Source organism: Thunnus albacares, chromosome 8 (assembly GCF_914725855.1).
Source record: "Thunnus albacares chromosome 8, fThuAlb1.1, whole genome shotgun sequence".
Taxonomy (NCBI): Eukaryota; Metazoa; Chordata; class Actinopteri; order Scombriformes; family Scombridae; genus Thunnus; species Thunnus albacares.
Genome location: NC_058113.1, coordinates 19082892 through 19354760, shown reverse-complemented (window position 1 = coordinate 19354760; position 271869 = coordinate 19082892). Strand labels below are relative to the sequence as shown.

Genomic DNA, 271869 nt, shown 5'->3' with positions numbered 1-271869 from the left:
TAATTGGGTGACTTCTATGTGTCTGTCAATCTGAAAATCTGTGAAATCTGCTGCACATCAGATTTTTTTTCTTACGTGAGAATGCTTGTGTGCTCCTCTCTCCTCTGCTCATAAAATCTATATAAATCTTACACTGGCTGACAATTTCATGCAGCAGACCTGATTATCACTCAGATGATCTGAGTGAACAAAATATGGCAGTCAGCTGTCTGACTATTTCATAAATGTAGGAGCAGGACCACTAAATAATTTCAGAGGAGTACAAGATGGAGCAGTAAGAAAATATAAGTAATTAGAGATACAATTTGGGAAAAAAGACAAAGAAAAACACAACAAAGAGCAAGAGAGACATAAAATGACAGTGTGGAAGAGGAGGAGGAGTAATTGCTGACCATGGGAATAATGAGATAAACAAGTCAAGGGAGGTGGGCGAAGGGTGAGGGGCTGGCAGGAAAACTGAGAGAAGCACATTCCTCCTTTCCCCTCTTGTTCTCTTCAAAACAGCAGCTGGGACAGGTGCGTTTTTACTGATGGTAGAAAGTGCACAGGCTGCTGACTGCCTCCCTGTGCGCTGTGTGTGTTTATATGCTGAGTATGCACACTAGCCTGGCAGCGGACTGCATGTTAGCAGGGACTTTGTTGTGTGTAATTACGGGGGAAACAAAACCCATGGATCAGAATTCGCCCATAATGACAAAAATAGACATCTAAATGCACACATGGTGTTTGTGGGGGAGAGACTGTGGGAGTGTCTGCTTAAGAGATGGTAGCACAATGTACATATAACGTGTATACGCCTGTGATTTAAAGGATGTGTGTGAAAGTACAAGAGTCAGCTTGTGTGTATGTGTGTGTGTGTGTGTGTGTGTTGTTTAAGGAGACAGTCTCTACTTCAGGAAACAGAGGGATCCTGTTTGTGAGCTGAACTCATTGTTCAGCTGATTACCCTCCTCAACACCCCTACAAACACTCATATACAAAACATAGGCCTCGTGTTACTATTTGGCTGTCGACCAAAAACGTGTACACACCAGTGTTGGGCCGTGCTTTGGTTTCCTGTCTAACACATTGTACGTTGTCTCTTCATAATAAAGCCACAGTTTCTAATGAGGGGTGTGTCCAGCCATTCTATCTGACTCCATGCTTTTGTCCGTCCAACCTTATTGATGTCTGCCTTTTTACTCCTAGAATGGACGACATCCAATCCTCCCTTATCTTCCCAGAACTCATCATTTACTCATTTTTCTTACCACTAACTCCCCACCACCCCACACCCACCTTCCTTTTCCTCCTAAATGACTAATTTCTATTCTCAAGGCTCCCACTCTCCTGCTGACTGTATCTGGGTTGTTTATCAGGACATGTTGGCTTATATTTCTCGTCAAGAGCAGACCTGATGAAACTGACTCACTCGCCTGCTCTATCCTGTCTCAGGTTTTCTTAAAATACATTTTTATAGCCTTGTTGGCAAAGCTCAGTTTGTCCACCACTTTGGACATAAATATCTCAACGACAACTGAATGGATTGACATGAAATATTGTACAGATATTCATGGTTTCTAGGCAATAATTCCTGCTGACTTTGGGGACCCCCTTACTTTTCCTCTTGCCAGTGTTGCCAGATGGGGCAGTCTTCCGCCCAGTTGGGCTACTTTTTACTTAATTAGGCAGCTAAAAATAGTTGTGGGCGGGTTGTGATAATTTGGGATACTTTTTGTACCATTTGAGTTGGTCTCCACTGACAAAAAGTTAGGCTATATTCCAATAAATGGGCCCTTCCTCTAATCTAAGTAGATTGAGACAGACAGTGCATTGAGTTAAGTAGACTCAGCTCAACACAGAATGACTGATAATTGATAACTGTCAAAACCAAATGTCATTTGTTGTTTATTACAACTAAGTTCAAACCTTCTTTTTATACCAGTTATTATTCTGTCATAGATCTGTCATAAATTTTTTGTTATTGTGGTTTTATGTTTGACTAATAAAACAGAAGAACAGAGGCCATAAGACTGATAATTAAACAAAGCCCAGCTTTTCCTGAATGAAAAAAAAGGCTTTGATCGGACTACTTTTTGTCAGTCCCATCTGTCACCACTACCTCTAGTGTCAACACAAGGTTCACATTTGTGGTTTTGAGTGAAATGTCTCGACAAATGTAGGAAATTGTAGGCTAATATCTTTGGTGACTTTTCAACTGGCATCATCACCTGGCCAACATTTCAATTTGTCCATTTGGATAATGACCAAAATACCTGAAATATTAATGACATTCCACTCAGCCTCAGCTGCACTTTATGTGCTAATTGGCAAATTTTAGCATGCTAACATGCTAAATTTAGACATAGACATATCTTCATGTTAATATACTGATGTTAGCATTTAGCTGCTGCCTAAGTACAGCTTGTCTTGTTTTATAAAACTTTTATCATTTTACAGCAAAATTACAGCATAAGTCAAATCCAAGTTTCTCATAAGAATTCCTTTATTCTTGTTCCAGGTTTACTGTCTCCTACCTCAGTCTAATTTACATTACATTCCCTTCTGCTTTGTCACATTTTCCCCCTTTTCTTTCTTGTTCCTTCTTTCAACCATGGTCCATTTATCTCCCACCTCCAGTCTTCTCAGCTTAGCTTTTCTCCTACATAACACACAATTTCAGCACAATACTGTGTTGTGTCTGTGTGCTCTGTTAGGGGCAGGCTCTTTGAGCTCAGGAAGAGAGGCTAATGTAACACACACACACACACACATGAGATGAGAACCTCTGGCGTGGCCTTTCCCACCATTGCCCTCTCTGTATCAACATACTCACACAAACAAGCTCATTCGCACTGCTGCACCATCAAACAAGCTTTTGTCTCTTCTTGCACAACCACCCCAGTCACACACACACACACACACACACACACACATATCCACACATCTGCATGTAAGCTCATTACTGCACCCAAAACAAAACCTCCGTACTACAGCGCATATCTTCCCACTTCAAAGGGTCAAGTGCAGCTTTCTTGCTTTACTGAGCTAAAAAAAAATATGTTTCATCTCTTCCATGTTCACAGCTTAACAAGCAATCAGCAAATAAACATCACTGATGGTGAAGGTAAAAATTTATTTACATGGCATCTTTTAAGATCTTACATCCCTTAGAAATTAGTGATCAGCGCTGACACAGAGCTGTTTAATTTGCATAACATATGTCCTTATTACAGATAATAATGAGGAGACTCCATTAACCACGACAAGCAACCACCAGAAAAAAAAGCACCATTCATTGTTGTAAACGAATCTTATGGTGCTTATTTCATTTGCATTTTATTTAATCTCATATATAAGAGTTTATAAAAATAGCATTAACAATACTTGATCTTGGACATAAACCATTATACACATTCTGTATAAAAAAAAATCTCACATAAAAATGTATAGAAAACAATTCTACACAAATATAACTTACTGCCACTGATATGACTTAATATATCATCTATATGGTGATACAGAGGCAACTCTGAATAGATATGAAAGTGGTTCATACTACATATGAGTAACAGTAAACAGAGCAACCATATGAGATATTAAAATAGCAGCCGCTAAAGTTACAACTCCACAAAATCTTTGGATAATATGACATAAGAAAGTTTCAATCCAATTCACTGGATTATGCACAGATAAGAAACTCTGGTAGATCAGGAAATGCCATTGGTCTTTAATGGCAACCATGACCTAACAGAAGGCACTTGAAAGACATGAAGAGGAGACAGGTTGCAGGTTTGACAAATAGCTGCAGAAAAAAAAAATCTGTAATTGCTGAACTCAATTGAATTCACCACTTTTCTGACTAATTGTGCTCCTTGATATCCCTTCCTGAAATGATAAAGTCAACAAAAACAAGACATTATCTCCACTTTAGCAGTGGTGTCGCCCCACTAACAGTTTGTTTCAGTCAAGACAATCGAAGGGACGGCTTTGCTGCAGCAATCCATGTAGTCATCACATCTGTCATGACTTCCCCCTTTTTATATCCCTTTCCCTCATATCTGCATAGCCTTATAGGAAGGTGATTGATTAGACGCAAATCTCCAAAACAAATAAAATCTGATGAGGCTGGTGAAGATTCCAGGGGTGTTTGGAACCTGGGATGAACACAAACACACACAAAAGCAGAAAAATAAGACATTAATGATATTAATCATTCATCAAATCAGTGTTAAAAGCTGTATTTACACATGCTGTTAACAATCTGACACGGTTGCATATTCTCTCTGTGTCGTACCACGATGTAGTGGTCGTTCAGCTGGAGGCCGTAGAGGACCCAGGAGGTTGAAGTGAAGAAAGTGGCTACAGTCAGAGGGAAGGATAAGCGCTGCACATTACCGCTACGCACAATCTCCACCTGAAAGGGAGGAGACAGAGGATGGTAGCAACAATTGGTTAACAAGTAAATACAACTTCATTACAACTTGGGGGTTATTTTTTAGGTTTTGGCCATTGTTACTATTGGTTACTGTAACATTAAACTGACCAAAATAATTGCTGATATCTGGGAACACGGCAACATCACTACAATGTTGGAGCAAGGAGTTCGACAAAGCAAGAAACTCAAAACTCAAAATCTCTAATTGCACAGGACAACTGTGTGCGCAGGACTACGGTGAGTACAGGAAGTCAAAGTCTGTAAAGTGTGATGGATGTTTATGACAATTTGCCTTTGTTTTCTTTTTAAAATGAGTTTGGCTAAGCTGCAATTTTGTTTGATTGTCTGATGGCTCGTGATTGACTTCTTTTTAGCTAAATTTCCAGACATCAATAATTAACTTAGTGAGTAATATTCTATTACGACCAACAGGAATGACGTCCAAAACAACAAACATAAGATCCAAGTTGAACCAACCTAGATGCTCTCTTTAAAACTACAAGCTCAGGTAGGTAAAGATAATAATCATGGCGATTAGCGTTAAGTTTGCTCATTTAGTGTAATTTCTGAATAGTTCTGAGGTGCAAACACAATATTTATAGACTGTAATAAGACAACAGAATGTAACCAAGGGGATATAAGGTATAAACAGACAGAGACCGAGAATAACAGGAAGACACAGATGAGGAGAAGAAAGGCAGGAAACCGACTGACTGGGGGTCATTCGGAGCGGTGGAGGCAGATGGAGGGAAGGAGACAAACAGGATAGTAGACTGAGCAACGAGATGACAAAAAGAGACAAAAAGGAAAGAGAGAGATCAGAGAATTTATGTCTTCACTGGTAAATAGCTGATTGTGCAAACTATGTGTGGGAGACACAATGGCACATAATTGTTGAGGAGAAGGTCAGAGAGGAGGACTAAATATGCTGTGTACTGAATAAGAGTCTAAGGTGGAAATCACACTGACATGCCACAGCAAGTTGTAAAGTTACACAATGTGAAGAAAAAAGCAAAGTGTGTTTTCAAGTGAATATTGTAATGTTGATATCAACTGTGACACATGTAGAAACATCCCTTAAAAACTGATTTACAAGCATTAATTCTAGAAAGGATCTGTCCTTTAAGAGGTAAAATCAACCTTTGCATTTAAAAAAAACAGACTTTTATGTTTAGATAAACTGTATGGCGGCAGCTATATGGCGTAATATTTACTTTGATTTATCTAATTTTCGGCGCCGCAGAACATAAACAACATAATGCAGAGGCGTTGGGATGATGGACTGCATAATGTTCAAGCTGCACTTTGAAATGCAATCGGCTTGACATGTTTTTTTCTGGTTTTTAATGGGTGGAAAAGCAACCATGACAAGTTACCATAAATGACAGTTACAGTTAAAAGCAGAGCGATAACTCACTCTCTTGTTTACCATCTTTCAAAAAAAAAAATTGTAATAAAACAATAAGAGTATCATTATGGTAGTTACCGAAATCATATAAATTCCTAAAAAAAAAAAAAATCATACGAAACAATTTTTTTTTTATGTGTGTCAACAACAACCATCATAATTTGGGAGATCCCAATTTGACTTCAAATTGCTAGTTTTGTCCAATGATGAATCCAGAACCCAAAGATGTGCAATTTACAGACAAGTAAAAAGGAGAAAATCATCAAATCCTCACATTTGAGAAGATGGAACCAGCAAACGTTTGGCTTTTTTGCTTGACAAATGCCTTAAAATATTAATCAATTATTAAAATTGTTGATTGATTAGAGGACTAATCATTTCAGCACCCAATACGTTATCTATGGCCAAATTAACACCTGGTATTAACATATGATCTGTAACTGGATACATTCTTGATAATGACTCTTCTGTCTATGGGTCTTTGCATTTATACCTGGTATTAAAATGCACTCTCCTTTTCTCATCTGTGCCTGCATTAAGATCGGATCTTGATATGCAAATTAGGTGGGCAAGGCTGGCAGACTTTTCAGCAAACATGGCGAGTCTTAGGTCACGGGAAGCAATGCTGCGGATTGGCGTCATTTGTTTGTTAAGAGGGAAGACTTTTATCCACTTCTACTACTCCCAACGTTTGCAGGTCTTGCATAAGCTGGCAGGCAGACGTGGACTTAGGTGACCTTTCAACTTGCTGTATGGATTTTTTTTTTTACTTGTGAATGTGGTCACACTGTACAGATTGCACTTACACCTGGCCGAGATCTGAACACAATGCTTTCTAAGTGCATTTACACCTTGCATTAACGTGCGTTTTTTCTTATCCAGATAACGTATCTAGATAAAGATCACATGTTAATACCAGGTGTAAATGGGGTATACGAGTCCAGTAAGAGAAGAAAAGTACATTTGACTTATTACATGCTGCCTGTAATGCATATGTTTCATACCAAGTCAGTGAGCGGTGACAGGTACATGCTGACGGTGACCACACTGCACGTGAGGCCTAGCTGGCTGAGACGAGTGTCTCCCGGCGGAAGAAACGTGGTGAAGTAGAACCAAGCGCAGGTCAGCACCATTCCTGCAGCAAGCGTCTGGGACATCACCTGCCTCTAAAACAAAACAAAAGAAACACAGGAAGATGCTAAGAGACAGGTGTGTACACAACACACCAAAACTGAGCTGCACCTCCTCCGTCTGCATACTGACCTTTTGTTTTGTGTAGTGGAGGTACGTGGCGACATAGAGGATCTGCAGAAAAGCTCCGATAACGTTGACCAGGACAATTGTTTGATCTCTCTTCAGAATCCCATAATACAACCAACCCAGGTTACTATGACAACAAGAGGAGCATTAGATGTGCTGACCAGAGTGTGACACAGTGATGCTGATCATAGTGGAAAATCAGGGTATGTGCACAAACACACTCACTTAAGACACGTAGTGAGGAAAGGGAGGAACTGGATGTTGTCAGCACTCTTGGATTCGTGCATCTTCTTCAGGTCGGTCCTACAAACACACACAGGAAGAGAGAGAGAGAGAGAGAGAGGCAGAAAAACAGTCAACACAGGCGATAAAGTTACTCCTTCACAAGTACATGTGGCTGACAGGAGTTCAAACAAGCAAGTGCAACAGTTTCACAACAGCTCCGTCCATCTCACCACTCTCTTATTTACTACCAAACATATGACGTTGCAGAAACAAATGAGGATGAAAAATTGCCATGTTGCATGTCACTATAATGAGCATTACAACTTACAGTCCAGTCGAGAACATCCCGACTGTAAACACGATGCAAGCCCATGATAGCAGCTGCAACAAATCCATAGAACGGGGGTAAAAACAGATGCACCGCCGCTTCTGGTATTTTTCGCGCTTTTGATTAGAAGGAACCGGAACTGCAATGAAATTAAAGGTAGCAAATAACTACAGTGCGCTGACGTCCCACAGGCTCCTTCTCTCGCTAGATTTCCGTGTTTGCAATCAGCGTACTGAGATTTTCTGCAAGCTGATTTGCTGTGTGATAAAACAGGTGGGTGTGTTTGCTCCAATAGGACGCTGAAACGATGGCGGAACTCGCGCGTGACGTAATCACGTAAAGAAACGTGGAAGGTGCACTGAGTGAGCTGGCTGAAGAGTTTTGATTCTACATGGATGTATAATAAGAATATTATAATAATAATTTAAAAAAAAAATCTTGTAGTACATCTGTGTTTTTGACTCAATGTATTGAGGGAGGTCAGAGAGCTTCTGCAACATAGAAGTTCAGACCAGTTCAATTCAACTTTATTGATCCCAAAAACTAATATACAGGATAAATAAACGTCACATAACAAGAAGAGTCAAAATGAAACGACTGATGAGCAGTTGGATATTTGCATATTTGACTTTTCTGAAATGTACTGGTTAAACAAATTGTAGGGTAAAAAAATATGACATATAGACAGTTGAATTGTGTTATAAATGCATGTACATGTGAGGTGTGCATGCAAACATCATCACAATAACATAATTCATGCCTGTTTTGACAAAAGAAATATAACTTGAGGTCCATTTTATAGTTGTTTTCTGGAGCTTTTGAATGCATGTCAGAGCAGGAATAGTAATAGTAATATTAAGTAATAGTAAGTGGGCCTTGAGTTGACATTTATTTTGTTCATATTGTTTTTGAATGTGCCTTCACTCTCACAATCTTGTTCAAAATGACGTTGAAAACGCATTCCACTGGGGCGGAATGGTCAGTGGACTATTCCAGTTTATTCATTTCATAGATATTACATCCAGCATTTAAGATGTCCATGAAATCCATATTTCATCATTTAATTAAAACTACAGCTACCTTCCCTTTCAGCAAAGTTCAGGTCAAATTCATTCTAATCACCTACAAAATCCTTATTAACTTTCTTTCTTACCTTTATTACCTCGCCCACCATCACAGACCCTCAGATCAGCCGGCTTCACCTCCTGTGTCCAGCTGTCAGGACTGAGCATCAGAGCTGAAAGGGGTAGATGAGGCTTTCAGCGGACTAATCACTGCAGAGCTCTTCCCACAGATCCTCATTCGCTCTACACTTTTCAAAAAGCTCTCAAATTTGACCTTTAACAACAGTCTTTGATGTATAATTTTCTCCTTTCCTCGCCTTCATTTTCTTTTTGTTCTAGTCTTGTTTAAATTTTGCATCTGTTTGACATTTGATTTTTTTTTTTTTCACTTAATTTGTTATGTCCTCAGTGGCATTTTCTATAATACTGTAACTGTTGAGCAGTTTTATCTTTCTGGCTCATAATTGATCTTTCTGTTATTAAATTGTAATTTCTTCTCCTTTTTTGTGTGAATCTCCTGCAGTGTTATGCAAACAAAATGCACATTTAATATTACAAATATATATTTGTCTAGCCTTGATATTTAGATGCCCTTCACATGTATATGCTAATGTAATCCAATAATGAATTGATGTTTGCATACCTTTATAATATTCACATATATTTCAAAAGTACACTCATTCTATCATCTATTACATATTTCAGGTTATAACCATCAATGATGGAAAGTAACTTTTTTAATTTTTTTCCCTTGACTCAACAATATTTCAGGTGAAAATATGTTTTTTACTCTACTACATCTGCTGTATCTGATGGTTATAGTTACCAAATACTTTGTAAATTGAGATCCATACATCAAAATACATTCTGCAAAATATATGGCAATGTTCTATTTCTATTTTGTATTATTTATGATAACTCAACTTTTGTGATATTTGTATTTTCTCTTACTTCATATCTTTTGATCATTATGCATCACAACATCAAAGTAAATTCTTTGTATGTGCAAACCTACTTGGCAATAAACCTGATTCTGATACTGTAAGATCATAAAATATTGCAGAGTTTTAGAGACTTTATACTCAATCTTAGGAAGAGAGTGAAATGAAAGCATGGAGAATCCCCATAAACTGGAGATAGGAGGGTTTTTGCCTTTTGAGAGGTTAATACATTTTGTACAAATTTAAAATTGTAGGTATTTTTGTTGTTTCCTTATATTGATATTTCCAATTTTGGGGATTTCAACAGTGATATTTATAGATATACATTATTCAATAACTGAAACCATTCTTTGCAATTAGTATCTGCTTCACTTTTATGCAAGCAGAAAATTAAATGCAGACTTCCTCCGCTGCTGGTAATTTGTTTATTCTGTGTTATAATTGATAAATTGTCCATATCACAGTATGTAATCTGACTGCATTGTTGCATATTGCTATATGACATCATCTTGAACTGACACATTACTGAGTCCCACATTACAGCGAATACCATGTTTGGTCTGTTCCATCAGGTACACTGAAAGCCTGCCTTGCATTAACCCACAGTACATCTACATGGGTGTTACATTGCACAAGCTCCCTGCGACTGTGTGATCATCTGCAGTGAATATATGAAGCTATGACGTGATGATGGAAAAACAAATAACTCATTTTTATGATCTGGTTTTGAATGTATATGTTGCGTGGTTTTACAAGGGATGGTGACTTTTGACAGTTTTCAGTCAGCTCTGAGGTTTGCGTACTGTGCTCATCTTCATTCCTATGTTGGAATGAAGACGGATCTTCTGCTTTCCCTCCAAGGAGGATGCACAGAGTAGTAAAGACAGGGCAAGAAAGGGCAAAAAAAAGAGTGGAAGAGTGTGAGCAAGGAGGCGAGAGTGACACCTTCACACCCAGTTGTCAGTTTGCTTGTGGGCCTCTCTCCCTGCACTAACCGGCTCTCTCGCTCCTTCATCGTCCCCCCTCTCGTCCCTAGTGTTTGGTTTTCAGACTGTGAAATCTAAGCCAGAGTAAACTGTGTCACAAGGGATGAAAGACAGAGAGGGCAGAGAAGAGGGGATGAGAAAATAGAGGTTGGGAAAGACCTGGGGGTGGAAATGTGGAGGGGGGCTGGAGAGATTTCATCGGACAGGAGATGGATAGCTTTGCCAAAACATTGTGTCATCCATCAAAATCTCAATGACGTCAGTGTTCAGTGCAAAAATATATTTAACTGATGAAAAACAGACAGAAATGTTTATTACATCACATTTCTTTTATTTCACTGAAATATTTCACATCTTAAAACAGTTTCTTATAGTTTTTTCTATGTACAAATTTACATATAAACATTTACAAAATGACAAGAAGTAGGTCTGATAAGAAAACAAAACATATTCTCGGAAATCCCTTCAGTTTGAGGTTTGATAACAACAATTGGATCGCATCTGCAAACATCTGCCAGTGTACCATCATACTGTCATGACAACAGAAATTAACGATAAGCTCCCTTAAATACCTATGACTTTTACAATTGATTCTCTTAAAGTGGTTTTCAACACTAACAGATTGGTGATGATTTATGGCTTGAAAAACGTATGCAATTTTTCTGGAATTGATTGTTTCTGATTTTTGGATCATTTGAGCTTTTTTTTTAACCATACAAGTGAGATTTAAATATTAGCAAATTTGTTTACCTATGTGTCAGATATTTTATGTATGGCGCATTTTAAACCACAGTACCTGATTCTGTGTATTTTCTCTTCTTGAGTGAATGTAACAGTGATGCTTTGACAGATACGTGAATAACCGGGAGCTGAGTGCTACACAACAACATGACAAAAATCCTACATAACGTTGGCATTAGCCGACAACATTTCCAAAACACAGAATTAATAATTTCGCTACATGTAAATGAAGAAAAATGGCAGTGAGAGTCTGAGAAATTACTGTACCGATGATATGAACATTTGAAAAAGACATGATCATGAGGATGTTGTAATCCTTGTGTAATTTTCAATCAGATATTAATAAATTCATTATTTTTGATCGGTTTGCTTACAGTTTTGCTCATAGCGGCTGAAAAAAAGTGTGCATCTTAAATGGTCAAAAATGAGAATCGCCATCCTTTTAATAAAGTAATAAAAAAAACATCTTTGAGGTCCTCTTCTTTGGAACGATCAACGTTCCACATTCACGCAAACAAACACATCAAACACACAAACACACAACAACGGCTCTGTCCATGCTCGTATAAAAAATCTGCATAAAAAAATCTCTGAGTGTTCATGGTCCCAATGACCAGCATTAGGTTATAGCATTGTCTCTGTTATGGTGTCCCAGCAAGCCTTAGTGTAGCATCAGGGATAACAAGACTGAGATTGTGGTAAAGACGACTGACAAGGAGTCCAGCTGTGTTCCTGAACTGCCGATACTCCTCTGAACATTTGGCTCCATCACAGCAGGATCGTCTAAGAAAAAAAAAAAAAAAAAAGGGAGGGAGAGTCAGTATTGGATTTCATCATTCAGTCATGGTAAACACACCCAGTTGAGGTCTTCTCAGATGCATGACTGTTGCAACTATTTTGCATCTGTCTGGTATGTTTTTTTACAAAACAATCCTCACCTGCTGGGAGCCTGTTAGAGGGGTTATGCACTCCTCCAGCAGCGGGAAACTTCACTTTTCCTCCATCCAAGCTTTTCCCTGTCTCCTCTGCCTTGGATTTGTCTAGATGGTTCTTTCCAGAGCCTTTATGCCCAACAACATCCACTCTCAGCCTCAGGCAATCCTCGCCATGGTGATGCATTGGCTTGGCTGGAAAAGAGTCAGAAAGAGGGAAAGTTTTAATATAAGAAAGCTTCTCAGGAGTGTGATAAGATTATATACTGCAATGAATATTGCTATTAAATACTTACAGATATAATAATAGCTCTCTCCCTGTTTGAACTCCTTGCCCAAGGTGAAGGGCGTGAAGCGCTGGAACTTCTCAGAGAATTTTTCAGGAGCATGGGGAGCGAAGGGCCGCGAGCACTCCCAACGGAGCTGGTCGAAGGAGTGAGGTTTACACACCTCGTAGTCCTCCTTCTCCACCATGTACAGCACATAGCGCTCAGCTGCATGTGATGACACCTCGCCGTGGGCGTAATGGGGGCAGATGATGTCCAGATAGTCGTTGATACGCACTTCCACTGTGTACTCATCCCACAGGAAGCTGCAAGGACATAGGAAGAAAGAGGTGGTTACTGACAAATGTCCTACCCTTCAGCATTTTTTTTTACAATATGAATAAAAACATGAATAATAGAGGCTTATAGCTGTCTGTTAGGATTTTGTACACGTGCTCAACACACACCCTGGAAACCTGGCTCATACAACGCATCCGTTAAGAATAATGAGGGCAGATCACACATAGACACAGAAAACAAACTTACTCACGCATGGGGCGCATTTATACACCGGTAAAGCTAGTAGGGCGTAAGCCAGGTAGCACGTGAGGGTGTTTTTTAGTAGACATGTTTCAGTGTGCTTGCACAAGCCCATCACTGTGACAGAATTAGAAAGAGCCTGATCAGGCTGGACTTGTTCACTTAGTTTTCAGACGAGAAAAACACACCTAGAATTTCATAAAGCCCTACCGCCATCCCACTAACACACCTTCCTTCTCTCTTTCCTCGTTTCGCCTTCAGCAGATTCACTTCTCAACTGCTTACAAGTGGACAAGATTTTAAATGACAGCTCTCTCCCCATCCTTCTTTTCACCTTCTCTGTTGGTCCACTGCTTCCCTCTTTCTATCTGTTCAACTCAGTGACTCTTTCTGTCAAGTCTTTTTTAAACAGTTTTCACAAAGATTTCTCCACCTAGATGTTTGTCCATTAGTGTTGCAGCTACTGTTGAGATTTCTCACCCTAATTTGCAGCCTCTATCTGTCTCTCTTTCTCTCAATTTCTCTCTGATTTCAAAGACAGAGACAGAGTGGGTGGAGACAGTCAGGCTGCCGCTCTCCTTCTCTCTTTTCATCTTTACCCTTCATTTAGTTTTATGGCTCTTTTGAGCCGTCTTGTCTCCACTTTGCTCACTTCCCATGCTTGTTGTCCTAATGAAGTGCAGAGAAACAGTGAAAAATAAGTACAAATCCTGTAAAGTCACTGCACATTTGTGGCAAAAATGTTCAGCATGAATATAAGTGGAGGGATTCAGGTAGTTGTGTGAAATTTCCACCTTTAGAGAACTTGGGGAAAAGAATTTATGTGTAAAAAATGTGTTCCTTTAAAGTTATGATGATCCAGGTGAGGCTGAAATATGCCGGTAACTGTGATGTGTGACTGCTGCTGTCAGATCAGCCAAGAGCCGGCAGGTGAAGAAAGATTGATAATTTGGGTATTACTCTGACTACAACCTCAGGGGGTAACAAGCTCTAATCCGTAAATTTGATCTGTGCTTAAACTGAGTGACTGCTTGTTGATGCTTGTGTTTCTGTGTTGTGTGAGAGTGAAAGTGACAACAAAACAGCTCCTGTGTGTCTGCCATTGTTTATGTGAGTTGTAAGTGTGTGCCTCGGCATCAAAGTGTGGGACATAGCGGCTCTGACCCCCCCCCCCTCTCCTGTTGTTGTGGCTCCTGTTAGGACCCCCTGGCCAAGTCACAGACACACTGGCTCCAAACGTGGGCCTCTAACCTCTCCTTCCTGCCCCTATGTGTGTGTGTGTGTATGTGTGTGTATTGGTTAGCGCTAACCTACCTGTCAAAACATGCTTTGTTAGCTGAGCACAGCTCTACACTTGTTATTCAAGGCAAATAGGCTGATCTCCACCCTCCAATCAGCAATCAGTGCTCTCTCTCTCTCTCAAAAAAAAAGGTTCTTTGTGAGTGTATACACTCCTGTGCAGGTGTGGATGCCGCCTTTATTTGTGTGTATATGTGTGTGTGTGTGTGTGTGTGTGTTTGGGAGTGCAAGTGTGTCAGTGAAAGGGAAAGACACTAATTGGCTGAATAATCTCAACTCTCATTGTAACTTGTTTTCTTTTGAGTCAAACCAGTAATAACAGAGTTGGAGAAAACAAGATGTTTGGAGATCTTGGAGTGGTTCCCTCTGAAGTAAAGAATAGTTTGAAATTGTATAGGATACACCTTTTTTCCCACACTGTGTCCTTGTTAGTGGCCTGGCTGACCTCCGCATGAAAACACAAGCTTGTCAAAAGCCAACAAAACAGAAAGATTCTGTTGCTAATTTCATTCACGGCTCATAGTCATGCTTTTAAGAAGAAAAAAAAACTCTCCTTTTATCCTTCTCTTCACCTCCTCATTTCCCCCTCCTCCATTGCTGCTAATTAAAAGCTGTTAGGGGTCTGGGGCCAATGTGTTCTTTAGAAAAGGAGGGGAGGAGGAATGAATGGGGTGTAATTATACCCTTTCCCTCCCCAAAGACAGAATGCCTGAAGGCTACAGGGCCTCTTCAACCCTTGTACCTTACCCCCTACGGAGCTTTCACTGCCCTGACTGGTGTGGATGTGTGTAATATATGTGCTCATATGACTGTGAGTGCATTTTTAGTGTTTTTCCAAAAGCATCTGAAATTTGTTTATCTTTGAATGAGAGTTCGTGTGGTGGATTGAGTTATTTTTATGTGACAAGAAGTCAAGGAACTGGGAGAAACTGCAATTCATTGATTCCATCTTGTTCCACCGTGTCTTTAACAAGTCCTCTCCCTCCATCCTCCTCACGCTCCAACTTTACGTCTCACTCATCAAAGCTCTCGACATGCTGGAGACTCTTGTATCTCCCCGCGTCTTCCTTCGCCTCTGACTGACAGTTCTCGGGAGAGTGAAAGTCGCATGAATGTGATAGCTATGTGAGACTGGGAGCCAGGTGTGTGAGTGTGCTAACATTGTTGCAAACCTAATTTCCACACTGTTTCTTTCCTCGTGCCTGTGTGAGTGTGTTTTCACAGGAGAGGGATTCTCTGAAGACCCTTATTCCGGGTGTCTCATGCCCCGGGCTCATGAGCACATCTGTTTATCAAGGCCTACTGGAGCCCCTTGTGTGTTTGAGTGTGTGAGTGTGTGTGTGTGTGTATGTGACTGAGGTGTGGGTAAACAGCAAGGGTTGAAGGTGGCTGTAGTCTTTCTTCCTCCAGGTAATTTCTCACTACTAAGTCACTGTAGCGTTGGCGTCAGCGGGCAAGGTGCGTGTGTTGTAAGGGTATAAAATGGTTGTAGCACTAGCGGTTACGACAGTAGGTGAGTTGTTTGACACTTTGCCCGCTTCACTGGAGCTTTGAAGCCTTGCCATTGTCTCTTCTTCTTTTCTTTTCCCCTGCCATCCCTCTTTCCTTCCCCCCCCCCCCTTTCCCCCCTGACAACTCTGCTGTCCCTCCATTTGTCCCCTGAGCTCTCACTGGTTTTTGGTCAAACAACTGACACAGGAACTCTGTCTTTCCCCCTCTCTCTGGGGAGTGTTTCAAACTGGCAGCCGGGTCGCCGGGGTTAGAGTTCAGGGTCGCAACTTCTCACACACACCAGCATCTGAGTCAGCGCTGAAGATATTTGTTTCACATACACAACACACTCTGGGAGCGAGTCAGCACCACTGAAACACTAAACAGATGCATCCCCCACCATTTGCTCTGCAGGTAATCAGTAGTAAGTGTGCACACACTGGAATGTCACAACAGGGGGCTGCGGTTTGGACAATGTTCTCACATGGCACACTCATCAGATTTCCAGTCACACTCTCACACACTTTTACTTTGAGGTGTACACGTAATACCCTATTAATCTGCTGTGGTATGGCAGATTCACACCTCCTTTCACACAGGCTGAGGAGCTGTCAGTGGTTCTAATGGGTTTAGCTGCTCACTAGTGGGATACTCTATTAGAGCCAATCTAATACACTGAAATGTCTTTCTATATTAGGTTCCAATGTAATCTACCTCCATTCTTCCTCTATCTCATATTCTTGCAGTAAGAAACCCAGCGGGAATTCTTCCTCCACTACACACAAATACAATCTGCAGTTCCTGCCAGGATTATCAATCCAAGCACTCAACTCTTCAGCTTCCACAGATTGCAAATATACATGTGCTTATACACGCGTGCATGATATAGTTAAGATGCCGAGAATCCCTTTGGCCCCTTTGCAGAATGAGAGGGTTTAAAATTGTCAACACTGCCGTTTCTCACTCATTCAATTCCAAACTTCTTCCCTCCCTTCATCCATCACTGTCCACTCTCTCCTCCCTCTGTCTGCCTCTCCTTTATTCTTACTAAATCGTCCCACCCCCCCCTCTCCCTATCCTCTATTTTGTCCCCTCTCTTAACGTTGACATAATATACCAGAGCTCTTCATCCAGGCTAATTTCTCAACTCAAATCCCTTTCTCCAGTTCACCCTTCTCTCACCCTGCATCCACGCCCCTACTCCTCCTCCTCCTCCTCTCCACCCCCCCCAAATCTTTTCACCCAGTTACCCTTTTTGTAGCCTCTCCATTCTGTCTGTGATGAATAGAAAAAGGCCAAACGGTATCATGCTTTGTTTAATATGTTGGGGGGTCACAGAGAGTTAATCTGTGTCTGTCTGCCTGAGAGAGCCGGAGGGAACAAGTTCAGTGACTTCCAATAATTTACATAAAATATTCAATAACTTTATATTTGAAAAAAAAAAGTTTTGAATTAATCGAGGCAAAACTAAATATCCTCAAATCCATCTGATTATTGCTAATTCCGACCTTCAGGGGGCGATGGTGGGCTATATGAGTGGACAGCAAAGCCAAGGTATGTCTGAAATGCTATGAATGAGCATAGTACACCACGCACACACACACACACATACACACACACACACACACACACACACACACACATGCTTGCTTGCCCACTCATACTATGATAACGTTTGGCAAAAGTAGGCCTCTCTCAGGGCTAAGAGGTGCTCTGTCCTCCGGTGGAAATCTACTGAGGCAAAAACAGAGGAAGGTCTGTGAGAAAGAGGGGGACTGATGGAGAAAGGGGAGGGAGCGGGGAGGGAGAGGAAGTCTGGACCACAGATAAGGAAGCGAGAGGAAGAGCAGAGAAAAAACAGAGATACATGGATTCTGTGAACAGGGGGGGGGGGGGCATTCACAGACCTGAAACGCAGATATTAAATACGTACTGCAGTTTGTAAACTGTACGTGGTCACTAATTCCCAGGTGCTGCTGTGTGCTATCATGTGTGAAGGTATGCAAGTACTTTATAAGCGTGTTAGGTAAGAGGACAGGAGTTACAAAAGCCTTTTGATATTGAAGCATTCATAACAAACTCAATGGAGATGTCCTGTGGTGCTTGTAATTGATTTTTTCTGATGTAGGATGAACCCCATCTCGGAGATTATGTCAGGACTGATCCACTGTGACAACTGCAGGTTTGTTTTGTAACTTATATACACCATAACACCATAACCCACCCACCCAGATACACACACACACACACACACACACACACACACACACACACACACACACACACACAGGCTATAGAAGAAATAGAGTAATGAAATATATCCAAGTTACATAACAGGATCACAGAAGCATAAATATATATATATATAGAATATAGCCAGCAGGATGATGGTTTTGTGTCTATGGGTCAGATGGTCAGATTACAAGCCGTCTGTAATCTATGTTAGTGTGTGTGTGCTCTCATTGTGGTGAGATTAGCGGCCAACAAACCAGACGGGACACAGGCTTGGGAGGGGTAAATAATGAGTGGAAAGAGAGGGAGCAAAATATAAAATGTTGGAGTTGGAATTGAAGGGCAGGGAGGGGTGACGGGTATGGGGGGGGGGGGGGGGGGGGGGGGGGGGGGGGGGGGGGGGTGACATCGACCACCTTCATTCACCCCATATTCATTCTCCAGCCTGCATGAACGTGTTGAGGCAGGCCCCCTCTGCTTCGAGGCAGACAGAGCCAGACACAGATGCACGTAAACAGAATATTACATTACACCAAAGTCCTGATAAAGATATTTGCGCAGATAGTGGGAAGCATCTCAGTCTGCTAGAGATGCAAGAAAGGTGCCAAATAATGAGATAACAGGCATAAAGGCGGCAGCGGAGTTCTGTGTTAATAGCATCCATATCTGTGCAGAAAATCTTGAATACACTTGAAGCTGAGAGAAGGAGATGGAGGGCTTAGGGCCAGCAGCCAGTCTGGGAGGAGATCCAGCTGTTAAAGAGAGGGAAAGGAGTGAAGATGGGGAGAGGAACAGACAGGTACAGACACACATAGACAGACACACACACATACACATACACAGACACAGACACACACACACACACAAGAACACAGCTGACAGAGTTGAGTATAGTAACAGCGGGGTGGAATGCTGGCTGTGGCTAATATTAACATCCAAGTCCTCCCTCTTGCCCCCCAGTGTGTGTAAGTGTGAGTCACACATTTATCATGTCTCGGTAAGGCTGCCTACGGTAACGGCCACTCCCTGTTTTACTCTGACGTGACGGCGCACACACACAGAAACAATCAAGTCTACAACAAAAAAATAATATCACTTCCCGTTAAAAGTTGGGTAAGGGCAGCACAAGTTCAACCTCTCTCTGTCACACACACACACTCATAAAGTCAACACAGGCAGAGACATGTAGTGTGAAAACAAGACTGGATCAGACTGAGAAAAACAGTATCATATCCCTACAGGGTATAAAAGGAAGGATTAAGTCATAATCATTAGGTTGAACTGACAAGTTAGTGAAACCAAACACACAAAAACAGACACACGTACAGTAAATTGTCTTTAGAGGAAAAACACACGCACACACCTAAGCTACTGTCAGTACTTCACATCTCTATACTCCCCGACATGAATAGGCAGACTGCTGCCATCTGGTCACTGTCCTCAACCTAAAGACAAATCACCCCTGCTTACAATCAGACCAAGAATCAATTAGCATCAATTATCCACAGTGCTCTGCCGTCAGCCGCTGCTGATGGATCTATATAATCCTCTGAACAGGTGACTGATTGATCACTGGGGACAGTCTGAGGCAGGTGGGCTTTTAGTCAAGACAAGAGAGAAGATGGGAGAAGAGAGGAGAAAAGAAAGAAAAGAAAAGAAAAGAAGGAGGGAGTTTGGGTTTGAGATTGAGCTGTAAAATGTGGCAAAAGAAATACAGTACGAGCAGATTATAGTTTCACTTTGGCTTTTAGCTGCCATTATTGTCCTCATGCAAATATCTCTGTTTCTGACTTTCTAAGGACATCTATTTTTCTTCTTCTTGTAGCAGATAAAATAGAAGTAGAAGCACTTATAGCCATTTACTGAATCTATTTATTCACATGTTTGTGATGGCCAAGCTGTTGGTGATGTGTGAAGTGTCTGTCTGTGTCAGAGCCTATGTTTAGCCTTCTCGAAAAAGGGATTAGCATTATATTATGATTTTGCTTATTGTCCTTATGCAACTCCCATTTGACAGCAGAAATAGTCCAGAGCCAGATTAGGGACAGCAGACTGACAGTAGATCTGACTCTGTATTAGACCATCCCTTGTCCTCTTGCTCTCTCTGACATCTTTCTGTCTTTATCAGATTTTTTTTTTTTTTTTTTTAGGAACTAAAACTTAGAGATCCAGTGTCACCTTTCACCCAGTCTCCTCTGGTTTTACACAACTCCCTTCCATCTCACCTGAACCAGAGTCCCTGCCCTCTTGTCTGAGGTGACTCAGGTGTAACTCAGGTGGGCCACTGAGTCACACATGGACTAACCCATGACACAAGCACTCCTCATGAGGACAGGACTTTCCATTAGACTCCTTATCCAATTATCAGGACAATTGTTTTCCTTGTTGGGGCTCCTTTTTTTAAAGCCCTGCGTCTATTGTCGTTGTTAAAGGGCAATTAGAGAGCCAGTAATGTAATCAAGACAAGACTAAAAAGGCCATAATGGCTTTTGCCCTTGTTTCGTCTCGGTGGCGGGTTTTAATCGACCTATCTCGGCAGCAGCAAGCAGGGACCCGTCCTTCTGTTTCAGATCGGTTATAAAATAATACTTCAAGCGCCGCTAAAAGCTCAATAAATCGCGCTGTGATATTGCGCGTCTGTCAAGCTCAATCGATTCCACTGAGTGGTCGGATAGCATTACATTTCTGACCTCAAAACAAAATAATCAGCATTATGTGCCTCTCTCTCTCTCTCTCTGTGACTCACACACACACACACACACACACACACACACAAACACAAACACACACACACACGCGCGCGCGCGCGCGCTTGCCCACTCTCCCCAAATGAGAAAAACACTTTTATAGCCTACTGACAGAGTCTTGGTGGGATATCAGTAATAATAATAATAGACTAGTTTTTGCATGACACACTGCACACACAGGTGCAGACCCTACAGACAGCGTCACTGGCCAAGTTGGTACTCGTCAGTCTATTTATTACTATTAGTGTAGCCAGTGTCTGTGTCTATGTGTGTTGCGGTTAAATATAGTGGTGAATCTGTCCATCTGTCTGGGCATCTGCTGCCCATCCTTTGCTTCTCCACACTGCTACTGTGCAGCCTGATACACTAAGCAGCAATCCTGTTAAGAGAGTTTAAACGTGGACCATACAAGGTTGACTTTAAAACCTCACGCGAACCCTTTAATTGTCACATGAATGAAAACAACAACAGCTTAGGTTAACAGAGTGAGCAGCCTCAGGGGCCGGAGGTAACTAAGAATATAGGATGAGACTTTACAGATGTCAAATTTTAAGAAATAAAACAGTTAAATCCACTCGAGACATCAGCAGAAGCACACACAGTCACACAGACAGCAGTGTATGGTTGACCCTTTACAACTACTCAAACAGACGCGCGCACAGATTATCACTTACTTTGGGTTTGAGCTGTTCCAGTAGACGCTGTGTCTCTCCGCAGAGGCGAACCAAGCGCAGATGCTCAGAGCCAAACACACCAGACGCACCAAATCCATAGCTCCTCTTCTCCACAGAAACAAGTTCAACTAGTAAGCGAGGATTAATGAAAGCCTCTCTAATTGACGATTTAAATGCGTAAATAGGCGCACGTTAACTAAACTCGAAGTTTTCTCTTCTACTGTAGTATTCGCAGCAATTTAAACAAGTGTAACACACCAAACGCTTGCAACTCTTGATTGAAATCACTGGAGTGCAACTTGTCTGTTTTGTCTAGCGTTGGCTCCACCCCTAGAGGTGACACCAACCAATAGCAGCGAGGCAGTGTGATTTTCCCCCCACCACCTCCCTCTCCCCACTGCCCATCGCAGGAGCTGGGAACGCGCCCTCCAGCTGCTCACTTTATACCAGGAACACAGAAAAACACAAAAACAACCCCACTACAGCCATAATAAGATCGAAGAAGCGTAACAAAGACACATAAGTCAAACTGGAAGGTCAGCTGATAAGATAAAAAAGAAAACAATACATTTTAAACAGTAAAAAAGAAAAGCAACTGAAACAAATATCACCCACACAGTTTTTACAGCACAACTGGCGCATGTCAGATTTAAATCAGGTCAAAAAAATCAGTTAAGAAAATGTAGAGAGATATGTACCACACAAGAAGGAAATATATTTTTAAACCATTTCCTTGAAGTAAAATTAAGTAAAGGTAGTAAAATCACACTATGAAAAAATTTGGAAAAAAGTCCTTCACTCAAAACATGCTGAAGTATTGGCAATATACTGTACGTAAAGTATCTATGGTCAAAGTACTCATTGTGCAGAATGTCCCCTCTGTGTTAAATTTGGATATTATTCAATTATCATTATTGCTGCGTTAACATAAGAACAGTATTTAAATGTTGTAGTTGGTCAAAGTGGAGCTAATTTTAACTCCTTTATAAATGTTTGGCCAGCTGAATCTCTAGTAATGCATAAACAGATTCTATAAACTAATGATCTGAGTCTTAATCTAAAAAGTAACTAGTAACTGTAGCTTTGGAAAAAAAGTACAATATTTTCATCTGAAAGTATAAAGTGGCATTAAACAGAAATACTCAGAGTCTACGCACCTAAAAATTGTACATATAGTTAATTTCGTCAACTGAAAAATGGAGCTAATAATTATAGTGATTTAGAGTAGCAAATTTTTTACAGCCGTGCTGTTATGTAAGTTTTTGTTGTTTCTGTGTTTTTAAGTTGTTGTGTTGCAACACTGTAATGTGCTGTTGTTGAGCTGTGTTGCATTGTTTTGTGACATATTGTATGTTGCAAGTTGCTGGGTGATTATGATGCATTGTAATGCAGTTTGTCCAGCTGTATTTTTAGTATTGTGCTGAAATGCATTGTTTTGCAATGTTTGTTGGCGTGCACTGTAAAAAAAATCTGTCTCTCTGCACTATTCTGCAAAAACCAATCATCTTTATAAACATACTGTACATACACTAAAGAGATCTTGGCTCTGAATGCCTCTCTGATTGTGTTTCAGTCATTTGAGAACCCTCTGCAGAGGATGTGTGCACGTTCTTCCAGACTGCTGTTGTCTAGGCACGCTGGTGTAGCCTACTGATTATGTTTTTGTCAGATAGTAAAGAATTATTACCGTCTTATCAGTCTGCCTAATCTTGAAGTCTCCGCTTAGCCACACAGATGGAGTGGATAAAGTCCAGACCATGGGCAGTCAGCGGGATTGTGGCCCCAGCAGGAGAGGCCTTCCCTCGGGCAAGGATGGATCCCAGCCTGGATCGGCTGGCTCAGAGCCGCAGGGAAGCAGGAGGGGGCATTGTGTGTGTGTGTGTGTGTGTGTGTGTGTGTGTGTGTATACATTTGTGTGTGTGCGTGTGTGTAGACAATCTGAGTGTCTGACTGTCCCTAGGCTTGGCTGGGCAAGCACACACACGTCCTGGCACTCCGACAGACAATCACACACACACACACACACACTCTGACTGTAGATCCCGTAGGCAGTGGGGGGTTAATTACAGCTCAGGGTGATTTTCCATTCTATAACGTCTCCCCAAAACTAAGGGGAAAAAGGAGGGAGTGGAGTAATGTTTGATAAAGTAAAATGGGTACAAGTGATCAATTTAACAAATTCTGACACTGTAATAAAAAATGCCAATTCATGAAAAATGTGAAGCCTCTGGATAATTTCATCTAAACAAGTGGCTATTCCTGTAATACTCAACTTCTTGTACTCTACAGACATTAGAAACTGCTTCAAACATATGTATTGATTTCCTCTGAGGAATGACTGAAATGCAAATACTTTTCCAGCAGCTCCAAAACTTGCCAATGATTCACAGCAACAGGATCCCCCAGTTCTCACTCACACACAACACTACAGCAAGAGTGAATTTTCAAACTGTCCCCCGTTGCCAGCAGACTTCCGCTGCTCAAACATGGGATTTCCTCACAGTAACACATAACTGTGCAGCAAGACAGCAACACAAATTTAGAAATTCACAACCCACAAATACACCTTCTCTCTGCTGCTGCAGCCAAGAATGGGCTCTCCCATCACACACACATACAAACACACATAAGGCGTGTGGACGCAAACTGTATACATACTATACATGTACACAAACACACTACACGCAAACAAACATGTACATCTTCTCTGTCAGCTCTTGTGACAGTGTTGTTGCCAGTAGAAACCACGGATGACTCTCAGGGTGAGATTTAATCCACCCACAGCCCATACAGACACATACCGACAGACAGGGAAGACCAGGGTTTCTGCCAAAGACAGTAAAGCAGCAACGGCGAGAGAGAAAACTTGATGGCTGAAAAAAAAAAAAAAACCTCAGAGAAAAATGTTGTTTGAGCCGATGGAAAGCTTGACAGTTCTAAAAGTGGATTAAAGGAAGTCGGGGGAAGACCTGACAGCCATACAAACCTTTCAGGAAACCGGTTTGTTTATCTTCTAGGGACTTGTCTCCAGGCGTCACAGTATCTGCCACGAGTTGTTCAACATGTTATGGAAATCCCACAATTACATAATGTGCGTAATTAAGTAAAAGAAAACACAAAGAGCATGTGGCACCACCTGTACCCGGCATTATTTGATTTTCCTTTTTAATATTCTTCATACCATTGCAAAAGCACAAAGTGTTCTGGCGAGTGAAGAGTCACATATAAAACAAAAACAGATGGTGTCAGAGAAAGAGGAGAAGTAACAGCCCAGCTAGAATAAATGTTTTGATAAGAGGGGTTAGAGATATATGGGAGACAGCTATTAAAGAAAAAGACTTGAGTCCCTTTAGCCTATTAAAATTTCAATCTTGCTTCTTTCTTCCACTTCTTTCTCTCCACTCTCATCCTGTCGGCCCCAGGCAGGGATCAGAGCTGGTCAAGGATCTCTGTCTCGAGATTTGGAGAGGTTTCTTCAGACACGCACACACACACACACACACAGAAATACGAAGCAAGAGAGCTTAATAGAGAGGAGAGAATAAAAACAAAATGAGGTGGAGTGAAACTTTGGAAGAGGATACATGGAAATGTTGGGCGTCAGCCACATCGAAACATAACAAGGACCAAACAGGGATGGAGAGAAACAAAGACACATCTTAGTGGTGGTTTACATGTGTGTATGCTCTAAAGCAGACATGTGTTTGCTCGGGTTTTTATTGGAGTTGGAGAAGATGTGTAGGAGGGCGCTGATTCCCTGTTGCTGCATTAGAGAAGCTCACTGTTATCCTGTTGATCACATTTCTGCCTCGCTCTTTGTCCTGACTTTATCACGTCATCACTCGTCTTGCCCCCGAGCCTCTGCCTCAGCTGTTGATGTACCATTCTCTTCTTCAGCCTCCCCCATAGAGAATAACCTTAACTGGCACTGAAGGAAAAAAGGTCATATGGAAGATCAACATTATGATACCATGAATAGGGTATGAAAAGGGCTTAAAGGAACTAAATCACTGTAATATGCTCCGTATTGACTCTAGTTCATCACAGATTGCATTTCAAATAGTTTCCTTTTGTTCACCCAACCTCTCATTACCGCTAGCTTAGGCTTGTTAACACTTGGCATTGTTTCATCTACACATGGACAGCTTGTCACCCTGCTGCCCTCTGTCCCTTTATCCCCGGCCTCCTGCGGCCCGTGGCCCTCTGGCTCATAGCGGCACACTCCAACAAGCTGCTCCTTCCCTGGCACCACAAAGGCATGTCTCCCAGCCCCTATTCACACCCATTCATCTGCATACAGGTGGTCCCCCCTCCCCATTTAAACACAGGGAGGCACGCTTCTGTGTAATAGCGCTCCATATGTCTGGATTTAGCCCAGCAGGGGGTTAAAATGTGATTCTTGCAATGACAAGGTCTTAACAAGGTGGCGTTTCTTCTCTGAGCATCAGCTGGAAAGTCGCCACAGAGGCTGAGTTGTTTCCAAATGTGCAACACATAAGCTCACAGGGTATGAAAAAAAAGCCACGGATACACACGCATACAAACAAACTCAAACAATGTTGCATGTGTGTGTCGGTGGGGGGTAAATGAGCCTCCTCCCTCCCTCCTGGACTAACACTGTCTCACTATTCAGACCACAGGAATCATTAACTTGCCCAGTCAACAGGCACACTTCGCTCGTTCGCTCTCTCCCTGCTGCGCTGTCCTCCTTTCTGTCTCCCAGGGACTCACACACACATCATTCAGAACACAAAAGCACAAACAAACCCCAGTGAAATATTTAACCGCACTACTCAGCTTGCATTGCCTCTGCCATCATTTGTTATACTGTATCCTTGTCTGTCTCCCTGCCTGTTCTCTCAGCTCATCTGTTGTCTCTGCTGTCTCTCCTTCCTTCCAAGTACATCCCTTCCTGATTACTTTACTTTTACTTGTTTTCTTTTCACATTGACTACTCTTGAGCAGCTCTCATTCCCTCCCCCCTCCCCTCCCACGACTCACTTCCAATCTTTTCTTATCCCTATTTTTTTTTTCTCTCTCTTCCCCACAACTACCTCGGGCAGTGCATTTGTTAGGAGCGAATCCATTATCCTCCTCCATCCTCCCACCCTCTGTCCTCTTTATCTCGCTCTCTGTCTCTGTCTGTATCTCTCTCTCTCTCTCTCCTCACATGCTCCTGGCCCCAGCCCTATATTCATTAACATAGTGTTAATGATCCCAGATGGACTGACATGTACTCTACGGGGGCGAAGTGTGAGTGGCTTCTTCCAAGGGTGTGCGTGGGTGGTTGTGTTTGTGTGTGTGTGTATATGTGTGTGTGTGCATGTGCGGCTGTTGAGATACATTTGTGCATAATTGTGCGTACATATGTGCATGATTGTGTCTACATGTGTTCATATGTGTGGGTACATGTGCTCATATCAGCATTTGGGTAAGAAAGCTTGCTTACTTGTTTCTCTCCCGGCATGTAGATTGCTTTATTATGATGATATGCATCTCTCAGGCCCTTTTTTTCAGAAAGTCAACAATAGAGTTGATCAGACTGCAGCCGAGACAGGATGTAGATTCATGAGGAATATGTTCTGCTTTTGAATATAAAGTGAGTGAAAAGAGTTGGGGCACAAAGTCAAATGAAAGTGAATTTAGAAAGCAGTCATTTTGACAAAATGAACTCAAAACAAGCCACCATGACTGAAAAACTAAACATTTCATCACTTTAATAAAAAATGTCTTTGTCATGCAGGTTTGAGTCATATCCTTAAAGGGGACATATCATGCTTTTTGTGATTTTGTGTTATTTTTATACTGTTATGATGTTGGATGTCTATCTTAAACATGGTCCAAAGAGGTCCAAAACTTGAGGTGGACATATGTAAAAGTGCTCACGGCAATATTTAGTTTGCAATGTTACCTCTACTTCCTCCTCGTGATGACATCAGATTGTTTGCGCACTCCCATAAAAGGCCATTTGGTCAGTATCTTTTGTTGCTAAGGTTGTTCCACTGGTCGTTTGCATTGTTCACTCACATATTTCAGATCGGATTCGGGCTTGAAGATGCATGGATGTATTTGAGAAGTTTCCATTTCGAATACTACTGTTTGTTTACGTAGCCTCTCGAAGCTGGAAGTGCTGATGGGCAGCTTTCGGAAACTAACCGATCAGAACAGAGTGGGCTCAGCAGGAGGCGGGCTTTTAAGAGATGAACCTAAAACGGCCTGTACCAGACAGAGAATGAACTGGAGGGCTGTACAAAGGGCCAGTATAAATAAGGACTGAACTGTTAATCATGCAAAGATATACCAGTAGAGACCCAGAATATGAATATAGACCTGGAAATGTGCATGATACTTCTCCTTTAAATACTTTCGACCACATTATTATTATTATCACATGAGGACACTTGAGGAATTCTTAATCAAGACACAGCTACTGCTTGTTTCTGTAGTGTTTTGCACCAATAACAGAATAAAGCTATGTCGTCCACAGTTGATCCCCTCATAGATTATCTTATTGACTTTTGCCTACAGGCCAATTCTAAACACCAATATGTGACTACACATTGTGGCCAAAACTATTTGTTCACCATACTTTGTGTACTTTTGTCTGGGGCTGTTTTTCATGGTTTTGGCTAGGGTCATAGATCCAATTAAGTTCACAGTTTTTCAAGTCTGTCTTACAACGACAGTCAGGTGCCCAAATGAACATTGAAACAGGTTTTTCCTTCTGTAATCATTCCTCCCGTTCATACTGACCATTAGAGGATCCCCTCCAAATGCAATTACAATGTCAGTGATGGAGGACAAAATCCACTGCCCTCATTTTGAGCAAGAATGTATTTAAAAGTTTCTCTGAAGATAATATGAAGTTTCAGCAGTCTGAGTTAGTTTATTAGTCAAATACATTGGATATCTTCCAAAGTTAATCTTTTAGTAAAAATTAAGAAGCCTCATATTAGCTTCATAAATAAACATGTGTCAGTGTTCATTTGGGCACTTATTTTAGGACAGACTTGAAGAATTGTGAACCTATCCTTTAATGCAAAAAACATGCAAAGACAATAGTGTGTCTCCAACTTTGTGGAAACATTTGGGGCCCTCAACATGACAATGCCTCCATGCACAAAGCCAGGTGCAAAAAGTGGTTTCCCAGTTTGGGGTGTAAGCACTTGACTGACCTGTGCAGAGCCCTGACCTCAACCCCATCAAACACCTTTGGAATGAACTGGAACATGGACTGTCATCAGTGTCCGACCTCACTAATACTCTGAATGAGAGAAAATCCCTGCAGCCACGTTCCAAAATCATTTGGAAATCCACGATTCCAAAAGCCCAACCTTTGTTCGGCAGTCTACATACTTTTGGCCGTGTAGTTATGCTGCATGAGTTATACATATCAATGCATCAGCGATTGAGCAAATGGATTTCTTTTGAGTTAAACCATAGATCCACAAACATGTATGCTATGCTAAATGTTTCTATGGATAGATGCAAAGGATCAACGTGTCGAGAAGGCAAGAAGTTAAACCTCTCTGCTAACCAACTTTAGGTCACACACACACACATACACACACACACACACACACACGCTCACACACACACACACACACACACACACACACGCACACACACGCACACACACACACACACACACACACACACACACACACACACACACACACACACAGCGTCTGCTAAGGTTACAATGTTACAGGTGCAAGGGCAAAGGGCATGTTTGTGTGTCATGGATACATTAGCATTCTCTAAATGCATACACACATTGCTTGACCCCCTCCAAATATAGTTTACTGCATGCTCACATGTAGCATAAATCCTGACTTACACACCATAAGGCCAAGTTTCCAACTAGCCTCAGCCAAAACATAATAAACACCTTAACGTCACAGTACATCTTTTTCTCTCAGTGCCTCCTCTTTTCTTTTTCTTTTCTTCTCTTTTCTTTTCTTTTTTCTTTTCCTTTCTCTTCTCAGTAATTCATCCAACCCTGTAATGCTGTTATTCTCTCTGCCTCCTGTTCTGTCTCTCTGTTCTTTCTTTGTCTATCATTGGCATGGTGACGCTTGTTGCATAATCGTACAGTTGCTTAATTATCAAGAACGCTTAATCTGGCACTTGCCATTTCAGTAGCTGCCCTTGTTCCCTTCTACACATAAACACACTCAACACACTTACGCACACATATAGCCACAAAATCGATCTTTATCTTATCTTAACCATCATCTCTTCCCTTGTTTTCTCCTGTAGAGCAAAACAGTGGCATAAAGCTAATGTGCCACTAGAAAAACACCTGTTAATGCAATTACAGAAAGCTACTTCCAATATTACACAGCCAGATCCACCCACACTCAGCTTCTCAGACACACACACGCTTATTATGCTCTTCTGTGACAGATTTTATATGCAGTTGTTTGTTGCAGGTTTTGTACACAGAATTGTGTTTTACTTTTTCCTACTTTTATAGCATTTTGTAAAAGATCCCTGAGATCATATTGTGAAAATGCTGATAATGATGACAGCACAAAGAGAAATTACTCAGAATGGGAGCACATGTGATTCTTGAGGAGACTGCCTAATGAGAGGCTGGAAATGAATTTAGTGAGTGCACTCTGTTAATAATTGATACTCTAGTCAAAAAGGAGATGTGTATTTGGTTGTGTGTTTTGTGTGTACGTAGACCTCTTGGCAAGGTGTTTTGATCAAATGTCTAAAATATTTAGGAATTGCATACTTAGCATTACTGAGAAGATTTTAATTCAAAATTGAGACCATGAGATAGAATTATATGTTAAATGGATTTCACCATTTCGTAGATGGGTGTGCTTCTATTAGGGGACTCTGAACTCATACCCAAAGTATTTCTAAAATCCTAGCTTCAGCCCTGACTCAGATGGTCAAGTTTAGCCGTGTTATCTTAACCACATATTTCAGGATGAAGGTTGATGCACCTAAAATCCTGGTTACAATCCCTCAATGTATAGAAAAACAATCTAAACTCACAATTTACTGTAAGTGAAGTGAATACAGGAGATCTGCAACGTTTACTGCACAGATGAGTAATTATTTAAATGCCTGACTTTGTTTTCGCTCCAAAGTATTTTGGTAAAACTGGGCAAGTTGATGAACTTTGCTTGGCTGATCTTGTCAAGTGACGCTGCTGCAGCGTCAGTGAGGTTTTCAGTAAAATATTAGCATAAAACAAAGGAATTTTCCTTTAACCAAAACTGCTAACCGCTGATTCTGGCCACAACCATAATACCTACCTAAGCCCTTATCTCAATTTCCTTATAAACCAAAATGTCCTTATTAGGTCAATGAGCTGTTTAGTCAGTCCTCACAAGTGTACAGGAGCTACACCAGACCACACACACACACACACACACACATACAAATGCTAGGAGGTTTGGATGGTTTATCCTTGGCAGATGGATTCATGCACAACATGTTCCTGTGGGATTTTCCACAGTGCTGCCAAACCTGATCAGCAGAGGGTCATCCACACACACACAGATAGGCATGCTTCACTTGAGTGATTCATTGACTTGCAGGCACCAAAATGGTCCGAGTTACCTAAGTGTGGACAGATTGTGCGTCCACTTTTCTGATGACAGCAGGTGATGGGTTGAGGGAAGGTCAGGTCAGATTTTGGAGGTTACAGGGAGAGTTAAAACAGTCAGTGAGAGAAAGTTCAGTTGGGGCGGTGGTCTCTTTCCAGGCTCTTAACTGCTAACAGATGGTGTCCTCTACCAGAATGGACTAATGGAATAAAATACCATGATTCAGTTAGACACACACACAAACACACATTGATCCTGCAAAGGAAGAGGCTCGTGGGGATCTGAAGGATGTTTTGCAGATCATTCATTCGCAATGAAAGGGAGGATCTCTTGGATGAGCCTTGTCATCGGAGACTCTACTCATTCAAATAAAATGTTCTTTTCTGATGTGGGCTTTTACAGGTCTGTCAGAGAGGTAATGTGCTCAGAGCCAAGACGTCTTAGTCACCGTAGCATGATGCACAAAATAGTGCCGCCTCAGAAATAAATCAGATGCATTGTAATGAATTTTGCAGAATACATGTCCCTTGATCATAGTTGATTTTGACAAAGATGGTAAGGCTAGAAGCGAACTCCAAGGAAAATCAAAATTATGTGTGTGTATGCAGACAAAAATGAATACTTTGTGATCATATTTGGCTTTGATTACTGCCATCTGCATGGGCTTACTGGCCAAACCTGTCATAATTTTTGCATAGTTTTCAGACACAGAATCAGATTTTGGGTGTAAAACCAGCCTAAGACAACACATATTGAATGATTATCCGTTGGCTGAGTTCAGGATTCCTATATCATGTATTTATTGTACATTTTGAAATTGAACTCTTTGTATTTATAGAAGTTTAGAAGAAAAAAAAGGAAGGCATTTAAAGCCTTCTTGTCCTCCTCCTGGTCAACAATGTCTGTACAGTGGAGGAATGTAATTTAATACAGGCTTCCAGCCGGAGGTCAGGTTAGAGTGGATACAGTTAAAGGGCAGGTCATAGGGTTATACAAAGGACAGTACCGGACGGGATTATTTAACTCCTCTCTATTGTTACTTTCATTCGATTAAAACCAATCGCATTATGGTGCTCACGTCTACGCAGGGGGATATGCTACGAAGAAGAGGCATACTAAGTCTGGTTATAACAGGCTTACAGTTAAAGGCTGTGAGCTTCAAAGCACTTTGGATCATCTCTCTGAACCCTCAATATTTGTCATATAATCTGCACGGTACCTCACCTCACCTCTGAAATCTTACATCTGTTATTAGTTTGACTTCAAGTTGAGCAAAGGAGAAATAGAGTATTAGCTTGAATCCTGTGGCGTCACTGAGGACAAATTTTATGGTCGTCTCAGTGCATGTGGGACCCCTCCTCTCTTTACTCCCCTCCTCTCCGTCAATGGAATAAAAGAGCTAATCCCATTATTGGATATTATACTTAAGTGGGTTAACGTCAGTGTCTACGTCTATCACATGGATATGTTTGTGTGTGTGTGTGTGTGTTTTGGTGTGTAATGTGGGCATGTGTGTGTGTATATTCAGCTCACCCCATAATGTGTTGTAGTATGAAAACACTACAGAGTTTGCCAGTGCGTTGGCCTAAATCAGTCAAAGAAGGATGTCAGATTTGAAAATGATGACAGCAAACAAAACACATCACATCAGACAGATCATCTGGAGGCTTGTGTGTATTTCTTAAGTTCTACATGTGTGCAAGTATGTTTGCATTTGCATCATGTGAGTGTGCATTTAATAAACACACTTAAACTCTGTATATAATATGCAAGATGCCATTTTTTGAGGGTTTTTATCGTGTGTAGATTTCTTCTCACGTTTTTTTCTCTGCTTTGTGCCATTCTGTCTCCCTTTGTGTGGAAGAAAATCGTTTTTCGTCACTGCAAAATATTACTGTTTAATGTTATTCTGTTGGACTTAAAGAGGATTTCCAAATCGCCTGGAGCCACAGGTGAATTTAGCATTCATGTGATCCACCGCGCAACACTGATATGGATTTCAATAAAATGTCAACTTTTGAAATTGATTTGTACTGCCGGCCTCCACTCTACACTGTGTATTTTGGGAGCGTAAAATTGGTAGAAATAAAATGTAGCAAACTTGAAGTTTCATTAAAATAAGCCTGGTGGATGATATGAATGCCAAATTAATCAGTGAACCCTGACGGCTTGGAATAGCTCTCAAGTCAAGCTCTCTCAAGGTTGTCATATTCTGTGAGGTGTGTTATGTTTGCTGATAAGCAAGTGAACGGTAAACTGCCTTTGCAATTGCAGATTCTGTAGAGACATTTGGTGTGGCATTTTTTTAATAATCGAAAAGAGAGAAGTCAGGCCCAACACACACTGTGATGTGTGGCTGTATAAGACGTATGGCCAGTATAGAAGTTGACTGTTTTCACTGTTGTTTTCTCACTATTCTGGGAAAAATCTTAATTGCAGCTCTTCATTGTGGTTAGCTCACTGTGGTTCAGGGCTGTGCTCATGTGCTCACACCACTCTCTCTTTTCTGTTACACACACATGCACGCACACACACACACACACACTCACGGTCATGAGACCAGTCCCTGTAGTTTTGCATCACCTCTTTGCTGGCCTCCACTCCATCTTGACCGCACTGGAAATAATCCCCTGACTACAAACGGCTGCCAGCAGAGTTGCCGGTTCAATTCCCTCTCCAGCTGTTTGTCTTGCATGTCTCTGTAGAAGCAGGGCGACGAAATGGCCAAAGATACACAATAGGTCAGCTCTGACATTTCTAATTACAGAAGGGGACGTAGCAGAGAGAAGGCTGTTAATGCACTGTGGTCTGTTCAGACTGACTGCTATAATTACAATCAGGCTGGATTCAGCCTGGCATAGCCGGGGCCCTGTCTATAGGGCCGAGGTGTTAAACCACCCGTGGCTCTCATTAGAGGACATGGGCTAATGAGTGCAGTCCACACACATACACTGGGACGCACACTTATACACACACACCATGTCCAGAGTTCACTGTGTTTTTTACTGCATTCTGGCGAGCTTAATTTCACACTTGTGCCTCCAGTGACACACACAGACGCATAGGGTGTGATTTTAAATAGAGTTATTATGAATGGAGCTGAGAAAGAGCCAATTAAGAGTGTGTGATTCTAATTATGCCATTCATTTTACAGTGCGCCAGTCCACAAGGGAACCAGAGAGCGCAGGAAATGAGTTTAAGGGAGAATTTTAAGGAAAACATAAAATGGTGGAAATAGGTAACAGAGGAAATGTTTCCAAAGATACAAGGAAATTGGGAGACTTTAAAAAGAGAGGGGCAGAAACATAGAGAAAGAGGGAGGAAAAAAGAGAGCTGGAAAGAGGGATGGGGCGAGGGTGAAAGGGGGGAGTAACCTGATCTCTGTCCTGATAAAGCCAAATTTATTTTGGAGGGTAACAGAAACAGCTCGGTGTCACTACGCAGATCTACACGGCTGAGGAGAAGAGGAGCGACTGAGTCCCATACTGTCAGAGAGAATAAATGAGGTAGAGACATGTAAATTTGGAGGGTTCAGGAGATACACTTGAAAAGAAAATGTTATCAGATAAGAAATTTGAGAGAAGAAAAGCAAGATTACAGTAGAGCTGAAAAAGAGGAAAGAAAATAAGTGGGGAAGGAAGAGAAGGTACTGAAAGAATGAATGACAAAGATAGCCTGTCGGGTTGTCTGAAGAGGTCAGATGAAGTCAAATACAGCGCCATCGATTGCTCTGCCACATGAACCAGAGTGATTGACTTTAACACAACAGTGAACGCACATGAGCAGAGGTTGTTTGGAAAGCTAGAATCAACATAAATCACATGGCTGCTGACAAAACCAGAAAATCATAATAACATGCACAAACTGATGATGTCAAGTCAAGACGTCAAGTCCATAAAATCACTGTCTTTTGAGGCATACACCCAACGCACACACTGTTATGGAAGATATTGGTCTTTGGGGCCTGGGTGTTGTATTTCTATGTGTTTGGGTGGGGTACATGAGTATACACTTTGTGGTTGAGCCATGGGGTGTTTGACTCTGTGTGCTTGTTGGCAATGTCAATGTTTTCATAGGATTGGTGTTGACTTTTCCGCAGTGAATGACTTAATGTGTGGACACACGGCAGCCTAAACAAGACCAGCATCGCTCAGATTGTTTCTGTCAGACCCCAAAGAACAGACTAGATGAAAAAATAAGGGTGTGTGTGTGTCCTCATACATAATGTCGAACTTTCCAGGGTCCATCCAAAGGGACTGCCCTGACCTACATCTGTCTGCACTGTCCATAGTTTCAGACAGCCAACAGTAGGCTAAGCTCTACTTATGAACAACATTACAGACACCTACTGCAGCTTAAAGGATCCCAATCCAGTGCCATTACTACAGTGCAAATACAGCTGTTGGAGAAAAAGAAGGCTGTGCATTTGCTTGTGTGAATTAAGCAGAAAGATGATCAAAGGGCAGGCTGTATTTAGGGCAGTTTTTCAGTCATTCGTCCCTGATCCCTGTGTCCTTAATGCACACTCCAGTCCACTGTGAGTCTCCACAAATTAAGAGGACTGGTTATTACAGTCAAACCTGGATTGAACTGCCTGGTCTCTGCGGGTCAGCAGGATCAGACAGATTCAGACAGACTGAATTTAATTGACAGATGCCTGAGAGACACAAAGAGGACTATGTCTCGTATATCTATCAAAAAGACACATTTTCTTGTTTCTGTCAAGTCTGGATGGTGGAGAGATGAAAGGATAGGAGAGGTTCATGTAACGAGTGAGGAGGATGGATGTAGGGATAGAAAGAGGGTTAAGTGGAAGACTGGCCAGTCTGGGTTACCTTGGCAACAACAGATACAGCTGGATGGTATTATGGGATGCAGAACTGGTGATGTTTTCACCTAGTATGGACACACCAGCACACACAACACACAAACTCATGAGGACACACATAAGAAGTGCTTCTAAATGTAATATTGGAGATCTGATTGATTAAAACTGATGGGAATGTGTTTGTGAATAATCACTTGGTGCGTGCTCATGTTAACGTGATGTACGTGCTCTTGCTATTGCTGAGTCATATGTGTAAGCGTACGTGCGTTAGGCCATGGTGTGCAAGGTGTGCATGTATGTTTTTGTGTGCGCACCTTGTCCCAGAAGAGATAAGAAACACTTATAAAACAAGAGGGGAGAGAGACTATATCCTTGTATTCGTTATCATAACTCAATAAAACTTTTATCTTAACAAGTGTATGCGCAAGGTTCACCTCTGTTTCTCAAGAACGGACTTTGAGAGTTCTGTTGTTTTGGCAAATAAGACAAAGTGTAAGCTCCAAACTCTCAATGTGTTTTCTGTCTTTCTCTCACTGTGTCTGGCTGAAGTGGAATCCATTAAACTCCCACAAAGACAGGCACAGCAACGCTCACAAGGCTTACACAGGCGCTTTTGTCCCTCCATCAGAACCACTATTGTCTCTGCTTGTGCATGCATGCGCATGGTTATTGCCTTGTGCAGCAGTGTGTGAAAGGCAGCTAATAGTATATATAAGCATGTGAGTTTATGTATGCATGCATGATGGTATGCCAGTGTCTTATAGGAGAATGAGCTCAGTTGCTAGACTCATGAAAACACATGCACTGATGTGAAAATATGTATGTTCTAAGAAAGAAAGAGTGTAACAGAGCTGGAAAAAAGCAGCAAAAGAGAGCGAAAAAGTAGAAAGGAAGAAAGCAAACATTGTGACATTGAATAAATGTTAAAAATGGCCTGAAAAATGTTAAAAATGCATGCAACAGTACAATCAGAATCTAAACAGTACAATCTGTCTAAATATTATTGCCATGGTACAATAGAAAGAAAAAGAACTAGCAAAGGACCCAAGTGGCCTTTCTCTTATCACAAATTAAACAAGGTGACATCATGCCTGCTGGTAAGGCGGATCACTGATACTATACTATTTACATCATCCAGAAACACTACTCCTTTACGTCACTACTTGCACTGTGTTCCTTCATCTGACTCAGCTATCAACGTGTTTACGGTACACTGTCCACTCCTGTATGATGCCATGGTGCGGTCAGTATTATTCCAGGCACTGAAACATGAAACTTTCTGCTTTGTGCTGTACAGTCTATGTTACTGATTTAGTATTACCACTCTGCTGACAGCTGACACTCGTGTATACCTGCTAATTGTAGCTTGTCTGTTCATGTTGGTTTACACTTTTTTATTGGAGGTTTGATTTGGTTTGAAGAGACATTCAGGCTGAGCCAAGTAAGCAGTGAAACTCAGTGAATCTGTGGAGCAACAGTTACTGAGAGGAGAATCATAAGTGAGAATTTTCTTTATTGCACTATTTATCTTTTTATCATTATAACCAAGGCCACAGTAAGCAACTTGGTGCTTTCACAGCATAGGAATGCTTCTGTCATCAAACCATTATCAAACAATCTATAGTAATAAACTATTCACTACAGTATGGAGTTAATTTATGGTTTGTATTTATGGTCTCGTGTGATGCTTTATAGCTCTGCCTTTGGCAAACCTAAGTACAAATTTAAAGGAAAAGTTTGAAATTTTGGGCCTGGTAACTCCCTGGAGTCTTCGCTGGTTGAATGGGAACTGGTCCTGGCCAAGAAATAGTCTGGCACACACTCCCTTGTAATAGATGTTTTTACATCATTTTTGTACAGATTAAACAACCAAGATATATTTCAGTAGGCAGATTTTGTTACATTTGGAGAGAGCCTGTTTAACCCAGCTTCTAATCTTCATGTTAAGCTAATTTAACTGACTGCTAGCTTCATATTTAGTGTACAGACATGAGTGGTATCAATCTTCATATCTAATGTCTACAAGAAAGCAAATAAGTGGATTTCCCTAATTGAATTTTTCTTTAGTTTGTTGGTTATTTCAGGAAAGATAAGGCTCAAATTACAGTTTTTTTCAGGCTCCTTTTGGGTAGGAATAAAGAGTGATACTGTATGTCTGACGCTACATGAACCAGTGTGGCCCACCTCTCAATTTTAGGTCAGAGAGAGATCAGAGGCTTTGCCCGTCTCTGCCCTGTCCTTCACATCATTTCACCCTCGCATCAATAGCCTGATCTCTGTTTAACTTTTCTGCCATTTCCTCGTACCACCGAGCTCTCTGTGTCTGTCAAAACTCTGTTTGTTTCTGCTCAGTGATGGATCTGAACAGAATTCTGTTTGTGTCCAAAGGGAAACAATTAGTTCAGTGTGTGTGTGTGTGTGTGTGTGTGTGTGTGTGTGTGTGTGTGTGTGTGTTTGTCTGTGTGCATTGGTTAGTGGGTGGGTGTACTAACGTGAGAAGAGTGGGCGTTCAAGGCCGTAACTGAACAAACTCATTAACCAACCATTTGTTATGACAGAGACAGGCCCAAACAAGATAAAAGGGAAAAAAGGAGAATAGAGAATGTTTTGGGATTAATGTTGGTTGACAGAAAAAAAAAGAGTTAAAAACAGACAAAGAGCGAAAGTTTGTTTGGATTTAGTGATTGTGAAACCATTGCTGATCATCTTGTCTATGGAGCAATCACAGTGTACACAAACACACAATAGATATGTCAGATTGTCTGCTATGTTCACAAATAATATGCGTTTGATGCCTTACATGGAGCTGATCATACTAAGATTCTACAATCGCTTCATCATGTTCTTTATCTGCAGCTTTTTCAAGTGCAATTTAACTTTCTCTTAAATGGATATTTCTGATAAAAGATGCTTAAGAGAAGCAAAACAAACCCAAAAAAGGATGAAAAACCCTACAAATGATGGGAATTTAGTGCAGCCCTCTGTCAGCATTTTTCAAATAATGCACATTTTCTGGCACTAGTAAGGGAAAACTCGTGAAAAATAACAGTGAAGGCTAAGGGGGCTAAATTGTTAAAGTGGCCATTCATTCATCTATTTGTAGCTCCATGACTCTTTAGTGTAATTCTCAAGGAGAAAGTGGCTAAAAATGTCGCCAAGTAGTCTACAACTACCAGGTTAATGAGTTGAACACAATATGCATTAGATAAGATTACTGTAACTTGTCATCGTAAAGTTGATATATGATTCGACATTAATCTTAAAGATATGTGGTGGAAGACAAGATCATCATTTTAGTTTGAAAGTGAAAAACAGAAACGTGTTTATCAATGTCTGTCACTACATTGGCATAACTTAGCTGTAAGTTAAGCAGGAAATCATTATTAACAATGGCTCAGTTCTAGTCGAGTGTGTTATATCTATTCGGAAAACATTGTGACATGTCTCAGAAGGAAAAGTTTTAGTTGGTTTGGTTTCAAGGTCCTGATTTTGTGCTTGTTTGCTCACTATAACACAGCTTTTCCAACTTATATATGCTGGTGGCATATTTTTGTTATTGCCAACAAAAGTGGCCAAATGTGGACGGGACCACAAAATATGCAGTGAAGCCACAATCGAGATAAATGTGAAATAAAACAAAAGAAAAACATCAATTGTAGTTAGGCTGTCAGAATAAACATCAAGATCAAGGCCACTCACCATTTTGCCATGACTGTCAATGCTGCCCAACAGGGAGAAATCCTCTGTCTCCCAGCTGAGGAGAAGAAGCAAAAACATAAACTTCTTCACCGTCAGTGGCCTCAGTAGACCATGATGCAACGCAACCAAAAGACATGTTATGTTTTGAGTAATGGGCACAACAACTCTCACTTTTCCCCGTCGGGTTCTTGGTGCTACTATCATTATCACCTCCACTATCACCGTTGCCACATCCATCTGCATAAAAACAATGACTGGATGCAACAAGTCCAGGCATGTTTGCTTAGAGATGATGAAAGTGGTTCTGGGAAATGTAGGACTAGAGGGATACAACAAAAAGTCACATGAATACAAGGCACAGAAAACAACTGTGTGGACTATTTACAGTACAGAAATGGGAGACCAACTAAAACCAGAGACAGTTTCTTTCAGTCATGCAATACAAATGATTTATTCTCTGTATGAAGATAGAAAAAAGGATAGTGTGTGTCTGTATGAGCACACGTTTGTCACACTACCTCTGTGTCAGCATGTCCAGATGTTCCCAGATTATAATTTTCCTGACTCTATCCCTCTCTTCCTCCATCATCCATCATCCTTCATCCTTCTGTCCTGCCCCACTGACTTACTGCTGTTGATATGTGTAATCTCAACCTTTTATCTCCTTTCTCTCTCTCCGTCCATGTCTTCATCTATGTATTTGTCTGTCCATCACTCTTTTTTCCCATTTAATCTCCTCTCCGATACAAAGTGGTACTTTTGGACTTGTCTTGTATAACTCTTCTGTGGAGGGCACGAGTGTATTTATAGCTTGTAAACTAGAATATATAACCCCGCAATAGACATGTGTGTTAATACGTTGTTGATGTCAAAATGAATCAAGGACAGCCTGCAGGATGTGTGTTAATTAGGTGTTTGGATTCATTCTAATATACTGTACAATGTGTGTCAGTGAATGTGTGAGTGTGTTTTTATCTGGGTCTGTCTATGGCAATATGTTACACAAACTAATATATTTGTCCTTAGTAGAGACCTAAGGGACAACATAGGCTCAAATCTCCCCTTGTGCATTAAGTCATACAAATATGCTCTGTATAATTGACCTGTTTTTTTAATATGTCTGAATAGATGTTTTCAAATGACTATCATGTTTGCCTAAAAGTCACAGGGAGGCACAAGGAGAAGCCACAATGTCCCTGCAGTATGTGAGTTTATTTTTATTAGTAATTTAATGACTAAAAGTTGTGTCTCTGGTTTAGTTATAAAATAAGTTGATAGGGAGGAATTCATTATCAATATGTGAGTGATGGGGGATCATGTCTATTCAAATTCCTTTAAAAATACTTATTGGAGTCCACAATCATTCAAGGTGAGACCTTTGCAAAAGTAAAAACTGAGTCAACAGTTTAAATGGAGCACCTTCACACTCCATTGTAATCCAGCACTGCATTAATTGTTATGTGAGGTTTTTCAGCCCACATTTAACTGCACGAGGAGGGCAGGATGTTAGGAACATCTCTCAATAAAACAATCCAAGATGACAACACAGACTACATCATCAAAAATGACCATATAGTTGAATCAACAGCACTCTGACAGAGAGGACAGTGTCAACACTCTCATTACAAGATTCATAAAGATATGGTTTATTGCAGGGGTTTTTTATTGGATTGTATTATATTGAGTGGATGAACTGAATAACAGGGTAACTAAGTGTGCAACATGTGCCGTGCACAGAACTCAAAACACAGATATACTGTAGATCCTCTCAGGGTACGTCCATAAGGGCAAATCATACCCTGCTGTAAACTGAATTCACATTTCTGGAGTTACTGAAATATTTATCACCATGTTTTCTGTGTGTAAGAATGCACATCATCAGGCTTTTCGACTGACACAGAATAACCAGATGTGCAGTTCCATCTGAAGTGGCAGCGCAATGAAATGTGACTCCATGATTTTTCTGACTGCCTCTGCTTTATGTAACTTACCTGACTAAAAGGCTGCATCGGGTTAATGGTTGTGTTTACGCTGATGTTTGCATAATGTGACTACTGACAACAACACATAGGTAATAAACTGATTAAACACTCCAAATGATGTCATCATATGAGCTCTTCTCCACCGAAAATGACCCAGAAATCTTGAAGGATTTGTGGAAGTAGAGAGGCTTGTGCACAAAAGCTCCAAAAAAGAATTTTTTTTAATGTATTTTGTGTACTATGTTTTGCAAGAGCCTGGTGTCACGTTTACAAGACTGACGCTGGATGAGGCAAGCATAATTGTGCATTACAAATCAGGACGTTACAGATTAGAAATGAATGCCTGCTCTAGCTGCTTCTGCTTTTTGGATGGCAATGAAAGGGAATATCGTCAGATATCCTGTCAGCAGTTGTAGATAAGAAATATTAGTAAGAATTACCTCATATTCTAGCAGTGTACACGTGTCTAGTACTGATGAAAGAATTTGTGTGAAGGTAACACTGATTTTGAAAGGGCTTTGTGTGCCTGAACCAACAGATGATTTGAGGAGGAGATACAAGAATTATTTATGATCTGATAGTGAAATTGCATAAAATAGTGGTGTAATCATAGCAGAGGTTTTTGCCTCATACAGTTGCCACTTCACTGGTGTACAAGGCTGCTGTATTTAATTTGCAACCAGCATGAAAACAGAGTCCTAAAGCCCAGAACAGAAAGGAAGCATCAGCAGAAGTGTGTGTTTTGATCCACAGCATAAGAGACACCAGTAGTGCACAGTATATTATATTACTAGCAAAAAATATGACAATCACAATTACAAACAGAAAATTGAATGGGTGCTTTTGTGAGAAAGAGAAAGCAGCTTGAAGGGAGAAATAGAAAATATTGTCAACAGCAAACAGCTCACATGGAAAAAAAAAGAGAATTACGAGAATTAAATTTGATGCTGCTGTCAAAATTTACACTCACAGTGATGGAGAAAATTCAATTTAGATTTAATTAGCAACCATTAGGCTAAAATGTACATCAGATTAAGCATCGAGAGACCCAAGGCCTTGTCAGGACACAAAAGATCAAAAAAGAGATTATATCTGACAGATTGCAAAGGGGAAGAACATTCATATAACCATGCGTTAGATAATGCATGAGTACGTTAGCAGTTCATTACTAACGCATTTCCGTTTTAGCAGATAATAATGCCTCTAGTACGTTCCTCTGGGTTAGTGGCACTATATTGCAGCACATCGTTTTAATGAGACAGCACTGACAAGAAACGGACTGGCCCTATCTATATAATGAAATGTTGACCTGAATGCTGTCTGTGGCTACAGAGATCACAACTACTGTACCGACAGAGATTTATCACAATAATAACAACAACTGTGTTATACAATGTTCATCATAATACCCCACATCTCATTGTCATTATCAAAACAGTTGGTGTATTTCTGGCATCTGACTGTTGTGAAGTTCAGGGGTCAGGCCAGATCAGGGCAGAGCAGTGAAGAAGCCCATGGGATCAGTTATGAAACCACAGAAACATAATGAGCCACGGGCTTCAATTAATTCCATCATGAACACACAACTTGCATAAACATATCAGCAGATTTATGTAGATTGGTAAAGAAAATGTAATTAAATGTCTCTTGTGGAAATATTTAAATCCTAGAAAAACATTAAAGGACCAGTGTGTGGGATTTAGGCTCTTCCACAGAGCCTGCCATGTTGCACCACCATGTTTCTACAGTAGCCCAGAATGAACAAACCAAACACTGGCTCTAGAGAGGGCCTTTCGCCTTTTTCGTTGAGTTTCGTAGCCACCATAGGTTCTCCTATATGCATGGAGGGGAAGGGGAGGGGGAGGGGTATTCAATTTTTTGCAATCTGCAACCTCACCACTAGATGCCACTAAATTCTCCTTTGAGTCAAAAAACATTTTGTAGATTTTAGGTTTCTAACATCTGGCATTTATCCTCACTTGCTGAAATCTTGACCCTGATAACACAACTTTATTATAGAATGCACAAAGGACAGAGATTATGTGTGATACAGCTCAAGATAAATCCTGAATCCTGAGGAGATTTCAAATTTAGAAACTCGAGGGTTGATTTGAGGTAACTTATCCCTGTAAAATGAAAGGGCGGTCTGGGACACAAGAAGAACAGCTTTGAGAAACTCAACACAAAGCTACTGTGACATTAAGCCAATGTTGATTTGTAATTACATGAGATAAGAAGATGAGTAGAGGTTTAGTGCATGTCTTGACTAAATGAGAGAGGTTATTTGTGTTCCGGGGGGCACGGGATGATACACTCATTTTACAAGCTTAGGCCACTGTGCTGTCTGTTCAGAGCATTGGGGCCACAGGAGGATGTTTCCCTCTCTGTTCTCTCTGTGCTTCCATGTGCTAACAAGTACACGTGTAACAAGCATGCGCATGCACACACACGTGAAACGACACGACAACAGAATGTTATTTTTGATCACCAATTCCTGTTTGTCCCCTAAAATGCACAATAATCTAACCCCTGAGGTATTTAATAGTCAGTGTCTGAAAGAGAGGATGCATACAGTACGTGTGTGTGTGTGTTAGTGTATGAAATACAGAGAGAAATTGGCAGTTGAGCTCATACCAGAAGGCTTTTATTTTAGATTTGGTTTTGCATTATTATTGCAGTTGAGAGATCTGGACTAATAAGAAATGATGCAGTAAAATATAGATTTGAAGAGACACAAAGAGACAAATGAAGAATAGAAGACAGAAAAAAGAGGAAATGACAAGTGACAGGCAAAATGACAGCACTGTCTGCTCGAAACTGAACTGACAAACAGTCGTCTGCATGAATTTTAAAGTTGCTGGATTGAATTAAGCATGAATAAAAGAGGACGATATGGTAGTATGTGCAGCTGGTGATAACGCTTTGAAAGAAGCAGAGTTTGTGACTCCTTGCTGCAGAAACTGATAAGGTTTTTTAATTAACTTAAGACCTGGGGTTCGTTTAAAAGAATATTACAGTGGCGACGTGACAGCATCTTCATTACCCTGGGAAAACAGTAATCTTAATCAATAAAATTTTCAGCTTAGTTTAATATTTAACACATATATTTTTATAGACATGCAGTCTGTCATTCCAAGCCAGATAGGATTTATTCCAACTCAGCTATGACTTCAGGGTTCAAAGTTTCAGGTAACTGCACGAGGAGGGCAGGATGTTAGGAACGTCTCCAAGATGACAACACAGACTACAGCATCAAAAATGACCATATAGTTGAATCAACAACACTCTGACAGAGAGGACAGTGTCAACACTCTCATTACAAGATTCATAAAGATATGGTTTATTGCAGGGTTGTTTTATTGGATTGTATCATATTGAGTGGATGTACTGAATAACAGGGTAACTCAGTGTGCAACACATCACAAATGGCAAGAATAAAGCCAATGTGAAAAAAGCCACTTTCAAACCCTGAACATGAAGATGCTGCCGATATTTAACTGTAATTAAATGCCATAAGTTAAAGAGTTGAATACTGTACAAAATACTACTTTGGATTACTTTGGATTATACCATATTATATCAGAGGAAAAAAGGACAGGAGCACACCGATCTGCAGACCAATGGTACATCTTCATCCGATCACACTGCATTATATGTCACACAGTCCACATTGGTTAGTTTATCACAGCCTTTTGAGGCCAGAATCTGTAACACACATACACATTGTCACAGTGTCCCACTAAGACAGGCTGTCATTTCTTTCCTCATTAATTCCTGTATTTGGCCAAAGCCGTACTCAGCAAGTTGCAACGTGCTCACAGCTTCAGTCGTGCTCATCAGCTCAGTGTGTATATGTGTGTGTGTGTGTGTATGTGTGTGTGCGTGTGCGCACTGACCAGACAGCTCAGCTGTTTGTTTCAGAGTCGTTGGGTATTTGAGGGACTTGTTTGTATAAAAGTGGAAATAGGACTCGTAGAGTAAAAAAAAAAAAAAGACCCCTGTTTTTTATGCAGGACAGAAAAGTAGACAGAGTCCAAATGAGACACATGAGAGATTAAGAGGAGATCTAGGGACAAAAACAGCAACTAGACAACACACCATATGCCTCACGGGCCATTATCCACTCCTCAGTCTAGGTTGCGCTTATGTGCACCTCATGGATTTTTAAAGCTCAACGTAGCCAAATAACAAGTTGAGTGTAGCATTAAGCCATTTATTTTGCTCCTCATTTCCAGATGAATTAATGGGACATGAATGAGTGCATTTTTCCAGCAGCATATGTGGGTTCACAATAATTCATTGAGAAAAGAATGCACCATATACAAGGTTTAAGTGATACTCAAACCCAAAATTAGACTTTTCAGTATCAACACACAAGGTGGATGTTTAAGTTTTTTAAATTTCCATATCTTGGGTTTACAATGGATTCCAATGGTGAAATGTTTTGACAGATGTAAGCAAGTATCAAAATGTCCTTAGAAACTTCTCAAATCAATCCTGATGCATGATCCACTTTTCTGCTGTTTATCATATTGTCAATAATACACTGCTTTTATGTGTAGGTATGATGGCGAATCTAATGGAAGCAACAAACTTCAACATAGTTTGGTACAAGAATGAGGGCTGCAGGAGTGGTTAAAGGGGACATATTATGCACATTTCAAGGGCTGTATTTTTAATCTGGGGCTCTAGTGGAACATCTTTACTCTTGAAGAGTCGCACCACTGAATCATTTTATCCCATTCAAGTTAATGGAGGGCTAAACTAGAAGTTAGCCAGCTCATCCTTGAATGATGATGAAGCCCATCTGACGTCACCGCAACCCACTTGGAGGCGGGTCGGGCGTGCTTTGACCTGACTTAGTCCATCTCGGGCGCAGCTTGGCTCATTTAAACTGGTGATGGAAATGCAAATCAACACAGCATGGTTTGACTTGGCATGGCCAAAAGTGCCAATGGAAAAAGGCTATCAGTTCAGCCTCTGTCTGAAACAGGCTGTTTTTGCCCCTGTCTCTTTAAGGCCCCCCTCCTGAGGAGCCCACTCTGCTCTGATTGGCTAGCTCTCAGAAGCTGCCCCTCAGCAGACATCCGCATGCTCTGGAGGCTATGTAAACAAGCTATAAAACAAAACAACTTCTCAAATATGTCCGTCCATGTCCACTCATCAGTATGTGAGTGGACAATGCAAACAACACAGGGAAAAACCTTAGCACCAACCTTAGCAACAAAGGCTGGACAGACGGCCGTTTATGGGCGTGTGTGACGAGCCGATGTCAGCTCCTCAGCAAGGTAGAAACGTCACAAATGAGGCGTTCAGAGCAGGAACTTTGACCATGTTTAGCATAGATATCCAACATAACAGTATATAAATAACAGAAAATCACAAAAAGTAGAATATGTCCTGTTTATAAAAGTTTCTATGAAAAATGTTTTCACCTTGATCACTTGTCGCATTGGAATCCATTGTCATTGACTGAATCTAATCTGACCACAGTCACTTTTCCCTACAAATAAGGAAATTAAAAATGAATTACAGCCACCTCCATGCCTACAGGGGTGGAGTGTTTGACAGTTAAAAATGTGTTTTGGGTTTAGAATCCCTTTAACTATTCATGTGTGACACCTGCAGTGGAGCAGAATGTAAATTTGAGAGCCATTTCAATTTAAAGCACTAAAAAAATCTTCATGGAAATTGCCAACCGAACACGCACAGATTTGTCACATCCCCATGCTGATGAGCATCTGGACCTAGTTATGTATTAGCATCAACTCTGTCTTCCTGACCTGACATTTTGGTTTGTGAAGTAAACATATTTTTTTTACTCATGTTTGGCATGAATAAATGAATAAATGCATGAATTATGGAACAGCGGTCACACTGGGTGCTGCAGGTGGTTGCACTGTACGTGTTCACATGTGCTGCATGTGCGAAGGAATCCATGGCAGTCTGATGTGACCACCCATGATAACAAATATCACAATATGTCCGACCCGATGACAGCCCTGGGTGTCTGTGTGTGTGTGTCAGTGTTTGTGTACATGCATATGTGAGCTCATGTACAGTATGTACAGTGTGAGGGTGTGTACACTGTATGTGCACACATGGGTGTTACATGTTTGATGACAGAAATGATTCACACAAACTTGTCACATGTATCTTACTCACCACACGTCACTAAGAGGCGCCGGTGTCATGTATGGATCATTTATGTATTGTTAGTGTCAGTTGAACTTCAGAAGGTGTACTGTACTCCTCAGGAATTCATTTCATTTCCTTTGGTGTTCATGCATTTCTTCTATTTTTGTTAGTTAAAGAGAACATATTTTGCACATTTACAGGCCTATATTTTTTTTATCTGGGGCTCTACTGGAATGTCTTTGCATGATTTACAGTTCAAAAGACTCTTTATTTAACTCATACTGACCCTTTACGCAGCCCCTCAGTTAAGCCTCTTGCTGAAACAGGCCGTTTCAACGTTTTAGTTTTACTCAAAATGTCCATTTCTCAAATACATCTGTACTTGTTCAAGCCAGAATCCAATCCAAAATATGAGAGTGGACGACACAAACAAGCACATGGAAAAACCTAGCAATCCAATCTACAGAATGGACAGCTGTTTATGGGCATGCACGACGAGTTGATGTCAGCTTGTCTGCAAGGTAGAAAAAACTGTAAAAATGAAGTGCTCATAGCAGGCCGATACTGACTTGTAGGGAGCATTTCTGTGCATATTAACCTCAAGTTTTGGAACTTTGACCATGTTTAGCATAGATATCCAACATCAAAACAGTATAAAAATCACAAAAAATATAATATGTCCCCTTTAAACATCTGATCTGTAATTTTTAACGTATTATAGGTAAATTTGCTTTTACTGGTGTGTTTGAAAACAATATGGATGTAAGCAAACCTTTAACAGCAACAGAAAAAAGTAATATTTTCAGCATGAAATTTTCATTTTTAGCCTTAGAAATAGTAGTTTGACAAAAGAATCCCAACTCAAGGTCGACTTCCTAGCTTTGTCCAGAGCCTCCAACCCCATCACGCTGTCTTCATCAGCAGATAGAGTTTGCTTGGTTGTCATGGAGATGGATCTGTTGATATACTAGGTCAGTAGCTGTAATTTTCCATCCATAGCACTTGGAGGACTTCTCATCCATCCACTGATGAAGACTGTGTGATCATTGTTGGTATAGGATGACTCTTTTGTTTACATTCGGATCCTGAATTTTGCCTTAAAGAAATTAGAGATATTTTCTATTCTTTGGCAACAGTGTCAACTATCAATCTCAGGAAAAACATAAACGAAAAGATACTTATGTCACAGATGGGGCAGTTTCGTGTGGACTCCTCCCTTCGTGTGTAACCTGAACTGGCAAAACAAGTTGTTGTTGTCACAAATGCAAAAAGAATGAAGACAGTGGAAATCTTAGGGTAGATAAGCTGGTGATTAGAGGATAAGAAGAAGAAGAGGTCAGGCCTGGTTAGAGGTACAGTTAAACCATGCAGCTCTACTGTTTTGATTAATTAATTAGATCTAAATCCATTAACTCTGTCTGATAACTTGTCTGCCCTTCCTTAAAACCTGCACTTGTTTCAGGGTATGATACACACAGATGCACACATTTGGACAAAAATACTCAAATATGCACAGTCACACACAACACATGCAGACCTAATCATGGTGAAATGATGCACTACCCTTTAGCCAGCACACACTTCAGTTACCATCTGAAAACACTGTCACATGTGTGTTTTGTGTGCAACATATGTAAACTGTATGTTTTCTTCTTTCTATCTTGACATGAGAAACCACACAAGGAGGAGCTGAAAGATCAAAATACAACTTACAATTACTACTACAATTTACATATTTACTCTCTAGTCTCTCTAGAGTTTTATCAGTAAGTCTTTCATCTCCACAGTGTATTTAAATATCGTTAAAGCACATGTACCCTATAGTTGTGTAAGGCAGAGAGACAGAACAAATATAACCCTCCCATCTGTTGGTTCTGTACAGATGCTGTCTCAGAAATAGAGGATTAGAGAAGAGGGGGACATGTGATGAGAGGACGAGGGGGAAAGCCAGGCAGTGACTAACACCAAAAACATAAATCTGGGGGCGACTGACAGCGTCAGAGCAGCCGCTTGGAGGGAGGATGAGAAAACAGAGAGAAGGCAAAGCAGGAAGTGTAAAGATGCATCCATCCATGTGAGGAACGAGGAATTGGGGAGAAGCAGAATGTACAAAATAATGAAGATGGAGAGAGAGAGTTTGAGAATACAAAGAGAGACATTTGTAGCGTTCAAAACTGTCATACTATCTGATCAAAGCCTGGATACAGTTGGATAAAAATATCCACTGTGTAATAAAGTCGTGGTAATGTGGTTGGTGGTCAGCAGAGAGGAAATGTGCTCCTATCTGCTTAAGTTTATGCGAAGAAAATTGCTTCTACTCTGTATGTGTGTCTGTTTTTGTTTCTGGAGACAGGGTCAGTCATAACTCCACTATTCACAGCAAAACTGCTGGATATTTGAGAAAAAAAGGAATTTTACCCTCTGAGAAATCAATGAAAACTTCACATCAAAGCAGAATATAAAGTGATCATTCAAAAGGCATTACCTTTATTCATTCATTTAGTGTGATGCTCTTAAAGTGTTGGTGAAATCTGTGCTCCTTCAAATAAAAGATGCAGAAAACTGGGCAGTTTTGGACAGCTGTAATCTAAATCTCATCTGCTTTGCATTTGCTAGGTGGAGACACAACATTACATTGGTCAAGATGCAACGAGGCACAAATGTTTTATTGGCTTTTCATGGCTGATGGAACTGAAAAGTTCACCTGCTCTAATGTGTGAAAGAGTGACAGTGTCTGCAGATTGTGATACCTACAAGTATGTATATAAAACATGTTTTGTAAAATCCCAAATCAATAAAAGTGTTAAATGTCAGAAAATGCAGGTAGTGCTTGCAGTAACACTTAAGAAAAACAAGATATTTACAATAGAGCTAACGAACTGCAACTCGTTGTTGTTCTATGTGGCGCTTTTCATTGTGTGTCCAGAAATCGTAGCTTTCAACTCTCATGATAATGTCATGTTTACTCCAAAAAACTCCCTTCCACAAACAAAGTATACATCACCTCCTGTTCAGGAAAGGTGCAAGGTTAAATGAATGTAAAACATATAAAATGTTCCACAAACAGGTTATGAGTTGTTTTAATATTGGATAGCAAATAGCAAAGAAATGTGTCCATATGAAAATGACAGATTATTACTTCAACCATAAGGCTTTCCCCATGAGGTTTGAGAAATGGAATGATCGGCATCAGTGATCAGTGATGAAATTGCATTTTCAAAACCTGGTGGGATCTTTGGAGGCACTGGTGAGTTATTTTAGCGTAAACCAGACGCTGTTGTGACTAGAAATTTGGTTCAAGTGGGGATTCCTCTAAGACCTTAAACATGTGAAGGGTTATCACAGAGAAAAAGAAGATTGAGAAAAAGTTTTAGAATTTTGCTTTTTTTGAATCCATAGAAAAACACAGCAAAGCTTAAAACTGGTTGATAAATATCAACTCTTTGTTAGAGGAAAGAAAGCTCCTGTTGTCCCCCAGACCAATAGCTTGATCAGCTACACCTGAGTTTAATCACCATGCAGATTTGATGATTAAGCAGGTGGGCGAGAAAATTTTCCGAGCTTGGCCCCAGGTGCCACAATGTGACATCAGTGACTCAGCTAGCTTTCACCTTCTGTGGCTCTGGAAAGATGCTGCATCAGTCACCCTTGTTAGTTAGAATTGCACACACACACACACACACTCACATATTATATACCAAATACATGAGCACAAGACAACATGTGAGGCAGAAAGGCATGTTCACATGGCAAGGAGCAGGTTTTTAACCGGGAAACATAAGGCAGAGTAGGAGGGCTACCCTTGCCTCATCACTGTGCTTGTCACAGGGTTCATCACCTCACAAATGTCACTGAGGGAGCATACGGAGCAGGGTGTGTGTTAACACAGGACATCATCTGTTTCATATGTGTCCTGGTATTTCTGGTTAATGTGTGTATGGGTGTGTTGTAGATGGCTGGGTGTGGGGGTGTTTTATAAATAATTAAGGCCATATGTTAAAGTAAGACTTTGATTTATTGCAACTTGAGTTACATTAGTGACATCACAAAGAATAGGTCCAATGGGGCAATAAACATGAGAGGTCAGACATTCAGGTTGTAAACAAACCATGGGTTAGTGAAATGAATTTGGAAAAGGAAAAGAAGGCTACAGTGATCTGAGCTGTCCACAGCTTACAGACCAACTTCCTGGTTTGACAACAGTTGTTGCCATAGTTGTGCATACTCATGTTTTTCATGTGTAATGACGTATTATGAGTGTGCGCTCATTTTTGTTTTTATATCCAAATAAAGTGGTAGCTGTTCTGGCAGTTTTTTTTCCCCCAAGCGATCTGCTAAGGCCAAGTTTTTGTGGTGTATTACTTTGGTGAATACAATGTTACTATGACCGATTGAACCAATGACCAGAGCAACGAAAACAAAACTCAAGTTGTAATAAATCAAAGTCTTCCTTTAAATCCTTATGTTTGAAGACATGTGAGGGGACGCATTTCACCTATGGTGTAGCAGCGGCTACAAGTGTAGGCTCCGTAGCTACACCATAACCCCTTAACACACAAATATAATGGATGTTTTAAGTGTTCCTCCTTTCTTTGAGGGGGAGGTTTTGGGCTACAACATTTGTGTTTATGATGCACTGTAGATTAGAGATATAGGTGTTTTTGGGCAGCTTAGACATCATAGTTGCAGTCCAGGTGGAATATCCTTGATTGGCTGAGTCATTAATCTGATTTCAATCTGGTTGAGCTGCATTCCACTTGTTGAAGACCAGACTAAAGGCAGAGAGACCACACTGCAAACAAGAGCTGAGGGTGGCTGCAGTGAAGGCCTGGGAGAGCACTGACTGCAAAGGATTTTCAACAAAATATTAAATATGATGATTTGTTTGACTTCATGTGCATCTGTTAAACTTTGAACTTTGGGCACAATGTGTTAAAGGACTATATCTCCCACACAGTTCTTTCTATATTGACCTAAACCTACTCAAATTAAAGCTTGGCATTTTAATGTTGTATCCATTATGTTATTTCAAATTAAATGTGCTGAACCGCAGAGCCTGAAGAACAAAAATGCGTAACTGTCTAAATACTTACTGTCTGGACTGTCTACAGGGTGTATTGCTGTTAAAACTCATAATACTTTTAGTTTAAGATAAGAGCTCATGTTGGCGGTGGAGACAGTTAAAGTTAATTGTAATGTCAGAAATCCTCTCAAAGGAGTAAGAAGCTGTGTGTCTGGGTGTGTGTTTAAGATATTGGTAGAACAAGCCTATTGTAAACAGCTTCATATTTACAAGCTTGCCCATGCATAACATTGGTTTCTCGGTAAAACAAACACAATCAGAGTACGCAGAATTTTTTCTGCTCAGCCTGACTCATTGTGATAAATGAATGCAGACAGAAACGCTGCCTTCAAGTCCGTGACTGGGAGACCTTGAGTTCGAACAATATCATTTGCTAAAGCCTCGGATGGATATTCGTTGCATAATTTTTCACCGGTGGGTATGTGAAAGCACATGTCCTAGGCCTCCACACAGCCACATTTCCACCACTGTGGAGCCACACTAAATCATCTCCATGAACTCACCTGCTTCAACATGCTGCAAATAAACAGTTATATCATAACCCAGTAAAATAAATCTGCATTTTTAATCCCAATGACTCCAGTTACACAATGGCCATTGTGGCTTTAATGGATTTATGTTTTCAGATAAAGGATTACAAGGCAGAGGCATTAGGAAGCAGCAGCTCTGCTCACCTAAGCTGTGACTGAACAGTGGCACCAAGTGGTCATCATTGGGTGCTGCAGTAAACGATTGTTTGTGAACATTTTCAGTGAATTCTTACTAATGACACAATTGTTCATTTTGCATGTGACCCTTTTACCTAATTTGTTTTCCATTCTTTGAGCTTTGGTTATTCACCTATTTGGGTTATACTGTGAATCATCTGCATCACCCTAGAGATGGGAATAAATGGACAGAATATTATATAATTATATCTGACTGAAATTAAGCTGTATTCACTGTTTAGACCCTCTATTCCTGTTGATGTGTCATGTATTAGCATAGTGAAGAATAACGGCCTGAGGAATGTTTTAAATGTTTTACAAATTCAACAGAAATATCCAGAAGCTTGACGTCTCCCTAAAGAGAGTCAGGCTGAGGGTGATTATGGGAAAAGCAGACTTAACATTGCCAGAATATGTTGGTTTTTTTTGGGTGTTGTCAGTCATAGTATTCATCCCTCAAGTCCACTTCTCAAACATTACGCAAAGTCTGAATCACTGCCTGGATCCTCCTCTTCCACTGGGCTGATGATGTGTCTGCTTCCAAATGGAAATGATGATGCTTTTTTGAAACATAAGATCAGTGCAATAATGACACCCATCTGTTATGTATTGTGTTTTAAAGCGAAATAAAAATCTTGGAATATTAGCAATAAAATTGGTCCAACTCTTCACACTTCAAGCATTGTGAAAATGAGTGTAAATGACTGAGTTGTAGGCAAAACTAAGACTTGTTTTTGTTGATTGTATCACATTAAAGCCAAAATGTTTGTTGAGCAAGTATCAAAATTCCTTTAGATATGATGAGATGGCTGCAAAAGTTTCATCCTCCATAGAACAAAAAGGCTGTAAAGCCAAGAATGGAATAGAGCTGCAACTGATGAAATATTTTTATGGTTGATTAATCTGCAGATAATCTTGATTAACCAATTAATCACTTGGTACATGCATTAACATGTCATAAAATCATGACATCCAATTTTTTCAGTCATAATTTCCTTAAGCCCAAGATAGCATCTTCTTATCACTTGTTTTGTTCGACCCACGCTCCAAATCCAAAGAACATTCAGTTCAATATCACCTAAGATAAAGAGAAGCTTCACAATTTAGAAGCTTAAGGAAATAAAGATCTGTCAGATTGCATCTCTCTAAACAGCCTCCACCTTACCTCTGTCTTATGACCTTTATCTGTCCATCTTCTTCCTTGTGCTGTCCTGTTAGTCAGAGGAGAATATATCTACACCTGTATGACAAAGACCTGTTGCATAAGATCACAGACAGTGTGAGCCTGGCTGCGCTCTGAAATCAGCAGTGGGCTTTATCCCTCCATCAGCCAGTCCAGACTCACAGGTACACATTGCTGGCCTGTCCTATTGTCATTCAAACGTTGGGCTGGTGATTGAAGTGCTTATCTCTCCTAATCGGAGCGTGTAAAGGTATTACTGCTGAGGCAGAGTGTCGCCACACCAACTTTGATATGGAAAATCACATGTGTGAGCTCCCAAACAACATTATCTACAGAGAACTGAATATACCAGGTAAAACCTTTCCTGCAACCCCTCCATCTGTTGTCTTGGATTAGCTCCATGCTTATTCCCCCTTTTTTTCAGATCCTCAAAGACAGAGAGAGCAGGGAGGGTGATGGGAGGGAGAGAGAGGGGGGGGGGGATTAGGAAAGAAGGCAAATAAATAAAGAGCCGAACACACATCTTGTTAAAAGTAAGATTTGTAAGCTTATTATTTTGTTATCATGATCATTGTTATAACCTCTGTTATGGTTTGTTCAGTTTACAGTTTATTTTCAAGTTCATTTAAAGTCATTCCAGTCGAAGGTAAACATGATTGTAATTGTTGTTTCCAACACTATTAAATGCTTTTGTTGTTTTGCCAGACAACAATCGGTCACACTCCCTCGTTCATACGCACGTGGAAAAGAGCAGAAACAAAGAGACTGTTGCTCACTCACTCATTCAACCATTCAGTCACTCACATACACGCGCACACACACACACACACACACACACACATACACACACACACACACGGGTAAACACAAAGATGAACCGCATCTCATGCTAAAGCTCCTGCACACAGCCATGAAGTGATTAACAGAAATGAGCTCCTACTCTCCCTGACACACACACACACACACATTCAGATGGACACACACACACACACACACACACACTCTCTTGTTCTCATGTTAAGTTCTTAAGTGCAACTTTTTGAAGAATGATTTACCCTCTCGCACAGCTCTTCAACCCTCCCGCTCCACACCAGAGCTATGGAGCCCTTCCTATACCTCACCCTCCCACCAAGAGCCACATATACACCTGGGCTGGTTGTAGTGTCATATACTCGACTGTACTCCAAAACTACAGGATCCTCATTTGTTTCCATAAGAATTCTCTCTCGTTAGATGAAAAGATGAGGGCTGTTCAAAGGTGGCTGCGAGATTTTGTTTAAAAATAATTTGGCACACCTTTGGGAAAATAAATCCACATTACTCTCCAACAACAAGCACACAATAAAGTAAAAATTACTTCTTTAGATTTAAATCTTATAGTATATATCAGTGGTTCCCAACTTAGTTATCAGTACCACAACACAGCAACATAAATGTGAGATGCTTAAGAGGATAGGAAAGTAGAAAGACATTTCTTTCACACAAAATCTGGTTTATTTGAGATTCTTCTAATCTTTCTGTTTTTTCTTAAAAATTACTAGAAAATTTTAGCTTTTGAGGACTGTAAAAGTATACAAATAAAACATTTACAGAAGAAATAATCAGCATTTGGTTCAACTGGCCAGAGCCTGGACCAGACATATGCAAAATGTGCACAGGGGTTGCAAGCTTCACTATTAGGGAAAGAGGCCAAAAATGATTGGGAACCACTGCCATATATGATGTTGAACTTGATCTTCTGATCAGTTGGCTAAGGGACTTGCAGAGTACAGCCCAAGTTTACACATGGCTCAACCCACCCGAGTTCCAACTTTTAAACCCCTTGTGTTTCCCCTCAGAATAACCAAATATACACCACAGCAAACTCAACAAAATGATAGTAAAAAAAAAAATACAAACAAACCACGAGAAAACTGAGCTTCAAATTTGTAAAAAAAAAAAAAAAAAAAAAAAATGCTTACATCACATTTCCTCTTGGCAGATTTCAAGACATTGAATATCCATTCTTTGTCCGTTTGTGACATTTACACAAGTACTTGAATGTCTCACATGCCGGTGGGTGAGCTGCATGTCAGCTCGCAGTCCATCGTCATCGTCATCTTCATTCTAATCATCATCACCTTCATCATTGTTATCAGCTACTATGGTAAGCCATGCCCTACTAGAGTCCATTGTTGGCAGGGTAGGGTAGCCATGGTGAATAAGGTGCTAGTTGCTATGGAAACGCTATTCAGAAGCAACTGACTGGTACAGTTGTTTGACATTTGAATTGCCATACCTCCCCACCAAAGCACTTGGTTTGTATGTATTACTTGTTGCTTTAGTCGTGTTTTGATTTCTTTTTCTGTTTTTTTTTCCTTTTGAATTTTCATTCTTATAAGATGTACAGTATGTGGATGTATTAGTACCATTTAAAATATTCTCTCTCACTCTCAAACACACACACACACACAAGTGCACATTCAGACATACGTTTTGTCACTCGGGCACACACACACACACACACACACACACACACACACACAGGCATACAGTAACAGAAAACTGTTTACATGTGGCATCTGACGAATGGTTTTAGATGATGAGACTTGTAGAGCAGGTCGCTACACCGACGTGGACCAGTGGAGAGCTTCTTATTGTGTGGGGCTGGACCTGTCCACAGATGCTTGTGTGGGTGACCGTCCTTCCTCCTTCGTCCCCCCCTCCCTGTTCCTCTTCCTCTCCCCCCAAAACAGCCTGCAGTCGCTCTCTCCTGGCAGCTGAGAGGAGGGCAGTATTGCTGAGTGTATCTATGGCTGCTCCGTAGCCATCGTGTGCTTCGCTAACCTCGGAGATGACAGAGGACTAACCGAGTATACTTCAAAGACAGGACAGAAAAAAGTAGTAAAGTGAAATGATTCATTGTTTAAATGCTCTGGATCCCCCTCCCCCGCCCCCCTCGCTTCCCCAAAACCCGTCCAGTCCTGTTAAGTCCTTCATCAGAGATGTGCTGGAGACTAACGGTGAACACAGGATGACACAGCAGAGTGGAGATGGAAACTAAAACACCGGCGTCTGGAGTCCCAGGGTGTGTTTATGAACTATCAGCTACTTTGCCTCATACACGGGACCAGCGCAGTTCGTTAGCCAGTTCCTTTATCCTCCGCGGACTGGGACAAGTTCACAGCGTCAAGATCGACAACAACGACAACAACGACAAAAAAAAAAGGCAATTTCAGTTCACTTTTGCTGAAATCTATTTCATTCAGTTCGTTTGAGTTCAGTTTGTCTTGTTGCGAGAAACTATGGCAACTAGCCCCAAGGAAGTGTTACAGCCAATCAAATCCAAGGGAAAGTCTCCATGTGGTTTCAATTGGGTGGGTGGATTTGATGTTTTTCATCTATTTTATTGGGATTTCAGCCCTGCCTCTCCTGTTGTATAAATGCTTTGTGTGGTGTGCATGATTCAACAAGCTCAACCTGTGGCCTGTTCAGACACACTCACACACAGACACAAACACACACTCACTCACAGTCCTACCACACCACCACCTGCATCTGTGCACAGGCTGACTTAAATGCAATACAGGGTTCAGTCTGTGTCAACGAGTGCCCGAAGGTCTTTCAACTCTGCCAAAAATACACTCCCTCACACACACAGACAGCTGTGCAAACACACACTCACACACACATTCACACTGTGATGCTTGAAAACTCTCTTCAAAGTCTTGCTCGTTTTGCCTTTTGCTATATTTGTGATATCTTAACTCTCCTCTCTTCTCCTCTCCTCTCCTCCAGACTACCCCCTGTCCCACCCGCTGATACTGTACACCCTCCCAAGGCTAGTTGGCATGGTGACGCTGATGGGATGGCCGTTGCTAGGAGATGAAGAGAGCGGCCAGAAGGAGCATTGTCACGGTGAGGAGAAGGCGATCCCTGGATGGGCTGCTTCCGCTGACACTCTTCTCCAGCTTGGGAACAAAAGGGTTAAATTCATCTGGAGAGAAAGAAAGAAAGAAAGAAAGAAAGAAAGAAAGAAAGAAAGAAAGAAAGAAAGAAAGAAAGAAAGAAAGAAAGAAAGAAAGAAAGAAAAAGAAATGTCTTATTAAAATTTCAAGTACAAGCTGATAATTTTCTTATACTTCAAAAACTTGAAAGCATCATTCAAAAGATAAGTTTATCTCTGCTCATAATAATCTGCTTACAGGGCTTTTACTAAAACATCACCAAAAATGTTTTAATGAAGCAGTCTAACTGCACAAAAGGCGGCTAACAGCCCACACGGTCTCACTCCCACTGAAATATGGTTAGTCTGCTACAAAGACAACACCACAGCAGTGTCTCGGCAGACTGCAGCTGTTATCAGAGAGCTCTTATTCTAATAAACTGACACGTTTCCAGTCACACACACACTCCCACATACAGACACAGTGTACGTACTGTAACCAGCCTCAAATTCCCGTGCACATGCACCTGGCGAGGTCCTAAAAATAGTTTGCGGTCTTTTTGTTGCGGGCTGCACACTGAGTGTTGATGTCTAGTGGAGTCACCAGACAGTTCACTGCATGCCCACACTTATGAGACACATGTGGGGCCAGACACACCCTCTGGAGTCACTTGATTAATGAGCCCGGAGACCAGACAGGAGCGCAATCTTCAAGTCTGCACACAGGCCGGCTGATGTTGATTAGCACGTACTGTATTTGCGGTTTGATGGCATGAAATTGAAATGGGGGTATTCCCGGTGTTTCCACTAACGACGTATCTAACTGCAAAATATTCTCAGCTGTTTTGTGGGTCAGACAGCAGAGTGATGACTGGCTGACACCTGGTTTTAGAGATGGCCTGTTCTGGTATGCTCTGCTGGCCGATATAATGAGGTCTATGCAGCGGCGGAGTTCAGGTTAAATGCTTTGACCGTTCTGTAACCGAGCGTGCGCCTGAGGGGTCGGGACACCCTGTTACTTTGGTGCTGACTGACAAGAGGAATGTGGTTTTGAAGACACAAACAGCAGACTACAGAGCATCTCGCACAACTGGTTCTGAAGCGTGGCTCTACTAATCGCCTTATTACACACCCACACATACCCGCTTGTCTCTCACAAACTGTCAAAGATACACGTGTAATTATTGACGCACACTTTTGGCGCGCTGTTTGTGCAGCGGGTATGTGACGTACGTTGTGACCTTTTGACATGTTCCAGGACCAAACATCACATCGCACAAGGAAGCTGTTTGTATGAAGGTGTTTGCGTGTGTGCGTGCCACATTTCGAAGCAGAAAAGCAGGTAAAATCCCTTTCGTAATTAGGAACCCCAGACACCTAGAGGCGTCGATGAATGTTATTGTCATGTTGACAAGAACAAGGAGGTATCTTAGTGTCTGACTGTGTTTATGACAGCATCTGTCTGTGTCTGAATGTGGTGTTTGTGCATGTCAGTGTGTGCTTGTCAGTAGCCATCATCTGTAGTGAGTTTGTATGTTATACACGTATAAAGAATATATTTAAGAATTCTAATTTGGCGTAATGATAATAGCCACACACATTTTGTATGACAATACATTGAATATGGAAGTTTAATACAGAGAATACTGTATTTGATGTAACCCCTGTGCATTGTTATGCAATAATTGCTGTCAACACTGTCTTAGAGGGGTGTTGATTAAACTCTGTGCTAATCCTCTTTATCGTTATAAGTTGGTGGTGCCCAGATGAGTTGTTTTCATTAAAGATGTATTCCAGTGATTTAGAATTACACTTTCATACATTTGGGGGACTTTGGAGAGACAGTTGAAATGAAAATGGTCAAAAATGATACAGCAGAGACTAAAACATCCTAACTTTTAGCCTGTTTTAGCCCCTAACTGATAAAAACTCACTTCTTTCAAACTCAAGGCTTAACAAAGCTCCTCCAAAGACACAGAGGACATTATACAACTGCGTTCATAGTCTGAGTAAACCTCTGTGTGACTAGTTCACTGACTTTGACATGTAAAATCAAAGTCAAAGTGCCATTGAAAGAGTAAATCTCTGAACTTGGTCAGCTTTACCTCATTTAAACATGTTTAAAACTGATTTTATGTTTCTGATGTAGGACAAGGACATTTCAAAAGAAAATCTGTACATTTTCAGACATCAGTTGTCACATCTGACAGTTCACTGTGTTAATGTGTGTAATTTAGTTTCACATTCTGGCAGTATGACTGTATGTAAACAAAAAGAAGTGCCATTTAGGCCGCATAATTGATTCAATTTAGTTGATAGTAATGTCTGTTTTTTTATCTCCACAATGCATAACATAACATTTTATGTCATGAAATATTGTGCCAAGTGATGTATTGTGTAGTGATGTAATTTCTGATACGCATGTAGCTCTAAATTAGCTCTAAATTTAAAACACATAAATATGTACATTTTATAAGTATATAAATTATACATTTTACAACAAATATGATTCACAGGCAGAACTGGACTGAATTAAAACATAAAACACAATTATGGCTACAAATAGCAGAGATGATACTCAGATGAGTGAATAACAGTTTATGCCATGTTCTGCCCACTGACATCCAACCTGATGTTACCGGCAAAGGAAGCCAAACACCCTGTCGCTTAAAGCTGTGGTAATTGCTACAATAAAACCCATTAAAGAAAAAGCTTCTGATTTCTCCACTAATGGCCGGACCTGATCGTCAGATGCAGTAACCTGAGCCAACAGGGTGGGTAAATAAGTATCCTCCCACTGAAAGCCATCAGTAATCACATGGCTGCACGGGGAGCTGCTAGCACCATTCCATCTGTGATGTAAATGAGATCTAAATGAAATCTAATACCAGAGGTCGTATTCAGGAGGGAACCACTGTTGAGCTGTAGACACTGATTGAAAGGGGCAGCGCCCAGGAAATAAACTGTGAGCAGTGAAGGGGAGAGAGAGACGGGCGGTTTACAATATGAGCCTGCAACATTCAGCTTAGTTAAACATTTTCAGACGCGGTAATCAGGCCGATTTGAACCGAGCAGTTTGTGTGTCGTCTCGTGTTTGTGTGAATGTGCTGATGTGAACTTTGAAGAACGGTAATTAAAACTATGATGTGATGAGTCGAACCGGCAGTCAGGAGGACTGAGAACGAGGGAGGGGAATAGGAAAACCGTACAGCCTCTTTGTTTTCAGTTCATTTCACAGCTCCCTGCTGATTTCCTCACTTCCTCTTGCACCACTTGGGTTATCCTATTAATTTAATTGGAAACACAGCACTACAGGTGAAAACGACCCACAGGAGCTGGGGTAATTTGTGCTCTGCTATTGTGTCAGCCGTTACTAAATATTAACAGTATTTTCATGTACATCCAATACAGCTATTCTTCCGTGGAAATAACCTTCTCGTTTCTGTATATTCTTCTGTGTAACTTGTAATTAGGTGATTTGGATTCAAGTGTATACTTGTTACTGGAATGAACATCTTTTGCATTTGTGTTTACAAGTGTTTTCTGGAAAAGCAGTGAAAAAGTACAAGTGATAAGGGTACGTGATGAGAATGTTCTGTGATGTAGTGACAAACAAATGGCGAACTAACTAATCCGTGATTCCCATGAGGTAAAAATGAACAATGTAATTTTGATAATTATTTCTCGATTTTAATATAGCTTACATCACCATCATAGCATTAATGCATACCAAAAAACCAAAAGATTAATATCGTTTTGAAAAAAAAAAAAAAATACTACAAGAAAAAAAAAAAACTCAATTTCACACATCAAAAGGTGAATAAACTGAGTTTTGGTGTCTTTCCCCTCCACTGCATTCCTACTTGTGCACTGGGAGGAAAAATGGAGGATGGGAATTAAAGGGCGGGAGGATGAGAAGGGCATGGAGAAACAAGATGAAAAATGGACAATGGGAGGAAAAGAAGTAAAGGAGAGGTATCTCAACAAACTCATTTAACCTGCAGCTATTTGCCACAGCAGTGATGAGTTTTCTCATGACAGTTATGAGAACAGACTTATTTATTACGCACACACTGGAGCGTGCGGACGCACACACACACACAAATTAACAACAACACGGCACCATATTTTACAGGCTACCTTGAGGAAGAGTGTGAACGCTAGACAGCATGATTGATACCCACATGTCTGGTTGTGTAATGGGTGGCAACTAGCTAGGCCAAGCTAGTTGTGCATGTTGTTATTGTGGTGTTGCGCTGTTGTTGCCATAACACTAGAAAATACCACTTGATCATCTGAGAGATTATACTAAAGTCTGTCACTTATTGATTTACTGCTCTACTTCTCCCTTAAATCGCTGCCAAAATCCATAAAGTTCCAGTGCTAACAGAATTAGCATGATTCATTTGATTCCCATGATTTCACCCGGTCATGTAATCCTGACGAGAGTGACATAAGGGCAAATAGGGATCACTTGCCAAGATGTAGAAACTGTAAGAAATCTGAACAAGTCTCCCTTTTTCTGAATGAATTTCTCTATTTTTTTTGGTGAATAACCATGAAACTCTGTTTTCTTATCCGGGTGAAAACCATGAGTGTGAAATGAATATGTATGGAGTTGTTCAGCAGGATCAGCAGCTTGCCAAGCCAGCTGGTGCTGTGAAGTTAACTGTGCTGAAGGTCTCTTTTGAAAGTGGCACATTTTACTTCGGCTGGCCACTTTTGTTGTTGTGTGGCTGGTGAACTGGTCACTCTGCCGTCAGAGAATAATGATCGATTTGCTGTCAGTATATAAAGGATGAGGCAATAACAAATATCACGAAAAGACATAGGCGAAATTTACGCTGCTGTCCCTACACACCCCATTTTTAAAGTTTCATAAATAGACAGACTCTATAATCAGTGTCCTCTTACTGTCTAGCTGTCATACCCTGGATGAGCTTTGAGATTATAAAAATATGGATGCGTTCATCTAGTTTGATTTATTACTATGTTCCCACAGAGCAGAAGCAAGTACTTTGGGAACTTTTTGCTGCCCTGGGTTTTGCCTATCAGGCTACACTCAGGCTGTCCAGATCATCTGATTGATAGAGCTGATTGGAGCTTGATGTTGCCCGAAAGGAAGCATTTGGAAAAGATTATTTAAATCCTGATCTACATGCGACAATATTGAAATATGGTTTTCCCCTAAAAAGACACCAAAATTAGGGGTGTACCATATCATATCATTCACAATAATATTTGTATAATTTTTAATATGACTAAAAAAAATTCATTTCATTATAATGGAAATATAATGAGTTATTGACGTAATGACGTGGGTAATGACGCACAGCAACAACAAACATGGCTAAGAGCGAAAGTAACATTGCTACTGTTCCAATTTTAATAGTGTGGTTTGGTTACAAAAGATCAGATGACGTACAACAAACCACAGTAATACGTAAGAAGTGCAAGAAGACTGCAACAACAAAAGGGGACAATAGAACAAACTTATTCCATCACGACAAGCAGACACACCCGGTTGAGTACGAGGAGAGCCAAAAATCCTGTGAGGAGTATTTTGTCATATCGTCGAGAACATCATTAGCGCAGAAATACTCTGAAATATCTTGATTTTATTTTAGGGCCATATCGCTCACCCCTAACCAAAACTGATTATTAATGAAAGATAAGACAGTAAAGAACAGAGCTATTGATATAAGAATTGATATTTGGTTGTATTTAAACACATTGTCTGTTACAAGCCATAAGTAATACAAAAAATGAACACTCATAATTTGATTGTTAGACTTCCACTACTATGAATGACACAAGCACTAATTTTATCACCTTATGATGTCTGTTAAGTTGATATAACTGCAGGAAATATCAGTCATTGTATTCGTATAAAAAGTATAATCAAAAACTATTAAAAACACATCAATGAGCTACACAGTTGCACTGGATCACATGTCCCTTCATTACAATGAACATGGGCATTGTGGTTTATTTTGAGTTGATCCCACACGCACCGCTCTGCTGCTGTAGTGCACACCAAATACTGTATGTATTATTTCACGATTGAAAATACAAGAAATGCATTAGAGTAACATTGGCTAAAAACTAGAATGTCCAGCTGTGTTAGGAAATTACTGAGCCTTTTTGAAAAAAAAAAAAAAAAAAAAAAGTTGTGACTTGTTTTTAAACTTCTTCAGAAGAATTAAATGGGCTTGGGCATGAGAACTGAGAGATGGACTACCACATTATTAGTTTTGGTGTATTTATGAGATTTGTTGACGATAGGAAAGAAAAGGGATTATTATGCTTTAATTTTCACGATGTGAGACTGATGTGATCTGAATGACAAACACGAGTCTATGTCTGTTTTTATGAATCCAGACAGGCGAGACAGATGTGATCCACACTTACTCAGGTTTATGTGTGTATAAGTTTAAGTGATTGTGTGCATGACTCACCGATATCGTCAATTTTTAGGCCTGGTCTAAGCGTGTAGTCTGGCTCTGTTGGCTCTGGCTCATCATCCACGTCAGAGGCTAAGAGAGAGGAAGAAAGAGAGAGAGAGAGAGAAAGAAATTGAGTGTGACAGAGAAAGAGGGAGGGAGCAGGGGTTAAACCATTGCTCCTACCCTAAGGATTTTAATTACATCCAACTTGACATCTTCGAGAGAAACGTGCAAGAGAGCGGCAAGGGAAGGGTGTAGGGGTTAAAAAAATCCCCCGGAGCAGACAGACTGACAAGCCATAACATCACCAGCAGCCCTGAGAGAGACAACCAGAAAGTGAGAGAGGGAGAGGGAGAGGGAGATCAAACTGAGGAGAGGCAGTGTGTGAAAAGGGATGGAGTTGGAGGGGGTGGGAGGAGAGGTTAATACTACAGGGCTGTGGAAGTTAAAAGGACCGGACAGGCCAGGGATCAAAGTCTGTGTGTATATATATGTGTGTGTGTATGTGTGTGTGTGTGTGAGAGAGAGAGAGGGTCGAGAGATTGAAGGGTGGCAGGAGAGCGAGTGAGAGAGGTTAACACTACATATACATAGCCACCCACTGACCGCACACAGCAATAAATGGATTCTGACAGGGAGCGAGAAAGGAGGGGTGAAAGAGGGGAGGAAAGAGAGGGGGTGAGGGCCTTCAAAGCTGGAGCTGCTCCTTTCTGCTGCTGTAGAAGAAGAGAGTGATGAGAAAGGAGGGTAAGACAGGAAAAAGAAAGAGAAAGAGAAAGAAGGAATGAAGGAAAGAAAGAAAAAGAGGAGCGAGGGAGGATCTGTGCTGTGAGTGAAAATGCTGCAGGGGAAACTCAGCACGAGTATTAATAGCTCTGCCAGTTTTAGACTGTATTTAGATTGTGTATGCATCTGTATGCAGCCTGTATGTGTGTGTGTGTGTGTGTGTGGGTTTGTGGGGAGCCCGGTGCCTGCCAGATGGGTAGAGGGGCCAGATGGGCCTAGGTACAGCCTGTAAACAGGTCCAAGCATTGCATTACAGGTCATACACCACACACACACACACACATAAAGTGCGAGACTCACCCGTGGAGCAGCAGACGTACACTCGTAGTCTCAGACAGCTGCGGCCGTGATGGTGGGTGGGCGTGGCTTTAAAAATAGAAAATGCATGACAGATCAACACCATCCTGATGTTTATTCATGTGCTTTTATTGCATTCAGAGTTGGACATTTTCCTGCACAAATGAAATAAAGTTTTGTCTGTTCATATGCTGATAGGATGGTATTCATTACAGCATTAATAATCCAGAACGTTTCAAAAGCAATGCACCAAGTATTAGCGCTGACACTGACCTTATTAAACAGATATCAGCTAGACGTGACTGTTCCACATTTAATACTGTTAAACACAGTCAATCTAAAACTTTTTAGAACAATTGCAACTTTGCAGAAGCCCCATAATGTGTGTTTGAATATACCCACTAGTGAGAACATCAGTTCCACACAGTGAGGTGGTATCGGCCAATACCTTAAATCTAGGTTTCAGATTTAGTACCAGGAGAGAAAACGTAGGATCAGTGTATCGCTAAACCATTCAGCATCCCGCGATTTATATGATCCCAGGCACATCGTCATACAGCCAGTGTTTATGATTTACAAATATATTTACTTAAGATTACTTATGAAGAAACAGTTGCAACCATGGTGGAAGTTAGTACAGACAAAAATGCGTCTCATCAAGTAGTTCTATTGTAGTTTACCAAATGCAGCAGATAGTTAAGGTCACAGAATTTATGTCATAAAAGCGTGACACATCCCTCTTATCTCTGTCTTTGTGCCTTTCAAAGACGGAGATAAGAGACATAATCCAGCCAATTATACTCAGAGAATTAGATGGTAATTCCTTGAAATTTTCATCTAGAAACGTTATATAACTTTATATAATGCAGTAGACACTCTAATATTATATACCATATCTATATATGAGGACCATATTTAGCACTCACTTGAGGAGAGACAAGCAGACTCAACTGGCTGTATGAACATAGACTGAGAAAAAAGAGCACCAAGGAAAAAGGCCACAATCACAACCTTCATAATAACTAAGACAATTCATAAGTCTTAATTTTGCTTATTTTAGTTAAGTATACTTATATAGTTACAGTTTCACAGAAGACATTTTGCTTCTGTTACAGTTGTAAAAGCACAGGTGCAAATAATAAAATCAATGACAGCTGAATTCCATTTAGATGCTTTAGTCTCAGTTTTCTGATATTGTGATTTCTGGCTCACTGTCACACTGTCATGGGTTACTGGGACACTTGAATAAAAACATGGTTAATGTTATTAGTAACACCTGTGCTTTTCCTACTGGTATAAGTCAAAATGCCTGCTGTGAAAAAAGCCTAATAAAGCTACAGGATTTTTTTTTTTAAACATCAAATTGTCAAACTTTCCTTTCAAGTTCAAGTAACTTTCATTCAAATGCAAACACCAGTCTGTAGAGAACCAAACACAGGCGAAACATCCTTCTAGAGACGTCTCCTATCAAGTAATGTAGGTTAAATAAGTACTGCCCTCATTGTACAGCTATTTAATATGACATATTTGTCTTTGGTTTGAAATATTTGCTTTTAAATTGTTTTACGACGAGCTAACCATTCATTATTTATAGAGTGTCACTTTGGAACAAAGTATTGCAAATTCATTTGATTAGCAATCAACAAAATGGATGCTTGACTGCAGGGTGATATTATTAGATGTGAAACAGCAATTTGTTTTCCAGAAAGTACCTCAGGACAGATTGTGTGTCTGTAATCTGAACTGAGCATTAATCAAATTCATGCAACAATTAAAAAATAACGTGTGCAGTCTTAGATACTCGTAGATCGTAGATTACTACTCTTGTCTTAATGACCTCCTCCTGCAAGAATAACAAGCCTTTTCTATAATCTATAATGCTTTCCCCACTTAAATTCTGAGGACAAACACAAGCACTTGTCTTAAAACTGGTTACTGGTCCACTCACAGATGTAGTAGTACTCCTGTCCAACGTGGAACTCATAGCCCAGCGAGAAGGCGCTGTAGCGCTGGAACTTCTCGGAGAACTTGATGGGCGCGTGAGGGGCGTGGGGCCGGTTACACTCCCACCTCTTGAAGCCCAGCTGGGGGTCGCAGTTCCTGTACCCTCGGTAACTGACCATGTAGAGGACATACTGCTCGCCGGTGCCCACCATGCGTTGGCTGTCATTGTAATGAGGGCAGTAGATGTCCAGGTAGTCGTTGACGTTCACCTGCATTGTGTAGCCCTCCCTGCGCAGACTGGACACAAAGAGACAAAGCAGAGGCAGAGTGAATAACCACAAAGAAGCCTTTTAATATTTCTGTATCATCTAAATTATATTTTAAAGGAGCCATATCATCTTAAAATGTCTCATTGATTTTCATGTGGACATTTAAATTTTGTTTTCCCATCTCAATTTGTGGAGGAGGAGCCTGTATTGCCAACCAGTCAAATTTCAGTTTTAAGAATGCACTGACAAGACTGTCTTCAAGCACATACAATAAATAATTTTGTCATTGAAAACCTGAGTATGAACAGTAGTATAGTTTAATTATAATATCAATTATATTGAGATAATATTTGAAAGTGCTTACACAGAGGTGTACGTACTGTACATACGATCACACATTCACACAAACTGTAGTGCTGTACATACTGTAGTTGCACTATTGCTTGTATACTGGCAGAGTTACAATCTACAATAACCATCTACAATAAGTGCTAAGTATGTTTAGAAAATTTTCAGATCCTCTCAGATATTTTACACTTTGTCACGTAAACGCTCAACAAACAACGTCCGCGGACACATTCAAGCCCTGCAAAGTCACGTAACATTGAACTGCATGTCGTGTGTTTGTATGCATGCGTTTCTGTTCGAATGTTCATCCAGGATCTGAGTTTGGGAGTTATCGAGTTATTAATAACACAAAGCAGGTGTGTGTGTCTGTGTGTTTGTGTGTATTTGTGGCTGCGGGGCTGCTGCATGCAGAGAATGCGGAGCTAGCTCTTCAGTATGGACTCAAGGCCCCAGGGCCACAGCTCCTTCTCTTGGTGTCAGCGCAGTGTTGTCCCCTAACCCCAGTGCTCGTACATCAACCTGAGCGCAACGTTGCGCTCACGTCAGCCGTCAACGTCCTGGCCACGTTTCTCCACCCCCAAAGCTCATATATCAGCGTCAACCCTAAAAAAGACTCAGCTTGACAGGAAGATAAGGTCTGATTCTGTGTCTGGGAGTGTGTGTGTGTGTGTGTGTGTGTGTGTGTGTGTGTGTGTGTGTGTGTGTGTAGTTTGTGTGTGTAGTTTGTGTGACAAAGTGAAATAGATTCTTTCCTGACATCCAAAAGCCCTCTTTTTCTCCCCATCACAGACACAGGCCCATATCTGTGTGACAGAGACAGGTTGCTGTTGTAAATCATACACACGCCGATGAACATACGCACACACACACACACACACACACTCAGATGTTATAGTGGTGACACTGCAAAATCACAAGGGGGCAGCAGCGTGTCATCCTCAGCCTGATGCTTCCTCTCTCCCTCTATGCCAGTTCTAGGTCATGTCTCCAGGGAGATTATTATTCAATTATTAAATGAAGATCGAAACACTGTTCCCAATGTCTCCTTCTCTCCATCACTCCTTACTGCTCTCTTCAAATCCTTCCTGAATCTTTCTCTCTCCCTGCTCTCCATTTCTCTAATATCTTTCTTTCCTTTCCTCTCCTCTTTTCTCCTCTCATCTCCTCTCACTTTCTCTCATTACATCATTTACTAGCCTGCAGAGGAGATTTACTTCTTATGGTATTAGCGGTACAAAAAAAAGCGTAAAATGCTTCAATGCAAAAAAGAGAGAGAGAGAGAGAGAGAGAGTAAGAACACGAGTGAGGGATGAGTTTGGTTCCACCAGGGAGGCGTGAATGTAAATTGAGTACGAGAGCAGTGAGAGCCAGAACGAAGCAGACAGAAAAAAGAAAAAAAAAAAAGGCAAGAGGCAGTCGGACAGTTCTATGCTACCACAGAAAAGCAAGTTGCTCCGAGATGAAGGGATAATGGGAGAAAAGAAAGAGAGAAAAATGAGGGGGAGGGCAGCTCGGAGCATCTTGAGCAAATCACTTCTCTAAAATAGAAGCTGGCTTTAGGACTCCCACTGCGTATGTGTTTGTGTGTGTGAACAAGCATTTCAAAGCATTTCACCGTAATCTGCCAACTTTTACATTTGATAGTGTGAAATCTTTGAGGGGTGTGTGATTTGTGTGTGATCAATGATTTGAAGAATTACCCTAAAATGTGGCGCAACCATAAGAAAATATCGTGTAAACGTAGAAAACAGTAAAAGAGCACAATATGTGGATAATCATGAAATAGTGCACGGCCGATTGCAGAGTGAGTTTGAGTTAGTGTTCTGGGACAGGACTACAGAATTAAAGATATTAAAACTATGAGTTTTAATTACACCTCTGCAGTCTCATTTTTATGTAACAATGATTCCTTATTTGCATTTGCAGAAACGCTCCTTAATTGTCCCTAAAGTGAAATCAACAATTTTGCTGTACAGCATGTAAAGAGTTGTGTACAGATGAGGAAGGATGAGACAAACTGTAAGTGAGATGTGTATTACAACTCCTCATTTTTATACCTGCCATTTTTAACCATACAATGATACATTACATGTAAGATGAGTGACCAAAAAATAGACCCAGTACATTGTAATGCAATCCAATACAACAGTCTTGTGTGAAACTTAATGTATAATCAGTAGTGAACCCATCCAATTCACTGAATCAGTACCGGTGCTGATATACTTAAGTGGATCAGATATCAGTCAGTTGTAACTGATCCACAAAAAACCCCACTGTGATTAAAATGTGCACAAGCCCAAAAAGAATGTTTTCACTCATCGTTTACGTCTAGTTAAATCTTCATGTTCATTCACAGATAGAATAATGACCACAATCAAATCTACAAGGTGAGATATAAAGATTTTAAACTAAAACAAAGAGCCCTGGTATTGGATCGATCATAGTAGGAGAAAAAGTTAGATCAGTGAATTCTTTCTTTTAAATTTTGAAGGTCACCGTCAGTTTGTCAGAGAGGTATTGATTCAACTCTGTAATCATCCTGCATATTCTCAGCTATTGGTTGTGGTTTTGTTTTATGTAAAAATGTATCTCCTGCATATGTCCGTATTCTGGGAAAAATTTGACTATACTTCTCAATATAATGCACTCCAACTCAACAACAGCAGAAAATGTACCAGAAAATTCAGTCAACAACAAAACAACACAAACCACTTAAGTGCTTGTCTCAACCAAGATATAAAATGTTTTGCACGGGCATTGTGTTTTTATTTTTCTAGACTCTCCGTGTATCTGCATATTTTTATTAAAATTATTTGCTCCTTAACAATAATAGTATGCCTTAGATGTGTACGGAAGGAATTACATTAATCTACTCCACTAATAAAATAAACTCTTTGATTATGTTAAAAGAACAATGAACAGACCACGCTGTCACTTTAGTTTTTATGTTTATCATTTAAGTGAAGCAGTTACATATAAACTGTCAGTTAGGAGTTTGCTCTTTTCTTTGTACAAACTCGATGTAACAGCCCCAAACCAGTCAAGATCACATTGGGCCTCATTCACAAACAGTGCGCAAACATAAATCTGTGCTTAAACCCTGCGTGCAAACGTTTTAAGCACAAATGTGGGATTCATCGATATGTTCTTACCTGAATTTGTTCTTAACTCTGTGAGCAAATTTGGAACTGCCTTAGACCCTGTGTGTGCACAAATCATAAACGTCTCACGGTCTTAAAAAATTATACGGTCAATATTTACTCAATGTAAACAGTATATTAGAAATACAATTATTTAAAAAATGATTGTTCCTAAATACAAAACATTTAAAAGTGTAAAATTGCTAATAATACACAATTTATTTACTAATTATAAAATTAATAGCTAAGATGTTATAATCCATTAATCATTATCATAAATTTAATGAAAATATGAATATACTAAAATTGTCCTGTTCCCACTTTTAGATGACAATCGCTTATATATTGGAGTTTCTATATTAGAATGTGACACCGATTAATTCCCCCCCATCAGATTTGGCCGTGATATATGCAGCTGGTTCAGCAGCAGCCTGTTCAGTGTCCTCACAGCCTGACAGTCCAGTAGTGGCACAGGGAGGGACACTCTGCTTTCGCTACATCATGGTCATCAGTAGAGTTTTATTTAAATCAATTCCACAGATCTATACATTTACCAACTTTTTACTTTGTTAGAGACATACTGTGTGGTAGTGGTGCAACAGGTATGCAGGTACGGTGTATACGGGTTGTATACAGGATTCACAATCGGGCTCTAAACGGTTGTGCCACTGACATGTTTACCAGCCAAATCTGCCTTTTCTGGCGTCTACTTTTGACACTATTGTTTGCATTTCACTAGCAGTAAAGTTTTTCTACATTTTTACCTGCAGAGTGACAACTCTCTCCACTGCTGCACCACTCCAACAGAGCTTTCCTTATATAGGGAAATGGGGGTGTGGTAGAAAGATAATTATTGCTAGCGGGCACACGCCTGTCAATTTAAAATGATTCTGATTCACTAACATACGCACGGTGGTAAGAACAAAATTGGCCGGTGCTAATGTGTCATGAATCCGACTGTAATTTTGCATGCACACTTATTTTGTGCTCAAAGTAAGAACATATCTACGCACATATTAGTGAATGAGGCCCAATGTTCCTTTAGTAAATATTTAAATTTTAAAAATTGGTTTCACTAAGAGAGTGAAAATTCATTCTGACTAAGAAAATCATCACTTTCAAATTCATTTTATCCCAAAATCTGCAGCCCTACTCTGGAAGCTATTGGATTTCCCTTCATGACATTTTAGTTTTAGATAGTAATACTCTGAGAAAATTCAAAATAAAAAGAGATGGACAGAAATAAAGATACAGAAAGTAAGGGGTTGAGTAGCTCATGAGATGTCATGATGAGTTGCTTTGCCTCTGCTCTCTCCAGATGCCTCCCTTTTCGTTTTGTGTCGGATCACCACTAATTTCCTCTCTCATAAGTGATGCCTGGCTACTTTGAAGCTGATAGCGGAGGGAGAGCGGAGGGAGAGCGGAGGGATGGCTCGGGACGTTTCATCAGCAACACAACTCTGAGGAGCGGAGCAGAGGCTCCAAGAGCAAAACGAACACTTACATACAGATCCACCAGAGGAATGGAGCACTGGAAGGATGGGGAGAAAGATGGAGAGAAAGATGGGAGGATTTATAGGATGAGACGAGGGGTAGTTGGGGTTAAAAGCTGCAGAGTATGGCCACCAGGGAGTGGAGGGCGATAGCGGGAGGGAGCGAGAAGGAGCAACAGCTAAGAGCAAGATCAAAGTGGGCCTGGATCAATGTCACTACTGTAAAATCACATCAGAGAGTGTGAGAGAGAGGGAGAGACAGAGAGAGGGTATGTTGCTTATATAAATCAGTCGTAGGCAACATAATGCCACAGAGTTACCCCCTGCCTGCCTATTATCTTCCTGGCCTGTTGGTGCACCGTACATCAATAAAACACTCTGACAGTAAGAGCAATCGTTCCTTTTTGTAACAAGAGCTCAGAGGACCAGCTTACTTTACTGTTCTGTGTTGGAAAGAAGGTAGACTTTGTGAAGAAGAGAGAAGGTAGAGTACTGAGGAAGTTCAAAGATTTAAGGCAGCGAGTGTACTTTTCCCAAGACGATGTGATGGCATGGCATTAAACTCAATACATACTGCACATTTCACATAAGCAATAAGGATACCAAAATCATTTATGTCTCTCAAAATATTCCTTTTCTATTATTAGTAGGGATGCACTGATCCAACTTTTTCAATCCCAATACTGATACCTGGGCCTTGGGAATCGGTCGATACCAAGTATTGATCCAATACCAGTGTATAATTAAGAAGCTGTGTGGAACAGACTTTGTAAAACAGAATGTAACAAATAAATACATAGATATAAATTTACTGAATTGCTATTTATTAAAATAATGGTATCCAATACCAGACTGGCCCACTGTCACTGATACCCGCTCCAGCTATTTGAGTCAGTATTGGACCAATATCTGATATCAGTATCAGTGCATCTCTATTATTTACATGGTTACATTATTGTAGACAACTAGTCTTGCATGGCCTGAACAATCTCAGATATTGTGCTGTCCCATCAGAATATGTAAAAAATGTTCTGAGTTGTTTGAATTTTTCTAAACCAATCAGAATTGTCAAGGGCAGGTGTAAAAGCTCATTGGTATGGTTTTTTTTTTTTATTCTCAGGTAGGAAATGTTATTAAAGCACATTTTGCACATGAAAGCCTCTTGTCATGACAGGTCAGCAAACATGAGAAAATGTTCCTTTATAGCAAGTTTTAGAATAATCTCATCGATAGCCTTGAAAATCACCATTGAAACTAGAAGGAAGAGCATAAGGAAGCACAATGCAACAGTCAGCCAATTGAGTGACTTAGCTCAGCTGTCCACAGTTAACCATTATAATCTAGGACCTGTAGATTCACATATTTTCATTAAGAGACCTTTTTCACTGAGATACGGGACAGCAGGGAAAGCCCAGGTGTAAATCATAAAATTAAAAATGACTGAATCCAACTTAGCTGCTTCAGTTTCAGGCTTATTGGGACATTTGAATAGACATGGACATCGTTAATATTAGTTACACCTGTTAGTAACACCTGTGCTATCCCTACTATGACAAGCCAAGATATCTGCTATGAAAAATGCATATTGCTTGATTTTTCAAAATTAAGGGAGTCAAGTTTACTTTTGGCACAATTTCAAATGAGCCACCAAGTATTTCATCGAATACATGGTGGTTTTTTAGCCGTTAGTCTGCTACCATCAACAAAAATGGTCCTGTGTAAAAAACAACTGTGAAAGTAGTTAATTGCTGTTTAAAAAAGTTGATATTGTAATTTTCAACTTTTCCAAATAACTTTAAAAAAGGGTAAATAATGCTAAAAGCACAACCTGAATAAAAACGAAAAATACCTGCACCCCGTCTCACTTACTGCTGATTTATTCATTTACATCAAGCATCACAACAGTTCCACGTACAGATGCAGGTCATGTGTGAGTATAGATTTTCTAGGAAACAATCCCTTTATCTGGTTACAGGAATGTGTGTGTTTCCTCGAGGTGTATCACTTACTAAAGTGAGACAGCGTGTGGGAGTTTCGTGTCATGTTATTTGTGCCTAACACAACAAGACTCTGATTAGAAATCATTAAGACTTAAAATAAATAATACGAGATGTTTCAGCTTCTTAATTTCTTTCTCAAAGGACACAATGCTAGCTGCCAACAGTCACGCTAACATGTTAGCATGAAGCATCTGACACCCACAGGCACACAGAAAATTTTTTAATTCTTTCTAACTACAAAGTACTCAGCGATCAAAAGTACTAAATCACAGGTGGCTGATTGGGTTGTGAGGGTGTAAGTGTGTGAGCATCAGAGAACTGCCAAAAAAAAAAGAAAAAAAAAACAAAAAAAAAACATGCATGCCAAAATACATCAAGGTTAAAGAAATCAAAAGAGACACTGCTGATGGGCACAAGGTTGGGTTGGATTAAAACTTGTCCAGTGGTGTTACAAATGATTGCCAATCAGGACTTAAAAGCCACTCTGCCTCCTGAGGCCAGAATTCTTAATCCCATCTCAGTTTGGTGCGGAGATGCTAACATTGTTGCGGGAGGACTCCAATCAGCCAGCAGAGCGGTAGGTATAATTGAATGGCTCCCCTGCTAAATGAGACTCCCAGAGATCTGTGGCATCAATGAGGCCTTCATCAAACACAGACAGGAGTCATTCTTACTGTATCCTCCTCTTCATACTCCCTCTGCTCTGCCTTTCTTTCTCTCCCTCTCTCTTTTGTCTCCCTGCGTCCATTTGTTCTCTATTCCTTTGTTTCTGTCTAACTTCGCCGGAGAGAAAGCATGCATACAAGAGTGTTCAAATGTGTGTATACATGTCCCTTAGTGATGCCATCTAATTGTATATTGGTTGACACTCAAGATATTGATAGGTGTGGTTGCTGTTCTCATCTTCTGCCTCTTGTCTTTCTTCTTTTTCCTCTCAAACATGTCTCCCTGGACCACTGGAGGAACATGCATGTGTGTGTGTGTGTGTGTGGGGGGGGGGGGGTATCTGGGGATGTGTGTCTGACAGGGTGTAGTGGTTGAGTAGGTTCTAAATTCTCCCCATAGAAATCAATACCTGTATGGAGCAGTGCTTCCCAACCCTTTTCTTTAAGGGACCCCTATCCTATCACAGTAAACAGACAACCCCTGACGAAGTGACATATTTTGTGGATATTTCATATTATATGTTCAATGCATAACAATAACAAACACAGAACAACTGATAACTGGACAGAGATGAGTTTTCCTGATATTATTAGGAACATTTTATACATTTCTTGGTATTATTTATTTTTTAATTATCATACATACTTATTATGCATATTTCGGACAAGTTCATTGGTTTCTTCTCCCTAGCACTTGGCCGTTGTTCTATTAGCTCTAAATATATCCTGTGTTCATGTCCTCACCACACCCTTATCTTTGTTTATATCTTAAAAAAAACATCTAAACTTTAAAATAACTACATTTAGTTATTTTCTTCACAGATATGAATGAAATGCTGAGATATACTGTGTATTTTGTTAAGAAGACCTTGCAAACCCTAGTGGGGGTCCGGACCCCCAGGTTGGGAACCAGCAGTCTAGAGTGTGTCCAACAGACTGCAATATACTGCCTTCTCTCAAGGCCGCTACAAACACACACACTCTCTCTCTCGCTCTTTCTCTCTCTCACACACACACATACACAGTCCTGCCCTGCAGAGCGATGTTCATCATTGGTAATTGATCAAAGTATTACAGCTAACAGGGTTTCTTGCCAAGCGGCCTCTCGCACAGCCATACACTGAGCGCTGACACAACCCTGTAACACGAGCAGTACTCTCTGTATTTCTCTATTTCCACTCGTTTCTTAAATTTTCTCCCTTCGTTTACTTCATTTTTCTGCTTTTCTGCCACCTCTCTAAAGCCCTCTTTCTCTTCATCTTCCCTGCTTCCTCTCATTCCTCCATCCATCATGTCCCCCCCCCCCCTCTCTTCCTCTCTCTGCCTGTGGGTATTGACTATGTGGTGCGATAGAGTGTTCCAGCAGCACGAACCTAATGGCAGGCGTTATTAGCCCTTTGAACTGAGCTGTCTGGCTTTCACAACAGACACACTCCCGAGCCCTTATGTGAACGAGCATGTTCTCTTGCACATGCATGTTTTTGTTATCAACCATACATGCCTTATTTTGTGGGGGTTTGTCCGAAACACGAGCGTCACAGACGGATGGCTGTGACGAGGGGAGCGATTGAAAGAGAGGAAATTAAAATGAACAAACAGATGGCGCAGAGGCCGAAAACACATGCAGAGTAAGACGACAAAAAGAGATGTGAGCAGAGATCAGAGATGTGGGAGGATTAAAGGATGAACGACAAGAACGGGAACGGGGTAAGACAGGCCACTTCGATTAAGAAAAATGTTGTTTCACCTGTGAATAAGATCGGGACTAGTGGTCTTTACCTTAATTTGCGTGTTTATTGATTTTGTTTTCAACTTTAATTTATCATCCGTTTTACAACCGTCCCACCCAGCAGCCTATTTTACGCTCCACGGGGTTTTTTCACTTTAAGGCCTCTTCTATCTCTCAAACCCCAAGTGTCATTCACCACGTGTAATCTGCCAATAGCAACCAATCTCTCCCTCTTATTCTATCACTTTGCTCCCATCAATCCTTCCTGGGCCCTCTGTTTCCCTATACATCTCCCTCAGTCTCTGTTCCCCAAGCCCTTACATGAGCAATAGTGATCCCATCAGACACTGGGCCAACTGAGGCATAGAGACACAGAGAGAGAAAGAGAGTGTACATTCCCTAAGCTCTCCCATGATTGATAGTGATCCTGTCTGATGGCTGTGTATAGACTCAGCACTCAGTGAGACATTACCCTCTGACCCAGCTATTGATTCTTGCATTCACTGCCCCAAACACACAACACTAGCCCTGACCCTGCCAGCGCAAAAAAACACACACAAAAACACACACGCACACACTCAGCTGTGCGTACAGTCCTGCAGATTGATAGTTTGGCGGTGTCCTGTGAAACCTGATCAATCTGCTGCATAACAATCATTCTCTCTCTCTGCCTCAGCCCACTTCCTGGTCCGGTCACATGGCACTGCGTCCCGCTGACTGATGTGTTTGGGTCAGGGTCTGGAGGCTTGAATATCAGGGCTACGGGCGAGAAGAGAGCTCCAGCGCTGGGATAAACCATCCTCAACAACAACAACAACAACATTACTCAGATCCCTATCCTGAGCCACATTTAATAAGGGATCCGGGGCAAAGAAACAGTGCTTGCCAGGCGGAAGGACACCGTGGAATGAGAAGCAGTGCCATTCATCAAGCAAACCTGGGTCAGATAGTGCTAGCAAATAATTCTTTATCTGCTTGCACTTGTTTTAACCTACCTGAACTGCAAGGAGGGTGGGGTCTGCCATGTGAAAGATATCAAGATGAAACTTTTAAAAACTCATTCTGCTTCTAATGTAAGGAAAATAAGCCCCTATCAGGCACTTCAAACAGGGTAAAGCAAAGGTTCTGAGTGATTTGCAACCGTTATTTGACCCATGTCCGCTATCACAGACAAGTTAAACATGGATAGAATATTTTCCGCCATTGTAAGTCCAAGGAGGCAAAGCCAGAAAGAAAAGCGATACAGAAAGGAGTGCCAACTGCGCTCCAGCCTAATGGGCTTTCAAGACAAAACCACAGCTGGCTTTCAACATTAGTCTCCATGACGACAGAAGAAGCCCCAGCTATGGAGCTATTGTAGCCCCCCAAAAAAGGGGGCTACAGGGGTTCATTGCTTTGTGCACAAACCCATCTATCCGCTCTTTATCTGCCATCGCTCCTGTCTCTCTAATGGCTAATTAAGGACCACTTATTACTATTCCACATTATCACAAATCATCGGCTATTACTGTGGCAAATTCTGTTTCACACTGTTTTCTGGAGGAGATTTTTTTTTTACATCTCAGTTTGACTGTGAAATGAGCAAAGAATAAAGGCTAAGAGCTGTGTGGGAGAGCATGGGTGTGTTACTAAGGGCTACAGGCAAAATTTGGGTTGGTCATGTCTGACAGGCTGCATATGCAGAGCTGTGTGGCTTCATGTGTAAACAAGAGGCAACACCCAAAGCTGAAATAAAAACTGAGCTGAATGTTTTATTAGAATTTTAACAGTTACTTCTGCCCACAAAGTCTAATATTAACAAATAAAGTAACAAGTGGACTTATCTCTGTCATGCTCTCTTTGTGCCTTAAACCTTTTAATTTGGTAACAAGGCCAGCAACAGAACAACCACATGGGTTTTAGGGGCAAACAGAAGCTCTGTTACACTCAGGCTATGATATACACTCACATGCACACACATACAAAGACAGTCCGATAAAAAGTAGACTTGGTAGGATACAAAGGCACCAGAAGCCTTTAAGTGTTTAAATGCATCTGGGTAATCTTGCCAGATAGGAGATGACATTGAGCTCTAACATTTCAAGCATTATTGATGTTCTATTAATGCACCGTGGCATGGAGAATTAATTAGATGTATTAATATATACTCGGTCACAAAGGCCTGAAATTAAGGCACGCAGATTGAGACACAATGCTAATCTAAGCGATAAGTGCTCAATTATCCATTTAGGAAAATAATTCCGCTGCAAGGAATCAATGGAGTAAAACAATGAAAGGCCTGCGCTCCAAAAAACACAATGTTCAGCCTCACTTCATCTCAAGAGTTTTTCTATTTTTATTCTTTATCAAAGCAGAACATAAAAGACAAGCACGGCGCAGATGTTTCAGCTCTTCAGTCCTTCTTCGGTGCGCAGGCCAAAGTGATAACAGAAACTAAACGGTTTTGGTGGGTGATGATTACGAATGAGCCAAAAATCTAAATCTACTGCCAGATTTTTAACTTGAGCTTGTGCAGTGTATCACTCAATAGCCGTGTGTGTGTGTGTGTGTGTGTGTGTGTGTGTGTGTGTGTGTGTTTGGGGGTGGGGTGCTTTTACAGATGCATCTTTATAAGCTTTGCTCCACTGTTTTCATTCATTCCTAACTCCCACATTTCCAAGGTCTGACAAATATTACCACAGTCCGGCCCGCTGAGCGATATCTCCCTCAGACTCCAGCAAATAACCTGTCAGAAACGTACAACTCTGCCAAGCAGTCGATACAAACAATACAGCAACATGAAAGTTGGATAGGACGATGATGAAAATGGTACAGTTTGCAAAGAAACATATTTAGCTCGTGGACAGGCGACAACACAACACACAGCTGTTTCCCTGCGTGGCAATTCAAATGTAAATAAATTGAGGTGTATTTGGAGAAAAACTGTTGGTATACATGCGCATTAAGCTCTAAATCCTGTTGACTTCATGAGCTTGTGTGTGTGTGTGTCTTTTAGGGTGTCAGTATTTCATGATGTAGCTGACTCTCTCCACTGAACATGAGCAGACTCTGTCAGACTCGACAGTCTATCAGTGGAACATCCCTCTCCCGTTTCCCTCCCCACCCCCCCCTTTCGTCCCCCACTATCACTCGCTCTGCCCCTGCTCTCCTCTTCTGTCTCTCCATCCTTATCAGTGTCCTTCCATCCGTCTCTCGTTCAATTTTTCATTTCAGGTTCAATCTTTTTGACGTCCTCTCACTCCTCCGACGACACCTCTCCCTCCCTTTCTGTCTTCCTCTACTGGCCTGTCAATCTGTCGTCCCTACCCTTTTTCTCTCTCTCTCACACTCTCTCGTGAAGTCAATATGCCTCTCCATGTGGCGGCAACCTGTCCATCATCATATGACAGTCAGCAAAATGTGCATTCATGTGGACAGTGTGTATGTGTACCTGTGCGGGGAGGCTTTTCTAAGTGCATCTGAGTGTGTATTAAATAAAATATCAGAAATACTGAGATACTACATTTTGTCCAGCCAATTACCGTCCAAAGGAAAAGGAAACGTTCCTCATCAGAAATAATTTATCCCTCATTTTGGCTTGTTTCACATGTTTTTACAAGTTGCACACGAGCCAATTCCACATACATCAGCATGTTGTCAACATCCTATGCGATTCTGTGAATATGTGCGTGTAACATGACATGACAAGCAACTATGTCATGGACTTGACAAAGCAATTCCATCATGCTGAGAAAACTGTGTATGTGTGTGGGTGTGCTGCATGGGCACACGCTGCAGCTTCACTGTGACTAACTGCTTTAATTTAAGCTGTAATCCACATAGACTTTCTTTATTTTCCATTATTTTGGCAACGTCTTCTGCTCTAACTGATCATCAGTTGCTCTGTACCCCCGCTCCCCCAAAAAATTACTTCACTGAAATATGAAATACTGTGATGTGTCTTTTTCATTGCACTTTCTTTTGATGAGGTTTGACTTTCTATAGGTTTTCCCTATTTTCTTTTATTCTAACTATTGAGCTCTTCATCTATTTATTCCGAAACAAACTGCCGCTGCTGCTGCTGTTGCCGGAAGCATAAAAGACATCTTTTCTGTGTGCCTAAGGGTATTTCTCAAGAAAGAACAGGAAATGAAAAAGGTATCGGCTGAATCACTATTGTGTTTTATAAATGGGAATGGAAAGTAGCAAAGTTAGCGTTTATTTATGTGAAGATACTGCAGGTTATTACTTTCACTCAACTACTGTCCGTCGCACCGTGTGACATGCAAACACGCGCTTTGTGACAACAGCGGTGAATCATACGGCGGGTCAGCCACATGAGTCCATTCAAGATCTGATATTCTATGTGCGACATTAAGGTTTATGGATATGTAGGTATCTTTCTGAAAGCGTTATGAAATGTGTTGTATTTATTCGTACTTGGGCATTTATTCAAAGGGGACAAAGCGGTGGGATGTGTATATGAGCTCTCATAAAGTCAGCCCACGTCCCAGTGCAACATCCTTGCCATATAAGCAATGGCTGCTCTGCTCTGCTTTGCTGCTGAAATATGAAATATGCATGGACCATAAAGAGCATATGGACCATCCATCTCAATATCCGCTACAGCAGACCATCAAAAAAGATCATTAAAGCTCAAACACACACAGGCACGCCTGCACACACGCATACACACAAAAACGGCACATAAACATGCACTCCCACATTGTGCATAATGGTTTATCAGTTTCAGTGCCAACTTTATGCTGACTGTGCACACGCAATAACAGGCAAAGGCATGCGCGCGCACTCCAAGACACACACACACGTTTAGGAAAGGGAAGAGATTTGACATTTGTGTACACTTGCTCACTTCAGATTTAATCTAAATACATTATAAACAGCTGTCACATAATAATAGTGGTGCATAGACTTCACATAGAGAAACATGAACATATGTATTTGTCCCCCCCCCCCCCCCCCCCCCTTCACACACACACACACACCTCTAAGCTGTCACTCTGTCTATATTTTCTTTACTTCTCCTCTGTCAGGCTCTGTCACTATCAGGCTCTCCACTGCAGGGAATTAAAATTTAATATGAGACTCACAGGGAGAGAGTAAGAGAGAGCGAGAGAGAGAGAGAGAGACAGTTAGAGAGAAAAAGAGAGGGAGACAAAGTCACAGTGACAGTAAATCAGAAAAAGCCCGGTCAATCGGTTTTGCAGATGGTAGCAACAAATGCAGAGATAGTAAAGTAAGATCAAAGTCAACTGTTAACAGAGCAGGAGAACAAAGGACAAAAAGGATGAACGGACTGGACAAAGCAAGAAGAAGTGAAGGTGAGAGATGAAGAAGAAGAGGGTGGAGACGAGGAAGAAAGACAAAATGACTCAGGAAGAGAGAAGAGTCTCAGAGGTTCACAGACAAGACTACCACTGGGCACAAACCACTGTATCTAAATCTATCTGTCCTCTTTCATCTCTTTCACTCCTTCCCTCACTCTCTCTTTCTCTCTTCCTACCCCCTCCCCCTCCTTTCGCTCACATCTCTCTAATCTCTTTTTAACTACAGTATGTGTCAGCAAGGAGTCTGACACTAAGTCAGCGTCATATTCTATCATCCATGCAGACGGAGACATGAGCACACGCTCAACAGGACAGCTACAAGACGAGCTTCGTCTTTATCTGATCTCTGTACTCCTTCAGCCCCTTCCTCCTTCATCCCTCCATCCCGCTTCCACCTCAAACTTTGTCGGAACAGGTTCAGCCAACATCAGTCTGCTAATGGGCACTGCTCTCTTGTCACTGTGGCCTAAAAAGCACGTTCTGGTCAGTGGAAAGCTCTTGTTTTATTTGTAAGACTGAAGGTAAGAATAAAAGTTGGACAAAATGAGCATTTGTACTTTGCAGGATTTTCCAGCCTCTACCTTGTTTTCACCTTCGCAGCAGAGGGCAAAAGTTACAAAAAGTCTATCTTTGTTGCCAAGCTCTACCTGCAGGTGTAATGATTCACTTCTTTGTGTGAAGAGGTGCAACATTGGAGACTGCTGCTTGCCAAAAAAAAAATTCTTCACTTCAAATGTCAATTTCCAGTGTCCTGGATAATGGAACAGTAGTATAGGTTTGTGTAACGGCCAACAGTTTCAAATATTAATTTCTGAGAAATTATGTTTTGGAGCTAATTTGGTATGGCTCCAAATACCGCATTACCCATAAGCCTCAGTTGTTTTTGCTATGGCTAGTAAGAGGTGTAATTGAATGATGCTTTGCAGCTGCAATTGGGAACAAAATACTATGCTACAAAAGACACATTCATTCAAAATTGATCCAGGATCTGAGAATGAACTGATACAAACTGCTGAATGTTTTATCAGGTTTCTATGAAGTGTAATCATTAGCTCATGCTTGCAGTTGGCGCATGCAACTTAATTTTAAGCTTGATTATTAGATGTTTGTCCTTGGGAGTTGAAGTTGCCTTCTTTTCTTATGTTGTGAGTTTATGTTTTCTGAGTTGTATCTTTGACTTTTTGCCAAAGAACAAGATATTTTCTAACACAGCTGCTCATCTTTTGCTAACCAGTATTCACCTAACATCATCTATGCAAAAAAAATGAACAGGAGTTTTACTTCGGAGCCCAAAATGACTCACTCTAATCCTACTTCACAATACTGTTTCTGAGAATTAACTGTCCTTCTCCTTGGTGATACAGTCCACCTCCAGTTTGCTCCAGTGTACTGGATATTGCCAAAATGTGAAGGTAGCAATACTCAGGGACTGCTGATGGTACTCTGCTGCCTTCTGTTTGATATTTAAAAATATCTCTTTTGAAACCAGATGTGCCACCTGCTCACCTCGGTTGCTGTGGAGCTCTTTTGACAGACCGACTCCCTGCCTTGTTAACAGCACTTTGATTCAGCCAATTTCAGGAATATGAAAAGATGCTGTTATGTCTTGGGAGGCTGTTGTTGTGCATTTGTGGATGACAGTGTGTGTGCAGCTGGCTGAGGATTGATGCCGTGTGAGTTGGTGCATGTGTACATGTGCAAGTGTGAAGAGAACACACACACAAAAAAACAACACATGAGAGAAATGAATCAACTGTGTTTGCTTTTTGACGTTTTCCCTCCCTCTGGCAAGGACTTTCTCCCTCACTGTCCTTAGTCCCCTTCAAACACACTTTCTTTTTCAGTCTTCTCTGTCTCTGTTCGACATCACCTGCTCCCCTCGTCTCCTGCACCTCTCTGTCCTCCCTCTCTTTCTCTGTCTGGCACTGCCAATCTATCCAATGTGGTGTAAACTTGTAATCCCTTTCCCCTTTTCTCTCCTGTCGTTTACTTCTCTCTCTATCTTAGTAATTATCTCTCCGCCCTGTCCCCTTGTCGCACCCTCTGTCATCCATCTATCTGCCTCTATGTAAAATATCTCCATCTGCTTTCACTTTCATACTCCATTTCTCATTCCCTGCCCTCGCTTATCTCGCTGGGCTGACCCCTTCATCTCTCCCCTCCTTCCCTCCGTCCTTCTATCTCCTCTCATCAGCGCCCTCCTTCTGCCTGCCTGGTTCCATCTTTCCATCCCTCCTCCCGGTCACGGGCTGATTGAAATTCAAACCCGAGCTTTATTGTCGGTCCGCGCGGTGGTGATTTGCTTAGCATACATTGCTGTCCGAGGCCGCGAAGGTTGTGAGCAAGTCTGGTGTTGGGTGTTAAGAGAGAAGATAAAGCAACATCAGAGGCTGCAGCAGCCGAAGCGTCCATCCATTAGTTTGCTGTAATGTTTATCATTACCACTGAGCTAACAGCGCTGGCAGCCAGCCAGCAACTTGCTCGACTGTCTGAACTCTGAACTTAGTCTCTCAGAGGCAGGGCTAACTTGCTCTAAATACTTGCACTTGCATTTAGCTGTAAACTTATCTCATGGTAGTCTCTGTGTGTTTCTTCCTCTCTCCCTCTGCCACCGCTGACTATTCTCCTGTTTCTTCCTGTCAAACAGACACTTTTCCTGCTCTGATGTCCTCATCACATCATTTCCCCTTTCTTTTTCCTAGTCAGGGAAACAGCAGAGTAAATGTCAATGAGAACAGAAGCAGAAAAGAGGAAATGATAATGGTCACTATAATATCAATATTATAAGATTCAATATCGTCTGTAATTTAGTTAACGTGATCATTGAGGCTGCATTACAGTTAAGTGGCAGACTTAAAAATAAATATCCCAATATGAGATGTCCTGGTGGCCTGGTGGGGTTTTTTTTGAGTTTCACAATGCATATGTTAATGTTCACATACCAGTAATTATCCGCATTGGCTTCTATGTTGACAAGACTGCACCCCCTCAGTAACCACCTACAACTATATTGCATTTAATAGCAATATTGAAAAGAAAAATGTTGGTGAAAAGGCCTTAAACTCAGGGATAACGTTAGCTGGTTAGCTAACATGTAGTTACTGTTTTTACTTTTTACTTTACTTTTTACTCTTTGTTGAAAATGTCCTTATGTCCATCCCATTTTGTAGGACACATTTCAGTGCTGCAAATTTGTTTTGACAAAAACAATAATTTAGCTACTAATGATAGAAAAGGACAAGCTAACACTAACAATAATTACTTGTGGGTTATAGTTAAAACCACTGATGCTTAAGTCACTTTAAATAGTGACATTCTGAAACTCTAAGTCATTTACAAATTCCCCTCAAGTTGAATGGGCACAACGTGTCCGAGATCATGACATATAGCCACGACATCACCAGTATGTTTCTGACCAGGGACCTTTGTTGCATCTCGTACCCCTCTTACTCTCCCCATGTTTCCTGTCTGTCAAATAAAAGAAAAAAGATGGCGAAAAATACTCTATATACAGTTATCACCTCATGCTGATTCCCATCTGTTTTTATATTTATAAATGTTTACTCAAATGAATTTCCAGAAAATGCACCGCAACACAACATTTATCTCTGTCATGATATAAAATTACACATGCTCTTTTTTTATCCACCTCACCCATCCTTATGGACAGTCACTGCCAAATTGGGCAGATTAGAGTGAAAGCTTTTACACTTCCTTCTAAAGCTGGAGCAAATGAAGGTAAAGCTTTAGTGCCCACGACATTAGCTGTTAACGAAGAGATGATAAGCAGATGGTGTGTGTGTGTGTGTGTGTGTGTGTGTGTGTGACTTGGATAGGTAAGAGAAAGGGGTGTGTGTTTGCAAATATGTGCGAGCAGACAGACAGGTTACATACACATTTGCAGGTGTCACAGCTGCTCCTGCAGGCTGACTCGTCCTCATGTGTGTATGCCTACGCATGTGTGTATGAGTGAGTCAATTACTGTATCCACATGGATTTGTCTGGCATGTGTGTGTGTGTGTGTGTGTGTTATCTGTGTTTGTGTGAGTGTGTGTGTGTGTGTGACTGTCATGTGCAGGACAGCTGCTTCAAAGATGGCAGTGTGAGCTTTTGTTCTGTCTCTTCAATCAAAGTGCTTCCCTACAGCTCGGCCTGCCAGACAAAACCAAAGTCAGCCAACACTGGGCTCCGAGCTCGGCTCAGTCGGACTGGGAGACAAACAGAGAGAGAGAGAGAGAGAGAGAGAGAGAGAGAGAGAGAGAGAGAGAGAGAAAGAAAGAGAGAGACCTGTGGGTGAGAGGCCACGAGGTCTGTTTCTGTCTCTGGTGCAATGTGATGAAACCGGCAGGCAGCCAATCAGACATGACGATGAGCCAACCAGGGAATAACCTACAGGTCATCTAACACACAGCCATGCACACTCACCAACACATGTATGCACACAACATCCTTGTGTGCTTGTTTGGATCACAGCATTGTTCACTGAGGTCTTAGCAGACCCTTTCTTGATATCAAGTGTTGCATGTAGAAGGTAATTGGTTTGGTTGTAATTGGTTGTGGTCGACTGGTTTGAATAGCAAACGCTGGCTTTGCATAAACACACAAATTAAATCCTTGTTTATGTTGTGTGCATGCGTGTGCACATGCCGCCGCATCGCTGTTGTTAAGATTTGTTTGTGTGCTGTTTGCAAAAACAGAGAGAAAGAGACGGAAGATGCTGTCGGGTGAATTGGCGATAAAGGACGAAGAGTGAGCGACGTGTGAAACGGGAGGAGAGAGGGATGGAGGGAGGAGGTGAGTGTGGTCGGGGAGAGAGAAAGAGCGAGAGGCTGGAGAGGTCAGGGAGAAAATGAAGGGGAGGGTGAGGACTGTGTGGATGTTTCCAGCTGCATGAACCTTCAAGCTTGGCTAATATGCTGGGTGTGTAAATGTGTATGTGACCCTTTGTCTGAGGCACTGCTCCGTTACAATGAGTCATGCTAGCTGTAACAAGAAACAGATTGCTGTTCATTTACATGTAGCAGCCGCGTGTGTGTGTATGTGTGTTTATATGTGTGTTTTACCTCCCTAGTGACTCTAAAGGTCTTTTACATGAGAGATTGAATGCAGCAGCAGACAGTCTAGACACGTGTCTGATGCACAAACACACAGGCACACACATACACGCACATCAGCGCTGTGTTATGAAAGACTAAATGAGACAAAGAAACTTCAGAGGTGTAAGAAACACACAACACTTCAGACCTCCCACTGAGTACGAAAAGTGCAGCGTCAGCCTTCATGCCCCTGCCTCCCCATTATTATCCCCTTGTCTCTCGCCTCTCTCTTTCTCAACTTGTTTACATTCCTCCCCACTTATTCACCGCCTCCCTCTCTCCTCCCTTGCTTATCCCACTCGCTGCCTCTCTCCCTCTCTGTACAGTCGTAATGGCAGAGAGGGAGCAGTGATGTCACGTCATTATGTCCTCTCAGTGCAACTGCGCCTATACGATGTCGTTTTACACGTCTCACTGCTCCGTGCCCTCCCCCTCGCCGTCCGTTACAGAGGGCTAAACGCACCATTTAACAATGACGTGACGATATAATATCGTGTATGGTATTTTGCGTGTGTGTGTGTGTGTGGAAGTGCTGGTAGTGATAAAACACTAGCTCTGTCTTTACATAACCCATTGTGCAAGGAGCAAAGTGGAGCAACCAGAGACAGAGCAAAACATTACAGTGTGTATGTTTTGGCATACCCTGCTTTAGTGTGCGTGTCTCTGTGTGTGTGTGTGTCAAGGGTCAGATCGACAGGGAGATGTTTCAGGGAGAGAAATGCTTCAGAAATGCTGGAGTCTGGCTTTCCAGAGGAGTCGGAATGTGTGACGTGTATGATGGCGCTTCACTGAGCAAAGAAAATCCTGCTTAACAACTTAAAAAATATGTGTCGCACTGACTCATCTGTCCACGCTTTGTAGCCTTACATCTCTTCTTCGCTTTGTAAATGGGCAGAACTATAAGAAGCAAGGAGGGGATTCGAGTAAGAAAGTGGGGGGACTTTCGATGGATAACGACGACCTGCGAGGAGAGATCACGTGACCAACGGGGGGGTAGCTGGGCTAGCGTTTCTGCTAGCGAGCTAATCTACTAGACTGAGCTGTGTCCTCGTTATTATCTGATATTTCTCTGGACAGACATTCTGATCAGTCTTACTCACTTTCCAGTTGTGGTTTGTTCTTCTTCACTGTTTACCTTACATTACAGTACAACAAGACAAGCTAGCGAGGCTATCGAAACTAGCCTTTGACCTCCTCCATCTGTCATGTGATTCTCTCCTTGCAGGTCGTTGTTGTTGATCAAGAGCCTCCCAAAGGAAGTGGAGGAGGCGAATACTGGGAATTATGAAGAACCAAATGAAAGACAGTGGATTTTGGGTTATGATGAGTAGGTAGACAGCAAAAGAAGAAGGGAAGCAGTGAGTGTAGTGTGACTGATTACTGTTTATCAGATCTGGATACAGATTATCCGGATAAAAGCATCAAACAACTGAATGTGATGCATCATATTCTCTCATTCCTTCATTGGAACAGTTTTAAGATTCTGAAACAAATACTACAGCACATAGAAACCTGTTTTAAGATGCTGTTGATTTTAGTCGTCTGTCTGTTGGGTTGCCATTTTCCAGACAGCAGCCTCTAACACATCGATAGAGACGACAGGCAGATTGTTTTTTTCTTAATTCGCATTTTATGCATCCTCACCTTCTGAGTCTTCTCTCCTCCAGCCAGTGATCCAGAAATCAATTGACATCCACCATCTTTTTAAGGTTTCTTGGGAGGATAAAAGTCAGACACGTAACTAAACTTTAGGTCTAGTTTTCTGTTTTTTGGTGTACTTGTGTTCTCTCTTCTTCTGAACATGTAGATTCACATGAGGAGGCAAACTGAAGTTGAAGTTGTTTGCATAGTTGCATAGCTTGATGCCAAAGTGCTGACAAAACACTTTAAAAAGACAATTATTGGCTTCTCATTCACACTGACTGATTACCTTCACTGACTGAATTAGATGTCTCTGGGGTTTTCTGTGCTGTTTATAATTGAATGGGAGTCACGCTAAAGTAGGTCTTTAAGTGCCTTGCTGAAGGGCATAAAATCAGAGTTTGCTAAGTAAGAGGAGAGCATTAGGCTGAGGTCAGACCAACTTTAGCACTACCACCTCATTTATTTTAGTGTGTATATTACTTAAAGATCCCCTCCAGACATGTTTTAAGACATGTAAAAATCATCTGCTTGGAATAATAAACTGTGCCTGACATGTTTTTTCCACAAAAAATTTTCAGTTACCTTGTTAAAAATCCTTAAAATGAAATCTTTTCCTTCTACCTCATTAAAAATCCAGAATCTATGAATATGCAAATATTTTTCATTTCAAATGTTTAATGCTGGATACGAGATGTCTCCTACCTCACCGAGAAGTCAATTCTCAGTGTTTGCGCACTGGAGGCTTCAAGGCTCCACATCGCACTTGTGTAAGTTGTATACTGGACTACGATTGGTTCCAAACCAGTTGTGATGTCACAAATTTCGCTCATGGGTAGGTACACTCCTTAAACTTGGACAGCACAGAGAAACTTTCCACTTTCAGCAGACAAATATGAAAACAGCCTTCAAGTTTCAAACTCTGCACATACATCATTCTGCACTTTGAAGCTGAAACATCCAACAGTAAATACGAGAAGCACAACTCATTTTTGAGTGGAGGACGACTTTAAACTGGCCTTTGTGAATACTATTTAATAAATTCAGCATGTTTTCAGCTGATCTAAGGATTCAAACCTTCAACCTTCCAACCTTAAACCCAGTTTTCTTCCTGGATCCGAGCTACTGCACCTGTTCTCCTCCATATTTAAAGAATTTATCAGGATCATTATTCAGGAAGTACAAAAACTGATGAATAAGGATTACGCTCTCTGCCATTCTGTGACAGGGAGTGGCAGACATTAGCAGGAGATATTAATAGACGTGCTATTAGCTTGGGTCTGAGCTTTATGTCAGACTCTGTTACAGTTACACTGACTTTCTGTCTCCCTCTTTTCTCTCCTTCATTGCCTTCCCCTCTGTCCAACACATCTTCGTCCTCCTCCTTCGCCCAGCTCCAGCTTATCCAATCTGATTCCCTACCTTGACTCATTTATGCCTCTTCTTTCTCTCTCTCTCACACATACACTCTCTCACACACTTTCATACATTGGCTCTCTCTGTCACTTTACTCACTTACACAGCTCTCCTCGCTACAGAGCCAAACCACTTCCCTGCGGCGTTGTCTATCTAATCCTGTTTTCCATCATTCCGCGCTCTCCTCTCTTTTCTCACACATCATGCTATTTCTCACCATAAATCCACAAACTCCCCCATTCGGTTGCTACGCATCATTTAATAACACACTCTCAACCCCCCCACCCCCCCCCCCAAGCCATCTTTTCTATCGCTCTCATTCACTATAGCCATGACCACACTAAAGCAGATATATTTGAAAGCACAATTTTTTTGTGTCAACAGTTCCAAACTTGCATTTTCAGGTGTTTCTCAAAAGTCGAAATGCAAAAACATTTCAGAAAATCTTCTGATGATCATCTAGTGAGCAGTGTAGACCATTTTGACTTGACAGTACACTACTCTTGGCTTTCAAGGTAAAGTGTTGTTCTGTTGCAATATCAGTATATGATGATATTTACTTAAGTATTCACAATCATATCAGTCATCCCACTGAGTCAAAGTTGGGTGATTTACTCAAACAAAATCTTGTTTGCTGTGTCCAAAATCACTTCATCATTCACTCATTCACTACTCCCAATATAACAATCACTCTATGGTTTACTCCACAGCGAGCAGTAAATTGAGACTTCCAAAACTCATGAATCATCATCATTTATATAACCATCATATCATCACAGACAGATGTGGAGTCACACGACTTTTAATTTTCACATCTATCAAACGCCACACAACAAATTACAGGATTGTTAGTGGAAAGTAGTGCACATGCCATTGACGCTACTTTTTCCATTCCATATTGGGAATTTTTGAGGACTCTATATAGTGTGTATTTCACACAAATAAAATGTCAAACAGTAAATATACTGCACTATACAGTACTGGAGCTGCAACCATAAAAAGAAAATTAATCATTATTTTAATGATCGAATAATCCTTAAAGTAACTTTTCAAGCAAAAATGCCAAAGATTTGATGGTTCAAATTTCTTAAATGAGAGAATTTAGTTAACCGAATATTTTTGGGTTTTGGACTGTGTGTTGGACAAAATCAGACATTGGAAAATATCACTTTGTGCTCTAGGACATTGTGACAGACATTTTCCACTGTTTTCCGATGTTTGACCAAGCAATTAATCGGCAGGTTAGTCGATTATGAAAATAATTTCTAGTTGCAGCCTGATATAGAACGTAGGGAAGGATTTACAAAACAGCTCTGATGTTTTCAATAAATATCTCACACAGACAAATTTATAAAATGTTATTATTAAGACATCAGAACTGTTTAATGCATTATGTAAATATGAGAGTGATGTTAAGCGTTTTATGGCATTTTCACTTTTTTATGAAGTTTCAAGCATTTTCAAGAAGATTCATTTTCAGGCTGGAAGCCATCAGGTTAGTGTATAAGCCAAAAAGAACCCAGTTTTATACACATGTACGTGGCTTTGCTCTCCATCCTCCATCAAATGTGGCTTCACCCCAACACTCTGCCTCCTCTTTATTCCTCACTAACGACCTCACTGCCCATCTCTCTATCTTTAACAAATTCCCTCATTTCTTCCCAATCATCTTATCTCTCTTCTTATCGCTCCTTCTTTGTGGTGTTGTGACCCCCCGGGAGAGAGAGAGGGGTTGAGGGAGAGACAGTTTGAGAGAGGGGGAGAAAGAGCGGGAGAAAGGGAGAGAGCGGCAGAGGGTAAGGTTTCGATTTCACAGCAGACAAATAGGCTGACTTTACGTTGGTAACCTCTGTAAATGGGTTTTCGATCTCTAATTCTCAACAGATCCCTATAAACGATTACATAAAGACACATGTGTGAGAGAGAGGACAAAGAAAGATAAAGACAGAAGAAGAAGAAGAAGGAGAGAGAGAGAGACTCTTAGACCAACACCTACATAAACAACAGAATATCCTGGTGGTTTCTCCGTCTGGTTGGTGAGTCAGTGAATTTGCCGCCACACTGACTCCTACACTTAACTCACATAAACAAATCAACATTTAAACACAGATATACAGATATGGCTGTCGCCCACACTGAATATGGCTGGAGGTCTGACCCTAATTGCTCTCCTCTGTTTGTGAGGTTGCTTGATGATGGCCAGATTTTAACAGCGCTTTGGAAAAAGATCTCAACGCTTATTTGTGGCATTTTTTAAATTAACTCCAGACACCACTGATGATGTGATTTAGATTAACCTTGGAAATGATGCATCTCATTAGTGTGTCAAAGCATTTTCAAATACCACAGACATAAAAAAAGGGGACTGTTTGTTACTGACTGGTTGTGAGAGACGTTCTGCTTGCTACTAGTACCTGCTAGCTCATCTTAAAGTCTTTATGAGAAACACACTTACAAAGAAACTTACTATCAAACTAACTCATTCTACTTTCTTGGTTACTTTTTTAAAATACTAAGTAGTTATATTACAGTTACTCTTTCTTAAAAGTAAAACTCAATTAAATACTTTCACAGTATATTTAAGTTTAAACATATATTTCTCTGCAATATATGAACCTTCCATCTGAGTTCCTGAAAGGCTACTTGATTCCTGAAAATTCTTTACAAAATAGACAACATGAGTGTTTCCCTGAGAAAAATAACAGTTTCCTCAAGTAATCAATCTGAGATTTGTACAAAAGCTTCTTGAGTAGATTAAAATACAATGATCTTGATCCAGAAAGGCCCCAACTGGGAAAGAAAAATAGAGCTTTGGGAGCATCTTAGCATTTGTAAATAAGTAGTCAATTTTTCTGTGGTTTTACTGGTTGAAAAATCTTAGGATTTTACCTATTACTATGAATTGTTTTCAATGATAAGTCATTTATAAAGCAACACTGCCAAACATTTGCTGCTTCCAGCTTCTTGAATATGAGGATTAGCTGCTTTTTTCTGTTTCATATCACTGTAAATTCAATATAATTGGATTTTGGGCTTTTTATTGGACAAAAAAATCAATTTGAAGAATTCACTTGAGGCTCTGGGAAACAGTGACAACAATTTTTCACAATTTTCTGACACGCTATAGATAAAGCAATTAATCTAAAAACTTATCAACAGATTCATCGATAATGAAACAAATCATTGGTTGCAGCCATAAATCTGAATACTATAATGTGTTCGAGACCAACATACTACATCAATACTTGATAAACACTCACATACACGTGTAATCACTCATCATTCTCTTATTTCAAGGAGAATTTCTCTTTGGTTCTTCAATCTATGAATCAGACAGTCATACTGACAGCGTGGAAGCCAGAGAGAGAGAGGTTGAGCTCACCCTCTTCTCTTAATAAACCTGATCACCTACTTTTTGTTTATCCCGCCTCAGTCCAAATTGCTTCTAGGTACAGCTTGTTCGAAAAGTAATTCTGCTCCACCATATTTAATTGTTTTATTGTGTCATTACTTCATGTTGCCGGAGCATTAACGCATCGCGCATTCCACTACGCCTATTAAACTGTAATGGCTCTACAAAGCAATGTACATCGTGATCACACGTACACACACACACGCGCACAAACACTATCAAACGTACACACACTATTAAGCGCCAATGGTGCCGGAGAGTGATATGAGGCAATATTGCGGGCGAGCAATCTGATGAAGTGTGCAGAAACAGTCATTAGCTGAGTCCTCGTCCCTGTTCGGTTTACAACATACTTAACATCTTAACGAAGGAGCCGCATTGCCTTCACACTGCAGCAGCTTATAATCACTTGCAGAAACACTATCAGAATTATAACCAATGCACTCACTTTGTCACTCATTTACACGCTGTGAAACACACAAACAAGCTGGCAGTTTTGTTTCTTTCGGCTTATGAGACAAACTGTGGAGAGAGTCGGAGGAATATGTGCATACATTACGGGACGTGTAAGAACTAGCAAAAGAAAGTCTTAAACGTTTCTGAGAGTGCAAGAGGAAGTAATAAGATGAGTGGAGTGCGTTTGTCTGCCGAGAGAGGGATGATGGATTGTTGAGGAGAGGCAGGTGAAGTTGAATATCTCCCTACAGCGCCGGTCATAAAGCAAGAGAGCAGCCTTCTCTCCAACAACACTGAGATCAAATAACCTCCAGTGCCTCTAAGCGCAGGCACACACACACACACACACACCTACACACACACACACACACACTCGGAGGTGAAAGCAACATCAGTGGCTGGCACTGATATTCAGGCTTCGCTCTGTTTTGAAACATCCATCATATTCTTGAGCAGAAAGAGAGGCAATGAAAGTATAAAGGCGAGCATCCCCCCCCCCCTCCGCCTATCTCTCACAAAAACACATATACGCTCACGCACACACGGGGCGCACCCACACAGATAAATACACAGCAGTGCGTGAAGTACGCGGGTGAGAGGAGGTGAAGTAAGATGAACATGCGGGAGAGAAGGTTAAAGTAGAGGAACAAATCCGAGTAAGAAGGGGAGGGAGAGAAACAAACCAAAGTGCTCAAGTGAAAGTAGGGTCACTGATGGGAGAGACTCTCCAGGGCTCAGAGGGGGATTAGGACCCAGGGAGTATGTGTATGTGTGTGTGTGTGTGTGTGAAAAAGTGGGAAAGAAAGAAAGAAGGGCATCAATCTTGTTGAATCTGATCGTTACTTTTTTTTTCATTACAATAAACCTGTGAGCAAGGCGTTTTACAACCAGCATCTGTCACAAAGCCTTGACACCACCACAGTTCTACTCCCTTTCTGTCCTCGACAGTCATTAACTGGCCTCTCTGACTTCTCGCTTTGGTGTGTTATTGTGTGTGCGCGCCTGCTTGTGTGTGTCTGTCCACATGTGAGACTCCCCATTGCTATACAATGTGTGTGGAATTTCACGCTATAATCGGTTGGGGACCGGAACACATGGCAAACAAAGCAATCCGCACAACGACGCAACCATCTCTTCTCACACACACACACACACACATACATAGCTTATAGGGGCACGCATTCACTGTGCTGCACACACACACACACACACACACACATACACACCTCCTGGACAGGCTGGTGAGATGTAGTCCGCTTTGAGATTCTGCACTTTGCCCTCTTCTGAAGATGGCCAATTACGTGATCAGATGTGGTCCGTTTCCCCGCGGCCACACACGAAAAGCTGCATGTTCAAATGCTCCCTCCATGGAAAATTCACACACACACACACAATCACAGAAGCCAGATCATAGAAAAACATCCACCAGCATGGTCCTAGGGGGTAATTTAGGATTAGGGTGTGCGATGCTCAAAACAGTCTAAAACATGGTCACATTGATATGGAAATTACACCAATCTAGCAGTGGCGCAAATGGCTAAAAAACAGTTACTTAAATGGCTAAAAAAAACAGTGTGTACATGCACACACACATATACACAGAGAGAGAGATATGCATATGAATGGCATGCAAGGGATCTGTCCCAGAGCTTGGTTGTGCCTATCAAAGGCTCGTCTCTCCCAGAGACCAGTCGAGGCCCAGCATTACACACTTAGCATTAGAATACATCAATGGCACAGGAATGGAGGCACGCAGGCTTTCATACTCCGAAAACCCACCTTCAGCCTCTATCTTCCCCTTTTCACTCCCTCTTTGGTCCATCCCAGCCCTCCACCCCCACTGTTAGCCCTCTCCTATTATCTCCTGCTCCTCTTATCCCCACCCCCAACCCCCCTCCATCTCCTTCTCCGTCTTAAGACTCCCCCCTCCTCTCCAGAAGGAAGCCTTTTTAACCGTGACCAGAACTCAGAGCTGCATGGACCGTGACCACATAGCCATACAACACCAGATAGGCTATGTGTGTGTGTGTGTGTGTGTGTGTGTGTATGTGTGTGTCTGTGTGTGTGTGTGTGTGTGTGTGTGTGTGTGTGACTGACATAAAATAGTCATAGTTTGGCCTGCCACTGCTCAGTCACCCTCAGTGTTGTGAGTGTCTGAACAGCCTGCTTCAGATCCTGTTTAGCTCTGAGGGATTCACTGTTTGGCCATCAACATTCACCCCAACACTTCACTGACTAACTGACAAACTCCACTTAATGGAATCAAACTTGGCCCATCAAACGTGTGTCAGTGCATGTATCTGCTTGCGTGTGTGTGTGTGTGTGTGTGTGTGTGTGTGTGTGTGTGAGAGAGTGTGTGCCCCGTCACTTGTCTGTCGATACCCAGAGACAGCCTTCAGCCGGAGAACAGGCAAGAGAGGCGAGAAAAAACAAGCCAGTTCTCCTTTTCTCTCTAATTACAAATGACAAACCTGCTACCAAGAGTCGGTCTGGCACCTGACGACGCATGATAACCCCTCAGCTCTCTGCCGATACTCAGTGACAGACTGGGGGCTATCTGTGTGTGTGTGTGTGTGTGTGTGTGTGTGTGTGTGTGTGTGTGCATCTCTTTGTGAGTGCGCTGACTGACAGATTAAAACAAGAACAGCAAATCAAACAGTGTCCTGCCCTACGGCTCTGATTTCCAATGACAAAGCAAGAAGTCTACGGCCAATATCTCAACTGTCTTCCTCATCTTCCTCCCTTCATTGCCCTTTTAGTTTCCCATCCTTTTACTTTTAGCCATTGATTTTCTCCGTCCTTCCTTTCTTCCTTCCTCTCTCTCTATCTCATTCCCCGTCCCTTCTGCATCATTTAAAAACCACCCTTTCTTCTCTAGATCATCCATTTCCTTCCCATTCCGTAATAATAAGGTTAGCACTGCATTGTGGCTTGTACTTTTATGGGATGATATCTCTAATTGCATTGTAATGATATCAAAGGCCATCTACTGCAAGCGTCAGATGATATAATATCCTCACAACACAAGAGGATGTTCTCACACAATATTATTTTCTCTTACACACCCCAAAGACTGCTGTTTCAGTCATCAAGGAAACTGTACAAGGTTGTGGAGTACAAGACATTTAAGCGGATATGATACCTGAATTGTGGTACTGATATCAAAACAATACTTTGTTTCTCTTTGAGAAAACAATCTCGCCACAAGGTCCATATAGTATGTAGCTTCCCAACATATGATCAGTTATACCAGCTGTTTTTAAGTTTAAACTGTTACTAAGTGGATATTTAAGCATCACTAAATTAAAACGGGTTGTACTACACAAACTAGTTCACACTATTGACTGATGACTATTGACCATTTGACATAAAGATGGATGTCATGACAGCTCCCCAAAAGTGAAGCCAAAACATCTTGGTCGCCCCATGTTGACTGGCTGTAGTATAGGTCATAAATCCCGTCCCCTCCATGTTAGTGGATGGGACATGAGTCAAACTAAAATATCAAAGTTCAAGTAAAATATATTTTTCCCAAAGATGGTTTCTGTCATTTTAGGTAGTTCTTATCAAGTGCTCATTTTTCTGATAAGTTTGTTTTTGATTAGTTATAAAAAATATAAAAAGGGGGAGTGACATCATGATTGACAGCCATGACAGTCACTCTCAAACCGTCGTCTCTATCCGCCGCCCAACTCTATTTCACAGACTCTGGCTCCAAATGACATCACACAAGCAAGATGCCAAATCCCAGAAAGGAGATATTTTGGTTTCACTTTTGCATAGTGGTAGGAAGTGGAGATGCGTCATTCATATTTATGTACAGTCAATGGTTCACACATAGACATTAGTTGTTGCTAAATATGTATACAAACTGCCAAGTGTAATTGTTAGGTAGCTAACGAAGCAACTGACAAAGCTAACGTTAGCTTACTAACAGTATGACCCGTATAGACTGAAGAGTAAAAGAGGAATATGGTCAACATATTGGACCTGACACTTGATCAAAATGCAGTTTATGATGTAAACAGAGAACATTTTAATTTATATTTCCCAAAAAATAATGTTCATACTGTATGAACGCTACACATATAACACATATGTAAGTGCCTACATTTATTACGTATTGGCAGATAAGTTTAATATATTGTTTGACCTCCCAATATGTTACAGCTTACTCCTGTTTACATAGTTTATAGCTTTTGATTTTGTTTCCTTGCAACTGACTTAAAACATTACTTAAGTCTATACTAGCTAAGATATTCCTTTAATTTTAATGGTGCAACCAAATTTAGTAAATCACCTCTTTAAAACTACAGTTACCATGAATTTAGGTATGGCTGTACACACTAACTAGAGATGGATTTATGAATAGCTGGTGCAACCCAGTCTAGAAGAAGGTTGCCCATTTGTCATGGAATTGTTGGGTTTTTTTCTGATAATTTTAAGGACTCCTCATCCATCTTCGCTACAAAACTTTTTTGAAATTCATTTTTGACTTCAAAAGTGTAGTTAAGAAATCAATCTCACCACAAGATGCATTTTGTAGCTGTTCTGGGTGATTTTTCATCACACCACATGATGTTCTTCAGCAACAGTTTGCTGTACCTGTAATTCCATGACAATTGTTATTGAATTGTAGATGTTTAAATTTCCATTTTTACTTTTTCCATTAACTTACTGTGAGGATGTTTTTCTATAAAAGGAGCCAAACTTCTCAAACAAACTCAAATGTTCAATATTGTAAAGCAGCTGTACACGAATTTGGCCTAAATAAAATATTTTTTTACAAGTGAAGAATGGCAAGTATTCGATGCCAGCTTTTGGTTTTGAAAGTTTTTGATACTCCGTGCTACAGACACATTTTAATTGGCACCAAAAACGTATTGAGGCTCAACACGCAGCCCTATGGAGGAATATACATGAAAACAACTTAAAATGTAAAAAATAGAGTGGGGCAGAGATATAAAAAGGGAAGGAGAGACTCATACACACACAAACACTGGCCTGAATGCACCGCCAGACATGGGTTCACGCTACAGGAGTGAGCTTACACTTCTTCCCATTCACACTTAGCATTGAGTTAGCATTGACTCCCCGCTGAATAGCCTTGTGAAGGCACAGGGCAATGCTAACCGGGAAGCACTATCACTAGCCGCCCTGCTCCTTGGCGGAATAGCCGGGGCGGCATTGATATGGTAATGTCAGGGACATTTCAGGGCCAAAGCTTGGGACCGTGGGCGCTCTGTGATCCTCCAAGCCCAAAAAGGACAGATCTCTAGGGCATTGTGATTTCCCCAGTCAAGGCTCTGAGTGATCAGGATAAGCCCGTCCATGCTGCTTTAGTGCTGTCACTCAGCCGCTATTGTGGTCATGTGAACGGCCATTTTCATCACAATTGACCTCGGTTTTGGCAGTACTGTTCTGCAGGGCCCTCCTTTCTCTATTCTTCAGTGTCCTCCCCTCCTTCCCTTTCGCTCCTCCATCAATGTTTTTTTTCTCAGTCTGGTCTTTCTTGTTCTCTGTGCTCTCTGTGTCTTTTTTCTCTCTCCAGGAACAACAGAGGCCAACAGATATGGCTGATGGAGAGTTAAACTGGTCTCTTTGCCTATCTGCTCCCATCTCTGCGGCCCTACCCGCTCTAGGAGGAGGCCGTCATGGAGCCTTTGATTATCCAAACTGATACTGTAGAAAATTGCGACATGTGATGCAATACATACGCTCAGATTTACTATTCACCTCAAAGGGGGAAAAACACTCATTATGTGTGGTGTGAGCGACAATTTACAGCACATACTGCGAGTGGGCGGATGGGTGTCATCATCCTGTGTTTTATTGAATCACAATTTAGCAAACATAGGAGTGTATGGTGTGGGTTTTCCTACTGTATATGTTTGTGTGTGGCAAAGAGTGTGTGTGTGTGTGTGTGTTCCCCCTTTGCTCACTTTATTTGATCAGGGCTGGTAGAAAATAACAATGTAATCCCTTGAGGAATCCGTGGGAGGTAATGACAGAGATTGTCCCTGTGAAACAAGTTTTCCCTGTATATGTGTGAGTGTGTGTATGCAAAAGATTGTGTGTGTGTGTGTATGAAAGTGGGAAAACAGAGAGGAAAAATGAAAAGAGAGGTAGAAGAGGAGGAGAGTGAAGAGCATGCATATGTATGGGTCTAATACATGTGGGTAATGTGTGTGGGTGGTATGCGTGTAGGCTGTGGGGCATTCACATGCTTTCTTTCTCGCTTTCTATCTGCACCCCTCCACACACACACACACACACACACCAATACGTACAAACGAGGATGGGAGGAGAGTTTGCCTGGCTGCGAAGATCTCTGCTCCATCAACACAACACATCCTATTTCGCAACATCTCCTCCCACATCTCCCTCACCCCCTCCACCACCTTTATTTCTCTCTCTCTCTCTCTCCCGGGAAGTGACACAGAATTCTTTTTAACTGCAGTACATTCATTACAACAACCCTGCAACCCCCACATCCTCTATACCCCCTGCACCCTCTTTTCTCCACCCCCTCTATACTCTACTCTCTCTCTCCCTCCCCGTCATACAAGTGAAATAAAGACAGTCTACGAATCCACCTCCAGCAGCCGCCCCGGACTTTCATTAAAAACATGATAGTCGCACAGGAGAGAGAAGTTGGCTGAGAGAGATAGTAAACTCTCATTCATATGCGGCCTTACTACAGCAACGCTAGCACATTCCCTGTGCCTCAAAGCGTAGGAGCAGAGAGCAGAGCCTACAGACAGCGTGGGTGTTAGCACTGAGGCCAGTCAGCATCACTGCTGTAGCTCTCAGCCATCCTCATTCTCTATCTCCCTCCATTAACAACCATTGACTCTGTTCAGTGTGCACACACATATATACACACAGACACAGCTGTCCCTCATGTAAATGCATGTGCACATTAAAAAAATCTATCTTCAAGGGTCAGAAACAAGGGGGCATACATGGAATCATGTGCGCATACACACACAGGAGTTAACATACATATACTATCCACCTCACACATACAACATAGGGTTGGAAAATATGATGATATATACTGTATGTCAATAGAAAATTGTCAATTCGCATTGCAGGCGATGGTGCAAATCAATGAATGAGGCTGCTTTATAGCAGTATTGAATTTTTGCATCTCTGTGATAAAGAACCTTGATTTGTCAGATATTTATTTGACTGGTTTAGGCAAAAACAGACTTCCATATTTTATTTTATCTATAATTTCTCTGTTGAGTTTCATCCACCGGCATCATTTTATTAATATATATTAGGGCTGTAACAAAAAACCTGATACATTTTCCAGTTAATTCATTAATTATTTAGTCTATAAAAGTCATAAAATAGTTTAAATAATTACCTTCACAATTTTCCAGAGCTCAAGACGATGCTTTAAAATTGTTTGTTTTGTCAAAACAGCAGTCCAAAACCCAACAATATTCAATATACAGTGATATAAAACAGAGAAAAGCAGCAAAACATCACATTTGAGAAGCTGTTGTTTGGCATTTTTGCTTGATAAATAACATAAACTACAAATTGCTTATTAAACGAACTGATTAATCAACTTATTGTTTCAGCGCTATTGTATATACTGTGATAGATTTTATCCATATCGCACACTCTTACTCACAGTAGAGCTGCAACTAATTAATATTTCTATCATTAATATCACCATTATTTTCAATTGATCGTTGAGTAAAAAATGGCCATTCCAATTGCTCGTGTCTTTAACAACATATAACCCCAACATATTTGATTAGCAGCGATATTAAACAGAGAAAAGCAGCAAGTCCTCACATTTTAGAAGCTGGAACCAGTGAATGGCCTTTTGCTTAAAACGATCAATTGATCATCAATCAATTGTTGATTCATATTTCAAGTTTTGACTAATCAGCTAATTGACTGATCATTTCAGTACTAACTCACACACCTACACAAAGACGTGCAATGAAGAATGAATGAAGAGCTGCAGTATATATTGACACTGAGCACACCGACACATAAACTGTCTAAAACTTGAAGGCAAGAACAGGAATCCCTCATAAACAAGCAGCAAGAATCACTAAAAAATGCACACATATAGACACATACACACACACACACACACACACACACACACACACACACACACACCGAGTGCTCATTGTCTGATCTGAAGAGAGACTTGAGAGTAGTACGATGATGCGGAGGAGGACAATGAGGAGGAGAAGAGGAAGTGATGCAGAGAAGCCGAGCCAACAGGATAGGCAGCGGGAGAGACTTACAGAGAAGAGGGAGGAAGGGGAGGGCAGAGCAGCAGATAGACGGCGAGAGAGGGGGAAGAACAGGCTGAAACATCCAAGAGAGGAGTGCGGTGTCTGTAGGACGCCATCGATCCAACATTGACAGAAATAGACAGCCAGACCAGAACCAACAGAGGCTCACTGAGATGCGCTGACACACAGCAGTGCTGCTGACCCAAACACACATCCAAACAGCTATTATTAAAGAGCTACAGCTATTCATACATACACACACACACACGAGCAGGCACACACATACTCAAAACACATGAAGAGTACAGGCGGAAATGTGCAAAAACAAAATTAAAATCAGCTGTTTTCGCTGTCAAAATGGCCAGTTTGAGACCAAAATGACATGTTGCACTGGCATCCATCACAACAGTGTGCACGTACTTTGCCTATCTACTCACTCAGTTTTATGTTTTGTTCTGTGCAACACCAGCTGCAATCAGCAGTCAACATCACACACATCACTTTTTATTATTTTTATGCATTCTTTGGGCTGGGTTTTTTTTTTTTTTTGCTTGTTTTATCTTTGTTTACCCTTTTCATTCATGTTCCTTTTTCTTTGTTCATTCCCAGATGAATCCATTTGGCAGTTTGAGTCTGAGCTTGCTTGAGTTGTGAGAGAATTTTGTGCACAGAAGCATAGCAAAGACAATCAAGACAAAAAGTTACTTCTCTTATCTCACACTTAACCCGATGATTTATAAGCCTTCCCTTCCCTATCAGACATGAAGTGCCTCGCGGTCGTGAACACCATTTAGCGATTTGAATTTGCTCGAGTTTTATTTTCTTTTCACTATACGAGCAGGACACAATCTGAAGACAACTGCCATTGGATTTAGACACAATGAGTTACTCATGCACACGTACACAGGCCTGTAAGTGCAATATTAAAACAAATGTTTTTGTCACACTGATCTAGATCAAAATATGGAAAATATTCCATATAACCAGACAAAACCCTTCACATATGTAAAAAAAAAAAACCTAAACCTGTTAGTTTGCTTGGAATGACAAATTCAGACAACAGAATATTTGTAAAACAACTACACGATATGATCTTTAGAGCTGAAACAATTATTTGATCGACAGAAAAATAATCTGCAGCTATTTTAATGACTGATTAATTGTATGTCATTTTGATTCAAGAATGACAAAGATTCACAATTTTCAGCTTTTCAATTGTGAGGATTTATTGCTTTTTTTCTGTTTTATATCATTGTGAACTTAATATTTTTGGGTTACTACTTAGACAAAACAAGTCATTTGATGACATCACCATGGGAAACCAATGATAGCGGTTAATTGAGATGATGATTTTGAATTATTGCCCAGACTTACACACATGACCCTTCACTGTACATGCAGCTCAATGCACACTTTAAACAATGCTACAATTACAGCAGCAGCAAAACACTGACAAAAGAATACGACTTTTATTTCTATCAATGGTTTTTGGATATAACCGCTGCATGAATCACTGGTTGACTGACACAACACGGTGTTAACAGTCACTTTTACTGACTGGTTGCTGTTGCCATCAGGAGTGCTAGTCGTGTAGTGAACATTTCTGCCTCCCTCTCTGGCCTGGCTGCGACTGATTAAAGCCTTCTGCTGAAACAAGGTCATAATTCACTTAGCCATTTCCCAATTTCCGCATAATTACCCTCCTGCTTTACGAACGCTAACACGCGGAACACACACACGGCACGCACACACATTCACACCTACGCTCTGACACAAACACATTTCCTCTCTGATTTGTGTCATTACTGAACGAAGAGTGCTTAAAAGGTTTCAGAGTTGGCCTCTTAGTGACAGCTTAAATGGATAAAACCTCAATTAAAGACTCTCCCTCTCTCTGCCGCGCTCTCTCTGTGGATGGAATAAGCATAATTCTGTGTCCTCTGTAGTTTGTTGAAGTGAGGACCCTGCCTTACATTTCTTCCTCTGACTGCTAAATCAAACCTTCACAATCAAGTCTTTCTCATATCTCCCCATAATTGTTTCTTATGAAAAGCTGTTACAGAGAAGCCATTTCTACATTTAACATAAAACTGAATAAAAGCTCTCATTATCTCGGAAGATCTTAAGTTGTTTACGTCTCCAAGAACCACTAACAATATTCATAATCAAAGCATCACTTCTGCCCAGTGAGCAGTGACAACAGACACTTTTCCTGTCAACAGAGCAGCTCTCCTCCCCGCTGCTCCTCTGTCTTGGTCAGCAGCAGTTGATTCCTAATGTGTAGGTTTAATGGAAACAGTTGCATTTTCACGTGGGACTGCTGCTTTTATGTGGAAACTTCCTAACAGGGATGCACGATGATATCAGCATGCCATTGGTATCGGCCGATAAAGGCTTTAAAATGAAATATTGGCATCGGCCCAAAGTGAACATTTCTGCCGATATGACAGGCCTATAAGATGACGCTTTAATTATGCACACGCAATGCAAACCATCGACTAAATGATCAACAAACTGTTTAACTGTTTGTACAGTAAACACTCTTCGTGCCAGTGGATGTTGTCACCATGTCGGGCATTTAAAAAGCAGTGAAACAAAGGCACCCGGAGGATTTTTACTCCTGTGTTGTTTATGTGTGTAATCAAGCAGTGCTGTTCTGTTTAGCTGGCTAGCTTCGTGATGCTGGACACGTGTTCGGGGATGTAGGTGCAAGGCGAAGAGGAAAAGGGCTTAATGGATGAAGTTAAACTGCAAGATGAATCTATAAAGATATATTTATCTCTGCTGGTCCTGCATAACGTCCTGAGAAAAATATTTCTGTGTTGGTTTTGGTGCTAACTCGATGCTCAGTGTTGTTGTAGCGATGGCCTTGGTAGCTTTGAATGCGGTGGCTGGCAAGGAATTCTTAACTGTCAGCTTTGTTTTAACTGCCATAACAGCCCAAATCAAACAGTGAAGATGCTAAATGAATTTATTTTGTTGTCAGTTGTCAACCTGAGCAGCTTTAGTTATCCTCCATGGAGGAGCTGCATCACTGACTGTCTCTGGATCTTATCCAGCTTTATTGTAGAGGTGGAAGAAGTAAAAGTACCCATACATGTTTACATGATGTAGTTAAAGTATAAAAGTAAAAGCAGTGGTTTGGTCCCTCTGACTGATGTATTATTCTATGACATTATTAGAGTACACTATGTCTATTTATGTTCTTTCAATTGGCTATACAGTTTACTTACTTCCACATGATCCCTGTGGACAAAGATTACATTTACTTACTTTTTTTGCAACTCGTGAAATAGGTCAAAGTTGTCCTGGCCGTGGTTGTTGTCAAGATTGTCTCAGGGAGAAAATCATCCAAGCCTGTTAAAGTAGGATGAATCTTACAGTTTTGTTTGAAAATGATGTTTGAAAAAATGTTTTACATGTAACCTAAGTTGAAGTAGTTTTCTTATTTTGCCCAGTGAATGTGTACATCTTAAAAAGCATGGTATTTAATGTCTGCATCTGTCAGTTGGTAATCATGATAACAGAAGGCATAATAATATCTTAATTCCACTGCAGGAGAGACTTGATGTTCTCTGCAATTAGAAGGAAAAAAATATGCAATATGGAAAACATCAGCATATCGGATATCGGCAAAAAATCAAATATCGTGCGTCCTAATTCCTAATTGTCATGTCAGTAGAGTTTATTAACACTAGGCCACTCTGCTCTGTTGTGATCAGGCTCAGCATATGGCCACAGACTGCCGCTACGCTGCTATCATTAGCCACGTCACAAACACACCATATGCGCATCTGGTGTGTGCGCATGTGTGTGTGTGTGTGTGTGTGTGTGTGTGTGTGTGCAAGAGCTGACAGTCTACATTATTAGTACCCCCCCAAAGCCCCCACAGCGCTGGCAGGGAATAGAGTAGGCATCACATAGAGAATACTCACATACACACACAAATATATGAAGCGCTTTGAAACAGCTTGTAAACATCACAGCCTTGTTATTAGCACCTGATTACACTGCTGGAGCTTAGGCATCGGCTAAGAGAATAATGTTGATATCAACAACATCGAGTGTGTACGTGTGAGTGTGTACATAAACGTGTGTGTGTGTGTGTGTGTGTGTGTGTGTGTGTGTGTGTGTGTGTGTGTTTCGAATTTCGCCTCCGGTCCATTGCTGTGGGATTTGTTCTCTCTGGACAATTTGTTCAAATTTAACACATGGGTGGGAAAGATAAATTCTTGTTTCGTCCCACATTTTGCCTAAAATCTACAGATAATGAGGGAAGACGGTCATTCAATAATTCGCCTGTCAAGGAGAAAAAAACAATTCATCCACCTCACACGGCAGAGTTTTAACTTAAATCAGCATGAACGCTGCGAGACTCTGACACAGTTCCTCTCATTATTTCAAAGCGATTTCTGAGAATTGATTGTTAAGATCCGATGAAGCTGTCCTGAAAAGATCTGTTTATTGTCTCTTTTCCCTGCATTTCTTTGTATATCTTATACACACACACACACACTGGGATTACATTCAGGTTAAACAGAACAGTGAGGAACATTTTAAAACATCTTGAAATCAGCAACGGAGAAGCCAATATCAATATAAGCAATGTTTGTCTTCGTGTGAGCTCTGTGTGAAGTCATCGTGCAATCAGATAACTGCAATGTCTCTTTTCTTAAGCTGCTGGTAAAAACAACAGTATGGTACCACAAAGGTAAAGTACATGCATCTGTTGGAGTACACTCATCTATACCTGCTCATGCATAGTCAGTGAGTAAATGGCAGGAAAGCACAATAGATACATGGCCAGTTCGTCAAAAGGCTAAAGGCTGAAATACACTCTCTCAGAAATCCACTAGAAGTGGGATGAGAAGCTAGATGAAAGAGAGAGGGAAGGATTGTAAAGTGGAGGTGTTCGCTGGTGGAATAGTTAATAAAGAGGCTTCGGAAAATAAAATATTGTATTCACAGGCATCACACAAGTAGCCACATGTCCTGGTTTTTGTTGAGTGCCAGAGCGGAGTCACTCTGATTCAACAACATGAAGCGGAGGTAAACAGAGCGCCTGTCTATCAGCTCATATCTGTCGCAGCTGTTGCTCAGATGTTGATCCCAATTTTAGTTGCAATCCTCCTCTCTTCTCTGAAAGCACACAGCCTCTCCACCGCTGCCAACAAGGAGGTGATTGGTGCGGCTCAGCAGTGAATGGGGACATTGATGGAAGTGGGAATGTAGGGGGGAAAAGAACTTTTCACCATATCTAGAGCTCAGCCCATTTTCACACCTGTGTGACGATCACCGCTATACAATGCAGGTGTGGCTGTCAGATTGTTGGTTACAATGATTGGGCGAGAAAATGCCTCACAAGAGCTTTTTATCACTTTTAGACTGTCCAGACAGCACTTCTGAGAGAGTATACAGTAGCCTTAACACACTCACGCCTTGTTGCTGGGCGTGGGGAGGGAACCAGAGCACCATTGAGGAAACCCACACAAACATAAGGCTCTCCAGTCAGGAACCAAACCTGCAATCATATTTATAGACCTTTTTCACAGCTTTTTGACTTGTCATAGCAGGAGAAGCACAGGTGTAACTAATAACATTAACGATGGCTCTGTTCCATTTAGGTACCCCAGTAAGCCCTGCCAGTGAGCCAGCATGCACAATGGAACACAGCCATGATTCATGTTATTAATTGCACATGTGCTTTTCTTGGTATGACGTGTTAAAATGCCCGCCCAGAAAAAAGGTCTATTAAGCAACTCGGATTGAGAAATCAGTCCTAATGATGCATATTTGGTCATCCTTTTGGGAATAGAGATAAAAAAAAACATTTTTCCCAAATAATTTCTCAGCTTTTTTCTCACTGAGAAAAGGCAACCACCCTGTCTGCTCTAGGATTTAGTCTAACTGCAGAGTTGCTCTAAGCGGCTGGAGTTCCCAGCAGGTGGCAAATGATAGGATAAACACGCGTGCACATTTCGGAAATATTACATGCTGATCATCTGATTTGAAACAACAAATAACCATCTTCAAAGACCAAGAGCCCGACTGTATTCTAATTCATTTTGGCTGATTCTGACCAGGGTGTAATGCTACATACACAAAACCATGTTGCTGAAAACAAAGAAATAATGTAAAGGGCATAACAACTGTAACTCCAATACCATGTATTACTCCTGAGAAAATTTGTGGTTTTCTGGGATTTATCAGTGTTATGAAGAGTTTGCATAAAATCATTGGTCCAAGCAATATTGAGGACACATTCCAAGTAAATCCATATCACATTATCAACACATATTGGCTCTGCATGCATTATATTCAATGATTTGGCCAAATGAGGGTCAGGCATGCCCAGACTGCTAAAACTGACCGATAGGTAGGACCAAAACATCAATTTAATTTGTTTTTAACCTAGATACGTATACAGAAATCAGAAAAAAAAAATACATTGGTATAAAACCATTTCTAAAAAGAAATTAAGATATGATGCTTCATGTTTATTAGTTCAGGCTAAATATGTTTTAGACTTTACCTGCGTGGAAGTAGGACGTCACACAAGTCAATGCTTCCCATATACAAAATATCCACCCAAAAAGACGCCCTTCCCCCCTTCACAAGCAGAGTTTTCTGTCTTTCAGTATTTATTATTTCTCTTCCTGTAAAAGTCTGTGTAAAAATGTGGATGAATGTGGACATGGTTTGAACAGAGTGCATCGTGAATTCTGTGCAGCCCACTACACTACACCTCCGCCTCCCTTGAGGATGACAAGTAAAAATAAATTCTCAACCTGTGGGAAACACTGAAAGTGATGCTATTTTCTGTAATTTTGTTTTTCCTGTATCAACTTACTGTATCTAGATAAGCTGGCCATCGCTGCAGATGTGTTGAATTCACATCAAAACTACTAAAAGATTAACAACAAGATATCGTGAATTTAATCATATGTTTCGGATTGCCGTAAAATATTTTTGTAGGAAGTTTATATTTTAAAAAAGCGTCTTAATCTTGCGATGAGGTAAAAGTATTTTTAGTTCTAGTCAGCCATTTAGAGCGATTCCTTGCAATGACTCTGAAAGGCTTGATACATACAGCCTGCAAAGCGTCTGTGCTTACCACTGAGCCACCAGCATGGAATCAGCAGTCACTTGAATCAATACAAATCCTAGACCAGGCATTTACACCAATAAGAACCTTACTTTGTGTCAGGCTTGATCAGAATTGCTCAAGTCACTCTGACTTTCATATAAGCTTGGTCTTAGCAGCATTACATCCCTAAAATCCCTTCGAACCTGCTTCCTCTAAAACAGCTCCTTTGAATGCAAAACCATTACAGTGACCAGCGAGCGTTTGACTCAAGACCGAGCGAGTGCGGACGCTGTACATCAATACTCCATTTTCACAGCAATGGTTCCGATTAGTCCATCATGTAAGCGAGGCAGCGTTTGAGGAAATGAAAGAGCCAATCAAGAGATGTAGCAAAACAGGGTGGGCTCGATATTTCAGGCTTGTCTTTTTCTCAAGATCAATGTGAGTGTTTTATGTGTGTGTGTGTGTAAAATCATAGGATTTACAAGGAGGCAGGTTTAGAAAATGTAATATGAGAGGTGGCTTCGGTCAAAATCTCAAAATGTAGAAGAAGGAGAGGAAAAAGGGTGTCGAGAAGAAAAGGAAAGGGAAGTGTGGGTGAGGTAAGGTGAGGTGAAGGAAGACGAGACCTCAAAGCGAGGCAGCATATTTTCTGGTACTGGAAAGATTTAGTCCAAGTAAATTTGACAGAGAAAGAGTCTCACAACATTCACATCAAAAAAAGCACACAGCTCCCAAAATACCACCACCCCAAGAGTGCTTTCCCGTAAGGTTATTGGAGGATGAGAGAAGAAAGAAGAACAGAGAGGTGGGAGTACGCTCCTGAAATCTAACTCATCCCTGAAGACAGGAAAGATAGATGACGAGAAAAGAATTCATTTCTTTTTCCTCCTTTCTTGTAAATGTCCCTTATTCCTCTGCTCACCTACCAGACAATACCTGTTCAATCAGAAAAATGTATTTACTTCCATATATATACACTCACACACACACACACATAGAAAGAGCCACCGGATCTTATTATGCAAACAGTAGTCATCCATCACACAGGTGTTCTCTATTGCTTCTAATTAATGACGTCCCTGTGCAAGTGTCTGCACACCACACACACACACACACTTTCACACCCACACATGGCTACACAAACCAAAAACCCATTCACCCATACACTATGGGGCCTTATTATTCGTTACTAATGACTAGTCTGATCACTGGGTCTATGTAACTGTTATGATGATCACTGAGCCTTTGTGTGAGATTTTGTGTGTGTGTGTGTGTGTGTGTGTGTGTGTGTGTGTGTGTGTGTACCATCACAGAGGTAGCTGACATGCGTACGAAGCAGCAGCGCTAACGTCTATGATGGATGGGTTGTACACACAAGCACATACGCGCAACACACAGGCGGGCCTTGTGATAGTGAGTGAGTAATACTCTCCTTTGTGCAGATATTCATAAATGTAAATGTTGTTGTCCTAAGTGGGGCTGGGAGACAGATAGGTTTGTGTTGCTGTCAAGGGGATGGTTGATTGGCCTGTTTAATCCTCTCGTCTGAGTCTACGTTTTCCTCCTTCTCTCTCGTGCACACCCACAGAGAAACTGGTAACTGTTATTGTGTTTAATAAGAGAACTCAGAGTGTGGATCAGGGCACTGGCTAAGCATTATTATCATTATTATGATGACCCTCCTCCCCCTGGTCTATTATAATTCAACATGAAATCCATCTGTATTCTTCCTGACTTCCTTTCTCCTCTAACCAGTCCCACAGTATTTCTGTCTCGCTGTCTCTCTCTCTCTTCACATATTCTTGCATTATTTCGCTCACCGCCCTGCGTGACGTGTCTCTGCACACTCTGACTAGCTGGATGAATATAAAACAACTTCCACCTCGGCATCGATTACCACGCATGCGCATGTGCATTTATATGAGGAGCAAATTCTGCTTGCGATAGCTGGCTTTACTCCAGTGGTATGCCTTGAGGTGACAATGTCATGGACACACACACACACACACACACACACACAAACACAAACATACTGTCTAGAGATGTGTTTGTTTATTCACAGCCTAATCGTTTCCGAAATATACAACTGATAAATTAAGAGATATCACCGGGTATCTATTATGCAAATCAGCAAACTGCTGCGTTATTAGATTACACACATATACACGTATACGCATGCACACAGACGTGCGCACACACACTCACAGCGGTGGTTAATTGCCAGGTGGTGGAAGATAATGTGTGATTTAACGGACTGATGGATTTGTTTTTGTTTCGGTCACCCATCAATGAACAGAGACATCTGTAACAGGACAAATGCACATACACACACACACACACACATACACACCATTATACACACATTCATGCCCAGGGATATCAATGACAAGTGACTGATAGGTAGTAGCAACAGCCTTTGTGCAAGACGCAAACGCAGGAAATGATCCATCTTCTCGAAGTTAAAAAAAAGTGCGCAGCAGGGAACGCGTGTATGTTTGTGTCTACACACATAAGTAGAGATATATGTGAGCATGCTAGCATGTGCACATGTACAGATGTGAGCATGCATGCACACGTTTGTGCGTGCATGTGTGCGTGAAGTAGTTAATCCCTGGCAACAGTCTCAGCCTGTCTCTTGTGGTTGATGAGTGGCTCGGGGTCAGAAGCTGGTTGAGAAACTGCAGGGTCCTCAGGCTTTACAATGTGTTTACCACTCAAACTGACAGCTATACTACAGCTTATTATTGGCCTTCTAAACCTCCACACTGCACTGAGAGTTAGAGAAACTCCAGAGAGGCTGATTGCCAACGGCTAGAGACATGCAAGCTAACCCGACAAATGTTGGATGGTGTGGTACTGAGTGCAGAGATTAAAATAAATGCTGGAAATAAGATCCGTGCTGTTGAAAAAAGGACTTAGAAGAGTATGAAAGAGTAGATTAGACAGGTTATCCTGCAGTTTATCTGTCTTTTGTGAGCCACTGTCCATAGCCCCTTTTGTCTCCTTATTCACTAAGTAGGCTGAATTGAAAAAGTTATCCCTACTCACTGCTCATACATTGTCACTGTGTATGTGTGCAGTGAGAAAGAAAAAAAGAGGGAGAGGAAGAGATGGGAAGATCAGGGATGAGGCAGGTCCACTGAGATGCAGTGTTCTTTAATTAACCACAGTCTTTTATAAAAGACACACTAAGACTCACACTGCAGGGGCTAAGAATATTCCGCCGCTGGGATGAAAACAGTATTGGCCGTGACCGTGTGGAGAGAGAGAAGGGAGGCTGCGGTGTTCTGCAGTACTCAGGTCCTGGACAGTTAGGTTAAAGGTTAGGCTGTTCCAGACTGCTTAAGTCCTCCCTCTGCTTCGTCTGAAAAAACTGCAGCTTTTTTTCTCTAACTTATCAGCAAACACTCATAATATACAGCAAAAAAACTGATGACAAATTACTTAATTACGTATACATTTTACCAATGTTAAAACTGCCCGAACTGAATGTACCGAGGTCCCGGGTTCACTTCTTTCTTTTCCTTTATGCCTTTAAGCGTTTTCTCCACATTTTATCTAAATCAACTTCTGTCTCTGATATGAAAACCGACGGTGGAATTTCATTAGCATTTATTATCAAATTATTACAGAGCAAAAAAGTCGAAATTGAAAATGAGCACACTCCACATTGAGAGTTGCAGAAAAATATCAGCTAAAATGCTTTAGTAGCAGCTGTGCAGGCAATATTAGTTTCTCTAAAATTCGCAGAAATTATTTTTCTCACATTCCGGAAAACTAATATTGTTTACAGTATCGTACCACAACCAATAACCTTACGTTTTCCGCTCTTATTACTTTGTGCAGCACTTCATGTATAGTAATTTTGTTGTGAGGCATAAATTCACTTGCCTCTCATAGTTTTATTTCATGCTGTAAACTAAAATCACTGGCCTGGAGTTACTGTCGGCCGACAAAATCATTCATCCTCTTCCTGCAAAAACAACAGCGTATTTTTCTGAGTTTTCAGACTGTTTACGTCCTTAATAAGCGCTGTCATAAAAACGGGTTTATATCTGACTGCTCATCTTAGGAGTCCAATAAATACTGCTGAAGAGGTAAATGCCACATACTGAGATGTTCTGGGGGACGCTTGGTAACAGAAACACAGAATGCAAAGCTTACACATAGGCCGGATTCACTGCAAGATGGAGAACGAAAACGAAGGTGTGTGTTAGTGTGTGACATGCCCTCTTGTGCATCTTATGAGACCCAAAATGTAGTTGATTGTTGCATTATTTTGTGACCTTATTGGGAAAAGCTAAATACAGTAGATCACACAAGTTTGCTGAAACACGCCTCTGCCAGTGTTTTATGTCTTTTTTACTAAATCTTATATCAAATCTGGCCTTCGGTCGCAAAATTAACAAAATGTTATCTTTGCGTTTTGGGCAGAAGAGAAAGCGCCTATGAGTTTAACAAATGAGATGTAGATGTAGAGATTATGTGTTGCAACACATCTGGTACAACATAAACTTGCCAGATTTTATTGTGAATTGTAAGAAGAGAGATAAGCCTACAGTACTGTGTGCTGCTGCAGACTGACGCTACATTCTTTAAAGATCGAGCAGCAGAGCCATGGACTCACAAGGACAGTATTAAAAAGGCAGCTTTCGAAAAAAAAAAGCCTTTTTCACTTGAATCAAGATAGAGGCGAGGAGCGAGAGATTAGGAGGATAACAAAAAGGCCAACGGACTGAGTGTAAACAAGGAAAGGGGGTTAGAGAGGGATAGAAGAAGAGAGCAAGTTGGAGAGGGAGAGAGAAGGAGAGATTGAATAGTGACACTGCTACAACACAATGGGGTCAGGATGAAGAAGTGCTCCTAATTGAACCAGATAGAGGAGAAGACAGAGAGAAAAGAGCACTGAAAGACTGAGAGTGGAGAGCCACATGACGGGAGAGAGAGGAGGAGAGGAAGGCAAGAGAATCACATGCGATGCTCTTGCTTTTTTCTCTCGGTTCCTCCACCGAGCGTGGCTGAAGGAAGAGGAAAGTAGATGGAGAAAAAAAAGAAGGAAGTCACCACATAAAACCAGAATATGCACAAGATTGGTGCTGGAGACGCTGAATTGTGCAAGCAAAGGTGTAGAAAAGATGGTTTGGGGCCACCTTGACTTCACAGTAGGGGTCTCTGAGAGCAGTTTGAGACTCAAAAAATAGCTTTACCATAGTGAGATGTGAGAGTTTTTGTAAATCTAAATAATTTCAGCCACTAAAAAAAAGGGATAAAGATGCACACAAAGAGGGTGGCTGCTATAGCAGAGAGGAACATGCAAGAGAAGCTTAAACCAGCAATAAACCACTGATGAACTGAGAGAGTGATGGTATGAATCTGACAGCCCACAGAGAGCAAATCAGGACATTTTTCTGTTTCTTCCTTTTAACAGGTGGAGAATGGAGGGATCAGAAGAAATTGCACACACACACACACACACTCACACACACACACACACACACACACATTTAAACATAAGGAGTGGATGTCTTACTGTATGTTGGAGCTGTTCCAGTAAACGGAATGCCTGTTGGCGGACACCTGGAGCAGGTTTCCCCAGGTGAGACTCGTTAGCACCCAGAGAGACAGCGCTACCAGAGCCATGCTCTCGGCTCCTCTCTCGGCCTCCGTCCCTCGGTCTCTCCGGCCACTCTCTCGGTCCCTTCACCCCACCAAACAACGCGACTCAAACATCCCAGCAAATGCCTAACAGACGGGAGAAACAAAAGCTTCATGCATGCACACAAACGGATAAAGACTGTAAGACTGGCTCTGGTTAATAAGTGTTGTAAAACTCAAAGTCTATTGTGATGTGAAGTGACTGAGCCCCCCCTTTCCCCTCCACTCCCTCTCAACCCCCTCCCTCCCCCATAAACCAGACACTGCGAACCCCCTTCCTCCCTCCCCAACAAATCCTGGAGCTTCAAACAAGGGGGTTTGTGGATGCGCAAGTCCTTATGAGCGGGCTCCCCATTTATGTGTGAGCCGCGCCTGGTCCTCTCTCACCGGGAACTGCTGCTTTGGAGCCCGCCAGAGGAGTGAGGGAGGCCGGCACCGGGTCCAAGCGGGAAGTCGGTCCTTCTCCGGGCATGAAACGGTCCTGTCCGCTGGGAAAGAGTTGTGTGCTGCTGATGTGAAAAGGCGAAAATAAGAGTGGAAAACGGTAGTAAAATAAAAGATATTAACCAAGTCCTCTTCTTTTTTTTTAAATAACTGTTCTTGTTATATCTGCGTGCTGCTGCAGTTTCTTTTTTTCCTTTCCAAGGATCCGAGAGATGCAAAGCACGCCGAGCTCTATAATCGCTGCGCACAATTCAACCAGCCAGTTTCATTAGGTCTTCAAGACTCTATCCGACAACCATCGTTACGGTGAGCAGCCTGCCCACCCGTCTCTGTCTCTCTCTCTCTCTCTCTCTCTCTCTCTCTCTCTCTCTCTCTCTCCCCCTCTCTCTCTCTTCCCCTCTCTCTCCTCCTTCTCCTCTTTCTGTTTGGTAGGCAGCACTCGTTCACTTTCTAACTCCACCCCCTGCGAGCGACAAAAGCGCATTCCTCCAATATTGTGGCCAAGTCGCAGCACATCAGGCATCACTGCGACTTGAAGTTTTCTCTCAACTATTCGACCTCCACCGCAGCTGTAAAAGTAGAAAGCTTTGAATCCCACCCCCATCCTCCGCCAGATACGTCTGCAGCAGCCACCATCTGCAGCCTATTTCTTCCCCCCCAGTGTAACACCCCCTCCTCTTCTTCCTCCTCCTCCCTAGCCACACACACTTTTGCATTTTTTTTTATTAATAAGGCTAAAAAACACCCATGGACTCACGCACACACACATACTGTATATTCTCCATTACCACCCCTCCTTGCTTGGATCCCCAGACGCTGTAAGTCAGTTTAATACAACACTATTATTATATGCAATCCTCTTATTGCAGCAGCATACACGCACACACACGCATGTCCCCTCGCCTAATCTCCATCCATCATATAGACAAACTCTATGTAATAATGTATAGGCATGTTCACAATGATATTCACACTTTATCTGACTAAGTTTTTGAGATGACAGAACCCTTAACTTGCTGTTTTATTCTTCTCACATGAATTACATTTTTAGATCTAAAATCTATTAAAGCCGTTATGTTAGATTGATTTAAACTTATTTTCATGCAGTGAGATGTGGCTCATATATTCCTGAGTTAGAAATTAATGCAGAAGCTCTGTCCTGCAGAGACATGGTAAAATGTTCAGTAATTTGCCCCCCTCTGTCACCTCTATTGCCACAAACTGTGCTTGCATGTGTGTGTGTGTATGTGTGTGTGTGTGTGTGTGTGTGTGTGTGTGTGTGTGCAAGAGAGGAACAGGCCAGACAGGGAAAGAGACAGGAGGAGAGAGGGAGAAAAAGAGACCGATAGCAGATAGAAGAAAAATTGTTACAGTTTTCTCGCCGCCTGCTGGGAATGAGTTGATTAAGGAGAAGTCAGAATGATTTATTGGGGGAAAAAAGGAGGGAAATAAGGAGAAGGAGAGCAAGAAAGAGAGAGAGATGAGATGCCATCGGGGAATCCCTCTGTCTTCTCTGGTCCTTCCACCCTTCTCATGAGCTGTCCATTTAATCCCCCCTCTGTCTCGCTCTCTCTTCTTCCTCCTCTCCTCACCTTACTCTCCAATTTTCAATGCAAACTTTCGTCAGCCTGTGATCCCTGCTACCTAGCTCTGCTGTTTTGTCTTTTGTTAGCTTTGTCTCTGGTGGTCTAACTGTCTCCTCTCCTTCTGCTCTCCCTCTCCGTCTCTCCTTTACAGCAGGCGTGCAACTTTTTAATGAGCACTCCTCCTTTGCATCCTCTCCTTGCTCATCTGTGTATCATTCCTTCCTCACTCTCTTCACTTTGTCTCTCTGTTTGTCACTACACTGCAGTGTGTAGTAACAGTAACAGTCAAACACAAATAATATGCTTGGATATACAGTATGCATGTATAGTACCAGTCAAAAGTTTGGACACACTTTCTCATTCAAGTCAATGGGAAGGTGTGTTCAAACTTGTGGCTGGTACTGTACATATAAAATATATATTCACACACACCCGTTCTGGCCTTAAGGGGTTGGTTTAACCCAAACCACAAAAAGAAATATTTTATCACTAAGTGCTAGTGGTATCAAGTCATGCAGATAGCTTCGGTTTTGCAATATCTGTCTCTGAAATTTCTGCCTCCAATCCCCAATATGGTGCCATGAATAGAAATTCATATTTGGTGCTTACAGCATTGGAAAAATTAAATAAAAAATTTAAAGGAATAATTTGACATTTTTACAAATACTTAAATTCTCTTTCTTGCCAAGAGTTAGATGAGAAGATCGAAACCACTTTTAATTCACTTTTAATAGTCTGTTGAATATGAAACTAAAGACTGGAAACACACTTCCATTTCATGTACAGACTAAACAAATGAGATTTGATGCGTTACCTAATTAAGAGCCAGTGGAAGATTAATTTTGTTTCCTTTAGGCAGAGCCAGGCAAGATGTTTTCTGCAGCTTTGTGCTAAGCTAACCATTTTCTGTCTTCAGCTTCATATTTAACAGACAGACATGAAAATGGTCTTGATCTTCTCATCCAACTCTCAGCAAAAAAATTGGATATTTCCCAAAATGTCAAACGATTCCTTTAAAAGAAACATCACTTTCCAGAATCAACAGAACATTTTTATGAAAACGAGCAAGGAGGTTCAACTCTTGGCCATGCGAGCTCTCCTAACTCAAGGTTCACTTACTAGCCTTTTCAGTGTCTTTCTGTATTCCACGACCTGTTTAAGGGAACAGAACTTGTGCAGGTGTCATCATGTGACATGATAACAAGTGCTCATTTATGAGTGGCTATGATCTCCACTCCATATATGACACCTTGTTATCATGTGACTGAAGTTCCATACTTTGGTCATTTGAGCAAGTTTCATTGCATTGCAGAAGAAGCCTGTAGGATATGGTCAAAAGCTCTGCAAAAGTGCAAAAAAAATTTAAATCTGTGAGCACAACAAACAAAACTCCATTCACCTACATCATATATGGGTGGCAGCAGAAATCTCAAAACTTGAGCAAATAAAACTAAATGCCTAGATACCCTAAGAAGTAAGTGAGAAAATGTGTTTTTGCCATTAAGTTGAACTGACCCTTTAAATCTCAGCCTATAGAACATGGATGATTGACTGTGTGGAGTCTGAGCTGGTTTGGGCTGTAAATATCCGACATGGCTACATTTTGAAGGAGATTGTAAATCAGCTGCAAGAAGACAAAGCTGGAAATTCAACACCCACAGAAGCAGGGTATTTGCTACTTTTTTTTTTGAATAACAAAAAAAATTCCATTTCGCGCTTTTCCATTTGGTTTCTTTTAAACAGACACTGACATGTTCTGTTTCAGAAAACGCCCCTGTCAATTCTAATCATCCAGGTTGGATTTTCCAGGCGTGGGTTGCAGTGCTATTGGATTACTTTTGTATTGGGGTTATTATGAGAAACGACCTCGGGGCTGACTGCATGCGGTGACACCGAGGCTCTTATGACATTTCCAACCCAGAGCCGGCCAACAACACATCTGTCAACTGCTCTCTGCAACCTCGAAATCTAATCGGAGCCTTCTCGTAGGCCTACCACTAATAATTGGATATTAGGCCCCTGTAGGGCTCACATCCCTCTCAGGGCCCCGGGAAGTAAACAATGCACATATGAGTTCACCAGGTCCCTTGCATGCGAATGAAGATCATGTGAATGTACAGTACAGTAAACACTTTATATTCTTTGTACACTTGTATGTACGCTGCATTTCAATGGCATTCTTGAACTTGGAGTCTCTTTCTCACTCCGCCTCCCGCTCGCTCTGTGTCTTGGCCTGCTTCGCTGTTCACTGTTGTGTTAGTAAATTGTACTGACACTCCCCCCGCCTCCTCTCGCTCCCTCACCACCTCTGCTGCTCTCCCTCCCTCCCTGTCCCTCTCTCACCCGACTGACTGACACGAATTTTCAATCTCTCTGTTTACCTTTCACTGCTGTGCCTAAAACAACACTGGTACAGTCTAAGAGCAAGGAGGCGCGAGGGTGGGGGAAGGGGGTGATGTTGACGGGGGCCTGAGTAGGGGTGGAGGGGGAGGAGGACGAGGAGGAGAGGTGCCACCAAGATTGGATGGAAGAAGGAGCACAGCGGAGGGAGATGCAAAAAAAAAAAAAAAAAAACGAAAGAGGTGCAAAAAGAGAGAACAGGGCTTTCTCTGTGTTTTGGTTGGAGAGGAATCCAAGGGGGAAAGAGGAGAGAGAAGGAGTGAGGGGTTAAGGGAAGGAGAAGAGGAGCTGATAGTTTTGAACAGTCACGCAAACTGAGCCAGCAGAGGGGATGGAAGAGAGGAGAGTGTAGAGGAGAGGGGGGGGGGGGGGAGGAAAGGAAATGAAAGGGTGGAAGAGAATGTAAGTCAGGGTTGGGGGAAAGAGTTAGATGGGGCACAGAACATTAGGAGTGCAATGAGATATAGAGAGTGAGGGGGAGAGGAGAGATTTATAGAGGTGCAGAAAGAGGGAGAGGACAGCAAGAGTGATGTGTGGAGAGAGGGTTTTTTTAAGAGGACAGGAGGGATGGAGGAAGAGAGGGTGTACGGAGAGAGAGACAGAGAGAGAGAAGGAGAGAGAGAGCTCAGAATAGATACGCTCTCAACAGCATGAAATATTGAACGAAGGAGACCGAACACAAGGAGGGGCGAGGAAAATGGAGGGACTGATAAAGACAAATACAATCGTTTTGTGTGTTTGTGTGTGTGTGTGTGTTGTTTTGGAGACAGAGGAAGATGAGAGAAAAGAGTAGGTGACAGGAATATGAAGAATAGTTGCTAGCGGCTGGAGACAAACACACACATACACACGCAGACATTGCTTTGAGTTTAGATTACTTCCATGTGTGGAGGAGATGGGGGGGTGTGGGTGGGGGGGGGGGCGTGGGGGGATTTGGTGGTGTTGAAAATATCACACTGCAGAATACGTTTCATCACCACTTGCACCATCCCAATGCACACACACACACACACACGCACACACTCTCTCTGAAACACACACACACACACACACACCCTCCCCCCGCCCCTACTTTGATCTCACTTCTCACTGATCTTCTCTCCTTCCGTGTCAAATATTTAGGCTGCATTTGGCAGGTTTGACGAAAATTACCATGGAGAAATGATTTTATTTATTTAACTTCTACATCAGAAGTCGGTGTCGGTAGCTCCAAGAGGATGATCCCAAATTTCGACGAAAGGAGACCGGCACCGATCCAAAAAAAACTGGAATCTGCTGAGTTTCCCCATTTTAGACTTTTTTTCCCCTTTTTTTTAAGGCAGGGAATCTCTGCCTATGTATATTTGAGGAACATGAACAATTCATTGAGAAAAGTTCATGTGGAAAGTATGACGAAGAAGTGTAGACATTCAAACACACATACAAATTCCCACTCAATGTGATGAGTCAACACTCTCTGTTTCCGTCATTTGCTATTAAGGTATTGAGATGATACTTTATGTCTCTTTTTTGGATAAATACTTTTTTTTTCTTTACATTAATTCAGACCGTGTAGCCCTGCAGGGAATGTTAATCTCCAGCTAAGCCAGAGAGGTCTATCATCTTAACAATAGCATTGAAAGAAATATCTGAGCATCACACATAGAGGATGCACAATAGTAAATCTCTTTCTTTCCCCCTTTCTCTCTCTCTCTCTCTCTCACACACTATCACACTCACGTACAAAGACCTGTATTCATTACTCTGCATTTTTTAACAAAGATCTTGACATAAATCAGAAAGAGCGCATCAGTGAAGGAGGAGATGGGTTTACAGTAGCTGAAGAAGAAAGAAAATGAGGAAGAAGGAGGGTCGCAGTAATATCTGGAGATGTATTCGACTGTAAAGCCACATAAACACACTTGAATTACCTTTTGAATTGCAAAAAAATAATACAAATCTCTATTTTTGGTGCTTATATACAAAGTATTTGACTGATAAAAGTTACATGGAGGCATTTTCTAAAAGAAATCAATGCTTAAATTTACTGAGTTGATTATTTGCCTAAAGAATGACATAATGACATAATTCCATAGTTTATAGTTCATACTTTTAATTTAACACCACAATACAGGTAATGGCCTTTATTCAGAAGAAGAAATAGTCCTATTTACCATGTATTTGTGCTTTTGCAAAAGAGAAACTAATAGATAACACCATACGCACCACATTAAACCTGCAAACAATCAGTTGATTGATCACTTAGTCAATCGACAGAAGATTAATTGCCAACCACTTTGAGAAAATGTCCAAATTCTCTTATTCCAGCTTCTCAAACATGAATATTTTCTTGTTTCTTTAGTCTTCCAAGACATTTGAGGACATCACCTCAGGCTCTTGGAAACAGCGGCTGACAGTTTTCACTATTTCTAACATTTTATAGACCAAGCAACTAATCGTTTAATTGAGAAAATGATCAAGAGATTAACTGATAACTGAAATAATGTTTAGTTGCAGCCCTACACCACACATATGCAGATGTTAAAGAAAAGTTAAAGGGAAAAAAAACAGCAAGTGTTTTAATAAGGTGTGCCACCCTGTGCATATCAGAACAGTGCCAATGCTCCTTGGCATTGTTTCCTCCAAGTCTCTGCTGGAGGGATGTACAACATTCTTCCAAAAGATATTCCCTTATTCCGTTTTGTGATGATGGTGTTGGAGAGTGCTGTCTAACACATCAGTCCAAAATCTCCCATAGGTGTTCAACTGGGTTTAGATCTCACTTCAGCAAAGTCGATGGCACATCATTCATTATTTTCATCAAGGTCAATGCAAATCACAGAGCCTGGCAAAAAAGTAAAAAGTTTAGGCCACTTAAGTAGATAGTTATAACAATATGAGCTTGTGTGTGTGTGTGAGAGAGAGAGAGAGTGAGAGAGATAGAGAGAGAGAGAGTTTTTAGTGTGTGTTTGTTCCTGACGCCTCATATATCACAAGTCTCAGTACTGTATCATCCCCCCGGTGAGTTTGCTTTAGCAGACAGCACAGAAACACTGAAGACAGCAGGTACGCGAACGCATACACAAGAACACCCCCTCTCCTTTTCACACACAGACAGACATACATGCACACACTGGAAAAGGAACAGGTGCAGGTTGAAAAAGCCAGCTGCCACCCTTTCTTTGTAACATCTACATTTCATCAGCCACAGCAGCAGCAGCAGCAGCAGCAGCACAGGTGATGCCGAGCCCAGTGGGCACCAAGATTAGGAGAGTGAGAAGAGGTTTAACTTACACTGTCATCTAAGGTCAGATTTGCATTTTCCTTTTATTGTTAAAGGTTAGGTATTCCAGTGGCTAAGCTGATCTGAGATCAATGCCTAAAGGCACCTTCTACTCTTGAGGATGACTCCTCGGAGCCACCAAGGATGACATCATATCTGCGCAGGAAGTTGAAAGGACAGTGGGGAGATTTTTGCCCATTTGGACCATCCTGATTGGTAGACAGCTGGTGTCCTCTGCGCCTATATCTCTGTCGCTCACTGTCTCTCTTCTTTCTTTCCCTCTCTGTCTGTTTCTCTCTTCTTCTCTTGCCTGTAGCTTCCTCTCTGTCATTTTATCTCAATCCCCTGATTTCTGTCTCCGCTGCTATCTCTGTCGCCCTATTGCTCCTGGCTTCCTCCCTCCTCACCCTGCATCTATTTGCTAGTTGCTTTCGGCTTCCCTCTCTTCCTTCTGCTCGGATGCTGCAAGGAAGTGCTGTCAGGTGAAACCCTGGTAGATTAACCTCTGACCCTCAGCAGGAGGTGGGACCGATTGGCTTGTAATTGCCATCAATGTAGCATGTGTGTGTAGGGTGAGCATTTGTGTGAGTGTTTTAGCTTGTGTATGCCTGTGTGTGTGTGTATGCCGTTTCTCCATCTGGGAAGTATAATGGATATCTGGCCTAGCACAGGCAGCCAGCAAATTTTAAGGGTGAAATGCATTCTGGGTTGTGATGGTGCATTATGGGTGTAACTGGGTCTTTGGTGTCCATACCAAAGAGGATGAAAAACTATTTCTGCAGCTCTCAGCAAACTAGAGCTTACTGCTGCGTGTCCAGAGCATCCATATACACAAACATGTTAACATACACACACACATATATACACACAAAACACAAGACATGAATACATAAATGTTTTTTTTCCTCTCTTGTACTGACTATGAATGGCACCTGATTTTTTAAAACAGTGAGTGCTAAGGGCCCTCTTCTGCAGCTTGTCTGATTGGGTTTGTGCGCATGGGTACCCATGTGTGCAGAATATTTACGACCGTGTATGCATGTGTGCAAGCGCACATGTGTGTGCGCAGAGATGGAGTGCTGTGAAACAGAGGCTCTGACTGCCAGCAGTCCTTTGTCACACTGACTGACTGCTGAAACACTGAAAGCAGGAAAGCCATTTCAGACTGTGGGGCTAAATGATGGCAGGTACTCGGATCCATCTGTAGCTCACTACAATAACACAATACAGACCAGTCATCAACAGCCCTGTCATCTCCATCTGTAAATGCACTTCACCCAGCCCCCTCCATCTCTCCTCCTCCTCAAAACTGCCATTCAAACACTTGTGTAACTGTCCCCTAAACCCAATTGGCCCTCATATATCTGAAGAGAGAGAGCCAGATTCACTGAAATAATTTGTGTGGCTCTTTTTCCCTTGTTTCTGTGTTTTGTTTGCTTTGTGTCGTCCTCAATTTGTTTTAGAGTTACTGCTGAATTTATTGGCTTGTTGTTTTGGTGGGAAGGGGGAAAATGTCACTTGGCTTTAACGTGTGACTCACTTGGAGTAGCCATGTATTTCTGGTAGTGTTGCTGCTACTTCTTGGGCCTATTGATGAAATTAATGACCGGGGTGACTAGACGGCCCGTCACAATACATGGCTCTGGAGACTCACAGGGGTGGGTGGGCTTTTACGCTGGCCAAGCACTAACACAGTCAGCTGCAAGAGAGACAGAGAGACAGAGCACAAAAAAAAAGGAAAAATAGACAACTAGAGAGTTTTTTCAAGGTGAGGTGGGGAGAAAATAGTGGGAGAGATATCAGATGGCAGAGGAATGCATGCAGTAAAAGAAAAGGATGGAGAATAAAAGTGGGTGGCAGAAAGTGAAGGGAGGGAAAGAGAGATAGTGAGTAAGTAAAAGCAGGTCTGGTCCAGGTGGGGTTCAGACAGTCAGTATGTTATTTTAGGAGGGCAGAGGGAGGGAGGGCAAGAGAAAGGGATAGATGGAGGGAGGGGAAGATGAATGTAGTTAATTAAGATGAGCAGGCGGAGGAGACAGTGTGGAATTACACAAACACTAATTAGAGTCTTCGTTAGGGGGCACGAAACGAGAGCGGCACATCCATCATCTCAACCCTCTATCCCTCTTTTCTCCCTCCTTCTTTACCTCTGTTCTCCACTGCTCTTTTTTTTTGCATGGCAACCATATTTCCTCTCACGGTTTTCCCTAACTGTCTCCTGGCCTCCTCGGCCACTTTTCATTACACCGCCCCACCCCTCCCCCCACCTCCCCTTCTCAAGTTCATCTATCGATCCGATCAGCAGTTAACTAAATAGGTGCGATTTAACATTTGGAATTGGGATCGAAACAACCCCTGCTCTCCTCTTCTTTCACTTTGATTTCCATTCTTTGTTTTCAAAATCATTCCTTCTTTTTTTTTTTTTTTTTTTTATCACTGCTCCGGGAAGGATTTCATTTATGCTCTCCCTCTCCCACTTTCCTGTTACATGCTGACAAACACAGACACCATTAACTGTACCATGTCAGCACTATTTTTATTGTCTCGCCAAGCCAGTCAATGCCTCCTCTAGTTTTGCTGCTCCTGCTTCAGTCCTCCTACATACAGTATACACAGCATTGTAAATCACTTACCTCTTCTTATCTTGCTCTCTCTCCTCTTCTCTCTCTTTTACACACAGGCTCTGAGCACTATGTCCTCTTTATCATTTCACTGTCCTCCTCTGGCTCATCCCCCCATTCCCCGCTCTAACTGAGGGGCAGATCAGCCTCTCACTGTTGTCGTTTGCATCCCTTTTCCCTCATGAGACAGGCGCAGGGATGGATGGAATAATGAGGGATTTGGAGAACTTTGGACAGAGCTGTGGGTAGTCCATGCCAGCCCTTGTTGTTGGCATTTGTGTACATACACACAGCATGACACAAAATAACACCATAAGCACTGTGTAGACACAATGCAACTGATTGCAGCAATGTACCTAATTCCGTTAGAACAATTTTAACCAATTTTCTACACATTGTATAACATGTATTTATATTGCACATGTTTTTGTACTGATTTGCAACCTCTCAGGCAGGTGTGGGTGTCAGTATTCAGTTATTACATTCAGTATGTTAAAGGACGCAGCTGGTGATTTTCTGTATTTTTCTTATTGTCAACAAATCTCATGTGCAGAGCCAAACCACTGATCCTGATTGATCCTGAACTCATCCTACTTACAAGCATTGTGAATCTACATACAAAGCCCAATATATGTAGCTGCAACGCTGTTGTCCAAAAACCCACGTCAGTGAGCCACACTGCACTGGGTGACATGTTCCTTCGCCCCAAAGAGTATGGGCCCCATTGGTTTGTGATCACTTTCCCGCACATGCGCAGTGGCATCTGCCTCACACCGAACCATATTCTCCTGAGACTGAAAACGTGATCGCTGTTATTAGTCTTTGGAGCCATTTCTAAATGAACTACCATAACCGTAATCTTCATAGCAAAGGAACATGTTACCCAGTGCAACGGTGTGGCTCATTGACATGTTTTTAATTATTTTTGGACAACAACAGAGGTCTACACACAAAGGAATAACATATATCAGGATTTGGAAACACATTGAATAGGAAGTAGGATCGATTATTGTTGGTTTTGTTAAGATTTGTTGACTATAAGAAAAATATAGAAAAATGCCAGCCTTATCCTTCAAAGAAAAAAGCATGCTTGATATAGGTAATCCATCACAATTTAGTTAGTTTTTGTTATATGCAGTTAAAAGTAGTGACTGTTTGAAAGGTCTTTCCTTTTAGTGCTTGTATGTGCTTTTGGGAAACTGTAACATCAGAAATCAGAGCTGGCTGCTGAGTGGCAACCTTTTGAACAATTCAATGCATAATGGCTAAATATTTTAATCAGGAGGGAAGTTCTCAGAGAATTAGATGAATTTATATACTGATTGATATACTGTAGTATGCACAACAGGAAAAGTTGATAGGTTATGTAAGGTGATGAGACCCCATCATGATGCTATCATTTTAGGGGGGTAGTCTGATGTGGTCTAGTCACTGGTAGTGGCGAAAGAGAAGAAGAAGGGATGGAGGTGATCTGGAGCAGGATTCTTGATTAGCTCAGTGGAAAGACTCATCCAGCTGAAGTGGAGGGGTGGAGGCGGGCCTCATCAATCTGACAGTGAAATGACAGCTGACAGCAGCAGAGAAAGGAATAGTTTTAAAATTGGACAGCAACGAGATGATCGGTTCACAGAAGTCATGACAAAGGCTGACTTGTTTAATTGAGAACGCCCTCAGCTGATTGAGAAGAGGCAGGAAAGGGGGGGGAAATCATTCAGACAGAGTTAGCATGAAGATAAGTCTCCCTGATTGAACTTTCCCTAAGCTTCATTACTTTTTAAAATAAGTTTGTGTTAATATCCCCAGTTTTCATGTGTTGGGTCAAAAATGTTTCATTTGAATTTCATAGGAAGTTTGGATAAGTATATTTTTATGGTCAGGAACATATTTTCTCTATGCATCACCTCTGGATTCTCCTATATAAAATATTAGAAAGAAGATCAGACAGGCATTAGAAAGAGGATTCTGTCACACTGCATAGGACAGAAAGCTTGTACCTTTACTGCATTGTCCTGTAAAGACCGTGATAAAAAGTTGATGATGTTCAGGAAATGCACACACTAAGAGACACACACATAGACACACACACACCCCAAACACACAAGATCTGTATTTTTATATAAGAGAGGAAACATTACAGCAGTACAATACCAATGTTTTCTTAAAGTGAGTGAAGTGCTACTGATATCTGTTTAACCAATAGCAACATAGCATGATCAAAAATTCATATTTGAAAATTGTATTTCAGTGATCTCATCTCTGTTCTTCAGTGCTCCCTGTGTGAATATTTATTATTTACCTCTTGCTCCTTGACCTTTGACACAAGCCTGAACTTTGTATGAGCTTCTTGCTGTGGGGTCACAGAGCAAGAGAGCAGACACTACAGAAGACTCCCAACTGTTTGCAGCTCCAGGTCAAAGGTCACAGTAAGCTCACAGTTGGACCCTACTAACAAGCTACTTTCCACCTGCCCATCGTCATTCTTAGGTGACCTCAGAACACCTATAGCATGATAATGGACCACCTACACCTTTTTTTAAAGAACAATCATTTGAGGTATTTTTCCTATATGTTAAAGGAATTGTTCAACATTTTGGGAGTTTGGCTTTCTTGAGGAGAATTAGAGAAGATTCTACTTTCATGTATGTACACCACAGAAAACAGCTAGCCTAACAAAATCCACCCACTAGCAACTCTAGAGTTCATCTAAGCATTGGTGAAATGTAACTATGTGGTGAAATATAACTAAGTACTGTACTATACCAAAAGTACAGTTTTAAGGTGCAGTACGTGTACTTCATTTGAGTATTTAAATGTTTATGCTACTATCAGTTATAATATCAGTTTATCAGATAGCACAGGGGTCATTTTTATGCAGAAGTATTTTACTTTTGATACTTTAAGTACATTTTGCTGATAATAATTCTATACTGTCATACAAGAGGGATTTTCAATGTGGGACTTTTACTTGTAATGGAGTCCTTTTACATTAATGTATTGGTATTTTTTACTTTAGGGTTAGGGTTAGGTGAAGAATCTGAATACTGCACTGCTGCTTATTAACACATCAATTCTATTTATGTTTAATCCGACAAAAACTAAAGTGTATAAATGACATTGTGGTTCTGCTAAGTCAAGCTAACCAACTGCTGGTGGTGGGTTCATATTTCAAGTACAGACTTGAGATTCCTAAGAAAGCAAATAAGGGTACTTCCCAAAATATAAAAATGTTTCTTTAAAGATGTGCTTAATATTGTGATCAGTGAAGATATGTTTCCACCACTTATATGAGGAATTTTCAAAAAAATCATTTCCATCTGCGGGCTCCACTTAGCAAGATCCTGTTCTAAAACAAAAACCATATGGGCTGCATCCTAAATCCTTAGGTTCCACCAAATAACAGAGCTCACTTTATTGTTCAATATTTCCTCGGCAGTTTGTTTTAGTTTGTCTAAAGTTTTATAGTTTATATGCCTGCTCCTAGGTCTTAAAGGTTGCTTTCACATCAGCAGATCACCCAGTAAAACCAGCACCATGAGCAGCATCACCTGGTCTTTTGTCTTCCATCGGTAACCATTGTGGCAAATTCAGAATTCCTTCTGGCCACCACAACAGCAGCATGCTAATTTACTGTGAAACCACCGTAGTGCATCCCATCACTGCACCTCCTGTAATCCCTGCAGGTGAGAAAAAGGGAGAGATGGATTCCTTGAGTATCTGATTGAGCAGCACATGAGCTGAATAATTGATATGGAGGCTCTCCATGCCAATGAATACACACAGACGCACAAACACCAACTGTCTTACAGCACGTGCAGTCACCAGTCTCTCAGGCTAAACTAATCCTCCAGGAAATGTAATACGTGATTCAATTAGTAGCAGCATATAGCTACCTTCTGTGTGTGACATATGTGTATATGTGTGTGTATGTGTGTCTAAGAACAGAGCTGAGCAAGTCCACTCATTAATGTAAAACCATTTATGAATATATGGTGCTTTCCCACATCTCTTTCAGATCCTGAAGCATAAACAGGCAAATATTTATATGCTGAAGAGAAAAGCTCAGTAAAATGTAAAATAAAAGGCAATCTAGCAAATTAAGATTCTGATGGCAAACATACCAAATCAAATTATGTGATTTTATTTAAAAATATAGAAAGCACAACCTCCAAAATTGACAGAACAGCAAACAAAAGCCTTACCGCAGTCTCAAGCTAATGTTCTCTCCGAATGATCTCTGTTTGCTTTTCCATTATTCATCATCTTGTTTTCATGCACTCACAGTTGTTTTCCATGCTCACAGCAGTAGGATGATGCCACTGTCTTTCAAGTGCCTTTCTAAGGGGTCAACCCCCTGCATCAGACCCTGAAGTTTAAACATACAAGCAAAAAGGTGAGAAAAGTGCACTCTGTGTCTGTCTGAAGGGTATTAAAGGATCTTTGTCAGTTTCCTTTTTAAGACAGTGTTTTCCCTGATTTTAATTGCTCAGCATGTCAAAAAGAGTGTTGAGTACAGCCACAAAAACACTTTTCAAGTCGGGATCGGTAACAGATTAAATTTCATTATGAGTTTTAAAAAGCGTCTCTAAGAGCAGGTGTTATCATGTTTAAAACTGATATCTTGAATTAGACACTAAGTTGATAGTCTTCCTTTTGTTTGAGGTCTAATTTAATAAAGTGTTTCAGAGAATTAAAAAAATCCTAAATCATATATCAGCTACAAATTTTAGGCAGGAAAACATTTTGTAACTTATTAAAGGAGACAAGCTGTCAAATTTGTGACTTCAGACCTCCTTTAGACCCATTACTTTTTCAATTTTACCAGCGTTTTGCTCATTTGTGATACACTGTTGTGATCAGCTGGTTTCTCTTTTTACAGCAGTATCTTAAATTAGCTCTCAGCAGGGTAATTCCTAAATTCTATTTTCATACATTACAAAGTCAGATCTTTACCCAAAAAAAGGAACTTCAATACTTTTAAAATACTAAACACTGCCTTTGCTAGGAAGCTTGTTAAAAATTACATAATTTTTCTCAGTCCTGGCAAATAATAATTGCTTTTTTTAAATGCATGTAGTGAAATACAGCCCATCTCATGGTCCAGTGGGGGAAGAGATGGAGGAGAGAGAACAAGAGTGTAACTCTTTATTGCTCCATCTCTCTTTCACGCTCTCTGAACCTCTCTATTACCCTGGAAGTCTCCTGAATCTCTAAAAAAAAAACACACACACACACACACGCACGCACACACTCGAGCATAGTGTCCACTCTTGAACGCTACATAATATACAGCATGTAGATAAAAATAATGAGTGTGTGTGTGTGTGTATGTGTGTGTGTGCTTCTCAGTGTGTATTTGTGTGTCTGAGTTATGATTGATGTCTTTCTGCTCATATTAGGCATTTAAAGACGAATGGGAGAGAGTGAGGGAGCACGATGAAGGGGAAAAACAGCCACTTAAGAGGGTCTAAACCATTTAACCACTTAACCCCGAAGCCCTTTCAATGTCACACTCAGACTGCCTCCTCTGCTCTCTCTCTCCTCCACACTGCCTCTATCAAATTCAAATTTGCTTTATGGCAGGATCATAATTAAGAACTGGTTCGTACATTACTACACTATGTATATACTATGATACTGCTGTAACTTTATTTTCATTAATGTTTAATCTATTGATTTCTTTTTTGATTAATTGTTTAGTCTATAAAATTCAGGCTCAGGCAACATTTCCAACTATCAGTCCAAAACCCAAAGATATTTTTTTTATAATGATATGAAGCACAAAAAAGACCCATTTGCTTGATAAATTATTTAAATTGATTGATCAATTATCAAATTTGTTGGCAATTAATTCTCTGCTGATTAAACGATTAATCATTTCAGCTCTATTATACAACACTATATGCCCTATATAGCTATACTGTACTGCATAGTATAATACAATAAAAGATGAGGAAAATATTTGAACAATATTTGAACATATACACATATGCTGTGTTACCAGTAGTTTGATGGAGGGTTGATACTTGGTGTCTGGGCTGGTCTGGTATGTGTTAGCTTGACGTGGGGTCTGGAGGTGAAAGAATATGATCAAACGCCACCGAAACAGGAGAAATGCGAGTCAAGTTATTCCAAAATTGTCTTATTTGCATGTTGTATCTTAGCTGGCTGGCTAACATTAATGACTGGTAAGGCTACATTCGCAAATCCCTGGTTTAGTTCATCATTGGAGGGTGCGAGAACAATGCAACTTCATGCAGTTACTGGTGCTAGTGTTAAGCTACCTGTTGATGGTTAATAAATACCTCTAAACCAGTGGCGTAGGCAGAAATTGTATTTTGAGTGGGCCAATACTAAAAGTGGGTGGGCCATCTTTTCCCAGAAAAACTGACTTATTAAAAGTTAAAAGAAGGAAAAAGAGCAAATATAGGAAAACTGAAAAACGAGCAACCAGTTTACTTTGCAACGTTCTGCATCACAAAAGGCAACAACACTGCCAATCCAACATGCTCGACCAAAAGAGAATCAGTCTATATAATTAATAATTTTATTGCACAAAGTGGCATCTAAACATAACCCCAGACAGAGGAGACATGTAACATATCCCTTGTGTATCGATCATTAAACTGTAAGCTGGCTGCTTTTTAAACCGCAACCCTTGTTTTCTTTTTCTACACATGTTAAACACAGAAGATGGATGTGTAGCGTTTTGCCATTGAGTAATTAGTAAAGTATTGTGATTACTTTTTTAAGAGGGATCATATGTAGGCCTAATGTGTAAATTATTAAATTTTTCAAGTAACTTACCTACTACTTTGTGAAAATAAAATTGGGACTGAAATGTTTTGGCCACCAGAGGAGAATTCCAGGAAGAACGGAAGGAGGCTCTGGACACATCTCACGGAGAGTACTTTGAAGGGGATTAGAAACATACTACTGAAAGATTTTTTTGACAGTTTTGTATTTTCAACCATTCAGTGAATGTTTGAGTTCTCCCTCGTACTTCAAGGATGAGGTTTATCATTCAGTACCTCAGCAGCACGCCACTCACATGTGTTCTTATCTCTACTCTTTGTCCTGCCCAGCATCTGCCTACTGACTGGTTCATATTAGATAAGACCTGCCTTCTCGAAGCTTGCCAACCAGTCAAAATGACAAATGACAACTTGTGACTGTGACAATAGCAACTATGAGTTTTTGTGATAGATGTACTTCTCTTTTTCAGCTCCTCACTTATCGTCTGTTCATCATCATTATGCATTCATGTCAGACCCCCCACTCCCCCCCCCCCCCCCCCCCCCACCCCCCACCCCCCACCCCACCCCAAAAGGCCGTTAAACATCCATCCATCCATTCATAATTTCTTTTGTCTCCATTACTAAATTATTTTTAGGTGAAGTTTGCCACAAACTGGGGAAAATATTTAGTTGCCTTGAAAATCAGTAGCTCACTGACTGACTGATTTGCAGTGATGGTGAATTAACCCTGATTGGCCGGCCTGTCTGTCTGTAATCAAAGTGGATGAGGCGAGGGCAGGCATCAGCCCAGCCGGATGAGACTCTCATTATTTTCCTCGCTACTTTCTTCTCCTCTCATCGCCTACATCAATTTATAAAACCGCTCTCTCATTCTGTCTCCTCTCCCTCTTTCCCAAGCCTTCTGCTCATCAAATCCCCCTCCTCGACTTATACATTCCTATTTTTCATTTCCACGTTCTCTCTCTCTCTCTCCTTTTCTGTCTCTCTCCTTCCTTTCTCCCTCCCTCTCTCTCCCCTGGATATTTAGTTTGATTTATTGCCTCTTGTTGGAAAGGTTGGCGTTTTAATAACTCAGTTCCTCCTCACCCGAATGAAGAGGGAGAGAATTGTGCGAGGAGAAGAAGAACTTTAGTAAGCACAAAATAAACGTGCGGACAGACAAGCAAGGTTTTCTAGTGCTTTTCTTTTATCTCCTCGAGCACTCTCCATCTCTTTCATGTCTTCTGGTCCCTCTCACCATTCTCTCCGGCTGAGGATGTAAAAGCTAAACGTGCAGCCGAAATGGATGTCAATTTGAGCTCCTCTCTGATCTGTGGCGAGAAAAATACACATACGCGCGCACATCCAACAGCTGTAATGGACTGGGAATGTGAAAACTGACAGCCACATCAAAAATGGACCGTCTGGTCTGAGGTAAAGAAAGCAAGGTACAACAAAAAGACTTTAACTAGAAGATCAATGATGAAAGAGGGAAAGCACTCTGGCCATTAGATACATACACGGTGATAATAATAGTAATAAAAGCACAAAGATAGAAGGGTGAATGTGACAGAGAGAGAGAAAGCAGGTTGGAAATGTACGTATGTTCATCAGCTAATGGGCCAGTGGAGAGATAAAGAGAGCATGAGTGAGACAAAGATAGTGAGAGACTGACGGGGAGATTTCTAGCACCAAACAGAGCCTTTATTTAGATGGCGATTATTCACACTGGTCATTAGAGAACCATATCACTTTCCCTCATTTACTGAAAGACGGCAAGGGAGAGGGGGCGAGGAGAGAATGAGAGGGCAATCATTAGATGATATCACTTTCACCCATCTTCTGATGAGGGGGAGAAGGGAATGAGCAGAGCAGAGCAGACAGATACTGTCTGAAAATCCACATCCTCAAGCAATAAGACAATAACTAGCAATTAATAATTCAAATCCCAAACCAGCAGCCAGTGTATTGACACGTGGGAGTTAACAAACCTGTTAAAAGAGGCTTATGCTCTTGTTCATTTCATTTTCTTCATCTCCATTGGATGTAAATCTATCTGATCGGTGTGATTATGAAGTCTTAGCTATAGGCTGAGCATGTTGTTTGTTCTTCTACATCCTGTCTCCTCCTAGACCAATTAAGTTAACGTGTATGTAGAGTTAATTACAGAGCACAAAGTGAGATTATTGGAAAACATGTGTGTGTTTTCTACATTATTAAACGTCTGCAGGTATTCATTGAAAACCTGTCAAACGTTGTGATGTAAGAACAGCAGCAGTAAAGAGGCGTTTTAATGACACACACATCCACAAACACACACTAAAAACTCTCTCTCTCACACACACACACACACACACACACACACACACACACACACACACACACACACATAGTCAGTGCAAGTGTCTGATTCCGCAGTAATAACTCACAGGGAAAATCGTTGATGGGGAAAATGTCATTGACAGGGAAAGAAAAAAAAAATCTGCATTTTTATCTTCAGCCCATAATTTTAAGTGGCCCGGCCTGTTTGAATGTTTCCCAAGGGAACAATTAACTTGCTTTTAGTTCCTACCACATAAGCATGTCTGCCAAATCCCCATCAGGTCGCTGCCCACAAAAACACACACTGACAGGCTGAGATTACAGACACAAAGACACAAACTGGAAAACACTCGTATGTGTGCACTTGATGAAGAAAGTGAGTGTTTCAACAACAAGAAATTTGTGAATTTAGTTTAAAAAAAAAAAAAAAAAAGGCTAAAAATTAAATGCAGTTTTGTTTGTGTGGCTCAGCCAGCTTTGATTCTCTTACATTGTGGATCCATTAAACTGTAATATGTTCCTTTATGTACATCAAGGTGTCACTGTCACCATTTTGGCTTTTATACATTGATATCTAGAGCAAATATGTATGGAAATACAAGATTTAGTGGTTCCACTGCCAATCACACAGCTGATAAAAAGAGATTGATATTAATTCACATGTTATTGTCTTATCTCATTCAGAGCCAAATGACTGAGCAAGTGAGGGATTTGTGTCCTCCTCAGTAGTACTTTGATGGGATTCAAATCTGTATGTGCTGTGTTGGGACAGTCACTTCAACTACTAGGTTGCCCTGGTGCCTCCTCTTTGGCTGTGTTTAAATGGAAATCTCTTTTTGGCATCAAAAAAAATAATTTTGTTTGTTTTTAGAGACCAGAGCATAAACTGAGGAAGCTGCAAGTCACAACAGCGGCGTGTCTTGGCAGTAAATAGATCAAGACATAACCTTCACTGTATTTTTGGCAGAATATCATACTGCGTGCGCAAACAGCCAAAGCCTCGTTCATCTCAAAGTTAATTTTACTACAGAGAGTTCACTCAGTCCATCTGGGATGGAGAGGAGGAGCGGAGGGGGGATACAGTACAGTCGGGGACAGAAAAGGGAGAGGAGAGGATAAATTGTGGAGGTGTTCGGGGAGAGGATGACTGCTGGCACAGAGAGGATGGAGAGAGAGAGAAAAGGGACTGCAGCGAGTGGCCTGGTGTATGGAGGGAACAGAGGGACAGATGAATATGCAGAGCGCGCCGCTTGTCCTCTTCTTGCTTCCATCTGACTCTACTAATCATCCGCAAATGCTGGGAGAAGGGAGGGGGGAGAACAGGAGAGACAGAAAGTACAGGAAGAAAGAGAAACAGAATGAGAATGAGAGGAATATACAGTACGTATGTTGAAGACAACAAGTTTGTGATACTACTGCCTAGACAATACTTCAGTTACGGTTCCATTACCAAATAATACATCTTTCCACATTGCAGCATATAGATATCATTCACCACAAAATCTATTTTTTATTCACCAAAAGTCAAAGTTCTCAAATGTTATATGTTGTCTAGACACAAGCAGCCATATATAAAAACCCTGTAATAATCTTACTGTGCACACATATCATATATACTAATATTTTACTGTTAATTAGGCTAATAAATAATAAATAGGTTTATAAAATGGCTGAATTCCATTTAGCTGCTTCAATTTTGGGGTCCTGGTTTTGTGCATGCTGGCTCACTGTCACACTGTCATGTCTTACAGGGACACTTGAATAGAACAGAGCTATTGTTAATGTTATTAGTAACACCTGTGCTTTTCCTATTATATGACGAGTCAAAATATCTGCTGTGAAAAAGGCCTATTGTAAGTCTGTATGTAGCATACACTATCTATCGATAAGGGTACATAAAGCATCTCTGTATATAAAGCCAAAGCAACTTATTCTATAGTTGGCAACGTAATAAGTTGCCCACTTAACTTAAGAAGCAACTTATTACAAGTAAAACTGCGCTGCCATCTTGCATTACTTGTACATCACAGTGCCAAGCAGATCGCAGCCCTGTATAAAACACTAGAACTGTATGGTTGCTGTCCTACAAAAACCATGTATCTCCAAAATGTCAGCTTTTGGTGAGAAAAAACAGGCCTGTTTTCATCTATGTGACAATGCATTTCTCAGACCTATCCAAAGTATGCTGCGCAGTTTCAGTTACATTTTATACTGTGTATAGTTTCCGTCCGTTCCAGTCTGCAAATGAATGAATTTGTACCATAGTTCTTTTTGAGTCACTGTCCTCTAATGCTTGATTGTCTTGCCTCACTTGTAAGTGCGTCTGCCGAATGACAAAATGTTAATGTAAACATATAGTTACTTTATGTTTGTTGAGAGGTATTGGAAATAGTACATTGACAAACAAGATGCCATATTAAATCAATTTCCACTACTTGCTTTTTTCAGGGCTCTCAAACACATCTCACAATGATGGATGGAGTTTGGACAAGAGATGAGTCCGCTGTCATCACCTGACTGGACATAATTGTTATATATTTGTCATTGTTTAGCTTTCTTTAGTTTAATGTCCATTTGTGTCATAATGTAGATTTGTTAACTGAGCTGTGTGTATATTGGGAGCTTTTAGAAACCAGAGTCAAATTCCTTTTATGTGTGCACATACTTGGGTAATAAAGTTGATTCAGATTCTGGTTCTTGAGTCTGTCCAAAATTGGCAAAAATTTTATTAAAGTAGGCAAATTTCTTATCAAAAAAAAAATCTGAGCAAGCATTTGATGCCAGCTTCCTGTACTTGCCAGTTTTCTATACTCAATGCTTTGGGCATATTTCTGTCAGTACCCAAAAAGTACTGAAGTTTGATTATTTTCCCTATCAAAGATAGAGAGGAGAGGAGGACAAGAGGTAACATAAGGAAAAGAGGCTAGGCTGCTTTAAAAGTGGGGTAGCAAACAAAGAGAAAAACAGACAGAGAAAAAAAGGAAAGCAGATTGGACACTGTATCAGTGATGATGAGGAGAAAGAAGAGACACAATCGGATTGATTGCATCTCAGAGTGTTGTATTCAGTAGGGGCCACTTACACAGTCAATAGTAATGGATAGCACAAGTTGTACCAGTACAATAAGAGACCCTGCCTTCTTTATCTGCTTACATGTAGTACATGGCAACAACAATAGCTCCGACTACTGCATTGAAAATCTATCCGACATACTCAATCCTCAACTATTAGTCACCAAAAACGCTGAAGTGCACCCCCCACCCCCCACCCCCACACCCTCAGACAACAAAAGAGAGAAATGAAATGAGGGAAAAGGCACAGATGACCGTCAATACACAAGAGTGCGAGAAAAGAGTAAACGCAGACAGAAAGAGGTAGAGCAGAGGAAAAAAGAGGGGAGGAAAGGCAATAGGGGGCTTAGGGGGAAGTACGAAAGTGCATCAAAAAGCATTCAATAAACACGTCTCTATAGTAACCAAGATGTAATTTGCTTGGTGAGAAAAAGAAAACGATGGAGATTGAGGGAGAGTGATGGAGAGAGGGGAATAGAAAAGCATTTACCATCACTGCTTGAGTCCAGAGCTGTAATTACGGAACTGAGACGCAGCGAGAGAGGGGGAGGAAAGAGCGGAGGTACACACAAGAAAAGAGCCGCACACAATATACTTTTACAAAAGGAAAAAGGTGAGAATGGAACATACACACAAGTAAAGTGATGACCCCATAAAATTAGCACTGTTGCAAATAAGCGTGGTAGGCGTGTAGAAGAAAGGCAGGGAAAAATAGCAGCTGAAGAAAGTACAAAATGACAAAGATAATGGAAAAGAGAAAGTTGTGAAAAAAGGCATCTTTTGTGAGCGTGTGGGGGGAGTGAGTACACGTTGACTTGTTGATGGAACTATAAGACAATGTGACAATCCTGCCTGGTTATTAAGCTGACTCAAAAAATTAACAACTCACTAATTAAGTAGGGAGAAGTATTAATGTTACAGGGACCCCCGAAAAAAAGAAAAGAAGAAGAAGAAGATGTGGAATGGAGTAAAAGTGAGGACAGGCAAAGACAAGATATCTGATACATCTGGGAAGTACTAGTATTTGAAAAATGAGTGATCGACAAGCCAAGATGTGCATGAAACATGCAGGCATATGGCCGATCAAAATAGTAAGAGGCCAAAAATAGCGGGATTACAGAGAAGACGGAGAATGGGGCCAGACCCGCTCTGTGCGTGTGTGTGTGTGTGTGACAGAAAGAGAGACAGAGTGATGTAGAGAGAGGAGTGTGTTCATGGTGTGCGTGTGTGTGTGTGTGTGTGTGTATGTATAGGGTACAGTAGTTGATTACAGCTCTGGCGAGTGGCTTGGTGTCAGCCTGTATATGTGGCGATAACAGGATTAAGAGGCTACTGACACTACTGTACAAAAGCAATGGCGAGAGAGAGAGGAAGTGATGGTGAGGAGAGAAAGAGAAAGAGAGAGAGGGAGAGGAGGAAAAACAGCATGAGAGGGGGGAGGGTGGGATGAGAGGAACTTAAAGGAATGTTCCCCTCAAATTCTGAACATTCCTTTGACATGTGGTATTAAATAATGAGTAATAAGTTCATACAAAAGTATAAAAAAGCAGATCTTTTTTTTTTATCGTACCAATGAGTGATGAACTGAATAAATGCAGATGCTTCCATACAGACCATAAGGGGTCACTGAACTGTTAGTCACAAGATATTGCCTTTGCAGTCAACAGATCTCAACCCAGTTGATGTGACACGCTAGATAGCGCACTCCCTCGTCATCATCAAAACACCAAATGAGGGAATATCTAATACCAAGTGGCACTGAATCTGTTCTTTATGTTGTTTTTTTGTCTTCAATATGTCACCTATCTGTGCAGATTATCACTAGATTACACAACACAAACTACTGAAAATAATACTGAAACCTGATTTACACCTGGAGCAATGACATCAATAGTTTTGAGCTTTCAACATTACAGAAAACTGGAGAAAGTCAATATAAGCCAAGACTTCAGGTTGCCATCTTTATGAGTCATCAGTAACATAAATGCGGCTGCTCATTCTGTGATTCACTGGATGCAAGTTTGTTCTGATACAGGATAAACTCTATGGTATAACAGAGAATGTTTGCCGAGATAAACTGTGCCAGGAGATGGGGGTGGTGGTAGGGGGACCTTTTTGACCAGTAATGAGAGGATCAATGAGAGCGAAGATTAGGACGGATGATGGATAGAGATAGAGGGAAAAGATTTTGGAAAGAGTGCTGATAATGATGAATAGCAGACACACAGAGGGGGCAGAGAGAAGACAAAAAGTTGAAAGAAATATTACAGAAGAACGGAGGGAGAAAGAGAAAGAAATTGGCGAGAAAAATAGAAGCTGGGAAGTTGGTGCTGAGAGCGACCATTAGTACGTGTAAAATCCATCAGCTTTGCAATCAACATGGCTCTTAATTTAGTGCATCATAACTGTAGATCTCAATTGGTGCACCCATGAGGTAAATGAGACCACTTTTCTCTCCAATCCAATCTGAGTCAAGAAGGGAAACTGGTCAATTTATAGTCGGCAACAGAGGAGCTATCTGCAGGGCCGCTGAATACTTAAACTGTTATGTTCAGAAGACAATTCCAAATTGAAAGTTAGACAGCTTTTGCCAAGAAAGTGAGGGAGAATAAAATGAATTTTCACAAAACATTATTAACCTCTGGCACTCTTACAAGATTTGTTAGGAACTGTCTGGTCCTACAGATCAATCAAAGTGAAAGAGAGAGAGACCCCTGCAGAGTGAGTTACTCCTCTGTGGTGCGCTCCACGTTTACTGGGAGAGCGCTAGCTCACCAGGGACAAATTAGCCACACAGGAGCACTGAGGCATCATGGGAAATTAATGATCAGGACCTCCAGGAAGTGAGCTAATGAGTCCTAGTGCAACGCGCGCACATAGTACACCATGCACTGCACACACACACACACACACACACACACACACACACACACACACACACACACACACACACACACACATATGCAGGATAAAATATAGAGAAAGCAAGAGTAGGAGGGGGTCCTCCAGATAGGAAATAGTCATACGTGCAGTTGCAGCAGCAAATAACACAAAGCTATCAGTGTAGCTTTGTCTACATGAGTGATAGTGCTGGGACAATAGCAGGGTTAGTAATCACACAAACACACACACACTTAGAGAATCTGATAATTAGAGAGGACCACCAGTGGCTTTCGCCCATGGAGGCATAGTGATTACTGTCACTACACCCTCCCCTGGGGTGGCTGACAACAACCAAAGAATTAGTATTTATACATACACACACACACATACAAAGACACACATACACACACATCTCATGCAGCCAAGTGTAGCTGAAATAAATGGGGATCTTGGTGTGTCTCCCTGCTGTTTGATTACCTTGTGTGGTGAGTAACTGAATGCATCATTTCACCAGATAATCTTGGCCTACTTGGAGCTATAGGCTACAGTAAGTATACGCTGGAAGAAGGAAGGAAGTGCAGGAGGAAATGAAGAAGGATGTTTGCTAGTTCAGCTCTGAACCAGCTGCTCAAAGGCACCTCAGCTTCTGCTGAAGTGCCTATGAGCAAACAACTGTTTTAAAGGAGCTGCTCAGGGTCTGACAGGACTTTGCAGGATTATTGAACCCTTTTGCATGAATAAATAATGTTAGCTCCAGATGAGTCAGCACAGGTGGGTAAAATCAGCACAGAGGGTCCCAGGCTTTCCTGAAAAATTGGAACAGTGACAGACTGTCTCCCTACACCAGTCGGCGCACCTCACTAGGATTTTGCTCTACAGTACACCACATCACCACACCCTTGTCTGATTGGCTCAAAGTTTTCCCGGCACCGCCCTCAGCTCAGCGGAACCGCCCTTGCAGCGCTGTGCAGCCTGTTGCTGCCAAACCAGCTGGCAGTTTCAATTCAATTCTGACCTCTTAATGTACTCGAAATCCTGACCTTTTAACTTAATTTTAGTTTCCTGTTTTTTTTTAGTTAATTACATTCCAGTGAAGGGATTTCATTCTAAAAGCATTATGCGGATTGTGGACAAACTCTCAAGAACTTTTCACTGTGGAAGTTCACAAATTCAACTCAGCAGCCTGTAACTATCAACCTGTTTTTTTTTATTAACTTATCTACATGCATCATGCGGCAACTGCAGCAGCAGATGACGTAGAAGTCTGAGTTTGTTCAAGAGTTGGTGAAGCTGCTGGGAGAACTTGTTCACCGATCTCATTATTTTGTTGGGTCCCCTCACCTTGATCCGCACGCCACACCCAGCCGGTGTAGAGCCTCTCCGCGCGGGCCGCTTGCGGAGGTCAGGATGGGTTCCCTGACGTGGACACCGGGAGCTCTGCCTGCCTGGAAAGCCACGCTTTTCTTCTTCAACATAGTTTCAGCTGCTGTGGCCAAAAGACACGTCGTGTACTGGAATTCAACAAACACCAGGTGAGAAAACTCTCCCCTCTGCGCTGCTTCTTATCTGGGGCCAAATTAAAGCTTAATATAAAGGAAACTTGAATCTTTTCTACTTTTTTAATTTGCGTAGGACAAACGTACCTGGTCTGAACTTGCACTTTCATGCTGTTGCACAACCAGCACAATTCCTATTAAATGAGTCAGGCTGTGGTTTCAAGAATTTCTGCTATGCAGCTGATCACGTCCTTGTGTATTTAATAGAAGACGGGTGCAGAGATTACCTACAACCTGCAGCTGTTAACCCAAAAGCTATCAGACAGGTATTTTTCTTAGATAAGCACAGCCTGAACCGTGGAGATATAATAGACTCCTGGGTTCATTTGAGACAGTGGCCTGATCTCACCTTTTTCCTGCAGCTATCTTTATCGTAATGACTACACTCTAACCCTGGCTTTCACCTGTCCACTGCCTTTTGGAGTTAGTGATTATGCTACTTATAGAATACCAGAAGTAAGGGTTTCTTCTTAAGTGTTTGTTCTGAATAGCGCCCTAGATAGCATTCTGAGGACACAGGTGTATATTAAAGTCTAAAGTGCTGCTGTGCATAAGTGAATATGTAGTTGGGTAATGGGAAGGTGTGTGTGCGTGTGAGTGTGTTTGTGTGTAATGGGTTGATTGGGGCCATTAGGAAGGCAGAGAGAGGCTCACCTGCTGATCCAGGTGTTCCAGTCTGGCTAATTGAAGGGTGGGAGACCTGCAGGGCCAGTAGGGCTACTGCCCAAAATAACACGTCCACCATTCCCTCACCTGCTTATTTAGAGACTCTTGCTCCCCGCAAAAGGCCTGATTCCCCAAACACTCTTTCAGATGAATGACCTTTTTACTTAATAGCCGCTGGCCACAGAGACCGCTTTGTCACTCACAGCTTTGTCTGGGATTTTACATTTGTGGATGCACAAAATGTGACAGAAATATGACTCTGGGGACTTATTATTTCCCCAAGGGGCTCCTTTGTCTGGTCTCCAGGACTCATTCTGCACTGGAGTCACCCAAGGTTGTATCCAGTGTGTCCAGGCGGGTAAAACCCAGTCCTGTAATTGGGATCCAACAGAAATATGGTGCGCAGGAACACTGTGAGGATTTAGCACCTTCTTGCTCCCCCAGAGATTCAGGGATGAATGGTCACAGCCTTTGGCAGGGCCACACAGTCGGCTGCAACACCACACAATCACAATGCCATCAGCATCACGGCGGAGGGTAACCCACTGTGGCAGAGAATCACTCTCATCAGCAACACCACCCAATCACAAAGCTATCAGCGCGGCCGTGATGCTGCACCCGGTCCAGAATCCCCTGGGTTTACTGCTGGGACTCACTTTAATTCCTTCTCTCCTTTTTCCTCTCCTTTCCTCTCCTCTCCTCTCCTCTCCTCTCCTCTCCTCTCCTGTCCTCTCCTCACTCTTCATTACCTCCTTTGTTACATTCCGCTCTTCTTTTCATTTTTTCATCTGCGCTCCCCCTCTTCTCTCCTTCACCCCCTTTATCTCTCACGACTCCCTCCTGCCCGGTGATGGATATTGGCGGTGTGATTAGTTGAGCTTCAGTCATTTTCCCATACCATATTTTCTATTAGCTGCCAGCCAGCCAGCCAAGTTGTCCTGACGCCTGTAAATGTAGCCTGGCGAGGGGAAAAGGAGCCGAGGGACATAAGAGGGATGCTTTTGTTGGCATGAAGCTGCACCGCAGGCTCCACGACTGCACTCAGTGCTCACTGCATGTCACAAAATAACCACTTTTGGCTTTTTGTTTATTTGTCCAGTGTCCACAAAGTTGTAGCAGTTTCAAATTTAGCTCTTATTCTAAACAATTGAACACACTAACACACTCTGGCATGACTAATTTCTTAAAGCTGTTGTCATCACTATGTTCAATATTAACATCAGACCAAATGCATGTGTTAGACAGTGCAGTGCAGGTATAAATAAAGTTTTTTGGAATCTAAATAGTAAGTTATCAGCTACAGTATAAGCCAAAGACTTGTGTGGACCAGTTTATTTATCATGTTTTATGCCTTCATTATTCTCCCCATTTCTAACTCTGGAAAAAAAAACAAAGGGGAGCTTTTGCTGCCGTTACAGACATTACATTGAAGGCTTAGCTCATACATAACATAACTGTAGCTATGAGCAAACAGACTACTCTCAATACGGATGACAGAAGACAGAAGTCTCTGGTCATCACCTTTCCTTCGACATCTAGATTTATAGTTTTAATGAAGCAGGGGCAATGAAGTAGAGACTGAAGGGGCCTTGTTGCCCAGTTCTTTGCCGGCTAATATGTCCATAACAAAGACTCAGCAAAACACTTAAACTGGCACACATTTAGCACCTTCCAGATTGAAAAATGGAGCCATGTAATGGAAGTGATGGCTGATTGCAGGGTCAGCATTGGAACATGGCGGGATCAGATACCCAGGCCTCTTTGATTGTGGAGTTCAAGTAACTCTATTGCCCCCTTTTATGATTTTATGGGCAGAGTTTACGATCATTCTAGATTTTATAACCGTGTTTCTCTCAAAGCGACGCTTCCTTATCAGAGGAGGAATTATTTTTTTACTTCCCGGAGCAGTTAAAGGTTAGTAAAATATTATAACCGTAATGCTCTAAGCCTGAGTGTGCGTGTGTGTGTGCTCCCGGTGCTGACAGTATACCTCAGCTCTCCCCTGAGTAGTAAGCCAAGAGCGAGCTCAGACTAGTTTATTGGTATATTTGGTCCCCTCTTGTGTGCCGTGGTGTGCTTTAAAACCTGTTGAACCAAACAAGTTGACCAGCCGCTTTGCTGATACAACAGCTTCTTCCTCTTCATCCATCCTCATAAATTCACTCAGGGTCTGTCGGGAAGTTTACTTAGAGCGCTGAAAGGGTTGAATTACTGACTTTTTTGCACGAGATGGCATGAAAGAGACTTTTACCATCTGTATACGGGCTGCTTATACATCTGTAACAAGAATAAATGTCATCTATACCCGCAGCTTAAATCAGCTACTCCCATTTCCTTGTCCTCTGACTTACCCTTGTTCTTGGCTCACACCTCTGCTGTTGCTTTCCCTCTTATCTGCCATGGCAGGACGCAAACTTGTTGCAACAGTTTCTCTGGATACCTTGCCTCCTCTTCTCCCAATTTTCTGTCTTTCTTCTTCACAGCGACAGATCTGCAGGGTTTTAATCTGAGATAACAGTGTTTTACTGCACAATAGGAGTATTAGAACCAACTTCTCTTGCCTATATCTTCTTCCGCTCCTACTTTCTCAACAGCAGTCATTAGTGAACTCGCTCAGCAAGTTTGGACCCGGAACATAAAACATTTAAAACAACACCAGACCAGTCCAGACTCTTTCTTTCTTTCTCTCTCTCTCTCTCTCTCTCTCTCTCCTCCTCTGTCAAAGGCTGAAGGCGAGCTCCAAGCCAGTGAGGCATGTTTAAACGGTGCGTGAGGAGATGAATATTTGTATTGGTTTTCTGTATCTTTATTGAAAGCAGCCCCTCATAAGTCTTCCGTGTAATCTCTGCTCTGTTTATGCATCATTTCCCTCTGTGTGCACTCATGAATGATCTCGTTTGAATTCCAAAGTAAATCACATTCTGCATACTGCACCTTCACACACACACACACACACACACATACACATACATAAACATCTGTGGGCACAGTGTACAGTAAAGTGAAAGCAGACAGTGTTTGTAATTGTGTCTTGTCAGGGGAGATGATTGCACTTCCAGACTGATTTCTTAAAAAAAAAAAAAAAAAAAAATGTTTTATTATTATTTCTACACCCGCCGGTCTGCCTGTGTCTATTCCTCCTCTGTCGTGTGCATGCATGCAAATTAATACATTTCTCGCACTGCCTGCTATCTCCTCTCTCTGTGTCTGTCTATGTACTAATCTCTGTCTTCCCCTGGTAAATGATTAACATGGAGAACCTGGCTGAACTATAATCAACAAACCCACAGTGAGGTAATTACCACTTTATTCCCTGCCCTGCTAACAAAGCAATCTCTCTCTCTCTCTCTCTCCCCCCCCCCTCTCTCTCTCTCTGTTCATCTGTCATCTAGCTGTATCAATGTCCGTCTCCCTTACCATGTCTCTCTGTGTCAATGCCTATTGTCTCACTTTGCTGATGTGCTGTGGTCTTGTGTAGATCTAGAGAGATGTTTGTGAGTGCGATTGTGTACCTTATCTGTCTTTGTAAATGTGCTTTGTCTGTTTGTTTGTGGCATTGAGTGTATTATCTGGAGGTAAACTGTGGATGAGTTAACTTTGTGTACTCTTCAGCTTCTCTGTCTCTGTCGGAAAAACAATACGAAGCAGTGATTTTAGTGATTTCTACGCCTGTGAATTGACATTCGGTGCCATTGTTGTCGGTTGAAGTTCATTTCACTGGAACAATAGCTCTGTCAGAGGTGTGTGTGCGGGTGCGTGTGTGTGTGCGTGCGTGTGTGTGTGTGTGTGTGTGTGTGTGTGTGTGCTTTTGGAACCGACTTGTTGTTTTGCGTAAAAGGGGAAGTCTTTGTTTCCTTGAGAAGAGATGGAGTGTGATAAATTTCAGTTCTGGAAAAACAAAACCCAGAAATGCACCAGGATACCCTGCCTCGTTTAAACACTCAAGGTTTTGATTCATTTGTAATCTCGCATATTATTCATGTTTTTTTACAAGTTTTCAGACTTCCGCTCACAGCAAGTAGTGAAAGTAGCTTTGGCTGGAAAAATCCTCAATCCTGGCCAGCGGTGTGTGGCTGTGGGAACATTTACCGACCACTGTGCCGGCCTCTCGTCTAAATAGGTCATTGTTTTGTTTCCACTTGTTCGGTGATTTTAGGTGTGACTAAAGTGATCAAGGGAATAGGTGTGTTGTTGCCTTTGGATGCTTAGTTTTTGAAGGTGGGGCCCGCAGATATGGTGTCGTGCAACCACGTCTTTTGCTGTAAAATGTCACATGGCTTTATTTTGTGAACTATTCCAAGTGAATCTTTACAGAAATAGGTAAAAGTAACTACAGACACTGCTTTCAGCGCTTTTTATGTGTGTATCTGTGTGAAATCAGTAATCCTCCATTTAAATGTTTAGTGTTATGAAACCAACATTACCATGATGCACAACAAAAATAACCTTTGCCGCAATTGAAGTAAAAGCCGAGATATACACATACAGAGGACGACTCAAGCACACTGTGTTGAAAATGAGGTTTGGGCAGAGGCCTAGCGGTGAGGATGTCTGTATTAAAATGGATCAGATAGTCACAGTGCAGCTTGCAGCCGTCAGAGCAGACATGGTGTACAAGCATGAAAGGACGGCTGCTCTCTCCTCCTGGTCAGGATATTTAGTCAATCGATACCAATTTAACACCCAGATATTATCGCCGGCTTCTCGCATTATCGCCAGACTGCATATGGACCCATCTCTTCCCCCCAATTTCTCTCCTCACGCTGCCCTGTGTCTCCGTGTACACACATACATCAACATTAGGCTGCATTAAGCTGTAATAAGTTGTATTGTATGAATGTCTCCAAGTGGGGTGTAACAGCTGTGGAATGAAATGAGGCTCAGTGTTGTCTGCCTCTCGGGTTGGCACAAGCGCAAGCTAGCTTTGGCACAAAATGGCTGCTGAGCCGTATGTGTGTGGAGAGGGTGGTTCTGGTGGTTAAGGGCTGTTGGTGAGCACTGAGCGGGAGTGCATCCATTCATTCACGGCACACAATGAGCTGGCATTGTTGTAGGTGTCAGGCCAACCGTGTATTTCTTAGACATACAAAATAGCAATTAAATTGTGGCGTGAGAATATGTAAAGCAAAAATGTGGGAAACGCTGTCAGCTTAAGCTTGACCAAAATAATGCAACCTGCTTCTGCCAATACGTGCATTTAAGAATTTCACACACACACACGCACGTGTGCACACAGAAGGCGACAGGCACACACTCTCTCTCTCACGTACATATAACCTCACACAATGTTCTTCCACTCAGCTCAGAAATCCTGCCAAGAGGCAACCTGGGAATTCCCTGAGACAGAAATTGAATTAGTATTGACCCAGGCAGAGCAAAAGGCTGTAGCGGGAACCTGGATTATTGTACCATACAAGGTCCTCTCTGCCAGGAGGACACTGAAGACATGTTTGCCATCATACCTCGACTCTTCAAAAGGTTTTTAAGGACAGTCACTCCAAAAGTTAATTTTTAAATGCTCGTGTGTTGACATAGATAATGTTTACCAGCACTATAGTCTGCAATTCTCCTTCATTTCTGAGAACTTGGATGCAGTTCATGCTTTTAGATATGAATGTCTATTTTACTCAACAAACCTAATGAAGCCTGTGGCAAAACTTTTTTTTTTTCCATACAGTTGCACTTGTGGTTTATATGAAGAATATTGACACAAATCTGAGTTTGTGATGATTTACTTTTGTTTTGTTCACCACATGAGTCCTGCAGCGTGGAAGGCTGCTGGGTTGGGGCCTTAATTGATTTTAACATCCATTTTTTACATTTGTAAGCAAAGCCTGTAAGTTGTTATCATGAATCTTTTAAAATTCAGATTTGAAAATCTGGTAGCGCATATTGTGTGCAGGAGTTAATAGCCTGTCTGATCAATAGTTTAAGGACATGGTGCTGAAGTAAAAGTCCATGGGGGGTGGCTGTTTCTAAAATCTTAGATTTTATTTGATATTCATATCTGTTAGCCTTAAATGATGCAGTATATCATTGGGTTTAAGCAACAACCCAAGAAACCTGTTACTTAAAGTGCCATTTTTATGCCTTCGTGTTGGTGACAGGTGTGGCCAGAGAGATTATGTTTTTGGATTTTCTTTCCATTCGTCCATCTGTCCATCCAATTCTCATGAACGTGATATCACAGGAACACCCTGAGGGAATTTCTTCAAATTTGGCACAAATGTCCTCTTGGACTCAAGGATGAACTGATTAGAATTTGGTGGTCAAAGGTCAAAGTCATTAGGGCCTCACAAAATACGTTCTTGGACATAACTCAAGAATTCAAACACTATTTATGACAAAGTTTCACAGTCTCTAAATGACGACAGCATGTTTCTCACTGGGAATTATTCACTAGAATAATACATTTCAATATAGTGATAACTTCCATTTTGCCAAAAAAGACACTTAATACCTTTTATTAGATTCCTTCAAAGTCTTCACTACAAAGTCTGGACAGACATGGATGTAAACTGCAACTTGACTGGTTGGCAGAGGCATTCAACTGTGAGGCGGTATTTCTAGTTTAAAGATTTTTTTTTTTACAAAATATACAGTAGTAAATGTGCATGACATACTTCCATAGTAATAACGTGGTCTGGCATTCTGCCATGGAGAGGCATAATGAACGATACAAAGTACTCTTTGCTTTTAATGAAATCATATGAATTCTATTATAGGTCTGCACGCACTGAGGAGGACGGAGGAAATGGAAAAATCCTTAAATAGTAAAAAGCAGAGAAAGGAGAATATATAGGAAATATACAAATTCTCCCATTTTGCTTCATTAAGCTATTTTACCTGCCACTTTAATTCGTTGATTATTATTTACTAATTATGTCTTCTAATCCCATCTGTCTTGTGAACTAGCACACAGGTTGCCATGTCATGCACAAGCTGCTGCCGCACAGTGTGTCAGGAGTGAGATGGTGAGAGGAAAGATGGGAGCGGCCGTCTTTACACCAGAGCAAACTTGATGGACTAAACCTGCTAGAAAGCACAGCTGCTCTATATTTTATCTATACACAGTCAAAGAGACACTTAAATAAAAAAATATTTGAAGGCATGTGAACGTGTGTGTGTTTAGGGGGGTGTATACTTTAGTGTATTATACCTTTTTATAAATGATTCCGCTTATCAGAATTACTTTTCATAGTTTGTGCAAAAAAGCTTCAAGTAACACTTTTGGCAGCTATGTTCCCATCTCTTTAAAAAAAATACCTTTCATGCTGTGCTTTGTGATTTCCAGAGGAGATGGATCACACGACAAATGTTGCACTATGTAGAGATTTTGAATCTGTCAAATGATTTTTGGAGACTTTCTCCGTGGCAGAAGAAAAACTAATATTATTTTGGCATTGACTCCCAGAAGTATGGAAGCACAGCCTACTTTCCAGCCCCAAGTGATGTGAAACACACACATTCCTCTTCTCTGTTACTTTTTTTTTTGCGCTGGCACACACACATACCACATACACACATATATGAATATACACACTCCCCCTCTGTTTCTTTTTCTCGTCGGCCCCCGGAGATGGTGAAAACATTAGACCTGCAGTGGAGGGAGCGAGGGATGGAGAATGCGTTAAGGAGAGGATGGTAGGGAAAGAGTCAACAGATTTCAACTCCCAAAACAGCTCGGGAAGGCCCCCAGGGATGGAGGGATGAGGTGAGAGGGAGAGAAAGAGAGAGGGAAGAAAGGATGTCAGCAGGTATTACTATCACTGTCACAAGCAGGCGTGAGGAGCGAACCCCCCTCTGCCTGCCGCTTCCTCCATACCAACACACACACACACACACACACACACATTGGGGCTCACACATACACACTCAATGATGCATGCACATATACAGGTGTGGTACAGTGATACACACACACACTACCAATGGTACCATCGCTCTGCCTGCATACACACCTGTTCAGACTCTGGGGACAGCCAGGGTAGGAATCACACCCCATTTAGAGTTGACACTACTCTCACTACTCTGTGTGTGTGTGTGTGTGTGTGTGTGTGTGTGTGTGTGTGTGTGTGTGTATGTGTGTGTGTGTGTGTGTGTGTGTGTTGAGTAAGCAAACTTGTACTGCATATGGTTATGTATGTTGTAAAATTACAGTGGAGCCTTTTTGCGTAAGTAAAAAAGGACAGAATGAATGGAATGTGGTATCATGTGCTTATTCAAACATGCCTGTGCTCAGATTGTTCAAGGCTTACAGTAAGATGATGAGAAATGGTTTTGGTATGTGCAAGTGAGTGTGTGTTTGTGTGTGTGTGTGTGTGTGTGTGAGAGAGAGAGAGAGAGAGAGAAGGAGAGAGAGAGAAAGAGAGAGCACATTTGGATGTGTTATTTTTGTAGCAATAACCAGTACCACATTTTCGGGTGTGCAGTAATGCGCAGCTTGATCCCTGTCTCCTGGTACTCTGGTTGCTATTTTTCTCTCTGCTTCCTTGTTCTTTTTTTTCTGCCCATCCTCCTCTTTTCTCAACATTTTGTTTCAATCAAATCTTTTATTTATGAGTTCAAGGAATGTAGACTTTTTTTCTCCCCCAGAATTAGTTCTTTGATCAACCTGCCGTTGTGCAGCTAAACGGCTGCGATCAGTTCACCTTTTACTATATGTATCCACTTTTTTATCACAGTATGGTGCATATGTTATAGCTTTTGTAGAATGGTATGATAGCTTGTACCATCTACTACACTGACAGACTGCTGACACATTAGTATGCAGAGTAGGGAATTAAATACTGTACATACTGAACAATCTTTCCATTTGCCCACATTGATTAAATTGCTTCTTTGTCTGTTAATTTAAATATCCCTCAGGTTTTTATGTTTATTCCTTACAATTTTTATGTAAACTGACATTTTTAAATGAATTGCTCTCTGTCACTGTCCAAAAGTATGTTTTGTTATATTAATCAGAAATGATCAGATGGTTGTAATTCACAGTCTGAGAGCATCCCGAGTAGTGGTGGCATTTTGTGCTGAATGGAAGAGGGGAAATAGCCTTGTCCCAAATCTCCATAGCTATGGCCTTATAGCAGGAGAACTCATGAATCTCATTGCTCTCCTATTCAGCTGGAAATGGAGTTCTTGTACGCAGCGCGCCTCTCAAAACACTGGAGCAGACGCTCCGTGTTTATGATTGTGGAATTAATCTGTGTGTTCTCCTAAAATACACCCAATGACAAACGCCTAGTCATGAAAGTCACAAAATTCCTTACTCACTACATTTTTTTTTTTTTTTTTACATTTTTGGAGGTTCCCTGGGTTTCCTTTAAGAGCAGAAAATTGTTGTGAGCAGTGTAGTTGTTCATCAAACGTAGATACTAAATACCTAGGCTTTACTCACTTTGCAGCTGATTTACAGTGGACTTTGTGTTACTGTCAAGAAAAAAAAACACACATACTGTACCTCCTGCGTGTTAATCTTGTAATTATGGGTCATTGTGGTTCATTACTTAAAGAAGCAGCCAGTCATCTTTAATCCCAAATTAATCAGATAATCCCAGCCCAGTGTCAGGTTGTTGTTAACGCTACGTGAGACTGGCGTCGGCACCTCTCCTCTTGACCCTCGCCACTTCCTTCCTCTCTGCTCTGAAATCCAACCCCCTCTCCTTCCCTCTTATTGTGTCTAAACCCTTCATCAGTGTTGTGGAACTCAACTGGCCTTTCTAATAAATTCAGGGGCATCCGGCCTTAAGGCAGAGAATGCCATCCAGTTATATCAACCCAAAAGCAGACAGCAAAAAAAAAAAAAAAAATGGATAAAAAACAAATGGATAAGCTCATGCACTGCAGCTGAATATACTGTACTGAGTTTGTAAATGACACAGATTCAGAAGCCTTGGAGCCAAAGTTTGTGTGTGGATTTTGTTAAAAAAGAATCAATGATTTTATTTCTTAACTCTGTTGAGCTGATTGGTGTTAAAACATCAATGTGAGTGTGTTACCTCTGGTGTATGGGTTCATGTGTGTGAGGGCGGGGCGGGTGGGCGGCTGTGCGTGACTAGAACAGGACAAAGCTGGCTGCCTTGAGGGGGAATAAGGGGGACCGTCCATACCCCCGATGCACAGACCGATATGAATCTTAACCGTTGTGACGGAGAAAGATGGAGAGAGAGAGAGAAGCATGGATCGGCTGCGAGGGAGGGGAGAGGGAAGGGGCAGTTTAGACTCCTGGGATTCCAAAGCAGTGACCGTGAAAGTGCTTAGATAAACAGAGAGAAAGACGGAGCGGGAGGGAGGGAAGGAGGGGAGTGGAGGGCGAAGTGGGTGAAATGGTGGTGCAAGAAGCAATGAAGGGAGGAGAGGACGAGAAGGTGTAGGCATGCTGACAGGGGAAGGAAATGAGACCTGGTGAAGATGGGGTGAAAGAAAGCAGATGGGAGTGAAATCAAGTATAGAAGTTTTTAAATAAGTTCACCGGGAGTCACAGGGACTGAAAAGGGCCAGCTTACTCTATTTACTCCTTAACTCCTGTGCCTCTCCAGTCTTTTTCGCTCCATCTTCTTCTTTCCTCTCCTTCCCTCTTTAAATAATTCAGGCCTGTTGGCTGTATTAGGGCAGGTTTCCTTGACATGTCTCAACTGTAGGCATGTGTGTGTGTGTGCATCGAACTGACTGACTGAAGGACAGCTCCAACTCTCCAACTGGCCCTCCCTTTAGCTTACAACTACCAATAATCAGACACACAGGCAAAGCGAGAGGGAATGTACACCTGGGCTAAATAGTGTATGCTACCTATCCAGCATTGACCTTCACATCACGCAGAGAGAGACAAACACAAGGTGCAAGAATGGGAAAGAAAGAGTGTCTACGGCATCAGAAGTGTGACCCACTTAGTAAATGATGGATTCTCAAAGCCAAGTCTGATTTATTGGCTGAGTATATTTGCTTTGTGAGCGCCCTTTTCACTATAGTGAAGAGTGTTTTGGAGTAAGTGTGTGTGTGTGTGTGTTTTAAGGGATGTTGCTTGTATGTCCTTCTTAACCCACTTACACAGATGGGCCCCGCTGAAAGACCTGGGACACGTATAGTTAATATCATAGATGAGAGTGTGGAGTGAGCACTCTTAAGTTATTAGAACATAAAATAACTTTTCAGGAACACACAAGTTAAACAGTAAAATTTTAATTTTTAAACGATTGTTAAAACAGTTTATGTGATGTGAAAAATGACACTCAATGTACACATCTTAGGGAAAAAGCACTTTGACTCTGATGCATCATAATTACAAACACTGTTACAAAGATGGGTCGTATTTGGTTAAATGCCAATTAGCTGCATTTGTAGTCTATAAAAGAACAGCACTTTGGTATGAGCTTTCAAAGCAACTGACAGCTCCAAAGTATTTTAAAAATCACAGTATGTTTTATGATTTCAAGGGGAACACTATCAAAACTCATACATCAAGTTTCCCAGAGCCTAATGTGATGTTCCTTAAACTGCTTGTTCAATTAATAATGATACAAAATAGAAAAGGCAGCAAATCGTCATATTTGAACCAGAGAAGGTTTCATATTTTTGCTTAAAAAACGACTCAAATGATTAATCACTTATCAAAGCTGTTGATTTTTCTGTAGATAATCGCCTGTTTCAGCTCTAAACCAACTGGTATATGATGGACACATACAGTATAAAGCCTGATGTCTGCGTTTTTTATTTGCATATTTTTCTTTATGATTCTTTAGAATCAATAATAAAAAAGAGATTCCCTAGTTCCCTGCCCCATTGGCATGAACCCAATATGACCAACATTAGAGTGTTATTTACTTCAAAGTTGACGTTAATTTGTCTGCATTTTCTATTTAGCCAGACTTGTCTGCTCTGGCACTGTGTGCAAAGGCTGAAGGGCCCAAACAGCAAAGTTAGTACATAAACATGAGACAAATGATGTTGACACAGTGGATCAGCTCAGCTGACACTTAGTAGCAATGCACTTTGATAGATTTCATAAATAGTTTGAATCATGGTTTTTTGTGTCCACCCATCATAGCTGTCACTGCCTTCCTCCCCCCCTCCCTCTCTGTCTGAGCGGTGAGCTACTGTAGCTATATTCAGGTTTATGTATCCGAGCCTGGCACCTGTACAAATCAGCCCTGTATTTACACTGCAGCTCCATTTAGACTGCAGAAACATGGAGAGCACTCATTACTCTGAGGTTTGGGCTGTCCAACAGAAGGATGCAGGAAAAAAAGATGGATGGAGTGAAGGATGGATGGGTGGGGCATTGGCTTGACACCAATCCCAGCTCCGGATTGGTGGTTGTCCTGGCAACGGCAAGTCTGACCTTATTTACCCCCTCACACACCCACGCTATACGTGCACCCTGCTCTTGCCCACGCACCCTTCTTTTGCCGCACACACCTCCTCCGTCACTCTTCTCGGCGTAAGGGCTGGAACTCTTCTTCTTCTTCTTCTTGTGCCCTTTTTTTTTCTCCTCACACTCCTCTTTACAAGTATGGCTACCTCCACGAAGAGCAGGTGAGAGAGTCAAGTAGGGCAACACTTTTAGCTGCTGCGGCGTTGGTGGGCATAGTGAGGCAACATTTCGGCACGCAGTGAAAATAAAAACAAGCCATAGACTGCAAGACTGCACTCTTGTCCATTTATATTGTAGCCAGTAATTTCATACCTCCCAGAGAAAAGTCACTGGAAAGCTTATTCTGGGATCAGACTAGACCACACATGGAGAGCGGTGCCTATGCATGACACAGCGCTACCACCGAGGGAGATGATGGTTTCTGCAGACCTGCAGCCGTATCAAAATTGTCCCAATAGATACTGATTGGTCCTGTGGGCCCGAATCATGGAATTTTCCTCAGCTCCGACAGACATAGCCATACATCCTGTTGTGCTGCTGAGTCCCACAGAATGGACACACATACACACACAGAGAGAGGCGGACCAATGCCATAACAGGCAGAAAATAGGGTCTGTCTTTACCTGAAGCTCAGAATCCTTTTAGGGCCTGAAGCAGCAGGTGTGTATATGTGTTTGTGTGTATATCTGTGTTCTGTATTGATAGGGTATGTGGGTCCAAGAGGCAGCCTGCTGATCTGCACAGTTTGAGTAAGGAGTGGAGCAGTCTGAATCCCTTGAGCCTTTTGGTCATTTAAAAGAGCCTCCAGGGCAAAAAAAGGTGCAACCAATCACTTCATCTAGGTTATACAGACACACTAACAGTCGTATTCGCCAGACTTTGTGCACCGAATTCATGCTGATATATGATATATTGCAATGTGTGTGTGCAACTGTATCCCTCTACCCTTATGAGGCCATCCAGATCCTGATAAATATTCATTCAAACGTGGTTTCTCAGAACTTGCATGTAAAGAAAACCAAAGACTTAAATGGTAGGAGAAGGAAAAAGGGGTCAAAATAGGAAGAAAGTTCACATACCATCCACATTAGGAAATTAGGAGTCATAGACGAAAGGTAAAAGTTCTAGTGTAGAGGAGAGATACACTTCCTGCTGACCTTGAAGGAAACACACACACACACACACACACACTCATGCATAGGCATACCAAACAGGAAGGAGAAGATAAGCGCAACAGCTTGTTCCCCTTAAGTCCCTCTTTCCTCTCTGTAAGGAGGAGCTGATCACCGTCTTGGGCCACAGTTTGACAACACCGAGAATCTGAGGAAGCAGTGTCTGGAGAGTCCTTAGGTTGTGAGGTGGGAGGGAGGGGAGAGGAGGGGTGGTAAGGGATTTTTCGGCCAGCTGGGCAGGCAGGGTGGTGGGGGGCCCCAGATGGTCAGAGGTGGGGGGTGACGTTCTTATTTGTGCGCGCTGAGGGGAGTAAGCACCAGGTTAGACACAACACTGGTGTTTGGGCTCTGGACACAGCACGGCTTTGTGTGGGTGAGGAGGGGGCACACAGCTAATAGAGAGGAGGTGGCGGAGGGGGGGGGTTGTCCTGATTCTGTTCTGTTTTACATTCACACTCTCCTCCAGAGAGGAGGTGGTGAAAAATGGCGAAGAAAAAGGTTAGGGCCATGCAAAATCTTGGTGCAGTATCGAGTAGATGAAGTTTCTTCCGTTCCTCCGTTCTTTGTCTCATGAGTGTAGAGGTACAGTGGTGTGTTTCTTCTTCTTTCCTTTTTCCTCTGATGATAGGATAGCCTGTGGAGCACAAGGTCAATGAAGCTTTGGAGACCTAAAGGAGGGAATGTTCTCTCTCTTTTGTTCTCTGCCCTTTTCCCTTTTTCCTCCTGTGCTGTCTTCAGGGTCTTTTTGTCATAAACCTCTCTCATATTTTCCATCAGCTTTTCCCCACCATACACCGTTGTCTTTCCCAAGAAAGACTGCCCAGGTGTAGCTTCATTCACCTGTGCAACCTCACAGTTTTTGTGTCTCTTCTAATTTTCCCTGTAAGTGGTCCACAATCCCCCTACAGTACAACCTGTGTTCAGGCAGATAATTCTTTGTTTGTTAGTGCACAGTAACGCTGTTTCATTTACACGTCCTTGTAAAATAGGTGGTGCTGGAAGCTTTGTGATGTTTACTCAAGAGAGAATTTGTACCATTGATTCCTGCCTCTTGACTGACTGCACACCATACTGCCTCTCTTTAGTGGAGAGGTTTGTAGTCTGGCAGAGCAGATGTTGTCTAAATTTGGATGGTGCAACATAGCTAATACATACTGTATGTTAGCTTCCTCTATTTTGAACTCCCTGGTTCTCCCTTCCCTCATAGGTCAGCACTGTCAAGATGATTTGCGATTGGTCAGCAGTGCAAATTTGTGTGCCAAAGTTTACACTGGTTTGAATTTGCCTTTACAAGTGAATCCATTGATCACAGTAATTCCAAAATGCAACCTAATTGCTACGTTCACCAAAGAAATGTATGTCACACTTGATCCTGTTTTATTCACCGAGATGAATGACTCAGCTGGCATCCACTCATCTGTCATCATGCGGTTAACCCCACCCATCTGGTATGCTAAAAAACCTGAAATAAACAATGCCATTTCGCAGAGTCACTTTCCCGGAGTCCTTCAAAGATCCTCCCACAGCACCAGTAGTGTTACAACAGAATTCACCATAGAAGCTGAAGCTGTGCCATGCTATGCCCGGCCAAGGTAGAGTGACCTCAGCGTGCTATGCTCAGTCAGCATAGTGACCAGAGTTAGCAGTCACCCTGCTGTGATCGACCACGGAAGAACTGAGGCTCCACCAAGCCTTTCGGCCTCCTGCCGTCACCGCGGGGAACCAACAGACTTTTACTGTGCACTGGTTAGCGTATCTTCACAAGCATGAAGGTGTTTATTAAAACTACCGTACCCCCAGTATACATTTTCTGAATTCAATTAAGATGCATAGTACAGTGTAAGCATGTTATTAACATTTTCCATTGTAGTAGAATATTTTTAACCCCCAAGTTTATGTGCAGCACTTGCATTAAGCGCCCCGGTGTATTCAGTATGCGTAGTATGCAGCTGCTGTGCGTGATCGAGTATCTGTTCTGTATTCCTGAAGCTGTGTTGTGGGATTGTTGCTCCTTTAATTATTCTCTCATATTAAAGGATCAAAGGTCTCTGCCACAGTCAACCCCCTGCATTTCATTATAATGGCGCACATACACGCACACACACACATACACACACACACACACACACACGTGCATATTCATCTCTCTGCATGCACATTTACAGGGACACACATTGGGAGGATATCAGTTATGTTCAATTTTTGGTTTTGAATCTTATTTCCTATAATTATGAAAAAGGGATAAATGTTGGCCTTTTTAAGTTTTCCATTGAAGAGCCCAGCGTGTTATTTTTGATTTGGCTCCTTGGTGAGATTTTTCTTTATCAACCAAGAGCTTGCACCAGCCCCTCAGAAGGGTGTCACTGATTACCCTCTGGCATGAGGGATGGAGCATGTTTTATTCTCCTGAAGTACTTTCATGTCTATGTGTGTGTGTCTGGTGTGTGTGTGTGTGAACATGTGTTTGTGAGTGTATTCACGGCCACATGTGTGTAAATGCAATGCAAAAATGAGTGTGTTCTGTTTCGTTGACACCCCCCCTCCCCTCTCCCCCCTCCGTGCTCCAGCACTGGACCAAACCAATCCTCTCCTCCGCTTCCAGAGGATTCTCTCACTGATAGGCTGCTCCGGCGCTGTGTTCTTTTGACACCCACAGCTCCTCAGTGCTCCCATGATGCCCCATGTGAGGATGCTGAGTGTAATTAGGGCGTACCCAAACCTACTAGGGCCGGAGAAAGGGAAAAGGAGGAAAGAAGGGAAGGGGAGAGAAAGATGGCTGACAGTTTGACATCAGTAGAGCACACCGTCTCTGTAATTGCTGGCATGCATATGGCGCAGGCCAATGTTGGAGGCTTGTGGGAGGAAAAAGGGTGGGGGGGTGTAATGTACTGTAGGATAGAAAGGAGTCAGAAATAGGAGGGAGAGCACGGGGAGATGCAGCCTCTGAAGCGATGTATGGGTGGATGAGTGAATGTCATCCAAAGTGGGGGGAGACGAGGGAGGAAGAAGAAGGGGGTGTGGAGGAATGCAGATTGGGGGGTTGTGTGAGTGGATGGGGGGCACAGGACCTGAGCAGCGCAGGAGAAGCTTGAGGTGAATGACATGTATAGCAGGGGGTGCAGCATGTTGACACAGCACACGTCTATTATTACATACACATCCATGCACACACCCACACACACACTACTTTCACAGCTGGTGCACCTAAATCAACATTTCCCTGCCTCAGAGAAGCCTCAGAAAGCACCACAGGTAGTATGAAGAGTAAACTGGCTGCTGTGTGTGTGTGTGTGTGTGTGTGCTTACACAAGCTTATGTGCTTTTGTGTTCTCTTAACCAGACAATCAAGTTTCAAAAAAACGTAGGATTATGATAAACCCCTTGAGATGTACCATCTCATTTTTGAGGGGGTCCCAACATATATCACAATCACTACATAACAACAGGGGAGTGACAAAATAAATAAAAAAATAGAAATACAGTTATCAATACAGCAATATACAGACAGACAACAGACAAACAAAAAAAACAGACAAACCACATACATTAATTAATGAAAACATTGAAAACATTACAACCACAAGATGGCCAAAATGGCCAACAATAGATAAACAATAGAGTGTGAGTGGATCACCAAATACCATCAAGTATAAACAGTGACAGCTTCATTGATAACAAGAGCAGTCCATCTCAAAGTGAGAAGACAGGGCATGCTTAAACACACCAAATGGTGAAATGGATCTATTTCTATATCTATATATATCTGTCAAGTGCCTCTGTTCAGCTGTAATTAGCACACACAGGTAATAGAGCTATTGGACGTGGCCCCACACACACACACACACACATTCACAGAAGGGATATTGATCAGGGGAGTGTGTGTGTCCTGAGCGCGGGATCCTGATCGATGGTGTCCTGTCCCATTGATAGATCGCCAATTCTGCGCGGCAGCTATTGAGCGGGAAGCAGCTTTGGTGAGACCTGCCTCCAAGGTCTCACCTGCATCCCCACGGCTCACACACTCTTCTGCTCCGTTATCTCTGTCGGAAATACACACCACCACGCCCACATTCAGGTTCAAAGTGAACAGAAAACGTGGAGTTCTATTTCAGTTTTTTTTTTTTTTTTTAAGCCATGCCATACGGCCCCCTTCTCTCCGACGGTTTCTTGTCATTTCTCCTCTCATTGCTCCATCCATCTTTGATACCCTCTGCAGATTTGCTGGACCATCTCAGTCTCCTGCTTCTTGTCATGTCTATCTGTTTAATTTTGGTTTTCATCAGCTCTGTCTCCTCCTCCTACCTCTCCCTGCACTTGTTCTTCCTCTCATATATTCTTTTTGGCCTCTTCGACTCCTTAACTTGAGACTACTGTGCTGTCCCCCCCCCCCAACCTCATTCCATGCTCTTTTTTTTCCCCCCTCCTATGTTCCCCTTCACTGACTCCCAGCACCCCCTTTCCTCTCTCCTTCGCTCTGTCACCCCTCTATAAAGACTCCCACTGACAGACCTGAACCTTCTGCCCAAGCCACATTCTGCCCCTCATTCTTTTCTCCCGCGCTCCATGCGAAGAGGAGACCAATTAAAGTCCGTCTCCTCTCTCCCTCCACTCCGTTGTTCTCCTCTCTGCGTGTCTGCACCCAGACTCTCTGGGGTTGCTAATTAAAACACTTAACTTTCTTTTTCTCTTTACTCCACTTTTTTTTTTCACCTGTTCATCCAACTTTCCTTATTCATTTTCTTTGTTCCACCTCTCTCCGCCAACCTGTCTCAACAACTCTTTTCATCAGTCTGTCTTTCTCTTGACCCAATCTCATGTCACTCCCAACGCTCACATTCCCTCTCTCCATTTGTCACACATTTCTCTCCTCATTTCTTGTCTGCCGCTTTGTCTTTTCATGCTGTTATGCTTCATACAAAGCCTTATGATTCCTTCATGTACCTCTCTCACTGTGTCCTGCATCCACTGATTTCAATCTAGCTCATCTCTTTCTCAGTCCATATTAGTTTGTACATGGGTAGCTCTTTATACTGTAGCTGACATGAAGCTTGAATCCGCAGTTTAAAGCAGTGTATATTATGCAGCTCCTCTGTTCTAATGATGCTGTCTTGCCCAGAGTTGTTGTTATGCCTAAAGCCAGTCAACCTTGACTGAAGACGTGGTTGTGCATGCACATGCACGTCTGCATAAGTTTGTGTGCATCTGTACTGTGCAGTGGAAGAGGGGAAAACAGAGCGAGTCAAGTTTATTTTACACTGTAGTCCTCTCAGTGGTCTTAATTAGCATTGGAGGAATTGTTTTTCTCTCTGTCTCCCAACACCTCTCCCTTGCTGGTCTGATCACTCCCTTGGCTCAAATGGAGCTGTTTCATTGTGTTCTTTCAAATCCCCAAGCATTCCTTTAAACTTTGCCTTATCGCCCTGTGTAATCATTATGTGTAATATTGATGAACTATCCATCTGTTGGAGCTATCCACACTCCTCCAGGCACAGAGGAATTATGGAATACCTGTCATCTGTCTTCTCCCTCTCTTTCTCTGTCTGTCAGTGCTTAATTACAGCCTCTCTCTCCCCTTCAGTCATGTGTTAGTCGGTATAATCGCCGGGTGAAATATTAATGCCATTTGTCATTCTTCCTGCCAGGTTAACATCAGGAGAACTGTCCGTCCAGGTGAATCTGAACGACTACCTGGACATCTACTGCCCCCATTATCCAAACAAGGGGACCCTGGACCCCGGGCAGCCAGAGACGCTGGCCCTCTACCTGGTGAGAGAGGCATCTTTCCAGGGCTGCGTGGAGACCAATGGGGCCATCAAGCGATGGGAGTGTAACGCCCCCGAAGCTCCGTTTGGACCAGTGCGCTTCTCTGAGAAGATCCAAAGATTCACCCCCTTCTCGCTGGGGTTTGAGTTTCTGCCAGGGCACCACTACTACTATAGCTGTGAGTAGAGTGTGTGTGTGAGTGTGTTGTTTACTCTGTGGTTGCTCAGAGACTCAGAAGGGCTGACTATTGTTTGAAATGTTTTGATACGTGCCAATGCAATACCTGAGTTTTGGTCCCCATTAATTCAATGAAATATCCCAAACTTGTTAACGCGTCAGTTGTTCAATTTCAACAAGCAGCCGTCCGATATTATACAGTCTGAAAATGAAGTTTCTTGATTAGCAAAGATCTGATCAAACAAGAGGCAACTTTCGGTACTTTTTGATACTCAGACTTTCTTCGGTCCCATTTTTGTTGATTAAGGCTGCAAGTAAAAACTATTTTGATTCATCTGTTGATTATTTTTGAATAATCATTTGGTCCGGAAAATATGACAGAATAGTGAAAAATTTCATTACAATTTCCTAAAGCCCAAGGTAACATCCTCAAATAGCTTGTTTTGTTCAACCTACAGTCAAAGGATTTTTATGTTATTACCACATAAGACAAACAAAAGCAGCATATTCATACAATTTAGAGACTGCAACTAGGGAATGTTTGGTATTTTTGCTTGAAAATTGACTTGAACTATTATAAAAATGGTTTCCAATTCATTTTCTGCTGGTCTACAATTCGACAAATCAGCTCTATACCATCAATACTCAAAAAGTAGGTTCGATACCCCGAACATGGGGATAAACTATAATATATAGTGGTCCATAAAAACTTTTACAGTGGTAGCAAAGTAAAATAGCCTGAAAAGAGAAAAGATGTTAATATTTGAGGTTTCAGCTCATGAGCCTGTGCATCGAGACCTTTGTCAAAGGAAGTGTGGTGGCCAGGCAGCCCTACATTATTAAGGGATGTGAGCAAAAAAGGATGAGAGCACTTTTACCCAATATGTTTTTATGAGGTTTTGAGTGTCTGCAACCCGCAGCTTATAGCATTAATGTTTTCCATAAATTCAGCCTGAATGACATTAATTTGATGTTTTCTTTAAACCTGTAGGCTGTTACAGAATTTTAGTGATGGTGTCCTCTTTCTCCATTACATCCTCCTGTGCTCCTCTTCCCTCACTCGTTTATTTCAAGCCACTGGAGGGAGAAAAGGGAGGGAGAAAAACAGAGAATGGCTTAGTGGCTGTAAAATCAGTTGACATTTTTTTTTCATACTTTTTTACAACTTCTGGTGTCAGTCCAACCAAGAGAGGGGGGAGAACATGAAACAAGGCAGAGAATGAAAGAGTCAAGTGAATGCATGATATGGAAGGGTGACAACAAAGAGACAGAGGCACCGCAAAGTGTAGGAGGAAGAAATGGAGATCAATACAGGACGACAGCGAGGGAGAAAAAGGCAGGCAGGCAGAGAAGCAGACGGAGGTAGAGAAGCGTGGAGGAGTGACAGAGGGAGTGAAAGAGCAAAAGATGGACACAGTCTGACAGTAGAGGAAGGGTGGGGGGGAGGGAGAAGCAACAAAAGCGAAGGAGAAAAGGGATGGATGAGATGAAGGGAGAGAAAGAATCTTTACATAAATTACTGTTGCGATCGGCAGGACAATGGAGCATTGTGAGGGCATGAGAGAGCGGTTCCACACACACGCTAACACACACATGTATATATGTACACACACACACACACACACACACACAGTAGGCTATTGTGGTTGCTCAGGCCAGCTCAGAGAAAAGCAACAATGGGTTTCCCCCCCCCTGGTCGGGCCACAGCGGGCTCAGAGTGATTGTGTGTGTTTTGTCCACATTAAAGATAAGGCGTAAAGTTGGTCCAAATGTCTGGCTCTGGGGTTTGTGTGTTGAATGGGCCCGCAGCACTAGAGACAGTATAATGGCATTAGCCCGGGAGAACACTACAATAGTATTAGAAACACTAATGGCATTAGTTGGCTCAGTCTGAGCTGGGCTCAAGCTTCCCTCCCCGGCTCCCACAAACTATGACACTGACAACCGACTGTCTCTGGGTCTCTGCACTGCTAATCGACCTGCAGACCAACGCCCACTAGTTCTCCATGTCTCGATCTCCACAAACAGGAAACACCTTGACATCCTCTGATAGTCAGCTGTTCATAACATGGAACTATTTGAGGGGATAGTTGCGGTGGCCAAGAAGGTTCAGTCTGCTGCAACTTATCGTAACACAAACCTTTAAAAGACTTGCTGCAAATAAATAAAACACAAGAAAATTTAAAAATTACGCCTGCAACAATTAGCGGATTAATCGATTAGTAAATTAGTAGATCAACAGAAAATTAATCGCCAGCTATTTTGATAATATAATAATAATTATAATGATAAGAAAAAATGCCAAATTTTTTTTGTTCCAGCTACTCATATTTTCTGGTTTCTTTGGGTTGTCGACTGTTGGACATGACAAAGACATTTTAGTCTAGTTTTAGTTTAGTTTTAGACTAAGACAAGACATTTTAGGTTGCATCTTGGGATTTGGGAAACGGTCGATATTTTTCACCATTTTCAGACATTTTATAGACCAAATGACAAATTGATTAATCAAGAAAATAATCAACAGATTAATGGATGATGAAAATAATCGCTAGTTGCAGCCCTAAAGAATAAATTCACATTCACTTTGACGCCACATTATTTAGCATGTAGAAATGCACCCCAAATAGGAAGATGCAAGCAAATAGAGAAAAGCTGCAAGTCACAAACAACACAACACACGTTTCCTGGGGGAAACTAAAAACTGATGCATTATAATAACTGAGTATTAGCAAAAGCTTAATGCTAGTTGTATAGCCAATATCTTTATCTTCCAAATATTGGAATAGGACAATCACAACGCTTAGTTCATTCTTGACCTTGGAGAAAAAAAAAATGTTAATAAAACAAATAGTGTCAAAGTTCCGGAAAAGACAGGTAAGTGGACCTTGAGATAAGATTAGTTTCGTGAAACTAAGATAAGCATCATAAGTGTTGTCATTTTTTAGTTTCCCATGGAAACTGTGTTTGCACTCACTTACAAATTGCCGCATTTCTGTCACTGCTTATATTTTTTTATAGTTTCTGTGTATTCTCAGTTGTGCTTGTGTTTCATTTATTTGCAGCTTTTTTTCTAAATGTGACGTACTGTATGTGGCATCAAAGTTGTGTTTTGTCTGTATGTGTGAGTTGAGCTCTCTTGGTCACTATAGATAGTACCAACAATGTAGTCACACTTTTATTTTGTGCCATGTCTCATCAGTCGAAATTAAAGATACAAAGTGAGACAGACTGTTAGATATCATACATTCAGATAATTATTCAGATATAAAGTCCTGCAGTTTCTAGACAGATTTGTTTTGTAAAAGCAATTATTAACTGACAGGTAATACAGATGATGTTTGCCAGGTTCCCACGTGAGTCATGATTAGTATTGCAATCAGAGCATTATTTTATGGTTGCACCCTCAACTGTGGATTTTATTTACTTGCGTCAATAAGTGTGATATGTGGTCGTCTCTATGACACGTAGAGATGGTGTAATACTTTATTCTATATGAGATATTGATATGGTGGAAACAAGAAAACGAGCTTGCTGATCTTTAGCTGTTCTTATCATGAGAAACCTTCAAATACTAAAACATCCCTCAAAGGAAGGACCTCATTCAGTGCTATGCTAATTTTCCTCTTATTTAACATGTTAACATTTTGAATCCTGCTCGTTGGGTGTAATAAATAAGCAGCATTTAAGTCCTTTTTCTTCTTCTTGTTCTCTTCAGCTCTACCCACAGATGAAGGCCCTCCATTGCCATGTATGAAGTTGCGTGTCACCGTGTGCTGTGAGCCCAGTGAGTACACTCCTCTTTTCATCCCTTCCTCCTTTCATCCTTCCCCTTTTTACACCCAGAGACTCATGCCTCTTACATCTCCACTATCAGCATGGTGTCGAGATGCTACTTCCCCCACTACTGTTCCCTCAGTTTCCTCATCTCATTTTCACCCACCTTCCACAATCTTCACCTTTAAAGGGTAGGTTCACAATTTTTCAAGTCTGTCTTAAAACAATAGAAAGGTGTCCATATGAACAGTGAAACAGGTTTTGCTCGCTGTAACCATTCCTCCTGTTCATACTGGCCATTAGAAGATCCCCTCCAGGTGCACTTTAAATGTAAGTGATGGGGGGGGGGGGGGGGGATCCATATTCCTTATTTTGAGAAAAAAAAATGTATTTAAAAGATTATCTGAAGATAATGTGAGCCTTCAGCTGTCCAAGTTAGTCAAATAAAGTGGATATCTTCCACAGTTACTGTCTTTTTGGTTAAAAAAAAAAAAAAAAAAAAAAATCCCTCCCTCTGTCTCGATGGACAGTGTTTTTCTGTGAATCGTAAGAAAAAGAAGGAATTTGGCACTAAAAAGACTGTAACTGAAAGATACTGAATTGATTTGGCTAATTTAGATGGGTGAAACCTTATATTAGCGTCAAATAAACTTAAAAAACATTTTTTACACGGAACGAGGGCTGCGGATTTTGTCCCCCATCACTTACATTGTAAGTGCATTACGAAGGGATCTTCTAATGGCCAGTATGAACAGGAGGAATTATTACAGCAAGAAAAACATGTGTCATTGTTAATTTGGGCACCCGACTATTGTTTTAGGACAGACTTGAAAAATTGTGCACCCGTCCTTTAAACCTTGTAAAATGAGATTAACTCCCTTTTAAAAACTACATGAACTGACACTTCACTCTTCACTCCACGTTGGCTTTTAAACCTAATTGGATTGAGGGGTTTTTTTACGCATTAGTTTCCTCTAATGCACATCTCTCTCCCTTTTTTTTTTTTTTTTTTTTTTAAACCTCCTTGTCTCTCTCATTCTCCCACTCTCTCCATCTCTCTGTCCCAGTGTGAAATTCCCAGAGTTGATCTAATCCAGAGCCCGCCTGGAGTAATGTTAGTCTTCCAGTCCAGTGAGCTGCCCATTCCGGTTGGGAATGCTGCCCAGTCACTGTGGGAATCCCTGTACAGTTGTTGGTGTGTGTGCGCACTTTGTGTTTTTGTGCGTTCCTGCAATGGGTCTATGGACCTTTTGCGTGTGTCCTTTGGCGGTTGTAGTGTGTAAGAGTGTGTGTGCTAATGTGTGTGTGCCCTCATATGCGTGTCTGAGACGTCTGTCCCAGTTCCCATCCCAGCGCTATCTGCAGGGGGCTTGTCGTGCCGTCCCAGGCTGAACTAACACACACTTTTTTTCCAGGGAAACTACTAGCAATGTTCTGTCTGTGTGTGTGTGTGTGTGTGTGTGTGTGTGTATGCGCGCATTAGAGGCCCATTCACTAAATTCTTACATATCGTCTAATGAATACCTCCCAATCCTGCTGCCTTGATTAAATTTGTGTCAGTTTGGTTGTAAAGGAGAAAAAAAATATTAAAAATGGAATAAAAAGAGCCCCATCCGTCTCGAATGAATTCTTAAATGCCATCGCTGTTCCGGCGCGAGACGGGGAGTAATTTGCTGTGTTATTACCAAGTGTGAAGGCTGATGACTTTTTTTATATGTTAATTATCCTGCTGTCATTAATTAGAAATACCACAGATAGTTGTTCAGCGAGAAAAATGCTAATGTAGTCTTGACCTTCTGACAGTATTCCCTGATCAGCCTGTCTGAGCCTGAGTCAGAAATAATCAAAATATTTAAAATCACTTGGATTACACGTTGGGAGACACACACACTAACACACACACACACACACACACACACACTTGACTTTACTGTCAAAGCCCCATTACTTTACTTCAGAAAGATGCACATACTTCCATCTACTGTTTCCCTCTCTCATTTGTTCTCTTCTCTCCCTCTCATCCTGTTCCTTAACCAAAACTAATCCCGACTAAATTTCAGGATCTCCCTCTTCTTGTCTTTTACTCTCTCCACCCCCACCTCCTCCACTCCAACCTCCCACTCTTTCTTTCTAGTCTTCTGTCATTCCTGAAGTGGCACTAATCCTCCCCTTCTCTCTGTCTCCTCAGCTCTCTCCTCCCTTCCTCATTTTTTATGATCTTTCGCTACTGGAGCAAAACTAATCTAGGCACCATCCATGGCAGTCTCTTACACTTCCTCCTCCCTCCCCCCTTGACTCCGCCCTGCCACCCCACCCGTGTCCCTCCTCTATCTCTTTGTTGCATCTCCATATCTACAATACAGTTATTCGCCGACTCCCCTCCCCGTTTCTCCGCTGCGCTCCATCTCTGTCGTGTGCACGCTGTGCGGCGAGCGCGTTGGGATGAGAATACATGAGGCCGGAGAGAGGAGAGTGGACGAGATGGATGAGAGAGGAGATGAAGGAGAGTCGGAGGGTCTCTCTCTCTCTCTCAGGCTGTCCATTAGTGGTGGTTTACCACAGCTGTTGTTGTGTTGTTCCCTGTGGTAACACCTCACATACTCCCTGGTTCCTTCCTGCTTAGGCACCCTTTTATCTGACAGGTAGCATGGCAGCAGAGCTCACCGTGCCTGTGTGTGTGTGTGTGTGTGTGTGTGTGTGTGTGTGTGTGGCCCTCGGTGATGGCAGCTCTTGTCCTTCAGCTAAATCTCGTCTCTTATCTAAACTTCAAACCGTGCGCTTCCCTCCCTTCATCCCCAAACTTTTTTTTTTTTTCGGTTCCAGAGAGTAGCCAGTATGATTAAAAGGCACTTCCATGTGGGGATGCCCTGTTGTGGGTGTTTGAATTAATTATCAGTGAGCGCACACACACACACACCTGCCTCACACTGCTCTGAAGGACAGAGTGGTGACAGTGAGAGGGTCCATCAGGTACGCTGTCATTGCTCCAAGGTCAGTTACCACTGGCCAGTCCCTCGGTCTCCTCTCCGGTGTGTGAATGTGTGTGTTTATCGCCTTAAATTAACCCAAGAACACAACAAACCAGGCAGGACAGATTTAATGACGCAGGAGGCTCTTAATGACATCCTGTTTGTGTGTGTGCGTGTGTGCTTGTTGTCCTATCCTGATGCTATCTCGGAGTGTTGTACATGTTTTGGTTTTTAGCTTTTGGTTATCAGCGTCGTGATGCGTGTGGTGATGTGACGCTTATTTGAACACGACTCTGTCATGAATCACGCCAGAGAAAGGGCTTTGCTGAAAGGTGCTTGAGCCTGTGTTGCATCAGAAAACAAGGCTCTGACTCGGCATCAGCAGACTGGTGTCATGTGAAATCTCCAGCGCCCCGCAGCCCCCTATTGCATCTTTCACCGACTCGCTTCGCCTCTCGCTCCATACTTACCTTTTTTTTTTTTTTTCCTCTGCAACTTCTCCCTAAAACTCCTCCTGTTGTGTTTATCTCTCTTATTCTTCTTGTCGCTCTGCCTCTCCGCTTTTCTCTTCTCCAGCCGTCCTACTGTGAGAAACCATTACAGACCAACTTCCCTCTCTCTCTAATTGATTCCCTTTCTCTCTCGGTCTCTCTTCCCTTTTTTCTGTCGTTCTCCCGCTGTGCGCAGTCCATTGCATTCATTTCAGTTTGCAGAGCTTCACCATTTTCCCCACTTTCTTTCTTCTTTTTTTTCCTCCTATTTCGCTCTCTTTTTTTTTCTCTTTTTTTTTTTTTTTGAAATTTCTTACATCGCTGCCCTCCTTTACCCCCTCCACTCTTGCCCAATACCTTTGTACCCTCTGAACTCGATACACACAAGGACAAAACTCGAGCACAGCCATACACACACTGCTTGCCCAGCCGAGCTCTCTAAGGATCCCGAAACCTCGACGTTCAGAAATTTGACTTTAACCGCATTTGTCGATTTTGCGTTTTCGTCCACAGTTTTTTCTCCTTTTGCAATTTTTGTTTTACGATTTTTAATGAAGCGCTAACAGCCCAAAGGGGGTTAGCATTAGCTCTTGCGTGTGTAAAATGGCGGCATGAGAAGGAGAGGTGGGATGGTGGAACAGTGTCTGTCTCTGCAGTGGGGCGTTCTGCCGACTGAAGACACACATACACCAGCACGCACACACGTACACACACACACACATTTAGCCATGGTTGTGCACATACAGTTACACATGCTGCATGTTTCTGACTGCAGTGCAGAGACGGCACCGTCCTTGCAGACACGCCACCGTGGACGCCATTTTGTGGCAGAGCTCGCCATGACCAAAATTATGATGTTGACAAAAACGAACGTCCTCAATGTTTAGTTTTTGTTGAACTGATTAAAGCCAGATCAAAACACACATATCACACACAGACGGGTAAACACCAGGCATTCCAACATGAGCACATTTTAGTTTCGAACTGCGGCGTGGCGTTACACACACTAATTGTTAGGGTTCAGTACAGAAAGGTTTTCCCTCAACCAAGTTAATTATAAGTCCAATTTGAAAACAATTTTGTAATTTACAGAAGGAAATTTTTTTTTATAGCTGCCGTATTGTAAAGTTTTCTGCACCCAAAATATGTTTAAGCCTCAAAAGTCTAAAAAAAGCACGTCACCAGATTTATTTTTGCTGCCTGTTAGTTTTGTTAATTGATTTAAAATGTTTGATGAAATTATACACTTTTCTGTTTTTATCGACATAATTTGAACTCGAAAGGATTTAATTAATAGTTGTTTTTTTTCGTTAAATTGCATTAAAATATGGGTTGAAAGCATTTTTCAAACATTTTTCAATTAAAAATTAGCACGAGATCATGGATGGATGATCATTTTTTGGGTTGCGTTTGTGGAAGTACAAAGGAGGGAATGTTTCAGTATTGTTCTTTTCTGTTTGCTTTGATTTTTTTTCCCACAAACAAACACACTTGCTCTCACTCTCTCACACACCAACACAGTGAGAGGCCTGGACCCAGCATGCTATTTAATGCTTCGTTAACCCCTAGATGGTCGTTAGTTGCACAGAACCTGGGAGTAATTTAGTGACTCATGTCTGTCAGAGCGACATGTTGCTACGGAGACCTGTAGGTACAAGATGGATACCACAGACAAACAGTGTTTCTGCTAAGTCCTCATTTAATAAATCCTTTCTCCCTTCTGTGTGAGTCGACAACAGATGAGTTTGGAGTGGCCCATTTCCTCTCTCATAATCTCAGTCGATCACTGAAGGATGTGGATAGGTGCTAGCTTTCCTGGAAACATCAATGCACGCTTGTCCTCGTGTGTGCTTGTGTCTTATGAGTCTTTGGGGTTGTAGTGTCAGAGGTGGGTTCAAGGCTGTAGATCGATTTAATAACAGCTGCAATTGTGCAGCCTCATCTCTGTTTCCTGACCCTTCTGTCCTTTCTCGCTGATGTTACACTGGCAGTTCCTTTTTTTAACCGTTTCCATTTTTTCCCCCCTCTTTCTCTCCAGCTCTCCCATCCCTCCATCCTTCCCTCCATTATTTCCTTTTAGTCCACCCCCTGCTGAGAAAGTGACGCCCAGACACAAACACCCCCACCCATCCCGTCTCTTTCTCTCCCTCCCTTCTCTCTCTGTCTGACCTTGTTTCAATCTTTCCAACCTTCTTTTTTTCCCCCCCGTACTTTCTCACTCGGGTCTCCACCGCTCTTCCTTTCATCTTCTGTCCACTTCTTGGTTTCGCTCTGTCATTTTGAATTTTCTTGTCCTCCCCCCTCCCTCTTTTTCATTTCCTGTATCCCCTCTGTATAATCTCGATCATTCTTACTCTTCCTAATTTGCATAACACTATCTTTTCCTGTTGCCATGCTTCTCAAGCTCTTTTTTTATCCGACCTTTAAGAGAATTTGCATAGGGGACATATTTAGGGTTGCACAGCCAGTCAGTACTCATTTTTCAAGCGTTAGGCTTTGAGTAATGGTAAATACCTTCCCCTGGTCATTTGTCTGTTTCTTGCTCCTTTTGTTCCACAAAGCAGCAGTTTTATTGAGAAAGTTAAGCATGCAAAAATGACTAATCAGCAACTTGTTTCTTTGCCTCAACTTTATATAAATCTTCTCTCTCCTCTCTCTCTCTCTCCTATTACAGCATCACGGGGTTCACAACAAATACAAGGTGAGATGCAACATTTTAAGCTCGATTTTTTTTTTTTTTCTTAAGCAAAGGCGTCATTATAATATGTCTATATGGATACATATCTATCTGTCTTTTTTTCTCTCTGCTTCTCTCAAGTTTAAGCACAAATATTCGTTAATAGTCATTGTTGCAAATTCAAGAATACAACACATTATATGTATAATGTAAGAGGTAATGTACAGCGAGTAGGTCATTATTGTGAAATGAACGCCAACAGGGTGATGCAAAACCCCTAACCCTAATTCTAACCCTAACCCTAAAACAAATGATTACTCCTGGGAAGGCTTTCCACAAGATTTTGGATGGTTGGATGAGGTTGAGATCAGTCAAGTTCTTCTACATCAAACTCAAGGGTCTTCCCCAAACTGTTGCCACAAAGTTGGAAGAAAACTCTAAAATATCATTGTATGCTCTAACTTAAAGATTTCCCTTAATTAGAACTGAGGAGTTGAGCCCAAACCATGAAAAACTGTCCTAAGAGTGTCCACATAATTTTGACCATATAGTGTATATCATAGATTTTCATACACATGTCCATCTCTCTTTCAGGAAATGTACCTGGAGGTAGTGTTAGTTCACTGACGCCATCTTTACGTCCACTCCTCCTCCTCCTCATCCTTGTCCTCTTGCTGGCTACCTGACTCCCTCATCCGTCCCCACCGCTGACCTCACACCTGCTTTCCGTGGGATCGGGAGTTATTACTCAGACACCCAATTACAAGTACAATGCAATCAATGCTCAGACAGTGAATGACACAATGCAATCAATGCTAAGTTCCTGCAAATGACACACATTACCTTGTGGCTGTTTACCTGTGAAATTCCAGAAAGAATCAGGTGTCTTGTTGAAAACAATTCTCACAGTGACTCAGGGACAGACACACTGAATCACAGTGATTTATTTCCTGGTATTTTTCCTGGCCTGTTGTATAATTGTGCCACAGAATATTGTGCAAAGAGTGAGGCATAGTCATAAAACTCATATCCCACTCTGCCAAAAGAACAATGAGTCTGCCAGAACTTGTTCTGACAAAGTTTTCTTACTTTTTCATCTCTTGTTTCTCAGTCCATTTCTCATTTTCTACTTATTTTATTGTATTTACCTCTTTTTGAGTACCTGCCTCCAGTTGAAAAGTGGCCAAATAAACACATACTACTGCACTGAGCGCCTCAGGTTGGAGGTCAATCAGTTAGCTGGTGGCTTCTTACATTTTTTTCTGAGTGTTGACTAATTTTTACAATTTTTTTTAAACTGCCTCATTTGCACCTGAAAAGAATAAATGTGTCAAATGTTTGTAACTACTTAGATTTGGAATTGAACGCATTTTAGGAGGAACTAGGGAATATTCTGGAATAATGAGGCAGGGCTGCTGCGCCCCCTACTGGGATTAAACTGGTTGGACTGGAGTTGGACTGGGTTGGCTATAAACCCAGAAACTGGACACTCGACTGGCGCTGCATGATAATAATGGGACCTGGGACTGGGTTTGTCCTTTCTGATTGGACCCCCTGTTGTTCTGCCTCTCCACCCCTCTCGCTGGGTCAAAATAACAATTCAGGACAGAGGGACTTGTGGGTAAAGAGCCAGCATCAGCTCATCTCGCTCCACTGATCATACTGTGGACCACTGATGACAGGAGGCTGATTGCCTGATGCTTCTGTTGACCAATCAGGTGTGCAGATATGCACACAAGCTTTTTGTTTGCTGTTTTTTTTGTTGTTGTTGTATTTTGTTATTTGGGGTTGTTTTTGTATTTTTTTTTACACAGGATCATTGATTTTTAGTTGTTATAGTTAATATATTCTGCAAAAATACATATATTAACTATACAATTAAATGTTTTAGTAACAGCTTTACTCTTATTTAAGTGCAAAAGTCTGACAAAATTACTTTTTTCATACATAATGAATATTCTGGATATATATATGTACGTATGTACTGGTTTGTTTTCAATATGCTCTGCTGCATTGCATTCTCAAATTAAATGAATCAGTTGTGATAATTATGACATTTTTGCCAGATTATTTTAAACAAATCACTCCAATTAACTGCCATAAATTCAGAAAAAAATATTATTTAATTTCCATGAATGAATTAACAATTCATTGATTTTTATTTTCTCTTGAAATTGGAGATAATCCGAGAGTGTATTTTTTGTTGAAATTAAATGAAAGTGTATATATTTATAAAAACACTTAATTATATCCCGATGATATTTGAGTGACTTGGAAAATCTCAGTTGCAGTTTATTTCTCTTTTAAAAACCAGATTGTTAGCACTTAAAATCATTTTTTCTCAAGATATTTGGGTGTCAGAATGCTGTAAATCACACTGTTCATGTCATTTTGTTTCCTATGAACTTCGTTTCCTAAATGGGTGATAAAAGTCGATGGTTGAAAATTTGTTAAATAATTTCAGTGATGTAGAATTTTACAATCATGTACTAATAGGAATTTGTTTTTGATTTGTGCATAATTTGTTCTGCTTTCACATTTTAGTGAAGAATGTAGCGTCTTCTGTGAAGAGCCAACTGCAATCTGAGCCTTTTTTTACGCGGCAAGACAACAAAATAAATATGATTGCATTGAAGCGGTTCAAGTCAATCGTCATTTAACTTTGGAAAACATTGATATTTTACACCCCACACAAATACACACTACTTTATTTGTGGAACACACACATCCAGTGTAATACACAGGAGTATGGAGATAAGGAGACTTCAGGGACTTGAAATGACCTTGTGGTGTAAGAGGCCGTTGTAATGTGAGTAACCTAGTGGAATATTGAGCTGAGTTTTTATCTATGGGCAAGCAAAGTCTGATAAGACTCAGATACCCAATAGAATCCCGGTATTATTAGGCCCAGAAGCATCATTGCCAATACATCAACCTTAAAGTAGTCACTGCATTTATTTTCAGTAAACGCAGGAGTGTGGTTGAATGCAAAGCGAGAGGAGATGTTTTTGTTTTAAATATAGAAGTGTACATCCAAATAAGCTGTAAATGCATTTCCATTTATATAGGCTGTAATGTAGAGCCTCTTGTGAAGCCAGAAAGGCAATTTCCTGGATAATAGGGCTAATGCTCCTATTTCATGGTTTATGATCTCTTCTGATGACATGTTTGTCACTGTTGAGGCATGTTGTTATGAACTGGCTTTGATTTTGACCTTCACGTATAAATTCCCAAAGCCTATGTTTTCATTCTTTTTCCATTGTGAATGACGGAGTAAGCATACAGAAATCAGGTGGGGGGATGGGGGGCAGAGCGGTGTACTGTTAGATTTATGTAAAAGGAAAAAGACTTAAAAGCAGCTGCAGTAAACTAAGCCTGAGCCTGTGCGTGTAAAAACTATATGGTTGTTTATTCCAGAAAAGGCGTGCACAGACCAAAGCTTTTATGTGACAGTGCGATATAGTTTTTTTATGTTTCACTTTTGATTCCTGACTGAAAATGCTTGAGCAATCATACCAAAAAATTACATTTCTCAGATTTTCAATATTTCTTTGTATTTGACAATGTTGATGTTTGCAACAAGTCCGTGTTAAAACTGAACCTCAACTCAACCTCCCAAATAAACATTGTGAGTACGGACAGATGTTGCCATATTATATAGAAGATCATGAAAATCCCACGTCAGTTTCCTCTGAGGCATTCTGGGACTATGGTGATCGTAAACTCTGGGATGACAAATTTAGATTTTAACTATCTGTCTGAAAGAAAAAAAATTCCATATTGCATACTCATAATACTGCAGCTCTCTTTTCCACAAATGATGACACTGTAATTACACTGTATCAAGTTTCAACACAGCAGGCTCTGTTGCCACAAGTTAGCCTATGTTTAATTGGACCATCGGCTGAATATTAAAGCTCAGATTGCTGGTGTTGATTACATCTTCAGAAATACAAAACACTGGCTATTAGTAGAGGCAAGTAATGCTTATTTCCCCTGCAGCATTACCATTGTCCTTAGAACACATTATTTATAAATGTGATTTGCAGTTGTGCAGGACATATTTTTTTAAAGGGCACACTGTTCAAAGTTATCCTGTAAGAGTATTTATTGATTAAAAAATGTATTTTAGTAACAGTAAATCAAATCTGGTGTATTTATCATAATCATTGCAACATGTCTCTCCCTTCTTTTCAGTGTTCAGTGTGTGCATGTCTTGCACGCATGTTTTTCAAGCCTTTCCTTGAGTTTCAGATGGATGTTCACACTTAAAGAGCTTCTCAGTGTGTAATCAACACCTTGATCAGTAGCGACACTCTGATCATGAATCCTGACCAGTGTATGTTTCACATATTTCAGGGAGCGAGGTGAACTGAGGTGAAGGGGCGTCCCTGCTGCAGGAAGTGTCCTGAATATTTTTGAAAATAAATGCCTCAAGATCACAGTCTTTGAGATAATTTGTTTCAACATTTGAATTCCTTTGTTGGCTTTTTTTTCAGCATCCATAGAAAATAAGCACTTTATCTCCTCCAAGCTGCGGTGATATAAGGCCATGCGGGCTTTCTTTTGGGCATCTTGTCCTGTTTCCAGAAGCTTTCATCAGGTACACAGACTGTGAAGACTGGTTATGACCCATTTATTTATTGGGACCACGTACAGTGTTAAACATAAATTTTGCCATTCGATGTACTTTACCAGAGTTAGCTTATAGCTAATTTTCATCTGCAGTCCCTTCAGCACGTCACAATTAAAACAACTGAACAATAACAAACAGTACAAAGCAAAAAACACACAGGACAAATAATACAAAATACAAAGCTACACACAATAGCACATCACATATACCCACAATGTCAAATAGAAATTAATAATGTAAGTTAAGATGCTGTATTTAGTTTGGTGGAGTTATTCAAAGGATTCTTTACATTTTTTGTTATCAAAGTACTGTTTTGACTGTTTTCACCTAGGTGGGTCTATAAAGGTAATTGGCCATAGCTAGTTAGAGATTTCATAACTGCTAAAACTTAAGCTCTGTTAATCATTTCAGCTCACTAATCTAATCTTTAGTAGTCAACTCTGCCCATAACTGAGGCCACATCTGCCAGCCTTTAAACAGGATCTCCCTTGCATCAGGTTTGAAATCACATGATTTCGCAATCTCACAGCTCTGAAAATAAAACACTGCATTGTCTAGCATGACGGAGCAGAAGCTCTGTGAAGAGGAAAAGTGTTTTGCTGTTGGGTGTCACCTCACCCAGATGTCTTTAAGCATCATTATTGAGTGTATTCGCTCCTCAAGATAACGTCTCAGCTGTATTATACAGTCCTGTAAAAGAGCTCCTAACAATATCAAGATCAAGGACTGTGTTGAAGTCTCCAACAATCAGCAGCATTTCACTTGACATCTCTTGCAGATATTGCGTTCACTTTTTCCAATGCTTTATAATCAGATACAGTATATATTTCCCAGGGTGAATATTTGATCCTTTATGCAGTCAAGAGTAAAAAACTGACTTAAGATGTTAAATCTGTGTGGTGGGTTATAACAAGCAGACCTCTACTTAAACGCCTTTAGATTGTTCAAAATTCAGTCCAAGAATATCCTCCCTATTTATTCTGGGAGGTTTCACTTCACTTGTTTTCCATCTGACAAACTACTGTAAGAAGCATTTTGAATGGCCCTCACAGCTGACCAATAGTTAGACCACACTTTGCTCCAAAAGATCTCATATAAACAGACTGAAACAGTGGTTGCTGTGCCACCAAAATTATCAAATCTATTGCCTTGTATAATCAATATTCATGTAGTAGTACCGTAATGAAGGCTTATAAATCAATGTACAGATACAGATCAATCACAAACCCTAGAGTTTTAAAGTTGTAGTAAAGTAATTATTGGATTATTAATTATGGCAGTTTGAAAGTTTGATGTTATGCAGCCCAAAACTAACAAAAAATTAAAGTTAAAGTTTCATAATGTCACCTAAATAGCACAAATAGGAAAATAATTTGAAATCAATGAGTCTATTGAAATAACAAATTTGCAAATTTATCCACTGATTACTGAAGATGCAACATTCTAGGAATATTTTCCTGAATGCTGTTTGATTTTTTTTAATCTCTAAAAAAACTGTATAATTTACAATAAGAGTTATGTCAGCAGCACAAACAAGCCCAAAGGTGTTGTTCAATATTTTTTGTGCATATTGGTGAGACTTTGAGTTATAAAAGCTTCTGAGGATTATCATTGAATAATTATGTAGCCTTGATAAATCAGTGTGCTATTTAATTTCCAGGTTATAATTAATAGGATTTTTATTTCCTCTCTGACTGTGAGCACAGCTTGTTTGTTCTAAACAAAGTCTGAACAGCTCTGCATATCACACTCTTCTTTATAATCTTTAAATGTGTCAGGTAGCCAACACAATGCTATAATTATTTCCGCTGTATCCTCACAATGCAGGCACTTTCAACATGTCATACAAATAGTGATAAATGTGGATGGACCGAGCGAGAGCGCTTGTCAATAGATGAGAGTATGATAGCCTAATATCACACTTCTCATTCACATCCGATCATTTCTAATTTCTTTCACCGGTGAAACCCAAGCTCACTTTGAAAAACATTGCAAAAACTAACTTTTAATACTAAAAGATGAGCAACGTGTAATCTAAAGGAGGTAAACACAGATAAACATTATTTCCATGCTTGATTTTGAATATTTCACATTGGTTTGTACATAAAATAAGTGTCAGAAAAAGTCACGGAGGAACTTTCTGAGTGTTTAAAATCCAGTCATAATCTTTAAAAACCGAAATCAGTTGACATTGGCCGGGCCTTTCTAGTGTTAAACATCTCTTATCTTTCTAACACCCTGCACCATGTTTAAGTTATGGCTGTTGAGTGCAAATGAGCTCCAGATGAGTTGAGTTGAGCTGAATTTTCTCATCAGTTTTCAGCATGCCGGTTGAAGCTTCACAGACACTGGCCCTTTACATTAAAGTGAGCCCACTGTGTGAAAGGCATTTCTGAATGCATCCCATGTGTGCCAATACGAGCAGGGGGTCTTGGTCCTGTGTACCGGACTGCAGGCTGTGACAAACTTAGGATTATGAGACTGCCTTTTATTTCAGCACGCCACAACCAGACACAAACGAGCTAAGTCAGTCACACTTCACATGGCAGCAAGCAAAGCAGTCTCCTTCCTCATGCTCCCTCCCTCCCACTCCCTCTCTTCCTTTCTTTCACTCTTACTTTCATCCACTTTTAATGTGTGACACTTTGATACTGAACATCCTATTTCCCGTGTTCTGGTTGGTTGGCTTTACATGCAGATGGGTTGGTAATTTGCATAGACTCAAAGGTCTTCTCTCCTGATGCTTTCTGACAACGGAGTGTCTATTCATCCTCTGTGTTAAGCATCCCTCCCAGGACATCGCCTGAATTGCTGTCTCATGTTGCTTCAAGTCTTGTTTTACACTGCAGGAACTGCTGAGGAATTGGATTAGGAACGTATTCCTTTAGAGAGAAGCATCACAGTCACATCTGAGCATCTGAAATGGATAGTTCACTCCGATATCAAAGCCTATCACATGTTTTTGCACAAAGTCATGCCGAGTGTGTAACAGTGATCTTAAGTCACGCTGAGTCCATATCACACATGCCGTTAGCTCAGTGTATTCTGTTATAAGTTAGAGTCTCACCTGGGAGATTTGAAGAGAAGCACTGGGGTGTGTTGAGAGAGCAGCAAGGAATTATGGGCCTAAAACACAGCTCACTTCTTCTTATCCTTACATCACCTTAAGTGGCTGCTGTGATCATTGCTTCCTACCAGTCGAGCCAAAATCTGAGAGGCAATTTGGTTTAAATTTGCACAGGAGGGGAAAAAAATTAACCACATTTTATTCCTACTTGTTTCATTTTGTCTCAGATGATACAAAGGTTGCTGTATCAGTTTTTTGTTTGCAGTTTTGTAGATTTCAAACAAAACCTGTTTCAAAAAAAGAGTAATGTGAAATTGAAAAAAAAAAGATATAAAAAAAAATGCAGTTGAGGATCACAAAAAAACCCAACTAATTTTAGTCCAGATACTTTAAGGCCCCTGGTAGTCAGTACCAATATCCTCCCCACTATGTCAGCCCAGACTTTGATAGGTAATTTTTTCTGACTCACTCCTCCAGGTCAAAATCAAAACATCATTTTGAAATTCATAAGAGGAACTGAACAAAAACCCAGAGTTATAGTACACAGGAAAGGCTGAGACAGGAAGGAAATAGTGTTATGACTAGACGGTGATACAGTAGTGAAGCCAAAACAGACACCAGTATGAGGGATGAAACCGGCAAGTGAGAGTGATGGAATGACAACTGAAAGAGGATGAAGGTGAAACTGTGGAAGACAACAGAACAAAGAACTTTGGGGAAAAAATACCATGCAAATGTCAAAATCAATATGCTTCTTATCCCTGTAGTGACAGCAAATGTAGTAGTGGAGGAAGTATTCAGATAATTTACCAAGGTACAGAACATTTCAAGACTAGAAATACTCGTCCCACATTCAAAGCTTTACTTAAGATAAGGACAAAGTTATTAAAAGTAACATATACTTCAATTAAAGTATTATTTATGCAAAAAAAATAGTCCCTGTGACTGGCATATGTACATATTACATTATAATATAGTTAATACTGATGCATCAGTGTGTAAGTACCATTTTACTGTTGTAGCTGGTTGAGGTGTTGATAATTTAAAATACTTTAATATACAGTTATGTAGTTTAATCTCAGGGGTCATGAGATGATTAATGAGGTTGGAAAAAAGAAAAAAAATCTGTAACATGAATTTGTGTTAATTTTGTGGACTTTTTTCCATAGCTTTGAAATATTGGATAACTCGACCTCTTTGGAACTCAAACAGTTGATGTTAATGAAACCACCTGAGAAGTTTAGAGGGGAAATCATGTTTTGGTGGAACTGCTGATAACTCATGGACACCTGAAATGTGACGAGGGGCACCAAGTAGACATTGCTTATTTTGTACAGCCAAAAATTTTGGGAACCACTGGTATATTATTTAACAATGTCTTTAAAATGTAGGCTATATATGTTATAATCTTATCTTTTTTGTAGGTAAAATCCTCATCTGGAAACTAACCCAAACTTAACTAGCTGTCAGATAAATGTGGCGGACTAAAAAGCACAATATCTACAAATGGAGTACAACTATAAAGTACTATAAACAGGAAATAGTCAAGTTAAGTACAACTAAGTCAAAATTGTGCTACAGATTACAGCACTTGAATAAATGTACTTTTCATAACTGAGCAAAGTATGGGCCTAGACAACCCAAGGATCACTAGAAAAGCCATATAAGCTATTACTATATTGTAGGTGGATATCACTAAAAAATACATTATAGCAATATTATAGACACTAGAAGAAATTTAGCAACTGTGGAGTGCAATACACTCACAACAAATTAACTAAAAACTGGAACAAAATGACTTGTTTATTCATTTATCAGCCAATTAAAAATCAGAAATGCTTCCATTATACATCTTTACAAGTGGGACAAAGTTTGAGGCGCATACCTCAGACACACTGTAAATCTATAGGAATACAATTGTTTTCCATCCAAATATCATCATTCCAGACAATGTCCCGGTGTGTTTATCGCACCACCAAAACCCACACAACCATTATATTCTGCTCTGATTATGAAGCCTCTGTTCATTGCCTCTTCTATTACTGTTATTATTAATAAATCAAGCAAGCCGTGAAGACCCGGACAGATAAGTTAGGAGGGAATAAGGGGGGGTCGGGCTGGAGGTGGTAATTGCTGGTGTAACGGTGTGTGCAGCCCCGCGGTGGCCTCGTAAGCGACCCGCTTTATTAGATCGGCCGGTATCGATCCTCGCTGCGCGGCGTTGACTAATCTCCAGGCGGGGAGAGAGAGAGCGCGGATCGATGAGCCTGGATTCAATCATGTCTGGAAGCAGAGAAGGTAATTTATTGTAATCACCGGTGCTAAATGGAAAACGTGAGAACAACGCGCCCGTGAGGTCCGCAAAGAGAACTACAACATCAGGGTGGAGGTTTTCCAGTGACGGGAGGCTGGAGATGCTTCAGCGCTGCAGTCTGCAATTATGGATATTCAGTGTCAAACAGATGAATCAATATGAGCCTGCTGGTTGACCTTCAGTACTTTGTCCATGCTGCTGCACACTCAGTTTCTAAAACCTGATTTTCTCACCTTGACAGAAAACCTTTTCACATTATTTACTAATACATTTTGATAGAGGCTCTCTTTCCAGGCAGCTTGCTCTTATTGGATTTAGAAAGAAGACAAATGGATTCGTGAATAAGATAAATCAACAGCTGTATTATAAGCTCTGCAGATCTGTATGAGATTCATCTCAAAATAGTAACATGACGATAGAAAAAGATGACACAGATTGATGTTTTATTCAACAGCAGAGGGCCATTACTTTAGACACACATGTATACTAGTAACACACATATGCATACACACACACACACACACACACACACACACACACACACACACACACACACTTTACAGTCTTATTCTGCAGACAGATGTGTCGAGTCTTTTGCAAAAAAAAAAAAAAAAAAAAATCCAACTTGTGTTTATTACATGATCTGTGGGATCTGATCTGAAGATGTGAAAATCTGGCTCCATCAGCAACAGGTGACACCGTGAGAAGCGAGGCGATAATCAGGCACGCGAGTTACGCTCCTCTTCTTCATTCTCCAGGAGGTAGGCTGGCTTGTATCGTGTCACCCCCCTCACGTCAACCGTCTGGAGGGCAGTGTTTCGACAAGTGTTGTCCATACTGCCCAGTGAGGTGTACCTGCGGGTTCGACACAGAAATTTAAAGCCGATATTTCTGCACCGCAGCTGTTAAGTCGCTCGAAACCTGAACAAAAGGAGGATACAGCGAATGGAAAGAGTGGATGGATGTGTTCTTACCCTTTATCATAGAGAATACAGTAGGGCACATATAACGTCCTCAAGAACGACCAGATGTCATGATACGTCCAGTCCTGTGTGGGAAGATGTCGGATTTAATTCGTCTGTGATTGATTCATGATTAGTTCAATCCAGCTGAAATAATTCTCTCTAAAGTCCTTTGAGATGCACTTCTGTGATGAAGGGCTACATAAATTATCTTGAATTGAGGTCAACTGTTCGTTTCACACACATTTCAATGTTTCACCATTTTGTGTGTTCTACCTTATCATCTGTAACTACCTTGATATAAGCATTTGCCATTTCTAAACATATAAACATTTCAAATAAAAGAGGTGACACTGTTTCTGCTTATGCACTTCTATTCTTTACAAAGCAGATGGAAGCAGAAGAAACAGTCTGTGTGAGGGATAAAAATATTAGGTACGAAATATTATAATTTAAAGCTTCACAGATGTAATACTGCATTAAACTGTGGACATGTTGTGATATTTTGTTCACACCCTGTAGATCTGCACTCTGAAACTTCAGTCAAGATGATAAATAACATTAAGTGTAACAAGGGGAAATTGCCTGGCTAGAGCAGTGAAAACAAATTTGTTTTACCAGTCAAAAGGCAGTTTCTCCTGCAACATAATATACACTATAACTTTTAAAAATGTGGGAAACTGAAGAACTGTGTGTTTTTTATTTTTTATAATTAATGTCTGCAGGTGTTCTTAAGATTTAAAAAAATAAATAGGTGAAGTCAACCTTAAAAATCTTGGTGTTACTTAAGGAGTAACAGGTTTTTTCTGGTAGCATTTCTTACATAATATGACTCGTCGCACCAGAGATAGGAAAAATACAGCATGAGAGAAATACTGAGACGAGTGAGAGTGTGTGAGTCTTACTAGTAACGGGTTGACTCTCATGTAGTCTGGCCAGCCGGGGTCAGTGGGACACATGGGTTTGAGTGTGTGAGAATAGGGGTCACTCCTCCTGGTCCCCATCAGGACGGCTCTCAGCTCCGGCTTCCTCTCCTGCACCTCGCTCAGCGCCTGCCGAATATTGCCCTCCACAGAAAACAGTTCCAGGTCATATCTGTGGGAGAATATTGCCGGATAGTGAGTCATCATACGGAGAGGATTAGGACAGAGAGAGGAGTTTGAAAATACACAGAATCTACCGATCAACTGAAATAGGTGGGGGTTTTTTTTTAAACAAAGATTTACTTTGGATAAGTGCTACAAGTACACAAAAACAAAAATGAGTTCTCTAAGCATTTCAAATAGACTGATGACTCACCTTTTTATAGTATCCTGGAGGAATCTCTCCATTTCTGGGAATGGAGAGACGATACGGATATAAAGAGCTTTCACCTTGTCTTTACCATCTGAATAGCGCCTGAGAGTGGCAGCAGAGAGAGATGGGACATTAAAAAAAAAAAGAATAAATAACAAGAGGACAGAAAAAGATTAGATAAGTTCACGTTCATCCTTATCACTATCTGTCCGATACAGGTGAAGAAAAACTAATAGATGTCTCTGAGTGTCAGATTTTTTTCAGTGTAGTTGCTGCTCTCCAACTCATTTTCTTCTCCTCTTGCTTCTTACTGTGACACTATATTCCCCACTGTGCTGAAATGGCATCATTATGTCTTTAATTTGAATCTCCCTGTAATCTCTTCTCTTTAGCTATTTGTTTTGTCTCGATTCAACCCTAAATGTTCTAAATGTCTTCACCCCTCCTGTTACCTTTTCATTGCCGCATAGTAGAGATGGAGCAGGGCTGTGCAGTCCTTGCCTCCGTTGAAGCCGACGCAGACTTCCTCTGTCGAATACTGATCCAGTGCAGCCTCGATGGTTTTCAGTGCAGACATAACTTTCTCACCCAACGGTGTGCCTGTGGTGGGAAATGAAATTTTACAAGGAATAAAGTCAAATTTTGTAAGGTGTAAGATAAATGATCCTTCATATATATGTCAAATTCAGAGTAGAAATATCTGCTTGTCCTCCTTTAATTATTAATGCTTATTCTATTCTCTGTTCAGTCTCATGCCAGTTATAAAAAATGTTTTATAATCTACTAAGATTTGACAGCTATGATTATTTTTATTTCTTTGCTTGCTTTATCCATCCCAATGGCTGTGTAAAGTGTAAGAGTTCTCCACAATATTCACTTTATATTAAGTTGACACACTTTAACTGTCATCTCCCACAACCCTCTACCCTCAATCTCCCCCTCACCGCTGTTGGCTAGCGTGTACACCTCAGCAGTAGCGATGGACACCGGGTCAGTGACTAAGGGCACCACGCTACCCTTGGGCAGCTCGTGTACCAGCTGTGCCCGGGCTTTGTCCACCTCCTCCTGGCTGTCTGAGTCCAGCACCAGCCTGACTCTGTGGTAGTTGCTCAGCCAGTCAGGGTAGGAGCCAAGGGCCACCTTCTTGCCCCAACCAGCCTGCAGTTTGGTCAGCACAGGAGCGATCTCTGCTTCATCTGCATCTACAAACACCTGGTACAATACTATCTTTGGTTAGCTCGCTTGTGGTATGAAAATACAGTTTTTATAAATGATACATATGATCATGGCTCTCACCTCACGAGTGTGAAAAGTGGTCCCTGAGCCAGCAAAGAGGTGCTCCAACCCATTAAAGGCTCTCTCCATCAGAGACGGGATCCCAGGAAAGACATACACGTTACGCACGCTGACCTGGGAGAAAAGGAAAGATGTGTCTTACAAGATATATGGTCCAGACAGTCGGCATGTCCCTAAAACTGAAGGTGCAATGCATTTTTTATGTAATGCTATGACAATCAATACTTCTAATAATTTTGAGTTAATGAACACACTTGAATATTATTCACTATATACAGCGGATTCAGAAAGTATTCAGACCCCTTCATTTTTTTCACATTTTGTTATGTTGCAGCCTTATGCTAAAATTGTTTAAATTCATTTTTTTCCTCATCAATCTACACTTAATACCCCATAATGACAAAGTGAAAACAGGATTTTAGAAATTTCTGCAAATTTATTAAAAAAGAAAAACTGAAATATCACATTGACATAAATATTCAGACCCTTTACTCAGTACTTAGTTGAAGCACCTTTTACAGCCTCGAGTCTTCTTGGGTATGACGAGACAAACTTTACACACCTGGATTTGGGGATTTTATGCCTCTTTTCTTTGCAGATCCTCTACACTTAATACCCCATAATGACAAAGTGAAAACAGAATGTTAGAAATGTTTGCAAATTTATTAAAAAGGAAAAACTGAAATATCAAATTGACATAAGTATTCAGACCTTTTGCTATGACACTTTAAATTTAGCTCAGGTGCCTCCCATTTCTCTTGATCATCTTTGAGAGTTTTCTACACCTTGATTGGTGCATTATTGGTTTGCCCACCTCCCATACCGTCGTTTTGCTTTTTTTATAGAAATAAAACTCATTTAGTTCATTTTGGCGCATCAGTGCCCACATTCATCAAATTAAAAAAAAACTGTAATTTGTAAAGTACTACGTATGTTATCAATACTTAGTCGGGCGACAGACGCTACAATTATAAACTGAAAGTGTCTGCTCCGTGACTGTCTGCAGCAGCAGAGTCACAGCAAAAGGTAACAGAGTGAGACGTCTGTCCTCTCTCCTGTTCTCTGCTGTAAACAAACATAAATCGCTAGGTATTAGTAAGCAGCTGTTCTCATGTCTATCCAGGTCTCAGTGATTGTTTTCAGCAGAAACTCCTCCGCTCTCTGCCTGTTCAACCTACCCTCGGTGTGTCTCTCTCTAGATGACAGACGGGTTGCTCTGGTTCTGAGGCAGTCATCGTCTGGCTCATCCCTGCATCTGTGTGCACTGCGGACTGGCTGTACACGGAGGAGGACCCGCTGACAGTAGCCTGAAGCACGTTATCACTAACCCTTAAGTAAGGGGAAGATCTAAACTAAAAATCTAAGTGCTCTACGGATGAGCGTCATTGACGAAAAATCTTATCTAGTAAAATGTCTGGTTTAACCAGTAACACCAGTGTTGTCACGGGTTTATCAACCTGTGGGAAAATTTCTTCGCCATGGCATCCTTAGCACACACCTGTCTGTCTAAGGTCTCACAGCTGACAAAGCATGTCAGAGAAAAACAAAGCCATGAATTTGAAAGAAATGCCTGCAGAGCTCAGAGACAGGATTGTGTTGAGGCACAGATCTGGAGAAGGCTACAAAAAATTTCTGCTGCACTGAAGGTTCCCAAGAGCACAGTGGCCTCCATAATTCTTTAATGGAAGAAGTCTGGAACAACCAGGACTCTACCTAGAGCTAGCCACCTAGCCAAACTGAGCAATCGGGGGAGAAGAGCCTTGGTAAGAGAGGTGACCAAAAACCCAATGGTCACTCTGGCTGAGCTCCAGAGATCCTGTGTGGAGAGATGAGAAACTTCCAGAAGGACAATCATCACTGCAACTCGCCATCGATCTGAGCTTTATGGCAGAGTGTCCAGACAGAAGCCTCAGTGAAAGACACAGGAAAGCCCGTTTGGAGTTTGCAAAAAGCACCTAAAGTACTCTCAGATTGTGAGAAAGAACATTTTCTGGGCTGGTCAATGTTGAAGCATGGTGGTGGCAGCATCATGCTGGGTGCTTTTCAGCGGCAGGGACTGGGGGACTGATCAGAGTTGAGGGAAAGCTGAGCAAAGTACAGAGATATCCTTAATGAAAACCTGGTCCAGAGAGTTTAGGACCTCAGATTGGACCTGAAGTTTCACCTTCCAACAGGACAATGAACCTAAGAACACAGCCAAGACAATGCAGGACTGGCTTAGGGACAACTCTGTGAGTGTCTTTGAGCGGCCCAGCCAGAGCCCTGACTTGAACCCAATCGAACATCTTTGAAGAAACCTGAAAATGGCTGTTTGCTGACAGTCCCCATCCAACCTGACAGAACTCGAGAGGATCTGCAGAGAAAAGAGGCATAAAATCCCCAAATCCAAGTGTGCAAAGCTTGTCACGTCATACCCAAGAAGACTCGAGGCTGTAAAAGGTGCTTCAACTAAGTACTGAGTAAAGGGTCTGAATATTTATGTCAATGTGATATTTCAGTTTTTCCTTTTTAATAAATTTGCAGAAATTTCTAAAATCCTGTTTTCGCTTTGTCATTATGGGGTGCTGAGTATAGACTGATGAGGGGAAAAAATGAATTTAAACAATTTTAGCATAAGGCTGCAACATAACAAAATATGAAATAAGTGAAGGGGTCTGAATACTTACTGAATGCACTAATTTATTCATTAATCAGTACACAGTATTTAAGCCTTTAATATACTATAGTTACTTTTATATTTTATTTGAAAGGCAATAAGTTCTACCAGAATGCTACAACAGCTGCTCCATTTTTTTCTATCTGATCTAAAATGTCAGTTTATCAAGGCATGGCCCCTTGCATGTCATAAACTATGAATGTGTTATGGTACAATTAATGTTAGGCTATATTTCAAATACCTTACTGTATAAACATTTTGGTTAATTCACATATGCATGTGACTAATTTATTCCATTCAATGACATAAAGGACTAAACTAGTAGACTTATAAACAACAATGTATCGTGCACTGCTACTGCTCAGTATGAACACAATCATTCAGTACTGTGCTGCACATACTACTTGAACTATGTACTGTAGTGTTAATTAAGAAGAAATAGCAATGTGTTAATGTTTATATTTCACCACACTGCAACTCATTTACAGGTGTATATGCCTTTCACAGCTGTTTTCTGTAAATGTTCAATCTCATAGTTTTGCCAATCGTGAGAAGCTGTTTTTCATCCCTACAGTTAATGGTTAGCAGTTGCTGTTGCAAGCTGTCTTCTAAAACAAGCCAAGATACACCCCCGTGACTTTGAGTGAACATCTAACAGAAATTTATGTCAGCTAAACATTTTTATATATTATATACCCCTGAAAAGGCAGCTTAAAAAGGTGATACTCAGCACAGTGGACATGTGGGACATCTATTTTAATAAAAGGTGCAGTCACTCAGTCACAGTCAGAGGAGCGTACTGATCCGTCAAAGCTTAGGTAGAATTTGATCTAATTTAGTGTTCTATGACAACATGATCCATGGCATTTGATGACTGCGAGCTAATCTCCGTCCATCCTGAGTTTACTCACCAGTGGGTAGCGGTGGGGCTGTCCAGTCTGAGGGTCAGTTCCATAGTTGAGTTTAGCTGAGCGAGGCACCATGGCCAGCTTCAAGGCAGCGCTGTTTTTGTCCACCGCCCCGAAGAATTCTTCTACCAGCCGGACGAGGTCAGGGTGGGGATACAACTCCTCTTGGAATGCCATGGCGACGCTCTCAAAGGTAACGTCGTCATGGGTGGGTCCTATGCCCCCTGAGGTGATGAGGTGAGTATACTGAGATGAAAGGAGGGCCACTTCTTTGGCAATGACCTCCTGTATATCTGGTATGACTGTTATACGCTGCACAGACACTCCAAGCTTCCTTAGCGCTCGTGTCAGAAAGGCACTGTTGGTGTCCACTGTGTGACCCTGAGACACAGAGGATGAGAGGAGATGCTAAGTTAGTTTCGATTCTGCATTCTGCATTCCCACCCTGACTTGTACAGCACATACAAGGACTAGGCAATGACTTCAAGGTCCTACTTGATGAAATTCAATGATACACAGTGAGCATTTTTGGGGGGCAAGACATGACATTGGGCAAAATCAAAGGCCTCATGTTTAAATCATGATCATGTCAAGTCAAGAAATAATGGTGAACTTTTAAAACCAAGCGCTGCTGCCACATTGAATATACATCATAGGTTTTTCATACATAGGTTTGAAGTATGGATCCTAGAATGGATAACGGTCCACAAAGCTGAGGCATACTGATGAATTAGTGTCATGTTATAGTGTATATTTTAATAAATCAAATACTTTCAAGGCCAAAGATTTACCAGAAAAAAATGGGGTTAGTTAGATTTTCTCAAATCCATAAACTTTCAAGCATCCTCAGTGGGATACTGTCAATCATAAGCTAAAAAGTCATACAAACCACAAAAGTATCAATACACTGTAGCTCACCTTAAGTATCTCATCTCCAATGATAAGAATGGCTGCAGTGGTAGTATCCCCGTTGGCTGCGGAGGACGGACTCGTGGACATGGCTGCTTTGCTGAGTTGAGCTGCCAGTCTCCTCGCACGCACCACTGCTCTACTCAGCTTAGGAAAGCCCAGCCTAAAAGACAAGAGGAATACGCACAAGACACTGTTCATTAAGAAATTGCCCTTCCTTCAAGTATCTTTTGCATGTATTACAGATGACCAAATGTACATTTGGACATCTGTAAACAGCAAACATCTGTGTCAGCAGTCAAAAACAAATCAACAGTCAACAAAGCCAAAAGTTTTGACAAAGTTGAAATCTTTTGTTCATGATTTGTTAATTATACACAATGATTTTGGTGTTATCTATGTTGTTTATGTAGCTTTTGCAATTACAAAATATTACAAGAGGATATTTATTAATCTTACATCAACATGAAGAATCCATACGGAGTATCCCAAAATACTTCATTACAGTTCAGGCCCTCTTCTCCTTCATAACAACTTGTCTCCTACCAGGGAGAACCTTGGAAGACAAGCGGATAAGAAAAAGAGAGGGAAAAAGGGGGGAGGGAGGTGGGAGAACAGTGAGTGAGTAACTTGTGCATTTCAGCCACACAGGCACAACTCACAGTGTCAATTGTAATATGTTTACTGATAGTGCTTGGGGTTGTTGAATAGTTGAAGTCAATGATTTGTACTTAAGATATTGCACTTGATTAGAATGTATTTAATTCTAGGATGAAATTATTTTTTATTTCTATTTAATGAGTCTGTTAACCCAGAATCTGAAACAGGTTTGCACATACAAAGAATTTGCCATGGTGTTGTGGTGCATAACAATCAAAAATATACACAAAAGTTCAGAAATTGTAAATAATGTAAAATGAAAATTTACAATAAAATATGTCAAATAAATTCAAAGTGAGGAAAAGCTGTTACAAGTTTAAAGTTTAAATTGTAGAGAATGAAATGTACAAAATATTAAACAGGAATGTGCAAATGTTCATAGTGGAAACCGTACCGTAGGTTACTTTGAATAAATGGTTGGCACAGTGGGCACACATGCAGCAATGACATTGATGCACCTTCATGCTGGATAGTCAAGCTATTAGCTACAGTAGAACAGACTGGAAACACGGCATGAGTGGAGTGTCTATGAGTTGAAGCTTATGTAAAACACTCTCCCCTTACATTTGAAGCACAAGCAAATTACTGACAAAATGACCCAAAGGATAAAAAACAAAGATTTTGAGACTTCATTTGTACTGTTTGCATTTAACTGTACTACTGTATCTACTATATAAGTAAATATGTGGTTGAGGGGAGACAAATGGACACTTAAATCCAATGTTGACAGAAGGAGACCGAGAACAGTGTGCAATGTGACAAAGTATTGAGCAGCTGAGTCAGTTTCAGCGGTCAAAGGCGGACAGGGACGTTCAATCTACATCACACACCGGTAGCTATGACTGTCTTTTTTTGTGTGAACGTCACAAAAATGACAAGACACAAAAATGACGGCCAAATATGAATTAAATGGCCATGTACCTCTATGACAACTCTCAAGTCTCCTTGCTAGGTTACTTAACCCATTGTGGGGCGCGCTAATAGCAATAAGCAAGCGCTAGCATTCATGTAACGTTGCACTACAAAGGAGCTTGTGCTCTGTATACTGCCGCTTTCTCTCAGCTGACGTTGACAATTACTTACTGTAAAGAAAGGTACAATACGGTATATCGGTTTTATATTTGGTGGCCACACTCGCCGAAGCCGAGACAACTTACTTCTGTCGCATATGTTCCCGTTACGTATCCTCATACCGTTTGTGGCTACATGTCATTCAAGAGGCTTGACGCTCTCCGTCCAATCACAAATGAGAAATTGTTTCCTGGGAGGTGCGTAAGCCAATCAGGTTTAAGGAGGCGGGTAAGCCTGGCAAGCGTTTTATGTACGGAAGTTAAGAGAAGATTTTTTTTTTTAAACTTTATTGAGTATATGAATGACCATGAGGTACATTCTTGAGAACATAACGCCAGGGGGTTCACCAACAACACGTAAGAAATAGATGGTTTATACAATAAAGATCAATAAAGATAAATGTAACATTAATAAACTTAGAAACCTCTTGCCACAGTCTTTTAATATAGTAACAATGCCAAAATAAACGAGGCACAGTTTCAGGATGTGCAGAGAAGATAAGAGGAAGATGGCCCTGTTGTTTCAGGATTAAAGCTGTTAGGGCAGTTTTTTGTTTTTTTTAATTCTTGATTTTAGAGAACACATGTATATTAACAGTATGTACACACAAAACTGTTTATACCAGGGGTATATATACAAAGTTACAAGAAAAAAAAATATTTAAGAAGTCATAAAAATTTAAAATAATGTATCATAAGTCCATAAGAAATTTATCAAAAACACAATTACTTTTAATGACCTTAAGGCCTCTTATCATGGTGCCATATTGATGCAGTTCTTGATTTAAAAATAAATAAATAAATAAAAATAAAAAAAATCGTTTGGAGTCTGCCCATCTCTTCTTGTTAATGTGAATTATTCCCAATAATAAAATGAATTGTACAAAAAAACAGCTTTTTCCTTCTCATTACCTTCAAAACATATGAAAATGTCTTTATCCTGAAATTTGATTGTTTGCCCAGTTTTTCTTCTTATATCAAGCTGAATATCCACCCAAAATATTCTGGTATATAAAACAAATGACAGATGGTTTCTTCTTCTAGTCCACAGAAATTTCAAGAATATTCAGTATTAATTCTAAATATCTCTAATGTCTTTTTGCTGCAAAACTTTAAAAGAAACCTCTTTAATTTTATTACTAACACAAAATTTGTCCCCAACTTGCCAAATTTCTCCACAATGCGAAGCCTAAAAGGATCTTCATGGGGGCAGAGTTACAGCTTGTATGTAATTCCTGATGTATGAGTATGAGTATGAGTATGAGTTAAATCAATAGTAGTGACAGCTTACCCTTCAGTCAATATGCACTTTGTACCTTCCCAACTGTGCCAAGAAACAATTTCTTCCTCTGCTTGTATCATACCCACATAACTATAACTCTTCTGCCTCTGCTGGCTGGAGGAGCTGACAACTCAACCTGACTGTAAACTGTAAACTGCTGTTACTTTCTTGGCCTGTAGGTGGCGCAAAGCGGCATATTTACAACCGCGTCAGGCGCTGCGGCTCTGCCACTGGATGATATTGAAACAAAGTGCAAGATGAATTGTTTATGTTACACGGTATTTTATCATCTTGAGAATACATTGTTGGTTTTAATATACATGTTATGTTAGAATAAAGTATAAAAAGGAACCAGTTGAAGCCCTGATGGTTGTATTTATCATCCCAGACTTTCTAACCAGAGAGCACCAATCAATTGAAGCAATCATGTATTATTTGCTGTAACTGTCAGAACATAAGAGTTAATTAAGAGTTAATATAATATTTCCATGGTATTTACGGGTTGTTTTTTCTTCTTCAATAGTATTAAGATAAGATAAGACTTTATTTATGCCCTGAGGGGAAATTCACATGTACCAGCAGTACAGGAAACAAGGAAACAGATAAGAACAGATAGGAGTAATAAATACAAAGAATATTAGAAGTAAATTTAATTTAATCTTCATACATTATAAACATGACAATACTTAGGCTATATACATGACATGTGGTTCTGGTAGGTGTAGCTGTAGTTATATATGTATATTTTACAAAGTAGTGAGTACAAAATATAAAGAAAACATGCAGTAGTGTTATCTACACAGGCCAGCTATATTTCTGCGCATTGTAGTCTGTGTGCAAGAGTCAGTTTGTGTGCACTAGTCAAGTCAAGAGCACTGGAGGGTGAAGGAGTGTGTGGGGTGGGATGGAGAGAGTGGGGGCGGTGGGTCTTCACAGCTGTTTTACCCACAGTTCTTGCTGTACAGTCTGATGGCAGTGGGCACAATGAATGCCTAAAACTCTGTCTTTCCCTTTGGTGGAATTAGTCTGTGACTGAATGAGCTGCCCATACAGTTCAGCATAAAGCAGTTATTAGTGTGCAGATGTGCAAATGAAGGTGGTATGGAAGCTCAGGGGAAGAAAAAAACAGGTGAAAAGTTTAGAATGATAAAATAATTTGATAAAACATACTAAATTTGATAAATATACTAAAATATACATGACTTACTAAGCACCAATTGTGAGATAATATCAAATTGCTGTCTTATCTCTGTCTAGTAGCTCATAATTTTGATGATAAAAATTTGAATTTTGACTAACTGTATTATCTCAATTTTTATTTATCATGAGTATTAATATATTTGTCATTTCTATGCATTTTCATCTATTTTTCTTTCCTGGTGAACATGGGCTTCCATGGCGTAGGGATAGCTTTTTTCATAGCCGACATTTCACTTGTCATAGTAGGAAAAGCACAGGAGTTACTAATAACATGATCAACAATGGCCTCATTCTATTATGTGTCTCAGTAAGTTAGACAGTGTAACAGTGAGTCAGCCATCATTCATTTTATTATTTACACCTGTGCTTTTCCTACTGTGACATGTCAAGATGTCTGCTGTGAAAAAGGCCTATTGTGCAAATATCCATCCTGGGTGCATGTGAGCAAGTTTCACTGGAGTTGTTTGGGTTAAGTCAAGTGCCTCACTCAAGGACATGTTTACCTGTCGATGGTATTTTTAGGTTATGGCTTCAGCAGAAAGATTATATCTCTTTCCACCACCAGTCATTTTAAGTAGTCACTTTAAAAATGTTTGGAGCTGCTTACATTATTTGTGACTATAAGTGTACATTTACCCAATTACTGCATTTAAGTACAATTTTGAGATACTTTTACTTTACTTTTCCATTTTATGCTACTTTATACTTCCACCCCACTATATTTTTGAGGTAAATATTGTACTTTCTGCTGCACACATTTATTTGACATATATAGTTACTAGTTATTTTTCAGATGAAGATTTGACACAATGGATAATATAACAAGCTTTTAAAATGCAACACATTGTTAAAGATTAAACCAGTGGTTTTCAACCTTTTTGATTTTTGACGTCTTACAAAAAGCAGTGTGTAGTCGGGGTCACATTTCAGATGTCTAGCCCTTTCATGCATGGTGCCCACTACAGTGGACGTCATGCAACAAAGGGTACATTCTGTCTATTGGGCTTAGGTCTTGTTTTTCAAATATCCTCTCTATTGTTGTTGTTATCTAAAGTGTCTATGTGTTTTCATACCATTTGCTCTTAGTAATAAAATTATATATATATATATATATATATATATATTGCTTATATTGATTTCCATAAATCACTTTTTACTCTGTTGATGCATGGTGTCCACTACAGTGGACACATTTCAAAATTCAATATATTAAAAAAAAAGTTACTGACATGATTTTTCACTTGTTTAAGAGTAAAAATAAACAATAAACAAATGTTTTACTCTGTGATTTAATAATTCATGCATGAAAGGGCTAGAGAGTTGTTAACAGCTCCACTAAATAGTGATTTTTCCCTCTAAACTTCTCACGTGGTTTCATTTCAATAAATGTTCAAATGAGGATTCACAAGGATTTATTGTCATATACACACTGACACAGCAGATGGCAACACTGACGGCAGTGAAATTTGGCTTCTTCCAGCTCAAGTTCCAATTAGAGTATGAAAGGAAACAGAAATATAATAAAATGATCCAATATTTCACCAAAAATCAGATAAGAGAAAAATTCCAAGAACTGAGAACAGATTTGTGTATCAGAACTTTGTTTTTTCTTCTTTCCTCTCCCATTAATCATCTCACGACCCCTCAGATATCTCTGGTGACCCTTTAGAAGGGCCTGACCCCTAGGCTGGGAACCACTGGACTAAAGTATTTAACTGTATTTAAGTAGTTAAAACTAGCTCCACCTCCAGCAGCTCCAGCAGTAACATGCTGCTCTAACACTGATGCTGCAGTATTAATAATCTAATGATGTCATATATAATAATATATTAGTCAGAGGGACCAAACGTGTACTTTTACATATTTACTAGTCCATTTTACGGCTAATACTTATGTACTTTTACTTAAGTAGGAGTTTTTCATGTGAGACTTTTATTTGTAATGGAGTATTTTTCTATTGCTGTATTGGTACTTTTAATAAAGTAAAGGATCTGAATGCTTCCTCCACCACTGGTGACTATTACAAGCAAGTCACACAGTTTGAAACACAGTTCTGTATACTTTACAAATAGCCCAATATTTTAAAAATGTGAAATCCTATAGTTGATCAGTGCAATATACCCAATAACCTACTTCAGGGTTCCTAGTAGATCAAATTAGAACAAAATCGAAATTAAGATGACGATAATAGTTTACAGAAGGGATTTTTCATTTGGAAAACTACAGGCAGACATGGTCTTTCGGTAGCTAAGGAGTAAAAACAAAACTTAACTTGTTCGCATGTGGTATTTATTTAAGGTAAATTCATTGCTAAAGTTTTTGGCTTGCAATCTGGGATTTCTACATTTGCGTAATCCGCAGTGAATAGGCCAGGTGCAAAACAGGGTCACACACACTAACCACACACACACAAACACACACACAAACACACACACATCCGCGGCCAGATGACGTTGCCATTTGTTCGCGGAAGTGGCTTCTGTCGTGACCGTGGAGGGGGGAGGCAGGGGGAGGAGGAAGGGAAGGAAAGGGAGAGGAAAGAAGAAGTTTAGACACATCTCTTTATGAAGTTAACTTAAACTGTAAGGCGGCGGGCGGACAAAAAAAACATCGACACCCTCTCACGTTAGGTGAAATTTAAGCTGAACTTTGTACAGTTACAGCTTGGTGGGCAGGGGGAGCAACTCGACGGAAAGGGAGGAAGAGAGCTGGTAAGTTTTGCTCGTCAAAGTTGACCACACTTTTTTGGACTGTGCGTGCTGTGCGTCAGTGTCTACCACCGTCGGTGTACATATCAAAACTTTGAGGAAATGTTTGACCCACTCTCTTAGTGGTGTCCGTTGGGAAGCATCGTTCTGCCTTTGTATAGCCGTGTTATTAGGCTATATTTGGACGATACAGAGTAGCCTGCCGGGTGATTAAGGGGAACAGTGTTCCCCTTAATCACACACTAGCTAAATGTTTAACTTGTATTCGCCTTCGCGCTGTCAAAGAAGTTAGGTTATTTGAGTTTAGAGTTTCAGTAGCTTCCAGTTAAGCCACACTGAAGAATTACAGTCACTGTGAAGCACTATAGTTTAGTTCAAAATAGGCAATGATGAGAAGTCAACTGAGTGGCCCCAAGCTTGTGTCTTTTCAGCAAATGAATACATAAAAGATCACTGAAATGCCTTTTGGTTATATTCTATATTAGACGCAGCAATACTCTCAAATTGAGTTAGAGCTGAAATGATTAGTTGATTAATCATTTAGTTGATCTACAGAAAATTAATCTGCTGCTACTTTGGTAATCAATTCATTGTGTGCGACACTTGTCATGCAAAACTGGCAGACGTCTTCTGGTCCCACCTTCTGGCATTTTCAGCTTGTCTTTTTCTGATATGATACTACCCTGAACGTCTTTGCGTCTTGGACTGTTGGTGGGACTAAACAAGCAATTGCTTTAAAATAATTGTGATGGATACACTGTTCTATTGCATTTTATGAACAAAATATGCATTTTATGAACAACATATAGATTAATTGAGGAAATAGTTGGCAGATTAATCTCTAAATTTGCAGCCATAAATTAAGTGTTTGAGTCTAAAATCTGTACTAAAATGGTCCCGGTAGTCTCGAGAGTTGAGCTGAAACTCTTCGGGTTGTAGTGAGTTGTCAGTGAGATAAGCCATAGAACCTATCACAGCATGCACGCTCAAATCTGCTCAGTCACACAGTAAACTGGCGATTATGGTCCACTATTTCCTCTGTGTCAAGCGTATCCATGGAGACCTATCAGCAAAACACACCCAAGATGTGTTTAATCAGGGTCACTGTGACAGAGTGAAAGTTCACCATGAAGGAGTGAAGGACAGACAGACTATTATGGACACAGACTCAAGGGTATGTGGGATGATTGAGGCGACTGAAAGCAGTAGGTTCGGTTCTCTTATCAGGGTCAGCCACACCGCTCAGGCCAGCAGCCCCTGACATGATATATGGCGAAGTTATCTCCGCTGATGAAATGGAAGGGGAAGAGAGGGTCCAATCAACACCTGATCCAAAAAATGGTAGATTCAGACATGTCAGGAGCCAGTCAAACAAGACCCGTGCACGCACACACACACACACAAACAAGGACAAAAACAACACAAACAGAGGGACAGTCCAAGACACAATCTGTCAGTCAAAGCGGAGCATCTCAGCCACTCTATCACAGCATTGGCACAATCCAAAATCCGCTCGATTAAAATTGGATCTGTCCAATTCTGCTCAAACCAAATCAATCAGCAGTGAAAGCTGAGGTCCTGATTGACGGGCCAGCGTGACACCTGTGATTGTTACAGCTTCACTTTGACAGGTGTGCATGCTCGTGCACGCAGACATACACACAGTCACTCTAATAAGCTTTGATTTTTTCTTTTTTTGTAAGTAGGGAATGCTAGTGCTGAAATTAGCCTCAAATTAGTGCTACTTGAAACTTTGACATTGATGAAACACAGTGGTGAGGAACTAAGCTGCGGTAAACATGTTAAGACTGTAAATCTCCACATCAACAGGCCATAATGCAATTTTGTGTGCGTGTCTCTCCGTGTGAGGATGTTTGTCTGTGTCTGACGTGTTTGTGTTTGTGAGACTTTTGTCTGTCGGTGTTGGTTTTATTTGCTTGTGTGTTTCCATCTGGTGTGTATGTGTCCTGGTAACAAACTGTATGAGTTTGTTTTTGAGGTCATAGCATGTGGTTGTCCGTCTCTACCTCTACACAATGGGACTGAGCCTCAGCTGTGTTTCCTCCTGCGCTGCTCAGTCGAGTGCAACATGCTCAATGTTCACTACATTGTGTCAACCACAATTTGATTATAATCTTTTTTCCTGTGTGATGTGTAAAATAAGTGAGTGCAGCTTGAGTGTTATTTACATAAACAGGACTGTACTCACACAGTTGATTGATACGGCACTATTGCGTTTTGACACGTGCATTAGTATGATTCTCTTGTGCAATGTACGTTATGAGGCTTTATCATTGCCAATATCTCTTTATGCAGATAGCTGAGATTGCATGGTCACCTCCTTTTGCAGGCTTCTCCACTTTTCTTGGTTATGTGTTTGGGTGTGAGATTGAAGTTGCTCCTCTGGCAAGCAGGGTCACTTTAGGTGGACAGGTCTGGAGCAGGTTAAATTCTCATTTCCTGGTTAGTCCTTGGCTTTTATCACCAGTTTAAAGCTCTAGATTGTTCCCTGTAGTGATTTCTGGGAATAATAAATCACCCATAAGATAATTAACACGCCCAAGACTGCTTGGCAGATGCAGAGCATTGCAACAGTTTTAAGAGGAGAAAAGCACTTTAATATAATGCTTCACTTAAAATTGGACAAAAATCAGTTAAAGTGATAAAAATCGATGTTGTCATTTGAGCAGCTGAAAAAACATTGACTTGGAAACATTTTTGCTAAAACAAAATGATTCTGCATGATGTACTTGTATCAGATAACACAACCTAAATAGTTGAAGCAGTACGGTTATACAGTAAAAAAAACTATTGAATCAACTATTAGATGGATTGAAATGTGTTTGCAGAGCAAGGACTTGGAAATACTTGTGCCTCTCACCTATTTTTACAGCTGAAATGTTATATTCTTTCATGACAGATGTCTCCTCATGCAGGAACAGGTCTTGAGTTTATGTTCACCTCAACTTGTTAACAAAGATTCTGGTTAAGTAGACAAGGAAGATGTATTATTTAAATTTGGTGTCATTGCAATACCTGAGTTTTGCTATTTTAAGGAATATAAACTCTTTTTTTCCAACACTTTTTTATTCAATTAACCTCTCACACTCTTCTCTTCCTCAAGCACGACAGCATTTAATGTAGTCTTACTGTAAACCAATCAGCCAAACAAGAACTTGAACTACAGCTGTATAAAATTGGCAAAGTCATGACTTCATCCAAGAAATACCTGATCAACGAATATGTAAACAAAACCTGATAAAGCATTTCAAACATTTGGCACTTGACATTTATTGAAACTCGAGGCGAACACGTTTTAGTATTTGAAGTATTTAGGGTAGTTAGGTGGACTGGGAACTTAGGTGAAGAAATAACACTGTTTATGAAAAAAACGACAGTTGAAACTAGGGGGAAGTTGAGGCAGAGAGTGACAGAGGGAAGGGAATGATGGAAGGAGTGTGGTTAGAGGGGGTTGGTGGAGGGGGTTGGCACAACCCAAAATAGCCAGCTCACATGTTTGCTGTGTGCGTGGTGAGCCATGAAACCAGCAGAAAGGCCTCCTGCTGAATGCCTTGCTAATCTAATGTTCACTCCCACCACTAATTTTTGAAAATTTGATTGCCATTTGGCTGTCCGCATATACGTGTGTGTTTGCACGTCTCTGCCAATCGGAGAGGCTTTGCCTTGTTCAGTCACGCTCCCTCCCACTATTCCCTCTGAGCTCATCATCTTCATCATCATCATCTTTGTCTTACTTGTCTCCATAATTTGAACTGATGTTAGACAGGGTTTAGCAGTCACTAGGCCCGTTTACTCATCCGTGCTCGTTTTTTTTGGCCTAGTGTGAGTGAGGCGGGTCAAATCAGATTACATACGTACACACACACTCTCACACTCACACTCACACTCACACATACAATATAAGAGCAGACAGCAGATGTGGCCCTGCAGCGTGTGCATTAGATCCAGAGCTCTGTCTCGGTCCGTCTGACTGTTTCATCTAATAAATACTGAGCTGTAGCTTCCACACAGTGTTATTCCATCCACTGCATGCTTAGCAACAAACTCGCGTTTGGGCAAGCTGAGACACAAACATCCTACACATGCGGTCCTTTCAGTTAATTCCTTTCATTCCAAAGTGTGTGTTTCAACATGCACACTGGATTATTGCTTTTCTCTTTTTCACTCTTGCTCTTTCTTGCTCTGACTCTCTGTTACTTTCTCAACCTCACTCTGTCTCTGTCTAATGTCAATGTTGTGTCTCTCTGTGCTTGATCAACCGGGCCATTTATATCAAGGAAGGTCCCATGACCCTCTCCACAGCTGATCCAGGGAGCAATGCATGCTGGGAGTCAAGAAGCTGCAAGGGCGGCATTGGAGCACGCTGTGATTGGCTCCTTGAGGATTTTTTGTGTGTGTTTGTGTGTGTGTGTATTGTGTGCTGATGTGCACTTTGGTGTTTTTAGGGCTACAGACTCACAGGCAGCCTGTGTTGGCCAATGGAATATGTGGTAAGACATTCAAATGATACAACCACCTAATCGAAAACACACCGTGACACGGTGGCAAAGGGGTTGCTTCTTCAAACCACAATGTAATGTTAATAAAAAGGTCAAACCTCTCATGTCTGATATGTAAATCGGTTGTAGCAGTGGCATTTTAACATGACTGAGAGCTTTAAAGGACAGATTAAAGTAGGTAAACTCTCCTAGAAATAATCATTTGGCCCACTTCTCTTAATGAGGGTTAAAAACTGATCTTGTGTTTAATAGATTGATGTAAATTTAGGGCTGCATGATTAATCATCATTTCATCATCAACCATTTTTCTTTATTTTCAATGTGTTACAATTCAACTTCATTCTAGTGTAATTTTATTATAGTTTGAGACTTTGAATTGAAAAAGAGGAGCTTTGTTTGAACCATTAAGATTGGCCTCTCAGCAGCAGAAAACAGGGGCGTTATTCAACAGATTTTGAACCAAGTGCACTCTCATAAGGAGCAATACTGTACGATACATCACATTGTTTCACCCCTTACAGTCATTTGAAAAAACAAACTATTTTTACTGTATGTTTGGCATCTTTGTCTCATTTAAAAGTTCTCCCTGGCAGCACGCAGTAACTTTCAATATAGCTGGTATGGCAGTGTTCTACAATTATCTAAAACTGGCAACTGAAGTCATGCATGATTAATTGTGCAGCCCAATGTACATACATTCATTGTGGTTTGAGTTAATTATAGTTAACTGCACTCAGAAGCCAGTGTATTACATAGAGCTAGCTAAAATGAATGCAGTCCAATACAACTGCCCTGCAATACACCCTACCTTTTATGGCGGTTTAAATGTTTTAGAGAGGTGCTGACTCAACTGTGATGCTGATGAATTGTATTGCATTATGGTCAAATACTGAGCATTATAAGCCTCATTAAAGAAGGCTGCCTTGTTAGACTGCTTTCAATTAGGTAGGAGTACCTAATAAACTGGCTACTGAGTCTTTTGAATATCAATTCAGGGTAGCACAAGAAAAAACTCACACATTGAAACATATACTGTTTTAAAAAAACCACAAGATTATCTTCCTGTCAACCCCAAGCCACAGTGTGTCGTGTGTTTGACTGGTTATAGGCATGGTGCGGGCTTCAGGTGGAGGGTGGGGGCTGTCTTCGCCAATCATATCACTGTGTGGTGTAAGGTGACGGCTATCATCCTGACTGACACTGTAGTACTCTGCAGTTCTCTTGATTTTCATCCTTCACAGTCCCTGAGGGCACTAGACTAGACTACATGATCACAGTGTAGTGGTCAAACGTAGTACTGCAGGGACAATATGTTGGGGTGTCATTTGAGGACTCCTTGCTTTCCACTCTGTCGGTTCCTTTGCAACTGTATGGGTGGTTTCCTCCGCTTTCCGCAACACTGCCTTCTCTTGAATGTTGGGAGCAATCTTTGGGATCTCTGCTTTCTGTCTGCCTTTACAGAATCACTCAGTTGTTATTGTGCTTGCCTGGTAATAACCTGTCCTTTCTCCCTAGAGAGCTCTAGCCATGTAGTAACAAACGGAATATTTATTGTGTGAAAACCAGTCGATTTTCTCTCTCTTTTTTTTTAATCTGTCCACTTTCATCAAGGTTATATAGAGTGACCTTATATCACACTCTGCACAGCCCATAGAGGGAGGGTGAACATCGCCATCCACTCTCCTTCTCTCCCTCTTTCACTCTGTTTCTCAGGTTACCAAACATAAGGGAGGAGCCTTGAATAGCCAACATGGACACCCCCCCCCCTCCCTACTTATACCCCCTCCTCCTCCTTTTCCTCCCTTATTCCACATCTCCATCTCCCCTTGGAGTGTGTGCATTAATGTGCAGGAGCGCAGCATCTTGCTGTGCATACACATGTACACTGCTTAACTGAGGCTGCAGAGAGGAGGTGGGGGGAAGGGGAGGAAACAGGAAGGAGGTAGGATGGGTGAAAAAGAGGTGGGGAGGGCAGAGGCAACAGCCCTGTGTATGTGTGTGTGTATGAGATAGAGAGAGAGAGAGAGAGAGAGAGAGAGAGAGACGGTAAGAGAGAGAATGGGAGGCAGCATCACCCACCCAGACTGGGAGGAGGGGAGGACAGACAGCGTGCTCGTCCCTCACACAGAGGTGGAAGGAAAGTGGGAATGAGAGACAGACGTGAGGGGAGAAGAGGAGCACAATGAAGTAGTGCCATTGTCCATCCTGGCAGCTCTGCCATTTCACCATCTGCTGAGAGAGAGAGAAAGAGAGAGAGACAGAGGAGGAAAGAGAAGAGTAAAGGAGATGAGGCAGCCAAACAGAGGAGAGGATAGATGGAGAGGAGCTGCCGGCAGTGACTTTGTGAATTAATCGAGCGGAAGAGCGGCTCAGAGGAGAAGCACGTTTTTCAGGGAGTGGACGGACGGAGAGCCAGAAAGAGGAAGGAGAGGACGGATGACCGGACAGTCTGTGGCTGTTTAAACATTAATATGGTTCTCATGTGAATATGGAGCCCAGCTTTAGATGAATCACCATGGATTATCAACTGTATGCTTTTTAAACCAAAAAAAGGGAACTATTAATGTTTTACCATTCATTAAAAACTCTTTGGGAAATTGATTAGACTCACTTTATACAGGACAGTTCAAAATACTTTTTTTTTTTTCTTTTTTGGAAATATAGACTCTCTTTGTGACTTATGATTTTCTATTCTCTATGAGCATAGGATCTACTCTGCAGGATGTTATACAATCATTATCTTTGTTAGCTGCTGCACAGAATATTCAGGTTGTTTTTATGCAAGTTTTTTAAACAACAGTGTTTTAGAAGTAAATGGTTATTGTAGTTGTGTTATTTCTACTGTTAGAAAATTAGAAAAAGTGATTGTTTTTCTTTGAAATAATATCAGACATAGTTGGAGTCAGTGCATGCAGCCGACATGGGATGTCAACATTGATTGGGTTTTATGGCTGGCGCGACGCCGGTTAAACTTTGATCATTTCCAGAAACCTATTGATCTTTCTAGGAGTCTGTAGTTTTTTTCTTCCTGTTAGATGAGAAAAAGATCTAATGTGAAGTCTTTGATGCGGCAACTAACTGCTGCCATGTGATTTTTGACAAAGCAGTTAGCTCTTTGTCTGAAGGTTTCCACCGTTGTCGGGACTTCTCGGTGTATATATCCTCCACAGGCATCTCTTTTTAATGTCTGTTGCCATAGCAACAGGCGGCAGCTGCAGACAGAACAAGATGTAAAGTTCTTTTATCCTTGTCTTATCTTTTAAAACTGGTGCTGCTCCATTTGGTAATTGTATATACTTAGTAGATAAGAAGCAGAAGACTGGGTTAGTCCATTACTGTGTGCAGTTTTTAGAGTTTCTTTCTTAGACGATTTTATTTTTTCTTTACCAGACGTTCTTTGTCTATGTGGAGCTCAGCAGTCTCCCAGAATCAGGGTTGTTTCAGGTCCTCTGTCTACCCCTCCTTATCCTGTCTTGTGTGAGTCAGCTTAGCCCTGTTTGTCCTGATCTCACCTTAATCAACAACAGCTACCATCTTCATCAGTCAAGCTGATGTGCCATTATCAGGAGTGACTTGATGAATTAGATTATGGTACTGGTTCCACTTGTACATATCACTCTGTGCAGCTGCTTGGCCCTCAGGCCACTAATCACTGATTATTAGGTGTGCTATGTTTGTGACAGCTAGTTCCTTTTACTGTCTGTGTAGGTGACTCAGGATTTCTCCTCATGTAGAGGGTCATCTCCTCTGCAGTCACCTGACCTACACTGTGTTCTGTGCACTAAAACATCCTCGGGCAGGACGAGAGTTAACTCTGCTTGTAGAGTGTTTCAGCACCCCTATATATGAGAACGCACCTGTGCTTTTCCTCTCTAGTGTTAATAAGTCCATTTATGTTGGATCTTTTGCCTTTTTTAGAGTGATGATTCCCTCACTGGATTAATCTCTGGTTTTATTAGGGGTGTGATAGTCTGTTTTGTTTGTTCTGGTTTGATTATCCAAATACTGGGTGTCTTTTGTGACTTTTCCGGCCATACTTCTTTACAGCTTTCTGGAGATCATCCCAGCCAGCCTGGCAGTGCATGAGTGTGACTGGATCCTCCATGGTGCTTTTTGGCCAAGACCAGATGGATGACTAGCTAGAATTGCTAGACAATCCCTCCGTGGTGCTAGACTGGTGTAGGCGACTGTTCCTTTGCCATGCATCCAGCGCCCACTACAAGCTGGCGCGCTGTACTTCAGACACAGTTAAGTTCTGAAATGTTAGCGTGTGGAAAAATCAGCTTTTTCACTTGGCGTCACTGAAACATTGGTGCCAAATTCACAACCTTGTGTAAGTGATCTAGGCAAGGTGTTTGCAAACCTTTCTCTCCTTTGAGGGAGTAAAGGTCAAGAGATTGTAAATATAACTAGTGCCTCAACAGCACTGAGGTGTAGGCCGGCTAGCCAGCTTGCTGCAGGACTGTAGGTGTAGCCTTGCCTCTTATTGAGGTTAAACCGCTGCAGACAGTTTTGTGTGTTTGGCATTTGGTTGTGAGAGACTGTTAATGTAAACAGACTGTTGTTTTCCTTTGAGGTTGGACTATGCAGAATATGAGGTATAATGTGGTGTCTGTGCAGTAGTTAGTAATAGAACTGAGAGCTGACCCGCTGCTTGATAAGCCCAACCTTAGATAAGGAAGCAGTTCCAGAATATAACACTTGGCTTGTTCATATCACACGAGACTGTGTCAACACTCTTCTCTCAGGTAACTGACTATAATCTGGGCTTGCTGTTTGAACTAGGTAGTAATAAAGTATCAGGGCGAGAGCAGTTGGGCACAGAGAGGTCAGTATAACAACAGAGAGCAGTTTTAATCGAGCATTTCAAGTTGGGCGAGAGAGTTCACGTTGAGCTCTGATGAGCCTCCAGCACCATTCAGGGAACCCTGGGTTGGGAGTTCAAATCAGCCCAATCAGTTCTCATTACCATCACAACAAGCCCACCGGTAGTCGTCATCAGCCAGTGACCTACATTCTCCAGTGTTACATCACCACCGTGCTACTGCAGTGTGTGTCACTGTACCAGACACAGACAACATCTCAGACTCAACATACCACTTTCTAATGGTGCTCCAGAAAAAAAAACATCCTAACCTAGGTGGCCAGTATTAGGGAACACTCATGAACCGAGGCAGCCTCACTTGTTTTAGCCATATCAGGAACTTCAGTCAGGAACGGGCCCAACTCTGCCGGCCCAGTCTTAAGTACTAACTTTTTCGGTTCTCTTTTCTACTGGTGTCTAAATAGGTGACCATGCCTAGCCTCTAGCCATCCCTAATCTTGAGGTAAGAGAGGCAGAAAGACAGGGCTCACCATTAATATATTAGACAGAGGGACTGTTAAACAGGACAGCCTGGAGAACGGGCGAGCAGACGAGGGAGGGGGCGAGGGGGAGCGAGAGATCATCTGGAAGAGGAGAGAGGAAGTGGTGGCGCGGGAGAGGGCGGAGGCGTTAGAGAGACAGAGGTTGGCGGAGTATATTGTGTGGAGGAAGAGAGAGGGCTTCCAGGAGAAGAGAGGAGACAGAGAGAAGGGAGAAAAGAGTGCAGAGAGAGGGAAGGAGGCCGGGCAAGAAGTAATCTGGAAGAAAAGAGAAGAAGAAGAAGAAGAAGCGGGGAGAGAGAGAGTGAGGGCCATTCAGAGAGGACATGAAACCATTTGGAGGAAGAGAGAGAGGGAGTGAAAGAAGAATTGAAAGATCTGAGAAAACGATGCACCTGAAAAGTAGATGTTGAAGAAAGCGTGCTGAGTTGGAGACTAGCCATACATACATTAGTAAGCCTCCTCTCTCTTCTTAAGCAGTTTTTGGGCTTCATTGAGCTCTGCAGGTGCTTGCTGTAGTATCGACCTATTGGAGCTGTGTATTGTGTGTGTGTTGCTGCCGTGTTAGTGCACGCGTCCCCCTTGCGATCCCCTCGTTGGCTGCTAATAGGATTTTTATGGGCCTGTGTCAAGCAGGATAGAGCTGCCGAGGGGAGGTGCTTCACACATGCACACATGTGCGTACACCAACACACACATACAGACGCAATTTAAGAAGCTGCCTCACGCGTGTGTAAACACACCACGTACAAGTGCGCACCCCTCAGAGCAGTAACACACACTTGCGAGGGGCCGTTGAGAGACAATCACTTGTGTTGATTCTCCATGGTGCTGGCGACAGCTGGATAACTGGCCTTCACTGAGAGGCTATTAAGTTGGGACAAGATACTCACAGATATTGTTTTACATTATGGCAAAAACACTACTCAAAGATGAACTCTTGGAGCATGTCATCATCAGTCTCTGGGAACACAATGAACATTGAAGTAGATTTAAAAAGTGAACTGATGACAACATGATCTACACTGGTGCACTATATACAAACTTTTTTCATCTGCATTCTACCATTAACTGGGACACCCCACTTTTCCTCTGCGCCTTCTCTCATTCTGCTTTCCTTGTGGATAAAGCCGTTTTTAAAGCAGTTTCATTTTGGCTGCCTGGTAACGAGTGGAGGACAGACAACCAGACAGATGGATGCAGCTCTTATGCTGAGGGAGACAGACAGATGGCTGTGTGTCCTTTCAGAGAGAAACTGTGAATACTGAAACAAAGAGACTTTGATTGAATCACTAGAGCCTGTGTGGACTTGCGCGGATATAAAAACTGACACTGCAGATTCATTATGGAGCTTGTCCCAAAAACCAAGTACACCCACTTTCGGAGTGAATCGCTGAGCTCAACCGATGAAACAAACTCCAATCCTTCATCGTTCCCTCCCTCCAGTCCTGCCACCCCCCTCACTCCCTCCCCTGGTTTACCTTCTTCTCTCTCCTCCTCGTCTCTCACTCCCATCTTGCCCCCCTCTTCTCCCCGCCCGGCTGAGAACAGCCCCACCACCCTCTGCTCCTTCTTCCCCAGGATGGGATCCCTTCGTCTGGGTGTCTCTGCCACTCTTCTCCCAGGACTCAAGGCCTCAAGCAGGCCGCAGCAGCCTCAGGCCCCTGTTGAGTCCTCTGGGGACGACAGGAGCAGTTCTGGCTCCTCCCCTCCGCCTCACCACCCGGTTCCCCCTCTAACCGCTCCTTCTCCCCCTCCCCGACCTCCTCTACAGGACATGAACCGGCTGGGAGTGGCGTCCAGGAGGGCACGGGTGGAAGGAGGGCAGCTGGGAGGAGATGAGTGGACGCGCCATGGCTCCTTTGTCAACAAGCCCACCCGTGGCTGGCTGCACTCCGACAACGTGGTCAGCACCACCGGTGTTTCCTACACTGTACGGGTAAGTGACTGGCACACACTCACTAACTCTTAACTTAAAATATATAATTACAAATCTTTCTCTCAACTTCCAAGTCAGGTTCTCTCTCTACAAACAGCCTTCTTTTACATGCTTTCAGAATCTAACACAGAAATGAGGAAAGGACTCTGTTGCTTTCTTCCTCTGTTGCCCATATTGTGTTCCGTCTGTCCAATGGGACTGCAATGTAGGAAATGTCGGATGCTAATGTGTGGCCTTCCTGTTTCCTGTGTAGTACATGGGTTGCGTGGAGGTGCTGCAGTCCATGCGAGCGTTGGACTTCAACACCAGAACTCAGGTCACCAGGTGAGACCACGCACTGCTCATCTGCTGCTGGCTTACAGTTTTTCTCTGAACTCATTTCTCGTTTGTGCATGTGGGGGCGAGAAGGTAAAAGTGTGGTTAGATTTTCAGAAATGTTGACCACATACACTCACATGCACCACTCGCCTCACGTACATTTCTTTGTCTGTTTGCTCGTTTTCTGTGCCGTTTCCTTTCTCATTTGCTTGCTTGCTTGTTTCTTGCTGTGTTAATGCCTGACTGTGTCTGCGCCCATATGTGCGCGTGTGTGTGTGTGTGTGTGTGTGTGTGTGTGTATATATGCATGTCTGCTGCTCTCTCAGCCCCTAAATTAGAATGTTCTGGAATCCTGGTGGTTTCCTTCTGGTTTCCTTAGTGATTTTTGTCTCTGTGGCAAGGACGAATCCAGTTGCCAGGGACGATAAATTCAATCACCCATTGCTAGACTTCATTTAATTCACATAATTGTGAATACAGGAAGGTGTGAGGGTTAATGACGTGCTGTTGCAACACTTGTATGTTGGTAATGTTTCAGGGAGGCTATCTCGGTGGTGTGCGAGGCAGTGCCCGGAGCAAAAGGAGCACAGCGCAGGAGAAAGGTACACAGCACGCACACCAGCACACACCCTTACAGGACATTATTTATTTATACGGCTTAAGTGGGCGGCAGTGGTAAAGGGTTTTCTGGATGAGAGCTAGATTTAGCGTGATTGTCCACTCTGTGGTCAGTTGGCTATTCAGATCCTCACACACTCTCTCACGCACGCATACACACATCTTGATTTAGGCTGATTGTACACTTCTGTGGTTAGCGGGCTACTCGCAGGTAATTACCAATCACTCTCTGGTCTCTCTCTCCCCCTCCTTCTTGTCACAAGGGAGGCTGGAGAGGTGGAGTGGTAGGTTGCGCGGAGCCAGTTTTAGGCCAAAGAAGCACTAAGGATTAGCAGTCATGGCTGCCAGTCTGCTGCTTCAAAGACTGTGTCTCTGTGCACAGTATTCCTGTAAAACTAAAAACATCCACCCTAACAGTCCATAAAACAGGTGGCTAAATCCAGCAGCGCACTCCCATAGCAGGGTTTGACCAAGGAATGTCTGGCAATGCAGCACACCAGGCAAAATACAGTTAAACTAAAATATGTTAAACTAAACTAGTCTCTCTAATTTGGCTGGACTGAGGTTAATATGGCTGAGCATGTGCATCCTGTCCTGATGCAGCATACTCCAATTATTTTGAAGCAGATATGGATGAAAGCCATGAGAACAGGAGGAGGATTGGGATAAACGGGCTGGCACAGTACTGCTGGCGTGGTCCGTGTGATGCTCATGGTCAAGCCTACAGTATGTGAACTGTCCTGGCTACTCACCATTGGTCACAGTTGGCCTTGTAGACAGGATCACTTTCACAATTGCAGCTGTTCTCTCACTCCCACACACACAGGCATTTCCACACATACACCCACAGGCTCATGCACAGGCATGGAGCACTCAGTAGACTATTGTGCCCTGTTGAAGTTAAAAAAATAAAAAAAAAGCCCTGTAGTTTTCCGTTTCCGCACCTTGTTTGTTTACTACTCTTAGACCGCATCCCTCTCCTCCACAGCCTTCGTCTCGCTGTCTGACGTCTATTCTGGGGAAGAGTAACCTACAGTTTGCTGGCATGACAATCAGCCTCACCATTTCGACCAGCAGCCTCAACCTGCTGGCCGCCGACTGCAAACAGGTGAGACAGGAACCAGTTTCAGAGAAAATCTTATGGTGTTTGCTAGATTTTTCCCTGATAGCCAGACATTTGGTTGTGAGTCAGAGATACATCTGATTGTTACAGCTCTCTGTTGTTGCCAGAGGATTGTCTGGTACCTAGAGTGCTCTTAGTCTGTACAGTTTACTGAAGCACAGTAAACCCAGAGATTTCTCTGTTTGAGGGATTTTGTGTGGTTTTAAGGATTCTACAGACTCAATTTTTAAAGACAAACTTAATAGAATTGTAAATGCTTTCATTTGTATTACACCTACTTCATTGTATATTCATTTGTCTTTGAAAGCCTGTGTCAATATCTAAACTGAATTATTGTTGTTATCTACTATTATGTCTGCTAACCTGAATTACAGTATCTGCCCAGAGTTAGTTTGATGATCATTTCAGTGAATGTGTTTTGAAAAATACAAAAAAATGATGCCCACTCCTTTCACACACTAAGAAATTATGTAAACTGATTTTAGTGAAATGGTTGCACCTAAATAAAAATGTAGTTTAAAATTTTATTGTGGAACCAAGAAAATATCTTTTATGAACTACAAACTTACTTCTTATTTCTTGTGATTTGGTCATCAGCAAAGTCCATGTTGTTACCTTTTGGGACATTCAGGGGATGCCAGGATAAATTTAGAGCCACTCCGGTTTGTTTGCCTCATTTACTCTGGATACTGCACAAATCCCTCTTAACCATCGTCTTCATTCCTGCATCGCCACAGGGCATCATGTGATCCTCCTCCTAGACCTCTAATGAGTTAATAGCTACTGAATGATGTTTGTTTCTTTGGGGAGATGGTATACAGTAGTGCAGCACATACACATTAACACGCAGCACAAAGAAACATGCCATGCAGCGCGTATACCCATTCACAAATACAGACCACACATTGTGCAGGGGAGCATTAGCAAGTGTTGATGCTGTTATTGATCCAACATGGACTGTTAAAAAGGTGTTCCATCCACTGGTCCCTACTTAGTTTTTATCTCTGCTGCAGTTGATGGCACTCAATGGAGGAAAAAGCACTTTTCTCAGTAATGATTCCACATTTGTCTCTCCATCCACATGCTTTCATCTCACTTCCCACATACTTCATGTCACCCACATTCTCTCTCTCTCTCTCTCTCTCTCTCTCTCTCTCTCTCTCTCTCTCTCTCTCTCTCTCTCTCTCTCTCTCTCTCTCTCTCTCGCTCACTCTCTCTCCCCCTCTCTTTCTCTCTCTCTGCCTTTTCCTTTCTTTCTTTTTCTCCACAGATAATCGCCAATCATCACATGCAGTCCATCTCCTTCGCTTCTGGTGGAGACCCAGTGAGTCACCCAACCCTCTCTCTCTCTCTCTCAGCCTGAATATCTCTCTGGCCTTTTTCCATCTTTCTTCAGCCTGCATATCCTTCCTTCCTGTCTTCTGTCATTGTCTATTCTTATAAATACCACTCACTCCATTGCTGCCTTGCCTGGTTTGCAGTCCTTCTCTTCCAAGCTTGATCTCATTACTTCCTGTCATCTCTCTTTCAGCTCAGTGTATGTTTTTTAACTTCTGTTACGACTTAAAGACTGCAGCTTCTTCTCTCTTTCTTTTTTTCCTCTTCTCAGCCTTTCTATCCTAAACCTGCCCTTCATTTTTTCCTCCTATCGATTCTTCCCCTTCCCCTCCTCCCCTAACTGTCTTACCCTGTCTCCCTCAGGATACGGCTGAGTACGTAGCATATGTGGCCAAAGACCCAGTCAACCAGAGAGGTGAGCAGAAACAACAAAATGACACCTTAACTCAGGCAACATCCGTCAATTCATAGACACTTAAAAAAAAAGTTGTATTTAAGTGATGCTGAATTTTCTCATTGTTCATTTCATAGAACTGATATAGATCTAAATATTGCTTTGTCAGTTCCTCCTTTTGTACATAAGTCACACATTTACTCTCTACATTCACTCTCAATACACAGAGAACCAGGTCTTGAGATTTCCCTTTCAGAAAATGCTGTAAATAAATCCGAACAAGCAATTTTATTGAAATATAAATGAATCCTATTAAATAAATGAAATGGCTCTATTCATTTTTTATTCCCTCTCAAATCAGGATACACGGCCCACTTGAGCTCAGACATTACAGACCCAGTGTGCAGAGCGAAGGAAGAAACAGTACATTTACCACTAAATAGGCATAAGAAGTAACAGAACTGTTTGAATGTTTTGGCAGGATCTACTTTTTTCATGCTTATGCACTAAATATGCGGACATGCGGCTTGATTTTCCATGTAATGGAGGAAAAAAAGCACAATTTATTGGTTTTGCACTCACAGAGCGAATCTATGAGCTTATATCGTGTACATTAAGGATCTAGCAATATTAAACAACGCTTTAGATATAATTCAACATGTTCTAAATGTAGGTGACATACACTCACACGTCTTGTGTCATGACTGTACTATTGCATTTGAGAACATGTTGCTGCAGTTATCCTATTAGTCATTTGTTCCTCCTCTCTTGCAGCATGTCATATCTTGGAGTGTTCAGAGGGTTTAGCCCAGGAAGTCATCAGCACCATCGGCCAGGCCTTCGAACTGCGTTTTAAACAGTACCTGAAGAACCCCCCCAAACTTGTCACACCTCATGACAGGTAAAACTATGCATGTCTCCACTCACATGAGCCCAAAACATGAGTTACTGTTTGTATTTCGTCCCCTCTAACATTTCTCTCACCACTGTTCTCCAGAATGGCGCCATTTGATGGCTCTGCATGGGAGGAGGAAGATGATGAGGCTGCCCCACCTCCTGATGTCCCCTACTATAATAATTTCCCTGGAAAACAGCCTCCCCCTGGTGGACTTGTTGACATGAGGACCCGCCCAGGAGCCACACTGGTGAGACAGTGCACGTAATCACACCAGGAAGAGGAGATTTACTTATACACATGATTCAACACATCCAGACACTGGTGGTTACACAGTTAAGAGATCAGATCAGATTAAGAGCTCAGTAAATTATCAGGAAACTGTAACTCAGCTGGAATTGCGCAAATCACGACTGACCTTCCGAACCCTTTTAACTGGCCAGACTCAACCTTTGCCGGAACAGAGGGAAATTATTTTTGTAGACATACTTGCGTGTGTGTGTGTGTGTGGCAGTGACTCATTATTTGTTTATATGCTTCTGTTTTTGCAGCCTTACGGACAGTCAGGTCAGAATGACATTCACAAGCATCCTCTGCCGCCTCTGCCAGGTGATCTGTCTCTACTCAATTGTCTGCTTCTCTCTCTATCTGTCATTCACTGTTAATCAGGAGCAAGGGATGAACCAAACTTATCATTTAGACACAAAATGGAGAGATTAAGTAACTTGTTTTGTTGGAAGTAATAGCAACAATAAATTTTCAAATTTCTATTTATACATTGGTCATTTTCCCCATCTCTTGTGTTTCTTGTCTTGACTTGTCATAGCTGGTTAAAATTCCAGCTTTTTAGGAAATTTAAGGGTGTGCCAAGATTACTGATATCTGTTTGTTTGTTTGCTTTCAGTGGGTGCCAAAGATGGGGGACGGGAACTGTTTGATGACCCTTCATATGTCAATGTGGATAAACCCCGACCCCCAGTTGCAGCCAATGGAAACGCTCACAGAGATGCTTTTGACATGAGTAAGTGCCCCAACTTTGGTGGGAATGTCATTAATTAGGGGAACTGTCAACTAAAAAAAACACTGACTAACTTTCCAGGAAACTGAGTCACTTGAAAAAATAATAACTGTAACTAAAATACCAGTAATTAAAATGTGCTGTTTTCACCATGAGGAGAGAAAAAGGGTTAATCATTGTCTAGCACTTGCTCTTGTTGAGCAGAGTAAATGTACTGTACATTCTATATGACTGCCTAATTGAAGAATGGTTCTGCCCACAGAAGGCAGCCCTGGAGGAAGATAAGGGAATTAGAGTGGCTTTGTGCATTACAGGGGCATTTTATGTAACATGATTGGTTGAATGCGTAAAGCTTTTCACATTAAAGACGTCATCCACTATCAGTGTATAGCACACAACTGTCAGAGACTATGTGGTTCATTTTGACAATGTCCAATCATGTTTTGTTCTAAATAGGAATTCAGACAATAGTAAATAACAAAACCTATATGAGCATGCATTTGAGGATTTCAACAGAGAAATACTATATTATATGTATACATTATGTGTTTTCTTTTTTTTTTTTTAAAGAGCCATTCGATGATGCTCTGGGGGTTTCTGGGCATGGTGGCCCAAGCTCAATGACAGCAGCACCCCCTCTGGTGGAGCAGTTGCAGTGTGAGGCCTGGTTCCATGGTAGCTTAAGTCGCAGGGAAGCAGAGAGGCTGCTGACCCGCGATGGAGACTTCCTGGTGCGGGAGTCTGGGACTACGCCCGGGCAGTATGTCCTCACAGGACAGCAGGGGGGTCAGCCCAAACACCTGCTACTAGTCGACCCGGAAGGAGTGGTGAGTGAGATCATGAGGGAAAGAGAGATAACAAAGCGGGGGGAGAAGCATTTTTTTGTAGTTTTAACACCTGTTTGTGTATGTGTAGGTAGTTAAATTTACCTCCATTTTTTTTTTTTTTGTCTCTCAGGTTCGTACAAAAGACCATCGGTTTGAAAGTGTGAGTCACCTGATCAGTTACCACATGGACAACAGACTCCCCATCGTATCGGCCGGTAGCGAAGTGTGTCTGCAACAACCAGTAGAGCGCAGGGTCTGACGTTAAACGCAAATGAAAATACTCCACCAAATATACACACACCCATACAGAAATGCAACACATCTGTCAAACACACCTTCATATGCTACAATACACAACGCAACACTACACTTAACACATATACACACACACACACACACACACACATCCACAGGAATACATATGCACACCATCAAATCATAGCAAAGAAAGCCAAAAAATGAAAAAATCACCAGTTTCTCTGCAAAATCACTCACTTGCTGCTGTTGCCACATATTCCTGTCCTTTCTGAAAGCCAAACTGTGAACTGCAGTCCCTCCTCGACCCCACCAACCATCAGGCCATCCCATCCCTCCACAACGGAGAAGCACTGCTGCAATTTCTCAAACAGCCTACTGTGAACCAGGGAGGAGCCCTTTGCTTATTTCAGGACGGGGCAGAAAACAAATGCAATTTTTTTTAAAAGAAAAAAAAAAAAACAACCTTAACATGCGATTATGAAGAAAAAAAAAAAAAACATGAACTCTTTACTAATACTTGGAATCATGTACAAAAAATTGTGGAAATGAAGAGCGGAAAAGGGGCATCAATGGGACGTGCATTCGAGCATACGTCCTTAAATTAGGGGAAGTGATTTCCCTCCTCTGACTGTTGCTGGAGCATATTAGGCAAAACACAAACTGGAAGGCAATTGTTCTTTGATTCAGAGACTGAACCAGGCTCAAACATAAACTCTCCCTTCAGGTGTGACTGGAGCCCCTCAGTAGCAAACCTGACTTTGAGATCATTCTGCCTGGTGAATATGCATTAACTTGTTTGCTTCCAATCTAACCCGGAGGGCCAGCCTACCCCCAACCACTCCCCTTTTAAAGACTTTTGAACTTTGACCCCTGGAGTGATACCTGGTGATGAGAAAAGCCTGTATGCAAACCTGGGACTGCTATGCCAATGACCATCATTTATGTTCTCCTTCTTCTTTTTTTTTTTTTTTTTAACGCAGGTTTCTGTAGTTAATCTTTGGACTCATTACTTATCGGACATTATGAGTTCAGGAGGGTCTATACAGCTGTATCTCCCTAATCCCTCTGCAAACACAGATACACATACACCTTGACACCACACAGTCTGCACCACCTGTCATGCCAAAGAACATGAACTTGGTTGCTAACAGCAGAGGAAACCATGCCGATTATCAACAGTTACCATCTTGTGTGCATTGGGAGGTAGTTTTAGATAAAAGGAAACTTTTATTACAAATGGGTCTGTTTTAGAGGGGAGAAAAATCTTTTGTTATTGTGCCTGAACACATCATCAAAAAGGAGATTTCAAAGTAAACTCTGTAATGATGTCACCCACAAACACAATAACTAGTACATTGTGAGAAGCATAGACCAAATCGTTTGGACCTATCGCTTTTCTTTAGTATGTGTTTGCATTGACAATCTATGGGCCATATCTACTTATTAGATATTTTGACGGAAAGTAAACAAGCGTAATTAAAGGAGACCCCCTTTAAACAGTGGCCAATGAGAAATGTTGAACAGTCTAAGCAATGAATTTCCCTCTGCAAAAAATGATGCAAAGTGCATCGTAGTGACTGGTTAAGTAGTTTTAGTGTATTTGTGATGTTGCTTTATTCTTAATCACTTGAGGGAATAATGTCCTTTTCTAAAACCTTGAATCAAATGAAGTGGGTTGGGGGGGCGGGCAACTGAACATAAAGATATAAGTGTTTTTGGAGGATTGCTATTAACTATAAGATGTTAAGCCAAATGTTGCTCCTCCATGTACTGTTTTCACAAATGTTTGAGGACATGGAGGGAGAAGCTCACACTATCGTTTCCTCTTCCTCCTCCCTCAGTTCATGATGTTGTTTTTTTAATATCTTTTTGATCGTGCCTTGTTTCTTCAATGCAGTCACGTCACTTCAATGCAGTCACCTTATGTACTTAATTCAAATGTAGTCAGCTACAGGAGAATCCTACACAAGCCTCTCAGTTAAACAAAGACTCTGCAAAAATGACACTCCAATCAACACACACAAACAGATCCAGTGATGGCAATCTCCTCTGATGCACATTCTTGCATTCAGCTTAGAGTCACAGATACTTGATGTCACCATTGGGCAGGATATTAACCATGTGTTTGCCATCTGTAAATAACATCAATTTTTTTGACTGGTAAGCTTAGTATCTGAATCCTTGTTTTCATGGTTGTATATTTAAAGACTTATTTGATAAGTGATACAGAGAGGACACCACAGCACTGAGGTAGCTTTTACAGTCAGTTTGAGATTGAGGCCAAACTCTAGATATATGAGAAGGGATCTTTCAAGCTAAAGCTTAACTGTCAACTAGTTCTCACACCCTGAAGTGGGCTCATATGTAATCTAACATCCACAAAAACACATAGCAGAATGGCAGCTGGGTTAATCAGACACTCACACCCTGGCTGTTCAGGTGTTTGTAGGTCAGAGATAGGAAAAGCAGAGCTTTAAGATCTGCCATTACTGTGTGTGCCTGCGTGTGTGTGTGCCTGTGTGTGTGTGTGTGCGTGTGTGTGTGTGTGTGCCTGTGTGTGTGTGTGTGTGTGTGTGTGTGTGTGCCTGTGCCTGTGTGTGTGTGTGTGTGTGTGTGTGTGTGTGTGTGTGCGCGCTGAGACAAACCCACCTGACCCTCTGCATCATTAGTGAACCGTTCCTGTGTTATCATAGTTCATCACAGTTGCCTTTGTTGCATGAAAATCCTTTCAAAAAAATGTGTTTGTTTGGTGGTGGTGATATTGTGGATGATGTTGTACTTTTGAATTTGTGTTTTTAAAAGCCAAAGGTTACTTTCAAACTGCGTGCACAGATATTGATTTATACTTTATATGTTTCTGTTTTAATACTTGTTTTTTGTTTTTAGGGAAACATGTCTGTTTACACCTGTATCTGAAAATATAGATTGCATATATAAATACATATATCATTCATCTCTCTTTGAGTTTGGCTTTTGATATGATAATTGTGCTTTATTACCTTGTTGGATTTATTTTTTTTTTACCATCAAAGTTAATCAAGCAAAGTGGTTTTAAAACAAACAAAGCGCAAACTGCTAGAAGGTATGATCAACCACCTGTCCTGAACAAAAAGTGGCACGTAGTTACGGTGGTGTATTGGGAGCTGCTGGAACTCTCTTGTTTGTGAATAGGTGGAGCCTTTAACAGTAGGGGGCTGATTCAGGGATTACTAGAGCCTAGGGAGAGACTGTACAACAGAGGGGAACAGAACACAGCAAAGTTAAACAAGGCCTTTAATCAATCAGCTGATGTTTGAAAGCAGAGAAGAGTCGAGAAAAGGCAGGGTGTGAATGATGGCGGCCTGCAGTTTGTATAGGAAGTTATAAGTAGAGGAACTAACTGTGCCAGGAATACGGAGAAGACCTCAGCTGTTCCACAAGCTTAGTCCTGCCTGTCTGCCTGCCCTGCTTGTTGCCTCCTTCTGATTGCTCCTTTTCCTCACTGGAGCCATGCATCCTCAGCGTCCTCTTCCCCAGGCCATGCCTTCCTCCTCGCTGGGACAGCACCTGCGGGACATAGCAATGGGCCTTGGACGAGGCAAGAACTTCCTGGGAGGAAATTTTGCCTACAGTTTTATCCAGTCGGTGAAAGAGTGTCTCTATTTTCTCCTCTGCTGCTGGTGCATCAAAGAGATCCTGGACTGACATACTGATAGAGTAGATCAAGTGGTCATACATTGATTTTCCTAGTGTCTCCGTTGGCTCCTATAGTGTAATTTTAACCAGCTTTTATTTCATCAGAGATGAAGTGTTTGATCAGCGGTGCTGGCAAAGCATGGGCAAGTATGAGTCTTCTCTCATATGACAACAAACTACCATTGGAGTACAAAGTAATGCAACATTTATGAGACCTACTACAGTTTTGAAGCGGCAATTGCAGTGCAGAACAGGATTACTAAATCATATTTTTGTACAAATTAACCAATTTTTCAAATTTTTTTATTTCTGTTTTTCAGGTGACTATAGGATGCTCTTCTTGGGTTTGCAGGAAACACTTTCACAGTTGCAGATGCTACGCATGCTCATTGTGGGACTGGGTCTGTTCCCTCATTTTAACCTTGCTGATCTGAGATCTGGAGGGATGTGGCACCCCTGATTGTGAAGTTCACTGTACAGCAACACAAACTGTTGTGATAATAAAGGATTTAATGAATAGAAAAAAGATACCTTTATGTCTGTATTTTTGTTTGTTTTGATTGAACCTGTACTTAACATATACCGTACAGCTAAAAAAGAGAAGACAATCATTTGATTTAGGTGCCGAAATATGCTTTTATGTGCCTATGAGGAGAATTTAAGGCCCGTATTTACTTAATTAGATGACGTTTTCCAGCTGCCCTATATTGGACAGGAATATAGTCAACCAAAATATCCGCATCAACCTGGAATCATCCAAAACTCATGGACTACCAACGTTAAAATGCCGGAGGCTGCTGGTGTCACAGACTTCAAACTCAACCTATGTAAAAATGTATGCTTTAAGCTAAATACGCTCCATCACCTGCGTGTGTCAATCAACTTGGAAGTTTTTACCAGTGAAGTGGTGTGACGCCGCATTGCTATTGGTCGAGCTGGAGGACAAGAGGCGGGACAAGAGCGAATCTTGCTTGTGATTGGATGAGAGGCGCGTGGATCATGCAAGTTACAGGGGGCATGTTCTCATAGTTCTCAAGTTGGATGAGGAGACAAGTGTATCTGTGACAGTCTGTGGGGTCTGAGGTAAAGCGGCGGACCAAGGTAAGAATGACCTGAATTTGGATGTACAAGCGTTTTTATTACAAAGTAACAACCGTATGTTTTATCGTAGTTCATTATAACAATGCGTAGCTTACGTCGTTTGGCTCACTTTTTCCTGGTTCTTCGAGTGACTGTTGGAGCAACTAACGTTAGAAAGTGTAATTTTCATGGCTAATGTTAACAATAAGTTAACTTTAGTAACTCATCTCCCTTTTACTGGCCTCCAGCATGTTTAAGAAAAGATGTGCGTGAGTTTAACTGTGTATTAAGTTTTGTTTTCCTTTGAGCTCACCGCCATATGACATTTCCTGCTAAATACGTCACGCTGCTTCACTCAAAGTAGTTAGTGTACATTGTGTGTTATTGTGTTAACCGTCCGTTTTCTGAATATGTTGTATGTGTGCTTATGGTGCTTCTTTTGACAGCCTAACATTGCTGTCCTAGTGGCCTGTACTTGTAGTTTAGTCTTGACCTTTTTTGGTAATTTTTCCCTGCTGAGACCAAGATAAAAAGATTAGGCCCCACAGCTGTCACCATATATTTGGTTGTGTTTTGTTATGGAAAAAAACTGAGTGATGCATAAACTTAACTGATGGCAGATATTGCATGTTTGGAGTGTTACTTTTAAGTTAAACAATGAGCTCAGACAAAGATCTGTAAATATGCAAAATTAAGGTATAAAGTGATATAATCCAGCATACCAAAGCTAGAGCTCAATTTGATGTTACCCATAAAGATTAGAGAGTGAGACCAGACAACAAGGCAGTGAGAATCATTTTTTCTCTGTTAAAAGCTGCCAGCTTTTAAAAACTGTCCTTAGAATACTTGCTCTGTTGTGTTCCCCATGGCCATCTTCTGCATCTCTAGTCAATCTCATGGCAGCTATATTTAGCCAATATCTATTTAAGCCATTCCACTATATCCTCCACAATGCTCCTTGGGCCCTAGGCTAGATTCAGTAGACTCCTCTTGGGAGGCACTCGATTAGCAGACCTAAATTGCAGAGCAGGAAGAGAATTGAATTTGGGGAGTGAAGTGTGTCATTACCTAGACAGTGTGGTGTTGAAGTAAGCGGTTTGTTCTTTCTGCATTTACTGAAGAAAGCTAGGCTAAACCTAATAGATATGCATCTATATCATCCTCCGCCGTTTGAAAGAAAAGGCTGTAAAGCTGTAATACCTGACACTTGACCAGGCAGTAGAAGGAAATTGAAATATCAGACTGTGATTCTGCTTGAGTGATCCAGGTCTAAAAGGGGTTTTGTTGGCCAGATACCTAACACGGAGGTAGAATAAGGGAAAACTGTGCTGCCAAATGATTATCTTACTCTGAAACTCGTAACTACTTAGTAGTTATTTAAAAAAAAGGTACAGTAGATATCCATTAACAGAGCAGCAGCTTTGAAATGGACAGCCCATTCTGCTGCCTGTATCTCTAGAAAAGGGCTGGCCTTAGTTACCCATGTCTCTGCCAAAACATTTCCCAGCTAGTCAAAAACCAGGGTGACCAAAAGGCCCACAACACACATAAACTACTAATGAAGAACTGAATGCTTCCAGGGAATTGGACTTCCTGCGTGCACACATACACACACACAGCGATGTGTTACACACACAAAGCGATGTGTTACCAACACGTTACAGTAGGTCCTTTATTTGCAGAATGGGTGAGGCTGAATGGCAAAGGCATGCATTCAAATCCTTTGCATGTGTAAACAGGGGATGTAAATTTCTTTAATCTGCAGTATACAGACTGTCACCCTACTTGTAGACCGGTGGCAGGCCTCTGAACTATATACCACTAAGATTTGCTTGCTGCTGTTTCAGTAGGTGCATTTTTACTGTGCCAAAAACCTGTTCTGTCCACTGTTGTTGGGGAATCAAACAACAGGCTTAGGTGCAGATAATAATAAGACTTACAGTGAGGATTTTCTATTGGACCTTCATCAGTCTCATTTGATTTCTTCACAGTTCTCCACAGTCAATTATAGCTATACATCATATTATATTCAACACCATATCAACTCTGAGTCTTTGTGATGTTATGCATGTATGTTCCATCGCGTAGATCTCTGTTAAATCACCTGTAACTAACTATTATGTACATACATGTAATCTGTTGTACATCTTCTTCCTGTGTTGTAGGAGACAGGCAAAGCCTCTAGGGGGCCATGTCTGGCGGCAGCAGTACTAACAACAGCTGGACCATCCTCACTCCTGAGGTATCGCCACTTTGAAAAGAGCATAAGAATATGTGGAGTCGCTGTGTGCATGACCTCAATGAAAATACATTATTTTTTAAAAAAGAAAACTCCTTGTCCCACTTGAATTTTCTTTTGGGTCACCTGAATATGAAGTAGGTTTCTTTAATAAGACTGTCAATGTTTCTATTCTCTTTTTTCCAACTTTAATTAGTATTCAGAAAGACAAACTGGCTCTTCAGTGCTGGCCTGAGGGCTAGATAGACAGACACACTCTCACTGGTTTGCTCAGTGGTACTTTGGCAGTGGCTGTTGTGGAAAAGAGTGCTGCTTAGTCATTTCTGATGCTCAGTTTTAATCAAAAGACAGACTGTCAGATGAGCCTGCATTGCTCCAGTGATGGTATCTCAATGGTATTAATGTCTGTGTGTTTGACTGTATGCTGTGTGTGTTTTTGTACCAGGAGACTGCTGCTGAAACCCTGAGGCCTCTGGCAGAAGGGACAGAGCAACATGAGGAAAGCCATACATCTACAGAAGGTGGTTTTCATAATATATCTGACGACCGTGACATTATTTATGGCACAGAAAAAGCATATTTCTAACACACAAACCTAATATAATTTCTAGATCTTACTTTCCTACTTTTGCCTCTTTGCCTCTCTGATAATTAATCAAACAACCTGAGAAGTTGCTCCATTTCAAGGACTGCTCTAAATGACTCCTCACTGTGCTTCTGTGTTTGTTATTGATGAGCCAGGCTGTGGGGCCAACAACCAGCCTGCAGAGGATACAACATCTGCAGAGGGGCCCTCTGTGGAGGAACACCTGGTAAGACAGCAGTATCCTCTACCATGTAATAGCACTATTAGTTAGACGCTTCATCTGAATATGTCGTTATAGTCGGCAAATGAATGCTTTCTACTTGTTTTTATTCTCTGATTGAACCATTGTTTGGCTGAATACTCATTTCTGAATTGTGGCACAATGTACATTAAAACTATTTATACCATAGCCGTAGGAAACACTAGATTCTGAATGGCCAGAGAGTGTGCTGTGTGGTTCACACAAATCTGATGAAGCCACATTATCACACCTTTAATTTAACACTTGTACTTGCAAAGTGACTCATTGAAGCTGTTACTAGGATACTGCTTCCTGACAGAGTCTTAAAATAATTCTGTTCATTTGCTCATAATTTGTTCAATGTTTGTGCTAAATAGTGACAAAAGGAGAAAACAGAAAATAGTGCAAACACAAAGTTTCTACTCAAAGAACAAAAAACATCTGAGATTAATTGCAAAAATGCTAAAATATAGGGTTATCTAAAACCTTTCAGTGGCAGCACCCTCAGGAATTTTAATGACCTCATTCTAATACCCAGGTATCAGAAGAGAAAAAAGGAGAGCTAAGCGAAGCCTCCAGCACAGATCACCACACCTACGAGCCCACCACCATCACTGATGCCACCGTTCCCTCTTCTTTGGACGTCTCGAGCAGCTCCATCCCTGGCAGTGATGTGCTCAGCCAGTCAGAGGGCCTGGCTGAGGGCCAGGCACAGTCCAGCCCAGACCCGGATTCATTCACTGACTCCTACACCCATATAACTCCCTCCCCTGATGAGCCCCCAGCCTCGCTGCTGAGCACAGAGACTCTGGGAGGGGTGGAGTTTACACAGGAAGAAGAGAGGCCAGCACAGGAAGGAGCACCGCATCCGCTGAATGGGGAGGAGCTACAACAGGAAGGGGAGGAGTCAGACCTGTCTCCAAGGACGACTGACTTGGGGAAACAGGCAGGTGCGAACAACAAGACTGCACAACATTTGATTGTGGTTTGGGTTATTGTGTGTTTCAACAAACTGCTATGAAAGGTCAAGTCACAGTTACATAATGCAAAATTGAAAATTGTTGTTTTATTCATGGCAAAGATCACGTGGTATTCCTGCATCATTTCCTTTCTTTTTTCGGAGACTAAGCCAGATGTACTATCTGTGTTTGAAGTGTACTTGATGGACTAGTTGGTTATGGACTTGTTCAGTATCTGGGCCAGGAAGTTGTCTGGAGAGGCTGTGGTTGGTATGAGGAAGGGAGTGTGATGTGACAGAGAATGACACCCTGCAGAAGTAAATTGGCTTCAGAGGGACTGGGACCTGAGAACTTTTTTGCAGTGTGATGTTTTCGGTCTGCAGCTCTTCGTCTCACTACAGCATTAAAAAATGAATCTTCTTTTGCTCTGTTGTGCATTTTTTCTCATGCGGTTTTTCTTTGCTGACTAGAATTGAGTGTCAGTGAGTTTCGAGACAAGGCCCATTTATAAATGTGACGCAAATAGTTTGGAAACTTGGTATCGCTGTTATTCCAAAATGAAACATTTGCATAATTTTCCAGGAGATTTATTTAAGATTTAAGCCTTATTTATGCAGTTTAATGGAAAACAAGGAATGACAATGGAGCAATTTAACCAGCGTGCCATGCACAGCAGAGCCAATAAAGAAGCAGGTCCTACCTCCCATGAGGAGTTTTGTCTCATACTGTAGCATCAGAACAGTTACAGGGCCAAAGTTGCTGTGCTATCTATCTCTGTAAGTGGAAGAGCAAGTTTGTGCTCAATAATGTGTAACAGATTTGTTGTAAAATAAGAAATATGTCAGAAAATAAATGTTTATGATGGATATCTGTAAAGTATATGATCCACTGTTTTCACCATGTACGCCTTGTGGGTACCCATAAAGAAGATGAAACCTGTAAATTGCAAAGTGAGTGTCGAAATATGCTTCTTTTTTTTTACAATTGATTTCATACTCTTCCCTTCCTTTGCTCCAGACTCCCCAGGGGATTCAGAGGTTGGGGAGGAGAGGGCCGAGAAGACGGGAGAGGAGGGAGAGCCAGAGGTGAGGAGAAGGAGGTCTCTCTTGGCAGCTCTGGAGCGGATCGGAAGGGCAGAGGAGGAAGACGAAGGAGAGGAAGAATTTCAGTTGCCACAGCGAGAGGAAGAGAGTGGGTTCTCTGTGAACAAGTGCATCCTGGGTGCCGTCATTCTCTTAGGCCTCGGGACCATCTTTTTCTCAGGTAGGCATCGCCATGTGAGCTGTTGGGAGGGTAGACTTCCCATTTAGTTTTGGCTGTAATTTTAAAATGATAGAGGTTAGATAAAGGAAAGTTATGAGCTACTAGCAGTGGACAAGATGAAGGGTGCTCTGAGACTGCGGTGTATTATACCTGCAGGTGTCTTCATGGACCTGGATGAGGGTAGGTTGTGTGTTTGTGTGTGTGTACGTGTGTGGGCGAATGAATGAGTGCTTTCTTGCCCACGGCATGTGTTTGTATGAATGTGCATGCAGAATAAAACTGTTTTTGCATCTGACAATTGAATTTTAAAAGCACTGCACGCTTTTAAACTTGTGTGAGCAAGAGAAAGGGTGATTTCTGCACTTTCGCAACGAGGCTTACAGTATTTGTTGTTGTCAAATGAAAACCTTCCACATCACCACAATGTACACCAGTCATTTTTAGCCTGACCACCACACCTTTTCTACTCTGATTTTTTTGTAAAAATTGAAACTGAAAATGAGCAAAATTAGAGATACAAGGTTTTCAATCAGCAAGTAAGAGTGTATACAATATATACTCTTACTCAGCTGAGGAATTCAAACTTTACTGTAAAAGCCTTGATTGTTGTTTGGGAAGGAGCCACTTTTTTAATGTGCAATGCAGTGTAAAGCTTTTGCTTGTGTTTTCTGACAGTGTATTATTTACATGGAAATTAAGCTTTGCATAATAATTTGCAGAGAGTGACTATAACACGAGGGAGCTGAAAGATCCAGAAGTACCAGGAAAACAGGTCAGTCTGATGTTAATAAAACTCCTTTTCTCTCTCTCTGTTCTGTCTGTGATCTCTCTAGTCTCAATTTTTATTCATTATACGTGACATGTTGTGTACCCACTTTTTCAGTGCAATAAGTGCCACTGCATACATTTTTAGTGTGATATTCTCAGTAGGAGTCTGTCCCCAACACTGGCAAAATTACTGCTATTTTCTACAAACTGTGTCACTTCTTGATGTAACCTTGTCTGAAAAGAATAATTCTGAGAAGTCATGTGAAATCTTCTGAAATCCATTGTGATGCCATGTGTGTGCTCATCTTGACAGGAGTGGCTTAATCCGGAGGTTCCTCCACCCCCAGTAGATGCTGACAGCACAGATCTTCTAAATAAGATAGCCAACGAAAACAAGCAGATTCCTGTGCTACAAGCCCAACTTCAGGTGTGACTCCATTCTGTCTCTCCCCTTATTTCTCCTGTGTGTGTGTGTGTGTGTGTGTGTGTGTGTGTCATGCATATACACATGAATGTGTATCTGCATAAACGTGTTACTGAGTGTGTAATATTCTCACAGGATCCTCTTTTTCTGTTCTTTTTTTTTTTCAACAGGCACAGAAAGAAGAGCTAAAAGTAGCCAAGGGACAGGCAGCAGAGGGAGCAGCAGAGCGGATGCGGTGGGAGGAGGTGGAGAAGGAAAACAGTAGGTTGAAGAAAGACATGGCATCTCTCCCTGTCCTTCAGAAAGAAAACGAGAGGATGAAGAGAGAGCTGGAGTCTGTCTCGGCCCTACAGAAAGAACTAGACACTCTGAGATCCACTCTGACTGAATTAAAACTCTCATCAGGTACAGAGGGAGGAGGTAGGGAGGATGATAGTTGTTAGATAGTAAGGGAAAGGCTAAATATTTCTTTCTTTTTTTCTTATTTTTCTCTTCTCACTTAAATGCTCACTTTTAGCCTTTGTATCTGTAATAACTCCTTGTCTTTCCTTCAGCAGCCAGTGAAGCAGCTCAGGCACCTGTGAAGCCTACTACATCGCCCTCCAGTGGTCAGCCAGAGGACAGCAGCCCAAGTATAGCTGGATCTACAGCGAGACAGTCCTGGATACCATTGGATGAGCAAAGGGCTGAGAAGAAGAAAGATCGGAAGAAGGACAAACACGACATGGGCGAGAAGAAAGAGTGGAAAGAGAGAGAAAAATCTGAATGGAAAGAAGGAGAGAAAAAGGAGAGCAAAGACGGAGGTAAAACAGAATGGAAGGAGAAGGAGTTGAAAAAGGGGAAACACGAGCAAGGAAAGTTTGACAAGGAGAAAGTTAAGGAAGGTAAGCAAAAGAAGCACAGTGATGACAAACAGTGGAAGGAGAAAGACCTGAAGAAAGAAAAGGCTAGCAGAGGGGATGGAGGAAAACCATGGAAGGATAGGGAAGGGAAGAAAGAGTGGACAGAAAAGAGTGAGAGAAAAGAACTGAAGGAGGACAAAGACTGGAAAAAGCCAAAGCACGAGAAACAGAGTGAGGGTAAGCAATGGAGGGGAAAGGAGGAGAAGAAGGATAGGAAGAGAGGAAAAGATCATGGAGAGTGGCACAAGAGCAAGGAGGAGTGGAAGGGAGAGAAGGAGTGGAAGAAAGCAAAAGATGGCTTTAAGGAAAGTGGCAAAAACAAGTGGGAGAAAAAAGATTGGAAACAGAAAGGAGAGAAGAAAGAGTGGAAGAAAGACAGTGAGTGGAAGAGCAAAACCAGTAAAGATCTTGGTAAAGAAGGGAAAGGAAAGTGTGAAAGGAAACAGTGGGAAGAGAATGAAAATCATGGTAAAGGGAAGGGAAAGGATGAGAGGAAACAGTGGAGCGAGAGCAACTGGAAGACTAAAAATGGTCAAGATGGTAAGGACTGGAAAAAGAAGAATGAGAGGAAGCAGTGGGAAAAGAAAGAAGAAGAGTGGAAGAAAGGAGGACAGAAAGAGAAAAAGCACTTCGGAGATTGGAAAAAGGACAAATCCAGCTTCCAGAAAAACAAAGACGAGCACAAGTCTACCAGTAACCACAACCGCCATGACCACCATGAGGAGCATCTGTGGAGAGACAAGATGCCCCCTCATACACACCGCCAACCCTCCCTTGATCAACCTGAGTACTGGATCCACCAGAGAGACCGCCTCCAGCATAACCCTAAACCTCCACAGCACTGTAACTCACTGGAGACCTGTGCTCAGGCTGAGGGGCTGCTCCCTGTCCCTTTACCCGAGTTCGAGGCCATCCTCCAAACATACCTAGCCAAGGCAGAGGAGGTTGGTGTGGATACCTCCAAAATAGAAGAGCTCAAAAAGCTAGCCACAGAGTTCTTCAAGGACGGAGTCTTTGTTCATGACCAGATGAGCTTTCAAGAATTCGTCGAAGATTTGAGCGATATTTTAGAAGACATGGTGGAAGTGGATGAAAACGATGGAGAAGAGGATAGTGCCATAGAGGACGAAATGGAGGAGTTTGAACGAGAAGTCATAAAAAAGTTTTCAGTGCCAGGAGCTGGAGAGAAAGAGGAGAAAATCAAGGGGGAGTGGAGGAAGGAAAGTGGCCGAGCACGTGGCTGAAGAAGTGATAGAATTGATGGATCTGTCAAATGAAGCTAAGAGGAGTCATGACAAATGAGGGGTTATTCAAAGGGAACACTTACTATTGGACCACAAATGCTTACAATTTATGGTCCTGTCATTGTTTTTAAAGGATCTTATTTTTACCCCTTCCCTCTGCTGTCCAAGAGATTCAACTTATAATTTGATCTCAGTCACATTATACCTGTTAGATTTAGTTGGATGTTACTCTGCTTTGACTCTCACCTCCAGAATAAACACTATACAGTCTTATTCACACACCGCATCTCTTCTTCTGCAAAAAAAAAGCACTGTTAAAGTCGATTCACTGATCAGCCATGCATCTACAGTATGCCATCTTAGTGTGCTGATTGCTTTAGTCTGACTGTTCATGTCAGATGATCTTCAAAACATTAATAAACAGTTTTGATGAATTATGGGGAAAAAAATCTGTTAAAAAAAGAAAAAGCCAGTAGTCTGCATTGTTTTTTTCTGTTTGAATGAATGTACATATTTCATTAAACACATTTGTTTAAAGAACTATGCTGAAATGCAGAAACATATAGTTAACTTATTTTATAGAGTTTGGCATAATATAGTTAAAAAATACGATTGGTTGGCACATAAAATATTGACATGTTGAGCATGTATGTTTCTTTTCAGGTACAGGACTCTGCACTAAAATGTCTTTAATTATTGTTTTATGTTTTATGAATGTAGCATTTGTTTATATTGACTAGGCTGGTTATGGAAATGGCAAAATAGTTTGCAAAAAACAGCATGTTTTCTTTTCTGTTTACCTGCTAACTTATGAAATGTTGCTGATTCAAGGGCCTGTAGCCACACACAGGTTGTTTTTCAGAGGGTAACAACACAGAACCACTACTTTCTTTGTTAGGATGTTCATATTTGCCCCTATTATCCTCGTAAGAGCAATATAATAAATTTGATGCATCCATGTGATGAAAAAACTTGTATTTTGTCTTCTTTTTTGCTGTCTTGTTAAATTGACCTTTTGAAAGACAAACGTCTACTCATTTTTATTAAAATCAGTGATTTCAGGTCCTCTTTCATGCTTCGCCTGAATTAAATTTGACAAGTCCTAATGACTCTTCAAGGTTAGAGTGCGATATGATGTGAAGGTGAGATATTTGGCTTTATTGAATATTAACAATACCTTTATGGTTGCTTGAACAATTACATTGACTTGGAAAGTTGGTGGAATCTGTAAAATGTTTTATATACTAACAGATAAATGAACACAGGAGTTATCCATTAATGTGTGTGACACTGCAGAGGAATGAACTGTCCATGGACCTTGAAGTGTCTTTGCCTGACTGACATTAAAATCACCCTCTTTCTGTCCACAGGGACATTTTTCCTGCTGTCCTTTCCATTTATAGTCTATATGTGGATGTGTGGAGTAACATCTGACCTGATGGTAGCAGACGCAGAGGGAAGGGGAGGAAGAAGAGCTGCTAGAATGAGAGGATGAAATTGACTATGATGACATCGTGTCATTCAGGTACTGTGAGTCTGTTTTTTCAGTCAATCATTGCCTCTCTTTGTGACTGAAACTGGAGTACTAGCCTGGTTCACTATTGCCTTTTTTCACATAAACACTGTATCAATATAGACATTATTTAAGAGAAAGTGTTAATTTAAAGGAAATAACTGGTTCCCTGTGAGAAAGTGATACTTAGTAGGTCACAACAATGTTAGGTGTCATTCCACCTTCTATTTCACTTTCACCTCAAAATATTGTAAAACTGCTGTACTGTAGCATCAGTAGTAATATCATAACATAAACTTTTAAACTTCAGAAACAAATTTACAGTAGTATGCACACACACACACAATCTGTGCTCCCACCTCTGCGGTAAAAGCAAAGTTTCATGCAGGTATACATTTCCTAACACACACTTCTCTGTAATGAATAACTACCTAGTAAGGTCTGTGAAAGGAGACACTGTAAATCAGCCGTGTGGCACTGGTCTCTTTATTTTTTTTAACCCTTCCAGACAAATATACATCTATTCTCAAGGCCAACTGTTAGATGAATGGGTACAGTAGGCTGTCCAGAAATTCAAAAAGTATGAAGTATGTGTTGAAATATAGATGAACAAATCCTTAGACACGGCTATACATCAATCACAAAACATTAATCATAAGACAACTAGCAGCATTGCCCCATTAAACCCCGATGCTTTTATACCATTGTATGTTGTACCATGATTGCTTAGTCCTCTCTGCAAGCTATTCATCTTATGCTAGAAGCTGCACTCTCCTTCCTCAGGCAGGCTGCAGAGTGCTGTTTCAGGTGTATGGGGATATAGATATGTGTGTATGTATGTGTGTGTGTTCGTGCGTGTGTGTGCGTGTGTGTCATACAGCTGAGACAAGGAAACTAGGCGTGGGGATATTTTGATGATAAAGCCATTGTGCTTGTTAGCACCAACTGCCTCCCTAATATGCCAATTGTGCACATCTTGTCAGAGCTTTGGCTTGAATAATATACCCTGTCTGAGGTGAAACCCAAGTGCCTCATTCTCAAAAGTTTCTGCAACACCGACTGTATAATTATACCTGATTTACTGCTCTCTTTTTGCTCTCTACAGCATTTTGTCCACGTTTTCACACTCATACATACTAATGGAAAACTGTGAGGCTATTGCCCATGCATGGACATGAACTGGGCAAAACATTAAACTATTTGTGCGCATATATTGTAATATGTTTAACCAGTCCTAACTCAGATTGTCAGTCTGAGTTAGTCTGTTTTTTTTCCTGAATGAGGTGATTCACTCAGTAATCCATAACTCCTGCCACAGATTGGTTACAAGCTTAAGTTGCATCTGAAAATTCAACCACATCATGGAAAAAGATCGGTGGTGTTTAGGAAAAATGGTTTACACTTTTACTGGTTGCAATGAATATTGTGCAGAAACCAAAAGCTGTAAATATATTAAGAGAAATTAGTGAATGATTTATCTTATTACCGGTAGAGGTAGACTAGAAAAAGAGCAGTGAAGACTTGTGTCCTCACAGTTTATCCTCTTTACAGGCATAACTGAGCTGGTGAGTCTGTGATTTGTATTTCAAACTCTGGTTAAAAATGCTGCTGCTTCTCTTCTCTCATAGGTTGAACCTAATATGTATTATACATTCATTGTCATTATGATCAATAGAATTTGTCATTTTTATCATTTTATCTTTCCCTTCTGTCTGTCAGTTTGTGATGGAGTCTGCTATTGGTGTGCTGGTGTCCCAGTTCAAGAAGTATGCTGGCAGCGATGGTTCCCCTAACACACTGAGCAGAGACGAGTTCCGCAGACTGGTCGCGTCAGAGCTCCGTAACTTTGTTAAAGTAAGGATTCAATATTTGAGTTGAATTAACTTTTTCCTCTTGTCAGCAAATGCCATGAAAACACCAAAACCAACAATTTAATGATCGTACTGATGAGTACTTGCTTGTGTAGCAAAAACCCTGATATAGCATATTTCTCTGTGCCATAGATGCATTGGTAACTTGCTCCTTCATAATGATGAACACGGGAACTTTTTTTGAGTCGATACCCTTCATCATCCTGCTGCCATAAATATTCTTGAGAGAGTATCGAATCTGCAGCTGAAAATAGTCCCTGACAAATGCACAATTCAGCTCTTTTTGAGTAACTTTTGCTGAAAACTACAGTAGCCAGCTGTTTTAGGAAATCATTTAGACTTTTTAAGAATAAAAAATAAATGCATGTAACATCTTACGTAGAAGAAAATGAGTTTAAGGACATCAGGAAGTATTGAGAGACACACAACGCATTGTTGTTTTTTGTCTTTTCATGAGAGTTGTTGACAATGACAAAAATATAATAATATATCACCTGCCTATCTGTAGGTTGCTAGGAGTTGCTTACAGCTACAGTTGTACAGTTGTAGTTACAGTCACTGTTACAGCACATTCAGAAAGATTTTCAATGCAAGTTTGCTTTGAACCTCTGTGTTTGCCAGACGAAACAGCTTTCTCATAAGGGCTGACTCATATTGAAATGGGTATCATCTGGAAGCCACATTGGCCCTTTTTCACTGTGAACATATAATTAACTGTTAGTCATACTCGACACAAATCAGGTCAAAACAGCTACTTTTGTTCTTTTACTGAGCAAAACTTACAGTAGGTCAAGTAACAGTTCTTCCTCTTAAAAAGAATATATTACTCTTTCCACTCCTGCCTCTGATCTTGTGGAGGGAAAAGCTCAAAGTTAGATCTCACACTGGGACAGGACATAACTCTACGTTTTATGTTCGATTTGAAACTTTCCACATAAACAATGAAAGATTTGGTCAAAAAAAAGAAAGCGTTGGCCACCCTTCAGAGACTTCAAAGTTTGACTCTGGTCTCATCTAGTTTTGGTTGTGTTGTGTGCACTCTGCATGTTAAACCAGAGCACAGTGGCACAAAGTACAAGTTCCTGAAAGAGGCTGCTTTTTCCAAGTGTGGAAAATTCCATGTGTTTCTGTTTGTATGAACAGTTGAAATAAACACAGTGGCCACTAGATGGTGACAGAGCCAAATATCCTTGTGCCAAACCACCACATCAGCATGAATTTGGTGTACGTGCCAGTGGTGTCAGCTTGCCTCTGTCTCATCCCCTCTCATAGGCAACACACTGCCTCTCACTGTTGTTGTTTGGTTTTTTTTAAGTATTTCATATATATATATCTTACTGTTTTCCTGCAGAATGCTGCTGACCCTACTGCCACCGACCAGCTTATGAGCTCATTGGACAAGAACAATGATGGAGAGCTCAACTTCCTGGAGTTCTGGCAGCTGATTGGGCATCTTGCAAGCGAGCATGGGGGATTCAGCCAATAGAATGTCCTCAGATACTCTCTTACAGTTGTATAATATTTGTTAATGACATGTCTTTGTGCCAGTGATAGTTTGTGTGTGACAGGGAAAATCAGCCAAATGGAAAACGCCCAAAAAAATCGTTCTCAACTGCACAATGCTATGTTTTTTATCAGTAGTCTGCATTTCTTTTCACCCCCGTTCTCTCACCAGCAGCTGCCAAACTGGCACAAACACACTGTCACAAAGTACTATTGAAGAAGTTCAGCTATATTAGAGCCAGTCTTATCTGTCTCCCAGCACACACACACACACAAACACTCACAGCTGCTTGTGCTTATAGGTCTACAACACTGTTGAAAAATGGAAATGTATTGTCTGAAAGCTGAGAATGTGTTTGTGTAAGCACTCTGTATTCTTGGCTCCTCTAATTTTTTTTTTTTTTTTTTTTTTGGAAAACACACCTCTTTCCAGGACATAGACAGGGGCGTGGTGTTGGTGGAGTAAGATTTGATGTTTCATGCTGGTAATAAAATAAAAATGAAGTGTAAAAAACAAAACAAAAAAGCAGGTCTTCATTGTTAGTTTGTTCAAAAAGTTTCCTACCTAGTGAACGCTATTGTTTACACAAGTGAAGTTTCAGGGTGTGGCATCGATACATCTCTGTTGGGAAAGCTTTGAACACACACACACACACACACACACACACACACACACGTACTTACACATGAGCTCACGCTTGTTCCTACATGTTGAGAAAGTGTGTCAGCAAAAAAAAACGCATAGATGAATATTAAAATATAAACAGACAGGCTATCGAACTGAAAATATATATTAAACAACATCACAAAGACTCGTTCAGTTGTCTTGATCAACGGAAATGTTGCTGAAAGCTGCTGCTGTTGCTCAAGCTGCGCCTCTTTCCACATTCCTTCTCTCCCAGGCACACGCCCTATGGACAATGAAAAAAAAAAAAGTTTGGCTGGAGTCAGAAGTTAAATCACGGAAAAGATATGTGTTGCTGGTTAATCTAGCCCAAAGGCTGAGGAGGAGGATCAGTGAGGAAGAAGGAGCGCAGTTGCTGAAATACTTTTTTGTCTTGTTTTTGTTCACTGTCCTAACGGTGAGTCTGGTTTATTCTTATTATTACCTTTGTGCAGAGCTCTCTGTGCTGTCTGGACTTTATGGTTCATTAGTCTGTTACACTGATGGGTCCAAACTGTTTTCCGGGCAAATTAGAAAATGATCAGTTTAGCTTATTTCCTTCACTATGTCATCAATTTTGTATCATTTGCGAGCGTCTCTGTTGTCACTACCCAGCTTGGTGGCTCTGGATCGGGTTCTCCTTTTTGGTAATCTAAACCCAATCCCTTTACACTTCCAGGGACACCGGATTCCCGAGTCACGTTTACTTATTTATTTGCTGTGTGTCAGTCCTGCCTCTGGTCGCTCTACAAATTGTCAGGATTAGTTCAGGCTAAATGTAAATGCGGGGACTCGGGTAAGCCCCTGACATCTCCGTTACGCACGGCGCTGCAGTCTTAGCATTTGCGCCGATGCCAGTTAAACAGTCATAGTGTAATCATTGAAGCGGCGGTCAAATTTGGCTCTGATCTGAATTATTAACGTTATGATAAGACTCCGGTAGCGGGACTCGAATGGCTTCATCCAGGTGTAGTTAATGGAGGAGAAATTGCGACCTGGGCGATGACAGGTAACATGCTCATGAAGGAAGTGAGTCAGTCAGTCACACCTAGCGCAAACAACGAGAGCAGGGTGGAACTGATTGGTCACTGGGATTAATCAACGCTCATGAACTATCCGGTGCCAGTACAGAATAATAATGACCTGTGTGGTCTGTGGTCTGTCTTTTATAAACTGACAAATTGAGACATCAGATATAAAATTGTTTGGTAGTCTGTTCCAGGTGGCGGAGTGGAGAAGGGTGGGTTGGGTGGTTTGTGTAGCCTTGCCTGACTAACTTGTAAACTGGTTTGTACTTGTCTTATAGTTGCAACACTGACTGCACTGAGAGTTTCACCAACGTCTGAGCAATATTCATGTTTCACTTGATTAATTTGGGGAGTTCCATGCACAGAAGTTCACATGTAGTCCATTCAGGTCATGACACGAAACACAATATATTATGACAAAAGACAGATTTTATTTGTTTTTAATCAACCTCTATATAACCAGGCAGGTCCCATCGAGGTTTTTGCAGCATGAAAAGCAGACAGAACATGATAACATCAGACAAACAGATAATCCTAAAACAACAAATGACAGCACTGAGAAGGATATGGATGAGATAAGAAAAGACAGCAAATAAATCATTTACCACATAATTAAGTCTTGAATTCTGCAAAACAGAAAGCACTCCTCAGTTTGTCATATTACTTATACCATAAACATAAAATAACCCCATTTAAAACCAGTGAATTAATTACCATCCTGTGGATTGACAAGAAAAATTGGAGGGATGACACTGTATAAGAAAGGAGAAAAAACATAATCGTACATAAAAGTATATATACTGCATATATAGTTATTTCTTTTTCAGATGTTCCTCTTATCTTTGCTTTATCCCTTATGAATTACTAGATTTTATCTCCTCTTTGGGCCTAAAATGAGTGATGATGAGTCACAACTACACATTGTTTTAAGGAGTCACAATCCCAAATGGTCGGGAACCACTTAATGTGTGTACATTGCAAAATTGCAGTAAAAAACCCCCCACAAATGAGTCAAAATACCACAAAAGGACCTGTAATGTAAATAAAACAACACACTGAGCCGCACACAACCGTTCATTACACTTGAGTCATTGTAATCACTATCTCCACCCTCTGAATCTGAATGCAGAACATGTGCTCAGAAGCTGTAGCCTGATGTGTACTCAGCACATACGCACAGAGACACTCCCAGCTAGGGGAGCCTTTTGCTCTTATCGGACAAACCCTACTACATGTTCCTTTCTACCCATTTGTAATTCTGTGGCCCTGATGCCTCCAGTTCTGACCGAAGCCTTCTTGGTTTCATGTTCATCTCATTACACTTGGAAGAGACGCTAATGGATGGTGGCCTGTCAAGTGTTTTGATATATGGCCTACACAGATAAAAACACACACATACAGACACTGGTCTGCCTGCTGCCTTGCTGCTGTTGGTTGTATAGAGGGTGTTAGGAAGGTGTTGGGACAATTATAGTAACCTATTAAATAATAATGAACAGCATGCTGATGACAGATGCTCACTTGTATGTAGGAAAAAGTTGTGTGTATGCCTCTGTGTGGGCGTGTGTGTGTGTGTGTGTGTGTGTGTGTGTGTGCGTGCTGGCATGGCTGGGAGACATGAAACAGAATCCCAGGTTTGGGTGCCTGACCACGAGTGTGTTCTGCTCTCACTCACCCAGTAATTAGGTTAATGCAGTAGAAGTCCTAATTGGCATCGTCCTTCTTTTGAGATGTGTGTGTGTGTGTGTGTGTGTGTGTGTGTGTGTGTGTGTGTGTGTGTCTTTCTATCTGTCTCTGTCTATCTCTGTATGTCTTTGTGTGTGTCTAGTGTGAGCATTGAGGTGTGACATCTGTGTCAGATGGGAGATTTTACCAGCTTCTACAGTTACTTACAACAACATCACCCCAGGCACCCATCATCATTACCCGTCTTGTGGCCACCGCTGCCTCGTGGTAGTTTCCAACGCTCACTGGAAATCCTGCAGCAAGGCCTCATCCCATGCTGCTGTGTTACTTTATCAACTCTACTCGAGTATTGGCAGCATTTGTTCATGCCTTTTGGGCTTCTTTTTTTTTTGAGAAGCTGTTGCCTTGGAATTCCTGTTTGTTGAGACAACAAAAAGCTACAAAGGAGCAGAAACATAGAGACGCCTCTGCAGACTGAATTTATTCCTTAACCCTGAAAGTTCCCCTCCACTCAAAAGTGTGTTTTGCGTACTGTTCCTTCACTTGGATGTTTGACTGTGCAGGATGATGTACGTGCAGAGTTTGACACTAAGGCTGTTTTCACATTCATCTGCTGACCTGAGTTTGAGACGGGAATGTACGAGCATGATTTTGTGATGTCACAACTAGTTTAGAAACCAGTTAAGAAACTGTGAAAACTTCAGTGCACACAAAGAATAGACTTTTCAGTGAAGTAGGAGCCATCTTGTGTCCACTACCGAAATGAAAAATATTTGCATAGATTCTGGATCATAGATGTTATTATTAAGAATGTTTAACGAGGTAACTTAACGTTTTTGTGAAAAAACAAAATCGAAAAAACATATCAGACACAAGTTGATTTAAGAGTATTTTCTTATATGACTTAAAACATGTGTGAAGAGAATTTTTAACTCGGTCTGTATGCATAAACATTCTCTGTGTCCCAGTTCCACATGGCATCATTTACACAGTTTACTGTTTAGTTAACCTATTATACAAGAAATCAACACTGTGTCTCAATGGCACACTGCATACCAGTAATATACAGTATGTATTACAGTAAATACTAATTGTCTTGGTGTACTGTTTTTTGCGTTTGGTACAAAAGAACATACTTACATACATATGGTGTCGCACCAGCAGGAAATCATGCATCAAACTATGTCAACTATACTTCACAAAAAGGAGCCGAAAAAATTCAACACATATTCTTCATTCTTTTTAAATCTTCCTGAAGCTTTCTTGTCACCACCCACAATTCATTTCAATTTGCTGCAGCTGTGTGAAGCCTCTATTTTATTTGTGGATTGCTTTTTCAGACAGTACTCCTTTGTCGCAGCAGACATTTTGACTTGTCATGGAGGGAAAAGCACACGTGGTACTAATAACACTAACAACAGCTCCTGAAACCAAGGCTGCTGACTAGAATTCAGCCATCATTCATTTTAAAATTTATAACTGGGATTTTCCTTCTGTGACATGTCAAAAAGTTTTATTATCCGTACTGAATTTTTGTCACTTTTCCCATGTGAATATACAACAAAATCCAAACTTGTGTAGATGTGATAAGAAGGGAGGCATATTTAAATGGGACACAGCTATTGTTTTTCATTTTAATAAGTTTGACACCCAATTAAAGGATGTTCATCTGGTTCCTGTCCTCCCTGCAACTGGAAATAAGCATTGAGTGAAATGACACACAACAAACCGAAACCTACATGCCTCAAACGTTCAGCCGAGGATTAGCTTCACATGGCTCCTAGATTCTCCCAACAAAAGCAGCATTAGATGTTTGCATTCACGCTGGGTTAATTTATTGCTGCTTGACTGACATGCTGGGTGATGTTTTTCAGCTCATACTTGAGCACAGTATGCAGTGTATGTTCCTACAGTGTGTGTGAAGAGATGTTCTGCAGCAGACAGGTAGCAGGCAGTAATCTGAACCTGTGGCCTCCTGCTGGCTTCTGAGGATCAGATATCCGCCGTCAGAGATCACGGCTCCCATTGTGTTTACCTCAGAGACTCCCCTCCTCTTCAGCCTTCCATCACTCCTTCTCTCGCTCTGTTTACCTCAGAGTGCCTCAAGGCCATGTCCCCTCCTCTCTCTCCCCCATTCCCTCACCTCCTCCCCTATGCTGACATCACCTGTGTGTCTCACCTTTCTCACATGCTTATGTTTAGGGGGGCATATCCAAATATGTCTGATTCAAATAACATTTCAAGATGTGATCAACCTAACACTCAAGAATTATGTTTGTTTCATCTTCATCACTGCACTTTTATGACTTAAAAAGCAGTTAAGACAATTTTGCTTTGTGCATCACTATTATTTGCAGAACAATACGGCTTATTTCACTATTTAAGTCATAGACATTCCAAATTAGGTGAAATATTTTGATATTATTCCATTTTAATATATTATAATATGTAATATGATTGCACAGAATGCCTAATCTTGATCAGTCAGCTTTGCACAAGCATTCCAAGGTTATAATGTGCATTTCTCCTTTCTGCAATCCAACAAAATGATCTATTAAACAACTGATATAACTGAAAACATCATCCACCCAAGGCCCACTGCAAATATATTTTCATATTAATAAAATCCACAGGAACTGTACCTAAAGGCACGATGTCTGAGTGCCTAAGATATGGCCATATCTCTCCTTGCCACTTCCTACACTCAATTCTCCTTTCTGCTTCTTGTCCTTGCCTCTCTCTCTTTAGATATGGAGTCAGCCATTCAGACAGTGGTGACTACATTTCTCGGTTCCGCCAGAGGGAAGGAGAACTTAGATGGGAAAGCCTTCCAGAAACTGGTGAAGAAACAGCTCAGCGGCATCATGGAGGTGAGGACCTACATAACTTTTTGTCGCTTTCCATCCTCCTTCATTGTAGTGTGTCACACAAATAATCTAACAATATTAGAATGTTTTTTTGTTTTTTACTGTTTTGTAAAGAGAAGCTATATTATGACTTATAGTATTCTTTTGTCTGTCCCTTTGTGTTTTGTTCAGGACACAAACAGCTCCTCCGCCGTTAAGGAGATGCAGCGGGGACTGGATGAGAACAGCGATGGAAAGGTCAGCTTCCAGGAATACCTCACTCTGATTGGCTATGTGGCCAACTCCCTCAGTCAGAGCAGGACTGATTCCAATGCTGCAGCATCATAGATGCTTCTTGCAACATGGAACCTGTGAAGTTTGGTGAATCAGCAAATTAACAGCCTTTTTTTTTCTCGTGCTTTTAAAAGTATCTTTTCTCATTTCCAAATGTTCCAGACATCATGTAAACATTTTCATCATCAGAACAGTCCATAATCATTTTAATTTAGTTTCTCCACCTGTTTTATAATGCTCTGAACAATCATCTTAATGTCTGCCCAGATCAACCTTTTATTCGATCGCACCATGTTGATCTCCACTAGCTGTCAAGGACACACTGAAGGACTCTGAGCTGGATGTGTCTGTTTTTATACTGATCATGCAAAGGATACTTACTATATTTTCAAAAATAATAAAAGCTTTATATCAAAACCATACTGTGTGTAGTTTTTCATTTGTTTTTCATCATTTCAGATGCATTTGCATTTCTATAAAATGCTGAAATGACCTTTTAACCTCCATTAAGATGCTGGAAAACCCAACAGAAATGTTATATTTATACAGTGGTTTCCCTGATGTGGTGTGACATTGTCCTACAGGCGTTGCTGATATGATACCCGCTTCATCCATAGCTTCAAGCAACACTTGCTAAATTTAGCTGTGACATCCCTGACTGGTCAAACTCAGCAGCCTTTAGGTGCATCAACTATTGCAACCAGATCCTGACATACAGTATACGCTTCCTATTGTGCACCATCCTCCACTCTGCAACACTATACACACACAAATATGGGGCACACAGGAGTGCACATACACACACACACACACTGTGCTACCCCACTCACTGACACAATATACTGCACTGCAGCAAAGACACAATAACAAGAAGATGCACTTACAATGATGGCAGCTTCAAACATACCTTTCATGACATCTTGTAATGATGCAAGTGCTTTTCCATTAATGTTGATGTTGTTTGCTTTCTTAAGTATGATCTTCTGGATCATCCATTCAAGTGCGCATGCTTAGATGTGTTTCTGTCATTCATTTATGCTCCTCATTTTCTTTTCATGCCCTCTGGTTCCCACTGTATCCATTGTACTGCTTTAAGTCTGGCGGATAAATGTCTTGAGCTATTTTAAGTATGTTTGCCTGTTCAAATGCATCTGTAGTTGTTCATAGGTTTTGGAGCTTGAGGTGTGAATGTGTGTGTGTGTGTGTGAAAGTGTGCATGTTTGTGTGTGTGTGTGTGTCCTTGCATTAGCATGTTTCCTTTGTGTGTGTTTTGTATGGGGATTTCTTTGCATGGCTGCCAGGTGTGATGGCTCCATTCATCGGTGCTACACTAATCCCTCAGATACTTTATCAGGCATGACCCCCCCAACACATCTCCATCCTCCAGTTAACATCCTACCCCAACACCGTTTTTGCTGCTAAAACCAGACACATTTGGAGGTTTATCAAGTTATTCATCTTTGTCTTGGTACGTTATTTATTTTAGCCCATCCTACAAACCTTTGTTTTGACAAGAAGTACAAAATGATTGCACAACAGGATAGCTGGGTAATCCACTATCACAATAGCGAGCTGTAACATAGTAAGTGTCGTTGTCACCACACCACAGCTCATTGTGCTCAGGAAATGCTGTTGGTTATGTGTGAGTTGAGCTAATCAAAATATGAATGTGGACTGACTAATTCTGTGTCTGGTTTTTCTCACTATTTACACTCAGTATATGCTGAGTGACTCAATACCTACTGTATGTAGACTGACATCTGAGAATAACAAGACCACTTTTAAAGCATACTGGGGAAGTTGTGGTGTGGCTTGTGGTCATATTAAGGGTATTCAATTTGCTTAATGCTTTGCTGTAATTAGAGTACAAGTAGTGTTTAGTGGTTATTTTTGTCGATATGTCATCTCTGACAGATAGTGCAGATAGAGGGGGGGGAACAGGCCATTCAACCCATTCAACAGATAGCAGGTGTCTGATGCGTAAACAGAGAAGGAGGAGGAGAGGAGAAAGGGGGGTGGAGGAGAGGAGCAGCAGGTGGAAGGAGGGTGAGAGGAGGATGGGGGAAGTGGGATGGGTGGAGTGAGGGATGTATTTAAGACGTTGTCCTCCTCATCCTCCTCATCAGTCACTACTGCCTTCTCTCTCTCTGCACCTGACCTGCAAGCCAGCACTCGTCCTCCACTCAGGTAAGAGGCAAAGACTGATGCAAAAGTGAGGGGATGTAGCGGACAGATTTCAACTCTGAAAACTGAGTCTCTGCATTTCTTAGAAGTTGTTTCTCACTATTTTTACTTTTAAAAGTATATTTTAGGGATGCAGCTAATGCATGGTGTTTATCTGTATAGGTATAGGTGGTCTGGCCTTTGCCTGTGCAAATCAACAAAGACAGGCAGAGCTTTGAGTCTATTCACTTGATGCTGATAAGTTACAAAATTGATCCTGTTGTCTGCACATCAGCACAATCAACCTTCCTAAAAATGTCTTTTTAAAATATTTTTTTATGCTGCTGATTCATGGAAATTTGAAACATTGTGTCCACAAGAAGAGACTGATGTAAGATGTGATTGATAGTCAAGAAAAGTCTTCACAGTTCTGAGGTGATGTGAGTTCAAGAAAGGCAAAGACTTACACCTGTCTCTGGTGTTTTTGGCCATCCGGCAGAGCTAAAGTAAAAGCCAGATCAGGTTCCCTCTGTGTGTCCCAGTTACATCTCCTCCACTGGTTCGGCTGTTTTACCAGCTTAGAGTTTCACTCTTATCAGCTGGCTCACATGTCCGGCTGCTGACTATGTCCTGACTCCCAAAGGTCCTCTCGATGAGGCAAAGCAACAAACAGATTGAGGATCAGTTTATCTGTGGCAAAATCTTATCAGAGCCACTGGCAGAGAGGAAACACTCCTGATGAGGAAACAGAGCAAACTTGACTCCAGGGCTCTGCAGGGTTTCCGACTCTGCCAAAATGCCTCTCCTGTCATCACATAAATATGCTTTGACATCTCATAGCTAGCATCTCATAGCTTTCTATGTGTTTTGTCAATGCCTCTATGTGTCTATCTATCTCACTTTGTCTGGCACTGTGAGAGAGTAAAAAGAGTGTGTGTGCATGAGTTTGTGTGTGAGAGAAAGACAGAGTGAGACTTTAACCTGTATTGATTTGCAGCAGACTTTTCCTTCGTGCTTGAGAGAGCAGATTTAGCACTGACATGGTCTGACCTCTCTGTCTCCTCCTCCCTTCCTCTTTTTCTGTCCTTTTCCAGAATGTCTTTGCCCAACTCAGAGAACGCCTCCACCCTGGAGAACGCCATGCAGCTCATGATACAGACTTTCCATAAGTACTCTGGAAATGAGGGGGACAAATATACACTGAGCCGGGCTGAGCTCAAAGAGATGCTAACCACAGAGCTCGGCAACTACCTGGGGGTAAGGAGGCACATGTGCACGATTAGAGATATAAGACGCACACATAGGATTCATGTGTATAAATTAGATCCAGACTACATTTCTGTTTTGTGTCCATATTCATGCAGAATGCCCAGGATAAGGAGGCTGTGGATAAGGTTATGGGAGACCTGGACTCCAACAACGACGGCGAGGTAGATTTCACCGAGTTCATCATACTGGTCGGAGCTCTTACTGTGGCATGCAACGACTTCTTCCTGGAGTTCAACGAAAAGCAGGAGAAGAAGAAGTGAACGCGCCCATCGGCTCGAAGATGTTCACTCACACTGCAAACAACACATTCCAGGGAGGAAACAGTCACGACAGGAGAGAAGATCTGAGTAGGACATCCTATTACGAACTTCACTTGCACAAATACACACACACACGCACACACACTCATACACACACATATTAATAGTCATTTGAGCAGTAATTGTTTGGTGTTTGTGTATTTGTCCTGTCAGTCTGTTACAAATTGTATTTATTGCGATGTGAAATCTGGAGAGTTTAAGTCAAGTTTCAACACCTGTCATTGTTGAATATGTGAATATATCTCTCTTTCTTGTTCTTTTCATGTATTTTGTAACACATTCAAGCTGAGGAATTCCCCCCTGGAAAGAATAAATGTGATCTTTACTCAAACAATACCATGTTGGTTGTACTTTATTACAGCAGAGAAGAGTAAGAGCACAGAACGGGCACCAGGTGGCAGCAAGTGGCCCTCAAACTGGATCCAATAGTTGTGACAAAGGATTTACCTTTCATTTACTTTGCACATGCTGGCACCGAACTTTATTCTAGAAGCAGATGGATGTAGAGTTATGAAATATATAAGAGATTGTAGTTGAGTAACTTCTGTTGCGGCGTGAGGTTATCGTATTACATCAAAAAGGTCAATGTGAGCATTTACCGGCTGTAGTGACTGTACCTAAATTCCTGTTTTTACAGCAGAATAATGAGAACTTGAGGTGACCTTGACTGAGCCCTACACCCATGATTGTTTAAAAGCCTCACTTCCTAGAAGGAAAAGAGCACTGCGTGAGTGTGTAGGTATGTGCGTGTTTGTGAGTATATAAAAAGGAAGTTAAGCAGCCTCAATATTAGAAAGCCAGGAAACGTTTCTTTCTTTCATTCTATCCTGTGCTGTAAGATTAATGGGAAGTTTGGGCAATACCCTAATTAACAGACTGTAGGTAACTTGTGTGAGTGTGTGTGAGATAAAGAGTAAAAACATGCCACACTTTGATTAATCTGAACCTACAACCTTTATTGGACTGGTTAAGGTGTGCGCAGGAGCAGATCTGGGAGTCAGGAAGGAGGAGGTGAAAGATGGGGGGAGCATAATGAGAGCGGAAGTGAGAAGAAAGGAAGGAAAGTGGAAAGGTCAGAGAGAGAGAGAGAGAGAGAGAGACAGAGAGAGAGAGAGAGAGAGAGAGTGGACAGCAGCACATTGTCCGCGAGCAGCCTACAGTTCTCACAAGTTCTCTGATAGGCTTTTCACACTTGTTCGGGATCTGTCAGGAATCCCGTGGGTAATGACATCCTCCAGAGACGGAAAGAGAGAGAGAGAGACACCGCTTTTAGTCCAGAACTGAGCTGAGCTGCAGACTTGTCCACACAACCGTAAAAAGCCGGGGAAACTCAGAAACACAGAGTGACAGTGACTGCATTTTTTTTCAGAGAATTGTAGTGGCTTTCTAATGCATCACCAACAACATAGTCCTTTGTCTCTGCCTATCCTGCTTTATTACTCCTCACTATCTGGATTGTGCTTGCTTGCTTCCTTAGCTGCGACGTCATTATAATGTCAAACACCCTTATATAATTTAGCGTCATATACAGTCTATGGTCATATATAATCTTTTCTGCTTATGATTAAGCACCTTTAACTTATTGCCTGGTATGACTGTTTCAGAGTTGGTCCTGTTGTCATTTCTCTCTTGTTTAGTGAAAATTTAATTCATCCGCATTCCCTGTGTGCCCAAAAAAGCCTTTTGCATCTTGCTTGCATTCTTGGTTGTCACAGGACCGGAGAGGATCATGGAAAACTATGACAAATCAGCCATTCTGAGATGAAAAGGAAAATGCAAGAAGGTTATCATTATTCTAATTGGACTTAAATGTCAAAAATGTGTTTGTCTGTGGAAGACCAGATAAGGGGGAGAGAGGACTGAAGAGAGATTAATAGAGGGGGGTGGGGGAGACACACGTATGCTCTTCTGAGCATTGTGTCTGACAGATGTGGGAATGCATTGGGGCATGGAGCAGTCATACACACACACACACACACACACACACACACACACACACACACACACACACACACGTACATGTATATGCTCTGAAAGTTACATAGATGATTACAAAACCCACTGCAGAGAGGAGAGGACAGGATAGGAGAGGAGAGGAGAGGAGAGGAGAGGAGAGGAGAGGAGAGGAGAGGAGAGGAGAGGAGAGGAGAGGAGAGGAGAGGAGAGGAGAGGAGAGGAGAGGAGAGGAGAGGAGAGGAGAGGAGAGGAGAAAATAAAGCAGGGATGAACAAGGTGAGACACTGTCTTGCTCTGATCTGATAAGCACAGCAATGGCGGAAAATAAACATTTGTGAAATAATAATAATAATAATAATAATAATAATAATAATAATAATAATAATAACTTAATTTCATGATACAATCCCCATCCTTCCACCAATATGATTTGATTTACATGTTACATATTCCAATTCTGATCTTTGCCCCATCTCAATTGATACTCCTTCTTGGAGAAATTATGTTCCACTGTCCACCATCCATCATTGAGGTCCTGTCCACCATCTTGGCTCAGATTCCTCAGTTCCTCAGGAGCTAGACTCATCTCATTGCAGCTGTACACTCTGGCACAGCAGGCTGCTGTCGTACTCTACTTACTGTGCACAACTCTCTAAGCAAAAAACTGTCCATGCAAAATCTATTACTTTATCCCCTTGACTCTGATCTAATAATGCAACCTGGCTCTTCCTTTAATATAAGTATCCTCTATGTATTTTATTGAACTCCTTCACAATCTGTCGCTTGTACACATATTGTGTTAGTGTGCGCATCACAGGCTGTGTAGTACAGTTTATATCACATTCTTGTTTAATCTATACAATCATACAACACACCAGAGCCTCTCTATCAGCAACAGGCCCTTGCATGAGCTAACACATAGAGAAATCTTAATTATATATACTCAATGCTATACTGTGGTAAGCTGCTATGCTATGATAAAATATACTGAATCAGTTCACTGATGTGGTGGATTTCTGAAAAAATAAAGTAAATGTATAAGAACCTTGATATGAACCTCCCTTCCCTTTCTGATTAGCTCCTGCTGACATCGGTCGAGATTGTGAATGAGTAATGTCTGTCGTAGTTGAAGGCGGGCATGTATGTGTCAAATAAGCAGTCAGCGTCAGGCGAAGAGTGTTTATGGCTGGCGCAAGATTCAGCAAGGAGTAAATCAGAGAATCCTCGCCCCCTGACTGGCTGAAGAGGAGAGCAGAGAGGGACCTTTCCACCAGAAAGGGGAGGTCAGTCCATTTAACATCTGGACGAAAAACTGCAGGTAAGAGTATGATGGTGTTTTCCTTTTTCTTCATACAAGAAAAACAGTTATTTGTTGCAAAAAACATTACTTTAAAGTTAATGGGTGTGATTGCTGTTCATTTCCAGTTCTGGTTCCAGTTCCATAGACACAATAATACCCTGACCCGCCACCCCCCCCCCCACCTCCCCACCTCCGGCCTTGTCCTGCTGTGCTGACTGGTCGGGGGGGGAGCTGTCCGTCAGCGTGTTTTGTGGTCTGGGAATGGTCAGCCTGGCATGTTGATGGTCTTGGCTGTGTAATTCTGGAAGAGCGGCTGCAGGAACATGCCCATTGTGCCAAACACACACACAAACACAAAGATCCACAGGAAGAGGCGGTCGATCACCATGGCAACGTACTTCCAGTCCTCGCTCACCTGTGGACGGGGAGGGACAAAAGAGGTTTGGGATGGGGTGAAGAGAAAGATTAAGGTGAGCAGAATCACATTCTCTCTCACATCCTCTCATTCTCTCTCTATCCGTCCCTCCGCCTAACTATGCAGAGGGTTAATGGAGGTGAAGGGTTAATGTGAGCAGAGACTCGTTCTGCCACAGAGCACTGATGAGGTTTGACACGAGTCAAGGAGGAAGAGAAGGACGCAAGAGACGAGAGAGTGATGGAGGCCAGAGAGGCGAAGGGTGTGCTGACACTGTAACCCCAGTGATGATGACTTGGGGAGGAAAGGAGGGGGAGGGCTGGTGAACCACACACTCTGCCAAGAGAGGGAGGATTTTAAAGCGGTCGGCATGGCGACGGGATGGTAACTATGGCGATGATGGACAGAATTACAGAGGATTGTTAATTCCCGTGTCAGTTTCTTTCATTCCAGGAGAGAAGCCTGGTTCTCCTAAGATGCCGTGAGGAAAAGTGATAAAAAATGCCACCCTCACTCTGCTGTCTCGGCTCCTCTATTCCAACGCTTTTCCAGTTGTACTCCTTCTCTATGCACACGTCATGCCGCTGCTATAATTACATGTCTATGTTGAATATTCAGTGGGCTGTGATTGCGTCACCAGATCTGTCTCCTTTGCTTATGCTCTGGTGTAGTCCCCCATGCGTTTCAAATGGAAGAGCTAAACAGCACTGCTACATAGCTATACATGATATGGCACTGAAACCACAGATCTGTGTTGCACGTGATGCTTTTTATGGCTAGTAACATATTCACATAAAATAAGATGATTTATGGTGTGATGTCATCCACACATAAAGAAGATAATAATTGATTTTAATGTGGTGTAGAGCCAGATGAATACATTGTGTATGTTGGCAAGAAATTGCAGAGCAGTAAACTAAAACAATCAATTGTGTATTGGCAGCATCATCAGCAACTACTGTGTATTGTACTTAACTTTTTCTTGATTGAACATTTAAAGGTGCAGTGTGTAGGATTTAATGGCATCTAGTGGAATGGACTTGGCAGAAAATGGAATATTATATTGACAAGTATATTTTTATTATTGTACAATCACTTGAAAATAAGAATCATTGTGTTTTTGTTACCTAAGAATGAGCCCTTTATATCAACATAGGGAGTAGGTCGTCTTCCACAGATGCCACCATTTTGCATTGCCATGTTTCTACAGGGGCCCAAAATGGACAAACCAAACACTGACTGTAGAGAGGGTCTGTCGGGACCCTAAGGGGAGGGTGCGGGGTATTCAGTTGGTTACAATCTGCAACCTCACCACTATATGTCACTAAATCCTACACATTAGTCCTTTAAATAAATATGGTTTTGTTTAATGTGTTATCATGTGTTTAAACCTACATTCATTGATTTTTTGACTACTTGGGGGCAGTGCAAAAAGCTGAAAATATTAGCATTCATTTGGAGTCCAATATTCACTCCGCCTTTAGCTCTGTTTTGGTTTCCACCAACTCCTGAGGGAAATATCTGGCTCATTAGCTGCTAAATGCTCCGCTATGTTCACCAGCGACTCGCTAACTTTGTCTGCCATTTGGTACTGGTCAGGTAGTGCACAGTGGATTTATCAAAGTTTTTTCTCTGAAAACAGCTACATGCTGCATATGGAAATGAGAGCGATGAGTGTGAACCAAAACAATCAAGTTTCAGCCATAAAACCAAAATAATGAGCTTAAACTTTTGATGATAAATCTCTTTGGGTTTGTGATTACAAACGGCACCTTTCACATAACACATAGATCATTTGATGAGTTGGTAATACAAAAATATTAATTAGAGCAGCTTTAAATTATCAAGATCACTATCAGCCTCAAAAATACAGCATCTAACATGGAACAACTGAGACTACTGATACTGTAAATTGTACTACACAGATGATATAATACTCACACTCTGATCATCATCCTCACTCTTCATGTGGTTGGCGATGAAGCGTACTCCTTCCACAGCCTCTTCAAAGCCTGGACAGGCTTGAGCCAGCAGGGCCTGTGTCAGAGCAGGACCTCCTGCTGCTTGCTTCCCCCGCGGCAAGTTTCCAGTGCTCCCCTCCCGGCTCTCCCTCACCCTGTTCAGACCATCCATGGATCCCCCTCCTGCACCTCCAAGATCCCCTCCAAATTGTTTAACAGATGCCCGGTTCACATAGCAGGTACAAGGGTCACTGTCCTCCTTGCCAAACACCCCTGTGGAGGTTCCCCCTCCATTCCCGCCAGCGCTGCCCAGCCCAAGCCCTACCATCAAGGCTCCTGTCTCCCCGCTGCGCCCGCCCTCCTTCTGCTCCTGGGCCCTCCGTCTTTGGCGCAGCCGCTGGCGCTCACAGCTGTTCCTGGGCTGGCGCATGAAGAGCAGGGCGGGAAGCTTGTTGAGGAATACCAGTTTAACCCAAGGGGGCATAGTGTGTGTGGTGGGCGAGCGGTGATGCACATTGAGCACACACACACTGGTAACGATAGAGAAGGTGACCAGGACCATGGTGAACATCAGGTACTTCCCCACAAGAGGGACATCTAGCGAAGTGGGCGGGACAATCTTGGAGATCAGCAGCAGGAACACAGTGAGTGCCAGCAGCACGGAGATGCAGAGTGTCATCTTCTCTCCGCAGTCAGACGGCAGGTAGAAGACCAGGATGGCCAATGAGGTGATGAGCACACATGGGATGATGAGGTTGATGGTGTAAAAAAGAGGCTTCCTGCGGATGATGAAATCATATGTGATGTCCACGTAGGTGGGGTCAGCAGGGTTCTCGTTTCGCCGACCTGGCAGGGCGATGATGTCCCACTCCCCGCTGGGTGTGAAGTCATCCATGCTGGCCACGTCGGCACGCAGCACCAGATCGATCTCAGTGCGATCATAGGTCCAAGAGCGGAAGCGCAGCGTGCAGTTCTGCTGATCAAAGGGGAAGTGCTTCACCTCAATCTTACAAGCTGACTTATAGATGGCTGGGGGCAACCAGAAGATACTGCCATCGTGGGAGACCACTGCATTAGAATAGAACGACACCTCGTACACCCCATCAGCACTGAGAGACAGGGAAAGAGAGATAGAGACGGAGAGGAGAAAGAAAAGAAGAGGAGTGTGAAATGATGGCCTTATAAAAATATTTTGTAAACAAAAAGTGTGATGAGAGGCCATGTTTCCCCTGAGTCTTATGAACAGTGGAACATGACACATCTCATTATGTAATACTATTAAAGAGCTCCAGAAAACAGAGACACACAAACACACACACACACACACACACACACACACACACACACACACACACACACACACAAATGCAACCAGGGTGTGCAGTCTGAATTGTAAGAGAGGCAACATACTGTACATCTGGGCTCAAGCTAAATTTACCTTTAGAGTCCACCAAGTTCAGTGATACACACATAAGGATAAAAAGCTACACACACTCCCTCACAGAAAGACACACAAACACATAGTATGTGTGGATGTGGAGGTCACGAGGGTGAGACTTTGAGGTGTGTTTGAGAGCAGTAAGATCACACACCTGCTTATACAAACACAAGAAACAAGGATGTGGGATCAAATGAACACACAGTCTAGACAGGAAACGCGGCTAACAGGTCAGACTGGGTCAAGTTAAACAGCTCAAATTAGCCCACTTCACTCAGAAGTCAGCTGACAACATTAAAGCTGCAGATTGAATTTCCATTTAACTCAAAATTTTGGCAACAGAAATAATTAATGATGGCTAAGTCTGTCAAATGTGACATACACAAGAGGATCATTCCTCATTTTTGACTGTAATTACACAACTGACCCACCTACTCTAGTACACTCTAGAAAACATCATCTCTCCTGCAAATTTTGTTACAAAATAATCAAATTGACACTTCAAAGTCAATGGCTGTTGTGATGCTGTGCTGTGTGTAGAGCTAATCCTCCTGTTTAGGTGATTGACAGGAGTTCGAAGCAGTGGAGAAGACTCGGAGGATAACATAATGATCTGGGGTACGTGGGATTAACGGGATCATTTTATCCAGTGTTAGGTGGGTCAGGGATCTTTTAATCTATCGTAAAGCCAGGACTGAAGTGGAGAAAGAGGAGAAGGCCAGACAGATCACTGTGCTCCGATGAGCTGATTTACATTCTGTAGGCTGACACTCAGTTTCCATTACATTAAGACAAGTGGTCCGCAACATCCTTATCTGGCTCAAACCTCCTCTAATTAAAATCTAACAAATCAAGTTGTGGGATTTGCTGTCTAAGATAGGTGGAAAATTGTGTTGTGTTACATATCTGTGATTATTGTGATATATTTGCTATATCGTATATTTAAACCATATCACCCAGCTGTGCTAAATAAACAAAATACTATATAGTAGCCAGATTTCACTTCTTTTTCCCATTCTTTAATCAAAATATAAACTTTTCAAATACATCCACACATTTTTAAGCCCAAATCCGATCTGAAATATACATGTAGACAACACAAACAACCTTAGCAATAAAGGCTATGAAACAGATGGCCATTTGTGAGCATGCACAAAGGATCTGATGTCAGTTCGATGGGGAAGTAGAGGTAACTTTGCAAACAGAGCATTCAGAGCAGGCTGAAGCCTGGGCTTTTGACTTGAAGCGTCATTTTTACATACATTCACCTCAAATTTTGAAACTTTGACTTTGTTGAACATAGACATCAGACATTACATGTTATGTTGCCTTTAAACCTGCAATAACTGATTTTTTGACCACTTGGGGCCAGCAGAAACAAGCTAAAAACACAAAACTGACATACTGTCACCTTTTAAGTTGGCAAGGCAGAACTTGTCAGCAAACAATTGCCTATTTACACATGCAGCACATCCAGCAGATAGAGAAACAACATTCATTTTCTCACTCTCCTTTTAGCTCTGGTTTGGTATTCACCAACTCTATCTGGTGTTTTTGCTGCAAAATATTCCATTTTCTTCACCAGCTAATTGCTAACTTCGTCTATCTGTCCTACAGCTGAAAACGTTTCCTCACAGCAGCAAAATCAAACTTTACAGCTGCATATTTTAGAATTGAGAGACATAAAGTATATTAGATGTCATATAGGTAAGAATTCAACACCAATGGATGTTCCTGAGTAGTGACTATAAATTATAATGCAAAGACAGATTTATTATCTAGAGTCAATGCACATAGACCACATGAACATCACACATTTTAACGACTCAAAAAAAAGTAGTGCCTTCTTGTGGATTTACTGTACAAACTGTACATATATATATTTACTGCATATATCTACTTTATGTGTATTTGCACTTATCTACCTGCGTGTGTAGTGCAGATGACTCCATCTTTGAAGTGTCTCTCGAGACTCTGAGGTATAGTAATGTAGCATAAGCGATATGAGGAGAATACAGTGGACATATTCGATCATGCGTGGTGGGCCTGCATGTATTACACAGTTAAACTTCTGGCATTTAATTGGTGTTCTTATCCAAAGTGACTTACAATGGTGGCAGCTGGATCAAAGCACCAGGGAGTTGGCTTTAAAGCTTTATCACTTTAACATGAGAACTGCATACACTTATATGTGCTTTTGTTGTTCATGTTTGTGAGCATGCATGCATCCATGAACCTGTGTGTCTACTGGGAGCCTTTTGAAGTGAGGACAGGAGGGTGAGTGAGTGACTCACTTGTTGTAGAGCACCACGTCAGGCAGCCAGATGTGTTTTGAGGGCAGTCTGACCTTCATCATTCCATCAAACTCCTCAGGGACCCAAGTTAGACGATAGTCCTGCCACTCCTGAGGACCAATAAAAACACAATGCTTAGTCACTTATGCACCAATCACACAGCAGCAAGAAGACATCTTCAGAGGAGAAGAGAGGAGAGGGTCTATCTATCAGTCTTTTTGTCTGTCTGACAGTCAGTCAGTGGTCAATATGACACATCACAAGCCACGTAGGCCTGGGGAACATCCTGTGCTGTCTGTCCTCTCTAAGCTTACATCATACTTTTAACTATAAGCCTAAGAGAGAGAGAGAGAGAGACGTGCTCATGTCAGCCCTGACCCTGAATGGTCTTTTAAACACAGACAGCCACAAACCAATCAGCATGATTAAAATGCCATCTACAGTAAGGCCGTTCCTGTGCGTGTGTGTGCAAGCATGCGTCTGGATCAGCAAACATCTCTACGTCCTCTGTGTAACCTTGTGGAAAAAGAACAGCATTATCTTGTTCTCCACGTTGTGGGTCAATCGTTGACATTGCTACACTGAAGCCTCTGCGACCTGCGACAGCAGCTCTGTCTGGCTCTTCTATGTTATGGCCATGTTGGAGCTGTAATGCCCATGCTAGGTCGTCTGCAGTAACTGTGATGAATTATGGTCATTACAGTTTGTCTTGGCTCAGGACAGCTGTCCTTGGCTCCCCCTGCTTACCGCTAGCCAGGGATCCATAGAGCACTGATGGCCATTCTACGCTCCGTTACATGTCATAAATCCTAACTTGCTCAGGTGCAAGTGTATGTGCGTTTGTGTGTGAACATGAGACAGAGAAATGCATCAAACTATAAACAATCTAATCAAAAATGCAGCGTCCATGATGGTTAAATTATACACCAAAGGCTGTTTAGAGAACTATCATCTCTTTCATCTAAACGTATGTCCAAATTCAACATATGTCTGTTGTAACACCTGCCCTCAGATGCATGCACATATGCTGACGATGTGTGTATGTGGGTGGGAGCATTTTTAAACCTTGTTTATGTAAATGTGTATACCTACATCTTCTACCATGTTAAGGCCCCAGCTGTAAGAGCCAGCCATGCAGAAGAGGGTCACAGTGCAGTCAGAATCACATTATTCACAGGTTGCACAAAGTGAGGTCTTATCTAAAATCACAAACTGACCACTTCACCAACTGAGTGATAGCCATTCAGTATTTGTGCAATATGCTTTATTATTATCAGTTATTTGTGTTTTGAGTGTAAAAAAAAACACCTGTGGTTCCTGTTCATAAAATTCAACTCCCTTCTCATATTTCTCCTGTCAGATTTGGGGTTTTCGCAGATGTGAATTGTTTGACGTCTCTCTCACTGTCGGCATCTGACACCAATCTTGTGAGTTCTCAGAGCTGCTGCTCCACATGCGCAGAGGCAGGATTAGACTCTGCCAGCTGCAGCGCCAGAGAAACATATGGAACACAGAGATGCATCTCTCCCCTCCAGTAACTGGACCTCTGCTCATAGGCTATGGTCTACTGGTCTATGATAACACTGCGGCACTTGATTATATAATGTAAATCAGCATGTATACTGTAGTACATCACCAAGAGAATATTATTCAGTGTCCAGGTTTGTCTAAGTCACATCTGTGACTACTATCCAAGACCCTCATGGCATATGATTCACTCCCACTGATCTGGCAGTCACACCGCTAAGGTAAACTAAGGTAAAACCATCTGAAATCAAATCAACATATATTATGTTTGTTCTATACTTTTAATAAACTCTGTGTGATTTTTTTTTCTCTTTCTCCGTGTGGCTGAATGTTAGGTACGTCAGGTTGGTAAGATGAGGAGAAGAGTGGGAAGTCTCACCTGTGTTAGCCAGACGTTTGTGGTCATCACCTGCTCTCTTTCATGCTGCAGAGGAAGAAGACATGTATGAAACAAACTGTGTGATTAAACTGGTAATCCAGCAATTTAGGATAGCACTTCAAACAAGTTGGGGGACATGTGCATGAAAAATCAATGTTACAAAGCTATGACATCCTTACTTTGAATACCTTGGCAGAGTCAAGCTTCAAAAACACTGGGTGCTACACGTTTCATAGTGCAACTCAAAAGCTCCTTTCATCAGAACCTTCCTGTCTGGTAAATGTCTACATCTTTCAAATTCCACCAGTTTTTAAGTCAAGGTTTCATTTAGAAAATCTGAAGTCTCAAAGCCCAAGCCGAGACAACCCAGATGACATCACAGGGTTGTTTTATCAGACTTTAGAGAGCTGCTCCAGAGCAACACAGGTTATATTATACATCTGTTACAGGCTGAGTAGTACTCTTCATGACGACTAAACTGATCTTTATGTTTAATATCAGTGGAGTGGCTACTTAACATTTAACATATAAAGCTAAACTAATGGATTTAAATGGAAATATTAAAGATCCCCTCCAGACATGTTTTAGGACATATAAAAATACTCTGCCTTGAATAATAATTTGTGTCATTCTAATTTTTCCACAAAAATAAGTTAAAAACCTTAAAATTACATCTACTGTCTCTCCCTCACTGAAAAACCCTGAATCAATGAATACGCAAATTTATTTATTTATTTTAAACTTAACTGTTGGACACAAGATGCCTTCTACTTCACTGTATAGTCTCAGTGTTTGTGCACTGGAAGATTCATGTTTCCACATCACATTTGTGTAAGTTGTATACTGGTCTACGATTGGCTCCAAACCAGCTGTGATGTGACAAATCACGCGTACGTGCCTTAAACTCAGATTTTAGGCGAACGCAGAGAATCTTTCCTTCTACAGCAGATGAATGTGAAAATAAACTCTGCACATACATCATTCTGCACAGTGAAGCTCAAACAACCAAGTGAAGTCATAATAAACAAAACATTTTTAAGCAGAGGGGACTTTAAGTGTGCTTTTTTTTCACTGACTTTAAGCAGGATGTATTAAAATGCTCTGAAAAGATTTCTATGAAACTTGATGAACAGATCAGGACGAGCTGATTACCAAACCGATTTGAGATTTCCTGGGATTTATATAATTAAAAACAACTTCATAATCAACTTCACTTTTGCAGAGTTAGAAAATCAAATTAAGTGTCTCCAGCAGGAAGAGCATTAGCCAGCATTAGTGCACTTTTTGCACATGACAAATGTCTTTAAGATCTAATTAGTATCATTCTTTGGACTCTTTTTTTAGTGTGTAATCACAACTGAATGATGAAAATTATACTGGATCATCCTCATGCTTTGAAAGGTGTACCCAGATTCAAACAAGCCTATGCATACTCACCACACTGATGAGCTGGGCCAACGACACCATCAGCTGCACCGTAACCAGCTCGGAGCCGTTAGTGGCAGGACGGATCAATTTGTTGTAGTGGGCTGGGTTGAGGAGATGCTCTACCAACCGTTCCTCTGTGTCTGCCCCGAGGCTTCCTGTAATGAGAGAACATTATCATCATCGTCATCTGCTGCTATCATGACACAAAAAAGTTGCAGCCATCTGTGTCTTGATATTATTAGAAAAAAACTGACTTACAGTTATCACAAAATCTGTGATAACTGTACAATCATTCAAGAGAAGGAAATCATACTGTGCTATTGAGTTTCTTTGTTTGGCCTCTGCCCTCTCTGCGGGCTTTGAGAGCTGGCTATCCATGTGTATTAAGAATGCAAAGCCTTTGAACCATGGCATTACTCATCACTGCCGGCTGGAGCACGTCAGCACAGCTCGATACACACTCCTTACAAGATTTGACATCATAAGAATGAGTCAACCAGTCTGAATGTCTCTATCGCTATCCTTTCTGTCTCTATCGCTTTCTTGGTGCTTCTGTCTGTCTCTGTCTATTCTCCTCTGCTGTGTTGCATTTCTCCCCGACTGCCAGTCTTTTGTAGCTCTGGGTTACTTTTCACTCTATCTCTCACTTCCTTTTCCCTGTCTTTTCCCCCCCTGTCCCTCCTATCCGCCATCCCTCCATCCGTAGCACACTGTAGTCATATCTGTGGAGTGGTTGAGTTTGGGCAGAGCTGTCACAACACCACACAAAGGAGGGGAGGCGTTTTACTGAGAGACACATGACGCATAAAGTGAAAACAACTGCTCTACGCCTCCTCCTTCCTTATTTCCTCTCCCGCTATTCACTCACTGTCTCTCTGGCATCTGCTCGCTCCTGTGCTGCATCTTCTCACTCTCACAATTACATCATACTTTGAGCCTGAAGGTAAACACAGGTTGCTTGCTGTTAACTTGGTACAAATGTTGTCATATTCAAATCTGCTATTTTAGAGGCTATTAACGGTGCAGGAAAACAAACATTGACTGATTAACAACCTTAAGATGAAACATCTACTTTTCAAGGGGATCCTTAGACACAAAACATCAACGTTAACAGGCAAGGAAAAATAAAAATAAAACCAAAAAAAGAAAAATTAAAGAGTGAACAATCAAAATAATATAAAATAAAATATTCTCAAAAGAAACAAGAGGCAGCCCCTCCACTCCACACCACTCCTCCTTCGCCTCTATTACCATCTTTATATATACTAAATTAAATTAAGTAATATATAGTAAATTAAATTTAGCCAATAATAAAGCTGGAATGTTGCGCTGCAATTATTAGTTGATGTATTGATTGATCGATCGCCAGAAACATAATCAGTAACTCTTTTGATAAACGATAAAAACTTCAAATATCATGATTTCATGCTTTGCTTTGTCGTAAGACAGTAAACTTTGGATTTTGGACTGTTGTTCGGACGAAATAAGACTTTTAAAGACGTCACCTTTGATTCAATAACCTGCATTTTCACTATTTACTGACATTTTATAGACAAAGTGATAATGAAAATAATCATTATTTGCAGCCCTACTGGAATATTTGTCAACGAATCAATCAATTTCGATCATCGATAAATGATCAAATGTGAGGATTTGCTGCTTCTTCAGTTTCTTATCATTGTAAACTGAATATATTGTTGGGCTTGTTTGTTGGACAAAACAAACGATTTAAAGACATCACCCTGGGTTTTAGGAAATTGTGATGAAGTATTATATACCAAACAATCAATTAATTAAGAAAATAATCATCAGATATATCAATAATGACCATAATGATTGGTTGCAATAGTACTGAGAAATGAAATGTATAAGCTACACAGAGTAAAGACAGAGAAAGTATAGATACATAGAGGTAAATACAAAAAAGAAGAACAGATACATTTGAGATAAGCATGAATGTTGAAATTTGTGTCATCTGTGATAAAATTATATAAGACAAATAGTGAGGCAGAAATTAAAACACTGGGAATAAACTGGATGTATCACACTTGTTGTTTTTCCATGTTTCTGAGTTTCTCCCTTGATCTCCATCTTCCTCCTCTCCTCCCTCTTGCCCTGCAGCGCTGCTGTGTTCACTGAACAGGAATGATGGCCTCTGACTCTGGATCAATGAGGATTCTATCTGCGCCCAGTAAACTCAACACGCAAACCTTTTTTTAATCTTCTGCTCTTTCCCGTGTCCCATCTCTTCCATCTCATTTTCTTTTACACTTTCTCCGTCTTTCCATCATCCGAGCCGGCCCGTGTTTTCTCCTCACTCCCCTGACTGTCTCTCTCCCTCTCTTTCCTTCCCGTTATCTCTATCTCTCCATCGCTGACAGCCACTATCCATTTATTGCCCCTTCGCTCGCTAATCCAACATCATCAATACACATCCTGTCAGCACATGCGTGTAGCACCCTGGTTGTTTATTGTGCGTGAGTGCTGGCTTGCTTTTTATGTGTACATGTATCTTTTTCTGTGCACGTATTCATGAGGGAAATAAACATCGCTGTCTGTGTCGGAGCCATATGAGTAATGTATATTATATCCAGAAGCACAAGGCAATAACACGGTCGGATGAGGCAGAAAGCTAATACAGTTCACTTAAACAATGATGAAGCAGAAAACATTCGCATTTCCATCAACTGTGCTCCAAATATAAATGGTAATTTCATGCTCAAACTAACTACATGACAACTTACAACTGCTGCTAAATTATCAAAATGATATTCAACTATTTCTCTGTATTAGTATCATCATTAGGCATCCAGAAGAATCTGCACATAAATAAACGCAAAAGCAGATTTTAATGCAAGGTCTCTGAACTCACAGATCTGACTGTTTGTATACTGTAGTGCCTCAACCAAACCTTACACCATTGCAATTCATCTTCGACATCATACCTTTTGGGAAGCAGCATTATTGTCGGATTAATTTTGTGTTGTTTTTTTTTAAATGAGCACCAAGAATCTCCAGTAATCAGTCAAATACCACTCAAGACCACAAAGTTATATTAAGTTGAGTAAGTAAAAGATGACTATTGTATACACTTATTGCAAAATTTAAATCAGACATAATTATCTCTGTCAGCCTTTGCCTGGTTCTGTCTTTGATATGATTCAAGTGCAAAAATGCAGCAGTTCATCACCCAGATCAACAGATACACACACAGTTGATAGGAAAGAAAGAAAAATAATGTTAATCACAAAAGCTAAAAGCAACGAAGGCTACAAGCTTAAAAAGATCTATAATAAATACATTAATAAATAATTATAAATGTATCCAATTTAAAAGGATACTCAGAGTAATGAGGCTGCACAAGCATAAAAACCATCGAACCACTTTGAGTAACGGTTAGTTTTACAAGCAGGCAGAGCAGAGCGATGTCACAAAGGCAGCAATGAGAATTCACCAGCTAGGATGCGCTCAGGTAGGTTCATATGCTCACTGATTTCCTCTTGGTTTGATGGTCACAGAATAACTCAGATCCCTCTGTTTCATTTCAATAATCTTTGTATTGATCTTCACGGTAATGTTCAGGCTGTTTCTGATATCTGACAAATTTCAACAGGCCAAGCTATGAGTGATTTTTTTTGTGTGTATCTGGCACCGTTTTCAGTTATAATTTTTTTAATAGGATATCTCAACGTTGTGAGATATGGCATGTTTGATCATTTTTAATATTTTCTTATGAACTACTTTATTAACTTAAATGAAAAAAGTCATGCATCTGTTTCCCCTTTATGTATTTTTATGCAAATCTAGATCAAGAGGCAGATTAAAAACTCAAAACTCCTTTCTATTATTAAAAGAAATGTAGAGCATTGCACAGCCTTGGCTTAATATCCACTCTCTGAATCTCTGTATTTTTTGGTTATGTTTAGCTCAACTGAAATATTTGCATGGGTCCAGGATGAAAGTCTAGACTAATATTTTACGGCACTGAGACAAATTAGAGACCCAAACATAATTTCTTATCTCGAGAACAAGACTGCAAAAAATATCCACACACTCCAGCCCGCTCGCTGCACAAACACGTTAACTCGGCTGCTCATCTTCAGCATTTATTTAAGCTTCTAAACAAAGACTGATCTTTTCAGCCCCGCCGCTCTCTGTCTCTGTCTCCACACACGACACTATGTCATGCTAAAGGCCCAGGCTGAGTGGTTGTAATGTTGCTGGTAGCTCAGGTTGTATTCTGGTTGTTTTCCAGTGCAAATATTGCAAACTTAATGTGACACTATGAATATTTCAGCAGGGCTCCCCATTAGACCCTGAAGCGAGGGAAGTTACACACCACCATGCACATGCAAACACACACACACACACATACACACACTCCAGTGACACAGCACAGAAACAGATGTGTTGGATGAGATGGTAGCCATGTTCACTGTGTTTGATTGCTTCACAATTACATGTTTCTCTTTCCTTGCTTTAAACAGCCATTTATCTTCACGTGCTGATAGACTTAAGACAGTTTATAGGTTTCAATTTATAGAGTAACTAGTTCGATGATATGAAATCAATCAATTCTTACATTTCACATCATCTGTTTACAATGCTACTTAGAGGCCTGAGTCCACACACGCTGTAAAGACAAACGTGAAGAAAATGAGGGCGAAGCGAGAGCTAAATCGAATTATCCCGCTAAGACTATTATAGTGATGATCTCTATTTATACGGCTCGCTCGAATGAGGAAGGTTGGAGGGAAACTAGGGTTGCGTTGTCTCCTCTCTGCGCACTGCCAAAGAGGCTTTTTGGCTGCAGCCGCGACCTTTTATGTGGAAATATTCTTAAATCAATAATGGAGAGATCCATTGATCCACTGGCAACACCCAATTGGCTTTGTAGTGCTCATAGAACTGAGATATTAATATTGATCCCCCATCCGGTTGCAATATTACACTCCAAAAACAAAGCCATCCCCACTGTGGACTAACTGGAGGCGGAAGCTTTATTGTCTCCAGATTCAACAAAGGATTTGTATGCGTCTACTTCAGCTCTGCACTTATTTCTGTTCTTATAAAAAAACAACTCCATAATACTAATACTCTGCTATACCAAAATACTCAAAAAGGCATTATATAAAACGCGTTTTTCATGATGATTGCAGAAATTAAATACAAGGACAGAAAAACAAAATAAACAAATGCATAGAAAACCTCATATAAAAGTAAAAAATTGAGAAACAACACAAGATTATAAATGGCCAAAATCAAAACATTTACATATATATCAAATGCCCAAGAGTGTATATTAAGGCGCTTAGAGGTAAAATAAGCATTTACAAAATACAATTACCCTTAAGACAAACACAGAGACAAAAAAACACTACTTTAAGTTAAAACTCTGAGTTGGTGGATCTCTGCTGTAATAGTTTCATTTGCAGAGAACCTTGTCACAAACATCTTTGTAGTATGAATGTTTTAACAATAATGTATCATCATAGTTTATAGTTCGTTTTATAGATTCTTAATACAAATAGGCCTTGAAGAATAGGTTCACAATTTTCCATGTCTGTCTTAAAATAATATTCAGGTGCCCAAATGAACATTGAAACAAGTTTTTCTTGATGTAATCATTCCTCCTGTTCATACTGACCATTAGAGGAGTGTAAGTGATGAAGGCCAAAATCCAAAGTGTGTCCACGCAGTCATTTTGTGCAAAAATGTATTTTATGTAAGTTTATCTGAAGCTTATATGAGGCTTCAGCAGTCCAAATTTGTCAAATAAAGTGTATATCTTTCAAAGTTACTGTCTTTTTAGTGCCAAATTCTCATTTTTTGTTACTATCCTTTAATCTCTTAAACTCTGCAGACCTTTTAGCAGATATATGATCACAAATACACACTGTGGGGCCAAGAAATGTTCCATCCCTCAAGATCAAATGTGCTATTTTGTATCTCTTTCTATAAAACTATTTTTGTAATTCTAGTCCACATTTCAAGGTTACCAAGTACCCAAAATACACTTGAAGTTTCCATTTAATGTGATGGCACAGCTATTAAAAACGGCATCTTACTGTGAGTTAGAAAATGTTTGAATACATCGCTGTCCTGAGTTGGTTATTTTCAATTCTTTCAGATAAAATGAAAAATCATATGTTCCTTTATGGGCTGAGAAAGATCTCCTACTTCTCAGCAAAATTAATCATTTAGAGGCCCAAATCTGATGGATGCATTGTCACAAAGCTGGAAAACAAGGCTGCTTTTCACACACAGCTCATGAAAAGTTGACTCCTTTGAGATACACAGTTTTCACAGGGCAGTGACGATGAGTGATGTAACCTGAGTGAAGCACTGGGACAAGCAGAAACGGAACATTTTGTCAAACAGGGTGTAATTTTGAAGTCGCATCAGCGCAAATTAAAAGGGCAACATGTTAAAGTGGTTTTCGACTACTGCGGAATCAGAAGCTTTAATCCTTATATTAGGGATATACAGTAAAGTATGGTTTATTTGTATTATTTACAGCCCAAGGAGCTCAGCTGTTCGATGAAAGACAGTATGGATTTATAGTAGTGCATATTTCAGGGATTGCAATAAAATTCATCATTTGAACTGCATAATGCATCTCATAACAACTATTATTTGAGCATTATTTGGCTACCCATAAATCCTGAGGCCGTGTTATCACCAGGTCAAAGCCTGCAGCCTGAGAATATATTAAAATATGTGCACGTGTGAGTGAGCAGATTGCCTGTCTGATAGAAATACATGTATCTAAATAACCATTTGGGCTTTGCCTTATCTTGCAGAAGCATATTGTTATCAATAAGACAATAAAGTATATTTGCTCTCTCTGCGAAAGCATTTATTTCCTTTTTCATAAGCATATTTTTCTTGTACTGCTGGCCACAGTGTACTTTTAACTTCCATACACGGCATCATCAGAGCAAGGTATGGATCATTGTATAAACACCGACATCAGAGCAACACAGGCACTGCTCTGCTTCGGTGTAAGATCACCTTTTTTTAAAATAATGCTCCTGGACAAAGTCAAAATTAAAACTCCCTTATCTGCCTCTTCTTCTCCACTGCTTAAGTTTCTATTAAACCTCTGTGCTCTCCCTCTGCTTCCCTCTAATCTCCAGGGCCACACACACACTGCTGTGCGCCGTTACTACTGCTGCACATTCATTCACTCGCTCTCTCTCTCTCTCTCTCTCTCTCACACACACACACACACAAACACACACAATCATGCACAAATCACACATGAGAGCACACGGTTTTACACACGAAATCACACACGGTCTCACATACGAATGCGGGCCTCTGTTGCGAGTCTGCTGTGCATTGCTAATCACAGATGGTGCCATATCCGCTGATCTGGTCCTGTTGCTGCTGTGTGTTGGGAGTCAGTCCAAAGAGATAGAGAAAATGAGAGAGCGAGATAAAGACAGAAAGTGACAGAAAGACAGAGAGAGAGAGAGACAGAGAGACAATAGGAGGGCTGTTGTAACGTGCAGGTTGAGATGCTGCAGAGATCTGCTGTGCAGCAAGAAAAGTGATGACAGGCTAACTGACTGAGGAGAACTTTCTAGACCGTAGCCCTTCCAAAGAAATGATCAGTTGATACTCGCTTAAGTGCACACGTACAGTTAAGCAGTAACAAAGATAACGGTGCACTCACACAGTCACATATGAAAAGTAAAAGAGGAAGACATCGCTGTGCAGCAGACAGATCTGTTTCAAGATGCAGCTGATGAAAGTTCATTTTATGTCCTTTGATGAGACTGTCGCACACCGTGCTCCATATCCAGTAACCCCTGCATCAGGTCAACTCAGCACCACAGACCTGTTTATTATGCATGGCCTGCTGGGGGAAATGACAAGAGACATCCTCCTCACACAACAGGATGGCCACATCCTCACGGCAGAGTCTAAGACAGGTGGTGAAATGTCCTTGAGCATCCATGCACAACCATTGAAGGTGAGACTCCATTTGCGCATATGTGTGTATCCGTGTATGTTAAAATCTTATGTAAGAAAGTATTGTTGTGTGTCCGGAGGTGTTGAAGTTATGACTTTTCTCCATCTCAGTCTATCATTACCAATATTTGCTCTGACGTTGTGATTCGGGCATGTTTGTGCATGAAAGCGTTGCGTGAAATCACAAACACACGTCTCATGACTTCAGCTTCTTCTTCTATGCAAATGTGATATGAAGGTTACAAGCATGGATGCCATCATACGCAAATGTGAACATCATTATATCTTAGTCTAGCACATGTTGTTTTGTTTTCTAAGTGCATGCTTTATAATTGTTTTGCTTGCCTCCTTGCAGGGGAAGTAATGAGAAATATTACTCTATTATTACAAGCTATGCTCCAGGTGTGTGAGTGTGTGTGTGAGTGTGTGTGACCATGTGCTCATTGTGAGCGTTTCTTCAAACATATGTTTATGTGTGGATTGAGTTTATAGTCTCTGAGGATGATGCTAATCAGACTTTCTCCCTTAAGGAAAGATGACTCATTAGTACTCAGCAGCTTATGATGCTCCTTAAAGTGATATTTCATTTTGGTAGCGTTTTCTCTTTTAGCCCACATACCACCTCTGTTCGAACTCAGGAATGATCAACAAAACTGAACTGATCGCTCAGCGGAGCCAGATGTTATGCAGCAAGTTTAGAGCGGTCTCACAAACGACACACATCCTTGTCAGAATTGAATTTCTATTAGTTTAATAGAAATTTTAAGCTTAATTATTTTTAGTTAGTTTTAGTGTTGCTGATATTAAGCCTGCAACTAAAAATTAATTATTAATGATGAATAATTCTGTTGACTAATCATTTGATCTATAAGATGTTAGAAAATGGTGAAAAATGCCCAGCACTATTTACTAAAGGCCATGTTGACGTCTTCCAATAAATTTTAATTTTTTTGTTTTTAATTTAGTTTAGTCAACAAATAATCTAAAAGACCAAAACTATTACATTTACTATCACATCAGATGAAAAAAAGCAGCAAATTCTCACAACTGAGAAGCTGAAAATTAGTTTCTGTGCTAGATATAGAATGAAAGAATTAATTAATTATCAAAATAGCTGCCAATTAATTTTGAGAGAGATGGTGACACGACAACGAAAGAGTCATTTTCTCCACTTTGCACAAATTGACTGATTGGATGAATTGATGAATCGACTAATCGTTGCAGTCCCACAAGAAGATTTTATATTTTTATATTTTTTGTCTTATATCTCTATGTATATCTATACGTTCTTTTATCTGTAAAACACTTTGAAAATGTGTTTTTTAAATGTGTTATATCATTGAAATGATCACTTAAGTCAAACATTTACTTACTGTAAGCCTGCTATTATAATATTACCTCTATTGCTTGTGTGTGTGTGTGTGCGCGTCCATGTTTGTATCTCTTCCTCACACCCAATCTGAACCTGGTGCTTGAAATGATAAATGGTGGGTTAATGCAGGTCAAAGTGTTTGATCTTTTACTGTATGTCTTTGTGATTGCTCCTGGATGTATTGTGATGAACTGTGCGGTGTAAAGCTCTCTTTCTGCGTATGTGTGTATGTGTGTGTGTGTGACAGAGAGAAAGCAGGAGCATGTTGTCACCATGGGTGATGATGAACAGTTAGTCAGTGCAAGGCAGATGGCCAGGCATGTGCGTGAGTGGATGGAGGTGTGTTTGTGTGTGTGGTTATGTGTGCTACAGTACACAGGCAGTGACAAACAGTCTTTTTGCTTGGAGGCACTGAACTGGCCTCTGCCCTTTCACTACTATGGATTGGCTGAAAACATTAAGGCAGCCGTAACTCAGCCAATCAGCTGATATGTTTTCTGCTTGGCCTGTGGCAAACCCTCGCTGAACAGAAATTAACACCAAATTACAGCCAATTTACAGAGGTAAAATATGTCCCAATACACTAGTAGCTTTACTCTTAACACATACCTCATTTGCTCCAAATGCGCTGCAACAACAGTCTCATCTACTCACTGCATGTCATCCATAAAAACAAAAAGACCATTTATCTGTCTAAGCCGTTATATACTATAGAGGCAGGAGGCTTGTCCTGTACCGCCTGATGACACATCATTTGTCCTTGATGACAGGATGTAGAAGTTGTTTTAGCTCAAGCTGCCTCTCATTAACCTACCCACTCAATCCAAGACCTCGGTGTTAATGAGAGAGAGAGAGAGAGAGAGAGAGGGAGAGAAAGAGAGAGAGAGAGGGAGAGAGAGAGGTAAGTGAGTGATAACACAATCTCTCTCTCTCTCTAATACATACACACACACACACACACACACACACACACACACACACACATACATATAATAATAAGTCTTTTTTAGGTAGGTTAATGTTTTGCAGATTGCATGCTCATTAACAAAGACTTCCATGTCTGCTGTTTGTGTTCTTTCATGCAATTAATCAATCAGCAGCAAAGGCAGCGTGTAAAATACATTTAATGGCTTTTAAATGCTTAAAATGTTTTCAAAAATATGCCCTATTTCATTTTATTTGCAGCCCAATGAGATTTACGCAAACAGAACCCCCAACAGAAATATATTAAAAAGGCTCACTAATAAGTCCATACAGGAATATTATTGTGATACAATACCACATGGTGTTACTTTATAAAGTAAGGTCTCTAAACGCGCCGTGTAGAGAACAACAGTCTCGCTGAAATAAAGGATTTCTATTAGGTTTTAAACCGATAACACAGATAATATTAGCCACTGCATTTGCTAGTGTTTCGGCATTGTGCGCATGTAATATATGGAGTGGCCAATGTTTCTCCACTACATCATTCCGCCGCGCTCGCTGCTGTTGTGAGAAAGATGGTGACACAGCAATGAAAGAGTCATTTTCTCCACCTCTGCCTCTCCTCAGCATCTAACCACTCCTTTTGTTTTCACACTTACTCCCTCAGCACTTTAAAGAAACCCAGTCCCTGGGTGCACAAACGCGGTGGTTTTGGCCCTGTAAAGGTGACGATGCACACAAAGGCGCATCGATGGAGCCATTAAGGCGGAGAAGTTAGGCTACTCACCTCCCGCAATGGCGAGGAGAGCCATCAGCAGTAGCGGCGGCCAGCCGTCCATCATCATACGTGCGTCCGAGCGCGCTCCGAGCCCGAAAGGTGTTCACCGGAGGCCACTCTAAGCACACCCGCAGTGTTACTCCCCTCCTCCTCGCGATCCAAACCTTTCCTTCACTCTCTACCTGGCATGGTGACGTCAGGGCTCTCCGTCGGTCCTACACTTCTTCTCGGCTGATAGCGGACAATAGAAATATCTCGGCGGAGCCAGGTAAGCTCTGCGCTGGGTCGTGCGGTGCAGGCTGTCCGTGCTGAACACCGCTCAGCGATGCGACGCGCTGGAGAGGCGGGGGTGGAGCGGGAGGATGGGTGCGCGGAGGGGCGGGGGGGGGGGGATGGAGGGGGGATGTGGCATACCTCAGAGGCTCCACAGCCCAGCCAGCGATGCCAATGTCTTCCCCACACAAACTCACGTATCACCATATAATATTCAGTGCTCTTGGGTACGTTCAGAGTGTTTGTTGTGCTCTATAATGACTTTATAATGACCTTGTCAAACTTGATGGCGTCTTTCATCTCTATCTGCTTTATCTTTAATATTAGCTTCAGGCCAAATAGTTGTGGCAGCAGTGGTATTTCATATCCTCTCAAATTTACCATAGTACAGTTTTTTTTTATCAGGCAGCCCTCAGAAAATATAAGCAATGTGATAAATTCTTTTGCCTACATGCAAAATGGATTACTCTGTAACACAATCAAAGGTTGTAAATAGCTATGTGTTGAGGTGTGTCTCTTCCTGCCCTGGTTTATGTGTATATCTCGCCTCCCATCTGAGCCCATTAAAATAACCTCACACCACCTTTTCTTTCCAGGACTGCCTGAGCCTAATGTAGGCTAGTCATTATTCTGTGAATAATCTTTACCCTCTAAAAGCCGGAGGGGGGGTATGTCTTGTCTTTTTTTTTCTTATTTCTACTTCAAATTTTCCCCGAAAGTGACCTGTAATCCAAATCTACAAAACCAAGTGTGCAGGAGCCAAACAGAAAGATGGAGCGGGAGGAAAGAATGGGGCAGGTGCAGGGGAAGGAGTGTAGTCAGATAGACACAAGTTAGTATGAACATCTAGAAGCTTGCTGCTCCACTCTGCTTACTGGGCAGTTGGTGCTGAGATTCGGGTACCTGATGATAAGAGAACTATGACAATTGATTTAAATGATGAGGGGAGGAGGGAATGCAGCAAATAAAGAGAGGTACAGGACACAAAAAACCAGTAGGGAGGGAGGGGAGAGGAGTCAGAAGAGTGTGGGAGGCAGCGAGAGAGGGATGGATGGATGGGGGGGAGTAAACAAAGTAAACAGGGGCGCAGGGTGGAGGGAGGAGGCGGTTGCCGTGGTGACTAAGAGAAACCAGAAAGCTCCAGGAGGAAACGACCTGTTTCTCCTTCATTTTGTCTATTTTCATCACCGACACACACGCACACACACACACACACACACACACACACACACACACACACAAAGAAGAGTACACATGCGCAGCTGGCACACACACGCATACAGTCACGCATAAATGCACACAATGCATACACACACACACACACACACACACAAATGTACATATGCATGCACAGACACAGGCAAACTCTTTCACAGTAATGTCTTCCTCTCTCATGCTATCTTTATACACTCTTCCTCTCTCCCTCTCTCCGTACAGTCCTTTCCTTTCTCCCTCTCTACCTCTCCTCTGCAGTGAATGAGCTGACCTGACAGTGCTCCTCCTCTGCACTGAGTGCTGTGAGTCTCTCTCTGAATTATTTAAAAGCTGGGACCCCCACGAGTGCTTGTCTTCCCCTAACACCCCCTCACGGTCCCTCTCTCTCTCTCTTCTTTCCTCTGTCCCTTCCTTTCTGACTGTCATTCTGTCTTCTGGTGGCTTAAATGACTTCCTGTGGTTCTGTCATATCTGGGCAACACTTTGATTAACATTGTCCAAACCTGATTTATGAATCACAGACTGATTAATAGTGTAGGACTCACCAAACTAAAAGGAAGGATTATTCGCAGTGGTGGTGCGTAACCAAGTTCATTTACTTGGTTACATTCATTACATTTTAGAGGTAAATATTATATTTTTCTCTCCACCACATAGATTAGAAGATCATCTTATAAAATATAATGTGCTGTACAGTACAAAAAGCATATTAGCTCCAATTTACAACAATTAAATGTTGATTACATATTTATGCATCAGCCATAATAGTGAAAATAATACAACATTGACATTATACTACATAATGGGTAATTTTAATAATTTTAGTACATTTCATATTTGTGTGTAGTTTTGAATGCAGGACTTTTATATGTAACAGAGTATTTTTAGATTTTAGTGTTGCTACTTCACTAACTTAATTCATCACAAAATAGTTACAAGATGTCCATGATGCAGAATGATAGAAATTATGCATATGAATAACGTTAGAAGCCAAGAAAATTTCAAGCATATGAGATTGGATGGAGACCAAATTCAACATTCCCAAAAACAGACTGACAAGCACTGGAAGAATCATGCGTCCGACACCCCAGGCTTCCTGTTTGTTTTGACCTACTTTGTGATTTAATTAAGAGAACATAGAGAACTAACCACAACAGATCACACGGATGGAAGGAGGGGTGACGGTTAGCAGTGTCTGTTGTTGTGTAATGCCATTTGTGACACTCTGGGTAGCAGGATGGCCAAGATTAGAGATGGCTCCCCCTTAAAACCTGGAAACCTGGGTGCAAATGCATGCAAAAGTGCGAATCTGCCTCATTGAAGTGTCTTTGAGCAACAGATATATTTGTTCTGGAGTCGACTCTGCGCTTTGACCCCCTGACGAGGGGTCATGCAATCAATAGAGCCCTACAAAAACCTGATTTGT

At 41.3% G+C, this 271869-nt stretch overlaps 12 protein-coding genes and 2 long non-coding RNA genes across 26 annotated transcripts; 7 read left to right on the top strand and 7 right to left on the bottom strand.

The window, feature by feature from the left end:
• Positions 1–3101: 3101 nt before the first annotated feature.
• On the bottom strand, positions 3102–7870 carry slc50a1 (solute carrier family 50 member 1). Its single transcript, XM_044359196.1, has 6 exons — positions 7639–7870; positions 7311–7388; positions 7089–7212; positions 6830–6991; positions 4277–4396; positions 3102–4136 (listed from the first exon to the last, which is right to left on the bottom strand). Exons 1-6 carry the CDS (start codon positions 7704–7706, stop codon positions 4035–4037), a joined length of 654 nt encoding a protein of 217 aa, XP_044215131.1. The 5' UTR covers positions 7707–7870; the 3' UTR covers positions 3102–4034.
• Positions 7871–10937: 3067 nt separating this feature from the next.
• efna1b (ephrin-A1b) lies at positions 10938–21831 on the bottom strand. Its single transcript, XM_044359944.1, has 4 exons — positions 21552–21831; positions 12599–12894; positions 12309–12497; positions 10938–12153 (listed from the first exon to the last, which is right to left on the bottom strand). Exons 1-4 carry the CDS (start codon positions 21647–21649, stop codon positions 12032–12034), a joined length of 705 nt encoding a protein of 234 aa, XP_044215879.1. The 5' UTR covers positions 21650–21831; the 3' UTR covers positions 10938–12031.
• Positions 21832–55334: 33503 nt separating this feature from the next.
• On the bottom strand, positions 55335–117147 carry efna3b (ephrin-A3b). Its single transcript, XM_044359408.1, has 6 exons — positions 116539–117147; positions 116027–116238; positions 68146–68438; positions 66201–66266; positions 65127–65204; positions 55335–58719 (listed from the first exon to the last, which is right to left on the bottom strand). Exons 2-6 carry the CDS (start codon positions 116134–116136, stop codon positions 58601–58603), a joined length of 666 nt encoding a protein of 221 aa, XP_044215343.1. The 5' UTR covers positions 116137–116238; positions 116539–117147; the 3' UTR covers positions 55335–58600.
• A 5560-nt stretch (positions 117148–122707) lies between these two features.
• Positions 122708–142903, bottom strand: LOC122987912. Its single transcript, XR_006404659.1, has 4 exons — positions 142816–142903; positions 130664–130827; positions 130010–130138; positions 122708–123405 (listed from the first exon to the last, which is right to left on the bottom strand). It is a non-coding gene; the product is annotated as an uncharacterized LOC122987912 (long non-coding RNA).
• si:dkey-246i14.3 (ephrin A4) lies at positions 142414–175724 on the top strand. Its single transcript, XM_044359950.1, has 6 exons — positions 142414–142659; positions 142839–143006; positions 162881–163179; positions 166894–166962; positions 173087–173113; positions 173684–175724. The coding sequence occupies exons 1-6, from the start codon at positions 142592–142594 to the stop codon at positions 173773–173775; spliced, it is 723 nt and encodes a 240-aa protein (XP_044215885.1). The 5' UTR covers positions 142414–142591; the 3' UTR covers positions 173776–175724.
• Positions 175725–183532: 7808 nt separating this feature from the next.
• flad1 (flavin adenine dinucleotide synthetase 1) lies at positions 183533–193039 on the bottom strand. Of its 3 annotated transcripts, none has more exons than XM_044359995.1 (11): positions 192951–193039; positions 191593–191689; positions 191143–191296; positions 190228–190605; positions 186661–186774; positions 186309–186576; positions 185817–185964; positions 185368–185466; positions 184974–185163; positions 184081–184154; positions 183533–183961 (listed from the first exon to the last, which is right to left on the bottom strand). In XM_044359995.1, the coding sequence occupies exons 2-11, from the start codon at positions 191598–191600 to the stop codon at positions 183826–183828; spliced, it is 1569 nt and encodes a 522-aa protein (XP_044215930.1). In that variant the 5' UTR covers positions 191601–191689; positions 192951–193039; the 3' UTR covers positions 183533–183825. The 3 variants fall into 3 exon arrangements, with proteins under 3 accessions (XP_044215930.1, XP_044215929.1, XP_044215931.1); XM_044359994.1 differs by having other exon boundaries at positions 192877–192997; XM_044359996.1 differs by lacking the exon at positions 192951–193039 and adding an exon at positions 192188–192569.
• Positions 193040–197821: 4782 nt separating this feature from the next.
• shc1 (SHC (Src homology 2 domain containing) transforming protein 1) lies at positions 197822–216858 on the top strand. Of its 3 annotated transcripts, XM_044358136.1 has the most exons (14): positions 197827–198056; positions 202520–202564; positions 209712–209876; positions 210130–210200; positions 210733–210796; positions 211801–211920; positions 213206–213259; positions 213637–213688; positions 214442–214568; positions 214665–214812; positions 215114–215171; positions 215467–215583; positions 216151–216407; positions 216538–216858. In XM_044358136.1, the coding sequence occupies exons 2-14, from the start codon at positions 202553–202555 to the stop codon at positions 216664–216666; spliced, it is 1374 nt and encodes a 457-aa protein (XP_044214071.1). In that variant the 5' UTR covers positions 197827–198056; positions 202520–202552; the 3' UTR covers positions 216667–216858. The 3 variants fall into 3 exon arrangements, with proteins under 3 accessions (XP_044214070.1, XP_044214071.1, XP_044214072.1); XM_044358135.1 differs by lacking the exon at positions 202520–202564 and having other exon boundaries at positions 197822–198056; positions 206621–209876; XM_044358137.1 differs by lacking the exon at positions 202520–202564.
• A 2634-nt stretch (positions 216859–219492) lies between these two features.
• Positions 219493–220859, top strand: LOC122986778 (lens epithelial protein). The gene has a single exon (XM_044358138.1). The coding sequence runs from the start codon at positions 220155–220157 to the stop codon at positions 220347–220349; it is 195 nt and encodes a 64-aa protein (XP_044214073.1). The 5' UTR covers positions 219493–220154; the 3' UTR covers positions 220350–220859.
• A 454-nt stretch (positions 220860–221313) lies between these two features.
• On the top strand, positions 221314–230336 carry pbxip1b (pre-B-cell leukemia homeobox interacting protein 1b). Of its 8 annotated transcripts, none has more exons than XM_044358018.1 (11): positions 221314–221441; positions 223586–223662; positions 224105–224180; positions 224401–224471; positions 225025–225436; positions 226463–226708; positions 226865–226888; positions 227428–227480; positions 227790–227903; positions 228071–228161; positions 228458–230336. In XM_044358018.1, exons 2-11 carry the CDS (start codon positions 223612–223614, stop codon positions 230044–230046), a joined length of 2727 nt encoding a protein of 908 aa, XP_044213953.1. In that variant the 5' UTR covers positions 221314–221441; positions 223586–223611; the 3' UTR covers positions 230047–230336. The 8 variants fall into 8 exon arrangements, with proteins under 8 accessions (XP_044213953.1, XP_044213952.1, XP_044213949.1 ...); XM_044358017.1 differs by having other exon boundaries at positions 228455–230336; XM_044358014.1 differs by having other exon boundaries at positions 228071–228305.
• A 2679-nt stretch (positions 230337–233015) lies between these two features.
• LOC122986705 (protein S100-A11-like) lies at positions 233016–235344 on the top strand. The gene is made up of 3 exons (XM_044358024.1): positions 233016–233124; positions 233279–233413; positions 234782–235344. The coding sequence occupies exons 2-3, from the start codon at positions 233285–233287 to the stop codon at positions 234914–234916; spliced, it is 264 nt and encodes an 87-aa protein (XP_044213959.1). The 5' UTR covers positions 233016–233124; positions 233279–233284; the 3' UTR covers positions 234917–235344.
• Positions 235314–239689, bottom strand: LOC122986706. Its single transcript, XR_006404357.1, has 2 exons — positions 236043–239689; positions 235314–235844 (listed from the first exon to the last, which is right to left on the bottom strand). It is a non-coding gene; the product is annotated as an uncharacterized LOC122986706 (long non-coding RNA).
• Positions 235865–241871, top strand: si:ch211-105c13.3 (uncharacterized protein LOC325758 homolog). The gene is made up of 3 exons (XM_044358023.1): positions 235865–236015; positions 241060–241181; positions 241350–241871. Exons 2-3 carry the CDS (start codon positions 241062–241064, stop codon positions 241503–241505), a joined length of 276 nt encoding a protein of 91 aa, XP_044213958.1. The 5' UTR covers positions 235865–236015; positions 241060–241061; the 3' UTR covers positions 241506–241871.
• A 1716-nt stretch (positions 241872–243587) lies between these two features.
• s100t (S100 calcium binding protein T) lies at positions 243588–245534 on the top strand. Its single transcript, XM_044358022.1, has 3 exons — positions 243588–243638; positions 244709–244871; positions 244979–245534. The coding sequence occupies exons 2-3, from the start codon at positions 244710–244712 to the stop codon at positions 245141–245143; spliced, it is 327 nt and encodes a 108-aa protein (XP_044213957.1). The 5' UTR covers positions 243588–243638; position 244709; the 3' UTR covers positions 245144–245534.
• A 3100-nt stretch (positions 245535–248634) lies between these two features.
• chrnb2 (cholinergic receptor, nicotinic, beta 2) lies at positions 248635–269287 on the bottom strand. Of its 2 annotated transcripts, XM_044358020.1 has the most exons (7): positions 268965–269287; positions 258770–258838; positions 257911–258056; positions 256474–256518; positions 254568–254677; positions 250816–251944; positions 248635–248874 (listed from the first exon to the last, which is right to left on the bottom strand). In XM_044358020.1, the coding sequence occupies exons 1-7, from the start codon at positions 269020–269022 to the stop codon at positions 248725–248727; spliced, it is 1707 nt and encodes a 568-aa protein (XP_044213955.1). In that variant the 5' UTR covers positions 269023–269287; the 3' UTR covers positions 248635–248724. The 2 variants fall into 2 exon arrangements, with proteins under 2 accessions (XP_044213955.1, XP_044213956.1); XM_044358021.1 differs by lacking the exon at positions 258770–258838.
• Positions 269288–271869: the final 2582 nt, after the last annotated feature.

Excerpts from the sequence above, each read along its gene's own strand:
- slc50a1 (XM_044359196.1), bottom strand. The coding sequence starts at position 7,706 with ATGGATTTGTTGCAGCTGCTATCATGGGCTTGCATCGTGTTTACAGTC. Across the intron at positions 7,213-7,310 it reads TTCCTCACTACGTGTCTTAA|TAACCTGGGTTGGTTGTATT; the intron begins GTGAGTGTGTTT and ends TTGTTGTCATAG. Across the intron at positions 4,137-4,276 it reads TGAACGACCACTACATCGTG|GTTCCAAACACCCCTGGAAT; the intron begins GTACGACACAGA and ends TGTTCATCCCAG.
- efna1b (XM_044359944.1), bottom strand. The coding sequence starts at position 21,649 with ATGGATTTGGTGCGTCTGGTGTGTTTGGCTCTGAGCATCTGCGCTTGG. Across the intron at positions 12,895-21,551 it reads TGGAACAGCTCAAACCCAAA|CTTCCTGTGGGATGAGTACA; the intron begins GTAAGTGATAAT and ends ATGTCCTTGCAG. Across the intron at positions 12,498-12,598 it reads AGAGAGCTATTATTATATCT|CCAAGCCAATGCATCACCAT; the intron begins GTAAGTATTTAA and ends ACTCTTTTCCAG.
- efna3b (XM_044359408.1), bottom strand. The coding sequence starts at position 116,136 with ATGGCTCTGGTAGCGCTGTCTCTCTGGGTGCTAACGAGTCTCACCTGG. Across the intron at positions 65,205-66,200 it reads GTACGTCTGCTGCTCCACGG|CCTCTGACGTGGATGATGAG; the intron begins GTGAGTCTCGCA and ends CCTCTCTCTTAG. Across the intron at positions 58,720-65,126 it reads CCTAAAAATTGACGATATCG|ATGAATTTAACCCTTTTGTT; the intron begins GTGAGTCATGCA and ends CTTTCTCTCCAG.
- si:dkey-246i14.3 (XM_044359950.1), top strand. The coding sequence starts at position 142,592 with ATGCGGATTGTGGACAAACTCTCAAGAACTTTTCACTGTGGAAGTTCA. Across the intron at positions 143,007-162,880 it reads TGGAATTCAACAAACACCAG|GTTAACATCAGGAGAACTGT; the intron begins GTGAGAAAACTC and ends TCTTCCTGCCAG. Across the intron at positions 173,114-173,683 it reads GGGTTCACAACAAATACAAG|GAAATGTACCTGGAGGTAGT; the intron begins GTGAGATGCAAC and ends TCTCTCTTTCAG.
- flad1 (XM_044359995.1), bottom strand. Across the intron at positions 186,577-186,660 it reads CCACTTTTCACACTCGTGAG|GTGTTTGTAGATGCAGATGA; the intron begins GTGAGAGCCATG and ends GTATTGTACCAG. Across the intron at positions 185,965-186,308 it reads GTACACGCTAGCCAACAGCG|GCACACCGTTGGGTGAGAAA; the intron begins GTGAGGGGGAGA and ends TTCCCACCACAG.
- shc1 (XM_044358135.1), top strand. The coding sequence starts at position 209,283 with ATGGAGCTTGTCCCAAAAACCAAGTACACCCACTTTCGGAGTGAATCG. Across the intron at positions 214,569-214,664 it reads CTTGTCACACCTCATGACAG|AATGGCGCCATTTGATGGCT; the intron begins GTAAAACTATGC and ends ACTGTTCTCCAG. Across the intron at positions 215,584-216,150 it reads CAGAGATGCTTTTGACATGA|AGCCATTCGATGATGCTCTG; the intron begins GTAAGTGCCCCA and ends TTTTTTTTAAAG.
- LOC122986778 (XM_044358138.1), top strand. The coding sequence starts at position 220,155 with ATGCATCCTCAGCGTCCTCTTCCCCAGGCCATGCCTTCCTCCTCGCTG.
- pbxip1b (XM_044358011.1), top strand. The coding sequence starts at position 223,612 with ATGTCTGGCGGCAGCAGTACTAACAACAGCTGGACCATCCTCACTCCT. Across the intron at positions 224,181-224,400 it reads AAGCCATACATCTACAGAAG|GCTGTGGGGCCAACAACCAG; the intron begins GTGGTTTTCATA and ends TTGATGAGCCAG. Across the intron at positions 228,321-228,454 it reads ATCAGGTACAGAGGGAGGAG|CAGCCAGTGAAGCAGCTCAG; the intron begins GTAGGGAGGATG and ends TCTTTCCTTCAG.
- LOC122986705 (XM_044358024.1), top strand. The coding sequence starts at position 233,285 with ATGGAGTCTGCTATTGGTGTGCTGGTGTCCCAGTTCAAGAAGTATGCT. Across the intron at positions 233,414-234,781 it reads AGCTCCGTAACTTTGTTAAA|AATGCTGCTGACCCTACTGC; the intron begins GTAAGGATTCAA and ends GTTTTCCTGCAG.
- si:ch211-105c13.3 (XM_044358023.1), top strand. The coding sequence starts at position 241,062 with ATGGAGTCAGCCATTCAGACAGTGGTGACTACATTTCTCGGTTCCGCC. Across the intron at positions 241,182-241,349 it reads AGCTCAGCGGCATCATGGAG|GACACAAACAGCTCCTCCGC; the intron begins GTGAGGACCTAC and ends TGTTTTGTTCAG.
- s100t (XM_044358022.1), top strand. The coding sequence starts at position 244,710 with ATGTCTTTGCCCAACTCAGAGAACGCCTCCACCCTGGAGAACGCCATG. Across the intron at positions 244,872-244,978 it reads AGCTCGGCAACTACCTGGGG|AATGCCCAGGATAAGGAGGC; the intron begins GTAAGGAGGCAC and ends ATATTCATGCAG.
- chrnb2 (XM_044358020.1), bottom strand. The coding sequence starts at position 269,022 with ATGATGATGGACGGCTGGCCGCCGCTACTGCTGATGGCTCTCCTCGCC. Across the intron at positions 258,057-258,769 it reads GAGCAGATGCCAGAGAGACA|GAAGCCTCGGGGCAGACACA; the intron begins GTGAGTGAATAG and ends CTCTCATTACAG. Across the intron at positions 251,945-254,567 it reads GACGTGGTGCTCTACAACAA|TGCTGATGGGGTGTACGAGG; the intron begins GTGAGTCACTCA and ends CCTGTCTCTCAG.